This window comes from Orbicella faveolata, unplaced genomic scaffold, assembly GCF_042242905.1.
Source record: "Orbicella faveolata isolate gen_17 unplaced genomic scaffold, um_ofav_v1 contig_46, whole genome shotgun sequence".
Classification (NCBI taxonomy): Eukaryota; Metazoa; Cnidaria; class Anthozoa; order Scleractinia; family Merulinidae; genus Orbicella; species Orbicella faveolata.
The window spans coordinates 33414879-33696248 of record NW_028301576.1 but is presented as its reverse complement, the minus strand read 5'-3'; the positions used below and the strand labels follow the sequence as shown (position 1 = coordinate 33696248).

Sequence of the window (281370 nt, the reverse complement as noted above, 5' to 3'; positions counted from 1 at the left end):
GGATTCAAGTTAGAGCCCTTGTAATAATGAGATGAATCAAGCACCAGATCTCTGTCAACTTTTATCCTCTCTGCCTGACTATACCCTTCCATTTTCAACTTGAGATATTCTAGTATCTGTGAAGCTTCCACACATGCACCAGACTGCTTACATGTAGCTGCTTGAACACATATTTTCTCAGCTGCCAATTCAAGTGAACCACATTAGATGAGGGCATCTCTAATATCACTTAGTTTCGTGTCAAGAAATAAAACAGTCTAATAGGAAATCTCTCCATCCATACAACGCACACCTGATGATGTTGATAATACTTTATTATCTGCAACAATGGGTGGTGGTGTGCATACTGAACAAATGGGCCTGTCTTTAGTGGTTGACAACTTGGTCTGCAAGGTACTGTCACTCATCAGAAGTACCTCCAATCACATCCTTGCTGATATTCAAACTAAGATAAAGCCTACCAGCACCACAAAGATACTTCACACAAGCATAGTCCCATGTATCATTTTCTTTCACTACAGGTCTTTTTTCTCTTTTCTTGATATCAGTGGAAATTTGACTTAAAATAGTTCATTCAATGCTTAGTGAATTGACTGTTCATCAGCACCAGCTAACAAATCAAACTCCTCTTTCACTAAAATCGTTTTGTCCTTGATCACATATTCATTCATCAATAGCACAAGCAGACATAGCTGGTGTATTGCGATGAAATTTAGACATAGGCGCCGGCTGTTGACTTGTTTTGCATTTAACACTTGCTCATGGTTTTCCACCCTGCCATAATGCATGTTATTTACAAGTACATTTCCAGGTTTATGGTCCCTGTGAGGAACATCTTGATCGTGAAGAGATGTAAGAGCATGTGAAATGTCTTGGACTATTTGCAGTACTGTTAACAAAGTTTTTTGCAAATGTATCTAACACTTGTTTCTTTGAAGTAGATTACTCACTTCCTTCTCAATTCTGAACACACAGAAGACATGTTTGTTAAGCAAAAAAGGGAAAAAATAACCTGATTATCTACATTGTAAGTGGGGGGAGGGGGGAATTTGCTTGGTGTCCCAACTTTTTTGTCCGGGATTGTAGTTGTTTTGGGAAAAGCTGTGTACCAGAATGCCTGAGCATTTGAAAATAGGCTAAATGTAGACCTTGTTTAGCTCTCTTGCATCAGTAACTTACAAAATTCCAGAAATTCTATTTCTGATCAATTTGCAATCTATATAGCTCTAATACAAATCTGATATGCAATCAGTTTGTAACTATGATTTTCACTTTTCATTTTATGAGTCTCTGAATTTTTGTAACCAGTGCCTGTGGGGCTTTATTCTTTGCGAGTTTCAAGAAATTTCATTTTTTGGCTATTTCCAGGTCTAGTTGATATTTAGGGGAAGCTGCTCCTAACAAGGTTTAATCTCTGAGCATTGAAGATGGCTGGCTCACATCATGGTTTGTAGTACTTCAGACAAACAAAATCCAAGGACTTTTCAAGGACTCCAATGTTGATTGGAGCTGTGTGAAATTCTTCTAACAAATTCACCTTCATCTTGTCATAGAATTTCCAATTGACATTTGGCCTGGCCATACTGATTTGAACCACATTCTTAACGCTCAGGCCACTGTTAATCACACCAGTGTTAAAGTGGTGTACCATATCTTCTGCTCTAGGATGACCTACCGCCAGTTAAGAAGATAAGGCAAGAACCAAGGCACGACCGGCTCGTGTAAGGCTTTTAATCAAACTGGGATAAAACTAACAGCCGAGTAACAGTAACAATATGGTGGACGCCACACTACGAACAACAGATAAAACGCATGCTGAGTCCTAGTACCGCTGACCGGTACTGGCGTGACTTCTTTCTTCTTGTTTCATAAGTCTTTTCAACGCAGTAAATACATAAAGTAAAAAGGGGCATAGCATGCCACATAACAGGAACTGAGAACATAGTGGAATGTACTTGACGCTAACTTATATGCAAGGGAAAGTCAGAGTTCAGTGACATAATCTACAAAACGCGTAGGAGGACGGCGGACACGTGAGGATCTCCGTAGGTCAGGAGTGGGAGGGTCTGCTGACATGACTGCGTTTTCTAATGGGGTGTCATCAAGGCATGACGGCTGTGTAGCTGCGTCAACCATGGTATGGTCAACAGGAAAGGCACAGGCTTGTGGTGTAACACAGTGAGAGCCGTCAGATAGCTGATGCGCTGAAGAAGAGATGGCATCAGGGATGTCAGGTAGAGAGGGTGGAGGGCACGATGTGGTACCAGGTTCGTCTGAGTCGTTAATGCGACGTGTGTGGGGAACACGTAAGGGGTCGGCCAAGTCAGATGAGACCTTGAAGCACTCTGATAGTTTGACATGGTATGATGAGCTGCGTAATTGGGATCCAATGAACTTTTTGATGTCACAGAATGGTGGTTCTATGGCTACAACAAGGTAGCGGCCGTGGGCTCGAGACTTGTTCAGGTCGGAATGGAGATACACTAGGTCACCAACATCAATCTGGGGAGTAGGGTGCCTTTGCTGCACAGGGGCCTTAAAGCGCTCACTGTGGGGGTGGTTGGAGAGGTGCTGCTTGTGGTGGAGGGTAATTAAATGGTCGTCAGCAAGGGGTAACTGCTTGTTTGAAAACTGGTCCCGCTGTGTCCACATTTCTCGTGAGGATAGGCCACGTGAACGGATACGAGAGTTCAAGGCAGAGGTCGCTATGGCGAGAGTGAGGGGAGAGACAGCACCACCAAGAGGCTCCTGACCTAATAGTTCTGTTTCCAACTCCTGGACAGCTCTCTCAGCTATGGGGTTCTTGTTGGGATTTTTGGCCTGGCCAAGCTCAATTGTAATTCTGTGCTTCTCTAAGAGTGGGTCGTTGACTAGCGCCTTAAAGCCAGGTGCAGGGTCAGTATGGATCACAGCGGGTGGACCATCCATAGGGCGCATTTCCAAGCAGAGTTTGATGATGGCATTGCGTAACGTTTGGTGCCGCTCATCTTCAAGCAATAAACTGGAAGAGTAAGAGGTCACAGTCTCGCGGAGGACAAAGATAAGCTGGCGAGAGCACTTGATGACGTCTGCTGCGAAGGACCGACCAATAGCGTCAGGTGGTGGCGTGGTGGACTGGTCAATACGTGTGGTTGGAGAGTTTCGGAGTGCCGCATAGGAGTGGCATCCAGCAGAGACACCAGAGACTGCCTTGTCCAGATCGAGGGCAAAAAGATAGTGTTTGACGACCATCTTCAACTGGTGGCAGGACGGGTGGCTAAGCTGAATGTGAAGAGCGGTCAAAAGGCCATCCAAGGCTTGGCGGGGGACGATAATGCACTCCCTGGACGGTGACAACGGTTCATGACGCTGCACAACAAGGAGGCCATCATTTGCAATTGACGCAACTTGTAAATACCGTTTGACGTCCTTGATGTTAGTCAGTTTCTTGAAAGGTCTCGTACCCTGGACAAGGTGAGCGTGTGTCCGGCGCAGGTCTGGGCATTCAGACTGAACAGCGAACCAGGCGGGCCGGCTGCTGAAGGGAAGGCGGACGCTCCCTTGGAGGATATCTTGAACAGACACGGCTCGGACAACAGAGTCGCTAGTTTGAGTGATGAAAGAACACACCTGACAGGTCTCGTTTTCACAGGGGGCGGCGTTTCGGCTTGCAAAGTCTGAAGGGAGGATATCAGCGCCTGAGACGTGCCTTACAGAAGCCTGGTAGCGGCTTACGACAGATAAGAAAGTGGATACACGAGGGCTGCCAGAGAACTCCCCACGGCAGAGCTTCTTGTACGCTTGGACGCAGGGCTTACTGTCAGTAAGGATGCAGGCCTTCTTGGACAACTGAATAATATACGGGCTGAAGTGCTTAGTAGCAGCTGCAATGGAGAGGGCTTCTACCTCGCATGGAAGCCACGTTGTCTGGGACCCCCGCAACTTAGCGCTGAAGAAACCGGAGACATGTAACTTGTCTCTGCACGTCACGTAGAGGGTAGCACCTATCCCTGGGTCCCAGACAGCTCCGTCAGTTACAATCCATAGCTGCTCCTCAGGTCTGGGTAACTTGATTGTGAGCGCAGATGAAAGGGCATTCTGAGCACTACGGAATGCACCTCTTAGATCATCGGTCCAGTTTATGGATTCCTGGGAAGGAAGACCGGCCGTTACAGCATCCAAGGGAGTGAGGTAACGCGAGCACCTTGGGATGACGCGGGAGAGGACCTTGTATGCCCCAATAAAGGATCTCAATCGACCAACAGTGCTTGGCTCAGGGTACGTGGTGAGGGTGTTTAGGCGGTGGGGACTGGTGGAGAGAGAGCCAACAGTCCAGATCCAGCCAAGAATAGTGGTGCTCTTGGGACTGATGATGGTCTTGTGGGCAGACAAACGCAGGTTACACTTGTGTAGGGCTTGTAGGACCTTCTTCCAGTTGCATAATAGCTCTTGGGGTGTGTTGCCACCACAGTACAGATCATCCGCAATTTTGGCCACGGATCCATCTTGTAGTAAGGGGCCTAGGACGCGGGACATAACCTCTTCCAGGGCGGTTTCCGAACCGGGCATGCCCATAGCGGAATGAACGTAGACTCGTACTCCTTTAAAAGGAGTGGCAACGCCGCAGTACTTCATGGACTCGTTGGCCAAAGGGATTTGATAAAAGGCACTTGTTAGGTCGGTGACAATGATTTGTGACCACTGGGTGATGAGTTGTAGGGTGGAGTCAACATCAGGCAGCAAAGATGGTTGAGGCTTACTGTATCTGCCTACGTCAGCGAAAGCAGTGACGAGACGAGAGCCGCCATTGGGCTTCTTTACCAGGAAAGAAGGATTTAGGTATTCAACAGTGATACCAACATCTTCGGGGCGACGGAAGACTCCGAGTTGCTCTAGGTGGTCAAACTTCTCATGGAGCTCGACGAGTTTATCTCGTGCATATTGGGGGAGGCGACCTTTCCGCTGTGGTGGCTCAACAGGGCCCATGTTGACCTGTGCTTGGTAAGGGCCTGCGAATCCATTGTAACCAGGGAACTGGGGGTCAAATACAGAGTCATACTCTCTAAGCAGGGATTGGAAATTGGCCCTGATGGCCTGAGGTAGGATGCTGTCCGGGTCTACCTGAACGGATGCGGAGTGACTGGAATTAGAGGGTGGTAACGGATGCTGAGCAGGAGACGGGCCTGGATCCTCTTTTGGTTCGAAGACAGGAGTGACTTGGCAGAAGTGTTCGTGACGCTTAAGTGTGCAAGGCTTGGTTGACAGGTTTGGTATGCGTATGGCCTGCGCAACACTTGAAACAACACTAGGCTGCGGCCACAACTGGGATGGCTTGAGTTTATGTGAACTTGGTGCATCAGTACGAGGGTCAAGTGCATACTCTGAATCAGGAGGACCATCGTCTGGCAGCTGTACTTCCAAGAATTCTCTGGGCCAAACAGTCTTGGAAGGAGTAGGAGCACGGAGAACAAAAGCCCTACGAACAGTTGGCAGGGGGCTGGGTGGAGACTGGGACCCATACGTGTAGACAGACCCATTGCCAAGGAGCACCTCTCTCTTAGCGAGACGCACAGCAACATCATTTCCCTCCATAAAGGGGGTCCCGGCGAGTACTTCAACATCAAGATCCTCTACGACAAGACCTTCGAACGTAAAGTCTGTGTTGTCGCGGGTGAAGGTTGTTCGTATCTCACCGACCACCCGAAGTTGAGAAGAGCCATCAGCCTGCTAGACGGACTGGGCACTTGATATTACAGGACATCCGAGGTGTTTTGCGGTAGAGTGACGGATCATATTTCCAGTGGCGCCGCTGTCAATGGTGACGCGGACAACACAGTAAGCATGAAAGACATCCATATAAGGAGATTGACGGGTCTGTACACGGTAGGCTACGATATCTGGGGTAGGCAAAGTGGGATCAGGAACTGGAGGATCAGGGTCGAGGTCGCAGTCCGTGTCTGGTTCGTTGTCGAGGATGCCAACGATCTGCCTCGCTTTTACCATGAAGCGCCTGTCATTGTCAGGGAGGAAGGTACACTGACTGAGGAAGTGGTTTGTGTTAGAGCGACTGGCTTGCTTGCATAAGGGGCAGACCTTGTCCTGACGAGGTTGTCTGGTGCGGAACTTAGAGTTACTCCTGCCACCCGGACGGGGGCTGCAAAAATCGTCAGCTACAGCTGCACGCACGATCCTAGCGTCATCGCAGGTGCGGATTTCCTCAAGGAGAGAGGTAAGGGCTTGTGAGATTTCTGGCTTAATTGAGGCGACGGTGCGAGATCTCAACTCCATGCCGTAGCGCTGCTTGACCAATCGAGGAAGGCTGGGGTGAATGAGTCGTAGCCAGGTAAGGACGACGAAGTTTTCGAGAGTGGGAGTAAGTTCCTCATCCTCTGAAACATGTTCACCATGGTGGGTTAGGCCATTTGCACGCAGCAAGGAATCCTCCACAAAGGCCATGAGGCGTTGGTACAGGTCCTCAGGGCGCTCATCTGCCGCAAGGTGTATGTCAGAAAAGTTGATAAGTTGTGCGCCGGTGACCTGGAATCCAAAGTGTTGTCGAATAGCTTGCCAGATGAACTCAAGAGAGGTTGAGTTTTTTACCAGCGTGCTACGCGAAATAATAGGGCAGTAATTGGCGATTTGTCCCAGCATCAGCTCGAGGAAGTTGGTTTTTTGACGAGCGGTTAAGCGTCGAGAGAGTGGTACAGTTTCGCCATCGTTTTCGAGTCCTCGAAGTGGTTGCGCTTTGGTCTTTTTCAACCATGTAAAACCATCCGCAAGGAAGGGGGCGAAGTTGCTGTCTAAGGATAGTGTGTACAGTAGATTTTGCTTCCAGTTTTCAAAGCTATCGATTGTTTCCACCTTGGAGAGGCACCACTGCTTTGGTGTGCGGTGAGTAGACGCCATAACACATGGTGTAGAACTCCGGACATGTTGTCACAGCGAAGGATGCACTGTTTTGGCTCACGTGGTCGAGGCAGAAAAGAGGCTTTCTACGGCGAAAATGCAGCTTGGGTTGAACCGAACGCTGCCACCATGCCAGTTAAGAAGATAAGGCAAGAACCAAGGCACGACCGGCTCGTGTAAGGCTTTTAATCAAACTGGGATAAAACTAACAGCCGAGTAACAGTAACAATATGGTGGACGCCATGCTACAAACAACAGATAAAACGCATGCTGAGTCCTAGTACTGCAGACCAGTACTGGCGTACAAACATAAATAGTCATAAACATAATGTCAATGTCAGCCTAAAAGAGACATAAAGCAGCAGAACATATAGCAGTCACAGTAATTAAAAAAGTTTTCCTCAACTAATAAGAACACCTTTCTTCTAAAGCTAAATCTTTGCAATAAATGATAGTCATATTATTCATTACATACTGTACATTAAATCATTTCCATATCCCGCAGTAGAACCAGACTAGAACTGTTAAAAATTGTTCAGCACTACAAAACTACATTTTAAAATAAATCTTGTTCAGTAGGATGCAAAAATGATGCTTACCCATGAACTGTGACCCAAGGTGACATGTTGACTTGATTTCAAGCCCAGAACCACACTTGGATATCCTTTTGTTTGTGCTGGGTCTTGTTATTTAAACTTTTAGGAAATAGAATCATGAAAGGACTTTTGATTTCATCCATCAATGATTCTTTAAAGTGCTTTGCCAAGCTAAGCTAATAAAGATAGGCAGTTTTCTTTTCCTCACAGGCAAACTTTGATGTAATCGCACTATCTGGAAACATGGCTTGAAAAACTTTTCCCACTTTCTTGTTTGTCTTGTAGGAATAATGAGCTGATATCTTTTGCAGTGTCCACAGAGTTTCAGGAGATAGCACACCATGTCTTTCCCAAACATTTGCCAAAATGTCACTTCCTTGACATCCCTCTGTAAGCTTGACTGTTGATTGACAATCTGCTGCCAGGGAAGGTGGGGGAACAGAAAATTCATCATTACTTGCTTATGCACAAGTAGAACTAGATTCTGACCTTTGGTCACAACTCAAGTAACTTTTTTGTGTAAAAGTAAAGACATCGTCAGGGTTGGGCTTGAAGTTGCACTCGTGTTCCGCTTATGTTTCTTGCCTTTCATGTGAAACTTCAAAGTGCTTTCTCCCATGCCGTCAATGTCGATCACTTTGTTACAAACACAACACATAGCCTTGTGTTTGTCGCTTTTAACTCTCACCCAGCTTAACTTTTCATCACTTAATCTATGGTTGAATATGCATTTCCCCATTGCTAATTTGAATTGCAAACAAATGCTTCCTATTTACTCACAGATCATCATGTTACCCCTTAACACAATAGCATATGGCTTACAACCACACCTCAGAAGCCTCAAATTTAGGCGAAGATTTAAATTTTGCTTCCTGTATGCATTCACATTTTATGCTGACATTTTCGATAGTCATCTTCCTCTTCTAAAAGTTGTTAGTGGCAAATTTTCCTGAGCAAAATCATTTCATGTATTTTAAAAGTGATAGGATGTACTCAAAGCTAAATTTCAAGGACTTTTCAAGCCTTAATTAAGAAATCAAGTACTTTTCAGATACCTTAAGCAAATTCAAGGACTTTTCAAGATTTTATAAACCATGTCACAAAGTTCTTACTAACCAGCATCTAGGGTATTATGGGTAATGCATCAACTAGCCTTGCAAGGCATGATGGCTTTTCTCTCAATAATAAAATCACGATTAGGAATTTGCCTGAGTTCTAGTTTGGCAAGAACAAAGCCCCATGGTGGTGGAGGAACTACTTCCACTTCATCTTTTTGGGGTTTGGTTTGGTCTTGTAGGCCAGTTATGACACAATAGTTATTCCATCCTTGCTTCCACATTTTCCAATTATCTGCTTGATAGCCATTGACTTAAAGTGGCTTAGGAGTAGAAACCTGTGGTTGCTGGAAAGCTGGAGTTTGAGGGGCTGGAGCCAGAGCTGGAGGAGCTTATTACACAACGTAAGTAGAATGAAAGATAATTTGGCAGTTGAGGCAAGTTTGACAGGCAGATGAACAGATTTGCCTTGACTGGGCATTTTAAGTAAACACCCGACTGAGGACAGCCGTATACAGCATGACGTAAACAGCTGTACTTGAGGGTCCGAAGGGAAAACAACAACAGCAGTAGTCACTGTTCGATGTTAATCCCACTACTGCCACCATGTGGTAATGGTCTTGTAGGCTGGTTATGACACCATAGTTACAATAACTTCTCTAAACCCTCAAGTTGAGCCATTTGACTTTAAAGGTAGTTGTATCAAGAGTTGGTTTTGGTGGTGTAGGAACTCTCTCTTTATATTCACCAGTCAAACACTTGGTCTGTGGATTACACTTTCTTTTTTGTTCAGCTTCTCCCGGTTTTCCCACCAACTGATTTTGGCACGTTTTTGTAGGCACATTCAGTCAAATTCTTGCCCTTTGCCTTAGCATGATTAATTGTAACTTTCCCTGTAGTAAAGCTGCTTCCATCGAAAGTTTGTAAACTCTCTTGTTGATCTTTTCCTTTACGGTGTGTGACTTGCTGATGTAGGCAGAGAATGTAACTTGAAGCTTTGAACTTGCACGGTCATTGTCTTGAAATCAAACTGATTTCCTTATGAAAGATTGTACAGCAGGACTTGTTTTGAAAAAGAGGTAAAAGCAACTTGGAAATGACTTGTTCAACCATCTGGTTCAGGTTTTTTACTCCTCCACCCTCCCCTTTAATGTAATCAAAGGAGACCTATCATCAAACTCGTGGATTAACTAACCTAGAGATGAAACATGTTGGTGAACTCGCAATTACTGGTGAATTTTTAAAGGCTGTTAAAACAAGCCAGGTTTGTACCACGCAAGGTCCCACTTATCTCACAAAGCGTAGGCTTTTTTTGTTGGCTTTTGTTGTACACATATCACAGAATAGCTAGGGTGGCAAAATTGCAGCTGAACAGAGAGTGGTAAAGGCTAAGGGTCCTTGGGTCACAGAGGATACTCATGCCAAAGAAATTGTAGAGTACTCTCCTCCTCTATGGTGGTCGAGGACTGCCACTAATTTTTTTGGTGGTATTTTACTTCAAAATAACGATATCAATTAGAAATAAATTGATTTGGAATACAAAACAGATGCTAATTTAAAATAAAAGTAAAATGGAAATTAAACTATAATTACTTGTAAGTGTGAAATAAAATGCAAATAAAACGCAAAGTGAAAGCCAACGTAAAACGAAATGCAAGTGCGCAGCAAAGTCAAACATGGTTCAGAATTAAAGTTAAAGCATTATTAAAGCACAATGCTAGCGAAATAGAGGGCAAAGTGTAGGTAAACTGAAATGAAATATGTTTTTAAAGAAGAATGTAAAACAATATTAGTGGCAGCGCTTGGCCATATCAAAAGTTACGATCACTTTCAATTGCAAAGTAAAATCAATTTTGGCATGGCCGAGCGCTGCCACTACCAGCGTACCTTGCGAGATTTAATCTTCCCATCACGCCATACGTACGTTTACCAAATCTTTCAAAATGGCGGACGGTCGTATGGCATCTTGGGTCCATGATGATAATCTTAAGGATGCTATGTCTCGATATGTGCAGCAAAGTTTGCAAAGATCAGAAATCTTGGATTTTTTGAAACGTGATTTTCCACAATACCCGTGGAGCATCCGGAGCCTTGACAGGAGGCTTCGTCACTTCGAAATTTACTACAATAACAATAGCGTTGGGGTTGATGATGTTACGCAGGCTGTCGAGAATGAGTTGAAAGGCCCCGGTCAGCTCTTAGGTTACCGAGCAATGCATAAGAAGATCAGACAAGAATATGGGCTTAATGTTACGAGAGACAAAGTTTATGATGTTATGTACGAACTGGACCCGGAAGGACTCGAAGCGCGCGGTGGTGTTGGAGCTAAGAAAGAACGAAGGAAAGGAAACTTCACGACTCGGGGTGCCAACTGGGTCCACTCTTTAGATGGCCATGACAAACTCATGGGTTACCAAAACTCCACTTTCCCCTTAGCAGTATATGGTTGCATGGATACTGCAAGCAGGAAGCTGCTTGGGCTAAAAGTTTGGATTACAAATTCCGATCCACAGTTAATTGGAAAATGGTATCTGGAACACCTACTTCAAACGAAAGTTATACCCGCGTTACTTAGAGTTGACAAGGGAACTGAGACCGGTACTATGGCCACTATACATTCCTTCTTACGCCGACATCATGGAGATATGGATCCACACAATACTGTTGTGTATGGCCCTTCAACTTCAAATCAGGTGTGTAACACTGACCAACACCACACACAGTGTTACCTAGGGGACCCTTTCACCACTGTATTGATATTTCCCCATAATGGCCCCTTGTAGACAAACTGGCGGTGAGCAATATTTGACCCGAATGTAATAACACATTCAGAAACCTTTTCATAACAGCTCAACAATGAAAATTGAAATTCTGTGACTGTACTTCAGAAGAGAAGTTGTCCTCAAAATTTAATGCAACGTGAAGTCTACAGGTATTTTAAGTGTGCCAAGAATGGTTATTATTTAGTTAAAATAAGAAAATATTAAGAAACATTATCCATGACATCACATACAATTTACTTATTTTTAGATAGAGAGGTGGTGGAAAGAATTGCATGAGAGAATGGAGAAGTACTTTAAAGACCAATTAGCCTGGCTGAAGGACCAGGGCCATTACAATCCTCATAGTGATACAGACAGGTACACAAGCTTAGAACAACCAGTGTTCTTTATTTGCTATTTTTAATTGTCAATTTGACATGACTGTTATATATGTCTGCACTATTACTTGGCGATAGCAACTTTTACTTCACTTCCATGGTTGCTTTAGGACGTTATTTTTGTCTTTCAGCTGATTAGAACATGAGTAAGACCACTCACTCAAGTGCTTGCAACCTTATTTGCTCATGCAGCTCAAAAATCAGTGGGAAAAAATTATCTTGGCCTCTTGATCCCATTGCCTCATTTTTTGCTGACAAATTTGTGATTTTTGCGATTGTGACTTGTGATTGTTGTGAATTTGCTATTAATTTGGCAAAATAGCTGAAACACCAACAAGTCACCTGGTTATGCAGGGGTTTTGTTAAGGGCCAGACACCAGGCAAATTGACCAGCTGAGAAGTTGGTTTGGTCTTCCTGATTTGACAATTTAGAGGACCGTTTTTCCGGAAAAGAAGTTCAATTCAAAAAGTTTTGGCTGCCTAAGAAAACCAGTTGTCCTCCATTAATGAAGCCCCTGGTTATGCATATAGTCATACATGTACATTTTTCTAACTGCTTTTTTGTAAACTGTTAGGCTGCTTTTGGCATTTGTTATGGTACCACTGGTTCAAAAAGAGCTAGATGTCTTTCGTGAGACTGTATGGAATACACACCGAATAAGAGCACAGAAAGATACTAATCTTCCCGTGGGCATCCCCAATCACATTCACAATTTTCCCGATCAGTATGGCCTTGAACAATGTGGTAGGTACATGACTTAATATTATCCTGAAGGTATCTTGTCATACCTAAATCCCTTCCCCACCCCCCCCCCTTTCCATGTTTAATTGTGAATAGTTTTGTTTAGACATCCAAATGGAAAATTAGGTAGGAAACACTTACATTTAATCCCTGGTGGTGGTTCATTTATGTCAAAAAACAGATACATGTGAAGCAGAGACAAAACCATGAAGTAGATTATAATGGTTCACATAAAATTCAAATGATTAATTTAATCTTGCCTTCCTAACATTGACAGGTTTTCCAGTAACTGAAGAACAATTAGAAGAAGCAGCAACCGAGTCTGGAGTTCTTCACGTGTCTGATGATTTTCTTACCCCAGAAGTGAGAGCTGAATGTCAAAGAATCATTCCAGACTTTGAGACCATAAGGCCAGATGAATGCAATGATGCATATCTGTACTTAAAAAGCAAATTTTCACTCCAAGTTTGACCAAATTTATCTTTATTTGAACTGTAACATAGGAAAAAATGAAACTGCATATTTTCATTTACAGGCTGTATAGCATGAACAACAACACTAAAACAGAATAAAGGAGATGCTATCTGTCCAACAAAATGGCTAATTTCTATGAAAGAATATTTCATCCAGTAACAGCAACAACAGTAACTTTACAAACAAGAATTAAACAGCAAAGAAACCAATAACATGGAACACATCAGCCCAGTTGTGTGGGCCAGGAAATACAAAATTAATTGCTCTGACCAATCCACTTGTGCAGGCTGGCAATATCCTTGCAATTCTTTTTTGATTGTATATTGCCAATATTTTGGTTGCACTGCACACAGGTTTGTGGCAGGCATTCTTGGTAAAGTAAAGCTTTTTTTTGTTTTTGTCTCAATCACATTGTTAAGAGTTAACTTGAGATGTTTTAGCTAATTTGTGCTGCCAACTGGGACCTTAGTCAACTTAGGCAGACCAGCTCCATATAAAAATAACCTAAAAAAAGTCAGCTAATAAACATTTACTTTCTTACTGGGATGCCAATGGCAGCAACTTAAGCTGCAAGATCCTACAATAAAAATTGCACTTGTGTTTTGCAAAGAAATTCTTAATAGCTCCCTCTGCCAAGTTGCCATTGCAGAAACGCAAGGAACCGTCACCATCTGTTAATTCTACCGAGGCAATTTCGGGGTCATACAAGTTAAGTCTTGCACCCTGAACATCTAGTACCATGAGCTTTCCCTGTGACTTTTCATATGTGAAATGTGCAAAACACTGAGCCTTGTCACACAGGACATCATCCTCAGTGCAAATGTCCCCATTGTTGTTGATATACTTAACAAACACACCATCAATGAATTCTTCAATAGTCACATAGTCACCCTCACTCATCTTGCCTAGGAATACCTTCTTATAGTGAAAGGTAACGCCAAACTCTGTTAATGTTTCCTTTTCCACTTTCTCTTTCAATTGGGATGTGAAATTTCTGGCTAAATGATGCATCTGCACAGCCTTTCTTGTGTGACTCTCAACAGTCTGATTTGTTTTAATAATATCATCCAAAGTACCCTTCAGGTATTTTTTGATGACCCAAGTCACCCCGCTAAATCCAAGAGTGTCACTAGTGGCTTTGAATGCCTCTCTAAATCCACCAGATGCAAATGGCTTGTCAGCTATCCTAAATTCTACAGTCACTGGAGCAGTGGACCATTCCATATGCTCAATGTTAAATGTGAAGATATCAATAATGGTCGTTGTCTTCTTTGCAATGACATTCCCCAGCTTTAACATTTCTACAACTGAGAGGCTTTTTGGGTAAACTTTACTGACTAGACTCCCATACTGCTTCTTAAGACTTGGAAGTGAACTAGTTGTTGAAGCCTTATCATATCGAGCTCTCTTGGGCTTTGGTATATACAATGCAAAAGAGACAAATAATTAAAACAGGACAAGAAAGAATTCAAAGGTTACAAATTGCACATCAAAAACACTTTTAAGAATTTCACAGCACGATTATCATTTGAGTTAACTAGATTTCTATGATTACAAAGTTGTTGATGTATTTATTTCCCATTTAAATTTGAATATTATTTGTCAAAGGTTGCAGACTGACAGCCCAAAGCTTATAGATGTTAAATTTTTTCGCCAGAGAACACATTTTACCTTTTCAATTGCATCGCTTGACATACATAACCCTGGCAGATGTAATGGGGTGTCTTTTTTGAGTGGTCGTCCATTAATGTGATGATTTAAAAGTAACTTAGAAAATCATGTAGATCCATGTAGTATCAGAATCGGGCAGTGTCTAATACATAAACATACCTAACTGCTATCATGAATAATATTCGTGTTAGGCTTCGACAGTGCTACACTTGAGTTTAACATTCACTTGTTAACGCTTACCCCACGGCTGCGATTCTCTTCTTCCTCAAGTTCCCCTTCTGGTTTAACAAACCGGACGTAAAACACTTTTTTGTTTGGAATTTGAGCCATCTTGTTACATGATGGTCCACGCTTTCCCGCTAACACATCACAAACAAGATCTTTCTCAATTTGGGGCCCGAAATGCTTTTGACAATGCGAGTAAACAATAATACCACCAATGCAATACAGACTCGTACAAATACAGTACTGCTCACAAGTAATCTAACAGGGAATGCATTTGCAGACAGGTACAGAACGGATACCGAACGGGTTTGGGAATGCGAACAGAACAGATACAGAACATGTACAGAACAAATCATCTTATGTCTTTTTTAATTTCTTTTAACATGCATTGAGCAAGCATTTTCTCTGCTTCTTCTATTCCATTCTATGTTCATCGCAGCAATTTTGTTAAATTGTCAGCAAGCCCTAGTTACATCCAAATAAGGAAAAAGATGGATGAGTTGAGTTAGACTGGAATAATAATAATAATGATAATAATAATAATAATGATAACATTTATAATGCGCAAATTTCATAAAATGTTTAAATGCACATGACAAGATTAGAAACGGAATAAAAAGGCTAAAAAGCCAAAATTACAATTAAAAGTAAACTTACAATAATAAAAACAGCTATGATAAAAATGCATGACAGAAAAGGTGAGTTTTTAGCTTGGCTTCATAAATACTAACAGTGCTGGCGCTTCTTATGTCAAATGGTAGCGCATTCCAAAGTTTCGGTGCAGCACAGGTAAAAGAATGGTCACCTAGTGTACCTTTTGGTTTAAAACGTGGATAACTAAGTAAAAGTTTATCGCTAGAATTCCTTAGACTATATTTGGATGGGAGCCTAAGAGAAAAAAGAGAAGATAAATAAGTAGGCACTAAAAAATTAAGAATCTTAAAAGTAATTAAAAGTATTTTAAACTCAATTCTATATCTATATCGGAATAATCTACTTAGTTTTAAAACAATGTCACTGAACAATGTTAAAGATGTCCGAGCTGAGCTTTCAGAAGTAAAAAGCTTTGAAGTTTCTGCTTATTGCAAGTTTTGTGCAACAAAATGGCTTTATATTATTGTCTGCATCTGCTTAACAGAGGTGTCAGCTGAATGCAAGTTTATTTTAGAGTAAATGTAGGAAGAAAATCTCGAATTCAAGCTGGTGTCCACTTGATACAGGGTGTCTACTTAATATGGGGTGCACTTAACACAGGTTTCACTGTATGCTTGTTAGAGCAAAAATCTAATTGAAGGCTAGCTGGTGTATCACAATTCATGGATGTATCACAATCACAATTCATTAGGGCCAGGGAATCTATGTAGGTCTGTCATTGTTCTTTGATATTGTTGACATCCAAATAACAAAACTTCTGGAATTCATAATTATTTTTTTGACCTGTGACCTGTGACCTGTAACTGTAACTTGTGACCTGTATCCTGTGACCTGTGACCCATAACTTGTGAACTGTACTTTAGCCCTGCCGACACAAGGATGCAGGAATATCATTACAATGAAGTTGTAGATTCCTTACCAGAAGTACGAAGAAGAATCAAAGAAGTAACTTGTGATCGGTGTCACCATTCATTTTCCTTCCAAGTTAAGTCTGCTCAATGTGACCCATTAATATGGGGGGCTTACCATTTGACCAAAAATTCCGGTGTGAATTTCCGGAAATTTCCATAGGTGAATGGTACAGAATTTTCCGGTGTACTGCACCAGAGTGGAAAACAATAAGCCTGTTCCATTCACAATTTTGCCCTCAAAAATTGAAAATGGCCAACTCTCTGGAACTCTTGTTCACCTTAGAAATATTCATATTGTTTTGAGTGCCATTGGCTGATGCTACACACGGTACAATTAAAATAGAATTTACAACTTCGTGGAAATTATCATGCCGTCCTATTTGCCAGATGAATTCAAGAGCCATTTTCGTATGACAACAGAAATGTGATGGACTAGCATCCCATCCAGGGGGGAGTAGAGATACTCCTATTTGCTTCATGCTATGGAAACCAGGACAAGCTCCGGCCTGGTGGGCCACTTGGCTCGTATGCAGACTTTACCTACCTTTTAATACAACCTTGTCAGAATGGTATCGCTCATCATAAAAGTCTATGCAGACATCTTAACTCTAAATAGTACTTTCAGTGAAATTGTTATTCTTATTTTACTGTATTGCCATTAGTTAATACTGCAATATTTATTGTCGTTTTAGACACATTTAGCACTCTGCTGATAATAAACGGAATCTATCTATGTGCTAGATCGTTATTTACAGATAAATGAGTGGCAACATTGAGATTGTTCAAAAGTTTTTGGTACTGAGTAAAGTAAAATGCGTGGTGCCTGTCAGTGCTTTGGCACGCGGCCACACATGTAGGATAATCATATTGGTCACCAGGATGCAAGACTAATGGTAGACAACTGGCCAAAGTCTGGTAAAATGTAGTTTTGGCTAGTTGATTTTTCTAGGAAAGCTTTTTCCGATAAGTCGCAAAAACAAGATTATTCTGACTATGTAACTGTACAATGTATCTCCTACCCCCCTTAATTGGCTACCCAAAATTTACTTTGGCTACTCTTACTGGCCATTGTGCTAGAAAGCTACAACGTTAGTTTTGAGCCCTGTTCACATTACATGTTTGGTTATAAACATGCATCATACTGTTTGTCAAAAGATCCATACCTTACAGTTCTTGCTCAGTAACCTGGTCTGTAAGTGGAGGCGAGGCTGGGGTGACCTTTTTTTGATTTTCAAATGTAAATAAAAGCTATTCTAGTTGTAGATAGGGCAGCGCTAAGAATTAACAGGTCACTCAAGGCATGCGATGCCTTTTTTCATCTTTGAATTTACTTCTTTTACTGCAAAAGAAATCAACCAATGAATGAATCATCCAATCAAACAGTCCATCAACCAGTAAATTCATCTACCAATCAATCTTTGTCAACAAACCAATTACTCATAACTGCTTGCATTACACATGTTCTTTATACAACAATACTTTTTTTTAAGTTGGTCTCATAATCCGCTTCAATCTTGTCCTCTTTTGAGCATCCACTACTCACTATGCTTTTGCAGACTATTGTATAACTTTTATGGAACCAGCATTTAATGGTTTCAATCCCTGTTAGTGAGATTTTTGCGTTAGCAATGAAAGTAATGTGCAGGCGTAGTTGCCCTGTGAGCCAACGAGGAGGTGTGTAGGGTTTGTGTGTGTGCGTGTGTAACAGCCAAAAATGGCATCATGTAATCCTTTAAAGAAGAAGTCCTTAAAAGAGATTCTGTCTTATGGTGCAATGACATTTCGCACAAAAACAACATCTGATGGGCCTCATTGGCTTCCAGTTTAAATATTCGCGGGAGATTCAGAGAAGCTACAGATAGGGGCCTGTGACTGAATGGGACTTGTGACAAATGGAACGCGCTTTTCCCAAACGGAAATTCCCAATAGAATTTTTCTGAAATTTTTTGTAAATGGAAAATGCCCGCTGATACAGAGAAAACTAAAAAATCCTTTTTAGATTACTGCAGGTAACAGGAGCAACGGACTGTGTGATGTACCTGATACGGATCATCTCATTGACAATTTCTTCCTGACGTTGAAACTAATCATGATTTAGAAGGCAATGGTCCCTTTGACTTAACAATGAACGAAGGGATGATGCAGGGCCATTAAAAAAAATGACAAGGAATCATCACCTCGCTTTTCCTTAACAAATAAAAAAATAAATTCATTTTCCTGTAAGAATGGTAGCAGGTATTTATGTGACACGCACTGGTATGCCCTCTTTTCGGAAAATACTAGTGATACTGTAGTTGAGTCATTTGGAAATATATGGGATCTTCGGGTACGACCATTCTGTGTTGAGAGGTGGAGGGTCTTTCTGATGGTTCATTGTAACAATGATTTACTGTTATTACTTTTGTAATAATAATAATAATAATGATGGTGCTGCTGCTGCTGAAGATGATGAAGATGATGTTTTTTAATTATTGTCACAATGTTACTATCATTATTGTTATGGCTTGGACAGGGCCTGAGAATGTGTGACGCTAGATTGTCGATGTAAAGGTTAAAAAGTTGGATTCTTGTTTGTCCCGTAAGTGCTCCTGGTATGGTAATGTAATGTCATTCCCAGAGGATGTGTCACCACTTAACCACATCAGTAACGATTCGCTGGAATCAATGGAGCAGCACCGTCCAAATTTCAAATGTAGCCGTAGTAAAATTAAAGGTTCAAGGACCCTCTCACTTGTTGGGGGAAATGTCTTGGTTCATTGACTCATTAGCGATGTGCTGGAGTGCTTTTCATGCCCACTGAGGTGTGTTTCTGTGGTCCAGGATCAGGTCAGCAAACAATATGGATGTGCCTTACGACGGCCATCAAATTTTCTAAGTTTTTTGAAGTTTTGTGTAGTGTTTTTAAGTTTTTATCGTTGTTCTTATTCCATAATGGTTGTGCATCTTACACACGATGAGTTGGAGAAAATACTAAGGCTAAAACTAGAGCCAATTGAGAATTCTTTGAACTTTAAAGACGACAAGCACCATAAGTTGTTGGAGAAAGTGGTCAACCTTGCAAGGACTGTGAAAACTCTTGATCTGGAGAACAGTGGTCTTAAAGCTCAACTTAACACTATTATCAGCAACGTTAAGGAGAATGTTGTTCTCCTGGATGAACAAGAGCAATACATGCGCCGAGAATGTGTTGAAATCAAAGGAATTCTGGTTAGCCGTGACGAAAACACTAATGAGGTTGTGAAACAAGTGGCCAGCCTTCTCGATGTAGAGTTAGGCGAAGATGACATCTCGATCAGCCACAGGCTTCCTCCAATTCCTCCTTGGACAGACAAAGACGGTATTGTGCATTCCCCACCTTTGAGTATTATAGGAAAGTTTGTAAAGAGGCATGTCAAGGAGAAATTTTACAGAGCAAGGTACAAACTCAAAACAAATCATTAAGGGATCTTGCTGGTACATCGGCAGAGAGAAACAAAATATTCATCTCTGAAAGCCTTACTTAGACAAGGAAAAAATTATTCAAAGCAGCCCTAAAAGTCAAGAAAGAATTGAAATTCTCCTTTATCTCTTATTACATTAATGATAGTGCCTAAGTGTAGGAACTGTGTGAGGCCTGTGAACGAAAATTGTAGAGGCATCCAGTGTCACTCTTGCCTCTGATGGTTTCACCTAAAATGTACTGCTTTATCTGTTAGGGAGTACAACTATTTTGCTGCGACCTGTGACTTGTGGCTCTGCCTGCACTGTCGTAACAAAATTTTTCCTTTTAATTCTGTGGAAGACCATGAACTGGTTGAGCTACTGGTCTATAATTCCAACACAGATTGTCTTTGCTCTCAAAAAACATCCAGATCAAATTTAGAGTCTTTACCAAGTTTTGATTTATCTGCATCTATTAATAATAATTGTAATTTATCCAGCATTAATATTGACCTGAATTTACCTTCCGTGACTAATTTTGGATATTACTCAATTCATGAGTTCCACTCTAATAAAGATATTCGATCAACCATTTCTGATAAGGCATTTTCTGCCCTGCACTTTGATATTAGAAGTCTTGCAGCAAACTTTGATGATTTCTTCCAAATGTGAAGAGACTTGAATTATTCTTTCTCTGTTATTGGCCTTTCCGAAACTAAAATCAAAGTTGGAATGGATTCTTATTTGAATACTAATCTCCCTGGTTATTGTTTCCTGTCTCAACCATCCATGTCTAATTCTGCGGGTGTTGGTTTCTACATCAAAGACAATCTTTCATACATTAAATGTGATGACTTTTGCACTACCAATCCAGAATTTGAGTCCATTTCGATCGAAATTGAGGTCCCACTTCAGCATAATATTGTCTGTGGATTAATATATAGGCATCCTGATCAAAATATTGCCAAAAGTGCTGACTTTTTCTATAAGGTGACCGAGAAAATAAATAGAGAAGGTAAATTTTGTTTTCTGATGGGTGATTTTAATATCAATCTTTTAAATTATGACTCTCATTCTGAGACAGAAGATATTGTCAATACTCTAGGATCCTATGCATTCCATCCACAGATTTTGAAACCTACTAGAATAACCTATCATTCATTGATAACATTTTTTTTAATTCACTAGAGCACCATGCTATAAGTGGTAATATACTGTGTGGCATAACAGATCATTTGCCTAACTTTTTGATTAACACAAAGTTATCTAATCCTCCAAAAAAAATTTAAGATGTATAAAAGGGATTACTCCAGGCTTGATAATGAAGCACTTATTTCAGAGGTTAGCAAGGTGAACTGGTCAGAGGTCTTAATTAATGAATCTGAAGTGTCTGATGTTAACACAGTTTTTCAGAATTTCTATCTCTGTATTTCTGAATTAATCTATAAGCACGCTCCTCTCCGTAAATTTACTCAGAAAGAAATTAAGTCATTATCCAAGCCTTGGGTGACTCCTGGCATCAAAGTATCTATTAGGCTGGAGGAGAAGTTTTATAAACGTTTCTCAGAAACTAGGAATATATATTTCTTAACTAAATATAAGTTTATCGGAATAAGATTACCCAACTGCTTAAAGTCAGCAAACAGAATTACTACCATAATTACTTTATTGCAAATAGTAAAAATATCTAAAAAACCTGGGCAGGCATCAAAGAGTTAATTACCCTGAAACCAAATGGATTCAACTCTCCCTCTAAAATTGTTGTTGGCAATAATGTAATTGTTGATTCCAAGGCTATTGCTTCAGCTTTTAATAAATATTTTTCAGAAATTGGCAGAAAGTTAGCAGAAGAGATTCCTCAAGTTGATATTGATCCCCTAGACTTTCTTGGGCCCTCGCAGGCAAACAGCTTTATGCTTTTCCATGTTTCTGCAGTAGAGATACAGAATGAAATTACTAGCCTAAACTCATCCAAGGCTTCTGGTCCTTTTAGCATTCCAGTATGCCTGCTAAAGCTATTAAAAACCTGCATATCATTTCCCTTGGAATTTATCTTTAATCTTTCCTTTAGTAGTGGGTGTGTGCCTGACCAATTTAAGATAGCTGATGTTATTCCAGTACATAAAAAGGACTCAGTCACTTGCATGAATAACTATCGACCCATCTCACCGCTCTCCATTTTCAATAAAATCCTGGAGAAGCTTGTATACAAGAGACATTACTTTTATTGATAAATATAATATTCTATATGACAAACAATTTGGCTTTAGGAGAGATCATTCCACTCTACATGCAACTCTTTTTACTACAGACAAAATTCAAAGAGCAATTGAAGATGGCCTATTTTTCTTGATTTTGCCAAAGCCTTTGATTTTGTTGACCATAGCATATTACTAAAGAAATTAACCCATCATGGAATCCGTGGTATTGTCAATGACTGGTTTGCTTCCTATTTAAACAATATGAGGCAGTATGTTACAATTGGTAGTACTAAATCTGATGACACTCTTATTACTCGTGGTGTCCCACAGGGTTCTGTGTTAGGCCCTGTTCTGTCGCACTTTGTAATAATCATCGCACTTTGTAATACCTGTCGCACTTTGTAATAAAACTGTCGCACTTTGTAATAACACTTGTCACACTTTGTAATAAAATAGCTGTCACACTTTGTAATAACAAGTTGTCGCACTTTGTAATAAATTAAGCTGTCACACTTTGTAATAACAAGTTGTCACACTTTGTAATAAGCTTTCAAATTTCCTTTGAATAGGATATTTGGTAGAAATTATATGACTTAACTAATCCCCCAGGGCACAAATACGTCCTTCTTTGATATTTTACTTTGTATACTAAACTGAGGAGATGAAAAAGAAACGTGTTCTCCCCCACGCTTCTCGCAATTGTTATTTGTCTTGACTACGATGTATCACAACAGAAACACTTTGTCATCACGAATAATGACTTAAAAATTGGTTTTGTTAAGCCGCTCCATTGGCTAGGTACTAGTCTAATTTATCGTACAAATGAGACCCTATTGCATGTTTAATTTGTAAATGATAGCTTAATTCAGGTATTAAAAAGGTATTTATCACATCTTAAATAAAGATTCGAATTTTAAATATACTGGCATCTCCTGCGGATGAAAATAAAAAGGTTTGTTTCCGTGGGAGTTTTAGAGAGGACGAAACTGGAAAGCAACTTGCAGGGACATAGTGTATCAGTAAAAGAGTAGAGGACACATCTTGCTGGTATTTATAACAGCTGTACAAAATGGTACGATCCGGAAATAAAGGCTTTGACTGGGAGTCCTCTAAGAAGGGACCGTTAACTATAGTTGAATAGAATAATTGTGAAATAGTATTGTATTTTAATTCAAAAATCGCATTGGCTTGACATAAGCCAGAATATGGAACAGCAACCATCATAGCCGTAATCAGTATATGTGGTATTAAAGCATTGAATCAGAACCATTGAATAAAAGTCTATTTCAACCTTGAATAAACAACAACGAACTATAACATGAAACGGAATTAACTAGTTGTTTATAAATACTTAATACACAACTGAACGAACAGAATGTTTCTCTCTCCTCAGTTCAAGGAACTGTTTTTTGTTTTAAAGCAAAAAGTCATTAAAAGACCATGGGTGATTCTATTCTAGCCGAGTGGATAATAATGACAAAGCAGATTTCAACAAAATGCTACTTTTGACTTTTTCGCCAGAATATGTTGAGGATGATAAACGATCCCAAACCACGAAATCGCAGATCCAGCCAAGCATTTGCCCAATTTGGACTGGCAACTATTCGCCGTACCTCCAGCACAACACCACTCGAAGATCCAAACTTTTTAATTAGGCTCCTGATGCTAACGATGCCAAGTTCACCACCCTCAGAGAAGTAAATACTTGGGAGCATCGAGACCAGTCTACGGGTGATATCACGAAAACGGACGTTGACTGAACATAGGTTATTATACATCCGGCATACATGGTTAGGCCAGGAAAAACCAGAAGATAATAACACCTCAGAAAGTATTTTCTCTAAAATTTCATTCAGGAGCCTTTCTATGGGGGTGGTTGCGTCGTTCGTGGAAACCATTCCAACGGTCTCGTTTCCAACAAAGTGGATGGGGATTTGTATACGATGTTGATCTTGTTCAGGCACCTCTCTTTCCTTTACCATATACTGGCCGTGTGCGTAATCCTCCTGAGTAGATAACAAATCCGCGCCATCATCTTCCACCTCTTCTTCTGCCCTTTCTTCCTGCTCATCATCTTCCACCTTTTCCACCTCTCCATTTGTCTTTTTCTCCTGCTCCTCCTCCTCCAGCGACACTCTGCCGTCCACACATATGTAGTGTTCTCCGTGGTTCTCTGCATAATGCCCCAGCTGAACTCTTGCAGTGGGTATGCTAGAAGAGGGAGAAATTACCGCTGTGGCATCAGGTCCCAAGGTCGAAATTACAACAATTTCAATATTGTACAAATCTGCTGCCGCTTGTAAAGTTATTTGGTCACCATAGGTGCCATTCTTTGCCATTGAGTGTAAATATTCTGCCCAGGGTGTGGCCGCAAAAAGCTCTAAAGGCATACCTTCACTGTAGTTTGGATTGTTCGTCAGGTACTTTATAATTTCTTCCCGGACAGTTTCTGCTGATCGGTGTATACCGAGACGGTTTAACCAGAAGCACAGTGCCCCAAACTGACAGTTTCCGTCACCTGGTGGATTGTACATGAGAGACAAATCCATGTTGGGAAAGTCTACATCCAGAAAACGGTCGCGGGCTGTTAACGGTATGTACATTTTTTTTCGAAGTTGTTTTATTTTCTGCTGTTTTATTGTTTTATTTTCTGCTGTGCTTCCTCGGTGGCATTTTCTAATGCTTGCAATGTCTTCTACCGAAAACCATTCTTCTATGTGTTTAGAAGAATTTGGAGGCCTAAATCTGACTTTATATGTATCAGGATTTGTTTTTCTCTTCTTTACTACTGTGCCTTTAACAACAAACCTTCTTTTCGGTGCAAGTTTACCTCCTTTTTGCGGTCTGTAGCGTACCAGAACGTGTTCTTTTACTTTAAAAGTTTCTGCTTTGTGGCGTCGCTTGTGGCTCTTTACCATTCGATCGTTAAGCTTCTTGCTTTAAAGCTTAGCTCTCCGTCGGATCTTTTTTACTTTCTTCAGGTGGCAGGCCAATTCCCGTTTATTTGGCGCTGTGGTAACCATGTTATCATCAGAATCTACACAGTCCAGCGACGCCTTCACTAATTGATTTGACTTCCGCCCATAGTATATTTCGAAAGGAGACCTCCAGCCAAGTTCTTCTTTACATTCTTCATTCAAAATCCGGTTATAGTCTTCAAGATTCGCTGCCCAGTTAACCCCTTTTTTACCCAGGGATACTAAGTCGTACATGATTTTTTTTCTTAATCGTCTGTGCGATCTCTCAATCTTTCCCTGTGACTGCGGGTGGTAGGGTCTCAATTTAATTAGTTTTATTTTTAACTGTTTGCAAAGAGCTCTAACCTTCCCTTCGAATTCTGTTCCTCTGTCACTTTGAAGGCGATCCGGTGGACTGTGCTCGCTATAGATCCTCTGAAGTGCGCGACTAACATGTTGGCTTGACTTTTTTTCCAGCGGCCGCAACCACAAATACCTACTGAAAATATCCATTACGCTTAGAACATACTTGTACACGTGCCTGTTGTGGTTGACAGCCTCTTTGCTTAAGTCCATCAGGTCAATTTGATGTTGACCTTGAATGGTCCTGGCGGTTACTGGCCTTGGCGTGGCTTTATTTGTGAATTTGACATTGTGTATGCGATACTTCGCTTCGTTGTTTGTCACTCGTAGGATATTTCTTTTGCTCAGACCTGCGAAGCCATCTGCGGCTCGATTTCGCAGTTTTTTACATCCACCAGCTTTTGCTTGATCAAACGTTTTTGCAACAAGACTTGCTATCGACGACTTCTTAACTACTTTCTTGCCATCAAAGTACAGTGTTGGGGTAGACTGAGGTCCAAGGTGTAAGCTATCACGTTGGCACCAATAGCGCACTACTGCATTCCTCTGTTTGCGTGTGCGTTCTGCCACGGGCACGTTAAAATTTCCTTGTACCAGCAGCAACAGCATCTCGTAAGCCTTGTCGCTTAATGAATGAAAATATCTCCCTTTCTTTTCTGCTCCGAAACTGCAAAAACACAGCATAAGGCAGCTCATAAAGGCTAAGATCCATTTATATGCCATACCGGCTTTATCGAAGGAAAAAACTATGAAGTTGCACAATAAAAGAATAGTCTTATCATAATAGAAAAGCCGGCTCCTAGGCGTCAAAATTGACACAAAGTTAAATGACGTTTTTCTCCAAGACCGCCCATAAGTGGAAGAGCCTATGGTGGAGTTGTTCATATGTTCACTATCCATGTACTAATTAACTTTATTATAATTTGTTTAGCTTTATTATTATTATTATTATTATTATTATTGTTCTTATAAATATTAACCCTCCAAGTTACGACCAGTTTAGGCGCCATGGCGACTAAAATTTTGCCTCTGGTGACCAGGCTTGAAAATGAGTCGCCAACGTGGCGACCATGAGATGTCGTGGGATGCTGTTCGAGTAGAACCGAAAACGAATCTGTACATTATTATTTAGGCAAACGGATGAACACACTTTTTAGTACATGCAGTTGTCATTTAAAAAAAGAATAAAGTAACTTCATGAAATCGCGACAAGGTGAAATAAAAAGAGCAAAAAGAATTTTGGTATTTGTCTTGTAATGGTGTTCAAGGTATCCCGACTTTTAGCCATGATTGTAGCAACTATTTTAAATCCTGTGACTACTCTCCCAAAAATTACCTCATATAGAACATGTGGCAAGTCACTTGAAGTCTCCATCTCCCTTACTAACCCTTGCACTCAACCCTCTCGCGTATCTTTTTATTTTTTACCAGGAGTTATTTGCCCTCTGTTCACTTATTGCATTCCATCGTTGCTAAGCAAGCTGTGTTATCTCCAAAATAACAATTGCGAGAAGCGTGGGGGAGAACGAGTTTCATTTTCGTCCGGTCAGTTTAGTATGCAGAGCAAAATATCAAGGAAGAACGTATTTGTGCCTTGGGGGATTAGTTAAGTCATATAATTTCTACCAAATATCCTATTCAAAGGAAATTTGAAAGTTTATTACAAAGTGTGACAACTTGTTATTACAAAGTGCGACAGCTTAATTTATTACAAAGTGCGACAACTTGTTATTACAAAGTGTGACAGCTATTTTATTACAAAGTGTGACAAGTGTTATTACAAAGTGCGACAGGTATTACAAAGTGCGACAGTTTTATTACAAAGTGCGACAGGTATTACAAAGTGCGATGATTATTACAAAGTGCGACAGAACAGGCCCTCTTTTATTTCTCCTGTACATTAAGGATTTAAGTAAGTGCAGTAGTGTTTGACTTCCACATTTTTGCAGACAATACTAATCTGTTTTACTCTAATTCTAATTTAGCTGAACTTGAGTCCATTGTTAATGATAATCTGAAAATGGTATCTGACTGGCTTATGGCTAATAAGGTTTCCTTAAATATTGATAAGACAAATTTCATTATTTTTCACCCCCCACAAAAGGTTAAGGGTCACATAGTCAAATTAACAATTTCTAACAGGGAGATCATGCAAGAGAAATTCATAAAGTATTTGGGTCTCCTGATTGATTTGCATCTCAGTTGGAAGTATCACATCTTACATATTTCTAAAAAGATTAAGCGATGTATTGGCATACTCTCTAAGATCAGGCACACTCTGTGACAGACCAGGTCCTTTTACAGTTGTATTACTCACGAATTTATCCCTTCTTGACTTATAGTTTAATAACTTGGGGGAATACATATCAAACAACTCTTTTACCTCTTATCATCTTACAAAAAAAAGCAGTCAGAATAATGACATTCTCAGAATATAATTCCCACTCTGGTCCACTCTTTCAGAAATTAAAAATACTTAAAGTGAGTGATTTAATATATTTATATAGTGCTTTATTTATGTACAACTATTACTCTAATAGACTGCCATTAATTTTTGATAATTTCTTTAAGAGTATCAACAAAGTGCATCAATACCAAACCAGACTGGCGAGTAAGATTTCATACTATCTGCCAAAAGTTAGGACTAATTACGGCAAATTTAACATTTGTTTTTTTGGTGCTAAAGTTTGGAATTCCATTGATGACTCACTTAAATCTAAGAGTCGTGCTTGCTTCAAAAATCTCTTAAAAGAATTGATTATCTCCAACTACTGACTGGTACATTGATGTACTTTAATTTTTAATTTTATTATTTTTTTCTGTGTGCACACTAATTTTTTCTTTTTTCGTTCTCTGTATGTGTGTGTGTGTGCGTGCGTGTGTGAATGAAATCGTGTCCTGTTTTTTATATATATTCTGTAACGTTATTGCAATATTTTTTTCCGGTTGGCCCAGCCACTTAGCTCGATTACCCTTAGCTATTTCTAAGTGGCTGTGCTCTGTTTTTCATTGTTATTTTTTCACATTGCATGTATTATTTTCATTGTAAAGTTTTTCTGGGCACAAAGTAAAGATTGTTTTTGTTGTTGTTGTACCTGAGGGGCTGTTCTGTCTTTGTTAGCCTTCATGATAAATGTTTTCGTAGTCTTCATTACGCTTTTGGGCATACCGTTGGACTGCGAATTTTCAGGACTTGAGGTTACATGATCGAATTTCCAATCTCATGCGAAGCTCCTGAATTCGTCCAAATCAAACTGTGGGCCATTGTCAGAAAACACAGTGTTTGGGATGCCATGCCTTTCAAAGTGCAGCTTTAATTTGTAGATAACAGCTTTAGATGTTGGACTCCAACTTGTCGAATTCCCAGTAACTGCTGTAGTAGTCTACGGTCACGAGGTAGTGTCGGTTGTTTGTCTCAAACAAGTCAACAGCAACCTTGGACCACGGCCTGTCAGGTATCTCACGTGGGTGGAGTGTCTCCTCCTGGGAGATCTCATAAGTTCGGCAAGTTTCACACTGGCTGACAGAGTTCTTCACAACTGTGCTCATTCCTGGCTGGTAAACACTTTCTCTTGTGCGTCTGTACCATCCTTCCACGCCAAGGTGTGATCTGTGGATTCTGGATAGGACTACTGGTCTGAGGGATTTGGGAACTACACATCTGTCTCTTTTGAAGACAATTCCATCTTGTGCTGATAATTCATCACGAACATTGAAGTATGGCTTGACGTCATGTGGGAGATCATTCTTGACCTTTGGTCATCTGCTTCGAATTTCTTTCTCAAGTGCTTGCGTCGTTCTTTCTCACAGACTTTCTTTTTGTCTAACTAATGAGAATAATTTCAAATCACTCCAATTTTGGACCTTTCATTGCCTTTAAGACGTGGAGAGCACTTACCTTGAACCCCTTTTAGGTAATTGAGGAAGAACCTGTAGACCTGCTTCTTTCTCATCCTGTGATTGCTACCGTCCTCAGAAAACTTGGTTTTAACAGCTTAAAGAGTTTTGTTTCGTTTACTGGCAAGAAAAGGAAACATGGCTTCTTTGAAATGAGCTAAATAAAAACCATAACATTAATTTTGGTAGCCACTGCTAGTAAATAAGGTCAATACTCATCTAAAGCACCAATTGAAACTAATCTTGGTTACTGTATTTGCTCACGAGGTTACAATTCTTAATACCACCCTTAATGCTGTATTTTTAGAAGTCATTAAGAGGAAAGAATGTGCAGCAACACTTCTAGAATTCCCAACTCAGACATCCAATTAAGGTATTCAAGTTATTTACTTTGCACATAACTTCACTTCTAAAAGGCCAAATTCCACCAATCCTGACCTAAATTTGCTTTCTGCCTTGGTTAGCAACGCGAATCTTTATTCTACAATCTTTGAGCTGATCTTCCATAAAACAGGGCAGTGGTCCACCTTGGATCACACTAAAACCTGCAGGGGGAAATAAAGAAAAAATATACAAGAGGTTTTTGTAACTATTGCCACCTACCACTTACACAAGGGCAATAGGTCTATTCCCTTGCAGTTCATTTGTCTAATATTAAGAGCCTCCAAGTAGCCTATACTAATGCGCATGAGAATACAAGTCATATAAAATAGATATGCAGTGCGTACATTGTCAGACAAGCAATTTGAAAACGTTTGCCATCTGACAACTAGAAATAATACAGGAGAAATGCTAATTTCAAAAAAGTGCATCTTAGATCTAAGATGTAGATAATTAAGACGCAGGAGAGAAGATAAATGCTGTAATGCAATATGCCATCTTTATTACAAGGATATCATCAGGCAAATAACAAAGCAAGCCAAGTCAAAAAATTATAGAGAGAGTATTAACAAACAATCAGACTTGCAAATTGATAAAATATCTTTTTTCATAGCAATTCTGAACTAAATCTCTTTAGGCTCTTTAGACTTGTTTATGTTGGTTGTTAGGAATATATTCCAGTACTGGGCCATTAATTGAAGGCTTTTGTGCAAAAAGGGCGTATGTGGCATTTTGGGTCGATTTTTATTTTTTGCAGGATCAAGCTAATTTTTGGCAGACTGACTTGTTTTGACGTGAAAAGCATCGTTGCGTAATTGTTTTTGTTGATTTGCACTTCGTTTTCGAGAAATAATGTATGCAAAAAAACTCAGTTTTCTGAGCAGCATCTTTTGGAGTGAGTCCTTTGAAGATGGATTTTGACGCAGCGCGAACTTAAATGGTTACGTTTAGCAGCTTCGACAGCGCGGTTTTTTTTAAGTAGATGTTTTGATTTTTGAAAGAAATAGAGAAATAGACTGGAAAAAAAGCAACTGACCTCGTATCGAACTGGTGTCACGACAGAACAAACTCAGATACGGCCCGTTCAGCGCCTTATCCACTTGTGCTAATGAAGCAACAGTAAGAGAACTGCGTAATTATATAAATAATAAAACTAGCGGCAAATACCACACTTCGGTGACTCCTTCGTTTAGCAAAACAAAGGTTTCTTTTGTGTTTTGCTCAACATAAGATCTCCAAAAGATACCCTAGGAAAACTGAGTTCTATTTCGTCATTGGTCTAAGTCACTAGTGAGTCACGTGAGATAGAGCGCGGGAACCTGAGCATTCAGTTCGAGCGTTGACCTTTGAGCAGTCAGTCGTATGATTGAATTATCCTTCGAAAATTCATCAGAAAATGGATAAAAACGATCCTTCTTCGATGCATGAGGAAGCATTGCTGAGTGAGGAATCTGACGGCTTTTCTGGAGGGTCTTTTAGTGCCAACGACGCTATACTTGCGGCCCTCCAGTCGTTGAATAAGAACATGACCGAAATGGGCGCATCGCTCAGATCATTGAAAGAGAAAGGGGAAACTCAGACCCCCACAACGGCAGAACCTGCCACAAAACGGAAATCCCCGTCAACAGGGGATAACTCTGACACAGAGGAATCAGATGCAGACGCACTTTTGGCTGCAAACAAACGACCTAAAGTTGTCGCCGACAAGAGCAACGGCTCCACGTGCGAAGCCAGTGCAGATGATGAAAGCGATTCTTTACTTGATGACATCACGCAGTCTCTCACCGACACGGAGAAAACTGCCCCGAAAGTGTCTGAGAAACTTGCCAAGATCGTAAACTTGAGGTGGCTTACTAAGCTTGACGAGACAAACCTCAAGGAAAAATCGGATAAATACCTTCGACCGATAAACTGTGATCGGCTAATCATTCCGAAGGTAAACCCTGAAATCTGGGGGCGCCTCGATCGGCACACGAGGGGCAAGGACCTGAAGTTGTCAAACTTGCAAACCACACTTATGAAGGTCGGTAATATAACCGCACAAACGACCGATATGTTGTTGAAGGCTCGTGCCGAGGACGGTAAAGTTGATGTTGACAATATGGTCCGAATGAATGCCGATGCATTAGCACTTCTTGGGCATATCAGCTTCGAAATATCCCAAAGGAGGCGTGAAGCCATTCGCCCAACACTGCACAAAGACTATGCCACACTGTGTGCTTCACACGTGCCTATTACAAATTTTTTGTTTGGCGATCAACTGCAAACGCAACTTAATCACATCCATGCTTCAAACAAGATCAGTAGCACGGCAAGCCCCTCTAACTCCGCCAATAGGCGATCCTATGGCAAATCGCACACGCCAGGTAATAACCAGCAGTGGAAGCCTTTTTTAGGCAAAACGCCTCCGGGCAACCAGTCGTACAAGAAGTCGACTCCATATCAACACCACTGGAAGAAACAGACCGGCCAAATGGCCCGGAAGTAACCAGTAACATTATTGCGACTCTTAGCACCACCCCGGTAAGCGAATTTAAAGTTATTTTACCATCACTTTTAAAGTATTTTCAGGGGAGAATACAAACATTCAAAGCAGGCAGTTTAGCCGCTTATTCCCACATATGGCAAGAGTTGACTTCTGATCCTGAAGTTTTAGAGACTGTTACTGGTCAATATATTGAATTTGATTCTCTGCCAATGCAGGTCAAACCCTTTATGCAACCTAAGTTATCAGAAATACAAACAGAATCGGTTGATTTGGAAATAACCCAGCTCCTCAAGAAGGGAGTTATTCAACCTTGCCAACACGAGCCAGGGGAATTTGTATCACCTATCTTTACCAGACCCAAAAAGGATGGCTCTTTTCGAATGATTTTAAACTTGAAATGTTTTAATGCAAATGTAACTCACTATCATTTTAAAATGGACAACATCTGGTCTGCCATCAGGCTAATGAAGCCGAGGTGCTACATGGCATCCATAGACCTGAAAGACGCCTATTACTCAGTGCCAATATGTAAGGACCATCAAAAATTTCTTAAGTTTGAATGGAAAGGAGCCTTGTACCAATTTGTGTGTTTTCCGAATGGATTAGCACTTTGCCCTAGGAAGTTCACAAAGCTGCTAAAGCCGGTTTTTTCACTTTTGAGACAACAGGGGCACATTTCAGTTGCATATATAGACGACTCCTGGTTGACAGCAGATAATCTCTGCCAATGTACCAAAAATGTCATTGATACAACCAGTTTGCTTGACAAAGTAGGGTTTGTAATTCACCCTGAAAAGTCTGTCCTACTTCCGACACAAATTATAACTTTCCTTGGTTTTGTTCTCAACTCTATTTTGATGCAGGTTTCACTGACTCCAGACAGCTCTAAAATTAAAAGATGCATGTGAAAATCTGCTCGCTACTGTCTCCCCTTCTATAAGGGATGTGGCTCAAGTACTTGGGCTTATGACCTCTAGTTTTCCAGGGGTGATGTATGGCCCATTACACCATAGGTTCCTTGAAATGGACAAAACGCGAGCTCTAAAACTACACAGAGGGAATTTTGATAAGAACATGAACTTATCCCAGGAAGCCATAATTGACCTAAAATGGTGGGTCACTGCACTGCCCACAGCCTATAACCTTATCAACCATGGAGACCCCCAGGTTACTATGACAACAGATGCTTCTCTGATTGGATGGGGTTGCTGTATTGATACAGTCACCTCTGGAGGGAATTGGTATCCAGAAGAAGCACAGCATGACATTAATTATTTGGAAATGCTTGCTGTTTCCCTTGCCTTGAAATCTTTCTCAAGTGTAGTCCAGGGTAAACATGTGAAACTCCTGGTTGATAACACTACTGCAGTTACTACCATTAACCAAATGGGCACATGCCATTCTCGAGTAAACAATGAACTTTCACACCAAATCTGGTTGTGGTGCATAGACCATAGTGTTTGGCTATCAGTTGCACATATTCCTGGAAAACAAAATACTGAGGCAGATAGAGAGTCACGGCTGCCCCGGAAAGAAACAGAATGGACTTTACAGAAGCCAATTTTTGATGCTGCTACTAAAAAATTAGGCGTGACTCCTAATGTGGATTTGTTTGCCTCTAGATTGAATTTCCAGTTAAAGCCCTATGTTGCATACCAGCCTGACCCAGAGGCCCATGCCATCAATGCCTTTCACATCTCCTGGAAGGGGTATACCTTTTATGCATTCCCCCCATTTAGTGTCATACAGCGGGTATTACAAAAGATTTCTGACGAGGAAGCTACGGGCTTACTAGTAGTTCCACACTGGCCAACTCAGACTTGGTGGCCATATTTAATGAATATGCTCATTGATTTTCCTCTCATGCTACCTAGGAAGGAAGACACACTGTACCTACCAGCACATCCCCACCTGCTGCACCCACTACACAAGAAACTTCAACTACTGGTCTGCCACTTGTCAGGGATCTCCTTACAAGCAGAGGAATTTCGGCTGGGGCTGCAAAGATCATCATGCAATCCTGGTGAACGGGTACGCAAAAGCAGTACCAGACTTACCACCAGCGATGGCAAGAGTTCTGTCATTCAAGGTGTATTAATCCCCTTTCAGCTTCTATAGAGAATGGTCTGGAATTTCTTTATCAGCAGTATGAAAATGGCCTATCGTATAGTGGTATTAACACAGCCAGAAGTGCTTTATCCACAGTTATCTTCCTTCCAGATGGTGGCTCCTTTGGAAATCACCCTTTGGTTTCCCGAAAAATGCCAAAAAATTTTAAAATTAAACGAGACTTACCTGTAAGGTGAAGTTTGATTGGAATTCTATGAGTCATTGGTCAGGAGCTAGGGAGTCACGTGCCCACTCTATTCTTACACAACATTGGGCATATGTTTTTTCAGCCCACCCTAAACTAGTGAGAAATTGTGTCCACTCACAGGATTTAAAGACTGAATGCTCAGGTTCCCGCGCTCTATCTCACGTGACTCCCTAGCTCCTGACCAATGACTCATAGAATTCCAATCAAACTTCACCTTACAGGTAAGTCTCGTTTAATTTTAAAATTTTTTGGCATATGTTATTTCTCAAAAATGAAGCACAAATCAACAACAACAATAACGCAATGATGCTTTTCATGTCAAAACAAGTCAGTCTGCCAAAAATTAGCTCAATCCCACAAAAAATAAAAATCAACCCAAAATGCTACATGTGCCCTTTTTACATGAAAGCCTTCAATTGTAACAAATATCAACTTTGCCTTATTTTTATTATATTTGTAATTTGAATTTAAAGTAGACTTGAAACTTGATAAGATAACAGTACTCCTCAGTAGGCACCAGGTGTTTTTTGTAAGTTATATCATACAATGCCATATTTCCAACAATTAAAATATTGTTATATATATACATACACATGTAGCTAAAAATGTAATGTTTTAATAATTAATACAAAATACAAGGTGTACTAGACTAACCAAGAAGCAGAAAAAGAAAAAGGAAAAAAAACTTAAACACACAAGTGTTTTATTACCTGACATTGTTAGTCACATTCTTCTTGAGTCGCAATTTCAGTTTTTAATGGACACAAACCTTGTGCCAGAATAACTTTAAGTATATTACAGTCCTTTTTGCATTTTCTAAAAGCTAAAGATATAAACAGTTGTCTGAAAATAACACCAAAATACTTTCTCGTGGGAACTTGAGCAAGTAAATTTCAAAGTTCAGAGGAATTGTCAGGTAAAACACAGGTAAAATTTCATCATCAGTTTCATTTCACCAGTACTTTCAAGTGTTTCATATATCACTCCAAAATTTATTTTCTACATGAAGATCTCTATGGTTTGTTCTTCAATTTACCCATTTTCTTTCTCAATGTCTAGTGGTCTCCCCTCAAAAGGTTTCTGCTGTACCCTTTAAGAACAGCCACAGATTTGTTGCATGAGGCCCTACCTTGTAAAATAATAAATTAATGTATAGTGAAACTCAACTTTCTTTGCTGAGTAGAATGTACTCTAGAGTAAATTCGGTCTCAGTGAAATCTTGAGAAGGACTCAGATCAGCCTGGTGTATGGTGAGTTGACCACTTCTGTACATCACAGACAACCTGCAGAAGTACTGGGCTATTTGGTCTGCAGCAAGCCACTCTTCTTTGCTGGACATTTTCCTGCCACTGCTGTCTTGCAGAGTCTCATCTTACTGCACTCATCCACTACATTTTCGTCCTGTCTCCTCACCTTCCAGGAATGTTCTTTTCACTTTCTCAAGAAAAGTGGGTTCCTCAGACCCGTCCCTTTGAGATTTTTCATGTGGATCATGATCACTAAAGGACATTTGGGATTTTAACCCATTTTATTTCGGCGCTGTCTATGCCGTTTTTTTCTCTAACCTCTTTAGGTGTTTACCCACTGATTCATGTGTTTCTGCAGACTGCAAAATACTGGTATGTTTTTGTGAATGCCTCCTCAGGGTAGGAGGAATACACTCTCATAGCTTTGACAACTTGGGACTCTTCTTCAATAGAATATGAGTTCCTAGACCATAGTTAATTGAGGGGAATGGTTTTGAAGCCCAGCAAACATCAAAGGAGCAAACAAAGATGCCAAGATTTGTGTTGGAAGGTCCACAACCATGCACGATGTTTTTTGTGCTCATACACTATGCATGAATTACGTAACCAAAACGTCTCTATTGGTTAGTTCCTTGGCCAGTAGTATACAACCATTGTGTTTTAGGCAAGTTCAAGGCCAAAAAAGAGAACAAAAACGTGCAACAAAGAACTTTGTTGAGTTTTATAATAATCCCCCTCTATTAACTATGCCTAGACTGAGGCTGTTGGAGCAGACAATTGTCAAACTCCTGGATCTAAAAGTAGCGGTCTCTCTTGTGCACAGTACATTTAATGGCTGCTCTATGCATAAGCCTGTAGGCCCTTGAGGTCTTCAAATCCATTCCTCATTGTGCAGGTGTGAAACATGTACCAGGGCCCACATCATAAGCCTTCTACACTCTCAAACCTAAAAACTTTTAGAGACAGGATCCCAGACATTGTGTGCTTCATGGTCTGGTCTAAATCTTGAGTCTTAACAATATTATTGATATGCCTGGTACCCTTTAACCCACCATAGGATATCACTAGCATTTTTGATGTCGTCGCCTTCATTTATGCTACGATGCATATGGCTCTTCACTGTGGCAATTCATCTGTCACAGACATCCTTTCCAGCCTGTGGATCACGGAAATCATATCTGACAATCTTAATGCCTGTAGTATTAGTATTTTATATTTTATATTTGTATTTATGTTAGTGTTAGTTATCTTTAGCTAAATACTCCAACACTCAAATAAAGTTTATGTATGTATGTATGTATGTATGTATGTATGTTGTATGTATGTATGTATGTATGTATGTATGTATCTATGTATGTATGTATCTATGTATGTATGTATGTATGTTGTATGTATGTATGTATGTATCTATGTATGTATGTATGTATGTATGTATGTATGTATGTGCACTCTCTAAGCCAGCCAGCCAGCCAGGCAGTTACAATTTAGAGAAACATCGAAGCCATTCTTAACATTAGAGGGTGCTCATCCATAAATAGAGATTAAAATTCCTTGTGCAGTATTCTAAGCTATATCAAATGACTAGATCATGTGTCATTCAGGATTGATGAGTTTGTATGCCGACTGTAAAGTAATAGTTCACAATAATCAATTGCAACATCAAGCATGTGACCCATCTGTGATAATATTCGAGCAGGGTTTCAAGAGTAATCTAAAAAGTAAGATATGCCCAGAAAAACTCTTATCTAACTAGTCAGTGTTTTAGAATTTTAATGTCATGGCCATTCATTCCCATATTTAGATTTTATGACTAGGATTTAGGTGTTTTCCACTGTTATTTTAACCCACGGACATACAAGCTAACTTGTAACCCCACCGTGGTACAAGGGGGGAGTGGACAGAACCCCTTTGGGCTTTCTCTCTGTTTAAAGCCAGCAAAATAAATTTACATTGATTAGATAGCCCTGAGCTTGGTCTACAAAATGATACCATATATGTTAGTTTTCAAATGACATCATTTGAATGCCATCTTGGATCTGCCATCTTGGATTTTACTTTTTCTTAGACAGTCAAAAAATAACAGAAATTAATACAAAATCAAGCCAGAATACTTATTACATGTACAAACTGGTGAATTTCTGGAATTTGATGAAGAAAACTGGAAAAAAACTACAGAATTAGGTCGAAGAAAATTGATTTTTGGCCAAACCCACATGAAACTTGCGGTTGCTATGGAAACGTCAAAAATGATAGACACGCAATTGATGTCGTTTAAGAAGACCCTAGAGCTTTTAGCAGGAGCCTATTTGGCTGACCTTATTTCTGACGAAGAATTTGTGCTCCTGCATGACTGCAGTAATGAAATCCAAGAAGTGCTCGACCTGTGTGGGTGACATGAACAATTTTGTGTGGGATGCCTGTGGTGGTGGAACACCTCTCCTGTGAAGTATTGTTTGCTTTCTTGCAGTACTGAATTTGTATCTAGTAAGATCAGGTATCCATTTCTTCAGAGTTTGGAAAGTGACCTTGGCTGCCATTATTGAAAGAATCTGTTGCCAGGTGTCCCAGGTACTTGCATTACTGTAGCACTCTGTCAGAGCATTCATGAGCACGTTTTCCACACCCCTGTCTTCACTTTCACTGTCAGTGGAGAATTTTTGATTCAAAGATGGAACAAGAGAATACCACAACTTCTCGGATTGTTTGGGCACAACTTCCTCCAAGACAGCGCCTACTGCCTGTTGTGCCTTACGAAGATGGCAACAACACGTCCTTTCACGCATTTCATCCCATGGAACAGTTACAGTATGCCTGACTGGGCTAACATCCCTGCTGTCTAAGAATTTGTTCAGTTTGGTCAGAGGCGTAGAGTCATCGCGCCTTGTGCTGTGGGAATCAGGTGTCACATCCATGCTGGACTCTGAAGGCAGATACAAACTTCCCCCGGTGTCTGGATGTTGGAACCAAAACACGCGGAAGCTGGCATACTTTGCGCCACTGTGGTAGCCCCGATAGAATTGTCCTGCAATAAATGTATTATTGAAAACTTCCTTGATACATGTCTTTGAACTAGCATGAGGTCTGTATTGGGGAGGTCAATTTATTTTTGGAAAGTTTGGGGCTCGGTCCATAAACTTGAAAAAAAACTAGACTAATATTCCCAAATATGGCCGAACAAGCTAGTTCAACAAATTCCTTATTTTAATGACTCTTCAAGCAATGCAGTGATTCTTGGTAAACACGCATCCCAAAGTTAAATTTGCATTTTCCGGGCCGCTTTCATGAAATTTTAACTGAAATTATCCCCCAGACATAAAGGAAATCTATTTCTACTTAAGAATAAATTTTTATCTTGTGAAATGTTTTGGAAAAGCAATTTACTGATTGAAACTATTTCTCAGCGATCCATGTATGCAGAATTTACCCTGCTAAGGGCACCAATCAGAATTCTCCTTTATGTCCTGGATCAGTATGCAATGTAATTAAGTCTAATAAATATAGCTTGTTCCTAATAACGTCTAGTATGGAAACAAAATCTTCGTTAATGTAACTTCCTTATTACTGAATGAATCAATAGTGAAAATCATTTACACTTACCAGTGACATGTTTCCCTTTTGCAGAATAACTTGGCTTTTGATACCAGGCAGCTGGGCTACGGTCTTGTGTTCAGCTTCTCCAAAAAGCTTTTGGCAATTAGAACACACTTCTGTGAAAGTGAAATGCTATTGCTTCAACTCCTTTCAAACAAGTGCCGTCTACTTTTCATCTGTGCCTGGTTACCTCCCATGCTGACTGATTATAATATATTGCTGTGGTAAGCATTGCTACAAAATGTACAGGCTGCATACTCCAAAATCATGCTAAATCTCATTTGTAGTTCCTGATAAAATCGGATATAAAAAGCCCACTCTTCTACTTCATGTTAACCTAGCCATCACAAAAAAAAAATCATGACTGACCTGCGCCAACTGGAGGAAAAATTTCTGTTTCCTTCAAAACTATCTGCAAGGCAGAACCAGATGTACTCGGTCCTCTCTCTGTTTTCGGCTTTTTATCAAACATTGCATTGTGCTTTGATAGGTTCACTGATATGGAGCACTTAGCAGAACTGTGTTTCCAGCTGACACTCAGAGATGCATAATGTTGAGGACATAATATAATCCAATTTTGTACATTTCATGGTGGTGCAAAGATTGACGCTCTCACCAGTAAAAGCTCTGCTTCATTTTCTATTCCGATAATGGAAAAGAATAACTTGTGTCTTGAAATGTCTCAATTGCAGCTAAGTAATGGGACCATTTCTACTGATCTAGTCCTATATTTGGTATCAGAACCGCAATGGCCCCAACAATAGCAAGAAATAAACATGTACTGTTCTCCATGGCACTTCTGAGACAGACTGTTCAATTATGCCAAAAATAGATCTCTTGATCAAAAGTTGTTGATTTCACTTCTTTTTTTCCCATGCCAGAATTGTTACGCATTGTACTGACAGCACGTGAACGATTTACTAGATAAGAAACTCTGGAAATAGCATTCTTTTCAGATTCAGGTAATGGGTTGCCTAATACTTAATTAAATGAACATTCAGCAAATAATTTTTATGAGCTGTTTCCGTTCTGAGCAAGATCGCTATTAACAGCGAGGCCAACAACCCTCTCCCCTCCCGGCAAAATGGTACCTTTTTTGATGTTCCTTCCAAAACATCAGACATTTAAGTGATTATTGCATAAAGGTCAAACCCTTTTCTGCCACTTCAATTTACCAGACAAGTTTTTATGTTGAATGTAAAATTTTGTGATATTTTCCGTGAAAAGCTAATTTGATTTTCATAATGTAATACACAGGTGTAACGGTGCACTGATGGTCTGAGATGAAAGTATAGATTTCAGCTGTGGATTTCTCACCTCATTTTTGAACCGTGGATTTAAAGTTGTTTATACAGGACATGCAATTAGTGGTTTCATAGAAGAGCATTCATTTCAGGTTCAAGGAATGATTTATTATAGTTCATGAAATATTTTATAGAATAATAATGTTATGATGATGATAGTAGTATTAGTATTAGTTGTAGTAACCATGATATCATGATTAGATAAGGAAACATGTTTGACAGGTTTAACAGACATCAAATTATGTAAATATTATAGCATTTTGTAAAGCTTAGCTCTAGTTTTTGTCACAATAAACATCATTATTATTAAAAAATAATAAAGTATATGTTGTGATCTGGTGACCTTTGCAGGGTCTTCATTATTAAATTTAAATTTGTCCTATAAACAGTTATAACACAAATGCTTCTCTATTACCACATCCATTGCAGCATGAGATTGGCACCATTCTTTTACCGGACTAGGACAATAGGGGAGGCGTAACTGCTCTGGCTTAATGCAATTACTCCTTTGTCGAGTTGCTCTTGCAGGTGCTGCTTGACCTCCATCAGGTGACTTGGCGGGATCCATCTATGACGCTGGGCCACTGGGATATCATCACTGGTAGGGATAGTGTGCTGAATGGTCATGGTACAGCCTAGAACCTCCCCATCTCTGGCAAATATGTCTGCATAGGAGGTGAAGATTCTTAGTGCCTCTTGCTTCTCAGCTGGCATTCCAGGAAAGTCTGTCAAGGTGATTCCAGCAGGAAGATCTTGCTCTCTCTGGGGGGTTGCAGGGTGGACAGGCTCTGGGATGGAAATTCCTGGCTCTCTGCTCCCAGGGGGCATGATATCAACTCGTTACACTGCACATCAAGCTCTAACCGGCTTCCACTGGTCACTGTAACTGCACTTTTTACTGCACCAAGGTGTGTTCGTGGCTTAAGCCAAACATCTCTTGAAGTGGGGTTTACTACTGGGATGTGGAAACATGTCTTGCAGGCACTGACCAGGGTATTGGCAACCTGTATGTTACCTGGTACTGGCACACTGAGGGGTTTGACCACAGCAGTAGGACCACAGGCTGGACCAGTGACAGCTACATTTGCCACTTAGTTTTGGAGAATCATAATGGGGCAGGTTCCAGCTACACTAACAAAACCAGAGGTACAGGTTTCTGACGTCCTGGGCTCACTATCAGTCCTTTGTTGGAACAGGGCACCAAACTTGAGGATCTGTGCCAGAACATTCGTTCCAAGGAGCCTAGGTATGTCCTTTCTCTGTTGGGAAGTGGCTGGGGTGTCTTTTAGGACAAGTACCCTGCAGTTGGGTACTTTCACCCCATTAACCTCTATCTCCAGCTCAAGGTAGCCCATGTATGGAATCTCGAGCCCGTTAGCAGCATGTAGGGTTATCATTTGCTTTCGTCTTTTCACGCACCCACAGGTTGGCTGGAGCTTCTTTCTATAAAAGTCTTCAGTAACAAAGGACACCATTGAACCAGAGTCTACCACGCAGAGCACATCAACAACACCAAGTCTTGCTTGGACCGTTGGGGTACCACCAACCATATGTATTGGCATGCGGTTGTCTTCTAGAGGTTTTGAGCCACCACTCTTCCCGTCAACGGCATGGCTCACTGCCATGGAATCTTCTCGTTTAACACTGGCGGCTTGTATTCAGGTCTCCCATTGTTCTGGTTACCACCCCTGTGGTTTCTTCCATGGCCACCTCCAGGACAGTCCCTTTTAATGTGAGTCCTTGACCCACAGCCAAAGCAACCAGGCTGCCACCATTGCTGCATACTTGGGGAAAGCTGCAAAATGGTTTGCTGTAGCCTCTCAAGAGCCCCTTGCTGTTCCTTGATATGTTCTGCAAGGAGCTTTTGCTGCTTCTGCAGGTTCTTCGTAAGAAGTTTTTGGCCTGCTACCAGCTCATCTACCACCTGTAAGTCAGCAGCACCTTTCACCTCATTGCAGTTTGTCTCATTCTCAGTAATGGCTTCACGCACGTCAGCTTTCCTAGGGGGTGTACCATCCTCATCCACCCAGTGCTGGACTTCTTCTCTGATCTCCTGAAAGGATTTCGCGGAGTGGTCTCTCGCCCAACTCTTAATATCTTGTCTCAGCTGCGGGTCGTACAGGTTTTCCAGGAACTGATCTTGAAGGAGCCGGTCTTTTTCAGTTACTGCGCCAGGGTTGAGGCGTTCCACCCATGACAGGAGAACCATCAGTGAATGGGAGTAGTCCTGTATGGACTCCTTTTCCTTTTGTCGCTGCTCAAAGAACCTTGTCATGGCCTGTGTGGAGGTAAGCCCTTCACCAAATGAGCTGTGTAGTACCTGGAATACGGCTTCTGGTGTGTTTTTCTCCTCATCTGGCAGGAGTCGCAACTCCTCCTTGGCAGCTCCCTCCAAGTGGTATAGGAGGAAATCCACAGCATCTGCCTCAGATAGGAAACTGATGGCTCGCTTAGCGTCCAGTATCCAATCCTCAATCAGATGATCATCTATGACTCCTGTGAACTTCAGAAGTTTACGTTCTCTGGGCACCTTAAGAGTGACCTGTCCTGGAGAAGATCCTGATCCTCCAGCTGCTGGTGAGGGTCCACTGTCTCTGTTCAGCTGGGCTTCCAGCGCTGCCAATTTCTCAGTGAGGGTTTTGAGTTGCTCAGCAGTGGTCATCCTTGTAGTTTGCCCATTCCCGTTTTAACTCTACATGAAGAACTCATATCCCACTCCTGACACCAAACTGTAAGACGGCCAAAAAGGTTGACATAGTAACGACAGATACAAGTGTACGATTTAAGAGTTTATTGACAAAGATAGTGGAGACAATAACAACAGAAACGAAATAAACGGGAACGAGTAACACTGAAATACAATGAACAAACTAAGATAAGCCTAATGTTAATAGAGAGTAAAATAAGCAAAATAAGCTAACTTAGCTAAGAAATAACAAAGTGATTTGGTGCAAATAACAAGACAATTGCAATAGGAAAATTGCATGACAAAAAATAAAGACACAGGAAATTGTGTGACAAAAACTGTCAACATTTGTAGAGTATTACATGATACACAGAACTAAAAAAGGTTCAAGTTATGGGACTACACAATAGTGCTAAGCTGTGTACAAACTAGTCACACAAGTAATTACAGTGATAAAAACATGCTACAAAATGTGTAAAGGAACAGAAATGAATTTGGATTTGTGCAAACAATCACAAGTAATCAACAAGGATATGTGGTAAGCGAATAATACAACATTTACTAGCAAAAACTATAAAATAAAGGAACAGAGATAAAGCTATGTACTGTGCTAGACTAAAGGTCAAGAAAGCTAAAGGAATAATACTAAACAAAAACACAAAACTAGTAAAGACAACTACATAGTGACTGCTAACTGAACTAATGAAATAAGTGAAACCAACTAAACCCAACACCTTAAACAAAAGTAAAAATGAAACAAAATAATGCATTACATACTAAGGGTTGTTGAGAATATAGCATTTGAACTAAACCAGTGCTTGACTTGAGAACTTGAGTGTAGCTCAGAATAAACCAACTGAATCAACTGAATTTGCTGAACAAATGGTTGCCAATTTATTACAGATTTGAGGAAACTGTAGGAATAACTCTAAACCAAATAAGGCAAGGGAGTGTATTTGTTGCCCACAAATACGGGATTTACCTAAGGGAACTATGAGGTAACTTCTCCTACACAACAGGATTTAGCTAAGAGAAGTGTGTGGGAATGAATCACCAACACATACCAAAATAAGGTGTGTAAGGAAACCAAACTAATGAAGGAAAATAACCCAAATAGTAAGAAGAATAAAAGGACAACACTAATAAAAATAATTTGAAAATTAGAACTGAAAATGAACTAAAGTGACCTTGTCACACTATGGTAGGTCACAATCACCTAAAGCAAATATCGTGAAAAAGAAGTGTGAAATTACAGCTGTCTATACTTTATATATGTAATTTATCAGTTGTATTTGGAGTTTGATTTTTCCCTGGCAGCCAATGTTAGCTTTGAAACATGAACGTTTACATTTTTTGTCGTTTTGTCATTTTGCCATTTTGTCATTCTTTCATTCATTTGGACTACTAATGAGTTGTTGTTGTTGATTTGTGTTTTTTTTTGTTTTAGAACACAACTAACAAGCACGAGGTTAGATCCCAGTACAGTCCCTGTCGCAGCTGTAAGGGCCTGTTCTTACTGGCTAATTTCAGCCCAGGCTGAAATTTCATCAAGGTATATATTAGGAAGTGCTGATATTTAAGCCCGGCTTCCAGAATAAAACTTCTTAAAAAGAAATTTGGCATTACATGACAAATGTTTTCAACCCAAGCTGAAATTAGCCATGTTATGAGGCCCTTATTTCAGTATCAGCAAACTGAGTACACTTGGAGACTTCAAACTCGTAACTGGGGTCTTCATTTAATATTGCACGGGATTGAGGAAACAAGTCACTCTATACATTTCCATTAGAGGATCACTTTTAGTTAGTTTTTAAGAAAACAAAAATTAGGCTGAGGCATGGAGTTCGTTAGGTCTGATCTTTCATGTAACCAACAAATAAAAGCTAACTGCATTTCTGCTTTTGCTTGTGGTAAGCTTTCAAACCAGTTTGCTTGCAGTTAGTTACCCAGGCGGTGAGGCCTGGGTTTAAAATTTGGCTCTTGTTTTTTTCCTCGTTCAGTCACAAATTGCAGTCTGGTCTCTAAACCGAATGCGTCACCTGTGCAGCGTACAGCACATGGAATTTACATAAGTTGTCGTGAAAAGTTAGTACAGATCCATGATTTCTGGGGTGATCAAATCACATACAAACAAACACACCGTTTGCAGCAGACCAACACCAAAGAACGTTGAGCGTTTTCGGAACGGGTCGGTCTGCAAGCCATATGAGAGGTCAATTTACAAGTGAACATTTTGAGTAAATTTGTCAAGAATCATGTTATACCAAAGGAACTATCAACTCTTCAACTTGATAAAAAGCATCTTCAGAAACGTCATCATATTTTTAGACGTGATCATGAACCAAGTAGAATCCCAGCACGAACTCAAGAATGTCTGAGCAACAAGAGCAGAAAGGTTAGAGAATTAGTTTACAAATGTATCTTTCTGTTCGAGGACACCTAAGTAAAATGCTCTGAGAAACTTCGTAAAGTATAATAAAGTTAAAATCTCAAACTAAAGGGTATTCTCTTGTTATTTTCTTGTATCAGAGTAATGTCTCTTTACAAGAATGAAACCCATGTACCAAATTATTGTACATTTAAGCTGAAAGAAACTAATGTGTGTTGACCCCAGCAAAACAATTCTTGGCTTGCACTGTCACACAATCCTGATGCGATGAAAAAATTATTCAAAAACCGTTTAGTAACGGTAAGAAATTGTGATGTTATAGGAAATTAATAAACATGACACTTATCTAATTTTTAAGTCTGTGCGTTTTCTAAAACCTCAGATATTCATTGAAGTATTTTGCACAAATTTACAGAGCCCAGTATGGAGCTGCCATGTCGGTGTACCTCAGCGGTACACCGACATTGCGGCCAGAAAATAATGTAAACATGTGGATCTTGCTTTGGCTATCTAGGTGACTGATTATCTGTACTGAACAAACAAGTATTTACATAAGCACCTTTCCTAATACTTTAACTTCCGAATGGGCAAAAAATCATGAGATAAGTATATGTTTTTCAACAAATGTGTTCGTAGCTCTATGTTACGCACCGACATAACTCTGAAATTCAAAATGTCTCGCTTGCTTGAGAAAAGCAAAAAAAACAACAGCAACAACGAGAAAGGCTAAGGAGAACAGGTTCATTTCACGACCTAAAGTCCTGCAAATGAGTAAAGAGCTATTAATCGATTCCAAGAAATGCAATCAAAGACAGAATAGCTTGAGCACATGGATTTGATTGAATTTAGTATGACTTCAAATCCAGAGCATTTTGCTCAATTTCAATATTGCTAGTGCTTTTCAGTATAACAACTTCCTGGGTACACACAGCAAAGCATCTAGTTTCATTCCAGTTTGCATGCAGTTAGCTTTTATTTGTTTGGTTAGGGTAGTGCTATTGCTATCCCGTCATTCTTTCTAAACTGACACCCAAAGCATAGTACAAATCTTTGAAAAAGAAAAAATATATACTATACCCAATTTGGGTCTTCATTTTTCTTCTTCTTCTCCAAAGGGTTACTATGAGTGTCATACCACTATATGCCCCACCTGACCATTGCAGAGAATTGGTTTCTTTGTTTGTTTGCTGCCGAGATTTTCTGTTTTGAGTGAAATCTGGCTTACATTCACACGTCTTTTAATCGGCTGAAAAGTTTAGAATAGTTAAGTGTAAGTGAAAGCCCACTCATAGAAATACTCAGTCATGTAACTGATCATGCGACCATGTCATAAACTCTTTGTATCCGAGAAAATCGGGAGTTAATTTTATCTAAATCAGCGAAAGTTATCTCAAGTTATGAAAAGATTTGCTGTGGTTATGCATGTTTGGGGAAAACATGGTTCTTAAAGACAAACATGCCATGTGGACAATTTTGATGAAGCATTAACAGTGGCAAAACCGTATTAGCTTTTTTAAATTGCCTTGCTGCATCTCAATGACATTTGCGTGACGAGTGAATTTTGCAAGAGTCAACAACCATCTTGAAAATTTTTAACTTTGCAAGATTTTGTTTTCTCAGTTCGTGTCAAATTAGTTTATTGAACAGTTGCAGTGTTGATTATATGTATTGCCAGCTGAGGTGTAGTGATTATTCTGTAAAATTCAGCAACTTAAATTTAAAGAACAAATATTAAATGCAGCCACCACTAGCTACTTTGTCATGGAAAAAGTTTTTTTAATTCCTTTTTAATTTTGACATCTAAATACAAAGTTAGAGTTTAAACTACTTTAACTTTATGCATTGTTCGACAACTGTGTATTCAGCCTTTCCCACCTTCTGTCTGCATAAGATCCAGGTTTGGATCCAGGTTGGAGTCGTCAATAGAAATATTTGTATCACTCTTGTTCGTTGGTAGCTCCAAGCAAACATTACAAATCCACTGTAGATCGGGATTATCAGCATGCGATCTGTAGCTTTCTAGCCGCATGTTCACACATTGTCGTCTTACATGGAACCACGTATTGCATGAATCACAACAGATTCCACATTGGTTGCTTTTCACTGACTTCATAGAAATCCCACACAGATCCAAGACATTATGAGGGCCAGGATTTGGACAGATATCGCCGCTTAGAAGTAGGAATGACAGGGACAGCGATGTGTTCAGTTTTATTCCACTGTTAATACAAAATGCTCTCCCAGCATCGAAGCCAATATGGTGCCATCTATGGTGGTTTGGGCGCAAGTAGACCAAAAGAGCTTATACAATAACAACAACAAGATTTATTTCTGCTCCCATTTCTCCGACCACATGCTTTGGTTCATCGCATCCCATAATAGACCAGTGATCATGTGACTGACATGTCACAACGGAAACACTACATCTCCCCCTAAGTTATTACAAATGTCAGCACTAGAGAAAAACTAAATGAACAGTATTACAAATCTAATTAATAGTCCTTAAAAACGAACAGTCTCTCTCTTTATGTCTCTTGCACATTCTAAAACTAAGTGCATACGTAGTCTTTTAAATAGGCGGGTGGTTGTCTAGAGCGCGCAGGTCGCAAAACAACTGAATCGCCCGGCAAAGGGTTGGGTGGAGTCTCTTGCACCTCTGCTGGCTGGCTTGCAATTGTCATTGGATGCGTTTGTTCCACCTGGTCTGGCTCTTGGGGTAGTTGTGCTGGCTGCACCTGGTCTTCCTTTTCAGTGGTTCCAGGTGCAACAAATTTCTTCATGTGGGCTATGTTTCGCATTTTATTGTTCCCATTGGTATCTTCCAGTATGACAGCATTTCCATCTTTGTGAACGACCTTGTATGGCTCAGGTTCATAATTGGGTGAGAGTTTGTTCTCTCGAACCTGTTTCAGTAGGACTTGATCACCCTCTTCAATGTCGCTGAATTTGGCAGCGCGTGTTCTGTCTGCATACTCCTTCTGTCTAAGTTTAGCATGAGCATCCCTCTCTTTTAAGAGCAGCTGCCACTGTGCTTCAGTGGCTCGATCCTTGGGGATTTGGACTTTTGGAAGTTTGTCACGTAGCTTCCTCCCCATCAGTAGTTCTGCTGGTGATATCCCAGTAACAGTACGAGGGGTAACTCTGTACTGGAATAGAAAGTCTGCGAGTGCTTTTCGCCAATCTTTACCCTCTAGGTACGTGATTCTCACGATTTTCAGTAAGGTCTCATTGCAACGCTCCACCTCTCCATTGCTTTGGGGCCAATAGGGCACGCCCTTTTTGTGTTCAATTGCTAGATACTGTAAATCCTTCGAATTCCTTGGATGCAAATGGAGGTCCGTTATCACTACGGACAGTCTCTGGTAGACCATGTGTTCTAAAAATAGCCTCCATGGACTTGATTACATTTTGTGCATCTGTTTTCTTGAGAAGGACAGCTTCGATCCAGCGAGAATAGTAGTCTACAACTACCAGGAGGTGATCTCCACTTGTAATCTCGAGAAGGTCAACTGAGATTTCTTGCTACGGGGAGTCTGGTAGTCTGGTTGATCTCACCGGCTCTGGTTTGGATCGGGGTCCGACAAGCTGGCAGGGGTGACACGTTCGTATTGCTTGCTCTACTTGCTTGTCCATTTGTGGCCACCATACTTTCTCTCACAACCTGGCTTTAGTTCGGACCATACCTTGGTGTCCTTCGTGAGCCAACATTATGGTGCGCTTTTGAAGGCTCTGTGGAATGAGGATGCGGCTTCCTCTCATCACCACCTGTCCTATCACCCACAGTTCATCTTTAACTGCTTTGTAAATTGTGCCTTGTGCCTTGTAACTGGCTCCAATCATCTGTCATTACAGCCTGCCGTAACATCTTTAGCGTTGGGTCTTTTTCAGAAGCGATTTCAACTTCCTTTGGCACCAACGCAGCTGGTACAGCCTCACTTACTACGCTGTACGCAAACTCTTCTGCAGCTTGAGTTTCGTGATCATGGGTAGTACCCACCGGTAGGCAGCTCAGGACGTCTGCAGCATTGTCCTTGCCCCGTATGTGTCAACTTGTATTGGAACTGCTGTAAGTAGAGAAGCCATCTTTCTATTCGTGCTGATGGGGGCTTTGACTTTGCTCCGAGTACGATGAGAAGAGGCTTGTGATCAGTGCAGACTTCAAAGCTAATGCCATAGAGGTACAAGTAGAACTTTTCACAAGCCCACCTTACAGCCAGAGCTTCTCTTTCAAATTGGGAGTACCTCATTTCAATCTTACTCAGCTTTCTGCTGGCATAATATATTGGCCTGTAGCTTCCATCTTTTTGCTTCTGTTCCAGAATTGCCCCAACTCCCACTGGTGATGCATCAGTTGTCAGACGAGTTTCTGCGCCCTGTCTGAAATATGCCATCACTGGTGCACGAGTCAGCTGGTCTTTTATCTCTTGGAATGACTTTGCTTCCTTTACTCCCCACTTCCACTTGATGTCTTTTGCGGTGAGGTCCCACAATGGACTCAATATTGATGCAAAGTTGGGGATAAACTTTGAACAGAACCGCACGGAGCCAAGAAAACTTCTTACTTCTGATGGGTTTTGGGGTGCTGGTGCCTCAACAATAGCTTTCACACGTTGACTAGACACTTTCAGCCCTTCCCCAGAGAGTACATCACCCATGTAGATCATGCTGCCAACACCAATTTCACATTTATCATAGTTAAGCGTAAGCCCACTTTCTTCAAGCTTGCACATGACCCTCTCTAAGTTTTCGTCATGCTCTTCATCATTTGTGCCAACAACTCGTAGGTCATCGTGCAGGTTGTATGCCCCTGGGCAGTCTTGGATGATCTGCCAAACAATTTGCTGGAATTTTTCCGTGCCCATGTTTACACCAAAAAGCAGGCGCTTGTATCTGTAAAGGCCATTAGGCGCAGCCATGGTTGTAATGTCCCTTGAGTCTGGGTGTAACTCAATTTGGTGAAAAGCCATATTTAAATGTAATTTAGAGAAAACTTTGGCATTCGAGACTTCTTGGAGTGTTTCCTCTACGGTGGGGACTGGGTGTTTCTCCCGCACAATGGCTTGGTTCGCTTGTCTCATGTCTAGACAGATTCTAATGTCACCGTTAGGCTTCTCGACCACTACTAAGGGGTTGACCCAGCTGGTAGGTCCCTCTACTTTTTCGATAACATCAAGCTTCAGTAACTCTTCCAATTTCTCCGTGACTTTTTCTCATCTACTAAAAGGAATTCTGCGTGGGGGTTGGGCAACTGGTTGTACTTTTTCATCAATGTGTAACTTGAGCTGGTACCCTTTGAGCTTCCCCAGGCCCTGGAAAACTTTGAGAAACTTTGCCCTTAGGGAGGCCTTTCTATCTGCTTGTTTTGGATTGTTACTAGCACCATCAGATTCAACATCACAGCTGTTAACAGGGATACCAACCCTTAAAACACCAAGCAACTCAGATGCATCGCGGCCTAATAGCGTCGCAGCCTTGCCAAGCATAACATAAAACTCAACATTCAGGGACTTTTGGGTTTGTGGCACACGTACATCAAGATTACATTTTCCTTTGATTTGGAGTGGCTCTTCAGATGCATAAGCAAAAACTCTTTTGTTGCACTCCAACAATTTAACATTACCCCCCGTTACAAGGTTAAATACTTCTTCGGACATTAAATTACAACTAGCACCAGAGTCTATAATAACGTTGATAGTCTTATCTGCAATCTCCAGCTTCAGAGTGTTCCCGTCATCTGTCTCCCCAGTGTAGAACACGTAGAAATCATCCTTCCTTGCGGAGTTTCCAGTAGTCACGTCTTTGGTTACTTGGCGTACATCGCGTTGGCCCTGTAAACTTCCTCCTCTTCGTCCACGGCTTTGCTTTCTTCCAGAGTTTCCACGGTATTCGTTTCCACGACCACGACTCGAACTGCAACTAGAATCTCGCCCTTTACTCTGTTTGGAGTGACAGCACACTTCGAAATGACCCACGTTGCCACATTTCCCGCATTTGTGGTCATGCGAACGAAGACATTCCTTCGCAAAGTGTCCCGCTTTATCGCACCGCCAACATTTTCCCCCTTGTTTGGCGTCTGGAGATATGTTATTCACTCGGCCATCACGGATAAGAACGAGGGCTTCTTTGTCATGGTATTGACTAACGATTTCCAGTAGTTTGCTCAATGTTAATGTTTCTTCGCGATACAACTTGGCCTTGAGGTTTTTGTCTTGAATGAAAGAAATCGCACGATCTCTCACCTGGTTGTCCCTTTCACCTTCGTATTCACAATGTTCGGCTAATTTCTGCAGGCGTGTGATGAAATTGTTAATGGTTTCTCCAGCGGCTGGTTGAGCTGCGAGAAACGCCTGTCTTGCCATCCGCGCGTTTTTTCTCGGTTTGAAATGTTCGGATAGGCTGTCCATAGCTTTCTTGTAATCCTTCGCTTCGCCTCGTTTGTCGGCAGGAATTGAGTTATTAAAAACGTCTCTGACTTGGGGCCCGGCGAGGTGAAGTAGAAGCGCCTTCTGTGTTGGGTCGCTGATTCCCGAGGCAGTCACGTACAATTCGAATTCGTCTTTCCAAGTTAGCCATCGTTGTGCGAGTGTAGCTGGCTCGCCCACAGCGTTGAATGTTTGTAAACCTGGCAGTCCGCTCAAGGATACGGCCATCTGTGCGAGTTTCCCGCTGTTTAAACTCGTTATCCACTTTTTATCCGGTTTTCCTCGTCGCCAAATGTGGTGGTTCGGGCGCAAGTAGACCAAAAGAGCTTATACAATAACAACAACAAGATTTATTTCTGCTCCCATTTCTCCGACCACATGCTTTGGTTCATCGCATCCCATAATAGACCAGTGATCATTTGACTGACACGTCACAACAGAAACACTACACCATCCTCGTCGATCCCAAGAGTAGAATCAACATAATCCTTCATAATCTAATCTATCCTTTCTTGTACTGCCCCAAAAGATATCAAAACATGCTTCAGATTGAGCACAGTTTTTAAGACGATACTTAGGGAAGCCAGCTTTCTCAAACACAACAATGAGGTGCAGATATAGTAGGAACCATTTAAACCACCTGTGACTTGCAGCCATGTTTACTCTCCCCATTTCTCCATCCAAGATACTAGATCAAATTCAGTTTGAAAAGGAGGCCTGTGTGATAACATCCAAGCTAAAGGATTTTTTATATTTTTGAGTTTTTGTGATTTTTGTAAATTAAGCTTCTGTTAATTAAGATTTGTATATATGAGCAGATTTTAAGTTCCTGGCAGGTCCACACCAGCCTTTAGGTTGCCACGAATGAACCTGCCTCAACAAAAACTATATGTATGCATGTATGTATGCATGCATGCATGTATATAGACACTGGAGGTGTTTCATCTGGACAAATGGGATGGTGTAATTTTGAAGAAAGTCTTCATCCCAGAAGTGTGGTGGTGTCACACCTCCTCTCTTTTTAGGGCAATAAAATTTTTGCCCGTAAAATATTTTCTTTCCATTTTTCTATCCAGTTGGATATTGTTTTCTTGTGTGTGGATCAATCCAACTTAGTTCATACTTGGAGCCACATTTCTTTTATATTCCCTTAATTTCTCTTTGGAAGGCATTTTTAAATCGAGAATTGCACGCATGTGCAAGAGCAAGTTGTAGATATGATGTGAGGAATGGCACTCACTCACTCGCGCGATTGATTGATTCCTGTAAACTTTTTTCGATTTTAGGCTTTTGCGTGCATTTGATAGTTTTTGGCGAGTAATAAACAAATGAAATGGCGACCTTTGTTACAAAGAATAGTGATGGAGGAAAAAGAAGCTAATGATAATCTTAAAAGAGTTTAAAACTATACGTTTTTCATCTGTGAATTAATTTTGCTAGATCTCCAAATAGACTTTTGGCTGTTGCAGTGTATATTTCATTTATGCATCAATGCTTCTATTTTTTTAGTGTATACTGTATGCAGGAAAATGATTAGTGTTTCCAAGTAAGGAAAAAAAAAGGAAATTAAGAAAAATGAAAAATATCCTGCGTGCTGCAGATTTGATCCATCGACCTCTAAATAACAAGTTAGACTGGGAGGTGCTCTGCAGTATCCAAACGCCATCCACGCATATGGGAAACCCCAATTGGAAAATATGTTGTCTATTAAGTAGTGTTAACATGCACTGATCTTTTGCTTACTTCCACCGCAGGCTCGAGTGTTCGCGAAGTTGAGCTGCTCGCCAAGGCCGATGTTAAAGTGTCACCCACGGCCCACTGCTTGTTAAGTGACTCCTGTAAGGTGCTGTGTTTGCTATTCCTGGAGCTTCATCGGCGTCGGAAAGTGGTTCGTAAAGTTTGAGTTTCTGAATGGCTTGGTGAAGTTTTCTGTACTGGAGTCATTCATTGTTGTTAGAAAAGAGCCTTTGTGCCATTGCCCAGGTAAGCACTTACAGTTTGTAGCCTAAACGATAAAAGGTTTTTTATGGATATCCTCTATCGTGGTTAATCTTTTTGTTTTAAAGAAAATGCAATTAATAGATCGACCATACTTCAGTTGTCCTCGGGAAGTGCTCGTAAAGTCACCTAACAAGTTGGGTACAAATGTTTGCGTTCGCCATTTTAAAAATTATATGGAGGGCTACTACACAATGGGCGCCTCAATGAGTGGAGATGCTTGTAATCAGTCCCGGATATATTCAGGGACAGCAAAATCAGTAAAACCGTTGTCTAGCCAGGGTTACTCTAAAGGCGATGACAAGTACCGGGCGTGTATACAGTACGTCAATCTCCCTGCTCACTGGAGTTATGCCATAACTATGAAAAGCGAGAAAGCCAAATACAAACAAATCAAAGTAAAGTACACACAAATCATAGCCAAATACGAGCAAATCAAAGCCAAACATGAGCAGGTAAATGCCAAATTTGATCAGTTCTCCAGATCTGCCAACCAGACATGCGAGTGCAACACCTCAGCGGTAACTTACCAACGTGCCAAAGAGAAAACCAAATTTGACAACCAGGAACCTCTGGTGAAAGTGCCAACTGATAATTCAGTTGAATATTGTGTTTCACCAAGTCATGAAATTATGAAAAGCAGAATGTCAAGGACCACGGTTGACGTTTGTACAAGTACATGGAGGTTGCATTGTAGAAGGAAACATGAAAGAGAACCTTCCAGAATTCCATATAGGAGAATCATCAAACTGTTCAAAAAAAAACAAAAGTTTTTCAAAATGCAGCAAAATCATACCTTAAAAGAAGCATTCCAAGTTCATCTGAACTAAAACTTTCCTGTCTGCACGTAATTGTTGTTATTTCAGTAAACAGTTAGTCAGATCTAAATTTTTATTACCGTCAAAAAAGTTCTCCCTCAGCCAAAATGTGTACCTATGTGTTGTGTGGCTGAGAACATTAAAGCACAAGAAGTCACCCTTATTTTGTATGTGTGGTGACGGGAGATCATTAAAGAAATTAAAATGCTGTTGGGTCGAAACTTGTTGTGTATCTCACAGGGTCATCTCTAAGTGGTGATGTTGAAGAGAATCCGGGGCCATCAAATCAGTGCAGCGCGACCACTACTTGTAATTTAGTGGCACATCACTCCTCAATTACCAATTCAGTTTCATTATTGGAAACTAGGTTGTCTGAATTAAATGGAATGGCAGTTGAAGTTGGAGGAGGTGGTGATTGCTTCTTTCAAGCTGTTTCACATCAACTTTATGGTAATCCTAATAACCATTCTCATGTATGTAGCCTTGGTGTCCAGTATTTACTGGAGAACCCTGAACAGTTCATAGAGAGTAACACTGATCATTCTTGGCAAGACTATTTGAACAATATGTCATGTCAGGGAACATGGGCTGATGCAATCATAATTCAAGTAGTGGCCAATTGTCTAAATTTGTCAATTCATATTGCCAAGGCATTTGAAACTTTTGCTCCTGTCACTGTTGTTCAAGCAGTGAATGTGACAGGAGAACGCACAAACATTTACATTGGACACATAAGTGAAACTCATTACGTTTCTACGGTAGAAAAGAGAAATTGACCGGTAGCAAACAACAAAACATGTGATCAAAGTGTAGTTGAAAAAAAATAATTGATAAAGATGAAAACGCAGAGCTGATTGAGGTTACATGAAAGAGTACATGAAAAAGAGAAGAGCCAATGCAGATTTTAGAAAAAGAGAGAATTAAAATCCTGTGCAAAGGTACAACAATGTTGAAACACTTAGGGAGAAAATGAACCAAACTGTCACTAAAAGGAAAATAACCAACCCAGAACACGGAAGAGAAATTGACAAAAAGTCTAAAAGGAAACGGAAAGCTGAGAACCCAGATCACATAAAGGAAATTGCAAAAAAGTCATCTAGAAGACAAAAGGTTAAGAATCCAGAACAGGTCAGAGAAATTGACTAAAAGTCCTTCAGAAAACGTAAAGAAATGAATCCAGAACAGAGAAAAGAAATTGAAAAACAGAGTTTTAAGAAACAGAAAGCAAAAAATCCAGAACATAGAAAAGAAATTGATAAACAGAGTTTTAGGAAACGGAAAGCAGATAGCCCAGAACACATTGAGCAAGTAAACAGAAATACTAAAGTCAGGAGAACCACTAAATTCAAACTATTGAATTAGTTAAATATGACTATACCAGCCAATGAAAATCAATTTGAAAATGCTCAAAAGTCATCACATGTATCAACTAATAATGATCAGTTGTTACAAACAGAGAAAAATGAAAGCAGTGTTATTTCTTTGATAAATTTGTTTCACAAAAACATTAAATGTGGCCCAGAATACATATGTACCTGCTGTGACCAGTTGTGCTATAAGTCTTCAGGATTGAAATGTAATGCTAACAGGTATAAGGCATGTTCACAAGATCTTGTTGAGTCTTGTGTCAGTGGGGTGAGAAGTGTAGAAAATATTGAATGGATTTGCAGAACTTGTGACTCAAATCTAAAGAAAGGCAAGCTTCCCAGCCTCTCTAAAGCCAATAAAATTAGTTTTCCTAAAAAACCTGACTTGTTAAATTTAACACCATTGGAAGAACGGCTTATATCACCTCGTATTCCATTTATGCAAATTTGTGAGCTACCAAGAGGTGCCCAGTTGTCAATTCATGGAAACATTGTCAATGTACCAACTGATGTAAATTCAACTGTTCACTGTCTGCCAGCCCGTACGAAAATCCTTGGCGAGACACGGGCCAGATTCAGGCCATAAAAAAAAGATGCTAACCAGTGAGACTCGAACGTGACAAGTCATGGCGATAATTTAGCTGACATGAGCAAGACAAAACAAGCGAGAATTGAGCGAGACGTGTATCGCCATGACATTTGGATCACCAGACTTAGTGATAATCGGGCCATTTTCAAGCCATAAAAAAATCACGTCAATAAACGATAAAATAACTCCTGACAACAAATCCACTGGCAAGCGATTGGAAAACAAAAGACGATATAATGAGATTAGAGCGAGACATTTGTATCGCCGTGACATTAGGATGGCCAAATAACATCAGCAAAATAATAAGAACAGCCGCATGAATGCTAAATATCTAATAAAATATAAATATAGAATAAACATCGACATAACTCAGTTTAAAATGCCACATTCCACACAATGCAAAAATGATCCAGTATCACGTACAGCCTTCGCAGTCAGAAATATGATATTTATTCAATCTTAAAACATGTCAAACGAAACCGTAGTAGTTTTCTTTATACAGGTACATGAATTTAAACAAAAGGAATACTTGTAAAGCATTGGCTACTTAATTAATATTGAAAGAATGCAAACCGGCATAGTACAATATGGCATGTAATCGTTTGTGTGTGGGAAAACTAAATTTTGTTAAATATGCATATAGTTAAGCATTTTGTATTTACATACGGTTTCTGGGTGCCTTCTTGTCTTTGGTCTCATTCGATATTCCATTCAGTGTTTTCTCCTTCATCGATAGTTCGCATAAACTCTCCACTGAACATTTTCTCGGTTAATGAATTTACAAATGAAATCCGGATAGCCAGACTTCGTGCATGGTCCACCCTACTGTAAACACAGTTGAAGTATGTCACGCAAGTAAGATAATTTGGGATTTGCGTAAGCCCTAAAAACTACAAAACTACCCACCAAGAGTACTTTTGAACTTCAACAACGGACAGAAGCAATTGCTTTTGAAGTGTCTCATTTCAGAGAGAAAGCACTAGAAAGAACCTAGCTACAAGAAACAGAACGGTTTATATATGTGTTATATCTTTCGAACATCAAGTCAAGCGTGTTACATTGTTCACTTTCTTGTAGAGCGTAGCAAAATAACATTGTAGCTCCAGTTTTGGTCGACTGGCTAAACAACCCAACACAGGACCGTATCACAAAAGGTGCTAAATCAAGCTATGTACTCCGTCAGCGATTCGAGCAAAAATTTATGTGTTCTGCAACCTCGTAACACATGGTCAACTAACTTATCACTCGCAGACGCATGCTATTTCTACAAATAATCCTTAAAAGATTCTTAACTGTACAACTTCTTACTTATTCAAAGTTGACGTGACACTTATTCAAAGAGTCATAGAAAAACTTGCACCTTTACTGAAGGTCCTGTATTGTGTTAACTTCAATATTTAGGTTCTCGAGTTTCCCTCTTGCCCTCTTCATCTTGTGTCTTGAGTAGCTGATCTGTTGAGTGAAGACTTGTTTAGGCGCTGGGCTTTCTTTGCCATTGGCCATGCAAAATGACAACAAGTACTCTGAAGAACAAATTGAAATCGAAGAGATATTAAAAAGAGCTGCTGAAAACTTGAGAAGAGTCTCACTTGAAGACGTAAGTACGTCTGTAGTAAAGTCACGTGATTCACTGCGTACTGAATGCAGGCGAATCTTCGTTGTTCTACCTAAACAAATTAATTCTTTATTGAGCTGTTTTCCTATAATGGACAAAAAAAAACAAGATATCACGAACTTTCTAGGTCTGTTTCCTTACCAGTAGTTGAGCGGGAGGATTCAGTGGTTCGATTGTATTAACTTTTCTTAGTTTAAACTAAAACACTGCAAACCTCTCCTTCCAAAAAAAATACATTGGTCTACTTCTCATTTTCCAAGTTTAAGGCACGTCATCTCAAACAAAACAATCACAGATTAGAGGTCCTACCTTTAAAGACTTGGACTTTTGCATTATCCAGTGGTTTCTTGATGTCCCCTTCTTCCTGAAGCTTGATGGTAGAGGAAGAACCAATGCCTTGCCCACATGACTGTGTATCAATCAGCTAAACTCAAGAAAGACGGGACAACAGAAGTCCGGCAAGAAAACAGAAGCACAGGCTTTATTTCAAGTGAAGTCCACATGGAACTGACGCCATCTAACATACGGGAACTAAATGACGTAACGATGTAACGATATGTCACGCAACATGTCACATCTCCCCCAATATAGAAAAAGCAAGTAAAAATGAAATATGAAATAAAATAAAATAAGAAAATAATGAGCCATGCAAATCTAGCATAATAAATGTTCATTGGCAAGTGTTCAATGTCTATAACCCCTTCAAAGTCCAATGATCATGGGCCTGGCCTTGTAGCCACACAGCAAGTTCTGTTAAGTCTCTTTAGTATTCAAATGTCAATGTTCAATAATAGTGAACCATAACAAGTGTTCAACAAACTAATCAAACATGCGATGCTAAAGTTAGGTTCAGTGTTCAGTAGTCAAGGTTCAGTAACTGAGGCCAAGAAGCATGACAGTCAAGTATTGTAATCTGCGAGATAGGATGGTCTTTTTACAATCCGTCCTGAGTGGGTCCTTGTTATCACACCACAGTCCGACTCAGCTATCTCTCGGTTGAGTTCAACAAGGGAAGTACCGGTATCCAGGGTGCTGCTTGACTCTCCTTGACAAGTTGAGTCACCAGTTGTGTCAGGAGTGTTTGAGACTTGTGGTGGTAAATTAGTAGTAACCTCAGGAGGCAGCTCATTGGTTCTCTTCAGATGAACTCTGTTTCGTCTGTAAGACGTCCCATCTCCTGTCTCCACTTCATATGACCTCTCATCGAGCCTTTCCACGACAACTCCCTTCTTCCACTCCTTTTTTCCCAGTACAAACGGCTTCATTCGCACAGTGTCACCCTCGCTCAGAGGGGGTAGATCTCGGGCGTTGGTGTTGTAATACCGGGCTTGCCTTTGCTGGACTTCTTTCAATTTCTCTCTCTCGTGAGCCGAGTTGAGTGTCCTTGGCTCCAACAGGGTGCTAGTTGTAGGCAGTAGAGTTCTTGTTCTTCTATTCATGAGCCTCTGGACTGGACTGCTTCCAATGCCTTGTGATGGGCTGTTGCGTTCAGCAAGGAGCCCCAAGTAGAAATCGTCTCCAGCTTTGGCAGTCTTGCTAAGCAGTCGTTTGGCAGATTTGACAGCTGCCTCTACCTTGCCATTGGCTTTGCTGTTGTAGGGGGATGTAACACTATGCTCAATGTCCCAGGTCTTTGTCATTCTCTTGAATTCTGCAGCTGTAAATTGAGCGCCATTGTCACTTACGAGCTGACATGGACTGCCATGTCTGGCAAAATGAGCCTTGAGTTTCTTCACCACAGTCTCAGCATCTACACGGTGCAGCTTGTCCAGTTCCCAATAGCCACTATAGTAATCCACTGTCACCAGGTAGTCTGTCTGGTTCAGGGAGAATAGATCAACAGCTACTTTCTCCCACAGCCTCTGTGGCACTTCATGGGACATGAGGGTCTCTTTGCCATGCGAGATTTCAAACAGCCTACAGGGCTCGCAGGTTGAAATCCAGTGTCTGAGTTCAGAGTTCATGCCAGGCCAATACACACTTTCCCGTGCCCTCCTGAGACAGCCTTCAACACCAGCATGGGATGCATGTATGTCTCTCTTTACTTCGGCCCTAAGTCCCTGGGGTACAACAAGGCGCTCACCTTTGAAAACGAGCCCATCATAAATGCTAAGCTCATCTCTCATGCTGTAGTAGGGGACCAGTTGAGAAGGAATGTTGGACTTGTCCTCAGGCCAGCCTTTCAGTATGGTGCTCTTCAGGGCTTGTAAGGTGTCGTCTTGTTCAGTCTCCACTCGAAACTTCTGTAACTTCCCTTGTCCAATGGGCAGGAATTGGATGGCATTGACAACTTCAAATTCATTGCAGGTTTCTTGGCCATCAGCTGGTAGGTATGATCGGCTCATCATGTCTGCCAAGTGCTGTGTGTGACCCAGAGAATACTGCACTTCTATGTCATAGGCCAGACTTTTGAGCAACATGCCTTGTAGACGTTTCGGTGCCCTGTCAAGCGGTTTTTTGGTGATGGCTTCAAGTGGCTTGTGGTCCGATCTGACAACTACCCGGCGACCAAAGGTAAAGTGGTCCCACTTCTCCAGTGCAAAGACAATAGCAAGCATCTCCTTTTCTATGGTGGCATAACGGGTCTCAGGATCTGTAAGTGCTCTGCTAGCGTATGCCAGTGGTCGACCTTCTTGCATAAGTGCGGCACCAATTCCCAGGCTGCTGGCATCACACTGTATAACAAGCTCTTTGTCAGGACTGTAGTAGGCAAGGATTGGAGCCCGGGTGACTAGTTGTTTCACTTCATTGAAAGCTTTGTCTTCAGCATTGCCCCAGTACCATTCAACTCCCTTTTGTGTAAGTCTTCTGAGTGGTTCCATTACTTGGGAAAGCTTTGGAAGGAATTTTGCAAGATAATTAACGGTTCCGTTAAGTCTTTCAATGTCCTCCTTGGTCTTTGGTGTTTGCAGCTTTAGGATAGCTTCTACCTTACTTGGATCTGGTTTCAGACCCTCTGTAGTGAGTTGGTGCCCCATGAAATCCAGTTGTTTCACTCTCAGGGTCACTTTCTCCTTGTTGAGGCGGATGGATTTCTCTTCGCAGCGCTGGAGGAGTGATGTGAGGTTTCTGTCATGGTCCTGTGTGGCATCCTCAATGGTGTCTCCAACACCATAGATCAATATGTCATCAGCTATACAGGCAACACCCACCAGTCCTTCCAGGGCTTGATGGAGTCGTTTTTGGAAGATCTCAGAGCTAACAGAGAGTCCAAAGGGAAGACGTCTCCACCTGTACCTCCCGAATGGGGTAGAGAAAGTGGTAAGCAGACTGGACTCTTCTTCCAAGGTACAGTGCCAATAACCATGACTCAGATCAACTTTGCTGAAAACTTTCACCTTTGCAAGGTCAGGGAGGATGTCATCCAGTACAGGAAGCTGGTAGCGTTCCCGCTTTAACACAAGGTTAAGGGATCGTGGATCTATGCAGATCCGAAGACTTCCATCCTTTTTGGTTGCAATTGCCATCTGATTTACCCAGTCGGTGGGTTCATCTACGGGAGCGAGAACTCCTACCCCGACCAGTCTGTCAAGCTCCTGCTTAACCTGGTCTCGCAGCTCAACAGGCAGCCTTTTCGGTGGACGAAGTACCGGCTCTGCATCGGGCTTGATGGTCAGACGTACAGAGCCAGATAAGGTGCCAATGTCGCCATTGAATACATCAGGAAAAGCTTTTAAGACGTCTTGCTGGCCTTCAACTACTCCATTAACACTTTCAAACTTATCATAGTTGACTGTGATCAGCTTCATCTTCTCAGCTGCCTTGCGACTCAGCAGTGGGGTTAGTTCAGCTTCAACAACAACAAACTTCACCATGTACTTCTTGGAGGTTTTGGGGTTCTCTAGGAGGAGTTTACAGGTACCAAGTGCTTTCATTTTTGCTCTGTTCCACATTTCGAGGGAAATGTTGGATGGCTGAATTTCACTCTTGCCTATGCAATTTCTGGGAATGATGCTGACAGTAGCTCCACAGTCTATTTGCAGTTTGACTGGGCTGGAGTTAATGTTCATTTCACAATAGATTGGCTTATCCTTCCTAGATGCAACACCATTGACAAAAGCATTAAGGGTCTTTACAGAGGCCACATCCGAGTCGGAGTCAGAGGAGTCACAGGCCTGATTCACTAGGTGCACCTTTCCTTTCGTCTCACAGACCACAGAGCCCTTCCAGTGATTCATTTTCCCGCATGCATTGCACCATTTACCCCATGCAGGACACAATTCTTTTTTTCAGAACATGAGTCTGCAAGCAGAATTTGCACTTGAGCTTTCGTGACTGCGTGGTTTTCCTGTCAGATGATGGTTCAGGGGGGTCACTCCGTTTGCCATTCGCTCTACATGATTGGTTTACCCAGTGGACTTCCTCAACTTTTTCACTCGCACCAATTGCCTGCAGTTGAGTTGTGGCACTTTCAGATGTGTGGCAAATATCAATACATCTCGTTAAATCCAGCTTTCGTTCTTGAAGGAGCCTTTTTCTGGCATCGCCATTTCTGATGCCAAGAACAATACGGTCTCGAAGAAGAGAATCAGTCATTCGAGGGCAAGTGCAAAAGTTACATGTTTCAGCCATGTTTCGTAGTGCGATCAGGTGTGCATCGAAGCTTTCGCCGACTTCTTGATTTCTTTGGTTGAACTTGAAGCGTTCATACGTCTCGTTGACTTCACCCGTGAAGTACTTGTCAAACTTGGCTATTATGGTGTCGACCTTTTCGGGGTCTTCGCCGGTGTTGTACCGAAAGGCGTTGAAGATCTCCAATGCACCTTGACCGATGGTACAGAGAAAAAGGGCTTTTTGATATTGAGCATCTTGGCTGGTAATCTTCGCTACAACCGCGTAGTTAATCCAGGTTTGTTTCCATAATTTCCACTTTTTCGGCGAACAGTCCGCAAGGTTGAGTGGAGCAGGAGGTTTTACATGTGGTAATGGCGGGCGATTCGGTTGAGCAGCGCTCAGGTTTGGTGCAGAAACGGCGTCAGCTTCAACTCCGGTTGCAGGCATGACTTGCAGCGGTTCTGAGCAGATTCTCAACCGCTGCCACCATGTATCAATCAGCTAAACTCAAGAAAGACGAGACAACAGAAGTCCAGCAAGAAAACACAAGCACAGGCTTTATTTCAAGTGAAGTCCACATGGAACTGACGCCATCTAACATACGGGAACTAAATGACGTAACGATGTAACGATATGTCACGCAACATGTCACAGACTGGGCAAGTTCTTCACTTGAAAAAACTAACGGAATCAGTTTTTGTAGCAAGTGAAGAGGGCCTTTCAATCTGGCCTCGTTGATGAGGATTCTTAATTTGCTGCCTGGGACGAAGACATCGTATCCCTTGAGCAAACGCATTTCTCCCTCACGTAAATTAATAAGAAAAAAAAATTCAGAGAAAAGCATTTCATTTGGCACCCCCAGTAGATCTCCTTCATAAGTCATCCGAATCCCCTCATTCAATCTTTTGACGTTGTCATAACTAGGGAGACAGAATCGTAATCAGTTCCATTACTTGTTTAACACTGGGAAAATGTACTTGGAGATAGCTTAGGGAAATCAATAAAATTCATAACTGAACAAGCTGAAACGTTCTTTATAATTGCTGTTTTTGTCACAGAAACCATCCAATTTCCGCATAAAACGTGCAGAGAATAAAGGAAACATTGATATTATAACAACTGACGGATAGGTTATAGCTTTTATTCTCCTTTGATTTTTTTTAATACTTTTAGTTGATATGTAACCACGTAAGTGTAGTTTAAAGCTTCTGCGGGCAATCTGTAAACTCACATTCACTGTTGGCTATCAAAGCAAGCAAAACTGTAACTGATGTCAACAGCGTGCTTTCAGACAGCACCTTACTCAGAAAAAATACACAGATTTGCTACCAGTTGTTAATAATGACAAACTCTAACCTCAGATGGATTAAAATTGGCCTTTATAACATAGGACTGAGTACAGGGAGCGACTTCTGGCAGGGCCTGAATGTCTTCCCCTTCAAAAAGCCCAACAAGCTTTTTAAAGTAGCCGAGGACTTCAGTAGATAGTACTAAAAGTTAACAGAAAGATGCGTCAATTACAATTGGAAGGTCTTTTATTCACAATTTTCAAAGCATTTGAGAGAAATGGCCTTAACTTTAAGGGTCAGTAGCTTCAGAAAGTCATTTGTCTTTCATGCATACGTAATCGGATTATCTTATCGGATTATTGGATTAAATTTTATACTTTTTGCTATGCAGATTACGTGTGTGGGTTTCTTCTTTCTGATGTGTGGGTTAGGGGTAAGAGGCTGAGGGCAGGCTTCACTACTTAACCTACATATTTTTAGTAGAAAAACATACCAGCATATTGGAAAGCCTTCAGCTGAACCTTTAGCTCCTCATTCTCTTTTTCCATTTCTGTAATTTTCTTTTTCAAGGCAGCTAATTGAATATGTGGATCAACTTCGCAATTTTCACTTTCTATGTCGATTCCAGTGATATCTTCAGTAATACCAGAGTCATCAAGAGAAGGTCCATCTTCAGGATCGTCGTGGAAGTCTTCTTCATACTCTGCCAGAGTTATCATGGCTGACTTCAAAGCCGATCTCGTGGTTCCCAAATCATTAGCCTCGTCTAGATTCACCGCACTCACTGGATTCCCATACACGTGTTGCCTCTGTTGTTGCTCTTCCATGAGTTGATCAAGACTTGTTAGTGGTAACAGATTTGTTAGTTGATTGTTTACCTCTGGTGGGGTACAGTGCTGTAGAACAATTCATTCTTGAGTACAATTCGGCTGCGGCACAGGTTGGCGTTGCTGAGGCTGCTGTTGATATACTTGCTTGGGTTGCAGGTTGTTTTTGTTTCTGTCGCTGCTGATTCTGCTGTTCTGGCAGTTTTTGTTGCTGCCTCTGAAGACGTTGCTGTTGCGACATGCGCTGGTTGCGGTGTTGCTGTTCCGGTGTGTGTTGATGCTGACTATGCAGTTGCTGCGTTTGTTGCTGCTGCATTTGCTGTTGGGGTTGCTGTTGTCGCTGCTGCTGAAGTTGTTGCTGTTGCTGCCGCTGCTGCATTTGCTGTTGCTGTTGCTGCTGCTGAAGTTGTTGCCACGACTGCATTTGCTGTTGTCGCTGTCGTTGAAGCTGTGGCTGTTGTTGTCGCTGCTGCTGAAGTTGTTGCTGTTGCTGCTGCTGCGTTTGCTGTTGTTGACGCTGCTGCTGAAGTTGTTGCTGTTGCTGTTGCTGTGTTTGCTGTTGTTGTTGCTGCTGCTCGAACTGTTGCTGTTGCTGTGGGTGATCGTTGCGTGGAGCACTTATGACGGGGAAAACATCGTTGTATTGTGTAACTGTAATGATTTCCTGCGAAGCCAACATAGAGGATGCAGCAATGCTCTTCTTTTGCTGTGTCTCGTCTTTATTACTTCTTCTCAGTGAGTCGTTTGCATTGCTTTCTTTCGCCTTGGAAACAAACCTCTTTCCTGGGAGGAGAGCTTGATTCGTTGTCAAAGTCATCATCACTAGGCGTCTTCTCTTTGCGCCACTGTTGAATCAAGTCTGCGGTGATATAGTCACGGCCTTGACTTATGGCTGATCTGATGAACAGGTGCAAGTGTGCTGCATAGCTGTCCAGAAGATGTTTCTCAGCTATAGCCAAAGATATACAAGTGTAGTCTACTAGATATACTTCATGCAAAACTTTTTTTCACAGTTAACACAATGCAGAACATAGAAACAAATCTATTTCCCTCCATGGCACCACATTCGTGACAGCCAAGTTTGCACGCCGGTAATGAAAAAGAAAGAAAAAATCAGACCTGCTCACAATCTCATGAAAAAGGCTCCTAGTAATAAGTAATTATTTAATCTAATGCAGACCTAGTACCAGTTTCTAAATATCCGAAAGGCATTCCTTTTAATAATCAACAATTTCACCAAAAAAGTATTTAGATCCTAGTTCCTCTCAGCCAAAATTCAAATGGTCACGTGCCTTTTCTTTTCAGCCAAGAGCAATAAACACGCAAACTTGAAGAAACTGAACATTCCAATACAAAAATTTTTTTTTTTGAAAACCACGCAAGGGAGTGACATTTTCAAGACGTTTTCATTCGTGTTTAGATTGTTTGTTTAACACTGAACACGAACTTTGACTTGACAATAGCATCTTAAAGATGTTGACACGGGGTTTCCCGTGCTTATTTGTGAATGGAAATCCAAGTACAACAACATATATTTGTGGCACTAAATTGCATAAAAGCAAGAAATGGGGCAAAGATACTTTGGCCTTTGTAATAATTAAAACGATTGTCTGAAAAGAAGTATTAATAGAGTGCAGGCGTATGCAACTATTCTGGAGCTGTGCAGGTATCAGCCGAAATGTGCGCCATCAGCAACGGTTTAAAATATTAATTTGGGAAAAATTAAGAGTCGGACAAAAGCAGCAATAGTTAAGCAGCTTCAAATATACTTGCGATTTGCATTTCTACTTAATATGTTTACTTACATTTTGGGCACACATGGAGGATAGTCCCAATAAACACTTGCTGCTTTCCCTGAATGCACCATTTCACTCCTACTTTCTCTTGCTCCTTGAACTCACCCTGTAGTATGCACTTAGACTTCGGTACAACACTGACTGTCTTGTTGCAAGCAAAATATGCACAGGCATAAAAAATCTCGGCCATTACCTCAGACAGTGGAAAAGCTCCAAAAATAGGAAAAAGGAGGCTAAACAACCCAAACGGTCACAATTTGTGCCAAAACTCCTACTCGAACAGTTCGCAAAACCGATTGAAATGAGCTTTCAAAACGGCAGCCAATCAGGGCCTCTCATTACTTCAGAAGTTGATAGGCACGCCAAGTGACAGCCATTATGGACTATACCATTGGCTGAAGAAACATTGATATCTGGTGGTGACATGCCTCAAAGAAGCCAAAAGCTTGACCCTGGGTCATCACTTCAAACTACAAATATCTCATCAAGGGTGTGATACTGTTACACCGAAATCATTGCTCCGTAGTTGTTCTCAGTCAGTACAGTGAGTCGAGATTGGTCTGTGTGAGCAACGCTTTGTAGCACCGAACAGAACATGTCAAATGTTCCTAGAAACGAAAAATGTTCAAAGCGCCAAAGGACAACTGAGGACAAATATTTATTCACAGATGTTACCATTCCCCTTTCCTTGCCAAGTTTGCCACGCACGATCCAGCCCTGTGAATTGGCCTCCGAGGAATTAGGCGTGCAACAAGAGGCCGCTTTCAGCACAGGATACACTGCTGAGTCCACCATTCCGTTAAGAGGATCTGAGACCATCGGACACCACGGAGACAACTCAAAGTTCTAATCAGAAGATTTCCGTCATGAACCTTCCCAACCGCATTTCCCAATCGATTTTATTGATAACAATGAACTGGAGCTGGATTCTATGGGGAATGACATGTGTGAAACACTTATCAGAGAGAGTAGTGAGCGTGAATTACGGGATTGGGGATCAAACGAGGAGGAAGACAGCCAGTTTGAAGAAGTTTTTGAACACATGACACTGTCACAAGCAATCGATACCTTATCAAATGAAGCGATGAGCTTGGATTTGGGGAAAGATTCACCAGCACCGAATATCAAACCGTCTAGTGAACAGGAAAAGTTGTACCCCAGGGTTAGGGTGACCATAGGTGCAGTTATGGTCCTTCTCACCCTATATATGCTATCAAATATGACTTAACAGGGGAGGCAATTACTCACCTATTACAGTTTATTTCACTTTTGCTTCCATCAGGAAACATTTTGCCAGATACACTTCGAAAGTTTAAAACGTTTTTCAACAAACTGGATGGCCCAGTAATTTTGCACCACTATTGTGCTTACTGTTTATAGTATGTTGATAAGAAAGCAGCTACCTGTCCAAATACTGCATGCATGAAAGGACTTTCATCTCAACATGCCAAAGCTTACTTTATTGGAATAGCAGTGGTTCATCAACTTTCAGAATTTTTTTCTCAAAATGGTTTCTACAGTGACATTCAATATCGTTTTCACCGAACGAAGAAGCATCCTGAAAACGTGGAGGAAATTTATGATGGCGCACTTTACAAGCAATTGTCTGGAAAGGGGGATTCCTATCATGCCCTGATAATGTTTCATTTCTCATGAATACTGATGGTGTTCCCATATTCAAGTCCTCTAAAGTTTCCATATGGCCATTGTATCTTGTTATCAATGAGCTCAATTACAGCAAATGCATGGCATATGAGAACATGATTTTTGCGGGTCTCTGGTTTGGAGAAAAAAAGCCAGCTATGTGGACTTTCCTCAAACCACACTCACACTCTTTTGCAGCACTTGAAAAGGGTGTTTACGTTAACTCACCGGAGAGAGGAAACTTCCTTTGCAGAGGAATTTTGCTTGCCTGCACTTGTGACCTTCCAGCTTGTTGCTTGCTGTGCAATGGTATGCAATATAACGGTGAAAATGGCTGCTGGAAATGGTTACAACCAGGCCAAACTGTTAAGACAGGTATTTGTGGTCACTCCAGAACATTTCCCTATCAAGAAGATAATCCTAAAGGGCCAATTAGAGCTTCAGAAAATGTAAAAGACAACGGATTTGAAGCCGCCAGGCACCAAAAACAGGGTTTAAATCGATATGTTGTGAATGGAGTAAAAGGGCCATCACAGCTTTCTTTACTACAGCACTTTGACTTAGTGCGAGGCATGGGCATTGACTACATGCATGGAGTTCTTCTTGGTGTCCAGAAATTACTTCTGACTTTGTGGTTTAGTCCTGCCTTTTCAAAGGAACACTTTAGTATATTTTCCAAAGTGGAGAACGTCGATGAGAGGCTAAATCAGATTTCACCAACCTTTGAAGTAAAGCGACTTCCACGGTCTGTTTCCAAACACTTAAAGTATTGGAAAGCTAGCGAGTTACGTTCATTTCTTCTGTTTTACGGGTTCCCTACGTTATATGGCCTTTTACCTGACACTTATTTCTCCCACTACACATTGTTCGTCAACGCCATTTTTATTCTTTTACAAGAATCAATTTCTGAAGCAGATTTGCAAGAAGCTGACAGACTCCTTGATGGCTTTTGTAAGTCCTTTTCAAACTTATATCAACCACGTTTCTACCCCTTAAACATTCACCAGTTACAGCATTTAGTGGACGATGTCAGAGACCTTGGACCACTTACACACACAGCTGTTTTGCATTTGAAGACAAAAATGGATTTCTCTTAAAGCTTATCCACGGAACACAGTTCATTGACAGCCAAATAATCTCTGCCGTATCTATAACCCAGAAACTACCCGAAGTTCATGAGAAGTGTATCTCTAAAGGATCTGAAATTGATCTACTTTATGAAGACTTGAACCACGCTAGAAAATCTAAATTTAGGACTGAAATCCTTTCAAATATGTATGTCTTAAGTGCAGCATATCAGGTGTGTTTAGGAATTGCGGAAATGAATGCCCTGGAGAAATATCTTGGGTTTTCCTGCCCCATAGAACGATTTTGGGCATTCAATAGACTAGAAATAACGACTTTGTTGCCCATAATTTGCAGCCTGCCGTGTAAGCGTCTGCGCGAAAGAAATTGCGCGGTTGTTAAGTATTGCGCGAACAACACGTGGGTGTTTGCAATGGTGAAGTTCTGCATCAAATATGAGCCGAGTTCTGTGAAAGAGCCCACTTTTCTTGCCATAGCTCACCCAATTTCGTGCAACAACTACAATCCAAAGGTACATATCACTCGAGTCACACATTTTTCTCTTGAGGAGATAGTTGTGCTTAATCTCCAAGACATTTACACAAACTGTTTATACATTTCATTGAACGTCGCAGTGGAAGGAAGACAAGAGGACTCCATGGCCTACGTGTGCGAATTTCCTAATAAGAAAGAGCGTGATTGAAAACTAAAATGGAAAAGTATTTGTCAAAAGCACTTTCAGGAAAGGTTAGCCAGGCGTGAATTTGTCTTGATCTAAAGCACAAGTTGTTTTCTTTGTAGCGGCCGTGATGACAGTAATGCATCAACAACCTATGAGATCGCCTACTTAATGGGGCCTTATCGCATATAGATTACTTCTCAATGCCTTCTTATGCTGTTTGTTGTTCCCCAACCGTCGCAGTACTGTGCGCTGGTTTTAATGTCTCTGGCAATCGCAGGTATTTGCAACAAGTTCTTTCTTGTTTGTAAAATTGCACATCGTATACCGCCTTTGTGTTATTACATTTGCACGGTAAATGAACGAGTCGTAAGATAAAATTTCTCAAATTCTTTCACGTCCGTGCTACGTTTACGTTTAATTTAGGTTCAACATTGAAATGTTTTATTTCACCGTTGCTTTTTCGAATATCATAGCGGCACTTGATATAACTGCGGTGTGCTGGCATTGCAAATACAGAAACAGAAATAAACTATGCTTATTGTATGTCTGTATGTGATAAAGAGATCATGTTTATCTTTTCCACGAACTTCCTCCAGTTGCACAAATATATGCAAAATGTAATATTGAAATCTAATGTAACAAAAAAACAAAAACACTGGATTCAATTAGGTTAATGTAATGACGAAAATAATTTTATTTGGGCTCTGCGAGATTCTCCTCCAAAATGATTATTCTATTTCACGTAAGTTAATTTTACGAATCAATTATCTTCACGAATGGCAGCTCTGCAAACAGAACTGGTTTTATTGTTGTGTTTGGGACACGCTCAAAGCCAGCCATATTATCGCCGATATGCGAGCATGACAAAAGTCATGGTCTCAAAATACAGGGGCTCGTAAATAATTTTAAACCATCATGTCAATGTATCGTTCCATTCCCGGTCATAATACCGCCAGATGAATGTCACGTTAATCATCGTAAACAATGTGAAATCAGACTTGCTCGATCACGCTAAATTCTGGCCATATTATCACTCAGAACATAGCGAGTCAAATGTCTCGGTCAACTACTGTAGCGGGACAAATCTGGTGTCTCGCTTTGTCTCGTTCAACTCACACCGCAAAAATGACATTATGGCCAGATTCAAGCCAGATTCTCACCATGTCAAACTATAAATTTTTTGTACGGGAAGGACCATCAATGAATCACAAACCATTCCAATAAAACTTGAAAGGCGTCTGAGCTATAAGCATCAGTACCAGTTTCAAAATATTAGACCTAAGAAAGTATTAGATGCAGCAAATGTCTTGTAGACACAAGTGATTTATTCAAGAGAGAAGGTATAGAGGTACAAAATGCTTGGTTAGATAACATAAGTTTGCAATCTAGTGCCCATGAAGACTGGAGTGAATTTGTTGAAAACTCTGACACTCCAAGTAATAATGAGTTACATACACAAACAGATAAAATTGTTCCAGAGGATAAAACACAAGATTGTCAAAAGAGTATTGCCAATGCAGATGATGAAAATCCAGGCTGTGAAAAAGAAGATAGCAATGATTGGTGTGAAGTTGATGAACGCCCATCAGGGGTCACAGATACACTATTACAGAAACCAGATGTAGTAGAAAATGTAGACAATAATTTCTTTTGCCCCAGGAGAAGGGAATAGACCATTAGGAATATTTATGGACAAAGATTCTGAATATTTATCATTTCCCACAATATTTTGTGGAAAACGTAGACCTGTCAACAATGAAAGAAAGTTTCCTGTATCATACAGTACAATTTGCAAGTGGGAGCTAAGATGCCAGGATAGAAGAGCTGCAATGTCTGTACCAAACATCTTCTATAAGTTAAAAGAACTGCAAATGAAAAGATAAAAGAAGTTCTTGACAACATGAACTATGATGAAGATATAACATTTGAAGGTTTTCTTAACAACTTACAATTGACTGAAGAAAGTTACTTCTTAGCTATAAGACACACCCTAAAGAGGGCAACGTTATGTTTGAAAAGGGCACCAACCAAAGTAAGGATAAACAATTATAACAATGTTTTACTCAAAGCCTGGCAAGCAAACATGGACATTCAATATGTATTAGATCCTTATGTATCTGCTACAAACATACTCTCTTACATTACAAAAGGACAGAGAGGTATGAGTAGGCTTCTAGAAAAGGCATCTGAAGAAGCCCAATCTGGTAATAAAGATATTACAAATAGAGTGAGGCACATTGGAAACAAATTTTTAAATGCAGTTGAAATCAGTGCCCAAGAAGCTGTTTATCTTGTTTTACAAATGCCCATTAGAAGATCTTTCCGTGATTTTCATTTTATTAGCTCATCACCTCCAGATTACAGGACATTTTTGTTAAAGAAACTGGATAAGTTTAAGGAATTGCCTGACAGTTCACCTTACATAGAATCTGACAACATAATTAAGCGTTATCAAAGGAGACCAAAACAGTTAGAAAAGTTGTGTTTAGCTAACTTTTGTTGCATGGTATAACTATGTTAAAGATGAACATGCTGATTGGAGTGGAAATGGGTCATCAGTCACAGGTCTTGATGACTTCTTACCAGAAACAAGCTTTTATGACAATACTGATAATGACCCTATTAGTATTAATGTCACTGAGTGTCAATGTGAGCTACATGAATACAAACTTAAAGAGGAATGAAACTAGTAAAACAAAAGGAGCCTAAAATCACACGATCTGTTAGGTACAATAAAGATAAGGATCCAGAAAACGATTTTCAAGAACAGCTTATGCTTTATACACTGTAGCAAAATGAAACTACTGACTTAATGAAAGAATGTTAGACTTACCAAGAATGATTTGAACAGGTTAAGGATAAAGTTATCAGCAATAGGCGTCAACATGAATACCATTCAGAAATACTAGATAAAGCAATGGAAGATATGAATAATGCTGAATATGACAACTTTGACACTGTTGCTCCAAATGCAAAGCATATCAGTAAGCAGGACTGTGCTGTTAAGGAGAAGCCTAGTGAATTATTTACTTGATATCAGAATCTTCCCTAGAAGTAATGATGAGGAGGAACTTTTTATAAAGCGGATGTCTGATGATAATTATTATGCACTTGTCCACTCTTCGAATGAAAACAGAGACAACATATTTATCATGTGTTACATTCACTAAAAACTAGGGATGACCCTCTTAGATTGTTCTTAAGCGGAGGTGCTGGAGTTGGCAAAAGTAAAGTCACCAATGCATTGTATGAAGCATTGATAAGATATCTGAATAGTATTGCAGGGGAAAATCCAGATGATGTGAAAGTTGTAAAAGCAGCTCCTACTGGTAAAGCTGCTTTTAATATTAAAGGCAATACATTACATTCTGCTTTTAAGATACCCGCAAATAGAGGTTTTGAGTATTGTGCACTGGACAGCGACAGACTAAATACCATTAGGGCACAACTCAAGAAACTCAAGACAATTTTTGTTGATGAGATATCCATGGTAGGAAGTGGCATGTTTAACTTTTTGAATGCAAGACTACAATAAACAATGGGAACAAAAGAGCTATTCGGTGGAATTAGTTTAATAATTGAAAAGTTGAAAAGTCTGAAAAGTTTGTTTTTATGTTGATTGAGACCCTTAAAGCAGTGGTTATCCATGGCTTAGATTTCATTCTTAATTCATGTTTAGAGAGTTGTATGAGAGGGATATGAACATCAATTATGTCAGAAATTCTGGTATAAAAAGAATCAAACATTACATTAGGACCAGGATTGGCATGCAAGACACCTTCTCAATCGACTGACTGGATATCTTGAATTAGAGCAGATTCATCAAAATTAGTATAATTTCTTTTGTAGATCTTAATATTGTTAGGTAAAGAAGTGAATTTTTTGATAATAAGGAAATTAGGTAAATGATCAGTAGGATCATAAATAATATTCCCACTTAAGGTGAGGTGTTCCAAAGAATTGAAGAAAATGTTGTCAATTAAAGTTTGTGAGTGGTCAGTAATGCAAGTAGGTTGTAAAATATGAGGTTGAAAGTTGAAGGACCCCAAAGTATTTAAAAAATTACCTGTATCTGGTTGAGAATCCATTTTAAGGTCAAGATTAAAATCTCCTAAGATGATGCAGAATTTATTCTCCCTATCAATCTTTTCAGTAGTGGAGTTAAGAAAATCCAGAAAGTTTTGCATGTTACCTTGAGGATGCAGCTAAATAACACCACAGATCATGTTACGTTGAGATCCATTTTGCATCTCTACCCACAGAGCCTCAAAGTCATTTGTGGATGATGTAAGATCAGGTCTGGTTGTAAAAAATTGATCTTCCTTAATATAAAAACCAACTCCTCCAGCATTTGAAAGACTGGGTTGAAAAGTGAATGAATAACCTGGCATTTTGGTATTGAGTAAAAAACTTTGGTCAACTTTAAGCTTAATCTCAGCGAGACCCACTATTGAAATAGGCAAATATCATTCAGACAGCATATGTTGCAGATTATCACGGTTAGCTGACAAGCTCCTAATATTGCAGTGCAAAGCAGAAAAGCATTTGTCAGAAAAATATTCATTAATATAATGATTATCATGAAATTCATGGGAATTCATGAGAATTAAACTCTGACTTAAGTGGACATTTGCAGTACTTGGTAACTGTTTGCTAATCAAATGTACAATGTTTTTGATATGTTCACAGGTTCCTTTTCACATATGAACTACAGGGAACATAAGCAAGTACTGATCAGGCAGAGATCTACGGAGATGAGGCAGGAACAGCAATATTTCCAAAAGTGTGTGTATTCCTCATTTCTTGTGACAGTTTATGTCAGATTTGTTGGTTTTTTAGATTGCTATTTTGCAACCACAAGAGATCTCAGTTGTGACATGTCTGTGAGAGAGACACATGTGCTGGTAAACTGGCTTTAAGGTTTTTGTTTCTTTGTGCCAAGTGGTGCACTTTTAAAATGAGCCCAAGTGCTTGCTCTCTTATGAAATTCTAGCCATGTCAACAAACCAACTAACAGAACATCCCTTCATTCAAAGAAACCATCCCTTAATTTTGACAAGTCAAATGTTGTCTGATGTCACCCAGTCGGAAGAAAAAGACCCCCGTTAGTTACGTTGTCTTTGGGCATGTCTCATGTTAAACTTTTTAATTTCAGGACTTTTTTCAGTGGAAAAATGTTCCTTTCACACAATTTTTTGAAATCTTTTTCCAGCAAAGAAAGTATATTAATGGATTTAAAAACCTGGCTACAATATTTTGACTCGTCAGTACATTTCTCATAATTTCTAATACATTTCTCACGAATCATATCGTTGGCGTGACTTGACCTACATTGCGTGACTTCGTAATTGTAATCTGAGCACACAAGGGGAGTTTACAAAAGCATGGCTTAGCTGTCCCCTTAAAAAGAGAAGGGTACTAGTTAAATTCACGGCTGTCGGATGAGAGAAAATTAAGTTTCCATTCTGACCACTTGGAAATGGGATTGAACCCTAGAGGGGTGGATTTTGAGTAATCTCAAGTCGCTGAAGGACAGATTTGAAGATTGGCTCATTCGCTTAGGGTGGATTCACCATGAAAATGACCCTATGCAATTTCAGGACAAAAATGGTTGAATTCTATTCAAGACACTAAGTAGAACCACATTATGCAGTCCATAATTAAGCACGTTTTTGTTTGATGAGTGAAATGTGGTTAGATCATGTATTACACACAATTGTGTTTGTCCCACACATAATGACAAGTACTGTGAATGAATTCAGTCGTTGATGTTGTCAGTTTTATTAGCCCTCAAAGGGCTATAATATAGAAGTAAGTGTCTTATTACTGTTTTTATTGCAAAATTCTCAAAGGAAAATGCTTAATGACATAGCCAGCCAGGGGAGTGAAACTTTGATGAAAAAGAACAGCACGGAGAGCAACTCCCGAGAGTTTTGATAACATTGCTAGATTGGATATTTTTAGCCTTGCGTTAAAATTCCCAAAAGAAATGAGATAGTCACTTTTTATGCGTGTTTATTCGTGCTATAGCCCATTTTCGATTACTCACTTTTTCAGTCAAAACCTGACTAAAAGCCTGTGTCATGCATGTTGAGGGTTCCTTTTCCATATCCCTTCAGCCTATCGCTAAACAACAAGACCCGGTCGTATTTCAAAAATACAACAGACATCATTAACTTCCGAGATAATGTGCAATATAGCATGTTGCACTCAATGTTCTGGTCTTTCAGGCTCCACACAATGTACATACTTGCTAAGCTTAGTTGCGCTTCTTCACCTTTGGTTTCCAAATGAGCATACATGTGATTTGTATATCTGTCATTAAGAACGGTGGCTACTAAATTCAAAGGTCTTTGTGCCAGATTAGGCCCATGCGGAAAAAGTAGATCTTCACAAGCGCTATTTCAATCGACACTTGGACCTCTATTGCTATTAACAATAGAACGGGAGAAAGCCTGGGAACCAGCGGGGGGATTCCCCTAGCAAGAAACTTGCACAAACATTGAGCAAAGAGTTGTTTGTGTGCGTGTGTCTAGTCTTTTTGTGTGCAAAATTTAGACGTTCAGCGAGAACAATACAGAACAAGCTAGTTCAATAAAATGTTTATTGTAATAGCTCTTTTTAATCTGGCCCAATATAACTGATCCTTTCTCAGTAAACGGCCAATGAGCGTGCGAAAGGCTCACCATAGTATTAATTGAGTGGAAATCAAAGTGGCACTGAACTTCAAACATTGCACGACTTTATTTGTTTACATAATTACGAGTTTGACTAGAAAAAATGACAAGCAAATAGAAAGTGAAAACAACAATAATGTAAGTCAAGGAAGCTAGGCGAAAAATAAAGAAAACCATAGCAAACACGACTTACTGAAACTCCACCAGAATGACGCAGTAGGAATTGAAGAGATCCTGGATACGTACGCGATGCACAATTTGCTCGAACGGATTTGCAAGCTATTTTCAATTACCCAAACTGTAGCCATTTTAAAGATTCGTATAAATAGGCACGTGAAAAGTGTACATTATTTGTCCCGGGGCTCTGTTTCTTGAAAGGCCTGGAAATTTTTAGGGCCCGCAAAGCCATTTTTAGTCGATCTTTTTCTAAAAAGAGAGGGGTGCATACGCCTGAAACTTCTTGCATGAACAGATCCTCTGTTCATATTAAAAATATGTCCATAACACAGCTCTGTGATCATCAGGTTTGAGATTTTGCTACAGGTTTGCGAGTGCAAAAACTTTTCAGGACCCTGGAGAAACGGGCTCTAGGCCAACACTTCCTAGGTCAGCGGTCGTAGTCCTCCCCTCCCACAAAATGCCGCCGACATGAAAACACAGTTACACCCGGTTCCTTGCTCTCCTAGCAACATTTGCACCTCATTGACCAGCTCAAGACTCTAAAGAATACACCCCAAACATGAAAGCCAGACCCAAGGAACATTTTCCACAGTTTCCCGAAGGCAGCTGGCACTTTGTTGGCTGGAAAAATATGGCAAAAAAAACACACAACCAACAAGTAAGTTCGAGCTAAAGCCACTCTAGGCATTTATTTTCGGTTCCAATCTAATAACTCAGTCGTGGAGACCTTTCATTGTCAAGCCACTTAAAATAATTATAAACACAAGGTTGAGCTGACATACAAAGTCAAATCGTTCGACCAGCTACAAAAACGCTTAAGCTTACTTCTTAAGCTATACAAACGTAATTGGCTTAGTGTCAAATTGCACTAGAGCCAGACATTTCAAATGTCCCAGGGCAAACTCCACAGGATTTGGCTAAAGTTTGTCCACCAACAATTTGTCTGTTGTCCATGCGCCATCGCACTAGCGTTTTGTTTACGTTTGACAAGTGCGAAATGTTTACATTTCAGCAACTCGTGATCTTTGCAGTACATGGCGGGAAATCATATTTCATAACAACATGATCCCAAGATGTTTTCTGCTTTTTGTAACTGCAGCATTTGTCCCACAATTTCAGATGTATGCTCAGCTGAGGATGATGCTGGTAATTTTGTCTCTTGCTCAAATACAACTAGAGGGGAGAGCTTTTCTGAGACTGTCCGAGACTCGAAGGTGAAGATGAAATCGGCATAGACAGCCATACTTTTGGATTCTCCCTCGACCTGCCGATTCATGGTTTGACATTCATTATAATGACCCAAGAATCCCAGACGAATATTTTAGGAAACAGCTACGAATGAGAAGAGCTACCTTCCGTTTGCTTTTGGATGTCCTTCGCCCATACATCACAAGACAAAACACTTGCTTTAGAAGGTATATTGAGCCAGAAAAAGTATTGGCTTTTGGACTCGCGCTTAGCTCGTGGAGGAACATATGTTTCGATTGGGCCTGGTTTTAACGTTGGGACAACAACAGTAATCAAGGCCATCGAAGACATCATTACAGGACTGGTTTCTATCAAAAATGATTATGTGAAATTCCCAGAAACTGACGCTCAAGTTGTTGAAACAAGGGAAACTTTCGAAGTGCCTTCTCATCTTCCAAATGTGGCTGGTACAATTGATTGGACACATGTCACGATCAAAGCCCCTACTGACAGCAGAGTCGACTACTTCAGTTGATTCCAGCACTACGATATAATCATCCAAGCCATGGCTGATGGCAAGAAAAGATTCCTTGATGTAGCAGCTGGTTTTCAAGGATCCTTGCACCATGTACGCATGTTACGGAACAGTCGCCTTTACAGATGATGTGAGAACCAAGAATTATTGACTGGTCCTACTGTGAATGTTCTTGGGCGAGAGATTGGACCATATTTGGTGGCCGATACTGCTTATCTTTTAGCTCTCTGGTTACAAAAAGTTTATCCTCAAGGAATGCAAGATCAAGACAAAATTGCATTTAATGAGGAACTTTCTTTAGCCAGAGTTTCTGTGGAGTGCACGTTTGGAATTCTCAAAAGTCGTTGGCGTATTTTAAGAAAGCAAATCGAAAGCGGTGTTGGCTCTGTGAGTGATACAGTTCTAGCATGCGCTGTTTTACACAATTTCTGCATTAATGCTGGAGATGAATGGGAATGGATGATGGCGACTACGACGAAGGAATTGATAATGATGGGAATGTTTTAAGGGATGGCGACGATATCAGAGAACTACTAAAAGAGTACATTGCCATGTGATTTTATTTAATCAGTTATCTTTACACAATCACATGTTGTTTTGACCTATTTTTGTTTTGTTCATGTTTTCTTGACAATTTAAACTTTGTAAAAAAACTGCAACGAAAAGTTATAACAGGATAAATGTTGCCTTTAATTTTTTTCTATGGCCTTGGTCAGAGCTGCGAGGAAACCAGTCAAGGCCTGAGTCTGCTTTGGTTGCATTTCTTGCATTTGCTTTACAGCATTTGCCAATCTATCACCCTGGCGCTCCACTCTTTCAGAGAATCTAGCAAAATCCTCAGAATCATCATTCTCCAAGCTTCTCTTGTGCCCTTTCCCCTTTCCTTTTGCCTTCTTCCTCTTGCTCCGGCTCTTGACATGACTTTGATTCCCATCACTTTAAGGGCTTCCTCTGCCTGATCTGAGGTATATCCCTCCTCGTCACCAGCAGGGGAGTCAGGCAATTTCTCCTTGTTTTTCTCAGCTGCATTTGCTGTTTCCTGCACGTGCTTCAGAGTAACAACATCTCTCCCTCCGAGCATGCGGTCAAGGACATCAAAATGTTCGCAGCTTTCGTTATTTCCTCCGGTCTGCGATCGATTCCAGTCTTTGGTCTCTTTGTACTTCTTTTTTAAGTGCTCAATTTTTCGCTTGCACTGACTTGCAAGGCACATGAGGTTGAACTGGTTGTTTATTTTTGAGGCGATTTCGGCCCACACTTTCCTTGCCTGTTGGCTCTTCAGCCTAGATATATTGGCCTCCCACAGATCCACAAGGTACTTCACCTGGTCCTCTGTCCATCGGTCTTGTGTCGCTGTAGTCTTGCCCTGTTTCTGCTGCTTCTTATTTCCTTCAGTGGAAGTGGATGTGCTGGCAATCTTGTTCGTCGGAGTGCTAGTTCCACTGCCACTGCTTCCTGACTGAGGACTGCCACTGCTTTGTCCTGGCAGAGAACTACTCATAGAAGCTTGGGGCATCGGGGTTGTGGAATTCCGATATGGGTACGACTCATAAAAGTTATGGAAGAAATAACCCGGAGGGTAGCAAAAAGGAAAGCTGTTTGGTGGGCTGTTTGGATCCGACATATTGTGAACTGAGTAATGCGCAAAAACTCAAAGGCCATGTTCTAGTGTAACACAAGAACAGGAATTTAACCCTGCTACTCGTCATTTTTGACATTTTAATTAAAACACAAACACAAGCTATTGTATTTTCGGTTGTTTGGTCCCATTTGTCCTGCCTCGGGGCAGGTCATCGGAGCCTTTGAAGTTTGCCCGTCCTCTGAAATGTTTGGCTGACACAAAAATACGCGATCGCATTAGGGCAAGTCGAGTGACAACAGATTTTTGACATAAAGTAAGCAAGTTTTGATTTGTCTGCCTCTAGTGCGATTCGGCCCTTAGATATCACTTATTTATTTCTACGTGTTTGTACATTCACTTTCGGGATTTTAAATGTCCTAGTCACCAAGACGGTTTGGCAGAAAGAAACAACTGAAAAAATACAAAAGAGAGTCTGAGTCCTTTCAATGTGCAATCTTCAAGCTAAAATTATCCTTACTCTTCTTCCCCTACACTGACACAGTTCATTACTTTCACAGTGACACTTACTCGAAACAGTTCATGACTTTAGATTGTCAAGTTCCTAACAGTTCAAGCCTTGTCCTCAAAACATCCTGTAAAGACGCTATGCAAAATTTCCGACTCTTTGTTTTCATCTTCTGTATGTAGGTAGTAGTGCCAATTGCTTTCTGCATCTGGGATGCACCTCTTGCACAAGAATATGAGAGCAGCAAGCTGGGAGCGGCAAGTCTGGTGATGGCCTACAGCAGACCCAATCTTGGATAAGTTGGAAAACAGATCACCTCAGCCCTGCTGAAGTTGCAGGTGCCCGAGATGAGGGCAGAGCAGAGTAGGGTAACCAGTGTTGGCCACATTTCTCAGTTTTGTCCACTCACAGCCCAGTAATGAACAAAGTGCTTTGGTTATTCCAGCCATGCGTTCACGCTCAATGTCACCAGAATTCAGAATGTGTGAGATGTACTTGGACAGTCAGAGTCTGGTTGTCAATAGTGCATTTTTTGGTCATGCCCACTTGGACTAGGGTGTCCACTTCACAATGGTCTATCAACAGGCATACACGGTATTCTCCACTCCCACACTTCTGGCTTACTGCATGTAACTTGGCACCCTCTTCTGTGCTGTGGGAGTAGGGACAGTTTTCCCCGGTGCTGTCTCTGTGTGAAGATCCCCTGAGCAGTTCACCCAAGCAGAGACAGTCGGCTTGAACTGCTAACCAAAGGTCTGCTTTAGCTTGCTGGACCAGTTGCAGATGGCTGGTTTGGTAAAAGCGTTGAAAATGGCACAGTCCAGAGTCATCTCCCTCCGCTGCTGCTGATTCAGGCCCAGGTGGACAGACAGTCACTTCCTGACGACATTGAAAATCAGTTCTTAACGTTTAGGGCTTAAACCAATGTGTCTAGTAACAAGAATTACTATTATTATGTTAACCATCTTGATTTAATCCTTTCACACTAATTAGTCTATGTTTTTTTAGTGTAATATTCTCATGTTTTTTCATGTTTTTAATCCTTAATTATTCCTATTTTCATCACACATTGTTAAACTATTTATTGCTCATGTACCATTGCTATTCTTGTATAACTGACAATGGATGATGTTTCATTTGAAACATTATTATTATTGTTATTATTATTATTTTGCACAAATTAACCCACGACAAATTTATTTCTGTGTTAAAACACATTGATTAAGTTACCTCAGAGGCCAGTGGCAGGTGGTTGTGGAAGAATTTGGTGAATCTTTGCAGGGAATCGTCTTTAGGAATGCGGGCTGGAACAATGCCTTCAAGTGCCAAGAGAGCCGATCGGGGGTCAGCTCTGGGCGTCTCCTCCTGGGTTGTCGTCTGGATGGAAGGAATGACTGGCATAGTCGGTCCTGTGGTGTTTTGTTTATGTTTCCTGCGCTGGCCAGAGCTTCGGGCTTTTGCTCATGGTGCCCTCTCTGCAGCTGGAAGAGTCACTTGTCCTGGCTGCACACTGGTAGACAAATAGCTGGCGAATATGCACTCTCACCGACTCAGAGTGATTGGCGCTCGCAGTGCCAGGCATGAAGTTGCTACACTCTTGCTGGATATCCCAACTGGCTGGCACCTCCAGTTCACTGTTAGAGTTGGAACTGCTGTCTCACTCGCTGTGGTCCTCATTCTGCTGATTTAGGACCTGATTCCAATGAACTGTACTGGTTCCTCTGAGATCACTCACTTGTTGATGGCTTAATGCTTTCATTTCCTTTAAATGTCAGTCCAGGGATGCTATCATTACCCACAAACTGTCTGGCTCATAGTCTGAACCATCCTTTTTTCTCACCTCGGTGAAAAACTTCTGAAGCATCTCGTCAAGTTCCTTGGCTTTGTGGCTAAAAATATCTGGACTGTATCCTTTTTCTTCAGCCCATGTAGTCCAAACAGTAACACAGGTCTTAGTGCTTTTCTTTGTGTTCGAATTTTCTGCACTTTCCTTTAACTGTTGTAGTTCTTTCGCGTCACAATCGGGAAATCTATCTGTCATTGTTTTAAAATTAGAAACAATAATTTTTCAGTTACCATGGAAACTGGCTGTAATTTTTACGTGTACGTATTTCAAATTTGGCTTAAATACTACTAGTCTTAGCCAATCACATTTCAGACATATCTCAGCCTGTAGTATAAATGTAAGAATTTGTACTACCGTAATTGTCATTTGACAAATTCAAAATGAAGATCAAATATTCTCATCATTTTTATAACAAACCTTTCATTGTAATATTCATGAATACCTGGAAAAAACAGTTCTTCATCTTTTTCCTTTTCATCTGGCTGACTGCTAGAATCACTCTTTGAATTCTCTGCAATCATGAGATCAAGGGAATTATTTCACACAATGACTTATCACAACAACAAAATGACTTATTTACAGTATGTTCGTGTATGGTTACCATATATATCATTACTAGTCAAATCTCCATTTAATTCATGTATTATATCCTATGAATGCTATCCTAAAATATCCTTTGTTAAATAGATGCTTAAAATAGACTTTATGTAGTGCAATAAACATCATATTTCAAAGTAATGAGCTAAAAAACCGTTATCATTTACACCACAATAATTATTTCAGGCCAATGCACTGGTGTAAGTTTCCATCGCTGCCTTTTTAACAGCCAAGCCTTTTGATCTGTCCTCTTCTTCTTTTTTCTTTTGTTTTGTCACTAAATTTGCTGACATGTCCTCCAGATGTGTGGTAATGTCCTCTAACAAGGTATTAAGTTTGTCATATTCCTCCCGAGTTCCAGATCTAAATCATAATTATACAATTACTGTGAGTAAATAAACTTAATATTACTGTGAATTTCCAGATGTTTTGACTTGCAGGTGACCTGTAGAAGTTTAGATAGTCACCAATCTCGGTGTAAGATAAGAAAAAAAACATGAGCAAATGGTACCCAGTCACGTCATTCCATGGTCAGATCGTTCTACTTATAGATGGATAAACATTTATAGATGTACAGATGGATAGATCTTGAGTGTAATATGAGCAAGATCAGAATGATAAAATGTTTACAAGGTCTATCAGTTCATTTAGATTGCACTTGAGGACTGCTGATGGGAATGATGAACTGATCATGTTGACTTCACTGCTAATATGATGGAGTGCTGCAAAGCTTTTGATAAATTCAACTTTTCAGCTGCATTTAAACTTATATTAACAAATACATATGAAATCTGAAATAAGATGCAGAATTTTTGCAGGTATGTTTTCAAACTGAGGCGTCATGAAAGTTCTCAAACAAATTCAGTACATCAGTGAGCACAGTTAACAAAGTCTGTCCACTAAAAGGTTGGACGTTTTTCTTTACATTTCCATTGAAACAGAAGGTTTTCGTTACTGCAGTGGAACAATCTGACTACATATGCTTTGAAATGATCAGACTTTCCTTGTGGAATGATCTGACTACAAATGATCTGACCATGGAACGAACTGACCATAAACTGACCAAATAATACAAGAAGGGGTTTAACTTCCCTCTTTAAAGCTTTCCGCTCCTCAGACTTATATTTTATAACCAACAGCTCACTCTGCTCACAGCATCCTCACCCATTTAGCTTGACTGGATTGTTTTCTGTAGTAAATAAGTTGGAAAGAAACTGCAATGTCCTCCCAGTCTCCGCTTTTGTGGGGCACTGCACTGTAATTTCTTTGCAAAGTACAATGTCTTGTTCCACTTTTGGCCAGCAAAATGGAGCCATTGTATAAATTCTTATGGCTTCTGAAAATTAAAAGAAAAAACAAAAGAGCAACAACAACAGAAAATTGCGACGCACTTCAAAAACAAAGAACGGTCTGAAGCTCATAGCACTGTTTTCCGAATAATTTCCCTCTAAAGTCAATACAACACGATTGTTTTCCGTAGAACAACAAGTAACGTAGCTCTGTCTTGAAGCACACCATTGTTAATACATCACAACAGCATAAAAAATACAAATATTACTCACATTTTTCATTAATGTGAAACCTCTCCTCTTCACATTGAAAACAGCAAAGTTCAAACAGCGAACATCAAAAACGGCGGGAAAAAATGGTCATGTGGTCATCCCTGCCATTTGCCGTGAACGTCATGCTTAACCTCTCGATTGTGATGTATTCCTGGTGTGTCTGGTCTGATCTGGTATGACCTTCATGCCCTTTGCTCTATGCTGTGATTGTTATGATCGTTCTGAAGTGGTCTCGCTAACAGAGGTGAGTAATAACAAATGGTTATGTGTAAATAGATGCATATTAGTTAAAATACCTTTCTTTTAAATTGCATGTTAAAGTCAGTGTCAACGGGTATACTTTCCTCAGAGCAAAAAGAGGAATTAATATGAAAATATTATATTTCCGATTTCAAATTCTTTGCCTGTGGATGGCACATGAGACTTGCTATGTCAAAACCAGCCTCATTTCCAGGGTCTCTCTTCCTCCCGACATGGGCTTAAGGACAGACCATCAGGCAGGAGTCAGAAATTTTCAGCCTGCCTGAGTTTTTTGTGGTGACTGTTTATGCAATAATTTATTTTACAGGATGAGATCCTCTGAACAATTTCTTTTCAAAATATGAATACATTATTTCTTATGGTCACTATGAATGTTTTTTTCTTCAGTGCTGGTTTGCATGATTTTTGTGTGGGAAAATGTTCCCTGGTGTCATTTTTTTGTATTTGGCCCCCCATAACTTTCTAATTGACTATCCTTTATCCCAACAAATTTGGAAAAGTACATTTTTCTTCTCTTTGTGTAAGTGATTTCAACCAAAGAAAAGTGGAAACTCGGAACATAGTAGACTAGCATTGATTATCAATTTATTTTGACAACAATATATTCTATAACAGAACAAAGTCGATAAAGCTACATTTTGTTATTTCTTGGATAGTCAATTTGAAGGGTTTTGCGATGTTGCAAAAAATATTGGGCTTGGAAGCCAAATCACTGTCAAACTGGCCAGACTGGACCAGTCATAGTAGAGGTGCTTAGTGCTTTGCCATCAACACTGATGACCAAGTTGGTCTTCGGCTGCTATCCATAAGGACGGGAACAGATATGTGATATGTTACAACAGGTGGACCCCTACACTGTAAGTGTTGCAGCTGTCTATTGTTTTCATGATCTGTCAAAAACATTCTATTTCTAGGTTTCTCCTAAAATAGATGACCATATATAGATTTGGTGAATGTTGGTCAAACTTTTCAGCCTTGATTTTCTTGTTCTCTTGACTGAGATCACTAGATGACAACGAAATTAATGTAAGACCATACTGCTGATATTTTCAGCTCAGATCCCTTTAATATTGATAAGACCAAGACTGTCTGGAACTAAAAGATTTAGCAAAAACTACAATGTATATTTGACACATGCAGTAGTCAGTTATTTTCCAAGCTCTCCTGATAGCACTTATGACCTCTGTTGTGTCACTGAACTACGAAATACTCTTGGAAGCTGGGTATTAGAACTACACAGAAAAATCGAGGCTTAGTGTCAATGTACACTATATTCGTGTTACCACAACACTAACAACTCAGCATAACAAATACAAAATATCAAACAACAAACAAATGCCAAACAGATGATCTGTTACCTGAATGCCACCTGAAATACACCAGGAACAAATGATTATCGAAGGTAATCCCACGATACCCGAGCAGTTTGAAAATCAAAATAAAATACCAGCTCAGTTGTCAAGTAATTGTCAGTACAGAAATGCAGATAAAAATGTGAATGTACGGAATTCTAGAGCTGCAGTACCATTGTCCCCCATCCTCAGTTTAGAGTGACATGTGAAAGAGAACTCTCCAGAATTTCTTTAAAAATGGTTACCAGACTCTAATGGCAATATATATATATAACCGATTTTCCAAAAATATGCCTGCTATTTTGATGCAAAGTCTTTAACACGGTTTTCATAAATTCAGATGTATATTGGCACAGAATGTCCTAAACTGCTCAGGGACATCTCTAGTTTGACTCTAAATACTTTAGAAAGATTGACAGAAATTAGACACGCTCGTTTTTCGACCTTTCTGGGTCATGCAGTCTTGTGCCCTTGAAATGTATGTCTGGATTTATGAAAACGGTGTTAAAGACTGCATCAGGTGTTTTTTGATTTATTTGTTTTTTTCATCTGTTTGTTTGTGTTTTTTTCTGCTTTCGCTATGACAGCAGCTTGTACATCTTACCTAGCATGAAATGTAGAAACTCCTTGCCGCATGTTTTATTTACTTAGGTTTTTTTCATTATTTATTGACCCCCCTCCCACCCCCTTTTCAATTTGCGTTAAGTTTAGCCCAGGCTACACTCGTCTGAATTCAGTTCGCGCGGTGACTCTCACAAGGAGCAACCGATTAGCGTTCTGTATTCACTGTCTAAAGGAAGTCTGCCCGAGGACATCATTAAGTCCAATGAAGGCCAAAGTCTATCGATTTGCTAGTAAGCGTCGTCCATTATTGTATGTGAGGCGGGCCTGAGGAGATGTGTAAACTGTACGGGTCACATTTAGTCCCGTAACTGAGTAGGCCGTTAGCCCTGTGGCGATAATGTTGTGCTTGCTTTAGACAGCAAAACTCTTTAGCCACATCGATTTAGGGCTTAGACGTGCAATGGACTAGACATCTCTAGCTGCTGTTGGCGTCATTTGCTCTGAACTTTGATGTAGCTAAAGACTCAGAAAAAAATCTGTTGAAATCTGGATGTGCCATTCCGCCCTCGACAAAATTGAAGTACATCTGGGACATTGCTATTTGCGAACAAAACATGGCCACGAGGAGACAGAAGAACATGAGTTCAAGTGCTGATTGTGAGTAGAATTTCCTTGTTTTATCAATTTTAGGCGTTCTCGGCTTAGCTAAGTATCAGAACTGTCTGTGATTCGTTAGCATGGAAGAAATTTATTTGCGTGGTTTCCGGGCGATAATTGATGTAACGACAACATGTTGAGTGTTCGCTTACTGCTACCTATGGCCTAGTTTGTTTGAATTTCAATCGATTCTCAATGTAGGAAGCTCTTGTTCAGTCCATTTAGGACGATGCAGGCCTTTAGAAAGCAATAGATTGGCTCTCCACCGCAGTTTTGATATCTGTACGTTCGTGTTGATTTAGTCTCCAATTTCATGTTAAAAGCATTCTTAATTAAATTGTACGATTCATGATTCAACGAAAAGACAGTGAATTTAGTCTTCCTGGCCTCAAAAGGCATACAGGAGAGTTATTTGCTGCTATTTGAGCTATGATAAGCCTCGTGGAAAGCTAGCTCTAGGACAGAATTGTAGCAAGATTATCAGTGACAAGTCAAATTCTATGGCTATGTTTTTGCGAATCCGGTCAGATAGATAGATAGATAGATAGATAGATATATAGATGTGTAAACAATGTTGGTTTGCCAACGATGATGCCTTGGAGAAAAGGATCCAGTGGGTACAGAACGCTTCTTTTTTAATAATCATAGGTTGAATAAACAGAAGAAGATGCGAACTTTTCCCGTAGGAGGTCTTTAATTTAAGTGGACGTTTCGCCCATTCGGGCTTCTTCAACACTAAGAATATCAATACTCGAAATAAAATTTACAAAAAGTGAAAAAGCCTTAAATAAGTTACAAAACAATAACTTACAAAGACAACAAAGAAATATAAAAATTTTTCACAAAAGATTACATAAGAATTACGTAATAATAAAAATAGCAAAACGCCCACTAAAAAGCAAATAAAATCAAGTAAAATACAGCAGCAAGATGGAGTTAATTGTAGTGAATCCTATTCCTGGAATTAAACTCGCACCTTTTGTTGAGTCCATGAGGTGCGAGGGTGCATAATTGAGCACACCAAAAGGCCTCTCTTGTGAGCAAACGGTCATCAAGACTATTGTTATTAACACTAAGATTACACAACTGTTCAATAATTAAAAATTAAAAATCTGCCAGAGCATGAGGCTCTTTGTTAAAATGAATAGCAACTTCACAAGTACGTTTTTTGGTGATCATAGAAGACTTGTGGTTGCGGAAACAAATTTTAAATTTGTTACTGGTGGAACCAACATATTGCACATTGGATTTCTTGCACGTAACCAAGTAGATGACATTTTTAGATTTACAATTAAGAATCTGCATAATAGGATACGTCCTGCTAGTACTAGTGCTAGTGAAGCAATAAGATTCCCTTAAATAATTGCGACATAGATCACATTTGGCTGTGCATTTAAAGCAACCCTGCTGATTATCGGGCATGCGATGTTGCTCACGAGGCTTACTGCTCAAGATTTCTTTGATGTTTTTAGTTCTATGAAAAGCAGGAATGATAGACCCTACCGGAAAAATCTTTTTAAGAGATGGTGAATTATAAATAAGGTGCTTGTATTGTCTAATAATTCTACCAATACTGGGTAAGCGAGGGTTGAAATCAAGCACAAGTGGAAAAATTTGTTTAGACTCCTTAGGCTGGGGTTGAAGCAATGTTTGTCTAGGAATAGACCGGGCTTTCTCAAACTGTTGTGAAACCAAATTACAGTTATAACCCCGGTTATATAGATAACCCTTATACTCAGAAGAGCGTTTACTAAATGCGTCATCAGTAGAACAATTCCTTCAGATCCTGGTAGCTACTCCATAGGGAATGGCCCTGGTAACATGGGCAGGGTGTGCGCTATTCCGTAGCAAGTAAATATGGTTATCCATAGGTTTGGAGTAGATATCAGTCTGGATGACACCGTCCACCAGATTGAGAGTAAGATCTAGTACAAAAACATTGCATGTGGCCCAGTATATGTAAGCACTTGTTGTGACCAATTATGGTTCAAGTGCTCTGTAGTGAAATATGATCCAAACAAATATAGGGTATGTTCACTAGACATTGTTGAGTCCTGTCTTACAATGACACTGAATGGATCTGCATGACTTGCAATAAAAAAAGTCTAAAAAAAGTCTAAAAAGGCAATTGTCTAACTTGCAACAAAAATGGTCTAAAACAAGGCAGGTTACCCAGCTGTGCTAAAGCCAATCAGATGGGTTTTCCTTATAACCCTAATGAATTGAATTTCACATCACTAGAAGAGCAACTAATATCACCTCATATACCTTTTATGCAAATCCGTGAACTACCTAGGGGTGGACAATTGTCTATTCATGGCAACATTGTCAATGTGCCAAGTGATGTAAATTCAACTGTTCATTGTCTCCCAAGAAGCGAATCACAGACCATTCCAATAAAACTTAAAAGGCGACTTGGTTACAAGCATCACTATTAGTTTCAGAATGTCAGACCTAAGAAAGTATTAGATGCAGCCAAATATCTTGTAGACACTAGTGAATTATTTAAAACTGAAGGCATAAAAGAGCAAAATGCATGGGTAAATGGCATAACTTCACAACCCATGAAGATTGGGGTGAGTTTGTTCAAAACCCTAACACATCCAGTGCTGATGTGCAAACTAATCAAATTATCACAAATTGTCAAAACAATATTTGCACTGCTGATGGTCATAATCCAGACAGAGAAAAAGACACTAAAGGATCAGATTATGTTTCCTGTCAAAATGTTATATATATTAGATGAAGACCCTATTTCCATAAACATGCTCAACTAATGGCTGCTTATTAACATGATGCACTTTTCAACTAAACACCTTACAAATGGAACACTTCTTAGTTCCAAAGAGGCAAAGTACAGCACTTCATAGAATTATTACCACATACCATGAGGTAGCTTGAAGGAGCCCTTGATTTTTTTCACCAAACTTCTTGGATGTGAGATTTAAAAAATATTGAAGTGTCAACTTAGTACTAATTATTGGGATCATGCTCTTCTCGATGAGGATAATGTATATTTAATGCACACCAGTTTGTCTCAAATAACAACATTTAACTTAGACAGTTCTCCAACACCTGACCAAAGAAGACAGGTCTGTAGGAAAATGATGTCAGAGTATCCATTTCAAGCTGATGTAGATGGAGGTTCTGTAAATTGTTGTGGGCTGTATTTTATCCTCCATAGGTGCAGCTGAAAGAAAAAGAAAAGAAAAGAAAAGAAAGTTGCCTGTGAGGCCTTGTGGCCAGGAGAGCAGATGTTTTCCCTGTGGGGCAAAGAGAGAAAAGTGAAGGTACATGATTTGCTTGTGGGGTAAAGAGAGAAAGTGAAAGGAGGTTATTTCCTTGTGGGACAAAGAGAGAAAGTGAGAGCAGACATTTTTGCTGATGGGGCAATGAGAGAAAGTGAAAGCAGATTAATCGCCTGTGGGGCAAAGAAAGAAAGTTGCTGTGAGGCTGTTGAAAATTGCTTGTGAAGAAAAATAAAGAAAAAGTGAGTAAATAGAGTTGCTTTTTTAGGCTTTGTTTTCACCCCATTTTAGGACACTCAGGGTATTAATGAAGTCCTGGAAAGGATAAAGAAACTAGAAGAGTCTCAGAAGACTTCTGTAGATTCAACTTTGAGGGAGTTAAGGCTCTTGATCAAGGCTCCTGTGTTCAGTAAAGACCAAGCCTTGGATTATCTGCTTAACATCAGGATGGTGGCTAAAGGTCACACCACCCCAAAGCAGGTTTTTATGAGGCGGTTCTTAGAGCCATGAGAGAGAAATCCAGAGTACCGGATGATCAATTTAAAAGGTACCTAGAAGTACGTTTGGGTGATAAAGACCACAAGAAAGTTCTGGAGATGATGTCGAAAGTGGATAAGTCAATGAAATCTTCTGTTTCCAGCCCTGCTCATTTCTCTTGGAAAGGTCGTGGTGGTCGCACGCCTCATCAGGTGCAGTGTTTTCATTGCCATCAGTTTGGGGATTACCCAGATGACGATCGCATAGTATCCCATGATGCAATTTTCTACGTATGTGACGCAACATCGAAGTTATCATGGATTTCAGCGTGGAATAACTTGGTTTTCTCTGCGGTCTATTTCTTAGTTTTATTGCAGTAAAAGGTTAGAAAAGTGCATTATTTAAATCTTTGACGCGATTATAATGATTTGTAAATGTTTAAGAGCGTGGCCTCATTATAGTATTCTTTTCGTTGATCGTGTTACGTGAATATTTGCATCAGAAAAGTGTTCGTTGACCCATAACAAGGTCATGAATATTCACTTTCCTTTGCACAGTATGTTGACGTCTTTGATTTTTGGGCATCACGCCACAAAATATAGACATAATGATGATTTTTGGTTAAGAAGTACCGAGGAGTACCCACATTTTTATGACCTTTCAAGCGATCGAAGTGGACTGAAATTTCGTAACATACCAGTGCAATTACCAGTGTTGCGTGTGTGAATGTCTGCTTAAAGTCTCAGTTCGTTTGGCGCTTTATTCCCGAGCTTGGTCATCTTTTAGAGTCAAAATGATTATTTTCGAAGGTGTTTTGGTTACTATTCTTTCCGAAACTGCAAAATGCTCAGCAGTGATAACTAGCCTTAATAATGGAGTGTTTAACTTTGTAAATTTCAATAGTTCAATCGAGCCATAATGAAGAGATGTCATGCAGCAAACGGCACAACTCTGAACAAGCCTGCTAAGAAGCAGACAAGAATTGTCAAAAGAAAAATCAGAAAACCCCTGAACTTCTCTTCGGAGAATGTACCTGCTGTAACTTATTCGTATCAGCACAGGACTTCTTACCCCAGCAAATAATTCGTCCGTAGGCGAATTCACAACAACCACAGGAACAAGAGGTCTTCTTTGTTCGTCTATGCTTTCCACATAGCTTATATGTATTTCTCAACAGACTAACGAAACACAAGTAAAACCCTTCACTGTAACGGCAAAATTCTCCTTTGAAACGCATTGAATATAAACTAACTCGGTACTCTTAAAAGCAGAAGCCACGGAATCCAGACAAGTGTGAAAGCACGCCATGGCTTCATCCTGAGAGCGTGGAATGAATGATGACGTCATGTACGCAGTGATAATATAAGCCTAAACCAGATGCATCATGGGATACTATTCGATCGTCATCTGGGGATTACCTGTCCTATGCGATTGCTTGTCCTATGCATCACCAAGGTCCTGGAGAGTTCTTGGAACCCCTCCTAAGAAGGGGAAATTCCTTTCATGAAATCTAGAGCAATTGAAACAATAGAGTCAAGTCATTAGAACACTTGCCCACACTTTTGATTACTTCATTTGCTATTGTGTTTTCTCTCTTGAGCTGAAATGAAGGTACAATTATATGGCTTGTGTTTACAATATTCAACCAAGTTTCTATTCATTTATTTTAACATTTCTTTGGATATTTCCTAAATTAGGGTGAGGGTTCAATCCCATTTCCAAGTGGTCAGAATGGAAACTTGATTTTCTCTCATCCGTCAGCCATGAATTAAACTAGTACCCATCTCTTTTTAAGGGGACAGCTAAGCCATGCTTTTGTTAACTCCCCTTGTGTGCTCAGATTACACTTACGAAGTCACGCAATGCGGGTCAAGTCACGCCAACGATATGATTTGTGAAAATTGTATTAGAAATTGTCAGAAATGTACCGACTAGTCAAAATGTTGTAGCCAGGTTTTTTAAATTCATTAATATACTTTCTTTGCTGGAAAGAGATTTAAAAAAATTGTGTGAAAGGAACATTCTTTTTCACTGAAAAAAATACTGATTATTATTAAAATACTGAGTAATTTAAAGAGACAGAGATGTAAGGAGTACATGTATAGTTAAGTGTGTATTTGACAATACTTTCTTAAAATAACAGGATGGAATGAAATATCCATACGAATGAATTAGAACTGAATGCGTCCTTAAAAGGATAGGTTTATGAAAGGAACATTCTTTTTCACTGAAAAAAATACTGATTATTATTAAAATACTGAGTAACTTAAAGAGACAGAGATGTAAGGAGTACATGTATAGTTAAGAGCAGCTTCGCCTAAATATCAACTAGACTTGGAAATAGCGAAAAAATCGAATTTCTTCAAACTTGCCCAGAATGAAGCCCTACGGGCACTAGTTACAAAAATATCGTTTTAAGTTCGATAAATCAAAAATTATTTTTTCCCGCAATTTTTTCGTTTCGACGCCCCAAATCGGCCAAAATCCATCGAAAATAAGCGGCATATTCAGAGGCTCGTAAACTCAAAAGTAAAAATCTTCATTACAAACTGACTGCACGTCGTATTTGCACTTCCTTTTTTGTCTATTTAGAGCTAAATAGATCGTGATTTGATTAGAACTTAAATATTTGACGAATTTCCTAAATTAACGACCCAAGACAGCTTTACAAGAGGTCTACATTTAACCTATTTTCAAATGCTAAAAAGACGTTCTGGTACACGGCTTTTCCCAAAACGACTAGTTTGGTGTAAAAGAGCATTCTTTCTTCTTCAAATTAGTGAAATAAAATTTTTGGGTAAATAAAATCGCGAGCGCTGAGATAGCGAACTAAATGTAGCACTTCCTGAAAACGTGACCTTTGACCCGAGCGTAACGAAACCGATTACTGCAAGAAAACCCGAAAGAAAAGCAAACGCTTCGTTATTTTGAAACAATTCCTAGTGATATCTCTCCGAAACCATGATTGCAAGAAACTATTTCCAGATATGAAATCTTACAGGGTCAAAAAAGGAGCTAAAGGGCGCATTTTGACACAATAACTTTGTTTGCTGAAAATTGAAGTCAATGACCGTTAACGAATTCCAGTGAAATTTGCAAACTTGAAGTATGTTAGTCGATACTTACCTGAATATTTATATTAATAGAAGAGTCGTCTTCTTGGATTAACCCTCAAAAGAAGCAGGATCCAGATTTGAAAACCTCTAAAAGAAGAAATGTTTAATGTTCCGTGACCTGCCCGCCGCTATAAATTAGCTTAAATTCCATGCACATGCCGACCGCATGTTTGTCGTAAAACTCACTTAACTCAACTGACAGTTTCCATGGGCAACCCCAAAATAAACAATCCCCAAAAATGTAAAGTGAAATTGGCTGTCTTCATGAACAGTTAGAAGCTAGAGTCAAGTTCCATTACCTTTAAAAAGTGCTTGAATTTATTTGTTTGCGTCGACTTTGTCTACTACTCTCACGTTCAAATGCTGCGAATCGGTCACGCCAAAACAGTGCAGACTGTGCAGACTACAGACACTTGTTTGGGCTTTTCATTGTGACTCCTTTTTTTGGGTCTAGTTACAAAATAGTGTTAAATATATCTGAAAGTTTGTCATTTATCCACAGGCTGCACAAGCGCAGTATTTGACTTTTGATTCAATAGACAAACGCGTACAAGACTTTGTATGGGAAACTTACTCAGTCTGCACGGTCTGCAGTGTTTTGGCGTGACTGATACTACGCAGTATTCGAACGTGACAGTAACTACTGAGTGAACAAAGTAGAATCAAGCACTTTTAAAAGGTAATGGAACTTGACTCTAGCTTCTAACTGTTCATGAAGACAGCCAATTTCACTTTACATTTTTGGGGATTGTTTATTTTGGGGTTGCCCATGGAAACTGTCAGTTGAGTTAAGTGAGTTTTACGACAATGCGGTCGGCATGTGCATGGAATTTAAGCTAATTTATAGCGGCGGGCAGGTCACGGAACATTAAACATTTCTTCTTTTAGAGGTTTTCAAATCTGGATCCTGCTTCTTTTGAAGGTTAATCCAAGAAGACGACTCTGCTATTGATATAAATATTCAGGTAAGTATCGACTAACATACTTCAAGTTTGCAAATTTCACTGGAATTCGTTAACGGTCATTGACTTCAATTTTCAGCAAACAAAGTTATTGTGTCAAAATGCGCCCTTTAGCTCCTTTTTTGACCCTGTAAGATTTCATATCTGGAAATAGTTTCTTGCAATCATGGTTTCGGAGAGATATCACTAGGAATTGTTTCAAAATAACGAAGCGTTTGCTTTTCTTTCGGGTTTTCTTGCAGTAATCGGTTTCGTTACACTCGGGTCAAAGGTCACGTTTTCAGGAAGAAGTGCTGCATTTAGTTCGCTATCTCAGCGCTCGCGATTTTATTTACCCAAAAATTTTATTTCACTAATTTGAAGAAGAAAGAATGCTCTTTTACGCCAAACTAGTCGTTTTGGGAAAAGCCGTGTACCAGAACGTCTTTTTAGCATTTGAAAATAGGCTAAATGTAGACCTCTTGTAAAGCTGTCTTGGGTCGTTAATTTAGGAAATTCGTCAAATATTTAAGTTCTAATCAAATCACGATCTATTTAGCTCTAAATAGACAAAAAAGGAAGTACAAATACGACGTGCAATCAGTTTGTAATGAAGATTTTTACTTTTGAGTTTACGAGCCTCTGAATATGCCGCTTATTTTCGATGGATTTTGGCCGATTTGGGGCATCGAAACGAAAAAATTGCGGGAAAAAATAATTTTTGATTTATCGAACTTAAAACGATATTTTTGTAACTAGTGCCCGTAGGGCTTCATTCTGGGCAAGTTTGAAGAAATTCGATTTTTTCGCTATTTCCAAGTCTAGTTGATATTTAGGCGAAGCTGCTCTTAAGTGTGTACTTGACAATACTTTCTTAAAATAACAGGATGGAATGAAATATCCATACGAATGAATTAGAACCGAATGCGTCCTTAAAAGGATAGGTTTATGATATCAACAACATCTTGAGTTTAAAGACGATGGGTTCTAGAGCTTATATAGGTTATGGGGCCGTGTAAAAAATGTTAATAAGATAACAGAAAAGTGAAACGATGCCAAAGAGAGAGAAATAAAATCAACAAAAGACGAAATCAGAGTCAATTTGGGCAGCCATTTCACTAAAGTTCCAGTTTTTGAGGAGGGGATGATGACTGTTTGTTGCTAGTTTCAGTCTTGCAACAGAGTTTGTCCTATATATTAGCATAATAATCTGTGTGCAATGAAATGCGGAGAAATAGATTTCTTAGTTTGGCCGCTTTTGGGCACACTGTTATAATATCGAAAGCCACGATAACGAATGATTCCAAAGTAGCACTGAAGTAGATAAATAGTGAGGGGTAGGAAAAATGGGTGACTTGCAGGTGTTAAAGTGTTTGAAAAATTAACTTACCAATCCAGAGTTAATGAGCAGGCTGTGTTTGGCGTGAAATCGACAGGCAGTGAGTGAAGGCTTCCGTGTCGGAGAGCGGTTTGTGACTGACATGCATGGAAGAAACTGAGGGAAAGGAGGGGAGGGGCGCAGAGTGAAATTTTGCAGGGGTTGTATCTTTTGAAGGAGACGTCTGGAGAGTCGGGAAACTGTGGGTAATGTTCTGGGCCCTTCACATTAGTGTTTGACGTGTACACGAGAAGGCCATTTTGAGTGTGGAGTGTTGAAAGTGAGAGTAAAAGAGATTGATTTTGTGGGGGTGGGGGTGGGGGTCAGGCGACAGGAAGGAGTGGAGACTAGGTTCCATGTTGTTGAGTGCGTCATTTTGGAAGGCAGGGGTAAATTTGAAATTGTAAACAAACTGGGCAATTGGTAAGTGATGTGGTTTTGGTTCTAAGGTCAAAAAGGCGGCCAGATAGCCAGCATTAGCGAGTGTGTTGTTTTGAGTGAGTTCAATCTAAGAAGACACTGGGACTCAATTATTGTAAATAGAGCAATGAAGCTTATCTCACTTGCAACTGTTCAGAAATATAGAAATGACAACTGGAAGATTTACCATGGCTAAAACCTGCTGAAAGAATGAAATGCGCTTTTTATTACATTCACTTGTGATATGTCATAAAATTATATCTTGTCTGTTTCTTGTCAGCGATGTGGTTAATTATAAGGGATTGTTTTTGGGATATTCCGCACTAGGTTTTGATCATGTAAGCATATGTCATCATGATATTATACATACATACACACATAAACTTGATTTAAGTGTCAACAAGTATTTAGCTCCAAGTTAAGTGCTAACTGGGGCCACTTGATGAAAAGCTAAAAATGGAGCGCTCAAAAAATTGGAGAAATTTGTAATGCTGAAAATAGAAATTGTTAAATTAATGAGGTAAGAAATTTTGAATTGGATTGAGTAAGAATGTGTTCTTCCCCCTTTGATGGAGTGATCATTTCTATGATTTCTAATTTCATGACATGATCAGAATATGTGATGAAGTAAGAATGTCTTCTTTTGTGAGTGCTTTAACTTGTCAGCAATGCAGAACCAGGTATGATTTGGTGTGCAACCTCTTTTTACGGAACCTTGCCAGATGATATTATGGAATGAAAATTAGAGAAATGATATTATGAAATTATGAAAGGGATATTACAGAAATAAAAGCTGACCGCAACCAAACCCAAAATTTTTCGGTTTCCAATTCACTTGTTTTGATTGTTAGACTTGATCCAATGCTTTGCCTTTTACATATTTCAGTGTATCTCATATCTCAGTTTTTTCTTCTTTTTTTCTTTTTGTTTTTTTAAATAATCGTGGCATATTTGAGAATCAGTTTCTATGTCTTGGATTTTCAACAGGCCATCTTCTTTTACCCTATCATAGGTATCATCGTTATTATTATGGTTGTTATGAAGATATCCAGGTGAAAAGCTCTCTATTCAACAAGAGTTACAGCAGTCTTTCTTTCATTGGCAGGTTCCTTGCCAAATGATATTATGGAATGAAAATTAGAGAAATGATATTATAAAATTATAAAGGGGATATTAGAAAATTATAAAGGGGATATTACAGAAATAAAAGCTGACTGCAACCAAAGCCAAACTTTTTCAGTTTCCAATTTACCTGGTTTGATTGTTAGACTTGATCCAATGCTTTGCTTTTTACATATTTCAGTGTATCTCATATCTCAGTTTTTTCTTTTTTTTCTGTTTGTTTTTTTAAATAATGTTGGCGTATTTGAGAATCAGTTTCCATGTCTTGGATTTTCAACAATTCATCTTCTTTTATCCTGTAAATATTTATGTGGGCCACTGGTTTTTCAGTTGTGACTGTTGTGTGCTACCCCCAATGTACAAAGTTGATTATTGAGATTATTATTACTATTATTTTTATTGTTATTATTATAGCAGTGAAACTAGCTGATTTCAATATTGTCACGATGTACCAAAGCACTGTCAGTGTCTGTTCTTCTCTGTTGCATGATCAAATCACTGGACTGAGATTCCAGAACGAGAGTGATACCTGATCTTATAGCTTGGTATTCTGAACTACACTTTTCAGTGCTATGCTCTTGAAGATTTGATAGTGACACCTTCATCTCAATTTACCACTTTTCCAGCAACTATCAGGATAATCTCATACCATAATGATATTTGACATAAAAATAATTTCTCAATGACAGAACTGTGGAACGAACTACCCAGTGATACACGGTCATGCGATGATCCGAGTCTTTTTAAACGTAAACTTGAGGGGTATCTTTTTGCAAATGATTGAGCTCCAAAGAATTTCTAATTGATTTCTCTGTTTCTTTGTCTTTTGTGGATTTCTTGGGAAGGGGGGGTGATCTTAGGGTTAGACGAGGCCCGACGTTTAACCGAGGTTGACCTTACTCAGTAGATACAAGACGTTCCTCGTTTTCAGACCGTGGCAAGAATCTACATTTTGTCAAGAGCAAGCAAAGGTGGCTTGAATACGGCACTGTCTAATTGCCCTCCCATTTTTTTTTAAATATGACAAACACTTTTCTCTTCTAGAACTTTTTTAATCTCAATAACGACACCCACCGAAGATAGTTACAAACAAGTTCAAAAAACTGAAATAAATAACATATATGGAATGGAAATTCTTGTGGGGCCAAAGCGACCGTCAACTTTTCTGCGGCCATGCTGGAAAGCCTTTTATGGAAATAGCTACCGTTTTCCAAGCTCAGCAGGGCCTGCTGTCGTGTACTGCTTTGTGGATGGTGCACAGGCTGGTACAGAGTCCGTAGCAGCTGGTTTTTCCCTTGGCTGGCCAGACCTTCACTGGCATCAGGGAGGAAACTGACTCCACCCACTGGCTTCCATCCATTTCCAGGAAGTAGAGACCTGCACCAAACCGACTTGTACCACAGCAGGGAGGCCTGACCACCGGGGAGGACGGAATGGAGGTGTCCCAACAAGACTCTTGGTTGCTGCATGCTGCTCTCTTCCTCCAGCAGACCCACAAAGTCTCCAGCTGGGTGCTGGCTCGCAGTCTCCTCATCCTGGGTGGGGACCTGCCCTTCCCCCTCCTCCTGCTCGGCCCTGCTCCGGGCCAGCTCCAATGCGAGGGCCTTCTTCTGATTGGCTGTCCTGCGATCGTAGGTGGACTGGGTCTGCTTATGAGAGTGTCTCAGTGCAGCCTTGAGACTCTCTTTCATCCGGTCGTTTCAGTTGCTGTTTGGAAGAAACAGTACAGGGTCAAGTCAATGTTTTGTTTTGGTCTTTTAAATTGTAACGTATGCAGAGCAGTTTTGTTTTTTGGGGAGGTGGTTTTCTCCTCTACTACTTTTGTCCTGTTTTCCCACCATCATCTTCCATACCTCGTTAAAGCCACCCCTTTTAGTTTGGACATGTGTGTTGCGACATCCACCGTTAAGTCACATAATTGTGATTTCATTTTCATCATTAAGTAACATCTAGACCTCAAGAAGGCGCTCTGGCCAGCCAAAATATCGCTTTTAATAAACTACGGGGTGTCAGCCTTTGCAGTATTGTCAGTCTTGGACGTTTGATCATTATTTATGTTTTTTCAAACATCACTCACCAGTGAGAACACACCCACCTTTGGCCGTAAGCCCGCGTCAGGAAGGCCGAACGCAGTGTGTTGATGCTCATCAAACGTCCAGTTAACCTCATCAGGAGGCCTTTGATGTGGCAAGAGAAGGCACTGCTGGAGAGTGGCTGGCCATTGGCATTCTGAAAGTGGGGAAAGCATGCAGTCATGACCTGACCGGAACCAAGCTACAGCATTATGCCGTATTTACCCGTGTATAATGCGCACTTTTTTTTCACGGTACGTATTATACAGGGATCCCATCGTTTACCAAAATTCTTGTTAGCATACCGTAAACAAAAGCTTCACACCAATTGGTTTTCAATAACTTTTCTAGAGCAAACTATCAATAAAGAGTGTGGGATTTCAATCCTGAATAAATTAAAGTTGGGTATTTAAACCAGCTGATAAACAAAACATGTCACCTGTGTCTCATGTGATCAGAATGTCAACATGGCAACGAAACAAAGAGAATAGAAATGTTTGCAACTATTGACAGGTTTTATGACAAGCTTTTGAGTTTACCATTGGTTTAAAACTTCGAACCATTACAGTTATACTTAGTCTCATTTCTGGTTAGTAGAATCAAAAATGTGAAAGTTATGGGGTAACTGCCCAGTGCATTTGTAGTTTGGCAGTTTTTGACCACATGTTTAGGTCGTTTGTGAATAAGTTTAATTAATAGATCAAGAACTGTTGTACCTTAGCGAATGATTCTAGATGTTATTGTAAATTCATTTCTTATTTTCCAGTCGTAGTTAACTCAATAAATATAAGTTTGCAAAAATAAACCTTTGGTTTTGTTTGTGATTTTTTCTTTTTTTCTTTTTAAATTATGGTCAAAAATTAGGGTGCATATTATACACAGGGCACGCATCATACAAGGGTAAATACAGTAAGTTGCTACAGCACCACAAGTCACTTTAAGTCGCGAAAAACAATAAGTGTAATAATAGTGTATTATCGTTCGTCTCACAATGTAGTCACTTGAGATGTAGATCGCGACATTTTGACTGCTTACTGCTAGTCTTCTTCAGGCGATAAGGTCAACTGATTGCATGGTATCATTTATATCACAAAGGTCGGCTGTTATTGGTGCATTTCGAGCCTCCTATTGTTCTATTGTTCCAGTGAGTAGCTGTTCCCTCAGTGGTCCGCTGTTGTACCGTTCTCCTGTTGTTGTGTTTCTTGATCGTGGGCATCCATGCTTCAGGAATTTCAATTCCACTATCCCTGTTGATGTTATTAGGGTGAACTCTTATGTGAATGGCTTCCTTGACCCTGCATGTGTACCAGTGAGGATCTCGATCAATAAACTTGACCTCATTCCAGATAGGATAGTGGCCGGTCTCGTGGGGGTGTTCAGAAATGGCAGAGATCTGGGTATGGGCAAGTCGTATATCCCTGTCGTGTTCTTTGATCCTCTCCTGTATAGATCTCCCTGTTTCCCCGATGTAGGCTTTGCTGCACTCACAGGGAATCCTGTAGACAACACCATCCTGTTTAGCCGGTTGATGGTGTCCTTTGGTCGCACTAAGTGTGACCGGAGTGTCGTGCCAGACTTAAAGACGGTGGGAATTCCTTGTTGTTCTAGGCAGCAGCGGAGAGACTCCGAAACTCCTTGGACATAAGGTAAAATGGCGGTGGATTTAATTTCCGCAACAGGCTCTCTTCTTGGGGTTGTATTACACAATAAGTGTAATACTTATACTTATACTTTGCTGGGTAAAGTATACGTATGGAAAAGGAAAACCCACCAGAAACAGGTGACTTCCTGGGCCCATCTCCGGCCTGAATTCCTGGATGCACTGTTAGAGGAGACGGCAAAGCTTGCTGCCCACCTGGAAAGGACACAGAGAACAAACGGAGTTTGCAAGTGAAACAAGGAGAAGCAGTAAGCGTGGGGGGAGATTGTTACCGAGAAAAAGTGCTTGGGAAGAATACCGACAAGTGATTGGATGGCTTTTAAGGTCTAATCAGCTGACTCACCTCAAGATCTATCTGTTCATGACCCATGAAACGTTGGGTTTTGTACAGCTGGACGTGGATGGTGACAGCGCCAGAACATTTCACGAGGACGATGTTGCGATGGCGGAATTTCCCGGCAGAGAAGGGTTTGTCAAATCCCCCTCCTGGACGACTTCAAGGGTCCTTATTTCCATGCCCCTGGAGGGCGGGATGTGGCAGTACAGCGACAGCAGCAGCAGGTCTGAGGCCTCTCGGGCCCTGTGCTTCTTGGACCTGGCCACCTCAAAGCACAACCTCTGCATGGCCAAAGTACTAAGCGCCTCGTCCCTGAGAGAAAAGACCATTAACGGGTTGATGTGGCTTGTTATGCATCTGTCCTCTTGCTGACGATAAATTGCGGCATGACATTGTCAAAGTTTAGGGCTGAAGCCCTTTGACAAAGTCAGGAGGCAATTTATCATTGACAAGAGGACAGACGTGTAAGAAACTGATGCCAATTTGTTTTTCACAACAACAAGACCCCAAGACGGTTAAATGTCAGAAATAAATGAGGGAAAGGATGCGGTAATGTTGTCAATAGGTTTTCTTGCTTTTTGATTGGCTACTTTAAAAAGTCCATCCTGATAATAGACAATAAAAAGTTGACAGTTTGACAGCTGTTAGTTGAACTGTTGAAAGCTGGCGTCAGTTAAAACGTTATCCATCTGTACTCTTCAGGACAATAGCAAAAAGCCATCCCCACCCAGAAATTGCCAAAGTCTCCCCCCCTGGGTTGCAAGCTTGGTAACTTGGAAGTACTTTAACCAGGCAAGGTTTTTTCAATTGTGCAAAGTACTCATGATCACGAATTGAAAAGAGTCCGGCCAAAATTTGTTTTTACACATCCAAATTGGTCCACTGGGTAAATTGCATCATCACTAATTCCATTGCTCACTCACCAATCAAGCCAGCAATTCAGGGCTTGAAGTTCCTCAATGGTCTTTGGCCTGTCGACCTCCCCCTGTCTTTGAAGTATGGTGGCTGTCCGGCGCAGTTGGCCGATGAGGGGCACGCCATCAAAACGGGGCAAGTTCTTGCGGTGAAGATACTTCAAGGGATACAGCAGCGAGCTGGCGTGGTTGGATATGGTGGCGGGCGACAGCTGTCATTCCTCCTGCAAGACGAAATCCAGAGATTTATGCATGGATCTTTTATCGATCAAAAAACAAGGCATGGCAAACCCCACCTCCAGAGTAGGCAATACAGGTATGAAACAAGAGACTGAAAATGAGACGAACTTAAGAAATTACATCGTTACAAGCTGAGCTCACTTTTTCCCACACAAGAGGTTAGATTCGATTTCGCGCAATCTCTGACAGGAATAGTTGTCTTCCCTTTGCTCCAGTCCAACATCAATGATTGAAACATGGCGGCCGCAGGTTTTGTTAGTTTCCAGGACCTCCCGTCTCGAGGCCTTCCTTGCCTCTTGTTTTTCACACCTAGCTCGACCAGAAATGTGTGAAACCTTAGGCCGCTCATGAGTTTTCAAATAGTGTGCAGGCAAAATCTAGTGCTAATAAATGAGAACAGACTCACCCACAGAAAATCCAGGTAATTCTCAATTAGTCGGGAGTCAGTGAATGTCTGTGGCGTCAATAGGCAGGCTCCATTTTTTCCTTTCACATGACTGAGGAAACCTTGAAAGGGAAGAGAGGAAAAGAGACTGTCAAAACCCAGGTCAGCCGCAAGTGCACAATATTCTCGGAATGCCCAGATACTTACATAGCAGTCTTTCCTCGGCTTTTTCGTAGGTTGAAGTTGCCACTCCCGCTGTCGAGCACTCGAGTGAGTGCGCTCTGGTGTGGAAAGAGCGGCTGGCTGCCATGAAAGCGTGCATTTCGGCAGGCAATTCTGCTATTTTTAAGGCGTAGGGTCTCCTCTTGTTGCCGCCAACTTCCTTTGCTGCCAGTTCTTCCTCCAGCTCAGAAGAAGAAGAAGAAGATGGCTCCATGACTTCGGCCTTGCTCCTCTTTGCCAAAGGAGCAGCGCTTTGGCTTTCTTTCTCAGAGGTGCTGCTTTCAAAACTTCGGTAAGCTGTGTGCGGCAACTGGTCAACTCTCTCCTGGGGCTTTTCGACAGGGATGATGGCTGCAAGAGGCAGGGAAGGGCTTGTTGCTGGCTCAGGAATATCTGGAGCCGTTTCCATGTCTTCTCTGCTGTCGCTTTCTGTTGCACTGTCGCTCTCCGAGCACTGACCGAAGAATTCTGGTGGTAGGCATGGTGCTGGTAACTGGCGAGAAGCGTACACAAATGCCGGGCCATTTGCTGATTTGATCTCACTCAGGTCGTCATCGCTGGACGTGACATCGTAGTTTACAACACTCACTAACGGCTGGAAGCCTGTTCTCTCGCCATTTTGTAAACAGAGTACATGGCTGCCCAAAATAACCTTGATGGGCTAATACGGCTAGTCATTTATTTTACTTTTCGTGAATTCATACAGTGAGCAGCGTGGCAGAGTGCGCTTGTTAACAAAATGACAAATGCAATACAATACAATAACCTCCATTTCACCTTGAATTTAAAGTGGCCAAATGGCTAATATCTTTGAGAAAACAAATCAATGAATAGTTTAGGAAAGGATGTATGTGGAATAATAATAAAATAAATATATAAAATTACGCAGTAATAACGGTAGCGTTAAACTATTTACAACTATTTACAGAAGGTACAGCGTTCAGTGTCAAATTCTAAATTGCAAACAGTCGATTTGAAAGATGCAGCTGTAGGCAGTGACCTGGTGGTATTGGGGAGAACCAGTAAGTTCACTAAATTCTCTGCACTCGCTGTCATTGATAATAGTGTGGTACAGAAGCTTGCGACGTTTCAAGTCAGTTATTTTGGACAGGTGGAAGATATAAGGTATAACGATTTTTTTCATTGAAAGGAAAATACTTATGGTTCTTCCATAGCGATTCAATTTGGGAAAAGTCTCCGCGGTTTTTCCTTCACAAACCTATGTGATGTTGTGAGTTCGAAAGCCATTGATGTAAACGACCAGGGTGTGGCATAAATTTTTCTTGGGAAACCCGCTAGCAAATGGCCGGTGGTGGTGAATTTTCCGTCGCACATGGATCATGGTAGCCATTACAAACCTTAATTTAATCAATTTTCATTAGTGTACACACAGTCTCGGCCAAAGTATACCATGCACCCACGTTCTCCGTTATTTTTTTGGCCCTGAGTTGGTTTGAATTTGATGTTCGCATGAACTATGCACTTAAGTCCCAATGTGTCATGGCATTCTGCACGATGATTCATACTGCAATTTTTGATGATGACGCACATGGTAACACAACTGTGAAAAAACGGTAGAAAGAAACAGTAATCTACCTGTTCTTCAATCCACTTGCATGAATTTTGCCGTGATAAGTGGATCTCTACATTTTAAGTAGCAAAAAAGCCCTGTTGGTAGGAGTAGCTTATTACACACGTGTTGCTTTCATGTTATCAGCTGTAGCTTCCCATTCCAGACATCCAACTAGTTAATTGTTCCTTCAGCCTCCCCAAGCATACAAGATTAGAAAAAGGGAAAAAAGTTAGGGGCACCTTCCACACAAGAATGAGGAAATTTTATGGGATAACGTTAGTGCCTTCCATTTATACCTGTCTGCAAACTTGTCGCCTTTGGTGTACACCCAAGTCGCACCATCGTACCACTGGATTAGCCATTCTACATCCAGTTTGCATTTTTCTTTCACTCCCAAGATCTGTTCAAAGAACTGGGACACCTCCTCTTTCCCTATAATGGCCTTGTTACTGGAACTTCATTTGAGCTGTTGGAAAAGGATTACTTCAGTAAATTCGTCAACAAAAATGGGATTTTTGGATTGCTCCTCTATGTGTAGCCAGATGGGTTGAGCATAGCCATTTTGGAACGCTGGCTATGTTCCAGACCCAGGAGGGGATGGGCAGATCACGAACAAATTTACTTGTTCCTGTCGCATCTTGCGATCCACTTTGATGGTGGTCGGCCATCTAAACTTTGTAAAACTTTGCTTTACTCTTAAGATCAATTGGCTGCATAAATATTCAGATTTTTAAAAACTTCTGTAGGAAGGAAAAAAACACAAAGCAAAAGCAAAAAAGTAGTTTTTTTCTTAATCTGCCATACAGATTTTTTAAACCCAAATATTTTGAGTATTGTTCCTTGTAAAATATAATATATAAGTGTAACATGATTTCACTGAGTGACTTTCAACTAAATGCGTCATATGGTTGCATTGCCATGGTAGCAGATTTTCTTTCTATTTCTGTGGTAAATTCATGCTGGTATGATAAAGCAAACAGTATTTAGAAAATAATTTGTAAAACTTGTCTCAAGAAAATTTTTTTTGCATGTGTTTAATGCAGCAAATCTCTTTTGATCCATCACAAATGTTTAAAATTCTGACACGACAATATCAGCGTTTGAGCATAGGTGACAAACGCGTGTGCCGACTTTTTTGAGTCATTATCTGACGCCTCCTTGAGAGTACAGACAAAAAAATGATGTCACACAACGCAAAGGAGAAAATTTTTTCAATCAGTTACTTTAAGAAGAACTTGTTTGTAATGAATGGTGTCCAAACTACTGACTAAATTACCATTTCCATATTTGGCAACCTTCATCGGTGCTGTGGCTTGTCGTGGCAGGGAGGCTTGTGTGCCCTTATGATTGTCAGAGTTGTATTGGCGGGAGCCTTGTGCTCCTGGTAGATCTGACCATGCCAGGTAGGTCTTTAGGTAAGGGGTCAGACAAAACAGCATCCTGGCACTCCAGGTTGGGGGTTGGGCGTGGGGTCAGCAACCCTACCTCGTAAAAAATTGCACTGCTACAGAAACGCTAAGACGCAAACCAAGAGACACTATGGCCTGGGGAGATGATGGACCTCTAGCACGAAGGCCAATGACGCCTAGTAGTGAAGCCAGGTCCACCTGGAAGCTGCCAGGCCGACGACCATCATCTCCCCCAGGACCACCACTACCATTGAAACGTGGAACGTTCAAACAATGTACAAGACTGGCAAAACAGCACAGGCGGCCACAGAGACAAGGAACTACAGGCTCTCAATCTTAGGAATAAGTGAATCGCAATGGACTGGCTCCGGTCAGAGGCAATTAATCACAAGGGAACTGCTGCTGTTTTCAGGGCAGGAACAAGAAAATGCTCCTCACACCAAGGGTGTGGCTGTGATGTTGTCCAGGACAGCTCAGAGGGCACTTATCAGATGGGAGGGGCATGGCCCATGGATCATCACAGCAACCTTCTGCACAAATGAGAGGAAAATCAACGTGGATATGATCCAATGCTATGCCCCAAGGAATGATAGCGATGACCAAGACAAGGAGGAGCTTTACAGCAGACTGTTAACCATCCAGGATTGCCTAGAACAAAACATCATCATTAATAGGAGATTTTCATGCCAAGATTGGCAGTGATAACAGGGGCTACGAAGAGATCACAGGGTAGCAAGGGCTAGGGGAAATGAATGACAATGGGGAGAGATTTGACAACCTATGTGCCACAAACGACCTGGTCATAGGAGCGAGTTACTTCCAACACCGAAGGATAAACAAAGCGACTTGGGTATCACAGACCTGCGGACAGAGAATCAGATTGATCACATGCGCATCGGGAAGAGATTCCGAAGAACTCTTCAAGATGTGCATTTCAGGGGAGGGGCAGATGTGGCTTCAGACCACCATCTCCTGGTTGCACGGTTGAAGTTGAAACTGAGGAGGAACTGGACAGGGAGGACAAACCAATGCTTGGCGTACAACACCTTTCTTCTGAATGATACCAACAAACGGGACGAATTCAGCATCACACTCTTTAATAAGTTCCAGGCCTCGCAAGAGCTGATGGAAGAGGAAACCATTGACGTAAGGTGACAGAGAGTGAAAGGAGCAGTCACATCAACATTCAATGAAGTGCTGGGTCTGAGGAACCCCAACCACAAGAGGTGGATTTCCACAAAGACACTAAAGAAGATTGAGGGAAAAAAAGCAAAGAAGGTGGCTGTTAACAACAGCTGAACACGAACTACAAAATCTCAGGCGCAAGAAGAGTACAAAGGGACGAACAGGAGTGTCAAAAGGAGCCTTAAGGCAAATAAACACAACTATCTGGAGTCGCTGGCAGCAGAGGCTGAAGAGGCAGCTTATCAAGGAAATACAGCAAGCCAGAGAGACCGGTGAAAGATAACGATGAGCAACCAGTATCTGATTTAGAGGGAAAGTAGAAGAGATGGGTGGAGCATTTTGAGGAGCTGCTCAACCGACCTGCTCCCCCAGACCCTCCGTGCACACAGCCAGCAGACAGTGACCTACCCATTGACTGTAGCGCACCCACAAAGGAGGAGATTCAAAATGCTATCAAGCAGCTGAGAAATGGCAAGGCTGCAGGACCTGACAACTCCCAGCAGAGGCACTGAAGGTCGACATCAGGATGAATGTGGAGCTGCTCTGCCCTCTTTTCAATAAGATCTGGGAAGGGGAGCGGGTACCAACAGAGTGGAAGGAGGGTTACCTCATCAAGCTCCCAAAAAAGATGATCTCAGCTCCTGCTCCAATTACAGAGGTATAACACTGCTGTTCATTCCAGGAAAGGTGTTTAATCTAGTCTTGCTGAACAGGACAAAAGATGCCATAGACCCACAGTTTCATGAACAGCAAGCTGGTTTCCGTAAGAATAGGTCTTGCACCAACCAAATCGCCACACTGCGTATCATCCTGGAGCAGTCCCTGGACTGGAATTCACCTCTTTATATCAACTTTGTAGACTATGAAAAAGCAGTTGACAGCATGGACCGGCAGACCCTCTGGAAGCTACTGAGACACTGGAATTCCGGAGAAAATAACCAATGTCATCAGAAACTCGTACGAAGGGATGACCTGCAGGGTGGTCCATGGATGGCAACTCACTGATGCCTTTGAGGTAAGAACTGGAGTGAGGCAAGGATGCCTGCTGTCACCAGTTATGTTTCTTCTGTTGATGGACTGGGTAATGAAGACATCTACAGCCCAAGGGCAAAATGGCATCCAGTGGACACTGGAAGAAGTTGGATGACCCGGACTGTGCTGACAACCTGGCCCTTCTTTCACACACCCGACATCAGATGCAGGAAAAGAGCAGTGCTGTTGCAGATGCCTCAGCATGTTTGGGCCATAAGATCCATAGGATGAAGAGTAAAGTCCTGAAGGTCAACACAGTCACATATGCTCCCATTATGCTGGAAGGTGAAGCACTGGATGAGGTGGAGAGCTTCACCTACCTAGGCAGCATCATAGATAACACCGGAGGACAGAAGCTGATGTAAAAGCTCGCATCAGCAAGGCAAGAGTAGCTTTCCAACAGCTGAAGAATGTCTGGAGGTCATCACTTCTCGGCACCAGCACTAAAATCAGAATCTTCAACACCATCGTGAAGCCTGTATTGCTCTATGGAGCCGAAACCTGGAGAACCACTGTCGCCACTACGAAAAGAATCCATACTTTCATTAACACCTGCCTCAGAAGGATTCCTAAGATACGCTGGCCAGACATCGTCAGCAACCAAGATCTGTGGAAACGAATGAGACAGCAGGCTGTAGAAGTAGACATCTGTCAAAGACGCTGGAAGTGGATCGGCCCTACATTTCGGAAGTCCTCATCTAACATCACAAGGCAAGCCCTCACTTGGAACCCTCAGGGGAAAAGGAAGAGGGGCCGACGAAGAAACTCGTGGTGCCGTGACCTAGAGGCAGACATGAGGAGAAATGGCTACACGTGGGGAGGACTGCAATGACTGGCCCAGGACCGTGATGACTGGAGGGTACTTATTGGTGGCCTTTCCCCCAGACGGAGCTATGGGCAATGATGATGATATTCAACATGTTCATGAAATGGATCGAACAAAAAACGAAAACAAGCGTTGTCTGGAAAGTTCACCTTCACGAAAACTTATCCAGTGGAGAAAAACCTCTCAGAGCAGAGTAGAGAACCATCAAACCCAGCCCACTTATGACTGCATGTACAGCCTTCGAAATGCCAACATTATGGTTTTCCTCAAAGCAACTCTTGGTTTCTTTTGAAGCTAATTGTGGTGAAAATGTTTACTTGTTGTTCAATGTATCCAGCGAATCAAAGTTTTTCAGAAGTTAATTTGTTTGTCTGTTTTAAGTAAACAAAATTAAATAAGTCACAATTTGTAATCAGTCAAGATTTGTGGTTGGCAATGTTTGTACTTGATGGCGATGTCATGGATAAAACTATTCACAACTTTACAAGTTTTGTAGTTCATTGATAGCTTGAAGAAAGCCTGCGGGCAAACTTAACAAAAAGGTCGTTCTGGTATACCAGGTTCTGTTATACCCTCTGCGGCAGATTGCTCAAGTTTGACAGAATATGTCATACTTATCATTTATCTTCGCGCAATTTTTCTTTGGAGACTGCTGTAGCTTTGTCTAGTTTTACTTAGCGCAGCAGGCTTTTTGGTCAGCTTTTTCTGCTCTTTTGGTCGCTTAAATGATCCTGAAGCTCCCACTCCCTTGGTGTGGATGAAGGTTCCACTGGCTGTACTCTTCTTCAGAGCTCCCTTGACGTGATGAAATGCTGTATCTCCCACCTTGTAGTTGGCCTTAACATACTTCTCGATCACTTGGCGTGAAGAACTGTTGCGATCTTTCAATGTGTGAAAAGCAGTCTTAATCATCTCTTCGTATTTCGGATGTTCGGCAGGGTTTTGGTCATGTTTCACTTAGCATTGTCTGACATTCTGCTAGTTTCTGTCGGTCTACTGAGCTGTGAATTGTGTAATTCTTTCGAGAAATTTGAGGCACGTTGTCAGCATTGTAAGTTTTAACTTGTAAATGCTGACCGCAGAGAGAACAAGCCCAGCAAAGTTAGTAACAGACTTGTTATTCTGTGTTTGTTTCATGTAAATATTTGGTAATAAATTGCTTGGTATGCAGTTTTATTTGAGTTTTTGATTGAAATACTTTATCAAAACCTTTTTAAAGAGACCGAGGCAGTCTTTTTTCCAACAACATGATAATACTCGCAGTGAATCAACGAATATGTAAAGGCAATAGGCTGTCTAATGCAAAGAAATGCAAGAAAGAATGATGAAGAAAGACAGAACACCTTGATTTGCTGATCGATACCTCTCAACCTCCTGAGTAGGTTTTAGCACCCTCCGCGGAAGGAGTAATTACAGTCGGCAATCTAGCGTTCGTTTGTTGTTTTGGTGAGAATTATTTCTCGCTGATCCGCTGACAACTAAAAACCACAAGCCAATGGTCATGGGTCCCTGTAGGCAGTCTATAAGTTGGCAGAAGGACCTTTTGTTAAGTTTGCCCAATGTCGTTCTTTCACTTTCTCTCACTGCGCTTCTCCCCTATTTTTTCACTCGCCATTTTTTTTGCGATGCACCCCAACTAACTGAACACCTGACCAGGTTTGGTCCGCCCAGATTTGTGCTTAATTGATGACACCTGGCTTCGGAATTTTAAGGAGGGGAATTCACATAGACCCTGGGCCAAAATATTCTCTCTTTTTGATGCCTCAAGTATATGTCAATTTACAGAGATATTATGATGCCCCTAGTAGGTCAATTTACAGAGATTTTATGGCACCCTGAGTATGTCAATTTACAGAGATTTTGCAGAGATTTTGTGGTGCCCCAAGTATGTCAATTTACTGAGATTTTGCAGAGATTTTGTGGTATCCTGAGTATGTCAATTTACAGACATTTTATGGTGCCCTGAGTATGTCAATTTACAGAGATTTTGCAGAGATTTTGTGGTGCCCCGAGTATGTCAATTTACTGAGATTTTGCAGGGATTTTGTGGTATCCTGAGTATGTCAATTTACAGGGATTTTACATGATAAGGCTGAAAGTGTAAAATCTTTGTAAGTGGTAAATTTACAAACATTCTTAGGAGATTATGTTAATTCTGTAAATTATGAGTCCTATCCTCTGTTCCCCTGTTCCCCTGTGCCTACTGTTCCTCTGTTCCTCTGTGCCTACTGTTCCTCTGTTCCTCTGTGCCTAGTGTTCCCCTGTTCCTCCATGCCTATAGTTCCTCTGTTCCCCTGTTCGTCTGTGCCTACTGTTTCTCTGTTCTTCTGTACCTACTGTTCCTCTGTGCCTACTGTTCCTCTGTTCCTCTGTGCCTTCTGTTCCTCTTTGCCTACTGTTCCTTTGTTCTGCTGTGCCTACTGTTCCTCTGTTCCTCTGTTCCTTTCTGCCTTCTGTTCCTCTGTTGCTCTGTGCCTACCGTTCCTCTGTTCTTCTGTGCATACTGTTCCCTTGTTGCTCTGTGCCTACTGTTCCTCTGTTCCTCCGTGCCTACTGTTCCTGTGTTCCTGTGTTCCTACTGTTCCTCTGTTCCTCTTTGCCTACTGTTCCTCTGTTCCTCTGTGCCTACTGTTCCTCTGTTCCTCTGTGCCTACTGTTCCTCTGTTTCTCTGTGTCTACTGTTCCCCTGTTCCTCTGTGTCTACGGTTCCTCTGTTCTATGCCTACTGTTCCTTTGTTGCTCTGTGCTTACTGTTCCTCTGTGCCTACTGTTCCTCTGTTCCTGTTTGCCTACTGTTCCTCTGTTCCTCTGTGCCTATTGTTCCTCTGTTCCTCTGTGTCTACTGTTCGTCTGTTCTGTGCCTACTGTTCCTCTGTGTCTGCTGTTCCTTTGTTCCTCTGTGCCTACTGTTCCCCTGTTCCTCTGTGCCTACCGTTCCTCTGTTCCTCTATGCCTACTGTTCCCTTGTTGCTCTGTGCTTACTGTTCCACGGTTCCTCTCTGCGCACTGTTCCCCAGTTCCTCTTTTCCTCTGTACCTACTGTTCCTATGTTCATACTGTTCCTCTGTTCCTCTGTGCTTACCTTGAATTTGAAATGTTCTTCTATATTATGGATTCTTCACACTTGCCTGAGGTTGCGTATGCCAGTCATTAAGGGATACTCATCTGCGAGTGAACAATGGACAGAGTACCAGAGTTAAGTCCAAAAACTGACATTTTTTCGTCCATTGTTGATCTCATTTACCCCACCCCGCCATGAACAATTATGACACTGAGGGTGGTTACAGCCAGGGTTCGTTCAATTGATAGAGCACCGGTCTGCAAAGTGGAAGGTCTTAAAAGAACCACTGAGGACATAGTTAACCAGGAGGTGGTTGCGATGGGTAGTATATTCAGTTTAGTGCTGGGTTGTGTAGTTTTGTCTCATTTCAGGTTCGTAAAGAAAGTTATAACCTTTTGAAAATGGCACATGATTGGTTAAAGGTTGCGCCAGGCATATTTTGTAGGCTCATGTATTTTTTGGTAAGTGTTGCGATACTCTCTTGCTGGATTGCGATGAATAGAGCGCTTCGTTGGCTTACCATTCTGTTACTTTGAAGGTGATATTCGCAGGGAATCAAAAGTTATTTAAGTGCAAAAATAGGATAGGATAGGATAACCAGAATTTCTATTTGTTTTTACTGGAACAAAGGTGTCATTACATTGTTTAATGGTGCGTCATTGCTGTTGCGATAGATTTTCTGGTACTTGCAATTGGTATAACACTCAATTATGTTTATACTTGCGTAGATTTGTTGCATTACAATGTTCGTAAAGAAAGTTATAACTTTTTGAAAATGGCACATGATAGGTCAAAAGGTTGTGCCAGCTGTATTTCATTTAGGTTCTAGATTTTTTGGAATGTAGTGCCATGGGATTGTGACATATTGCGAGGGCTAAAGCACCAATTAAACTATAACACTGGTGAAGAATAGCTTTTTAAATTGATTTTCCCCTTAGTTATAATGGTACAAACTTCCCACCCTTGCACAAAGGATAATGTGACAGCAAATTTGAGTGTCACGAAGAATTCAACATTTTTTGTTGTCTGTGCATTCTAGTGCTTGATTTATTGTTACTAGACAAGGTAATAGTTGGACACTTTTTTTGAAACATTTATTATAATGTTTTGCATGGAAAAATGTCATTTATATATGTTACGAAAAATTGTGTAAGTCAATTTCTAGAACAATCTAGAACCGGAAGTCATTCAGCCGTGACCAATTTGTATAAGAACATTCCAGAACATTCTGATCCTTATGTAATTACTCAGATTAGAAACTGTGTCAAACTACTTAATTTAGCTTGTAATGGAAGTTTCTAGAACTTTAAGCCTGGTGTATATTAGAGTGAGAGGTTCTGCTGTAAAAGAGATTGATTCAGGAAGTTACCTTACGGAAATAAATTGGTTTGTTGCTGTTACCAGCGATCCTGAGTTCTGTCTGGAAACAACCCTGCTCTAGAACGATACTCGTAACAATATATCAAACATGGACTCGGTAACCAGTAACTGAAATTCTGTGATCGGTAACTGGTAACCGGATTGCAATTAGTCAATCAATTGATTTGTCATGTAAAGCAGAGCACAAAAATGTCACTCTTGATCAGCTTTTCAGTCAACATACAGTACCTTTTAGGGGTCATTTTTAGGGCCACAGCCGAGCCCCCCTGCTGTCAGTTCAGTATGGGAACTGAACCCCCCACCCCGCGCCCCTGCCCCTGGGCAACAAATCTGTAGTTCTACAGGCTGATTAACTGCGGTCAAACGAGAGAAATTTGCAAAAGTTAAGTAAAGTACTTAAAAGTTACCAGTAAGGTTGTCGTTTTCACTGTTTATTAAAGTTAAATATATTGCCAATGTATTTACCAAAACTTACCAAACGTTTTGAAAGTTTACCGCAAAAGTTCTAAATGTTTAAGAGAGCTTGACTGTAAAAATCGAGAAAAAAAGCCTTTTTGCAGCGGATAGCAAAAATTTTTTTTTTCCAATTTTCTTCAAAAACATTTTGCAGGTTGAGGTTCTATAGAAACAGCAATACCTGCAATATGGAGGTCATGGGGGTTTTATTTGGGAAGAAATGACGCTTGGAAGTTCACACCAAATGACATCACTAATATCCCAGAGTCAAAATGTCCGACTTCAGCTGGCAAAGTATGAAAAAGGAAATCGCGAGTTTGGGCAGTTGAACAGCGCTGATTTTTGCCAGTGCCATTCAAATATGTATTATTTTGTGAGTTTCAGGTCAAAAGTTGTTTTCTTATGATAGTTGTTTAATAAATGGAGTTTAAATCTCATAAACTCTAAACTAACCAAAACAGTCGCTTAAAAATTGCATTAGAAAAAAATTGCAAAATGCTGTGGGTCCAACCAATTATTCAGGCTGATTTGTTATTGATCTTTAGATAACATCCCTCTGAAGATAAAATGAAAAATCTGTTTGGGATTTCTGATTTTAATCTGTCTTCCATCACAAAACTTAATGCAAACACCGAGCTGACTTGAGCTTTAATTTATGCATGTTTGCATTCCGAGAAGCAAGCTCTACAAAAGTATGGCTTGTTATTGTCATCTTAAAACTACATTTATACTTCCATTTCAAAATTAATTTGTTGCAATACTGCCATAAAATGTAGTACAAGCTGCCAATCATTTTTAGTGAATATGAAGGTAAATTAAAGTGAATTTATTTCTGCCGGATTGGATTACAGGCGAACATGTTCATTTCATATTTGTGATAAACTTTGGTAAATTTGTTTTGTCCTTTTGTTGCTACTTTTGGATCTCTTATTCATGGCTACAAGGTGAGTTCGATATATTTTTTTCAGGTGTTTTTTCCAGTTACAATGGGTCAGTGCATTTCTCTTTCGGTTCGTGGGAAATGAAATATCTGGTTTCGATATTTGTCGCTGTAAACTATGCACAAAACGGGTCTTATTACTCACCACTGAGCTCAAACTAAACAATGGGTAGGATAATAGCCAGCGTACAATACATACAAATATGAATACTTCAAACTTTATTCGCTCTTGGTTGAATTTGTGTGAAATACTCAATGGACAGGCCAATGCAAACGCAACTATTTTCGTGTTCAACTGAAAAGTAAACATCAAAGAACAGCATTGTTTAATATTATTTGCTTTCATTGAATTGCATGCTTAAAACTTTCCTGTTGCTGAAATGCAGTACAAAGGTTTTGCTTTTTCAAAGTAGCAAGCTTTTCACTGGTTAAGTCATGTTATTCTTTATGTTACATTCAATTAGAGAGTGTCGCGACTAGCTACCCACATGGAAATTGATGAGGTGCTTTATCCGTACCTTGATTGGAAGTGAGTTTGGCACTACGTCGTCGAAATTAAACATAACACAAGAGACAATTCCTATTTCACTTTGTGAGAAGGATGTGAGTAAACGCTTGCATACAACAAGCGTGAGTGATATCAGCACAGAATATGACCTAATACTGACAAGGGCAGGTGTATTTGAGTATGATGAGGAGTATATATCAAGAACACCAGTGTGCCCAAAGCACCGATATCAGCTCGGTGGAGGATGGTTCCAGAAAAGAGTCTGTCGCTACCCAGACCACACTGGGAAAGCCAAGCCAGATCGTAGTATTAACAAACTACCATCCAAAATCATATTTAATGAGCTGAAAGATTTAGTGCCAGTGGGTTCAGGTAAGATTAATTTATTCTTGCTTATGTAGAAATGTCATAATTGCATGTTTTTCAATTATACTTTCTAATTTTGTCGTAAAAAGGAGACACTTAAACAAATGATGTGAAGCACCGTTTGGACCAGAAGATAGCCTGTCAGCAAAGTCAAACAAGCAAGCTGGCGAGGAGTCTGGGGCAGGAGAGGGAAAAGCCACATTTTTCCCACTTCCCCCTAGGCAACCCTTACCAGGTGTTCCTGAATACCGCGTTAGCGTAACTTTGCCCAAAATAAACCACGTCATTGGGTTCATATCAAGTCCTCATTTTGTTCAAGGTGTTGCCCACGGTACGCATATGCTGAAGTTATCTTCGGGAGAGACAATCAGTATGTCTAATGTTGTACGCAATATGGTTCCAGCGAGGATAATCAAGCAATACATATCATATTGCAAGGAAATCGCATTCAGCCATTTACGTGAAAGAGAAAAAACTTAAGGCAAATAAGAGTCTCTTAAATTCTATCAGTTTCACTAAAGCGTCCTGCTGCGTTACTAACAAATCTCTGGACTTCAAATATTTTTGATTAATTAATTTATTTATTTTTACTGTACATTGTTATTAATTCATCTATTTTACCTATCATTATTTATTCAGCTATTGTAAATAAATTTTGGATCATGTATTATGTAGGATCTTATTGTAATTTATTATCTTAGATAGTGCAGGTCCACATCAGGACTTAACGTCTTGCCAATTGATCTGTAACCTGCTTTATCAAATAAATCATGTATGTATGTATGTATGTATGTTTTAAAGTATTGTCCCGCCCAACAGCAAAAAGCACTACGGGGCCTGGACAACATTAGTGCTGATGGACTGTGTGGAGTTGAGAAGCTTGAAAATGTTATCAGGAAGCTTGGAGAAAGGGGCAAGAGTTCTGAATGGGTAACTGGAGTGATCAACCTTTTGATGGCTTTCAAAAGTTACCTGAAGGACAGCTATCATCTGCACGTCTCTACTTCCTCGAGGTGTCCAGACCACTGCAGTATGTTTACCTTGAGTGATCCATCAGAGCCAGAATTTTCTGAAGAATGTGATCACTCCCATGATTTGGTGTGCAATGACTGTGAACGTCTTTACCATCTAGAAAGTTTGATGAAGAATGCTTTCTCAGACCCTGAAGTTGTTTTTCACAGATATGACGAAAAGGAAGATAAACTCCACAATGTGCAAGTTTCTCTGGAGTCAATCTCTGCCTGGAAACATCATCTGCTAAGGGTGGTACACCAGGACAGAGCAAGGCAAAAAGTCTTGGATGACGTTGATTCAAGCAAGATTTTGCAATGAAATTCTTGCCACGCCCTTTCAAAGAAACACAGATGGAATGGTTCAGTAAACGTGGAATAAGTTGGCACATCTCGTACTGTGTACGTCACACCAGCTCAAACAAATGTGAAGTCTCTGTTTACTCGCACTTATTTTGTCAGTCAATCAGCCAGAACAGTGACGTTGTTGCTGCAGTTGTGTCACACCCTCCAGGAAGAAAAGGCAAGACACCCAGAGATTAATGAAGCATTTTATTGAAGCGACTGTGCAGGACCGTATGCATCAGGTGGATTACTTGTTCCCATATGGCATATTGGTAGGTTGACTGGTATCTACATCAAATGCTACGATTTCTCAGAGCCACAAGCAGGCAAGGGACCGTGTGACAGGAGCTCCACCCACCAGAAATCCCATGTTGACCAGTTTCTTAATGAAGGAAATGATGTTATATCAGCAGAGCAAGTCAAAAAAGCTTTGGAGTCACATGGCGGCGTACGAAGTGTTGTTCCGTATGTGGTAGAGTATCCAGAGTCAGCCGGTAAGTGCCCCACACCGCGTATTCCAGACGTAAGTCTTCTTCACAACTACCAGTATTGTAACGATGGCCTAAGGGTATGGAAAGCATACAATATTGGCACCAGGAAACTGGTTGCATGGGAGAATCATGATAAGGATGACAAGATACTACCTTCTGAACTTAAAATCATTGAGAGCGGATCACTGGGGAATAGTGAATCTGTTAAGAAAGATAATACTTGCCTGGTGGCAGAACTGCCTGGTCCGGTGAAACCTGTAAGGTCACGCGGAGAATCTGGAGACGAGGAGAAAGATTGTGGTCTGTTCAGCTGCCCTGAACCAGGGTGCGTCAAGCAGTACATTAGAATGGGCAGGCTTGAAAAGCACATCGCTGCAGAGAAACACGCCTTTCAAGACGTTTCTGAACCTCTTGGTGATAAAGTAATCAAGAGATGGGCCGAACAGTTTCAACAGGTAACGTCAGAGAATCTTTCATCCCAACTGGAAAACAAACTCCCGGCACTATGTCTCACAGAAGACCTCAGCGTGACCACACATAAAGTTCTTCAGAAAGGCTGGGCTTTGAAGGTACCTAAGCGGGCAACACATTTTCCTGACAAGGTCAGAAATTACCTCCAAGAGAAATTTGACGTTGGTAATGCTACAGGACATAAAGCTGATCCTGTGCAAGTTTCCATCGACATGAGATGTGCAAGAGATAAGCTTGGTAGGTGCTTATTTGCTGCAGGCGAATGCCTTCAAACACAGCAGATCCGTTCATTTTTCTCCAGGCTTGCCACAGCACAGAGAAAGAACGTGCAAAGCCCAGAAGATCTAATTGAGGATGAAGGACAAGATCTAGAAAGTGATACTCAAGAAGAGTAGTATGAAACGGGGTTGCAAGAGCTGTGTGAAGGTATCATCGGTGAGGTCGCAGAGAAGCAACCTATATGTTATGAACGCTTCAACCTGTGTGAACTAAGTCAGCAAAACAAGTTGAAAAAGTTCAACATAGACATGCTTGTAAGGATTTGTGAACATTTTGAATTGGACCACCTCTGTTTCCAGAAACAGAAAGGAGGGTTTTATTAATCAAATCAAAGAGCTCATTGGAAGTTGCAGCTGCAATATGTAACTGTTTCAGTTAAATTTACTAAGATAGACATTCATTTCATAGAAACGCTGGTTTATGTAACTGAAGCTCAGAAAAGTTTTGAGAACAGCAAGAAAAAAAGATGGTACATGATTACATAACATGCCCTAGATACTGCAGAAATTTAGTTTGGTGTATGTAACCACCATTTGAATAAAGATTGTGGTTGCACGACTTAAAAAATCAGCCCAGTGACTTCATGTTCCACATAACACGCCAGTGTTAATTGCAACAACATGATGAGCTTTGCCCACGAAAAAAATCTATGCAAATTAGGTTAATAATAAGCCATGGGTGTGTTGAATCCACCCATGGCTTATTATTAATTGTAACTGAAGATCGAAGTTTGCAAGTTTTGTGCGATCGAGGTGTTATTTGTCACATTTGCGGTAACACATAATGACACTAATTTAGTTACAAAGCCCATCCAGCGGCATCATTTTTCTCATGCGGTCCGCAGCTTTGTATATTGTCACGTTTCATGAACTGGCCGTAGTATTTATGAAATGTCCTGAAATCTCAAGTTAGCATATAAGACTGAGGTAAGATTCCAAACTTTCGTGTTTGCGGAACAAATACTACTAACAGACCAGCTTCCCTATGGAGAAAGAAAAAAAGAGGCAGATATTATGTTAAGCACGAAGATGATTCCTTTCTCAAAATATAGAAACAACTCAAAATACGGACCTCTCAAAGAAGGCAAGAAATGCTAGGGTGCAAGCAGATAAAATAAATAAAGCAGAAAAGGTTAGCATTATTATTCTGCTCGACAGATAATAACAGTTCAATCAAGAACTGACTACCCAAGTAGGATGGAATTAGCTAAAGCGCGAGGTTAATATTCTGCTTGACAGATAACAACAGCTCAATGAGCTAGAACTGACTACCCAAGTAAGACAGAATAAGCTAGTGCGCGAGGTTAATATTCTGCTTGACAGATAACAACAGCTCAGTAAGAACTGACTACCCAAGTAAGACAGAATAAGCTGGCGCGCGAGGTTAATATTCTGCTCGACAGATAACAACAGCTCAATAAGAACTGACTACCCAAGCAAGACAGAATGAGCTAGTGCGGCAGGTTAATATTCTGCTCAACAGATAACAACAGCTCAATAAAGAACTGACTACCCAAGCAAGACAGAACAAGTTAAGCCGAGTTAAGCATGTATTTAGCACAAAGTGAATCAGATAATTCGCTTCATTGCAACATATGACAACCGTTCTTTACAGAACTCTCTTCTCTGGTTTAGGCTAGATACGTACACAAATATGAAAGCTCTCTGATCTGATATCAGCATATTTAATAATTTCAGTGCAACTTACCACTACAGTCTTTTCCTTGTTCCATGGCATTGTGGATCGGAGGATTGATGGCAATGCTGTGCGGAAATTTCCCGCCAAAAATAAATTAGTCCGACATGAACAATGATCATCGAGACACAAAAACACCAAATGCATGCTTCGTTGTCTTAACCCAAGAAAACGTCATTTATTCCAAGACCTGGTTTTAAGGATTCGCACTCATCTATACTGGCTATATAACTAGAAAAATATTGCAAGGTAAATTGCGATATCTTGACACCATGCTAACATAAGAATGTGGCTCAAACAAAAACATAGAATATACTCGAAGTCATGTTCATCAATCAAAAGTGCCGTGCGCCATATATCCCTATTTCGCTATGCCAAAATTAAGACTAATGATCTAGTAATTACTGATTTCAATCTTGTTCGGCATTCATACACATGTTACCACAGTAAATTTCTACAAGCGGCTTTCGCCATAATTGTCATAATTATTTTGGTACAAACCGGCTTCCCTTGACGCAACGGTGTTGGCAATGTTTCCACACAGAAAAATGTCATAAAATTATACCTATCTCTTTTAAGCCCCACAGTGAGCTATTCTGGCGGTTTAGCAAGGAAAGTACCGTATCAATGATGCGACAAACGCATCACTGGCTTCCAGCATGTTTGCAAAGGCAAAACTGCGTGACAAATAAAAGCATGTATCGGGTCCTGTTTCATGTTACATTTCCTGGCATGCAATGATAAGTCGTGTACAAGATTAAAAGACCTCCTGGACAGAATTTTTTTAGAGGGTAAAGCTCCTCATGTGAGGTGATGGAACCTTTTCGCTTTAAATGAATCCAGAGAAGTTGTTGTTTCTGGGAGAAAAGAAGCCAAGACATTTTTAAATTAAAATAAATAATGAATTTATTATCTCAAAAAGTTAAATAGCCTTTTGTGTTCATGTGGTTTAGAAAAATTGGTCACACAAGTTTATGTTGTGTGTTATCAATAAATGATAGCTATTAACAGCATTGTCAATAGCTAATATTAAAGTTCAACTGAAAAGTATACAAAGCCAGACAAGGAGTCTCTATTTCATAAAATGAATCAAGGCACTTAAGAAAAAGTATAAGTCAGATAATCTCAAGTTATTTTGATTTTTTTAAGAATTTCACGTTTACAGCTTCAGTTCTTCTACACTGCTTGTTATAGAAACATTTATTTCACCAAAAGCAGTAGAAACCACAATTTAAGTAAAAAATGTATATTTTTCGTGTCTTCGCGGAGCATCTGTGAGTGTCATTTTCTAGTCATGTTAACAATCCTTGAAAAACATAAACCCAGACTTTAAACACATTGGCCATCAATGGCAAAGTACTAGCGACAAGGCCGTATAATTTTTATCTCTAGAAGTGGGTTGGACCCTGCGTAAACACTTAAACAGTCGAGAGACTTTTTCCATTTTCAGTAAAGTGAAACTTACTAGGAGCCATTTAATATATTGCATATGGAAATTGACAACTTGGTCTTTGGTTTTGTAGCTATATTTGTAAAGTTAAAGCATATTACTGATATTGAATAAAGTTATTTGCATCGGGAAATAATATTGGTCTGTCATTGATACAACAAATCTGCTCATAAATTAGACCCAATTTATCATAATTTTGCCAGTATTACCTCACAATCTTTTAATTCCTTTTCTGAGGCAATTTTTTTAGAAATACTAAGAATTAATGACATCAATCTACAGTGCCTGGGACCCTTTTAACATAAAACAAGTTTCAGGTAATTTGAAGAAATTCGATTTTTTGACATCTGCCGCAGTTAATGTGAATCTTGTAGTCAAGCTCTCTCAAAAACTGTGAACTGCAGAATCATTGGTGCCATTTGTCAACATAATTTTGATCAGGCGCAAAGAGTTTTGGTCAGTTTTCAACGGAAAAAAGCTCATCATTTTGAGAAAAATTAAAAGACAATAATGTGAACTAATTTTTTTATACATCTTGCTTATATTAAATAAAATCCCACTAAATAAAACAAAAAACGCCACGGACATTTGAGCGCAGTGGAATAGGCTGGATATGTCCCTGCATTTGGTAAATGAAAGAAATAATTATGACTTCATTCACCATTCATTCAGTGTGTCATGCCCCAAAGCATAAAGTATAATGAGGCTCCATCTCTTCATCAGGTCTATACCATAGAAGGCCTGTCTGCAGCCCTGGCAACATAGTTGGCAAATACTGGGAGAAGCTGATATTTAGCAATCTCAAGGAATGTGAGATTATTCACCTCAGTGTCGGTGAAAGTGATGGATATTTACCTCGCCGCTTCATGGCTTGGTAAATATCCACCACTATTCACCTCCACTTCGGTAAATAATTGTTAATTATTTATGTGCATATAACGAGACCAGATTATGTAAACATTGACATGTGTCAAGACATTGTTTACAATGCCATGATATGGAAAAGTAGTTCAAATTTTCTACAACGATAGCGAACAAAACAAAACAAAGTCTGAATTGCCCTTATTCATAATGACATCTCATCAAAACAATCTATTGTTTAAACGCAAAGAATCATGGTTGCAGGAGGGGACAAAACAGCAATAGCACAGAGAAAATTGATATAACATTCGTTTTATAGACCAAAAACAAGCGGTAACAGCCATCAAGTGCAATAAATATTGCTTATTAAACATTAGTGCATCTCATATTTGAGTACCAGGCCATTTGAGTTCAAACTTTTCTTGTCAGAGCGAGTTTTAAACAAATTGCTATTGTTCTAATTCTGTCGTAAAATGACATATTTCATAATTAGTGATGTATAATAGAGAGCATGTGTGTCAATTATTGTGAATAATGTTAATGTTAACCTCGAGAGGACAGGTTCTTGGACCTCGTAATCCTGTCGTAAAATGACATATTTCATAATTAGTGATGTATAATAGAGAGCGTGTGTGTCAATTAGTATGAATAATGTTAATGTTAACCTAGCAACTGTCATGGCGAAATGCACTCCTCGAGAGGACAGGTTCTTGGAACTCGTAAGAAATGCAGTCAACGAAATTGGGAGAGGAGAAAAAAATGTCGAGACAGGAAAATACTCGAACATTTTAAAAAGTCTTGCAAAGGAGGAAAAAGTGTTGCAGATGCAGTAAAGATTGCCATCATTAGAGCTCTTGATGCTGGAATTTTGGAACAAGCTACAGGATCAGGTGTCAGTCAGGGAGGGTGTCGTAAAATGACGTATTTCATCATTAGCGATGCAATAGAGAGCATGCATGTCAATTAGCATGAATAAAAAGAGGATCGAACAACCAGGGATCTTGTGTAGTTACGTAAATCGTAACAAATTCTTTTAAATATAAACATTTTATATCATATCATGTTTTACTAGAAGGATATATCAGCCATGTACTGTACTTCTATTTCATATATTTACAACCCAAAATATTAATTAATTAATTAATCACAATGTAAGGCTTAATCCAAGGCTTAAGTTAGAGCCAGTATTTCTTTGGAAGAGATATTTTGAATTTTAATTTTTTTCACAAAATGATGCCTAAATATATGTGTAACCTTTTAATAATTTAAAATATCTTTTCCAACAAAATACTGATTTAGGAAGGATCTGGGAGCGTATTTAAAACACATAATGGATTCATGTTCAACTGTTTTGCATAATGCAAAACCTCAACACGATCAAAGCCATATTGGTTTCGTTCTACAACCTCTTTATACCCAAATTTATAGTCTGCCATTACTTGTGGAGGCAATTCTGCCTTGAAAAATCTATAATTCAAGATCGCCCATGAAACATAACCCTGGAGTCTAACAGTTGCTTTTAAATTGCAGTTTCACAAGGGAAAATATTTTTGACGGATGAACGAAATGAAAAAGGATTTTCTATCACCTAGAGCACACAACACAGAGCAACACTGTGCTTCAATAACAGTTCTTTTTAAACATTTTTGCATACATGTGCGGTGATTATTTCTTTGCAATACCTATCAAATTATGGAGATGTGGCATACAGGTATAGTGCCAATTTGCAAAAGTCTACAAGTTTTGTTGCACATTGTTTATACTTGTTTAGTTCTCGGAGGACAAAAGCTTACAGCATTAATGCAGCCGGCACTATAATTGAGATGCTATGTTAATCCCAAACTGTGGGTGTCCCTGGACCAACGTTTTGTACACTCAGCCCATATATGGTCATATTGTTTAGGTATGGTGAATGTCTAGTGAACGCTAGTAATGGATTACAATGTCTGTTGATACTGAACAGTGTCTAATAATGTCAAATGATGTACATTTATGTCTAGTGTCGTTTAGTGATGTAAAGTGACGTCTAATGATTTCAAATGATGTGCAGTTCCATATATGGTGGTGGGATTTTTCTGATAATAAATTCGTGTCCTATATACACCAAATGGAGAAACTTCATAAAAATCCCACCACCATATATGGAACTACACGTCATTTAAAATCATCAGACATAACTTTACATCACTAAACGACACTAGACATAGTATAGCACTGGCTCCATTAATGCTTTAAGCTTTTGTCCTCCAAGAACCAAACAAGTATAAACAATGTCCAACAAAACTCATAAACTTTTTGCAAATCAGCACTATACCTGTACACAGCATCTCCATACTGCCAGACTTCCACACCTCCACACTTCCACATTTCCACAATTTTACACTGCCAGACTTCCACACTTCCACACCTCCACACTTCCAAACCTCCACACTTCCACACTTCCACACTTCCACACTGCCAGACTTCCACACTTCCACACCTCCACATTTCCACAATTTTACACTGCCAGACTTCCACACTTCCACACCTCCACACTTCCACACTTCCACACCTCCACACTTCCACACTTCCACACTGCCAGACTTCCACACTTCCACACTACCACACTTCCAGACTTCCAGACTTCCAGACTTCCACACATCCAAACGTTCACACTTCCACACTTCCAGACTTCCACACTGCCAAACTTCCACATGTCCACACTGCCAGACTTCCACACTTACAGACTTCCACTCTTCCAGACTTCCAGACTTCAGGACTTCCACACTTCGACAGACTTCCAGACTTCCACACTGCCAGATTTCCACACTTCCACACTTCCACACTTCCACATTTCCAGATTTTTAGACTTCCACACTTTAAGACTTTCAGACTTCCACAAGTCCACACTTCCACACTTCCACATTTTTACACTGCCAGACTTCCACACTTCCACACTTCCAGACTTCAACATTTCCAGACTTACAGACTTCCACACTTCCACACTTCCACACTGCCTTACATTTACACTTCCACACTACCACACTTCCACACTTCCACTCCACATTTCCACACTGGCAGACTTCCACCTTTCCACACTGCCACACGTGCACACTTCCACACTTCCACACTTCGACACTGCCAGACTGCCACACTTCCACACTGTCAGACTTCCAGACTTTAAGGCTTCCACACTTTACACTTCTACACTTCCACACTTCCACACTTCCAGACCTCCAGACTTCCAGACTTCCACACTGTCAGACTTCCACACTGTCAGACGTCCACACTTCCACACTGCCAGACTTATAGACTTCTACACTTCCACACTTCTACACATCCACACTTCCACACTTCCACACTACCAGACTTCCAGGCTTCCAGGCTTCGACACTTCTACACTTCTACACTTCCACACTTCCAGACTTTTACACTTCCATACTTCCAGACCGCTAGATTTCCACAGTTCCACAGTTCCAAACTTCCACACTCTCACACTTCCAGACTTTTACACTTCCACACTTCCAGACCTCCACACCTCTACACTGCCAGACTTCCACATGTCCTCACTGCCAGACTTCCAGATTTTGACACTTCCACACTTTCAGACTTTTGCACTTCCACACTTCCACACTGCAAGACTTCCACACTTCCACATTTCCACAGTGCCAGACTTCCAGACTTCCAGACTTCCACACTGTTGGGACTTCCACACTTTCACGCTGCCATACTGCCACCTCTTTACACTTCCACACTGCCAGACTGCCACACTTCAACAATGCAGACTTCCAGACATCCAGATTTCCATACTTTTACACTTCCAGACTTCCAGACGTCCAGACTTCCAGATTTTCAGACTTCCACATTTCTACACTTCCACAGTTCCACAGTTCCACTCTTTTAGATTTCCAGACTGCCAGACATCCACGCTTCCACACTTCCGCACTTCCACCTTGGCAGACGTCCATGCTTCCACACTTCCACACTTCCACACTTTCAGACTTCCAGACTTCTACACTGCCAGCCTTCCACACTTCCACTCTTCCACACTTCCACACTTCCACACTTCCACACGTCCACACTTCCACACCTCCACACTTCCAAGTGTCCACACTTCCACACTTCACACTGCGAGACTTGCACACTTCCACACTTTCACACTGTCAGATGTCCCCACTTCCAGACTTGCACACTTCCGCAGTTCCAGACTTCCACACTTCCCTAGTTCCAGACTTCTACACTGCCTGACTTCCACACTTCCACACTTTGAGACTTCCAGACTTCTACACTGCCAGACTTCCACACTTCCACTCTTCCACACTTCCAGACTTCCACACTTCCACACGTCCACACTTCCACACCTCCACACTTCCACACTTCCACACGTCCACACTTCCACACCTCCACACTTCCACACTTCACACTGCGAGACTTGCACACTTCCACACTTTCACACTGTCAGATGTCCCCACTTCCAGACTTGCACACTTCCGCAGTTCCAGACTTCCACACTTCCCTAGTTCCAGACTTCTACACTGCCTGACTTCCACACTTCCACACTTTGAGACTTCCAGACTTCTACACTATTAGATTTCCAGACTTCCAGACTTTCACACTTCCACACATCCAATTTTTCAGACTTGCACACTTGCACACTTGCACACTTTGACACTCCCCGACTTCCACACTTCCACACTTCCACATTTCCACACTCCAAGACTTCCAGACTTCCAGACTTCTACACTGCCAGACTTCCACACTTCCACAACTCCACACTTCCACAACTCCACACTTCCACACTTGCACACTTGCACACTTGCACACTTCCAGACTTCCACACCTCCACACTTCCACACTTCCACACTTCCACATTTCCACACTCCCAGACTTCCACGCTTCCACACTTCCAGACTTCCACACTTTCACACTTCCAGACTTCCAGACTTCAACACTGCGACACTCCCAGACTTCCACACTTCCATCCTTGCACATTTCCACACTGCCAGACTTCCAGACTTTCACACTTCCACACTGCCAGACTTTCACACTTCTACACTTCCACAGTGCCAGACTACCACACCTCCACACTGCCAGACTTCCACACTTCTACACTTCCACACTGCAAGACTTTCACACTTCTACACTTCCACACTGCGAGACTGTCACACTTCCACACTCCTAAACTACCAGATTTCCAGACTTCTAGACTTTTCCACTTTTCCACTTCCACACTGCCAAACTGCGACACTTCCACACTTCTACACTTCCACACTGCCAGACTGCCCTACTTCTACACTGCCAGACATCCAGACTTCCAGAGTTTCAGACTTCCACACTTCCACTCTTTTAGACTTCCAGAATTCTACATTGTCAGACTTCCACACTTCCACACTTCCACTTTGGCAGACTTCCACACTTCCATACTTCCACATTTCCACACTCCCAGAATTCCAGACTTCCAGACTTTCACTCTTCCACACTTCCACACTTCCTCACTTCCACACTTCCAAACTTCAACACTTTCACACTTCCACACTTCCACACTTCCACACTTCCACACTGCCAGACTTCCACACTTCCACCCTTGCACATTTCCACACTCCCAGACTTCCAGACCTCCACAGTTTCATACTTCCACACTTCCACTCCTTTAGACTTCCAGAATTCCAGACTGCCAGACTTCCACACTTCCACACTTCCACTTTGGCAGACTTCCACACTTCCACACTCCCAGACTTCCAGACTTCCAGACTGCCACGCTTCCACACATCCAAACATCCACTCTTAGATACTGCCAGACTTCCACACTTCCACACTTCCAGACTTCCACACTGCTAGATTTCCAGACTTACACACTTCCAGACTTCCACAATTCCAGACTTCCACACTTCTACACTGCTAGACTTCCACACTCTCACACTTCCACACTTCCACACTTCCACACTTCAACACTGGCAGACTTCCACACTTCCACATTTCCACACTCCCAGACTTCCAGACTTTAACACTTCTAGACTTCCACTCTTTCACACTTCCACTCTTCCACACTTCTGCACATCCACACTGGCAGACCTTGACACTTCTACACTTCCACACTGCCAGACTGTCACACTTCCACACTGCTACACTTCCAGATTTCCAGACTTGTAGACTTCCACACTTCTACACTTCTACACTGTTAGACTGCCACACCTCCACACTACCAGAATTCCACACTTCTACACTTCCACACTGCCAGACTGCCACACTTCCGCACTGCAGACTTCCAGATTTCCATACTTCTGCACTTCCACTCTTCCACACTGCCAGACTGTCACACTTCCGCACTGCTAGACTTCCAGATTTCCATACTTCTAGACTTCCGAACTTCCAGACTACCAGACTTCCACACTTCCACTCTTCCACACTTCCACACTTCCACAATTTCACACTACCAGACTTCCACACTTCCAGACTTTCACACTTTTACACTTCCACACTGCCAGACTGTCACACTTCTGCACTGCTAGACTTCCAGATTTCCAGACTTCTACACTTTCAGACTTCCAGACTACCAGGCTTCCACACTTCCACTCTTCCACGCTTCCACACTTTTACACTGCCAGACTTCCACACTTCCAGACTTTCACACTTTTACACTTCCACACTGCCAGACTGTCACACTTCCGCACTGCTAGACTTCCAGATTTCCAGACTTCTAGACTTCAACACTTGGACACTTCCACACTGCCAGACTTCCAGACTGTCAGACTTACACGCTTTCACACATCCAAACGTCCACATTTCCACACTCCCACACTTCCACACTTCCACACTGCCAGACTTCCAGACTTCCAGACTTCCACAGTTGCACGCTTCTACACTTCCAGACGTCCACTTTTCCACACTTCCAGACTTCCAGACTTCCAGACTTCCAGACTTCCAGACTTCCAGACTTCCACACCTCTATACTTCCAGACTTCCACACTGCCAGACTTCCTCACTTTTACACTTCCAGACCTCCAGAGTCTACCTAAAAACTACAAAATTATACAGTAGCTTGTGTTTAATTATGCCATTAAACTAATTCCATTTTGATAACCCGTTCTGTGCTCTTCTACCCGAAGTAAAAGCCGCATGAATTAATTTGGACTAATGACTACTTAAATATAGAGATTGTACAATGTTGTGTCATATTTTCTTTAATTCTGTAAAAAGAATTCTCGTAACTTTTATATTGCTCTCGTTGTTTTATTTTCGCTAGAGTCTCTTTGAATCATAGAGAAAATTTAAAATGAAAAAGATTTCGACTCTATTCTTTGATCGAAGGATAGTATGGTAATGATTCTCGTTGGCAAGCGCAGTACAACTTAGCGTGGACCGCGCAAGCGCTTAGTATGTCTGGATTTCGTGGTAGTGTCAGTTTGATTTCTACTAGGTCAACAGAAAAAAGCGAGAGTAAGATTTCAGGTTGAGAAGTGTAAGAGATGTAACCCATAACGTTGTTGTAAAGTTATTAAAAATATTTGTTCAACTTCATTCAACAACAATATTTGTTCAACTTCAACCCTAATGATTTTCATTCAACAAAAATAATCATTCAGCTTCTACCAAAATCATTTTCATTCAACAACAATATTTGTTCAACTTCAACGACAATTATTTTTACTCAACAAAAATAATTATTCAACTTCTATCATGCATAGTGATTTAATAACATACCTTCTTTTATGACAAAGGTTTTGAAAGTTCCCGGACATTCAAAATATTGTCATTTAACAAAATTCCCCATCCCTCCCCCCGAACTACCCCGAACGCTGTCACAAATCCCTGGTGCTTTGGGTACCCAAAACACTGAAAGCGTAAAACTGATGCAAGTGAAATCATCCACAATTCTGCTCAAAACCCATTTATCTTCTTACGAGGCTTTGTCTCAATAAATTAAAGCATTCTTTAGCTTGATATAAACTCAATACATCTCTGAAAATAGTCGCAATTCATAACAGACTGTCTGATCCGAGTCCACAGTTATAACGACATACAAAACCGAATCACGCACCAAAGATCCTTGTATGAACATGCGCTTGGTGCCTATCGATAACCCTTGAAATGTACGTTATTTTAAACGAGAAAGGCGCTTTCTGAACCTCCGATAGTGAGGCGATTAAAATCAATACACGAACGAACGGCCGTCACGCAATATGCAGGTCTCAAGCTGCGACCGACCTCTGTATGTGTTGCCTGTCGGAAATAAACTCTGGCTTAGACTTGTTTGTCGCGCTTTCCTTGACCATCCCTCCTAGTATACGTAGATTTTGCTGGAATATATAATATAAAGATATAAAAGGTTTGCTTTGCTTTTTAATCCTCGGTCCATTTGGCTACCCTGAAGAAAACGATAACAAACAAGCATATCGGAAAGGGATACCCATATCACTAGGGATTTGGGTATCCCACTTTCCCAGTGTTCAAAGGACTTAGTCTTGTCTACTTTATTTGCATTTTTTATAGATGTCTCCGAAGAAAAAAACTGCCTTAATGGCAAAATCTAATAGGAGGGATGGTTAAGGAAAGAGCGATAAATAAACAAGTCTAAGACTTTCCCTATATCCAAAGATTAGCCTAGTCTATACTTTATTTACATTTATTTTGGTTTTGTCTCCGAAGCAAAAAACTTCTTTGATGGCATAGAGAACTGTTCGCCGGCAAAATCTACGTATACTAGGAGGGATGGTCAAGGTAAGAGCGACAAACAAGTCTAAGCCAGAGTTTATTTCCGACAGGCAACACATACAGAGGTCGGTCACAGCTTGAGACCTGCATATTGCGTGACGGCCGTTCGTTCGTGTATTGATTTTAATCGCCTCACTATCGGAGGTTCAGAAAGCGCCTTTCTCGTTTAAAATAATGTGCATTTCAAGGGTTATCGATAGGCACCAAGCGCATGTTCATACAAGGATCTTTGGCGCGTGATTCGGTTTTGTATGTCGTTATAACTGCGGATTCGGATCAGACAGTCTGTTATGAATTGCGACTATTTTCAGAGATGTATTGAGTTTATATCAAGCTAAAGAATGCTTTAATTTATTGAGACAAAGCCTCGTAAGAAGATAAATGGGTTTTGAGCAGAATTGTGGATGATTTCACTTGCATCAGTTTTACGCTTTCAGTGTTTTGGGTACCCAAAGCACCAGGGATTTGTGACAGCGTTCGGGGTAGTTCGGGGGGAGGGACGGGGAATTTTGTTAAATGACGATATTTTGAATGTCCGGGAACTTTCAAAACCTTTGTCATAAAAGAAGGTATGTTATTAAATTACTATGCATGATAGAAGTTGAATAATTATTTTTGTTGAGTAAAAATAATTGTCGTTGAAGTTGAACAAATATTGTTGTTGAATGAAGTTGAACAAATATTTTTGTTGAATGAAAAGAATTTTGGTTGAAGTTGAAAGAAAATGCGTATTGTTGAATGTAAATATAAAATGTTGAATACAAATGTTGTTGAACATAAATATAAGTTGTTGAATATGAAGGTGTAAGTTGTTGAATTTTGCAACATTTGGCTAACCATAGTCGTCCCCTCACGATCATTATTTTACAGTTACTGCGTCTTGGGTTTGCATAACTTTCGATAATTCTCCTGACCCCCTAAGTGTTTAGATGAAGCTATGCAAACACAGAAAAATTTCTGTATTGCTTTTAAAAAATATTCTCAAGAATACGCGCGAATCTGAAACGTCACAACCATGTTTACATACTCTCATCTAAACACACCTATCGACCAATCAGAGTGCGCGTAGTATCTCGGTTATTTTACGAATATGGATTGCTGACAAAGCATGAGGTAAAGATGGCTGACTATAGGCCAGGTTCTTTTTTGCGTACCTGAATACGCATAAACACGCCAAAAAAACGAGGCTAATATCCAGCCATCTTGACCGAACAAGCTTGGTCCATAAAGAATTTGTTCAGCATATGTGATATTAAAGAAACAATTTTTAATGCGGGACATAACGGGTAATCCCGAACGGACAAGATAGCGCCATCTTGAAAGTGAAGAATGATCATTGCAGTAATTTTTCCAATTTAAGCAATTCCCTTGAGGAGTGAAATGATGTGAGCTATAAATGAAATAATTCATATTTGAACTGCGGTTGTAGATGAAAGTGAAGAATGATCATCGCAGTAAATTTTCCAATGTAAGCAATTGGAAAGAAGAAGCCTGAAAAAATCAGGGCTTCAACGGGATTCGAACCCGTGACCTCCGCGATACCAGTGCAATGCTCTACCAACTGAGCCATGAAGCCACACATTGGGAGTGAGGTCAATTAATTATTGGGAGGTATAACAAAGCTTATAATGACCTTTTGTTCCAGATTATTGGCATCGGTGGAGTCCGCCATCAAATGAAAGTGTTGGGAATCGGCGGACTCGACCGAACACACTATTTACTGAATATAGCACTGTTAACGTCATTTTAAAGCTTGTGTCATATTCCATCGGCCCTTCCTGGTTTATTTTTTATTTAATAACATCGGCATGTCAGATTAAAAGACAGATTATGACGCCTTCCCTGGCCGCAAGGCGAAGAACCCTAGTGAGAGTATGTAAGGAATGCTAGGAAAATTTCCTAACATTTCTCTGCGTTACTTACAGTAGAAACCCTGTACATCTCGTCATGTGGGTCACAGGGTTCTCAGTAGAATGGCGGAATTCCACTAGCTGTAAAATCGGCCGCCATCTGGTCTGCGTTTTACAGCGCCAGCCTTTCCGCTTCGTCCTCAAAGCGGCACTCCCTAAAAGCCTGATAAAGTCAAGTAAAATGTTTGGCTTCTTTCTGAAAGCTCTACTTGTTGAAAGCCAAGTTAAATATATTGGGTTTGTTGTAACTTGACGCCACACTTCTGAAACTCCGTAATAATTCAAGAAGTTAAAACAGTGAAAATCACAACAGTGAAGGAGCTTTTAATTTGTTATCCGGTCTTATAATATGCATAGATTTTGACGATTTTACTTCTCCGTTTACCCCTTAGTTTTTGTTTCGATTGAAAAGATAAATCAAACACCAGAGACAGTGTTTCATCGGCAATCCAAATTACCACGATGCGCGTCGTATTTTCAACTCTTCATCCAGATGAAACACTGTCTCTCATCTTTGATATATGACATGAAAAACCCACGCGCAGCGTTTTGCGACGTGCAAAGCAGAACTGACCAGAGGCAACTCTGGTAAGTGTATTTTCAAATTATGGAACTTTTCCATTACTTCCTCTGTTGAAAGTCTACGATAAGAATATGTTAACTTGCGGGAAAGCAAAAGGGGAAAAAATATTTTTACACTACAAAGGTAGTCTTTATTTCGTGTAGAATTCTGAAAGGCTTTTCGAAATTCTTGTACAAGCCGAAAAAAGCGTGCTTATTATATTCTAGCCTGCAAAAAGCGTACTCAAGAGAAACTTTAAGGCATATTAAAGGTTCTTACTGTCACCTGCATGTTGGCTCACCCAAAGTTCTCGAGCGTCTACATCAGGCCAATGATATATCTACTCATAAAATTTAAATAAGTGGCAGCCGATTTCTATATGCCAAGTAAACCCAGCAAACCCAGCAAAATGCAATGATACCTCGTGACGGTGTATATACAAGGCCGTAATCATAACGATCGCCTAACTAATCAGAGCGTGCGTTCTATGATCAGCATTTTACTAACGCGGGTTGAATCAAAATTACTGTACAATGTAAAACAAGCAATGGTATTGCTTCTCACGGGGTATGAACTATCCAAGAAGATAGAGAGGACTGTTTGCGAAAACATTAATACAAAAACCGAAAAACTTCTGATTCACTTCGTCCAGGGTGCAAAAAAGACTTTTTTCGCCCTGCTTCCCCTGATGCAACCCCCGCCTTTTACATTCCTGAATAACAAAGTCGAAAATGTAATGAGCCTTGCAAACACACGTTAAATGGAAACATGCATGGAGCAGAAAGCTCTTCTTATTGTGAAATACCCTTATTTGAAAACCATTAATGAATAGAGTAATTTTCCAACATGAAAACTATGGAGTCATACTAGTCATAGTTCTGAAACCCTGTGGCCATTAAATGTTACTTTCCATCATTTGCATTTCTTCCCTCACTGGAGTTGTTATGACCACTTGTACCCTGGCTTGGATTAACATAGTAGGCGTGACTTGGAACTTATTTGCCAGAAGGCGCAGGCCGCACCATCATTTCCATCATACGTAACTCGTGATGTGAAGTTTATATGAAATAATTCATATATGAACTGCGGTTGTAGATGAAAGTGAAGAAAATGATCATCGCAGTAAATTTTTCTTCACTTTCATACGTAACTCATGTTGACGGTTTAGCTCACACTGCCTCTCGTAAAACTTCATAAATGCCTCATCCCTTGATTTCCCTTCTTTGATCATCAACGCAGTGAGGTCACGCGAAGTTTGCTCGAGGGATCTTTCTTTGGCCTTTGTTTTGTGTGACTTTTGCGTGACAGCATTCTCCTCTAAATCACCCTCTGTGGTCGACTTGGAACGGTTGGCTACGTTAGCTGATCGCGCATTTGTCACGGTTGTTGAATCAGGAGAGCGAGAGTTAATTCCGCTTTCTTCATCATCTGTCATGTTTGCATCGTGATGTTTATTACTTCTAAGGACAAAGAATGGCGGTAAATCATAGTAACCATAATCCAGCGTTGATTCATTGTGAGAAGATTTACCATCGTCTTCGGAGCTATCAACTTGATCGACGTCATCGATTGTTTCTAGACGCACCAAGTCAGCATGTATTTCGGTGAGTACTGGGTGGAGTATTTGCAGCCACTGAGGTTTTTGGATACGAGTTCTTTTCCCACTGCTAGACTTAATTCGGTTGTTGTATATCTTCCTCTGCTTTTTCATCCACTTGTACTTGATTCGTAGCTTGCTGATGGTAGTCTCGATTTGTGGATGATCTCTGCATTTCCGCTCACCAATCTCCTCCTTAACCTTCTCTGCGACACCAGCGATAGCCAGACGATCGTCAAAATTCTTCTTTATAGTCGCAAAGATCTGCCTGTTTGATGCCTTCTTTGCCGTTCTGGTCTCCAGATGAAATAAAAAGGATTTTTTTCTCATCAACAAGAACCGTGGCAAACTGAGTTAATAGACCCTTTGCAGGATCCGGTCACATGGTACTGAATTAATTACGCTGGGACGCAAGTTACACAGTGGGACTTCCAAAACAAAGGAAAGTCGGGCTGGACTGGTACGAGTTCCTTTGTTTTGGAAGTCCCACTGCGTAACTTGCGTCCCAGCGTAATTAATTCCGTACCATGTGACCGGATCCTGCAAAGGGCCTATTCAAAGTTAGACCATCGTCGCTTGCGAGATCCCTTACGTCTCGGCGCCATCTTGCCTGAACTGTGAATTTACGCGTCTCAAAGTTAATTCGTATCAAGAAATGCGGATCAAATTCAAAACCATAGCTATTGTTAAGTTTTAACGGACTTGCCGTGGAAGGTAACTTTGAGCTAATCCCCTGAGTGTCGAAAAGAATGACTTGTAATACACGCGGGAGATTGAAATTTTCGCCAAAAGTGAAGGAATGACTAATTTTTGCCCCGGGCACAGGCGACCCAAGCATTCAATGTTATCTTTTTTTTGCATTTTTATGCAAACGTTCAGCGTAACGTGACATACGGCATATACTATTACATAACGACCGAATTTGACTACGCAAAACGTGACTCTGGCCTTACAGCATATGGAGGTGTTGTGTTACGACGGTTTGAATTTATAAAGGTTTGTATGGGAATGCAACGGTTTTGCTTGAAAAGTAATTAATCTTAAATTTTGCGAATAAAATCTACTTACCCTGTTGCTGTGTTGTATTCTTTGTTGTTTGTCAGCTCCTCAGGCCGATCTAATGCGATTTCGGCGAGTTATCGTGTGGGGCAGGAGCTGGCAAACAACAAAGAATACAACACAGCAACAGGGTAAGTAGATTTTATTCGCAAAATTTAAGACTAATTGACTTTTCAAGCAAAACTGTTGCATTCCCATACAAACCTAATCACCTCAGCAGCCGTTTTTTGGAATGTCACGCAACGCTCCCCTCTTTGGGGGGAGCGTTGCGGAGGAGACTAATACAAATTCAAACCGTTGTAACACAACACCTCTGTATGCTGTAAGGCCAGAGTCACGTTTCGCGTAGTCAAATTCGGTCGTTATGTAATAGTAAATGCCACTTGTCACGTTATGTTGAACGTTTGCATAAAAGTCAGACGACGATCGAATAGTATCCCATGATACATCTGGTTTAGGCTTATATTATCACTGCGTACGTGACGTCATCATTCATTCCACGCTCTCTGGATGAAGCCATGGTGTGCTTTCACACTTGTCTGGATTCTGTGGCTTCTGCTTTTAAGAGTACCTAGTTAGTTTATATTCAGTGCGTTTCAAAGGAGAATTTTGCCGTTGCAGTGAAGGGTTTTACTTGTGTTTCGTTGGTCTGTCGAGAAATACATATAAGCTATGTGGAAACCATTGACGAACGAACAAGAGCTCTCGTTCCTGTGGTTGTTGTGAATTCGCCTACGGACGAATTATTCGCTGGGGTAAGAAGCCCTGTGCTGATACGAATAAGTTACAGCAGGTACATTCTCCGAAGAGAAGTTCAGGGGTTTTCTGATTTTTCTTTTGACATTTCTTGTCCGCTTCTTAACAGGCTTGTTCCGTGTTGTGCCGTTTGCTGCATGACATCTCTTGATTACGGCTCCATTGAACTATTGAAATTTACGAAGTTAAACACTCTGTTATGAAGGTTAGTTATCACTGCTGAGCATTTTGCAGTTTCGGAAAGAATAGTAACCAAAACACCTTCGAAAATAATCATTTTGACTCTAAAAGATGACCAAGCTCGGGAATAAAGCGCTAAACGAACTGAGACTTGAAGCAGACATTCACACACGCAACACTGGTAATTGCACTGGTATGTTACGAAATTTCAGTCCACTTCGATCGCTTGAAAGGTCATAAAAATGTGGGTACTTCTCGGTACTTCTTCGCCAAAAATCATTATTATGTCTATATTTTGTGGCGTGATGCCCAAAAATCGAAGACATCAACATACTGTGCAAAGAAAAGCGAATATTCACGACCTTGTTACGGGTCAACGAACACTTTGTGATGCGAATAGTCACAGAACATGAACAACGACAAGAATACTATAATAAGGCGGCGCTCTTTAACACTTACAAATCATTATAATCGCGTCAAAGATTTAAAGAATGCACTTTTCTAACCTTTTACTGCAATAAAAATAAGAAATAGACTGTGGAGAAAACCACGTTATTTCACGCTGAAATCCATGATAACTTCGATGTTGCGTCACGTACGTAGAAAATTGCATCATGGGATACTATTCGATCGTCGTCTGCATAAAAGTGAAAAAAAAAAAATAACATTGAGAGCTTGGGTCGCCTGTGCCCTGGGGAGAGGGCAAAAGTTGCATTTTTCACGGCAGTATCAGCTACCTAGGGGTTGGTGGTCAGGGCACTGAATGTCGCTTATGACTCCATGTTGAGAGAGCAGAGAAACGATTTCCCTGTTATTAAGTCAGTAGACTCATTCGCGTGTTTTATTTCACAGCTTTTTAAAAGCATTAAATCTCGCGATGGATAAAAAGGTTTTTTGTCTTTAAAGCTGTAACATCTAAGAACGTTCGCGCTAAAATTTGCCAGTCGATAGACTTTTAAAAATGTTTACTACAATCAGATAATAAATAAATAAATATACATTTATGAGTTACTTGTGTCAAAAATGCAAAGAAAATGGGGGTCACCGACTTCGTTTCAGAGATAAAGCGTGTGGAAAACTACCCTGATTTTGAAAAATTGGCGCACGTAGTTTAGCATAGTCTACAGGGGTTTATAGTTAAAAATATTGAAGGTGAGTTAACGGAGGCAAACAGTCCGTGTCATATTTTGTAGAAGTGGGTCTGTTGCATAAATAATTTCAAATGTTGCCAACGTTTTCACAAAACTTCACCCTTCAAGAGGCATTTGAAACCATCGCACATATAAACGAAGAGCTAAAAATAACGGAATTCGATGGGGCATTTTGCAGAAAAATTCAAACTTCTAATCGATAGATTTTTTAATTTGTCCAGACAAGGGTTTGATTTGGTCAGGAAAAGATTAGTCGTAGCCTAGAACATTAATGAGAGGTTTAACAAATTATACAGAAACATCCCTCGCTTGAGGTTTTTATTTGTATAAATCCCCGAAAGGAGGGATTTATACAGATAAATCCCTGAAAGGAGGGATTTATACAGATAAATCCCTCATTAATAATCATACATTCAATTCATAAGCCCCGCTCTTCCCTGCTACATTATCAAGCCCTCCCCGGCCTTTCAGATTGTTAATATTGATTAGGGTTGTAAGTTAAATAAAGGTTGTTGAATAACAAAAGAAAAAGTGTCAATCATGAAAGGCCGCTATCATTGATAGAGTGACGTAATTGTTTTGAGGATTTTCGACGCTTATTTAGTCGCAAAAAGAACTTGTTTTCAGCAAGGTTCGCTTTGAGTTTCGCGCTACTCAGCTCGCAGTATCATGGCGAAGAGCTCGCAAGGCCGCTATCATGAGTATGAAACACGTAAAAGGTATCTTAGTTCATGCGTAACTATAAAATAAATATCACGTGCAATTCAAGAGATACATTGACCAGCGTACATCAAAGGAGTCTTAGCGAAGAAGCTACCTTTTGTGTGCTTAGTACTCATGATAGAGTGACATAATTGTTTTGAGGATTTTCGACGCTTATTTAGTCGCAAAAAGAACTTGTTTTCAGCAAGGTTCGCTTTGAGTTTCGCGCTACTCAGCTCGCAGTATCATGGCGAAGAGCTCGCAAGGCCGCTATCATTGATAGAGTGACGTAATTGTTTTGAGGATTTTCGACGCTTATTTAGTTGCAAAAAGAACTTGTTTACAGCAAGGTTCGCTTTGAGTTTCGCGCTACTCAGCTCGAACGTGTGTGTGTTCAATGACATATCTCAAAAATACTACAGCGGAAAGTCAAACTAATACATGCAATCTATAGATAAATAACCATTCTATTAGAATTTAACAAAAAAAGGCGAAACTTCAAATCGGAACCATAAAAAAATTCAAACCAAATGTCCTACCGTGCACATATTTATCGATGGGCGAATTTCAAGACTACAGTAGGGAGATACCCCAATTTCATTGAATATCTCAAAAATACTACAGCGGAAAGTCAAACTGATACAGTATCCATCCAATACGTATCCAATGGTATTCTTTGGAATGCATCTCGTGATTTGAATGTTTTTATTATACAGCACGAGAATTAAATGCGTTTAACCGTTTATGGAGTAAACGTTTTTCTAAATACATCTAATGTTATACGGATTTAAACTGTTTGAAGTTTGGATTTTGAGTTTATTTTCGTTGAAACGCTTTGGAAAGAGTAACTTTGTTCTCAATAGAATCGGCGGCTGAACGTGTGTGTGTGTTCAATGACATATCTCAAAAATACTACAGCGGAAAGTCAAACTGATACATGCAATCTATAGATAAATAACCATTCTATTAGAATTTAACAAAAAAAGGCGAAACTTCAAATCGGAACCATAAAAAAAAAGAACGGCTCCTTTAGGAGCCAACCAACTGCTCGAAAGTCAATGACCCGAATGCTTTAACTCATTTCTTAGGTACCACGAGGTACCACTGTTTATTATCATTTAATATTATGATTTATAATATACATACTGAGATTTACACACTGAAAAGGCGCAGAGTAAATTTTCATTCGCAAAGTTCCTATAGAATGGCATAAAGACACGCGCACCGTTTTATATCTCTTAAATAAAAAACAACAACCAATTTGCGTTTTTGGATATGTGAAAATTGAGAAACAATATCCTGAATTTCAGAAAATCTTAAGAGAGAATAAAATATTCTATTACTTTGAAACGAATACTCACTCATAAAATCCATGATTAATTAACTTTTACTGGAAGGGAAATGAGAGCCCTTCCCTTAGGATTCAAAACAGTTCAAGATTGTCCTGCCAATCTACAGAGTAAATTGTGGTTATAAGTCGGCGTGACTAAGCATAGATACTGAGAAAAAAAAATTGAGCGCAGTTACTGACCAACGAACATATCTATTAATATTGTGAATAAACGACAAAGATCTAAAAAAAAACTATGTATATCTATGTGGTGCAAATTAACAGTTTTCCTTAAGTTTCCCACTTATTTACAATTTGTTGTTTTTTATTTAAGAGATATAAAACGGTGCGCGTGTCTTTATGCCATTCTATAGGAACTTTGCGAACGAAAATTTACTCTGCGCCTTTTCAGTGTGTAAATCTCAGTATGTATATTATAAATCATAATATTAAATGATAATAAACAGTGGTACCTCGTGGTACCTAAGTTGGCAGTTGGTTGGCTCCTAAAGGAGCCGTTCTTTTTAATTGGCTTTACTCGCCAAGACGAAATCTACGACTTTTCAAGTGGGCTTTATCTACGTGGTATCTAAACGAACCACCGCGGGAAAAGGTTTTTCCGCAACACCTAACGGTTCCTGGCCATTTCGTCTCGTCGACAACATACTTTCTCCACCCCAGTTCTTTTAGACGCCCTAGTGCTGTACTTGTGTTTGTCATTTATATAAGTGGCATACTCCTTTAAATAATTTGGGCAACTGCCATTTATAATCTTATGCACCATACAAAGCTTCCTTAGCCGTATGATGTTATAAATAGGGATCCAACCTAAATTACTGAAAAGATTAACTGAATTGTCAAGAATATGAGCATCTAAGATTAACCTAACACATCGATTCTGTATCCTGGCGACTAACTGTTAAATGTAAAAATGTGTTCTACTTCATTAGATAGGGTTCGTACGCATTCAGAATGACAAAAACACCTGGATATTCAAGGACGTTTCTAGTGCCCTTTATAATACTATGTGCTTAGGCGCATTTAAAGAAAGAATAATTTCCCTGATGATAATCTACAGAAATTCTCATAGTTCTTTTCTTCCTCATCTGAGGACAACATCTCTTCGTCTTCCTCTTCCTCTTCATCTTCTTTCTTGGAGAGAACTTCTTCCACGACCTCAAGGAAGGGAGAGGCAATTCTGAAAAAAAAATAACAATTTGCATCATCAACATTTATTAAATGGCTACAATAGTAAGCACGCTCTGAATGGATCCAGAGCGGGCATTATTTTCTTGTAATGACTGGGCATTATGAAAAAATTTTCTCAGCTCAACGGGTTTTTTTTAGTTGTGAGAAAAAGCTACTTGCAAGGGGCAAAAACAACAAAAAATGCCGACAAAATGAAATGATAACTATCTTTTCAATAACTGAAAGAAAAATATAAGCATAACGATACTTCATTAGTATGAGCAACTAGGAGAACCTGTAGTGTTTTTTCCCTTGATTCTACTCTTTTTTTGAATAGTGCTTAAAAGGCCTTATTATAAATAACTTATTAACCTCTTCCGTTCGGTCATTACAGGAGAATCTCATACCTCGACCTTGATGTATTGACCTCGATTTCGTTCAGTCAATACATCAAAGCCTCGGTCTGAGATTCTCCTGTAATGACCTGTTTCTTTGTTTTGGGACACCAATATGGCTGCCATGACATCATGTGAAAACATTCCATATAAATTCGTTATAATTATTATTTTACAGTAGAACCCTGGAACTCCAACTCTGATAACTCGAACAAACCTGCTAACTCAAACAAACTTCCATTTCCCTTGGATTTGATCTCACTTTTCAGTCATTTTTACTCGGTTAACTCGAACTCGGATAACTCAAAAACCCAGCTAACTCGAACAAAATCTCGTTTCCCTTGATCAAAATTTGGGTCAAATTTACCCCGATAACTCGAATTCCGGTTCTTGCAACTCACCATGGTTGCCCATTTATTACAGCAACAAGAAAGATCACGTATTTGATAGGCTTTTTCCACTCTTATCTAAGAATTCATGATTGTGTTAGACTTTTGATTCGGACGCCGTTCAGCAATATGGAGTTGTGTTGTGCATGTGCGTGGCTATAACAACACCGAGGGAATAGTATGATATGCCAGCCGCAGTCACAGGAGTGCGGCCAGTTTGTAGCAAGAAAGATTGTTCTCATTATTCTGAATGTCCAGAGACTTACCTCGCACGCTGGTATGCCCTCTTTTTTTTTATCTTAATTTTTTTTGGGAATAACCTCTGGGAAATCCCTCACATCTTCAATTTTACAAATCTCGGTTTTCAAAACACCTCACCACCACAGAACTTCTGCTTTGTAAGCCAACTATCTGAAAATGATGACCCTTAAGCAACGAAGAAAAGTTTGATGTTACAGACGTTACAAGTTTTGTTACTGTGTGAAACTTGTTTGCAATGAAACATAAGAGTACTATTTACAATATGAGTGGCAGTGTAGTATCCGCAGTTATAAACAAGAAAATGTTATAAAATTCCAAGAATACATTGTAGGGTATTGTGGTATGAACAGAGTACTCACTCTTTGTTTAAGCTTCTAGTGATATACAGCATTTGCTTAAATTGTATCTTCTAGCGGTAATCTGAAACATTAAATATAAACTGTTTTAACGTGTTTCCCTCCAGTTTTAAAGAGTTTTTTTAAGTTCCTATTTCAATAGGTCAAAATTTATTTTAAAGTGCACGATAATCGTTTCTTCAGAAATAGTAAAGAAAAATAGAAGCCCATTAAACCATAAAGCTTTACTATTCATAAAGAAACTATTCAACTACATTATTGTAGGTGCACTTTAAACTTCATTAAATTGAATAAATAAAAGGCGAGTGCGTGTGCTGTGTGCAGATTTAAAGCAGGCGGGGATTTATCAGAACAGCACGACGCGAAGCGGGGAATTCTCAACACTTTGCGAGTGTTCTGGCAGCAGTGCTACCGTGCTGCGTGCTGATTTAACCAATCAGAGCGTGCGTTATATTGTAATTATTTTATAATGGCATATGCAAATAATTTACTTACATGTTTTTTTAGTATATGGTATTGAAAACTCCCTGCTGAGGAAAATCTGCTCCCGCAGCATAACACAGGTTTCCTACAACAACATAATATCAAAAAATTTTTTATATATATAACGAGACTTTCATAGTGTAAAGCCTATGAATAGAAATCTATATGCTATATTTTCACGTGCGAAAAACAGCGATACGTCCAATCAGCGTCGCGTACAGCTTTTCAGAGTGTAAAAATATAACCAATCAGAATCGTCGATCAATCCTCAGCCAATCAGAGAACGAGAAATAGCACTTTACTGGCTTCCCAGGCGACAGAGGAAAAAGTTGTTTTGTTTTGAAAGTTATTACTCCCAACGGCAGATTTTTTGTCAAATTTTTGCAATGAGAAAAAGATGTCTAGATATCGAAGAGAAAGAGCTGTTGGTTTCTACTTCCCGGCGAAAGATCGATGATTCAAGCTAAAAACTTTGCCATCCTTGAATCTAAAATGTGACCAACGATAAACAAAAGGATAGCTCAACGACAATTCTACAAACCTATGATGTAAGAAACTCGAAGAGACTGGCAAAAGAACTAAAAACAAGGTATTTTTCTCTCATATTTCTTCCCGAGGAGTCAACAAATTGGCTTCATCTTTCAAAAATTGTAGGCTTGATGTTTTTCCTTTTCTTTTTTTGCTATGATTTCGACATGATACAGCTGTAGTCTTCACCTTTAGAGTACTAGTTTCATTCTGTCTTATCTTAAGTCATTTACTTATTGAATAAAAGTTAAGAAATTCTTGTATTTTTGTTTGCAAAAGATTTGTCGGTAAGGACAATGTCGTCGGTAAGCTTATCTTCAGTTTAGCCTACTACATCCACCAGGCACGCTTTCTTTCAAATCACTTTTATGCAAAAAACGTCTCGTTATATACATAATAAACAGACAACACCATAGAAAGTGCTTGTACGGGATTCTATTCACTCGTTGTTTGTGTAACTACGAAAAATTGGATCAAATCGCTTTGAAATTGCCATGAAATCGCCGTGAAATTGCAGGTTGTTTACACGCGAGATTTTGGGTTGCGATACGCAAAAATTGCAGACCGTGTCGCACGACAAAATTGCTAGTGTAAACAGGCCTTAAGCGTGGTTTTCACTAGCGACATAAGCACCAGTGAGGACAGGCGCAACATAAGCATAAGAGTTGGAGCATGCGCACAAGGTCTGAAAGCGTATAATTTTGGTACCAGGCTTCCTCAAACGTCGGCTTGAGCTTATACTTATGTCGCGCCCGTCCTCACTACACTGGCTTATGCTTATGTTGGTCCGTCCTCACTTGACATAAGCATAAGCACAAGAAAATCAAACTTGTCTTGTTTTTCTTGTGCTTATGCTTATGTCGCCCCCGTCCTCACTGGCTTATGCTTGTGCTTATGTCGCTATAGTCTGGTCGTCAAACAAAAAATATATATGTTACCTGGAAAAAAATCGAATAGAAACAAATTTGGTATCAAAAGACGCAGAATGTTTAGGAGAATAACATATCCAAAATCCCCTAAAATCCGTTTTGGGGAAAAATTTTTATTAGCGTTTGAAATTTATGTCGAGTGTTTACATAATTATAGGGGGAGCGCCTAAATATATTATCAATATATCAGTACAATTTCCAGTCACGTAAGCGTAGTTTAGTTTATAAAACATGTACCGCTACTATAAATAACAAGTATTTGGTTTTCTGTTTTGTTATCAAAAGCTAAACATTTGCCAGTAATTGTATAGTGGGCTTCCTGTGTAGAAATTGATTGAAATGCATGGCGCGAGGTTGTCATAGTGGAAATTAGGTAATTCTAAACACGATTTTCTTCCAAATTCCGATGCCATCAATTTCGATGATTTTAGAAGTCATAGCAAACTCATTAAATATAAAATAGCTACAAAAAGGTTTATCTTTAATAAAAACATTTCAATGACCGGTGACCTAGCTTTCGTTGCGGGCTTTTCTGAGCTTTTAGAGCCTGCAAGCCCTTGTTTTAAAACCCGAGCCAGAGCCTTTGGATTTTAAGCATTCGAGCGTAAAAAAATCCGAGTCCGTTTGGGATTTGAGGAGTCGTGCAACATGTTGAAGGATTTTCGTCGTCATTTTTCCACGTTGTGGAATTGTAACAGTTAGAACAAATCAGGGCAGATTGGAGAACTTCTTTAGCGATTTGAGCTGTCAAAACTGAAAAGGACAAATCGACAATCTTCTCAATCTTCTACGAATATAACACTCGATCTATAGCGATAAATTTATTACAGCAAGTATTTATTAATTACAAATTGTTCAGCAATGTTGCTCGCATTACCACCCAGCTTATAACTTGGCGCGCAGGTTGAGAAAGTTTGTTAAGGTGCGGTAATACGGGAAAATCGTCCAATACGATCCACAATATTTTTGTTACAGGTTGTAGAGCAATGTTGCTCGTATTAACACCACACGCACAACAAAATTCAATGTAGCAGTTTGCGGGCTGCTAGTTGCAAGAAGTTGAAAATCCTTCTATTTTGTTGAACAAGTTTTCGCAACCTGTAAAATCGATTTTTGTTGCATGACAAGTTGCGTACAGGATAGTAATACGAGCAACATCCTTCAACAATTAACTTGAAACACAACAATGTTGCGCGCCCAGTTGGGCTATTTTGTTTGTTAAGGTGCGGTAATACGGGAACATCGTCCAATATGATCCACAAGATTTTTGTTACAGGTTGTAGAGTAATGTTGCTCGTATTATCACCACACGCACAACAAAATTCAATGTAGCAGTTTGCGGGCTGCTAGTTGCAAGAAGTTGAAAATCGTTCTACTTTGTTTAACAAGTTTTCGCAACCTGCAAAATCAATTTTTGTTGCATGACAAGTTGCGTGCAGGATAGTAATACGAGCAACATCGTTCAAGAACTTGAAACGCAACAATGTTGCGCACCCAGTAGTTGGGCAATTTTGTTGCTCGTATTACCGTACATTTACACAAAGTAGAACCACTTTCAACTTCTCACAACAAGTACTGTAGCGCACGATCTGCAACATCAATTTTTGCTGCGCACGAGGCGGTAATACAGGTAACATCGCTCTACAACCAGCAACGAAAATGTTGCGCGCCAAGTTGGATCAAATTTTTGCCATATTGCCGCACCTTAAAACGAACCTCCAGTATCACGACTAAGTTTCAATGAAATTGCATTGGAAATCTAGCATTCCAATCGCGAATCGGGATCCCTGCCTTATTATTATCGCTCTAATCATCGTTCCAGTTTCAAAATTGCATAACTGGAATTGGCTCACCAGTGAAATTTATTACTTGGAATTTACGTTTAATTACTTTGCATTAGCATTTTCATTGTTAAATTAACAATCAATACTAGAGGCACCTGACCCCAGGAAAGATCCAACTTCAGGATGTCAACCTCTGGTTGATGGGAAAGGTGTGATCCCATACTGTGCATGGTTTGAGTTTTGACTTAAAACATGCATGTGACTGATCCGACTTGATAACTGACATGTTCATGTTTATAAATATATCTGTGTCACCAAATTTATTTGTTTCTTTAAGTTTACTTATCGACATTTATGATTAAGAACACTCACTTGTGAAAAGACTTTTGTTTTTCAGTACTGATTGTGCATAAATCATTATGGGAAAAAAGTGCAAAATATTCAAATGCTAATAAAACTTTTTCCCCATGACGGATTTTAGGGGATTTTGGATATGTTTTTCTCCTAGACATTCTGCGTTTTTTGATACCAAACTTGCTTCTATACGATTTTTTTCCAGGTCAAAATGTCTGACGACCAGACTACTAGTGAAAAACCACACTTTACGTTGCAAATAAACGTTTTTCAACCATGACCAGCGCCAACAAAATTTAAACGAACGAAGTAACTCAAACTAAGTAAGAATATTTCTATTTCATCCATTTGCAACCGACCTGAAAAACTCCATTCATGTGTTATTCAGTTGAAGCTCCTAGAATTTATAGTTTCACAACAAATTACTACACAATACAACAACATATCTTACATATTTTCCTTGATATGTTTCCTCCAAGAACCTGTTTGCGAGTGTTTTTTAGGATGGAATCCTCCTTTCCATTTGCCCGACAGCACTATTAATAAACGTAACTTGGCAATCCAGCAATCTTGAGTATGAAAGAACAGCAAGAACCAAGATATAACTCATTATACAGCTATGTAACAATCACCGATAATCACTTTGCCTTCGACAAATAATTGTTAAGTATTCCCGCCTGACTGAGTTATTTTACTAATCTGCTTGAAACATTTCACCCGCTTTGTATTACACATATGAAATGGGGACAAACTAGAACCTCCAGAAACATCGACCTCAAAAGGTACAGTATTTTTTAATTTGTTTTTGGATCATGTTCAAACTTGAAATGAAAAAATAAATTTAAATATACTGTACCTTAGAGAATAGATTAATGAATGCATAAAAGAGTGAGCAAATGTGACATCACTATTTTTATTTTTCAATTTTGAAAATGGGAACCAAAAGGACAAACTGATTTGTTTTTGGATCATGTTCAAACTTGAAATGAAAAAATAAATTTAAATATACTGTACCTTCTTAGGCCGATGTTTCTGGAGGTTCTTCTGAGTCGTCCTCTGGAAAGGAATCTAAATAAGTGAATAGATTAATGAATGAATAAAAGAGTGAGCAAATGTGACATCACTATTTTTATTTTTAAATTTTGAAAATGGGAACCAAAAGGACAAACTGATTTGTTTTTGGATCATGTTCAAACTTGAAATGAAAAAATAAATTTAAATATACTGTACCTTTTGAGGTCGATGTTTCTGGAGGTTCTTCTGGGTGGTCCTCTAAATAAGTGAATAGATTAATGAATGCATAAAAGAGTGAGCAAATGTGACATCACTATTTTTATTTTTAAATTTTGAAAATGGGAACCAAAAGGACAAACTAATTTGTTTGTTCTTTTGGATCATGTTCAAACTTAAAATGAAAAAATTAATTTAAAAATACGGTAATTAAGTTAATTACGTATTTTTTGTGATATCAGCTCTTGACCACTATTTGGATCATGTTAAAAGTTTACCCACTAAGACACATTCACCCACTTTGTGCTAAACAGAAATATAATTTACTACCTGCTTGATGTTCATACTCCCTATTGTAGTTTCCTGACTTTGGTACATTACAGATAATATCTTGTAGAAATGGCATAATAACAGACCCCGACCATCCCTTTGTTGCGGAACATAAATTTTAATTATTAGTAGGTAGACCTCCTCACCATGACTAGACATCTGCTCATAAGCAATCCTGTCAGAAATGTCAAGCAATCTTGTGAAAACACAGAAATTGTCATTGATCATTACAAATTCTCTTAACCTAGAAAGAGTAAATATTCTATTATTCTGAATGCCCAGAGACTTACCTCGCACGCTGGTATGCCTTTTTCTTTTTTCATCTTTATTTTTTTAGGAATTACTTCTGGGAAATTTCTCACATCTTCAGTTTTAAAAATTATGTCACACTCATCCTCTTCTCGGCTTTCGAAACATTTCACCACCACAGAACTTCTGCTTTTGAAGCCAACTATCTGAAATGAAAAAGACACCTATACAGTGAATATAGTAAAACAAACAAAATATAATCATCTTAATAATAACAATAACACCATGATCACCTAAGCAACGAAGAAAAGTTTGATGTTACAGACGTTACAAGTTTTGTTACTGTGTGAAACTTGTTTGCAATGAAACATAAGTACTATTTACAATATGAGTGGCAGTGTTGTATCCGTAGTTATAAACAAGAAAATGTTATAAAATTTCAAGAAAATGTTATAAAATTCATAACCACTGAACACTTTATAAGTTTTGAAAAATTCTTTTTTCCATCTCTCTTGTGGAATTGCCCCTAACATCATATCTCTATGACAGTCAAATTGACATCTCAAATTGACATTACTAATCTCTCATAGCCATGTTATTATAATAATAATATACAGATAGACATTTAGACACTGGTCTCATGCAGTCAAAACAGCTCAAGCATGCAAGGCCCTAGATAATGCTATTGAGTTGACTAGTCACCTCAAGTTTTCAATAAAAAAAATCCCCGTTCTCAGGTGTTTTATACCTCTGCATGGCAATTGTTGAACTAAAAATTCAAGCAGATAATTTAATTCAAGTTTGGAGTCAGAGTGAAATCAACTCAACATTCAAATAATATTAAATTTTATAAAATGCCCGAGTAAATGCGCGTGCTGTGATTGGTCAGTTCGAGTTCATTATAACTCGATAAAGTACGAGTGCATACGTCACGCGCGTGCTTTATCGAGTTTTATAAAATGTTTGAGTAATTGCGCGCGCTGTGATTGGTCAGTTCGAGTTCATTATAGCTCCATAAAGCACTCTGCTTACGTCACGCGCGTGCATTATAACTCAACATATGCACGCAAGCTACGTCACGAAAATTTTGCCCTGGACAAAATTTGAGAATCAGCTAGTCCGTCCGCCATTATGGCTGAAGAATTTCCACGGTTTCAACTCGGGTTCGAATTCCTGAACGCCGAGAAAAGTAGCAGCGTTAAGGAGTCTCAAAATGAGGCACCTGTTCCAAAGAAAAAACGGTTTGCAGAACTGACAGAAGCGGAGAGAAACCGGCTTTTGGTGGAAACGCAAGCAAAGTCTACGAAGAGCTTGACAAATTGGGCAGTAAACGCTTTCAAAGGTATGAATTTACGTAAACATGACTACAATCCAATACACATCTCAAACACTAAAACTTAAAACCTGTTTTAATTTAAAAGGCAGAATGACGAAAAAAGCATATTACAATGCTTCCTAAATAATGAGTTATATTGGCTTATCTACATCTTTGTCAACAAAAAGCAACATTTCACTTGTTTATACAATTAAATGTTTTCTAGCAGCTGTTGCGTATATCATTTAACAGTTAACCACTCGAAATACGCTTGCAACACTTAAAGGCTGAGTTGGAAAAAATGTTTTCTTTTCCTAGAATGGGGTGCACAAAAAGTTCCTGTGCTGCCAAAACTAGAGGAAATGAGCGACGAACAACTTGACAACAGTCTGTCACAGTTTTATACAGAAGCACGAAGCAAAACGGGTGAAGAGTACAGCAAGTCGTCCTTAATTACGTTCAGAAATGCAATAGAGAGGCATTTGAACAACCCACCTTATAACAGAAGTTTGAAGCTAAATTCTTCAACGTTTTCAAATTCCAACCGTATGCTGAACGCCAAAATTAAGAGCCTGAAACAGCAAGGGAAGGAAAATGTGCAGCACAAAGAGGCCATGCCAGTTGACGACTTGCAGAAATTGAAAGCTGGTCCAGTATTAAGCCTTGCAAATCCATGGTCTTTGCTGAGAAACGTGTGGTTCCATGTTGTTCTCTACTGGTGTAGAAGAGGTCGTGAAGGGCAGAGAAATTTGAAGCCGACGAGTTTTGCATTTGAAGTAGACGAGCAAAGCAAGCGCTACGTTACTATGACCCACGACGAGACCACCAAAAACCATCCCGGTGGACTTCAAGACCGATCCAGCTTTGAGAAGACGGTTCGTATGTACGAAACAGAGAGTGAGAACGACGGCTACCGAGCGCTGAGCTTGTATATCTCCAAGCTGAATCCGAAATGCGAAGCCTTATTTCAGCAACCTCGACGTGACTGGAATGAATCCGCCATCACATCCGAAATCTGGTACGAAAACCGCCCGCTTGGTGTCAACACTCTTGGAAACATGATGAAAGAAATAAGTACAAAGGCCAAGCTTTCCAAAGTTTACACAAATCACTGTGTTCGGGCGACAGCGATAACCTTGTGGTCTCAAGCCGGTTTGTCAGATCGCCACATCTGCCACATTTCGGGACACAGAAACCCGAATAGTCTCCAGCATTACAATTCTCGTCCGTCGTCTATCCAGCTCAGGAAATGTAGTGATGTCTTGTCTACTGCTCTACAAGGGGCCGACCAGACAAAACAGAAATCTCCACAATGCGATGAGCCTTTTAGTCAGCCAAAAGCAGCAGAAGTATCAGGCAGAGTGGTTGAAACGCACAGCCTATCATCCACCACAACGATCCACAGCGAAATGCTTGGCGGCATGTTCAATTCTTGCACAATCGGTTCAATGCAAATCAATCTTTATCCTCCTAAGAGCAAAAGTCAGTGAACTGGGGAACTGCTTCAGCTTTCGAAGATTCTTTTTGCTGTAATAATTTCTTTAGAACCGTTCTGACTTTTTTTAGAAAACGTTTGTTTCTTGCCACAAAGGGAACGGTTTTACTTTTCATTCAGCATTTAAGCCAATAAAAAGAAAGCATGTACATGTAAGGAGAATACTTATTTTGATTAATTAAAATTCGCAATCCTTTTCTTGTTTAATATGTCTTTATGTTAATGTGGTGGTTTACATTTTATAAAAGAAATAAAAAAACTTGCCCTTCGTGCATTGTTGAGTTATATAAGCACTTGGGAATTTTTAAGAACACTCGAGAAGTGCGAGAAGCACTCGGCTGCGCCTCGTGCTTCTCTATGCACTTCTCTCGTGTTCTTAAAAATTCCCGCGTGCTTATATAACTCAACAATGCACTCGGGCGCGTTTTTTATTTCTATAATAATGCACGCTGCTTACATCACGAGCTTTAACGCGCGCAATTTCTTTAACATTTCATAAAAGAAATAAAAAACTTTCTCCTCATGCGTTGTTGATTATATAAGCACTTGGGAATTTTTAAGAACACTCGAGAAGTGCGAGAAGCACTCGGCTGCGCCTCGTGCTTCTTTATGCACTTCTCTTGTGTTCTTAAAAATTCCCGCGTGCTTATATAACTCAACAATGCACTCGGGTGCGTTTTTTATTTCTTTAGTAAAATACTGTACCTTGGCAGGCCACCAGCCAAAACCAACATACTTTACTATGACAACTTGGCCCATAGAGTACATCTAAAAAATAAATAAGTAAATAAATTAAAATATGTAATGTTCATGCTAGGGCTTTTACGCACCATAACACTGATTTCATAGTATCAAACAAACAGTAAATAACTTCTTTTTTCATTCATAAGACAGACAAAGAACTTGTCTGATATGAAGATGGCATGGCAATTTTGGAGGGACATTGCATAGCATCTATGGCATCATATACTAAAGCATATACGGTCGCATTTTTTCGCATAGAAATAAAGGACCTCTAAACAGCCAAATAGTGCAATCTTCCTATCAATCTTCCTAATTTTTGAGAAAAATTATCTCATTCAACTTTCAAACTCCTCCAACGGTCCGTTGAAATAAGATCGTTATTTTCCACAAACGCAGAGGAAGCCTCAGTGATTAAAGCTGTTTGTTTGCCCAAACAAAAGACCGATACTGAAGTTTTGATAAGTTGTTTTCCATCAAAGAAAAGCGTCAGCGAAGAAAACATTGACAATCGATAGAAATATTCTTACCTTCCCGCCGCAGTTTGATGAGCTGTTCAGTTCGAAATAACGATCGACTCGTCCTCGCTATTCGAACTGCGCACGTGACTTGTTCGGCCAACAATCGGTTGCCCGAACAAGTCACGTGCATCTAGCCCGCGCTGTCGATGCTAAGATGGCGACATCCATGAACAACAGAAATTTGAAAAGTTTTCAAGCCTGTCTTTGTACCCGGATAGGTTTTGTACATCTCAAGAATTTTACGGAGAAAACATCTTTCAGCAGTTCAAATCTCATCGGGAAATGTTACGATGATGTCAGCATTAACTCTTTCGCTTTCTGAGGTCCAAGCGAGCTTTGAATATTATCGTTGAGCGTTTTGTGCACTTCACTTGGAAAAACGGTCAGTACAAAATGCAGACTGCAGACTGCAGATTGCAGACTGCAGACTGGGTACAAAAGCAGACTGCAGACTGCAGACTTGGTACAAAATGCAGACTGTCATTTGAAACTGTTTTTTGCCATCTGAAATGTGATAAAATTTTTCAATGTCGTATTCCACGAAAACTCGCATTACCAGGGAATGATCTTGCTCCATTACTCGAAATATACTTTTTGAATGCAGTCTCGAAGGTCAATTCCAAAATAAAAATATATTCGTTTTCAAAAAGAAAATCAGACTGAGGCCAAAACAATGTTCATTAAAAGAAATGATTTCATTTTGTGTAAAAATTGTGTGGTCTTCATGATCGGATGTGACAAAACCACAAATGTAAACAATCGATCGATCAGTCACGGAATCGTGTCCTGAAAAAATTCTCCAGATTATAATTTTGGTATTATCCTGGTTTACGAGGTATAAGTATTTTTATATTAGGTAACACACATTGGTAAAAAGAAGGTCATTTAACTGCTACTTACCGCATTACCTCCGAAAGGCCGCCATGACGAACTAGACTTGCCACAAGTCGACCTCACGAAGCGAGCGAACCGAGCCTAAAAGCCCACGAAGCGAGTGAAGCGAGCCTAAAGGCCGCAAAGCGGCCGTGCAAGTGACGAATAAACACCCCAGAATAAACAAGACGAAGGACTTTATTGAAACTCTATGACGAACCCGCGAAGAGGCAACTGAAAGCGACCATGTGTTGGTCAAGTGTCAGTGTCATGTTGCAATGAATGTTGTAATTTTAAGTTATGAGATCTTGCGCTTGAAGTAAGAATGCCTAAATGATGTTTAATAACGGATCAACCTTCGAGACTGCATTTAATAAGTGAATTTTGAGTAATAGAGAAATAATTTTCCCTGGTAATGTGAGTTTCCATAGAATACGACATCGAAAAGGGATTGCGTGACAACTGGTAAGTTATAAAATGACAGTCTGATTTTGTACCCAGTTTGCAGTCTGCAGTCTGCATTTTGTACCCAGTCTGCAGTCTGCATTTTGTACTGACCGCTTGGAAAAAACTCAGTAGTCCCCCTTCGAACTTCTTTCAATAGATGGCAATCTATTCAATAGATTGAAAATCCAAATCAGTCGATAATAGCATGAATCGTATGGTGCAGAGTAGAAATCAATCTGACAGATAAAACTGAATGATGTTTGGTTTTATTATATAATTTTTGTTCTTCCATTAACCCTACAGGTCAGTATAGTCACTGAGGAGATATTTGATAACATACAGAAGGCCTTAGAAAACCCAGATGACTTTGACAAAGAAACTAAAATGGCTTTGACACGCCTTTTAGATGTAATGGACAAATCTAAGGAGCTCCTGGAGACATTGAAAGTCCCTCAGAAGACAGAATCAAAGTTTAATGTGTTTTTGGCTTGTAAGGTCATTCAGCCACTTACAGGTGGCACGTGTATAATTAACAGTGTCAAGGACGAGGACAAGGTTGGGATGACAAACAGTGATGTAAAACTGCCAGATGACTTTGGCTTAACAGGAATAGCAATGGGTATGGTCATTATTGTTGTATTTTTTGTAGTATCTTTGTTTCTATACCTACTCTTTTTAGTTAACTTCCTGATTTCTTACTCTCTCTAGTTAATTTCCTGATTTCTGTAACTTTTTTTTAGTTAAGACATGACCCACCTAGATTAGCCTGTTAGCCTGTTACTTTCTACCCTGGATCCAGAGGGGGCTAATAACTCAAAGCGACTTGTTACTGAAACAACCCGATGATGGTAGCCCCCTCTAGACACCCGAGTTAAAAATTTCTGCTTTTTCGGGAGAATTGAATCACTCTCACCATCAGAAAGAATTGTCTGATTGGTCGCATTGATCACGCACCACAAACTGTTTTTTTTTTTACAAGTTTAGCAAGAGCATAAAATGGGCGGAAAAGCGCCAAAAAAGTGCATTGCTAATTCACCAGCCAGGGTAGTTACTTTCATTCACAAAGAGTCATAGAACACATTTTGGCAACACCAAGCTGTGAAAATTTTGACTGCAGATTTGAATTCTTGGGTTTTGCAGATTTGAATCGGGTTTTGCTCATTCTTACGGGTTATGAAGATGGCTATTATGGTGAGCCAGATATTATTGCTTGCCCAAAGGAACAGTCTCAAAACGTAGGACCAGGAGCAGGTATGTTGTGGTACAAATTTGCCTGTTCAAGGAGAAGAGGATGAATGATGTCCCTGTTTGCCAATAAAATTCACCACAGTGGGGAAAGCAGCTGTTTGTAATGTCACCTGCATGCATGTGCCATTGCAATACATATCAGTCTATTATTATTCTTATTCAATATTTTTGCCATAAGTTATAAAAGGGACCACATAGTTTTAGCATCTACGATGTAAGTAGAGGTAATATTAACAGTCGCTATTTCATAGATTATTCCAATGTAGTTTGGTATCAATTCCGAACAATGGTCACTTTCAATTTCAACTTTGTACATTGCGCAATGTTTGATGCTTTTGTCTGCTCTGTATAGATCAGAACATTTATGTACATGACTGCAAGCAGTACACACCACCCAAATATTTTTTGAGTGGGCCAGTCATGGTAGCCTGCATAGCAAGTGTTTTCCTGGAGCTTCAGCGCTCAGAGAAACCCGAGTTTGTGGCCACATGGGAAATAGGGAGAGCAAAAAATGAAGAGAGGGGTAGGGGTAAGAAGGAAACGCTCCATAAGCAGATAAGTATGACCATTGCGTCAGAGCAAAATCAACTGTATTAATGGGGTAAATCTAAAAGCAAACTGAGGCTCACAGCAAGAACAATCTTTCTTGCTACAAACTGGCCCCACTCCTGTGACTGCGGCTGGCATATCATACTATTATAATTCTGGAACCATTACAATTTCTATGGTACACCATGTACCCCCTTATTGTATAAAGCTCTTGTCACATACAGTAGTTGTGCATATATTTAATGTTGTTCTCCCCTTTTTGCAGTTGCCATTGACTCAGTACCTTCTGTTGAAGAGCCTGATGAAACAGGTATATTATAGTTTCTAGTCCTTGTTGTCGCAGTGCCGCTCAAAGCATCCTGGCCTGATCCCAGAGTAATTCAGGGAATGGACTAAAGGATTGAGGATTTTTGTTACTATTCCATCGGTGTTGTTATGTGAAATTATTGTCTGCGGTATAAAACACATGATGACAAACAACGACCAACAAACAACCCTTGTCAATCAAATGGTGTGATGTCATCGATCATGTGACTCGTATCAAAGACCTTGAATATCCCATGCATAATAAACAACCAACAACCCTTGTCAACCAAATCTTGATCGTGTTACATAACTCAATTAACGGCACGATTCTCTTGAAATGCTTTTAAATACAACACGTTTAAGGTATACCAACAGGTCCTTTGATTGGTGCGGCAAGAGACCTATGATTGACATATTTTATCGCACATTTCTTGTCATTGTTATCGTATATTCACTTATTTCAATTTCTTTCCAGAGGACGACCCAGAAGAAGCTCCAAAAAAATTGACCTCAAAAGGTACAGCATTTTTAAATTTATTTCATTTACATGTCTAATTTGTCTATAGATACATCTCCTGCAATATGATGCCTATGATTCATGTGTTTTATACCGCAGACAATAATTTCATATAACAACACCGGCGAGGGAATAGTAACAAAAATCCTCAATCCTTTTATCCATTTCCTGATTTACAGGTGTTCCTCAACCAAAGAAGCCTCGTACTACAGGTACAAACTGTAACACTTTTGGAATAATCTGCCATATTATAGTTTTTGTGGAATGATTGTCTTTTGAAAAACGCTGTTCGCCAGCCAACAGGTCCTTTGATTGGTGCGGCAAGAGACCTATGATTGACATATTTTATCGCACAATTCTTTCATTGTTATCGTAGTGATAAGATCGGCGTCTGAATCAACAACGAATTCCCAACGGCGCATGATAAGATCGGGGTTTGTTCCCGTGTACGATACGGATGAGTGCACAAAAGTCGTGCTATATTGCTATGGTATAATAGTGACCGCACGCCACACTAAAGTATAAAAGGCTTATTCTTTTCGCAGAAAGATAAAATATTGTATTATTCTAATTTGTTTGCAGGTGCCTCCCCAGACAAAGGTGTTATTGAAGGGAAAAAAAGTGTTTCAGAAAAGACAACGATATCAGCACTGTCCCAAACCATAGCAATGGCGCTAACATTTGCAAGAATTCAACAGAAGCGCCACAGTGAACACCACACGTTTCCAACACTACGGGTGCATCCCCTCGGCGTTGACATCATACTTCACAATGCTGTATCAGATCATTTAATGTTGACTTGTTTGGCATGGTCGAAGTCAGCGCTTTTTATTTTGTGGTTGGTGCTACACCATAACCTATTTAGTTTTCGGCAAGTGCCAAAAGGGTACGAAGGGTATACATCCGGCTTTCTTGATTATATTGAATTCAGTGGTGCCATGAAAACAGAACCTAAGTACCTTGTTTTGAAGAATAGTTTTGAATTGAATCAAGAGGAGATTCAGCGGGACTATAGCATATTTTTTTAATAATAAGAAAAAATGCAATAATGCAAATTACTGTCCCAAAGCATAGCAACAGCGCTAACATTTGCAAGAATTCAACAGAAGCGTTGACATCATACTTTGCAATGCTGTATCAGATCATTTAATGTTGACTTGTTTGGCATGGTCGAAGCAGCGCTTTTTGTGTTGTGGTTGGTGCTACACCATAACCTATTTAGTTTTCATTATATACTTTACATTATATATTATTAAAGTACTCGATTATATTAAAAACAGTGGTGCCATGACAACAGTAAAAATGAGAAAAATGCAATAATGCTTTTTAAACTGACTAAAAATTTGTAATAATTTATTCAATAGCCATTTGTATATTAAAGTTGCCTTTGAAAACAAACTTATCGTACACAATGTTACCTTCTGGGATCGAGAGTGTGAGTGTCCCTAGTCCTGGGGTAGGCTCAGTTCCAGCCGTTGGGGTTTCGTGCGCCCGCGATACTCTCCCCCGTAACGGCTGGGCGCACGGGCTAGCCATTGTTCCTCTAGACCAATCAGCGAGTTGCCCCTGGCATATTAGCGTATTTTCAGTTTCTTCAGGGTCTAGTGAGTGCGTCCATACAAGTCCGAATTTCAGGATAACCTGGCATATGGGCGTATTTTCTGTTTCTGTAGGGTCTAGCGACTACGTCCAAGATAATCTGGCATATGAGAGTATTTTCAGTCTATATAGGGTCTAGTAAGTGTGTCCCATACCATTCCGAGTTTCAGGATAACCTGGCATATGAGTGTATTTTCAGTTTCTTTAGGATCTATTGACTGCGTCCATACAAGTCCGAATTTCAGGATAATCTGGCATGTTAGCGTATTTTCAGTTTCTATAGGGTCTAGCGACTGCGTCCATACCAGTCCGAATTTCAGGATAACCTGGCATATGCAATCCCACTTCTGACACCAAAATTGTAACCGGCGGCAAGGCGCACAACCGTGAATAAGCATTGCAAGGTGGTTTGACAAAAGAATTTATTGAATTTCACATGAATTTATACAAAAACTAAAACGGGAACGAGAACTTCGAAGAAAGTTCTTTGTCTTGTTCTACAAATCCATAATGCTATCCTCCTGGATTGTGACTACACTGAATATTATACTCGTTTGGGACCTACTTTTATTAGAAACCCTGCATTTTTTTATTCAGTCTGCACTCAGTCTGCAACAAATATGTTTTATTTGCCTTTTAAACATCCTTTGAAACGTTTTTAGTTCTATTTAAAGATTTTTTGAATCATATATTGACAAAAAAATGGACAATTTGAAATCGGAAGAATAAATCAATTTAAACCAAATGTCCTACCGCACACATATTTATCAATGGGCGAATTTCAAGACTATAGTAGGAGAACAATTTGATTGAATATCTCAATAGTAAGTAATTCATAAAGAAACAATTGCTCATTTGCGAAATTAATATCGTGCAGGATTTCGTTGCATTAGCATCGTGTACAATCAGCCTGACTGCATCACTTATTTTTACAAAAGGATATTTTTGTGATTTTTACAAATGGCCACAAATAGCTTGACAGTAGTTGAGAGGATATTAACGGAGGGGCGGGTAGCTTAAATCTTTACTTTTTAGTAGTGTACATCAAATTCTTTCAGTTGTTTAAAAACCAAACTGTAATCTTTATTTATTTATTTATGTAAGAGATAAATACCGAGAACGGAGGTATTAATCCATATACATCCCGAGGGCCGTAGGCCCTCGGGATGTATATGGATTAATACCGACGTTCGAGGTGACTTATTTTATGACTTATTTTATGACTTATTTTATGACTTATTTTATGATATTATTCATGAGGGATCATTATATAAAGCCCGTTTCCAACAGGACAATAGCTGTCTAATTAGAGGTATTTCGGCTCCGACCGTAAACTTTTGTTGTATTGTTGCCATTGTGCGGCTTTCTCAGAATGTCCTGACCATGCGATTTTCACGATTTCGCGACCCACTGTGACTTGTCAAGCGGTTTATTTGAATAACACAAGGCTGTTTTGATGTTTTGATGATTTGTTTTTCACTGTGTGATGTTCACAACAAACGGGTTAGTGTGTTTTGTACAGCGTCCATAACGTACGAAGAAAAACCTCTAGAGAAACGGCAAGGTCATTTTACGAAGAGTTAAACCAGCGACAGGAACATGGTTACTGTGACTCAAGCTTCCCAGCGGAACCGAATTCCAGATAAGTTGTTAGGAAACGTTTAAGAATGCTATGTTTTCAAGAATGAAACGCGCGTTGTTGTATTCAACTGAATAAGATAATCAAGCAGAAGAAATTTTTAACTGAGGCAATATGCAACTACAAATTCAACTGAGCTGAGCAAATCGCTTATGTCGATTCTGTATTTTCCTGAATTTTATATTTCCAAAATGAATTTAGAAACAGAAGAAGGCTTTTTAAATTTCAAAAGACTTTAAATTTTAGGAAAATTAAACCTAAGAAATTTTTGGACTGCCTATACGGTGAAATTGTCTTGTATTAGGTTGCTTTCAAAACTTGATCATTGGAAATGTAATTGTAAATATTCTAAGGCCACCGCGCCTCCTAGCGGCAATTAGGCGCCAAAAACACAAAAGCAAGCGCGCGCACGCACGCATGTAACTACAACTTTGAATGTGATTGGTCGATTTAAACTACAACTTTGAGTGTGATTGGCTTATTGAGCTGTTCGATAACAAACTGTCCAATAACAAACTGTCCGATAACAACTTGGCAAGTGAATTAGTGGAAAATAGGAGTTTTTAAACCAATCACAATCGAGGAAATTGTAATTTTTATGATTAATTTTTCTTATTTAGTCTCCAATGCCAGTTGTGAAGGGCCATAAAAAATTAATGGGTAATAATAATAATAATAATAATAGGTTGACAGAGACATGCAGTCTTGGTTTACCGTGTACTTCTTTGATATTGGACATCCATGTTATGATCAATTGACGCCTGTCAAAACAAGGTATCCGCTGACCAGTATCACATGACCATATCGCGGGCTCAAGTTTACAGCTTATCGAGGTCGCGTGTTTTTTTGAAGTTGACCGCTGACCAAGTGCTGGTTTTCGATTGGATTGCGGGCTCATCTCAGGTTAACTTGTTGAAAACAGGGCAGGATTGTTCGGAAGCCGGTTAACGCTAACCAAGGATTAAAAGTTAACCGAATTATAACTTTTTTTTCTATACAAATGTTTTTTGGCTGCTTTGTTTTGTGTATACAGTGATTATTAAAGCTCAAAACAGAAGGCCAAACAATATACAGAGAACCGCGCCGCAAAGCTACAAAACTGAAATCAAAATTCTACCTTTCTCCTGGGTTATTTGACTCTGAACAACGCGGCCCAGGAGCTACGCTTTTAGGCTGGCCTAAATCTATATATTATTTTCTTTACTCTCAAACTCTCAGATCGACTCTGTTTCCAGCAGAGTCCATAGAGGTTTCCACTGAAAAAAGTCTGTATTTCATGTTTTGATCTTTCTAACAAGAGATCAGGGGGCGCTTTCCATTCGATTAAATTTCGAAACAAAGAAAATTGGAACTGAAATTCTTGTCATTGGAACTTTCTGGAAACTAACACCGGAATTTTTCATCGACTAAAAAGTCCCCACTGTTTTGAATTTCCGGAAATTTCCAGTAGCACATGTAACCGCATTTTCTGCAACTATTATTTCCGCAAAAGAGGCCTAGAGACAACCTCGGGAGGCATAACCAAATTATAGGAAATTTTTTAGCGACAAATTTCAGATCCATTCGATATTTCTCGCGGAATTTTTGATTGAATGGTTCGCTTCTCAGAATAAAACAATTTACTACCGGATTTTTTTTTTTAGAAATTTTCCGGGATTGTTCCCGTTTCCAGATTTAGGAAGCCTGGGCTGTACTACGATGTTACCGAGTTCCCCCTCGGACCAGTACCACGTGATTGCTGTTTTGCCGTTCGTGTTTTTGTCCCAGCCGAGTATATACTTGCGGGCGAAGAAACAGCTGGAAATGTTAGGAACCATGTACATGTAAGTACTGGAATTGTCCTTCTAAACTTTTGCATTCATTACTTGCAGTCTAAGCGCATGATAAGCTACAACAACTTGTGAGTAGAATGTTTTTTTGTTTTCGCTGCGGAATTTCGTAAGACGTATGTGTGACTAGTGCAAGCTCGAATTACAAGCTGAACATAAACTCCGTAAAAACTAAAATCTTAAACTAAGACGTTCTGAGGTAAGATGGGTCTGTCATCTTACTATGAGATTTATATTCATCTTAAGTAAAGACATATCTCCTTCTTACTTTCATATGATAACGTCTTAAATTCAGAGTTCTGAGGTAAGACGAGATTTCTTCTTAAGATAAGACTCGAAACGTATCAACTTAGCCGAGATTTTTCAAATCTTAAGTTACGATTACCTTAAGTTAAGATTATCTTATACCAGAACTCTTTTTTAAAGACGTCTATCGACTTAATTTAAGATTTAAAACATCGTTAAGAAGATGTCCTTCATCTTATGTTAAGTTAAATTGTTTAACGTCTTAAATGCAAGCTCCCTAGAAAAGAACACATAGGAGATGAAAAGTTACCACAACAGGCATTTTGTGTTTCTGTTTAGTTTACCAAAAAGGTTAACAAGAGAATAAAATATTTTTATGTTGTTCAAAAAACGTGTCTTCTTAGTTTATCACCAATGGCTGTTGTGGTAAGGAGCTTGCATTTAAAGTGCACCTAACCCCCAAAATTTTTTTTCGCTAGAACGAATCTACTTATTATTTGAAATAGTTCTGCAAAAAAATTTTTGGATTCCGTTAAATCCTCGATTTTCTGTGCCACGACGAAATCTTGAAAATAGCTCCAAAACACCGCCATTTTGTTTCACGACCAAGTTTGAGGAGAATGGGTCCAGCGGCTCTTGTGACGTCTACCCAGGAAGGTTGGATATCTCATTTCCTCTCATCTCCTTCAGGATGGTGCAATACACATTCGAAAAGTGCGCAGAAACGCCTTCCAGAGGTGCTATCGGCTGTTGCAGCAATATTTCAGATTTAAAGAAAGGTATACTGTACAATTTACTGGCGATGATCGGCTAATGGTGCAATAAAGACGTAAACAATGGTTGATTTTGTCGAACCAAAACAAGCGAACTGAATCTGTGAGAACCATTGAAGAACTCTCACTGGAATTTGTTCTGCAGACTTTCGAACGCTGTTTTCATAAATTTTCTGCTTAAAGCTAACCAGCAATTTGTAGAAATACCACCGACAACCTATATCTTCCAATCCCGCAGTATTTATAACATAACCGGCAAAGTTGTGTGATCCGGTCATGATCGAGAAGTGTTATACTGATATGTAAATAGATCGCAACTGTACGCCGCTAACCAACACTTATTTCTCTTTCGATTTAGATGAAAGTCGAAGATTAATCCTCTAGAATTACATGATAACAAAATTGTTAGACTCACAGAGTTTTTCGAAGGTTTGGAAATCAGCAGTGTGGCAAAGATTCTGTGCAATAGCGTCGCAAATATGACCGCGTAACATTATCTGCAGACCGCTTAGGGAACACATCCTTTTTGCTTATCCGACGAATTTCACTGCAAATTTTGAGAACAATTTACATTGGTTATTTGGAGTTATGACTTAAAACGTGTGACAATGTGAAATCGGTAATTGTATGAAATGTTTCCTTCCGCCTTGCTTCCCGCAGCTTCAAAAATACAGGTCCAAACAATACGATTTTCAATCGATCGAAGCCAATGTTTTGGAGGTCATCAAGTCTCGAAAACTGCAACACGTATGTCGCTCTTATAAACATGAAGCATTCAACTGAAAGTAAAACACAAACTGGATTTAACAGAACCTTGACAAAATACATTCTCGGTAAGGACAAATGTAAAGGGGCTATAAACACGCGTGGGAATCTTATGTTTAGTTGACGAAATTACCATCCAAAGCAGTCCTTGAGTTTTCTTTCCTGCTGTTCGTTTGCCTGCTCCTCCACTTTGTATCTAGCTTTCCATTCCTAATATACAAGCAGCTTGTCCGCAAAGACGTCTTCCCTGTCGTCGCTTGAAATATTGCAAATTGCTCTCAAAGCTCTTAGCAGTGAGTTCACAGTTGTCGAACATGCTCGATCGAAGTTTATTTCGGAGCCTTCCGAATCGAAACTTAACTCTGACTCCAGTGACGAAAAAGAAATGATTCTGAGACAAAACTTGGACGTTTTAGTCCCAAAATACATCGGAACGATTAGTTTTGCATTCTATTTTCTCGAGCAAATACAGTGAGTTGCCTGAGGCACTATTGTGTTTGGTTCCTGGGTAGACGTCATCAGGTACCGCCGCCCCAGACTCCCTAAAACGTGGTCGTGAAACACTTAATCGCGACTTTGAAAGGGCATAGAAAATCGAGGATTCAACCAAATTAAAAAATTTCCTCGCCCAAATGCTTCAAATAAAGTCTAGATTTTTTTTTAGCAAAAAAAAAATTTTGGGGTTAGGTGCACTTTAACCTTTTTGGTAAACTAAACAGAAACACAAAATGACTGTGGTTATAACAGCTGTCAAAAGGTTTACATGTAACTCACTGCCAGCATGCCATAAATTTCTTAGTAAAAATTGAAATTTTATGTATACTAGAGTTTGAATCAGATCTTCACAAAGCTTACTCACTAACTTATACCAAACTTGCAAAATTCACTAAAATACCCTTAGGTGATGATTACAAACCAGAAAAAATGTCATTAAAATAAAGAGTGTTGACATTCGGCTATGCCAATCAAAGCTTACTCTAAAAAAGACAACATATATACTAGAGAGTTTGTTGAAGTCAAAATCTTCTTCATTGGCAACAGTTATGTTTTTGCACAAAGATGGGTAAGTGATCATTAACTGAAGGAGGTCTCTGAAAAAAAATGAGTCACCTTACGTACTATAAACAATTTACCAAGTAAAACTACATGTAAAAAAGGAAAAACATGAAACACTGAAGCCAAGTATAGAGATGCATTAGCCTCCAAATGCTGGAGAACACGTTTAATGAGGACTACTGAATTCCTCTGTAAAGCAAGTCATTGATAACTATCAATATGTAAGAGCTTCACATGGTGTACCTATAGACATTTCATTAAGTTTGTTTGCCACAAGGTATAACTCTACCAGTTTCCTCATAAACTACTCAATACTATATGCTTAGCTGTACCTATTGGTAAGTTTAGGCTTGATTAGGTTTTGGTTTGTATCTGGCAGATAAGGAGGTTTGACTACCAGTTACAGCCTGTAATTGCAGATAATCAATTATTTTTGATGTATATGACAGAGCTGTCATTAAGGGCCATAACCCATAACACCTTTTACAGCTGAGTATGCTTGATTTTCCCTTGATGCTACGGATGAATAGGCCTGTTGTTGATATAACTAACTCACAAAATGACAAGTTTGCTACAGGTGTGGAGAACAATGCTACAGGTGACTTAAAACTTAATGACAGCCCATGCATTTGCTATTAACATCAGAAGAAGAAACAAAAGTATAGATAGTCTTTGTATAAGTTGGAAAACACATTGTTTACACATTTTGACTGGTTCTTACTTATGATCAATTGGTGGACAGGCACTTACTATAGATAAAATCATTGACATTTGGTTGTTGTTGTTTTTTTTTTTTGTTGCTGTTATTATATAAAACAGATAGATTCCATGTTGTCATGCCTCTGTTTAGCAATTGAAATGCATGGGACAGAACCTCGATATATCGAAATCCTGACGTTATAATGAACACAATCGAGAAGCCCAAACTAATGTGCCACGGTATAACCGTTTAATGAAGAAATGTAAACATGTGTCAAAGAAAAGGGAAGGGCAATCTCATTGGGAGAATTTTTTATGTAAGCGTTGTGGTCATCTTGATTAGCAATTTTGGTAATAAAGTAAAGTAGTTTTATGTTGTTTTTAAACGTTTTTGAGGGTTCACTGTATTTGGATGCCTGTCATAGGCTGGAAAGTATTCAAAAATCATTTGCAGAAGTGCATTGTTATTCCAAGCAATTTTGCTTATATTTATCATTTTTTATTGTGAGACGGATGAAGTATGCAGTCAGGATTTAAGTGGCATAAGAACATACGGTAAACATTGGTGGTCTAATTTTAGCGTAAGACTAGCTGTAAGGGCATCCGGTTTTTGTTGGAAACATGTCTGTGTTTGTAGCCTATCGTAAGATGTGCTCCCGCTTAATTAAGATGCTATCATCTTCATAACCTTCTCAGCGTCTTAAAATAAAGTTAAGATAAAATATCATGTAAATCTAATACCTGTTTTCTCAATTCAAGAAAGAAATGTCTTGGATAAGAGTGACAAAATCTTAGGCAAAGTATATACATCTTACAGTAAGACATGTCCACTGTCTAAAATTAAGACCTTCACTCCTAACGTTTTAGTAAAACACTCAGCCTTAAATTAAGATGCTTAGAAATGGAATCATTTAATTTAAGATAAATTTGTCTTAATTAAGAAAAATAAAATCTTATGATAAGATGAATCCATCTCATCTTAGGAGTACCTTTATTTTACTCAAGAAGACTTAAATCTTAGTGTAAGATTTTAGTTTTTACGGAGAATGACGTAGTGCTGGGCAGTGTGAACTTTTTTCAGCCATAAAGTTAAGCTCAAGTTCAAAACACCGAGAAGCGAGTCTGCTCTGACTCATTCTTGGAATGTTTTTTTTTCTCCGTTTAGATTTGATTGCCTTTTATTTTGACAAGTCATTCTAAGCTGTTCTCTTTCTTGATGTTATTATTTATTATCATGGATAAACAGATAGAGTAAGGAGTAATCTAGTGTCAACAATTAGTTCTCAAAGTGCTAGAGGATTTGATGTTAACCCTTTTCTTTGCGTTTGACAAAGGAGAATGCATACTATTTTGATCATTTTTCCCGCAGGATTTATGATGTCCCGCAGTTATCGATTGCGATGCCATATGATTTCAGAGTTTGTACGCCATCTTGGACTGGCTGGCTGGCTGGCAGGCTGCATAGTACAAATGGCCTCAATCTCAAGTGAATTGTTTTTGGCCGCCGTGAACTGGTAGGTAATAACAATGGCATGTTGTGGGCCAAATCTTTAAACTTCAAAGGTCTTGTTTTCATTCGTAACACGGAGAAATTACTGCTTTGAGATTTAAAATGGTAACGAAAAATACAAATCAATGTTTAGGTGGCCTCAGAATTGAAGATGAACAAGTACAGAGTCCTTAAACCATGACGATTGGTTGTACGCTTTCAGGTAAGTTTTGAATATCAATGGAGGATTTGAAGCAGTTTCCCAGACTTTAGAAAACAAAAATAGTAATGTACAGTATTACTTCGAAGTTGAATTCAACTTTTGGAACGATTGGTAATGCCACAGCCGATAAAATGACTGTAAAAGTCGGAGAAGTTGTCGGCAAAAACTCAAGCTTTCACTTTAGGGTGAAGAATTAATTTGAACATGCTGCCATGCAGCAAAGCACGTCTGCAAAAATTTTGAACATTGTTTTGCCTTTACATTGTCTTTCACATAGGTTTCTTCACCTTGGTGTGAATAAAAATTTATTGTTACTGAACTTCCTTTTGCATTTCTTTTCATTTGGTTCCGTTTGTTTAGGAATTTAGGTTTTAAAAGTGAACAGAAACTTGCACGCTGGATTTCTGCATCTTTAGTTTATGGCGACCTCCACGTGGTTTGTTTGTTTAGTTTATCTGGTCTTGTTCAAATATATTTTTTGGAGTCTTATTCAGCTACTATAGAACTGCAGAGAAAAGAATTTAGTGGCCACTAATTTAACACCTGAAATACAATTGAACTCAAAATAATTGGCTTGTTTTTGTCATGTTTTTGATTTGCGACTTTCATCTTTCTTTTGCTGTGCTGTAATATTTTGTCGCGCGGTGAAGAAATTATTTCACTCGTTGTTTTCAAATTGGATTTGCTTGAGTCTTTCGCTTTTATTTTCTGTTGTTTTCTGAAATGTTGGCCGTTGTATGTAATACAAGAATGGAAATTTTTCATTTTGTCCTCCGAAGTCAATAATTAACTCATTTCCCCTATTCAATTTTCTCGGCTTCTGTTGGGCATTTTGTCGCAGGGCGTAGAAGTCATATAATTTCTTGTTTTCTTATCAGTTTTACACATCAGGTTGAGATCTTTTTGGTGATATTTTTTTAATATTTTGGCCTTTCATTTATTCAACTTTAAATAAGTGATGTCGACTTGAAACTTGATCTTGTGTGTGTGCAAATTTGCCATACCAGTTTATGAAAAGTGTGCCAAACACCTTATTTATCATGATTTTGTGTAAGAATTACAATTGTGTCCTTTTTGTGTAGAAGTGAACACTGTTAGTCAAAATATGTGTTCATCTTGAAAATCAACAAAAATAAATTGGGCTTCAAGAGTAATATTTATTCCGAAAATTTATGTAGCTGGGTGATAGATTCCATGCAACTATTAGATGTATTCTGAAATTATTGCAATAATTGTTTAAAAGGAGGTTTGTTTCCTGGAGATGTCAATGGAGACTCAACCTGGGGTTGCCTAAGTGAAAGACTTGCAAATTTACATGTAAGCCTTAAATTCCGTATGATGTTCGTGACACCAGCAGTGGTGATTGTTATTTTAAGTCTGTTTCACATCAGCTCTATAAAACTGCAGATTTGCACTTGCAAATTCGCATGGCTGGAATTGAGTCCAGAACATTGTGTTCAGAGTATGGTGGATGATACTTTTTTTTTTCAATTTGCTTACATTACAGCACTTGCAAAAAAAAAAAGAATGCTACTTACAATGCAACACTTACATTACAACAGTTACATTATTCTGCTTACAATAAGGTGCTTAGACTAATTATACTAGAAGTATACAATATTTACATTAAAAAGGTTTTTTTTTGTTATTACACTACACCGTGACGCATACAGACATGCAGATGCCCAATTAACTCCCTTACAAGTTTAAATAACAAACTACACAGTAGAAAAATGATTTAATGTAACAATTATCCTGTGGACATCCATTACTTCCCTTGAATTAAACGTTTATAAATTGTAAATCATAACAGAAGCTCCCATCTTTTATACTACCTAAACAGGTAGATCGGGAATTGAAAGATATACGTGTGACAGTTGATTTTGGCGCTAAACGTCAACGACTTAGGTCATGTGGCTTTGTTTTTCAAACCAAAAACACGAACTCACGTGGTCACATTCCTAAGAGCGCGATAGAGCGAGTCAGAGAATGGCGTTCTCCGTAAACAGCAAAGGGCGAAGTTACTACCAAGGAAAATCAATCGATGAAAGTTTGAGAGGAAGTGTTATCGACTCCATTATGGCAGAAGGTGGAGATCCAGCCTCAGGGTTCTTTCCAGGAAAGTTTTCTGATGTTGCTAACCGCTTCAGAGTGTCAACTCAATTTGTTTCAAAGTTATGGCAAAATTTGTGCGCTACGGGTGACCATTTGCCTTCAAAGAAACTATCAGGTAATCCGTCACACCTCAAGCCTGAGGACAAAGAACTGATGGAATTTCTCAAACAGGAGAAGTCTTCCCTTCCCTATAAATTGGTTAAAGATGTTCTTGAAAACTACAGTACTTTAGATGGCGGAACGTCCTTGACAGCAATCGGAAATGTTATCAGGAATAAGCTGCCAGAAGGACCTTACACTAGAAAACGACTGACGAAGGCATCTGCGGAAAAATTTACCCCTGTGAACACAGTTTACTGTCAACAGTTTCTAAATACTTTGAGTGCTTTGCCACCAGAAAAACTTGAATTTTTCGATGAGGCTGGCGTTCATAGTGGGACAGGAAACCCCGCTTATGGAAATTCTCTTGAAGGGGAAATAGCGGTTGAAATAATTTCTGGAAATAAAAAAGGAGTAAATGTAATGCTTAGCTTATTGTGTGTACTGGAAGGAGTACTGTATGCAAACACTGTGGAGGGTGTGTCGGATTCTACAAATTTTCTCAGTTTCTTCGCTGAAGCTGGCCAAGCCACAACCGCACTCGGTAATCCAGCAATTGAATTTGGTGATTATATCATTCTTGACAATTGTGCCACACATCGTTTCGAGACTGGGGACATTTTGCAAAGATGGCTATTGCACATGGGAGCACAAATCATTTACACTCCATCCCTTTCACCAGAATTCAACGTCGCAGAATTCGTTTTCAATAAATTGAAAACTGTTTTAAAGAAGGAGGAATTTCGATGCCTATTGCGTGAAAACTTTTATGTTGCAATCTTTGAGGCGTTGGAACTCATAACTACTGAGGACATGTTTGGTTTTTATCGTTTTATCTTGTAGCTATGTCAGTTAAATTTTATTCGCTGTGTACTGAATCGAATTACCTTGTTAACTAAAGAACCTGTTGATCTGATATAAAAACAACACAAGTTTTTATTCATTTGTCTGATGAAAGTTTCAGTTTACATTTACTATTATTGCAGCAAGCATGTCGCGTAAAGTAACATTTGTACAAAACTGTAGAACTTCAACAATGGTTAATGTAAGTTACAATTTATGTTTCTTGAACAATATTAAAACTTTCAATGTTTTGTTCTAGTCCATTTGTAACTGAGAATCGCTGAAGTGGCAGCGCGTGCATGTTTGTTTACTTTCAGTATTCCGTTATCTTTGTCGGCTCTAGACCTTATAAACAGAAAAATACAACATGAAATTACTCTTTTCCAAGGAAAAAATGTTTATCTTTCTTAGTATCGGAATTTTAAACGCATTAACTTAAAAATTTCAAGAGCAGTAAAATATGTACTCTTTAAAAGCACAACATGGTTCAAGCAGGTAATTGACAGCCTGACAGTTTGTCTCCTGCTGAATCGCACCGTATTTTGAAACGAAGACTATTTAATTTGAGCTTAGTTTGGACAAATTTAGTAGTGCATTTGCAGCATCGTTAAGTTCAGTTCGCTCATTGTCATCATTTCCTTCACTCGTGGAAAGTGTCGCTCGGGTGATAGTCGCGCTGGGTTTAGTTTGCGTACCACGCAAGTACAAGTTGCTTTCCTTCAGTGCAGGGGCCAGTTGTTCCTCTTCCTCTTCGACTGTTAATGGTTGGAGTTCTGTGCCAGTTGAATAAGATTCGCTAAAAGTAAAGCTAAGCGGCGAGTCTACGGGTTTATATTGCAGAGGTTCAGGGGTTTCTGAAGGCCATTTAATGCCTTTTAATTCCCATAAAGTTCGCACGGGATTTCCTTGGTGTGGCACTTGGTAGCTTTCTAGCACTATCTTCTTGTCATATTCCGTCAGTGCCTCAAGTAAGCTGACCCCAACTGGGGGAATTTTTCCTTTAAAATGCGATTCAAGTTTCTTTAAATCCATGTTAACCTGACGCCAGTTTTCAAACCCTTGAGTATTTAGGTAGCATGGCTTGCACTCGTTAATCAATTGCGATCGCATAAGACTTGAGAATGAGTTTGATGTTTGATTCTTTAGTGCTATCTTCATTGACAAAGTGTTTTGCAGTTTCTCAAGACCTTTCTTTGCATTGTTCAGTTCGTTAACTGTGCGAGAAACATCTTTTTCATCTTTGTGTTTGCTTAAGTCACCACAAAATTCTGCTGATTGGCAAGGGTGAGCTTTGTACGGGCAGTTGACGCGATTGTGCCTTTCACGCCGATGACAGTTGGTACAAGAAGGTTTCGAATAATCGATCCCCGCATGTTTGCCGTATCTAGCCATCAATCGCTGTACTTCCTCTTCTTTTTCCGCCACCTTTTTCCTCTCTTTTTTTACTTCTTCTTGTTTATCTGGTATGAGGAGATCCAAGGGGGACATATAATGATTTGATCGTGGCCCACGATTTAGCGCGCTGTTTTCTGGCAAATCGCCTGTACTAACTCGGCGCTGTTGTTTTCGAGGTGGAGATAGATAGGTTTTGCTCGTTCCAACGTCAGGAATCAGATCATCTTCAGAAGAGGTGTTGGGTAGAGATTTCGGAGTAGACGAAAGAAGCAGATGTTTTGAGCAGCCAAATTTGAGTTTTCTCTTTGAATCTCTGTCTGTTTCACTTCCCTCTCTCATCTGCTGACGCTTCGCGGAAATTAACTCAGGTGTTGATTTAGGTTGCCACATGATTTTTATCTTTAAACGGCGAAATGTGGTTCCTTGCACTTTGGAAGCACAACGCCAAGCATCGTGGAAGGAGTCGTTCGGGCGTATGGTTACCAACGTGTTCTCATCATCCGTGTACAGTACTTGTAGTTCCATGTCAGGTATAAACTGTAAACTCTCAATTTTACCTCTAATTACTTGCATGAGATCTTCAAAATTCTGTATTATTCTTTCGGTGAAGATGACTTCACACCTGTCGACTCCTTCTGGGATGCTATAAAAAACTTTTAGCTGCAACATACTTCTGACCAGAGAAGGAAGAAAAGCAAAAAGGGCAACTATTGCGAATAATCGTAGAGTTCTGGAATGTGGTCACGTGAGTTCATGTTTTTGGTTTGAAAAACAAAGCCACATGACCTAAGTCGTTGACGTTTAGCGCCAAAATCAACTGTCACGCGTATCTTTTAATTCGCGGTCTACCTGTTTCGGTAGTAATCAAAGGCTCCCTGAGCCAGCTCGTTGATGAATAGGCCAATTTGAAGTTGACTTTTGCCTCTGTAACAGAATGAGTGTTTGTGCAAAATTATTCATTTGAAAATGTATGTCACCCGTACGTTCATTCTCATGAACATCAAGTCATTTTTATGTGAAACGTTTTGCACGAGCGCTCGTTCTGAAAAAGAGGCAAGCGGCAACTCAGAAGTGGAAGTAAAGTCAGCGTATGAGCCAAGTGGCCCATCAGGCCAGCGATTATCCCGGTTTCTGTAGCATGAAGCGACTAGGAATATTTCTACAAACCCCTGGATGGGATGCTTAGTAGTCCATCGCAGGGTTGCCCTCCAACACGAAATTTTACCAGTACCTATTTATACACCTGAGTGGATCAGAGAGAGGTACTGTGAGAGTTAAGTGTCTCGCCCAAGAACACAATGTTCCCAGCCAGGGCTCGAACCCAGACTGCTTGAAATAGCAATGAAATACAAAAATAAAAAAACAGGCAGTTTACACAGACTGCTTATAACTTTTAAAATGGATAATAAATTAATTTTGATTGGAACTGGAACATTGTTATTATATTAACTTGTACATGATGAAGAGTCAAAGAATAGCAACAGTCTGTTTCAAAATGAAATCATCAAATGAGTGCTCACCATATTCATAAGTCAGTCCAAAACTGATACCTAGTCACTGAAGTTGGTTATAATATATGTATAATATTAGTGATGCGGCAGTGCATTTTGAGTCAAGGTAAGTAGGTTATGGTCCTTGTTCAGTAAACATTATGAAACAGCTGTAAAACAATTATTCAAAAATTATAATACATGATTTTCACATTTATTTTACACAATCGACTTGAGAATGCCAAGGCTGCCAAGAGTATTTTGCCCAATTTCACTTAAGTGGGATGTAGATATTGGCAAAATCTTGTTTACTTTTAGTTATGTCAAACATAAACAATGTGATTTTAGCTTGCTTTTAAATGGGAAATCTATAGAAAGAAAAGTATTTCCTTCAATATTATAAGAATCATTTCAGACAGCTTTGTTGCAATCTTGAACCCCAAGGAAAGGGGATGTTTTTGTTTACAATTTATAACTTTTTTTTTTACTATATAACTATGTCCATGGGGAGGGGGAAGGAAGTAACAAACTTTTATACAAGGAGGCTCTGCCCCAAGGTCAAAACCCTATCCACTTTACATAGTGTTTTTGACAGGAAAGGCTTCTCTTTCATATACATATAGCTTCTAGCTTGAAACTCCTTTCACAAACCTAATGTGGCCCCACTACATCTTATTTCTTGGATAAATAATCAATTAATCTTTAAATCCCTGTCCTGTTAAGCCTTACAATACCTCTAGCCTGAAAAAAGTGCGCCTTTAGTCAACTATAGGGAGAAGCCCCAGCTTGGTGCAATCAATAAATAAGGGTACTACATATTGTAGTGTTGCAAGTAAAATAACAGTAGTCTTTTCTCTTGTAAACAAAAGTCATGGTATTTTATTCCTATATATCTTGGTAATTGTTTGTGCTAATCTCACTAGCAATGCAGTAATATTCAAAAGGATTGCAGATATGTCTCTTCTAATAGATTTTTGCAATGATTACAGAACATACTTAAGTTTGCAAGTATCAAGCATTCTCTTCTCCATAATTATTTCAAGTTTTGACTTCAATTTGTTTAAATCTCTCATTTCTAGGAGTAAAAGAAAAAACTCTACATCACCAACCACCATGCATCCGGCTTATGTTTGACACAATTGGACAGCATATCTTTCTCGCAAAAAGTACATGTAGATCTGCAGTCTCTTGGACTTAATTTGTTCATCCATGATTACTAAAATATTTGTTCCATCAAACATGTCGGTTGAATTGCATACTATCTGTGAAGAAATTTTCACTCTGGTTGAACTGCATGGAATACAAAAGAAATGTAGTCTGAACGACAACAAATGTACAAGATGAGGCAATTCGAATTTCTTACTTGAAATATTTTAAAATAAGCTTACAAATATTTTCGAACTTCTGTCGGTTACTAACACAGACTGAATTTCAATGTGTGTATACAAAATAAGACAATAAAGAAACAATGAAACCAAAACTTAACAAGAAATTATAATTGGAATTAAGCTTACCTTGGACTCCACAAGGAGAGACAGCGAGAGGAAACCATCAAATTCTCTTGCCAAGAAAAAAAGCTACGAGCTTAATTTTGCCTATCCATATGCTAAGTTGCGGCTGGAAGTTGACACAATCCCACTTTCCAGCTTTGTCTTCCCGGGTTTCTTGTATTAATTCTTTGACCTCGTCGACTGTGCTGTTGTGACCGACACATCACCTCAGTCATAAATATCTCTACCAGCTTTCACCTACGTGTGAGGAAAAGCCGATAGGCAAAAAACTACATACTTATGAAAGGAAAACAAATGAAACAAAAATGGCTGACTTCAGTGCTTGAAAAACTCGTATCCAGACTCTCCATTTTTCGGGCAAAAGTGTACGCCTTTCTGATCTCCCTCAAAAACCTTCCTGAATATGAGTAAACACTCTTGGACAAAAACAATACTTAGTAGGGGAGGTAGGGAAAAATTGTTTAATACAAGTTTAATGAATAAATCAATCAGAATCGAGTGAGTGAGTGCCATTCGAGTGCCTCCTAAGCTCATGGATGTTATATCATCCATGAGCAAAAATCATGAAGTTTTCGCTTCTTTGTAGCAATTATTTTTTCAACTTCTTGTTTAGCTTTGACCTTGTGCAGAAATAGTCTAAAGTTTGGAGAGATCTTGTTTTTTTCTACTCTCCCAAATAGTTATCTTACCAGGAATTATCAAATAATTTAGTACATCTGTCCTACGAAGAAGGCCAATTATGATATCCTGGTGGGGGTACACATGAAAAAAGTGACTTTTTCAGGTAACTGTAATTCCGAAAGCTTACTTCAAAACCCTATAAAACTTATACCACAAGAAAGCTTATGATTTATAGATTCTGAAAATGGTCACAACTTTAACTTAATGGAATTGTAACCTGACACTAGCCTAAAATTCTTAACACATGCTGTGCATGACCAATCTGTAGTTGAGAAAAGATGTCTGGCTGCAGATTGCATGGAATTATATTATTTTAGTATCAATCTAGAGCACAGATATCACCCTCTTAAATGAGCATAGAACTTTTTGGGACAATAAAAACATTTTCCCCAGTGCCCCTCTGAAAATCACCAATATATTTAAGGTTGCTTTATTTACAATAACTTGCCTTCAATTCAACATATGCAGAATCTCAATGCTCGTTTAACTCAACTCAATGAGAAGAAACAACACTGAAAATTTCAGATCAATTGGACAAATACATCTTGAGATATCTTTTCTCAAAGTTCTAAAGTACGCACTTTGAGAAAATAAGCTTTAAAGTTAAGAAATGCTATTCAGGAAAGCCACATAGACTCTACAGGTAATAAGTTTATGTATTCAGTGCAGAAAGTCCACAAATTCAGTTTAGAATGCTCCTGCTTCATAAGAGACTCCTTCTGTTTCACAAAGGACCTCTTCTCGTCGGGTTTGCCTCAGCTGCTCTGCTCGCTGGTGCTTTTCCTTCGCACTAGCCTGCAGGTCAGATTTCCTAGCCCGTTTCTTGTCCCTTAACAGAGCGGCTTTCGCAGTGAATTTGCCAGCTGGAATGGACAGCGTTTCATTCACTTTCCCTCTGCTAGCAGCTCCACTGTGAAAGTGTAATACTGCAGAAGCTACAGCACAGTGAATTACTTTCATGCCATGATGTTTATGCTTTGGGCACCTAACCCAAACCAGAGAATTGATGCACTCATTTCGGTTCTGTGTAGTGCCACACACACACCGTTCCAGAAGTTTTGTTTCACTTAATGTCATGAAAGTGGGGCGCAACAGTTCCAGGAAAATCTCAGGTAGGCTGTCATCACCCTTGTAGGTCGAAGTTCCTGTCGCTAGATCTTGTTGCCACTTACACCAGGAGTTTTCACCAGGTGGGCAGAATCTGTGTTGTTTATCTGGATCTTTAGCTTGAACAGAGTGGTGTTAAACAGCAGTAATGTTCTTTTTCATTGTATATACAGCTACATTAACCTCCCTATCTGATGGATTTGGGGTTGACAGGTTGTTCTGTCTAATGGCTAGACCATAGTATCTTTGGATTTGTTTCATTCTTTCGTCTGAGAGGCGGCCACGCCCTCCAATTGGCTTCCCATCAGCCACTTTGCCCTTAGTTTTTGTTTTTAAATTTAGAAGGTGCTTGCCCATTTGTTTCTGAACATGTCCAACGCAGTCTAGTTTGACCACCTTACAATCTGGGTAGGTGTCCTCAATGTAATGTTATGGCAGAGGTCAGAAAGATAACTTTTTATTCCAGCTAACGAGTACAAGCACACGTGTATATTCTGTCTCGTCCTACTACGCATGCTCAAAACCTGATATGTTTACATCTCCACCCTAAAAACTTTGCCGGGTGAAAGAAACAAACTTGGTCTCTAAATTGGAACCTAAATAACGCAAGTATTGTTCAAATTGAATCCAACACAACAAAATTCTCAGACGGCTGAGCCGAGTTGTTCTGATTAACAAAGTTTAAAGGTCCAGCCTTAATGGCTTCTTTACAACACGACCACTTCTGGTTGTCATATGTTGGTCGGCACTTCCCTCACCAACTGTAGCTGGTTTCTGGGGTGTCTGGGGTAATCCTGGTGACGGGACTTGGTGAGATGTAAATGTAGGTGCACTGGGCTGTGGTGGATTGTCTTGGCTAGAGAGCAGTTGACCTTCAAGGCTTGGTGCTACTTGGCCTGACGGTTTTAACTGTATTCTGTTGCGCCTTAGTTCAGAACCACTGTTTGTCTCTACAATGTAGGATCTTGGCTGGTTCATTTGCTCTTTCAGTGTTGCCGGAGTCCAGGTCTTGGTTTTTGGTTGAAACACCGATACTGGTTGGCCTGGTACTAGCTTTTGTAGCTCACGTGTGGACTTGCCATCATGCTGCTGTTTCTGAACATCTTGGCGGTGCTGCAGCTGATCTTGGTGGCATTCTTTTGCTTGTGACCGTTGGAGTCGTCCACTGCTGGGTAGTTGTGTGCGATATTCTCTATTGTTCAGTAACTTGGCTGGTGATGGTAAGTTGCTATCGACAGGCGTGGCCCGGTATGACAAGAGCGCAAGATACGGGTCCTGTCCTGCAGCCTCGGACTTCCTTAGAAGGTTCTTTACGGTTTGTACCATCCTTTCTATGAATCCATTGCTCTTTGGATACACTGGTGAGCTAGTAATGTGATTGATACCCCATTGGTCACAGAACGCTTCAAATTCCTTGCTGCTGTATTGAGGGCCATTCTCAGATACCAGGGATTCTGGTATACCATGTTCTGCAAAGATTGATTTGAGGTGGTTGATTATTGCAGCAGATGTCGTTGAGCTCAACTTTCTAACGATGGGGTATTTGCTGTAATAGTCTGCGACTAGTAAGTATTGAGCACCTCCATAGTCGAACAGATTGCATCCAAGCCTCTGCCATGGATAACTGGGTACATTGTGTGGATGCAATGTTTCTTTTGGTTGCTGTTTGGAGAACTGTGCGCATGTCGGACAGTTCTCTGTCATCTGTTTGATGTCCCTTGATATGCCTGGCCAAAACAGGCTGTCCCTTGCTCTCAGGAGACACTTCTCTGTTCCCATATGTCGTTGGTGTATGATTTGTAACATCTGTGGGCGTAGCTTACTGGGAATTACGAGTTTGTGTCCCTTGAGAATGAGGCCATTTTCCACACTCAGGTCCTCTCTGAAGTTCCAGAACTCTTTCAGGTCTTGTGGGCACTCATTTGGATATTCTGGCCATCCATGATGCACGACATCTTTTAAGTGACTGAGTACAACGCCTTGATCAGTGTACTCTCGTACTTCATCTAGTTTGGCAGGGCTGGCTGGCAGTGTTCGAGAGATTGTGTCCAGTTCCACCACGGGGACTTCGTTGTCTTCTGCAGGGGGCTCCATGTGGCTAATCCTGGAAAGGGCGTCTGCTATCACGTTGCTTTTTCCTTGAATGTACCTGATCTCCACGTTATATTTGGCCATTTTAAGTAGGAGCCTCTAAAGGCTTGGTGGTGCGCTCGATATGCTCTTCTTCCAGATGCTTTCGAGCGGCTTGTGGTCAGTTTCGATGACCACCTTCTTACCAAATACGTAATGGTTAAGCTTTTCAAGCGACCAACAGGCAGCGAGTAACTCTCGCTCTATGTTGCTGTATCGAGACTCAGTTTCAGTTAGTGATCGACTGGCATAGCACACTGGTTTGCCCTCTTGCGTCAACACACATCCAATGCCTTTAAGGCTTGCATCAGACTGGATTAGGTTCTCCTTTTCTGGGTCATAATAGACTAGGACTGGTACTTCAGTGATTGCTTGTTTGAGGTTCTGGAATGCCCTTTGGTGTTCTGGTTGCCACACAAATGGTACATCTTTTTTCATCAGCTGTCGCACAGGTTCTGACACTTGGACTAGAATGGGTGAGAACCTGTTCAGGTAGTTAATCATGCCCAAAAAGCACTGCAGCTCTGTAAGGTTCTTCGGGGATGGCATATCACGGATTGCTTTGATTTTGGTTTCGCCAGGGCGGATCCCGTCGGGGGTCCATGTGAGCCCAAAGAAGGATGCTTCCTTCACTTTAAACTGGAATTTGTCCGAGTTAAATCTCACATTGTTCTCTTTTGCTGTGTCAAGGACAGTTAGTATGTGCTGACCATGTTGTGCTTCGCCCGTTCCATAGACAAATGTGTCATCTGCAATACCGCTGAGCCCTTCAAGTCTGCCAAAGACCATATCCATTTTTTCTTGAAACACATCTCCACTGCACGTAAGGCCAAATGGAAGTCTTGTCCATCTATGCTTTCCCCATGGGGTGTTAAAGGTGCACAACCTACTGCTTTCCTCGTCAAGACTAACTTGCCAAAATCCACTGCGTGCATCAAGGATACTGAAGTGGGTGGAGCCGCTGACTTTCGGTATCACATCATCTATGGTTCTCACATAGTAGGGGTTGCGCTTGATTGCTTTATTGAGATTCCGAGGGTCCAAGCACAGACGGATCGACCCGTTGGGTTTGATGGTGACCACAAGAGAGTAAACCCAAGGGGTATATTCATCTTGGACCTCAACCAGAATTCCAGATTCTTTTAACTGGTCTAGCTCTTCTATGTAGGCTTTCTGTAGTTGTACTGGAACCTGTCTTGGAGCATGCTGTACTGGGGGAATGTCAGGGCTAGTTTCGATGTGGTACGGGGGTCCTGGAAAGCAGCCAATTCCTGTAAAGACATCCTGATATTCTTCCAACAAATAGTCCTTTGTCAGTGGGAAGGGGTGTTGTTTGCCTCTGATGTCAAATAGTTTGACAGTATTTGCATTGGGCATGGGCTTTTCACTTTGTACAACATTCTGGGTGGTTGCATTTGTGCTGGCTGTGACTGGCCAGTTGAGCTTTAGGAGGTTCAGATCTTGTGCAGACATGTTACCAATTATGGCAGGGCCATCAACGTCAACAACTTCTGCTTGGATAACTCTGGGGTTGGAATTGTTAGGACCCTTCACATATATTTGGCAAGATCCAAGATTTGGGATCTTTGCTCCACCATAAGCAGTTAACTTCACTGTAGGTTGTTGTAAGCTTAGTGTCTCAGGGCTTAGTTGCTTGTATAGGGACTTGGGTATAATGTTTGTTTCAGCACCTGAGTCTATCTTACAGAGTGCATTCATTTGTTTTCCTTCTGGCTTCAGTGCCAAGGAGACTTCTAGCAGAGCCTTTTCTCTACAGGATACAACGTTTACACTCATGGCCAGGGGTGTTGCTTCAATTGGGCCCAGGAACACATAATCATCTAATGATTGGGTAGGCTCTGACTCAGGTATGGCATTGTTATTACTAGTAGCTTCAATCTCATGCACATCCTTCTTTTTAAGTTTTGAAAAGCATACCTTGGCAAGGTGTCCCACCTTTTGGCAGTAATGGCATGTTGCATTTCTTGCTGGGCACTGTTCATGAGAGTGAGGGCCCCAACCACAATTCCTGCAGAGCTGCGTTTTTCCTGACTTGTTGCCTTTTGGGTTTTGCCTTGATCCACCGGCTACTGGGTTCAGCTGGTCGCTTTGGAATTGGTTTCTCCTGGTTGAGCTAACAGGGTGTACTGCTGACACTACTGGGTTCATTAGCTGAAGCTGCTTGTCTGCTGATTCATCTGCTTTTGCCATTTCTCTAGCTTTACTAAATGTCAGAGCATTTCCTTTGAAACACTCCTTTCTGACATGGTCTGAATTCATGCCGAGTACAAGGAAGTCTCTCAAGAATCGATCATGATGTTCCGATGGATAGTTGGCTTCTTTGACAAGGATTCTAAGCTTTGCAATAAATTCTTCTAACGATAGTGTACCTTGTCGAAGATTGTGTAGCTCCCAGGCGGCGATCAGCTCGATTGAGTGAGGTTTCACGTAGTTTTCGAATTTCTTCCAGTAGTTTTCCAGTTTCTTTTGTTCGTCTGCCGAGAGGCCCCAGCTGTTGAACAGCTCCAAGCCGTGCTCACCGGCCCAGTAAAGCAGGTGCTTACACTGAATTTCTTCGTCAATTTTGGCCATCGGGCCCGTAAAGAGCAGTTCACAGCGTTGTTTCCACATTTTGAAGCGTAAGTATAGGTTTTCATCCGTGCTCCAGTCCATGGTTGGACCCTTGGCAATGAATGAGGCGCTGGCGGCCATGTTGTTTTCTTGAATCAATCGTACACGTGTCGTTCGGAAATTACTTCACTCTTCCACCTTCTCCAGTGTATCGAGCTAAATGGTATGTTTGGTTACTTCGCAATCCCACTTCTGACACCATGTAATGTTATGGCAGAGGTCAGAAAGATAACTTTTTATTCCAGCTAACGAGTACAAGCACACGTGTATATTCTGTCTCGTCCTACTGCGCATGCTCAAAACCTGATATGTTTACACTCAACAGTGTTGAATGCCTTGCTGTCACCATCAGACACCATCCACTTGTATCTAATGTTGTGACGCTCAACCGATCTGTTCCACAGCACTGCTGCACCCTCTGCTTCCATGGCTGGCGAACATCCTCTAAAATTGACATCACAGTCACCAGAAGCTACATGTTCCATATGCCATTCTTCAAATTCTTCACCAGAACTACACTGTGCCTTTTTTACTGAACAACTCTGGCAGGATTTCGAAAGTACATGGTGATCCAGCACTTCTCCAGTGTCCGCAGAGATGACAAACACGACTCCAGTAAGAGAAGTGAAGCCTCTTTTTGCCCATGTACCATCGAAGCTAACTGCAGCACCCACAATTCCATCACTATCTTCACCGCCATTTTCTGCCAAAATGTGCTGCTGAAGCCTTTGTCCTGCTTGTTTCATGTCAATTTCTGCTTCCACTTCAAGAGCATCAAGAATTGTTTCTACATGCTGATAGTAAGCTGTCTTTGTGATACATGGCATTTTCATGATGCTACAAAAGGATGCAAGTCCTTTGTAGCCACTACCAGTCTCAATTGAATGATACACAATATGCCTGTTCACATCCACAAATTTCCCCCGCTTGCTTGTAAAAGAGGAAGTCTTCAAAGGGGTCTCTTCAAGGCACAAGCTGCACTGTGCAGAGAGATGAGCCATTAGCCCCCTTCTTCCAGATTGATTTTCCTGAATCGTCAAATTCCTGTAAATAATATGTATTAAATCCAATGTGAAAATACTTGTTTGAGGTACATCACTGTAAGTTAAAAACAGTGAACACTAACCGAAGCACAAAAGGGAAAAATATAATTAAAGAAAAAAACTAAAGAAGAGCACACATTGTATTTAAAATATCGACAGCTGTGTAAAATGCCTCATAACAAGCAGCTACAGAGAAACTGTATGAGACAGTTGAAACATTTGGCACAGAACCATTGACCACATGTAAACTTCACAAAGTATGTAAGCTTATTATTCTCACCTTCGCAAACATGTGCAATGGAGAGGGTTGAAGAAAACTGATTCAGATGTATCAGTCTGTATCCTTGACCTTGAAACCCTGAGTCATGCTGTTCATCAGAGCTTTGTGACAAAGAGTCTGGTAAAGCCAGTTTCGTTCTGGAGGCACTGATTGGTTGAGCTAATTTGGAGGAAGAATCACGCGATGTGCCAGGCGTTGCATCGTTGATTTTTCTCCCAATGGATGTTTCTTTTAACTTTTTGGCGTGTCTCTGTATTCCTGAGAATGGTTGCCCTATTCTCTTTTCTCTATACTGGTTTTTGGTCTTTTTTCCGGTCATTTTAGAGAGCAATCACTACTGCAAGAGAAAGGATTTCACTATGTTGTTGTCAAGATGATTGAAGCATGCTGCAGTTCTATCCCATGAGCCCAAATCACGATATTTGCGTCATGTAAGATCACATATAGTTTCCTGGTGGTTTTGGTGGGTGGTTTTTGGGAATTGAAAAAACTTCAGGGAATAAAACAACGCTAAAAACAAAGATATGCCGCTTGTGTTACCATGGAAACCAAGTTGTTTATTTCACCAAGGTCATAAATAATCGCTTGTCAAGAGCTAAACATTAAAAACTGGACCTTAAAACACATTTCAGAGGTAACCTAAATGGTTAAGGCTACATATGACTCAGTAAAAAAACCTCACATTTTGGAGCAAAATTCATGTGTACCCCCACCTTAAGAAGAAAGATAAATTTTAACTAGCAAGATCAGACCACCAGACTATGAATCTATTCCAGAATGTCCGCACAGTGGAGCAGTTAAAGAAGAGGTGGTACAAATCTTCTGTATGGGTTCCACGGAAAGAGCACATTCACTGAAAAATAATTTTCATCATTAATTTGAGCTTGAATACTGATATATCTCCCAGTAGGGTCAATTAGTTTTTTGATTATTTTGCAGTCAAAACCTTTCCAAAAGAGTATTGCAAAACCTCTCAAATTACTACTCCCGTGAGCAAGCTCCAAAGGGGTGCCCCATTCAGCTTTCCATTGTTTTGCGTTATTGACAGTCAAATGAGTTTCTTGCAGAAAAATATTTGCATTTTGTTTTCTGCACCATGCAAAAATTGCACGTTGTGTTTTAAAATTGCTCAAGCTTTTAACATTTAATGAAAGCATTCTAAAATCACCCATGTCTGTTATTATTTTTCTAATTTAGGTGATGGAAAAAGCATGGAAGACCATTGGCATTATAACATACCATTGAATAACTAATTGCATCGCACTTCACAGAGTTACGACAACACTAACACAGAAACACATAGACAAATTAAATTTTTTACCATTTAAAACAATTTTGCCTTTTATATTTTCTTCTTTTCTGAAGGAGTGAACCATCCTTTCTGTCCCCTTCAGCCAAGCTTGCTCCTATCTGGTAAATCTTAACTTGAATGCCATTGAAGTACATATGTGGCTTCTTATGAATAATCTTTATCAGTCAGTCAATAACTAAAGTAACTAAGTGTGGCATTTGACTTTAAAAAAAAAGTAAGCTAGATATTTAACAGTAAATAAATAAATAAATAAATAAATAAACTATATGGAGTAAAAGTTATAGCTGCGGCCATGATAGTAAACAGGTTCACATTCAGTAGTTTGTTTAACTGTTGTTGGCATGCTTTGGTTGTAGGTAAAAGGACTTCAATTTTGACTCACCGTTCAATTTATAGATAATACTTGCTGGAACGCTCCATGGAATGTAGGCGAATACGACATCATCACGACTACGAAATTCCTTTAGATGCCTCTCTTTCAACTTCTCACGCTCCTCCCTCACGGATTTAGAGACATCATCAGATATATAAAGATTTGCTTCTTGACACAGGTTGTCTCTTAACTTTGAAGCGGCTTTGCATAGATCGTATTCTTTGTCGGTAAATCTCAGTAGATGTACATGCTCTGGTCTTGGTAATGATACACCACTAGTGGCATTTTCCCATCGTTTAGTATTTGTGCGGTAAACTCGCATTACTTCTATCTCCTCCTCCAAGTACATATGCTCGAGCAAGATCTTGTTTACAAGCTCTAGGCAGGACAAATCTTTCTCAGCTCCTTCTGGAATATTCCAGACAACTATTAGTCCTCTTTGAGGGATTCTCCATTTCTTCTAATTTCTTTTCAAGTAATTCCAGTTGAGCTTGATCAGCTTTCTTCTCCATAGTTTGTTTAACTGTCTCCATTTCTTGATTCAGACCTTCCAACCCTGTGGACAGCCGGTTTGTAGTAGATTCAAGTGTCGTCAACTTCACATAAATAGGATCATGGCAGCTTTGACTGAAAACTTCCAACCTATCAATTTTCTCAGGAAGACCTTTCACCAGCTTACTCAACTCAGCTAGGCTTTCTGCCGACATAGTGGACTGTTGTTCAAGCTTCTTTCCTGAATGTAATTTACTCATAGTTGAGACCTGAAGCCATTTTTAAAGATTTAATACCAAGCACAGGATGACACGTCCTCACTCGTTTGAAGACATGCGCAAACATGATACTGGCCAAAATTACACACAGTCAGCAAATGTCAAAACCAGGAATGTGGTGTGACAATATAATTATCCAGGCAGTATCCAGTGCTTTTAACTGTATTGACTTGAACGCTTCAGTTAATCCATGGTTATTACCAGTAATAAGACTCTACCATGGAAATTGGGCTAGTCACCAGTTCTTTTCAGTCCATAAAGTGACTCCATTTATACGATGTAGACTGGTAACAAGCAATGGCAGCCACTTCGGGGAACAGCATGTTGCTGCTTCCAAAGTGCTATTTTTTCAAATGTATTGTGATTCAAATACAAGTATTCAAGCTACTTTTTTTTCATGTGAAAGGTCTACTTAGACTACTTAGCAAGCAAGGAATGATTTTTAAACAGCTAGATCAATACATGAATCAGTATTGAATTGAAGGACATCATGAATCAACCGTCCAACCTCCTTGCCCTCTGGAATTTCTTAAGCGCCTGCACCCCTCTGAAATTTCCAATTCCCTGTGTGGGAAGGGGCGGTATAGATAGTTTTTGTAACCATACAATTCATAAAAAATCACACAATTTTCAATAAGTAAACCCTAAATTAATTTATCCAAAAAATATTCTGCATCTACCCATCTGCAACCGATAGTAAATGCAAATAAACAAAGTAAAAAAGCAGCCTGAAATAAAAGGTTGTAAAGAATGATGCAAGTGCAAAATCGTGTGGTTACCGATCTGAAATGAGTATGGAATTTTACTTTGTTAACAGTGACAGTAAAAACTTTGATGATAAAGTTACAGACTTGAAAAGTAAATAAACATTAGCTTTCCAAAGAGAGACTAAACAAGCAAATCAAGACTATTTGTGACATCAAAATAGTAATAGCAATCAACATCATAACAAATGCTGAAGTTCAAGAACAAACAATGGCAATGCAAAAAACAAATTACATCTGTTAGATGCAAGACCATGACAAATTATCGTAAACCTACTTCTATGTAACCATAAAATAATATTGTACTCAAATTGTGACTGTTATTTATAAAGTGGAATTTCCTTTATTTCACAATAATGTGGAAAGTGTAAAACAATATACCACTATGAATTTGCATTATAAGGAAACAAATCGAGCCAGATTATAAACATAATTCATGGCAAAGAAGAATGAAAATCACCAAAGCATGTTACCAATTGCCTTCTTCAGGCTTCCATTTGGGGCTTCATTTTGCAGTGCTCATTCAGGGTTGCCACAGGTCAGGTAATGGTCAGAACAAAATATTCTTCAAGGTCAGGGAATCGTATTTTGAGATATGAAACATTCACATTTTGAAGAAAGGTCAGGAAAAATTGAGCTGATTAAACAATGCTGTTTTAATACCATTGAAATTTTGAAAACTTATCTGTCTTGATGAACGAGTGGAAAGGGTGGCTGTAAGTTGAGGCCAGAAGCCACTATTCCATGTAGATCTGACATTTTGTATTTATTTGGTCAGGGAAATGTGATTTTTATCAGGAAAAAGTCACAGAATTTTGAAAAGGCAGTAGATCCTTGTCTAGTTTCAAGTGATCTATGTATTTGGGCAAATTCTGTAAGGGCAGATGGTTGTCCATGACTGAGAAAAAAACTCTATTTCGATTTTTCTCCCACTGCTGTGACATTGTCTAATTTACTCTTCTGCTTTTCATGCTGCTTCTTGAGATCTATGAGTTCCGCCTACAATGCTGATATTTTGATTTTGTAACTGGAGAAGGACTTGTAATTTCTCCTCAAGTTTGAAGTCATTTTCTTTCATTTCATCCACTTTTTTATCAAGGGGTTTATTCTCCTGACTGTCAGCTATAATTGATAGCCCCGCAGTGTGGTGTTGTTGATAAAGTTCATGGCTAATTGCACTTGGCCAGTTTTTTGGTGGTTTTTATATGTTGTGTGATTCTACACTCTCATTTCGGTCAGAGAGCAGTCATATTTTGGATAACATCACTTCTTCCTTTTGGAGTGCAAGGAGCACTTCTGTGACTGGCTATTGCTTGGAATTATGTCCAGCTTGTTTCGAGAAATGTGGCCTTATACTCCACTCACGAAGGGGCAAAGTGGATGAGTGAGAAATGTCATTGGCTGTTTTCAAACTACAGTAGTGAATATGCTTGGAGTAGAATCATAATTATTAAATTAGTCCTTGTTTATGGGTGAAACGAAAATTTGCATTTGTAACTGTCTTACCAGCTACCTCCAGCATTGGAACAAACAAGCACACCTCCCCTGTGTTTTTGAGAAAACAAGAGTATAATGTTGTAACATACCTTTGTAAGGCAAACAGAAGAATCAAGTTGCAGATGTTAAATTTACAAGAAAAATTGTCATGTTTGTTGCTTAAACTTCTTAAAGGATTTAAAAAGTTTTAAAATTTAAAGTTTGTAATGATTATTTTAAGTTACATTTTTGTAACATGAATGAAAATACACAGTGCAGATCTGTGTGTTTGCCTGGGCTTTCAAACAAATCAAACAATATCAGGTAGAGAATCGTTGAAGAATCTGTTATGCTGTAAAGTGAGTCACTTATAAATTTGGGGTCAGAATAATAGAAATGTAAATAGTCAGTGTTACTACAGGAGTATGCTACACATGACTCACCTGCAAAAAATGCAACGGACTTGAAATTTTTTTGTAATATTATTATTTGTCCCAATCTTCTGGTCTTTTCTGTCTTACATTAATATCACCATACATATAACACCCTGTTCACACTCTCTTGCTATTGCCAATAATAAGAAAGTCATCAACATATGCAAGGATTGTTTTGAATCCTCGCCAGGCCATAATCTGTGTGCCTGCTAGTGTCAATCTGTGAAAGATTTGCAGGGATTTAGAAGCCCAAAAGGGCAGTTTATTGTCATACAAATGTGTGATATATTCCAGCTGTGAAGGGACAAAATTGCTCATTTTTTGATAAAAGGATCAAACTTGGCAGGGTTACTAACCTCCATAAGACAAATATTTCCTGATATGGAGCCATGCCAAATTTACACCCAGAACCATGGAATGGGCAAAAAATGGAATACAAGGCCCTTACATGGAAATGAGGCTGATGCAAAATACTAATTTCTTGGCCTTTTGGGACTGCTGTGCCTAGTGTCTTGCTTTTGTTAACCCAACAAAATTAACCAGTGCGTTTGAGTCTTAAATTAGGTCACATGATTGTGAAGTGACTATTGTTTTCAATTACCCAGCAAAGCAATTGGCCCTGATGAAATCATTACCAGTTTTTCCATGCAAATTTTAGCCATTTGCAAAGTAGATTTTATTACCTAGTCTGGGAAATTCGAACCTTAAATGTATGTTTGGTTTGTGCCAAAAATGTAATACCAGAATTTTGCGTCAAATTGAGGCTGAGATACAGGGTCAATATATTTAGGCTTCATTGACATGATTTTCTTGAGTTACTTGCATACTGTGATTGACACCCCTTCTCTATTACTTTTGAAACCTACAAATACGCCATGATGTATTAGGTATGTTACAATAGACACTTGCTGAACTTTTTTGTCTGATGAAACTGTTTTGAAAAACAGCTTTCATTGGCTATAACGTTTCTATGCCAGCTTTTAAAAACACTAGTTGAATCAAGGTTCCTCAGTTGCAATTTCCACCATTACACAAACCAGTACAGTCAAGATTGGCCTTCAAGCATTTACAGTGGCCCCTGCAGCCTTTCTTGGAGCCCCAGTGAATTAATTCATCTTTTTCCCATTCTCATGCAGAGGATGATGGAATAACGGGTTGCTTTAGAAGCACTTGACTCCAGATGTATGCTCCTTGAAAAACTGCACGCATTGTGTGTTGTTCCAGTGTTGCTCTTGTTGGTGGGATGTTTTCAAGGCTCCTAGCCTTCTTTGAGAATAGATCTTTCCCTGCTTGATTGACTTCCTCTATTGTGCTCGTTTGGTCATAGAGCAGGACAACAAACCTTTCAATAACAGCCATACAATTATCTTCTACCTTTTCCAGCAACAACATCAGTCTAAACAGGACATTGAACCTTGGCAGGAAAAAACCCAGGTCCAATTGCCCGGGGCAGGTAAATTTTGCTCTTGGGCAAGTGAAAATTGAACATTGGTGGTCTGGTGGGCAAGTGAAATTAGCCTGAGTAGTCTTGTCAGTGATAATTTCCGATAAAAACAATTTCAAAACTCAAGACCTCAAGATGAGCAAAACAATGAGTTAAAAGCATGGATTAATTTAAATCTAAGCATACTTTGCTTGGGTCCATTGTGTGCCTATTGGGCAAGTGATGTTTTAGTGGGGGCAACTGAAAACTGAAAAGGACTGACCCACTGGGCAACTGGATTTCAAAATTTTTTACCTGCCCTGTTAGGACTGTGTAAAATCAATCAAGTGTAAACAATTATCCAATACAGCAATCTAGAGTTTATTGTTCAATGATCAAACAAGAAGTAATTGCATTCTAAGTGCAATTGTTTTGTCTAATATCCTTGCATAAATCACAAGTATAGTTGTAATAGACTTTAAGTAAGTTGTTATTGCAAAATCGCATGTTCGTTCTCCTTAATTAGCTTAAAACTCTGAGTAGAAGACCACCTGAAGTAAATGCATTCAGTTACATCAGTTCATACAGTAGAAAACTACAGAATTCTGGGATCTTGAAATCTATCCCTACTCGTTACAGGGGTCAAATTGTGACCTAACCTAGTAATGCAATCTCTAATGAATACCTGATCACAAAATAATCAAGTCATGTTTGTAGGACTTCTTTCCCTGACATATATCAACCATGGAGAAATAGTAATTATTTGCATGGAGCTCCTTGGATGTAAGAGATGCATAAATTCCAATTACCTACTTATCATGTCATCTTGTTGCTACAACAATCATCATCTTATGTTCTGGTAGTCACAGTTGCAACAGTGCTTCCCTGAAAAAAGCCACAACTTGTCTTATTTTGGCAAGGAGATGACTCACAGAGCTGATTATCAAAGCACTTCCACAGGCAAGATCTGAGGTGTGAGCCAATATGTAATGAGGCTCCTAACTCTTCAGCTGCTGCTGTCGTGGTTGAAGCATTATTTAAAAGAGGTTGAGTTGGTGAAGATTCCACTCAGTCACTTCTTCCCTGAATACACGTGCTATGTGGACACCATTGTGGCTTTCTGAAAGGAATTTTATCTGAAAGAAAAGATGGAAATGGACTTTGAGTTTTCCAATTAGATTTGATTTAAACTTATGAAATACAAATAAACTACCCTCTATAATTCATGTGTTTGAAATTAATACCATCAAAATGACTGGTGAAGTCGTAAGTTGGTTTTGGTGGACAATTCATGATCTTTTTGTTTTGGCCTTTAAAAGCAACTGGTCAGTTGAATGGTCTAGGTCAAACTGTTTCATCACTGCCTCTGTGTCTTGAACTTTCATTGCATTGATCAAAGTGTCCTGGTTCATTCTTGTTTTCACCAGACCTTTTGAACAATTCATCCCTGAGAATGACCTCTCATGTGCGGCACTTGTTGGTGAAATACAAGAATGTAGTATTTTGCTGTCATGTTTTGAATTTCCTTAAATGATGGTAGTAGTTATGGTGAAGTGGGTTGCCAGCAATCTTGTTCCCAGAGTCTTTGTTCCCCTTGACCAGGGGTTGGAAAAACAAGAGCTCTGGGAGCAACCATTTCAGGCGTGCTCCATAGATGCAGACCGCGCAGTGAAACCGGATGGGCAGAATTCGTTTAATTTAAAATGGTTGCTCCCAGAGCTCTCGTTTTCTGACCACTGGTCATGGGGAACGAAGACTCTGGGAACAAGACTGGGGTGAGAGGCATAGTTCACATGATATGCTATTCACTTTGTTGCTCTGCATGATGTTATGGGTCCTGTATACATGTATGCCTTATTTCCTTTTCCTCAAAGCAATTTTCAATGGTAATAATTATTACATGTTTGAACAAGGACTAATAAGTTAATTTATACATACATTTTGCACAAATGCATCATCAAAACATAAAAGTCATTAGTTGAGGGTATTGGCAGTGAATCAACAGTCATAGGTGTTGGCTAAATTGAGAAAAACCTAAGATGAAGGTGCTTGTCAGATGCAAAACTGTTATGTTGATCTCATGAAATAAATATCTCATTGAATCTTAATCAAACATTGATTGATGGGTCTAATTTAAGAACAGTACAGTATTTCCCAGTATTCCAGAGATGTTTTAGGAAGAACCCTGGAAAACAAGGTGCTGGTTTAAGTGGCTGAAGGAGACAGGCCTCTAGAGGGGTCCAGAGTTGCTGTGGATGCAATTTTGGAATGTTGTTTTCACCTTGACCACTTGTGGTATATGCATATGCATATGTATATGTATATGTTCATGTTCTGTTAATGGTTTTTTACAGTTATAGCTCATTGTAGCTTATTGTGAAACTGTCCTTGGGAATTCTTTTTTTTGTGACCAGATCATTCTTCAACCTGTATTGAGGATCATCATACCAACCTTGAAAGGCACAGCAACAGCATCAGATTTCTTCCTGGCAATGCTTTCATTCTTCTCCTTTCACACTTGCTTGTTTTGGTTTGTCAATTTAATGTTCTTCCGTTCTGTTATCACGATACACTCAGTTTCTTTCCTTTAGAGCCAGGCGGCTTTATTTGTCATGTGATACTACACTCATTTTGTTCAGAGACAGCAGTCATAGTTTGGATAATGTCACTACCTTTTTTAGTTTAAAGAATGCTACTGTGACTGCATATCTTTTGGAGATAACCTACCTTGTTATCTAGTTGATAAAAGTGCCGTTTTTGGTACTGACTTGTATATTTTAGCAAGATGTTTTGGCTAACTCTTAAGCCTTCATCAGTTGAAAAACCGCTTGATGTTATGTGTGATTTAAAAACTGTTTAACATTGAAACGTTGCACTGCTGTATGTGCATGACTCGAGAGAATTTTAAGTGGGTGCTAAGCACTTGTAGACTTCTGGGATGACCATGTGATCATTCCCAGTGTGCGGGACTTTTACCAACATCCAAGCTTCTAGAAAAAGCTGCTGATGGTAATGTGCCTCATGTGCGACGACTTCAATGTTGTCAAAATTCATGTGATGATAACATTTGTGAACATGGCATGCAAGTTTGGAGTTATGATCAAACATCAACACAGCCTTTTTGTGCTCCAAAACCCATGTCTTCAGTGATCTTTTGGTCTGGCCATAGTATACAAAATTGCACTGACTGCAATTGATTCTGTACACCACTCCAGATGATAGACAGTCAGTTTCATCCTGCAGTTTCAGTCGAGGAAAAAGACTGTTGATGGTTGATGGTTCTCTGTGGCTTCTCAACTATGTCATCTCCGGACTACATTTACTCAATTTTTACCTTCTTATCTGTTGTTTTCTATTTGCTTGTAATGAAAATGCAGTGCTTCCCCTTACTTACTTACTTTGGCCCTTTACTCCTCCTGGAGCATAGGCCACCAATAACAACTCTCCAGTCTCCTCTGTCCTGAGCTATCCTTTCAAGTTGTTTCCATGTGTGTCCAGTCCTTTTAATGTCCTTTTCAAGCTCCCGCCGCCAGGTGTTCCGTGTCCAGAATACAACACCATTCCTCCTGTTGTCAGTCGCAGTTGTCCTGACTGCTTCCACCTGGTCTCGCAAAGTCCCAGCACCACAAGGTTGTAATTGTGCATTTCTCTAGCTACCTGGGCAGTCTTCCCTGACTCAAACATTGTTCTGATGTTCCAAGTTCTGATGTTTAAGGTTTTTCTGGTTGACAGAAGGGTAGTCAGTGTTGCAGGTTCCTTTCGGTTTTCCCTCCAACTCGTCATGCACCTTCGAGAGGAAAGCCCCTCTTCTCCCAGAACTTGTGGAGTTTGTTGATTCATCATTGGTGTTTCTGTAGCAGCATAGCTTTTACGGGGTAGGGGTGCTAACCCTACATCCAACCTTCTACTTTCTCAGCTGGGCTTAGGACCGTCCATGGCGGAGAGTGCTTCCCCTTAGTAGGTTGATTATTTCTTCCTTTAATGGTGTCTATGAAAGAGACCAAAATGTTTATATTCAGCCTAAACTGCGGGTCATTCAACTGGTAGTTGTATCTTGCACCAAGGATGTGTGGACAATCTTCCTTGAAGTTATTTGGCTGATTCTTGGCTCAAGCTGTTACCTTTCCTTCTCAATTTACCTGAGTATAGTTATTTTCCTTACATGTGGCATTGAAGCGTAGGGGTAGGGTTAGGGTTTCATGTGCTATGTAAATATGATCTTTACATTGTAAATGGTCCAAAGTTTCTGATAATTTTTTTTAAACAAAAATTTAAAAAAAAATAAACTTTTTCTCCTCTGTTGTTGAGATTCAAAAACAATTTTTGTCAGTACTTCTGAAGTGCTGTGGTTCAGTGTGTACATTTCACACCTGTTAAGTAATATGAGATACTGAAAAGGTTCCACTCAGGAAGAAGATATCTGCATGAGCAGCGGGGTTTGTTATCCCTATGTGTTCAATAATTATTTTTAGGAAATGGATTTCTCTTGTGGAATATGGTAAGGATGAGGGGGTATTGGGAAAGCATAGTTCTCTGGAAATACCCCTGACTGGCAGAAGTGACTGTCTTGTAGTCCTGGGTGCACGGGCTGTCCTTGAGATACAAATAGGATTTAAAATATGCATACAATACAATACAGTACAAATTCTATTGTCAGCTCCCCATAGGGGCTTTTCAGAGACAATGATAAAGACAATTAAAAAAATACTCAAAGATTATTGATAAACAATTATTGAAAAACTATTTACATGTAAAATTTAGGACATTAAAAATTGATTTAAGAGGAAGGTTTCATTTTATGTCTAAAAATGGTAAAAGATTCAGTTAATTTAACATGGGGCTTCAAGGCACTCCACATAGTTACAGTTCTGTAACAAAAAGATCTCTGTCTCGGCTTGGTTGTAAAAAGCGGTATATTAACCCATTGAGCCTGTGCCACCCGTAACCGCCCGTGCGAAAAACTCCTCCATTTCCCTGTACTGCCTGTAACCGCCCGAAAAAAAGTACATGGGGACAATTACCTTCCCTACCCTCCCTGAAGATTTTTTGGTTCTCCTATTGTTCTATTCTTGAGGACGAATAAACCAATCAGAATGGACTTTCTGAGCATATTTTCAGAGGACTTAAGGGATCCTAGACAGACGGTTTTTCTTCTTAAAATCACGTGCTCGAAAAGTGCAGGTAATCATGGTGCATTGCGGGCCAAATCTAAAAAACTTCCAAGGTCTTGTTTTCATTCCTAACACGGATAAATTGCCGCTTTGGGCTTTAAAATAGAAAGGAAAAATACAAATCAATGTTCAGGTGGCCTCAGAATGGAGGATCAAGGAGTACAGAGTCCTCAAAACTTTCTGGTGAAGAAGTTTTTCTTCCTATGACCGCCGAGAAAACTTGAAGATCGGAGCGCTCTCAAGTAAGTTTTGACGACAGATCGCAGGTTTAAAGCGGCTTTTGGGACTTCAGAAACAAAAATGGTAATGTATATTATTTCTTTGAAGTTGAATTCAACTTTTGGAATGATTGGTAAAGCCATGGGCGTAAAAATGACTGCAAAAGTGGTCGGCAAAAACTCAAGCTTTCGCGTTAGTGTGAAGAATAATTTGAACATGCGGTCATGTAGCGAAGCATGTCTGCGAAATTTTGAACAATTATTTGCTTTTAAATAAGTTTCTTCGTCTCAGCTTGAATGAAAATTTATTGTTATTGAACTTCCTTTCGCATTTCTTTCATTTGGTTCCCTGTATTTGGGAATTTTAGGTTTTAAAAGTGAACAGTAACTTGCACACTGGATTTCTGCATATTTAATTTACGGCCACCTCCAGGTGCTTTGTTTATTTAGTTTATTCGCTTTGATCAAATATTTTTTGGAGTCTTATTCAGCTACTACAGAACCGCTGAGAAAAGAACTAAATGGCCACTGATTTAACACAGTTGAAATACGACTGATCTCAAAATAATTCGCTTGTTTTTGTAGTCTTTTTGATTTACGACTTTCCTCTTTCTTTCGCAGCTCCATAATATTTTCATCATGCGGCGAAGAAATAACTTGATTTCTTGTGTTCAGATTGATTTTTACATGAGTTCTTCGCTTATATTTTTCGTTGTTTTCTCAAATCTTAGCCATTATAGTACAAGAAATTCAATTCTGTTGTATTTGGTTTCGTTTTTGTCCTCCAAAGTCAATAATTAACTCATTTTCGCAAAGTCAATTTTCTCAGCTTCTGTGGGACATTTTGTCGTGCGGTAAAGAAATAATAGAATTTCTTGTTTTCTCATCAGTTTTACACAGTAGGTTGAGTTCTTTTTGCTAATATTTTTTAATATTTTGACCCTTCATTTATTCAACTTTAAATAAACGATATCTTGAAACTTGATCTTGTGTCTGTGGTTGCTGCGCATATGGTTTATTTTTGTGCTTTTGCTCTCTCAGAAATATTCCAAAAAAACGCCAGGGAATTAGAGGTGGGTCACGGGCAATTTCATTCAGGCGTCAATGGGTTAAGCTGGGTAGATTATCTGGTCGCCTGACCGCTAATGTTCCCTCTGGAGATAAAATTGTAAGAAATGCATAAGAAATGAACTTTAAGTTTTATGTTTTGTTTGTATGTTTATTGCTACCTCAAGTTGGAAGTGGTGAAACTTTGGCTGGAAGCTTAAAAAAACCCATTGATCACAGTTTGATTTGTTAAGTAGCATTGCAAAAATGTTTCTCACAAATAACATCAACTCAAAGCACTGTCAGTGCTGTGTCACCTTTTGTTTCCTGATCTGACCTCTTTCTGCGGTCTGCACGTACACTGCTGACAACCCATTTGCCATAGCAGTCTGGAGTTTTCTTTTTGATGTACGCTTGCCTGTGATTCTTTAAAACAGACCCCTGTTCCTCAACCTCGTGTTCACTCACACCACTCTCCTCGCCGCTAAAGTTGGCTGGACCAGACAGATGTCCTTTTCTTTTGCTTTCCACATCTCATCCACTACACAGTCACAGTCTTGCATAGAGTTCAAAAGTGTGCGAACACCTCCTTTTGTGATTCCTAAGTTTTGAAAAGTTTTACTGTGGTTCCTTGGAATTGGTAATTGGTAATTTCTTCAGGGACATCTGTATTAAAATTGTTGGAGTGGAGCTTCTGGAAAATGAAGTGCAAAAAGATGGTCAGGCAAATGGCCAGTCTGGGTATAATCTCCAGGTCTTTTTTTATTTCAGGTGAATGTTTCGGTTTAAATTTTTATTATCCACCTCTAGGGCAAAGTCACCGTAGATTGAGGTAAATTGTTTTGGATTGTTCATGAAGTTGATACTCTCTTGCAATGTTTGTGTGGGTAGCAAATATGATGTTGAATGATGGTTGCAAATCATTTAAGGCCATTGCTAGGTTTCAGTTTATTGTAGTAAGGAAATAGAGGTATTGTTTCCTCTTTGAAAGTTTTACTCTGTTGTGATGACAGTCCGGTCTTTTAAGGGTGGACAGCGTGGGCTACTAACCTTCCAGATTTCTTTTTACTTCATCGAAACTTTCCACCCTGTATGCAAGTTGATGCATTACCGAAGACGTGGTAAATAACAAAATTGTTGAGCTGTATGAATTTTCAAGTGATAAAAGCCTTGATTGAAGGCTTAGTCAGGAAACAGACAGGAGAATTGAGTAGAATTTACAGTATTGTAAATAACTATGGACATGGCAAGATTATATAAACAAATATGTTGATGAAAAGGCAGAAAGACATATCACAGGAGTGGGAGTTCTACAGTCACTGGTTGGAGAGGGATGGTGAAAAAGGAAATCATTACAGTGTGATATTTTTATTGGGTCATCCTTCAAAGTGGTAACCCCACTGAACAAAGCTAAACTTTGGTGATCCAATGAGAGACAAGATGTGGTGCTTTCCTTGTGGTATAGTGGCATCATCAATGTTTTCCATGCTAAGTACAGTATTTTATTTCTAATGTTTCTCAAAAGATAAGAAAGAAAAAAACAAATTTGGAAGCCCACACCTGCAATTGACCCCAGAACCTAAAATAATTGTAAATTGTTACTACTCAAGTAACCAGAAGCAAAGAAACCGTGTAATAAATGCGAATGTGCACAAACGTGTCATGTAACTGTCCATTGCATAACAGGTGAATCAAAACACCTTTCTTTTTTAGATTGAAAGCTGAAGTCATACACAGTGCCTCTCTCCACCCAGGTGTATAGATGGGTACCGGCAAATTTAATGCTGAGGGTAACCCTTCATTGCACTAGCATCTCACCCAGTGGGGAGTAGCAATACTCCTAGTCTCTCCATGCTACTGAAACCGGGATAAGCTCCGGCCTGATGAGCCACTTGGCTCATATGCAAACTTTACCTTTAACCTACCAGATACGTTAAGTAGGCGAGTGGACCACTGATGTTTTTTTTAAGTTAAGTGATTATAGTAAACTCCATACATTGAGCACACAGTGGAGACGGAAACTAGAGTTGCCAATACCAACATGACTACACATAACAGTATGACCACTGCTGACTTCCAGTGCCTCTTTATATATACCTGGAAAACAACATGAAAATGATGTCACTATTTCCTTCCCTCATCTGTGAAAAGAGTTCTAACGCAAGTGACTCAAATACAGGCCTTTATATTTATTGTGCATTTTCCCTCTTTTGTGGTCAGCATGTCTAGATTCATCTTATTACAAAGTTTAAAACTGTGGGGCGAATTTAGAGCTGCCTTAAATTTTTGAATATTTAAAGTGGCTGTGAACCTTTTTCCACGAATTTTATTTAATTTTTTATTATATAGCTCCATCAAAATCCAATATTGCCAACAGACCTATCTTTTATTAATTTTTGCAGACTGTCCAAATTTAAAATAAATGGGATAGTTTTTGCTGGAACGTCTAGTTTAGCTTTGAACAAACTGTCCAATTTGAGAAAAATCTGGATACTTTCCATCAACCAATGAAATGTCAAGATAAATAAAAGAACGGAGTATTCGCCCATCAGGTTGCAGCTATTATCACTGCCATCAAACATCACCGAGCAATTGTAGCTCGCTAAGTTTTCTTATGTTAATGGCAGAATTTCCCGACTTTTCTTTCCACCTTTTTGATGTCTAAACTTTCAAATGGAGTCTTCAGCTAGGTTTCCAGAGATAGATGCTACTGATTTACTCAAGATGAGGGAGAATAATCAGAACAAGAACACTCAAAGAACCAAAAAATCTGTGTTAAAGTGTTTGACCTGTGACGTGCTGAGCAAAGCGAAGTGAGAAATACTGTACTTTAGAGGATAAAATATTTGCCTTGTTCATCTGTTTTTGGATCCTATATAATTAATAGGTAATAGGACTACATGCTTATCCAATTTGAAATAACTGGATTCCAAAAATTCCTTGGACTGCCAAATTGGACGAGGCCTATGGCATCGTCCAATCTTGGCTGTCCTCAGAATTTTTTTCATCCAATTATTTCCAAATTGGACAGCATGTAGTCCTATTACATATACAAACTAGGTAAAATGTTGCATCTCCACAACTAATCACTGGTCAACAATGCAAATAGAATGCCACAGAGCTCGATGTTGGGTTTTATTATTAAAAGGTAAATTTAGTGTGTTTTTGGCAGGTTTTACTATTGCCACAGTAACCAACCTATGGTGTCATGAAAATTGCCATAGGCTAGGATGTTTACCGATGGTTAGGTATTTGTCTGATATCACTGTTGTGCTATCACCTGACAGAGAAAGGTACTACCCATATTTTAAAGTATATAGATGCTTAATAAGTACTAGAAATCGGTGTCAGCCACCTTGAAATCCCATAGTATGCCACAACAGCAACTCCTATAAGAACTCTGTCAGCTTGATGTGGAAGTGCAGGGAAATCTTTGGCAGCTTTTGTTAAAGGTCATTTTTAACCACTGAATTTTAACTCTAGTGACAATGATCTGTTTGATAAGTGGGACTATTAGAAGTAAGCTTCTGGCAGTCCCGTTGTGCATGATAGTCGAGATTGTACCCATTAACATGTACTTGCAGCTCAGCAGCACCGAAACAAGAAGAGAAAAACAAGAAGGAACTGGGGGAAACTCTCTTTCAGCCTTCTACGGTTCATTTACGTCAGGCTCCTTCAGTCTCGCAGCTCTATTAGCTAGTTCTCGACATTCAGAATGAAACAGCTAGAAGTCTAGATGAAAGGTATCCAGTAACTGTCAGTAGTATTAATACTACCTACCTTGGACTTTGCCAAATGCACAGGATTAATTACACCGACTTGACTCTCCAGAGCCTCTATTTGTCTTTCCTGTTTCTCTACATTTGTGCAGTTCTATCCACCTGTTGCAACTCAATGTTTTGCAGGTATCTCGGAGCTGGACCCTGCAGTGGGAAAGATATGTTTCAGACAAGGTTTATGCTTTGTTCTTTTCACTGAGGGTAAAACCTTAAAATCAATAATGAAAAACAGAAGAGAGTAAACAAATGGAGGTAGAGAAAGAACATGTTGAGGGAATAGAGGACAGAATGAGAACACAGGATAATAGAACAGATTACAGAAGCTTATCACATGGGCCTTGGCGGCTTAAAGGATCCCTTTATAACCCACTATTGACTCGTCAGTGGAAAGATCTTGTAAACGTCCTGGAACACTAAAAGACATCAGCTTCCCAGCTTATAATCAACAAGCTGACATGTAAAACGATGGCAACTTGCTAACCAGTCATAATAACCTTCCTTCCCCACAGATGGAAAAGGGTAAATTGTACGATTGACTAGCGGAGAGGAATGGTAAATGCAAATATGTCTGTGAGACAATAAGACTAGCATTTTTTTCCCAGCCCAAGAAACAATGACTTTAATTACGAGACTGAGACTTCAAAGTGTTTTAAGTGAGAGTGTGAGACAATCAAACTCGATCAGATCTAGGGGGTGGAACATTTGAGTTTTGAAGGGGGGTGGTTTTTGAAAAAAATATCCTACAATCATGCACACGACCACCATGTAAAAGATTTTTTGTCCGTTCAATAAGCATGTTACATGGGAAAGAAAATCATGCATGCACACATCCCGGGATAAAATTAAAATTCCTAGTGCATGAAAGAGCTGAAAAAAAACATTCATGCCCATACCAAATCGCACCTTCCCCCCCTCAAAAGTCAAATGGTTCACCTCTTGGGATTGACCCTTTTCTTGGAAATTTACAAGTTATGTTATTAAAATTCAAAACCAAGAGACGAGGATCTGTCATTTGTGTAAAAACAAACGAATCGAGACAGCCCTTAGTCTCACAAAAAGCAACTGCTGCAAGATAGTTTCGTATAATAATCAAGACCAGGAGTTGCATATAACCGCTAAAAACGCGAGCCTGCGTGACCCGTGAAACACGAAATTCACCTACAATTTTCCAAGACCCAGAATGTTTAAGGACCAGTCCATTCGCCACTGTTTTGACTTGAAATTAACAGAGCGATGTATCATGTGTATTCCTATACTCGTTTGCATTCTTCGTCATCTACAGGTGTATTACGAACTCACAACATGACCAGCTCCCAGTTGGCTTGATAGCTCAGTTGGTAGAGCACTGCTCCGGTATGGTCATGGTGATGGGTTTGAATCTCATTGAGGCCTGACTATGTTTTCGAGCTTTAATTGTGCTGCTTAAATTGTGAATAACTGCAATGATCAGTCATGTCTTTATACTTTGCACAAATAACTTGTATGAAATTAGCACTTTGATGATTAATTCACCTGACTGTCCGCTTTGAGCGAATGTTGCTCAGCCAGCTTTCGTGCCTTTCTTTTTAAGTGATGACATTGTCACTTGCTTATAGCTGGCAAGCATGCATTGCTTTGGATAGTGATTTCTCACTTATTTCGTTGCACTTATGTCCGTCGCGCTTTTGTTGCCCACTTTTTATCCCTCTGTGGAAGCAAAACGCACTCTCCTTTGTGGCCAACCTCTGGGGTTTATAGGATCAGCGGAGTGCCTTTATTTTCAGCTTTTAAACAAAGATTTTGAGTGGGGATTGTGCTTTATCGAGTATCGTAAATAAGAACATATCATCCATTTATACAACTTTAGATCAACAAGCAAGTCGCACGTGCAATAGGTCAAGGGTCCATATTAAATTTACGTACTGTGGTGAGCATTGTTTAGGCCTGAACTAAACTTTTCTGTGGGCTGAAATATTGGGGAAATTGAACTTGAATTAGAGAAGAGCATCGAAGAAGTATGCTGTGAAACCAGTTGAGATAGCAGAAAGCAATGGAGAATAGTGTAACGAAAAGGTGAGCCAGCTGAGGGTTTTGTCTTGATCAGAACTGGTTAATGTAGCTTAGATCATGGTTTCTACAATGCAATACAGAGCGGCGGTTGGGTTACACAACTGTTGATTTGAAAGCCAAAGAATACTCAAATCGTGTAAGAGGGAAGTTCTGGTCTATGCTATTGTTTATGTTTCACCTGGAGGCAATATATTTTCCAACTTTAAAAAAAGTAATTCGCTCTTGGCAATGAGGATACTGTTTGTTGTGTGGGAGCTGGTAAACACACCAAATATTTGCCATCTTTGGTGAGTCTTCTTTATCGGGGAGTGAGAAACTTGTCTTTTTTGGCTGACCTTTGAAGTTTGTAGGATCCGCAGAGTGCCTTTAACATAAGCTTCTTCTCATGTGCCTTGACAAATTCATTGACTTTTCGCTCAACATCGTTTTGCGTGAATTTCTTAAGAATGAACAGGTCATGTTGTTCAAAACCTTATCAGAGTAAACACAATGAAAGCGTTACGCTTCCGGTCGCATTGCGGAATGCAATTTGAACTGGATGCCCTGATCTGACCTATGTGGTATATATACAGTGAGATTTTGATCATAGACCTAACAATTAATTTTTGTGAGTTATACCTGTTTGCTTATTTGCAGAAAATGCACTTTAGGGGTTAGTTTTTAACCACTCATTGTCATCTTTAGATTTTTCTGTGTGACTGAAACCTGTCACTTCAATGTTTTAAGCCTGTTGTTTGTTGCCAATATAAACGTAAGCGAGTTGCGTGAACCGAAACAAAATTAAGTGCTAAAAACAGCCTGTCACACTGCAAACTGAATAAAATAATGGTTACATCTGCAACAGTATGTTGGAGAACATTTACTTGAGCTCTGAAAATGCAGGCACAATGAACAAGTTGCATTTAGTGGGAGTCATGTATTGTAGGTTCATTTTGTTTGAGATGATAGTTGATTTGGCCTGCACCCTCTGAACTAAATGCTTGCAGATTATCTTGCCATAACCAGATAAGCCGTAATGAAAGCCTAAGAGCAGAACCGGTTGAAAAACAAATGTTTTGTTAATCGCAACCTACTTTCATCCACACATCCCCTAGCCTCCTAGGCAGATGCTCGGTATTGCACATTCCTCCTAAGGAAATATTGTGTGACTGCATAAGAGGCTACTGATCGTTTTTTTTAAACTCGTGGATATGCGAAGCGTAGAAATGTGTTTCTTGCGGGGACTCTGATATGCAAATGTGTCACTCACTCAGGTGTAGACACTGTTCGTAATTAGTCGGCCCGAACGAGAGCACCCGAGGCCAACGCCATGTTGGAATAGTAACCAAGCCCGACGCCATATTGGAATAGTAACCGTGCAGTCAGCGCGAGCCTCACTATCGTGTTTGCACGGTTACTACTCAAAGGATGCATTGTGCCAGCCCGAATTGATGATTTTGTAGCTTTTACACGACCATTAATGTTAGGTATTTCGCTAAATTGAAGTGGAGTTGACTTCAAATGTTCAAATTAGTACTACGGCCAACTTGAACACTGAATTTCATGAGCATTTGACTCGTTCAGGCATTCAAAATGACCAGGAGATGAGCACTTGTTTGCTGGAAAGTGACCTACTAATGTGGTAAGCTTTGATGAGAATGTGTCTTACTCGAGGACCTTAATGAACTTATATGAGTGAAACAAACACTTCTCAATGAACGAAACCAGGACAAACACCGACACCATTATATAATGTAATTTCATTTTTATAATTAGTAACATCTAAACCTGAGGCCAGCCGAAATATTGTTTTGAATAGACCTTGTGTCAGCCTTGCAGTAGTATTTGACTTATTATCGTTTTACTTTTCAAGTTTGGCTGCTTAGATCTCCTGTGAGATCCAATGTTCAATCAAGCTGGACCTTCGTTCAGAGCTTTGCAGTTTATAGTACTTACGTTTTTCATGTTGAGTAGTCCACGTTGAACCGACATTGAGTTAAGTTTAGATTAAAGTTGTGTTCTCTATACCTGTCTTGTTTATGTTAGTATATTGATCTGAACTCTGAGTGGAATGTGAAATGCACATAAACTTGGAAAAAAAATCCCAAATACTTGATTTTGATAAGCTTAAATGATTTTTACCCTGTCTTGTGTTTACACTTTTGCTTCCCGATTGAAAAGATAACAAAGGGAAAGAAACACTGTGTGAGCTCGTAGGAGCACATGTTTATGGGTGGACAGATGTTTTGGATCAACACTGAAAATGCTTGCAAAAGAGGCTACTTATTTTGATGTATTTTACGTGCAATATATATAGAGACAAGCAGTTCCACATTGGAATAGAAGTGCTGTCTCGTAAGAAACCTTACCTATAGCCTTGAGTGAAGTGCACTGAAGAAGGTCTGTAAGCTCATACAACTTGAATACATGCAAATTTTCCCAGCAGGCAGACATACATCAACATCAAGATCTGGGTGTATGTATGTTGGGGCGGGGGGGGAGTAGTCTATTAATTTTTTTGGCAGGAGTGTCCTGTGTGACCCAAGAACCCTTAGCCTTTACCACTCCATGTTCAGCTGCAATTTTGCAACGGGCAACGAAATCCAATAAAAAAAGCCTACGCTTTCTGAGATAAGTGCGACCTTGCGTGGTACGAACCCCGCTTGTTTTAACAGTCCTTAAAAATACACCAATAATTACAAGTTTGTCAACATGTTTCATCTCTAGATTACTTAATCCACGAGTTTGACCATAGGTCTCCTTTGATTTAACTTATTCATTTCTTAACTTGTGACAATTGTTCTCACCTCCCTGTTGATGAATGAACTCAAGTTCCTTATACAAATACCCCTTACAAATATATCCCAATTTTACTAGTGCCAGAAAAAGAAATGTCATCGCTTCTACATGCATTGCATGCTGTTTGTTACTAATCCAAGCATAACCGATGCCACATGGGCTTTTCTAAAGCAGAATTCATTCATGTCTTTACGTGGTTACTTCTTACCTTGCTCATGGTTTGCCTGACTTAATAAAAGGCTACAATTGTTGCTGGTTTAATGCTGACTGCACAGGGAAACTTCAACATGGGCTTTTAAGCAGCATTACTTGATGTCTGAAAACCAAGAACCTGACCTCAGCACATCAATCTTAATTATTCAGTGGGAAGGTAATTTCATTGGTCCATGAGCCTGGTGTACCATGATGCATGATCTTGGTTACGGATCTCGTGATTCTTATCACATCATATGTTTGGGTTATTTCCCTATTTCTATTTTCCAGTTTTGCCTAGTATTCTTAACCATAAGCTTTCAAGCTGATGCTATTATTTCCTGAACAGGCAAAGGGTTTTGATCCAATTTCTATCTCTTTTCGCAAGAGTTTTTGTATCTGTAAAATAGAGACTAAAAAAATTTTGAAGAGATTTTGCATCAGTGAGATAGTTATTACTGGGTCATTGTAGAATCATGCATTGAGTCAATTTGATTGCAAGGTTGCAGTACTTCCAGGCGCTGCACGGAGCATGTTCACTGCTGTGCTTCAAACTGCTACCTCTTGACATCGGTACATTTTGGTTGATTTAAATAGGTAACAGGGATGGCGCAGTGGTGAGAGCACTTGCCTCACACCAGTGTAGCCCGGGTTCGATTCCTGGACATGGCGTCATGTGGGTTGAGTTTGTGGTTGGTTCTCATCCTTGCTTTGAGGGACAGCATCATGCAACATCCCTCATTCAACAAAACTTCGAGTTTGCAAATTAAGTCCTTAATGATTCCACAGGAACTATGGTGCCAACCACAAGATTACTTACAGCTAAATACAGGAGTTGCACCAACCTGTGATTGGAAGTTAAAAATAGCATTAGTCAGGTTGTTGAGCTCAAGAGACCTGTAGATCATGTAGGCATTTGTGCGACGAAGGGGAAGACTTTGCAGACAAGTTACTTATATATTAGGAATGGAAAGCTAGATATGAAGTGGAGGAGTAGGCAAACGAAAAGCAGGAAAGAAAACTCAAGGACTGCTTTGGATTGTAATTTTGTCACCCAAACACAAGATTCCCATGCGTGTTTCTAGCCCGTTTACATTTGTCCTTAGCAAGAATGTATTTTGTCAAGGTATGATTGTTCTATTAAATGCAGTTCGTGTTTTACTTTCTGTTGAATGCTCCATGTTAATAAGAGCGACGTACGTGTAGCAGTTTTTGAGACTTGGTGACCTCCAAAACACTGGCTTCGATCGATTGAAAATTGTACTGTTTGGACTTTTCGATTGTGTGTGTTACAACCATCCTGAAGGAAATGAGAGGACGGGAGATATCCAACCTTCCTGGGTAAAGGTCTAAAGAGCTGCTGGACCCATTCTCCTCATTCTCCTCAAACGCCAAGATGGCGGCTGCTAGGAGCTTCGGGTCTCCAGTCTTTGTGGCGTTTACTGTGGTATTTTGTCATCTTATATTTTCTGACCTGCACCAACAGCTCACTAAGATCACTGCACGACCATTTGTGGAAAACCAGACTCCTCCATCATCGTGCTCTGAGCGAAAAGTTGTTATTCAACTTGGTCATCTCATAAGAGCCTCTTTGGCAAAGCACGGACTCCAAAGATCTCGTGTGGGTTTTTCAAAATGGTCGAAGCATGGCCAGACAACGTTACTAGTGGCTGGACACGACCCACCCATTGACATTACTATCTACTCAGATGTGCCTACGAATCCTGGCCCACAATACGGGAATAAGATTGAATTAGTCGTGCCATTATTCAAATTTGGTTCAAGTTCCATTGACTGGTTCAAGTTCCATTGACAGAAACAAAGGGCCTGACTTTGTTGACTATGTTTGTGATTCTAAAGTCGACATTGCTGTTATTACAGAAACCTGGTTAAAATCTGCTGATTCCGCTGCAAGGATGACTGCTACACTGCCAGGATATCGGCTATTTAATCATCCTTGCCCAGACAGAAATGGTGGTGGCACTGGTATTTTGGCTCGGGACTCGCTTGTTGTTAAACAAGCTAGAGCGGGTATTTGTGATACCTACGAGTACTCTGAGTGGATTATTGTGTCCAGCTCTGCACGTCTCCGCCTAGTTGTCATCTAAAGGCCGCCCTACTCATCAAGTCATCCACATACTGTGGGTATGTTTGTCACACAATTCGCTGAGTTCTTAGTATCGGTTGTCATGACAACTGAGCCTCTGGTGCTGGCTGGTGAATTTAATATCCATGTTAATGTCAAGACTGACAACGACGCGGCTAACTTTTTAGACCTACTGTCATCGATGGGCTTACATCAGCATATTGACTTTCCTTCTCATATCTCTGGGAACACTTTGGATTTGCTGATATCCAGAACTTTGAATTCTAATCTTATACAAGATGTCCAACCTGGTACCTATTTCTCTGACCACTGTTTAGCACTTTTCACTATAAATATTTCGATACCTCAACTGTCAAGAAAGAAGGCATCTTTTAGGAAAACAAAGACTATTGACATAACAGCATTTATGGAGGATTTGTCTGCTTCAGGATTGTGATAATTCTGATAACCAAGGCAAGTTATTTTGTGCTGTGAAAAACCTTCTAGTGGAAGAGAACTTGTTATGCTTCTCGGACTATACGGACAAATCAGCGCTTGCAAGTGACATTGGGAAGTCCTTTGTGCAAAAAATCAGCCGACTGCGCGAAGAACTTGACCAGGGTTATGTCCCGAATGATCAGGGTCATGTCATGGATGACAGTGTTGTAAATAGTGACTCTACAATTCCTCTGACTCGTATTGAAGGTTTTGAGCTATTAGCCGAGGATGATGTGCGTATGCTCATTGTGAACTCTAAATCAACATCCTGTTGCCTCGATCCCATACCCACGCACTTACTGAAGTCCTGTAGTGAACCACTTATTCCAGTGGTCACCAACATAATTAACAGCTCGTTGGAATCAGGAATTTTTCCTGACAGCTGGAAAGAGGCCGTGGTCATACCACTGTTAAAGAAACTGGGACTTGAATCTCTGTTCAAGAACTTGTGTCCTGTAAGCAACTTGGCTTATATTTCCAAGCTCACTGAGCGCACAGTATTCAATCAGACATACGACCACCTTGTCCAGTCCGGTCTCTATCCGCTATTACAATCGGTATATCGCCAGTATCACAGTACGGAGACAGCGTTGGTCAAAGTTGCTAATGATATTCTATTGAATATGAACTCGCAGCGTGTTACACTACTTGCCCTCTTAGACTTAAACACTGCTTTTGACACCATGGACCACGCGATTTTGCTAAAACACTTCACCACTGATTTTTGTATAGGCAGGAAGGCTTTAGAGTGGTTCTCGTTGTATTTGTCGGGATGCAGTGAGCGTGTTTTGTTTGAGGGGGCTACATCTGATAGATTCGATCTGTGTTTTGGTGTCCCACAAGGCAGCTGTCTCGGTCCGCTTCTGTTTGTGGTTTATGCCTCCAAGCTTTTTGAGATAGTACAAGTCCACCTGCCAATGCGCACTGCTTTGCTGACGACACGCAACTTTACTTGTCTTTCAATCCTAACAGTCCTATGGATCAAGTGAAGGCATTGGAAGCCATGGAGCGATGCATCAGTGACTTACGTAAATAGATGTACCGGGACAAATTAAAGATCAACAATGATAAGACTGAATTTCTTGTTATCGGATCGAGACAACAGTTGCTGAAAATTAATCACAGTTCAGTCCATGTTGGCATGATCGATATTAAGCCTGTTAAGGTAGTGCGTAATCTAGGCGCCTGGTTCAACTCACATTTTTCTATGTCAACCCATATTTCTAAGTCTTGTAGTACGGCATTTGTCTGGTTACATAATATCAAGAGAATAAGCCACTTTCTGCCCAGGGATAAATTAGAAATGGTATTGCATGCCTTCGTCACAAGTAGAATTGATTATTGTAATGGACTTCTCTATGGACTACCAGACTGTGAAATAGCTAAATTGCACAGAGTACAAAACGCTGCAGCTAGGCTGCTTATGTCATGTAAAACGTATAACCATATTACGCCCATTTTGATAAATTTACACTGGTTACCAGTAAGATATAGAATTAATTTTAAAATTTTATTACTTACTTTCAAAGCCCTCTATGGCATGGCACCTAGTTACATCATTGATTTAATTCATATCAAGACTATTGCACGCTATTCGCTGCGCTCAACTGAAGGTGTTTTATTAAAGCATCCTTTAAGGAGAATGAAAAAGTCATTTGGTGACAGATCCTTCAGTGTGGCTGCGCCCACTCTGTGGAACGCTCTTCCTGTTAGCCTCCACATGATCAAATGTATTTCCACTTTTAAGTCAAATCTTAAAACTTATCTTTTTAAATTAGCTTAATATTTCTTAAATATGTATATATAAAGAAATGATGTGGTGTTTTTTTATTTTTAAATTTTATTGTAGATTTTTAATACTTGTATAGTTTTAGGTTGTTTATTGTTGTAATGCGCTTTTGATCACCTGGTATGTTAAAAAGCGCACTATAAATCAATAAATTATTATTATTATTATAAACTCAGTCGTGAAACAAAATGGCGGTGTTTTGGAGCTATTTTCAAGATTTCGTCGGGGCACAAGAAATCAAGGATTTAACCAAATCCAAAAATTTTTGCGCAGAAGTATTTCAAATAACAAGGAGATTCGTTTTAGTGAAAAAATTTTTGGGTTAGGTGCACTTTAAGTTTCTCCCTCCAGAAAACCAACTTCTGAAGTGGAAAGATAACATTGCCCACAAGAATCAGCATATGGATGGAACACTTTGTATATGCTGAAAATGTGCAAGGCTGCTTTGATATCTCCTCATTGCAAACCATGCTCAAGATTAACAGTGCCAAATCAATCAAGACTGCAGTTCCGAAAGAGATTAAATGGTTTGCAGCTCCATATGACATTCTGGCAACAGTACACCAGCTTGCAACAACTATTATCATCTTATGTTGTGGTAGTCACAGTTGCAACAGTGCTCCCCTGAAAAAAGCCAGAACTTGTCTTATTTTGGCAACGAAATGACTCACAGAGCTGATTATCAAAGTTCTTCCACGGGCAAGATCTGAGGTGTGAGCCAATATGTAATGAGGCTCCTAACTCTTCAGCTGCTGCTGTCGTGGTTAAGCATTATTATTTAAAAGAGGTTGAGTTGCTGAAGATTCCACTCATTTACTTCTTCCCTGAATACACTGGCTGGGGATGCCATTGTGGCTTTCTGGAAGGAATCTTGTCTGAAAGAAAAGATGGAGGTGGACTTTGAGTTTTCCAATTAGATTTGATTTAAACTTATGAAATACACATAAACTACCCTCTGTAATTCATGCGTGCTGCATATTTGTACTCCCACCGATGAGAGTCGGCACATCTGTACCTTGTTTAGGTGTTATTACATCAGATCTACGTGTTTTCCAATCAGATCCGACATGTGCTCATGGTACTGTTGGATCTTTGTGTTCATTAAAGTTTAGTACTTAACACTGGCGACAAGGATTCTGGAAAGTTTATGTCAGCTGTGGTGAGCACGCAGTAATTCAAAACATGTATGGAAAGTCCGGAACCCACGGAGTAAACGAAGGAAATTATGGCCGGTAGACCACCTTTTGACCAGTTCGACGCTGAAAATCAGAAGATATCAAAAGTTACCTGGAAATACTTCGAGTATTTTACTGCCTATGACATTGCAGATGACAAAGACAATGCTGCTAAATGATGAGTGATTTTATTGACATCTATAGGAAGCAACTGTTTTCAAGTACTGAACGATTTGGCATTTCCCAAGGCTCCTAACATGAAAACATTTGATCAGTTGGCGAGTCTGCTATGTGAGCATTTTAAGCCGACACATTTGAAGATTGCAGAAAGTTCTACCCAGGTGACAGGGTCCTTGTGAGGGACCTCAAAAAAGAGGACACCTGGTGGCCAGGCTCGGTGCCTGAGCGAAGTGGACCGAGGTCATACGTGGTTGCACTGAACGATGGAAGGGTGTGGAAGCGTCACGTCAATCACGTGAGAAGGGACAGTATGGATAGAGAGGTATCAGACCCTAGCCAAGAAATGGAATCTCAGGACAAACGCCCTGATATTCCACTTGCTATTCCACTAAGCATATGTGTTCCAAGCCCTTCACAGGCACCATCAGTTAGTCCAGCAAATGTACGTAGTGAAATGGAGCCAGGCCAAAGGCAGGCACAGGAGGAAGTCCAGCTATTGCGGTAGACAAGGCTCCATCTGTTGTCACACAATCTCCGGAAGTGGCCTGCCCCCTATTTCGCTAATCTTCTAGAGTGCAAAAAGCTCCAGACAGATTAAGCGAAACTATCTGAAGTTCTGTTGAGACTTGAACTGTTAGAGTTGATTTTGAACGATATTAGTGACCTGAGTCCATTAGCATTAAGTTGCACTTAGGTTCTTTACTTAGGAAGAGGGAGATGTGGTATATTTGTACTCCTGCCTATAAGAGTCTGGGCATGTCTGTACCTCGTTTAGGTGTTATTACGTCAGATCTACGTTTTTTCCGATCAGATCCGACATGTGCTTGTGGTACTGTTGGATCATTGTGTTCATTAAAGTTTAGTACTTAACAATGTGTTTGAAAATAATTCCATCGAAATGACTGAGGAAGTCACAAGTTGGTTTTGGTGGACAATTCATGTTCTTTTTGTTTTGGCCTTCAAAAGCAACAGGTCAGTTGAATGGTCTAGGTCAAACTGTTTCATCACTGCCTCTGTGTCGTGAACTCTCATTGCATTGATCAAAGTGTCCTGGTTCATTCTTGTTTTCACCAGACCTTTTGAACAATTCATCCCTGAGAATGACCTCTCATGTGCAGCACTTGTTGGTGAAATACAAGAATGTAGTATTTTGCTGTCATGTTTTGAATTTCCTTAAATGATGGCAGTAGTTATGGTAAATTGGGGTGACAGCAATCTTTTTCTCAGAGTCTTTGTTCCGCTTGACCAGCGGTTGGAGGCCGTGTTTTCTCGAGGTGGTTTTTCTCGCTTAACATTCCTTAAGGTGATCTGTTTACCGACTGTGTTAAGCAGCTTGAGTGATGTTTGCGTTTCCACTACCGCACTTTATTCGTTTTTTATGACATTGGATCCTTGTTATTCGGGCAATTACATGAAACTTGGCGGGAAACGAAGATGCTTGCAAATATGTTATTCTTATGTTTATAGCTGTGCTATCGCACTTGTTCCAGGATTGAAGAAGGAGAAGGTTTCAGCAAAGGCTCAGGTTGCTTGCTATCTGAAGTCGAAGAAGAAGAATGAAAGCCTGTTTCTATCAGAGGATGTTAGAAGATGTAAACGTCGGTCACAAGGAAATCTGTTTGGGTTTTAGCGTGACCACAGTTTCAGTTCGAAAACATGGTTCTCAATCAATATGAAGACAACCTCTGGCATGAACATTTTCGGGTTTCAAGAGAAACCTTTTGATATATTTGTGATCTTGTTGGCCACCATCTCGTATGCCAGGACACAAACATGCGTCGAGCAATTCCTGTTCTGAAACGTGTCGGTGTTGCTTTGTGGCGCCTTGCAACAGGGAATTCGTATTGAACAACTGGACTGGTATTTGGTGTTGGGAGATGCACAGCATTAAAACTAAAAGAAGAATTCTGTTCAGCCCTGTTAAGAGTCGGTAATGATTACATTAAGTTTCCAAAAGGAGAAGCTGAAACTAGAGATGCAAATGAAGCGTTTAAAGAGGTCAGTTCCTTTCCCCAAGTGGTTGGCGCCATCAACAGATCGCACATCCCAATCACTGCACCAAATGAAGATGAACGATTATTACAATAGGAAGCAGTTCCACAGTGTAGTTTTGCAAGGTGTAGCTGGTGCTTGCTAAAGGACACTTCATACATGTTAGTACAGGATATGCTGGTGTATCCATGATGCCAGGGTTCTGTGAATGAGTTCCTTGATTAATGAAGTCGAAAATGGCAGGATACTAGTTTCCCCCATTCTCCTCACTGGCCATGGCAACGATATAAAACCACTATTAGTTGCTGACCCTGCTTATAAACTTACCAACTGGTGTATGAAGCCCTATCCTGTAAAAGCAGCAATAACTGCCAGTCAGAGAGCGTTTAACAAAGCACTTAGTAGGGCTAGGGTGGTGATATAGCAAGCATTTGGAATGCTGAAGGGAAGATGGCAATGTTTGTTAGACCAACTCGATGAATCTATAGACAAAATACCCCAGACAATTATAGCTTGTTGTATTTTACACAACATTTGTTTAAATATGCACGATGACACTGATGTGGATCCTCACAATGATGGACCAAACCCCCTTCCCCCACTACCTGGTCATGACGCAAACCGCGAAGGCACAAGATTGTGAAATAAATAAGAGAAGCTTATGTTTAGTTTCAACTTTTAATGTAAACAGTAACAGTATGTGCTATTTTTAACAAATTTTCTTTTGTTCGTTTCATATTCAAGAACCTTTAAAAAATTTACGGAAAACAAAATATTTTATTGAAACTTCTAAGTAATTCAACTATAACTGATCTGTATACAATTTCTTTCCTAATATATCATCACTTTGTTCTGTAACTAGATTTCAAAACAATATTTGACCACTTTGTTATTGTTCATTTGTTGAATTGGGTTTAAACTGTAACTGAACTGTAGTAAAATTTATCTCCATGTTTATAAAATATGTTGTCAATTTGTTCTTCAACTGTCAGTTTACTTATCCGCCTTAAAAATCTTTGCAATTTCTGTAACCATAGAACACATCATCTGTTGACTTTTCAGCTCCCTTTCTGCCTCTTTTTCTGCTAATCTTTCAAAGAAATCGTGATCTCTGTTTGACTCTCAGTCAAAAATGCGAAGTAACCTGTATTCTGATCCTGTGCCTTTTTTGACTTTTTAGCAGGCGTCTGTTTTTTCTTGGCAACTGAGGGGCTTTCCTTTGTTCCTTTTCTATTACTGCCTGGCTTTTGTTTAAAGAATAATGATTCAGAAAATGAAAGATCTTCCTGGTTTTCAGGTTCTTCCAAATTGGGGTCACCCGTTTCAGTACTTGAAGGCGTACTGGTGCAAGACGATGAAGAGGCACAAGGGCTCGCTTGCTCGTCAAACCCGCATTCAACAACTTTCTTAGGCGTTATTCTTGGTTTACAGCCGAGAACATCGTTGAGGTGATCGAAGTATGGGAAGGTTACGTGCTCGTTCCTGCTTTTGTTATTGTGATCGTTGACCCTTTTACAATCATCTTCCAAATTCTTGATCTTTGCTTTGCATTGCTGTGCAGTATGAATACAGGGAAGATTTTGCTCTGCAAGCAGATGATTTTACTACTTTGAGATACGTTCCCAAATAATGGAGTTTTGCTGTTTACTGATAGGAAAATAGTCCTTCCACACATATCAGTAAGCGTACTTCTGCATCTGTCCAGTTCGGTGACCTGACCTTGCTGTTGGATCCCTCGCTAATTCCACTCTTGCCTTCTTGGCTCATAACTTGGATTGCTGGGGATTGCACTCGCCAATCTTACTGCCGTGGAGGGAGAGTGTCTCGCTGATCAGGCTGCCAAGTTGGAAAAATCATCGGGCCTTGTGCGATCCGGTTGACATGAAAGTCACCATCAGTTGGAACCACGAATGGAGGAGTCTGGGTTTTTGTTGAGGGTCGAGGGTCAAGGGTACTATGTCGAGGGTCGAGGGTACCATGTCGAGGGTATTAAAACATGAAATAAGATAAATAAAAAATAAAAGAAATAAAATAAAATAATAATTAAAAATAATAATTAATTCGGAAATCTTCGGGAATCTCCGGAACATTTTAGAAAATGTTCAGAAAGTTTCGTATGCCCTTCGGACAACACTCTGAAAAACTTCTATAGGCGGTCAGAATTCATCGGAAAATCGAGTTCGTGTTTTCTTTTGAAGCTGACCGCTGACCAAGTTACTTTTTACCGTTGTATCGCGGAAATTTTTTTCATGTTTCGAGTTCAATTAGAAATTAATTTGCACTTGGGAGTTTTTTTTTCAAAGCGGCTCGCGCAATTTTCAGCTTTTTGAAAAACTCACTCGTGCAAATAACTCTATACGGTATGATTACCTATGCAAACAATATTATACATGATGCATGAATTTTTCTCCTCGTGTTAAACAAATAGCTCAAATAGCGAGTGGTAGCAAATGGTATCCCACGGATCTTCCTCGGCAATCTTCGGATATTTTCGAACGTTTTCGGAAATTTTCTCAGAATTCGGAGAGTGTTCGGAAACATTCGTACAATCTTCGGATAATTAGTAAACTGTGTCTCTCCCGTCCCCCTCTGCCCCCCCCTCCCTCCCAACAAAACAAAAGGATATTAAAGAAAAGTATTCTACAGCATAGTTAAGCGGTTGATTAATTCCGACTGTATGGGAGCCTCAAGCTCCAAGATAACAAAACAAGAAGGTCCTGCTTGCATTACGTGTCACGTGTCAGTGTAATTTCAAAGAAAAGCGCAACCAAAGCATTTCCATTTTGCGGGATAATTTTTTCAATAAGACTTCGAATACGATCATGGACACGATCACAGACAAAACCCACATCAAGAAATCTCGGCATCTAGTTTCTTTTATTGAACTAGCTGCTTACACGAAAAATTCCACGTCTCAGGTGCAAACAAGAACAAAATAGTCGAAAAAATGTGATATGATTTAGTTCACCATCATTATCTATGTTTACTTCGAAACAACATTTAGATCACATGCTTCAAGGACAGCACGCTGGCCAGGTTCCAATGCAGCAAAAAGCTCGTTGGAAATGAAGACAAGGCCGGTAAATACCGGATTTTTGCGTCTTAGATGTGCACACGACGGGTGATAATAAGTGTTAGAATAATCATGGCTAAATACGAGTTGTCCCGTAACTTCGTTTCTTCGAATTACCCTTCTATCCACGTGTTTAACGACAAGGTTAAATGGTGGCTTTCTATACTTGTCCACAAAGTCACTACTGCATCCATAGCACTTTTGTACTTTGGTAGGCAATAAACAAATCTCATAATGATACGGCGACAAGCCGGAATGCCACTGCTCGTGGGGTGTTGCATGATAGGGAGTACGTGCCATTCCCGACGACGAAGGTTGGTACAGCGACCGAGGCTGGTACAGTGACGGAGGTTGGTGCTGCGACGGAGGTTGATACAGCAACAGAGGTTGGTACAGCGACGGAGATTGGTACAGCGACAGGGACTGGTGCAGCGAGGGAGGTTGGTGCTGCGACGGAGATTGCTGCGACAGAGGTTGGTGCTGCGACGGGGGCTGGTACAGCGAGGGAGCACCAGTACAGCTCGGCAAAGGAAACAACGGAAAAGGCTGAGAGGCTGGTACTAAGCTATAATTTGAAGACAGAAGGTCAGGTGCAGGCACATGAGAGCTACTAGATGCAGTGGTGTGAGATGGACGGTCTCGCTTGTCTGTCACAGCAAACGTCCCAGTGGCGGCAGTTTGTTTTGGTCTGCTAACCTTATCTTTTCAGGTGGCCTCCTGTGTGCGTTTTTTCCTTTCTGTCGGGCGAAAAGACGCAGCCGGATCGATTGTCAGACCTTCGGCATCGCTTTGTAACAATTCCTCCCCCATCTTTCTAGCTTTGTTCAGCTCACGCGCATATTCTCGTTTCTTACTTTGTAAGAAAGATGGCCCATCCCCACCTGTAGCTGTTCCCGCAGCATAACCTCTTAATTCCGCGTCTAACAATAGGGAGTCTCTAACGTCTGCTTGGCAGACCTCAAGAAGCGACATGTTTGGGTTATCCCGATGTCCCCAACCGGCATGGATGACCTCTGCTTGGTTCATTCTTGGTCCATTTTTCGGTGCAAAGGCACAGAAAATGAAACCTCTTCTGTCATGCCACCATGATAACCAACTTTGCAAGAACGATCGCTCCTCCTTTGCCGCGATAAACGAATCGAGACGTTTCTTAACAGTGTCGTAATGCTTTTCTGATACACTTTCAAGAAGTTCGTTGCAAAGGCTTTTAAATTCCTCCCCGCTTTGACTGTCGAGTCTATTCGCCTTTTTGTTTCGGTGGTCTTTGAAATGAAATTCGCAGGTTTTGATTCGTGATTTTGTACTTTCACCGAATACAGCACACAGTCCGGCTAAGTTTGCCCCTGCCAAGTCTGTACACCAGCCAATGGGATTGAAAGTTTCATTCTCACTGCCAGAAACTTTCTTTAAGATTTCGTTAAACAATTCCCAAAAGAGTGCGACATTTTGAGAATTTTCCGATTCCGCTTCCATTGTTCCCAGAATTATTTGTTTTCGCAGGAGCGAATGGTAGACACTGGCAGTTAAGGTGACAAAGCCACGACAACGTTTGTACTTCCCGTCAAAATAACAAAATTTGCTATTGAGATAATGACTGCCATTTCTGTTCATGTTCAACGCTATCTTAGCTTTCTCTCGACTTGATTTAAACACGAAGGACGGCTTGTCTGGGTTTCCGCGCCTGTCATTAACTTTGTAAACATAAAATTCGTCCTTTTCATCACAATATTGCTTAAACGTAACCACTGCCTCGAAGTTGTGCCCGACTGGCTCAATGTCTTTCTTCAATTTTTTCTTTTCGTTGGAAATCCATTGTTTATCCAATGTTGCTTCGGCTTGCTTCTCTACGTCGCGCCAGTCGCACTGCTGGCGGATTGTCGATAATATACACGCAGACTGTAATTCTGCGGGTTTAATGTTAGGATTGTCCTTTAGAATCTGATGCACTTGATCTGTGTTTTTGACCGGTGCCTTTATCACTGGACAGGTGTGCTGTCCACAGTGATAGACTTTGGCTGACTTCTTTCCATAACTTATATATCTACGAGCAGAGCAGGGAACAAACTCAGCCATCAAACCACAACCCTTACAATGAAATTCTTCGCCGGTCTTCTTTTTCTCAAACTGCGTGGTGTTAATCACACCGTATTGCACTCTAAAAGGGCAATCGTTTCTAGTGCACTTGAATGATCCTTTACAGTCCGCGTACCTTACACGAGCATGTCCTCTCCAAGTAGTGGGGCAATTTTTCTTCCACTTTCTCCCATCCTTCAATGCAGCAACTAGTTTCTTTTTATCCAGTTGGCCCTTTCTTTCGTAAACTTTGTCCCCGTCGATGTCGTCCAGTAAACGTTCCACCACTTCCTTGTCCACACCGTCCCGTAGTTCAACGCTTATTTTCCGTTGCTTCAACCGGCACTCGTCAGCCAATCTTTCATTGTCACTCAGAATCGTCTTTGGAACTCTCCTCGCTATCATCTCGATCACTTAGAGCCGTTCTTGCAGCCCCGCTTAAATTCCTAAGGAAAAGCAAACCACTTAATTCAATATTATGCCTTAGTGGAAAATGTTAAACATTGTTTAACATTTCAATTTGCTGATTCTGGGCCAAAAATACAAGACTACTGCTTATTAAATTTTTGGACTTTGAGAGTGAGTCGTGCACTTCAGTTTTTCTAGAGGGGTGGGGTGGGCGCTTATTCGAGGCTGGACGCTCATAACTTTTCCTTCAAGGTTATTCAAGGTTGGGCGCTTAATCGGATAAATACGATATATTTGCCGTGACACCGTACCTTTAAAAAGACCAACAGTTCTACATATTCTTACCGTTTAGGTTTTTCCCTGTTTCGGTTGAAACACTGATTTCATGAGTTCCTGCTCATCAGGGTCAAAATCGGATAAGTCACCTTTATTATTCATCTTGTCCCATGACCTTTATACAGAAAAACACGAATGGTTAGACATCATTCAAAAACAACATTACTTATTAATAATATAAATATGAAAGATTTTGAGCCCGCGATACAATGGTAAAAAGTAACTTGGTCAGCGGTTAGCTTAAAAAATCACACGACCTCGATGAAGTGTTACACGTTTTTCAGTAGTGTTACTACTGAACTGCACTGCTCTTGGCCAATCAGACTCGAGTAATTTTTTCATGTATATTATTAACAGATTATAATATAGATAGGAGTCTACGCGCGCTCTGAAAAAACCTATGTTTAATCAGAGTATAAAACATAGAAAAATCATGTTTTATTGTTTTTCGTCAGCTTTCCTCGAGTGCTTCGCGCGTCGTTGACTATAACCAGTCGTATCCAACAAGGGCGAATGGAATAATTGGTTTATGAAATTCCCTTTTGAGTATACATGTAAATCCACTGGACATTTCATTTTGATGTAAAGGAAGTGAATTTATTTATCAGGTCATTTTATCTAGGGAACTCCCTTTTTACTTGTATTTTAAAGTCGTCCCTTCTAGAGTAATGGATTTAAGCAGGAGTTAAGGAGTTAACACAAGAGTTATGTTTTGGAGTTAACATCAGACGTAAGTCAAGTTTCTACTCGTTTTCCCCTTTGTTTTTCCATAGTCGAATTTGTAGTTTTAATCGTTACTTAGCTTACACACTCATGCTTTCTTATTAGTTTTCACGGCAAGTGCTTTCCTAGTCAATATCAGAAACGGAAACAACGATGAACAAGTGTTAATTTACCTTTCTGAGCTTTTGGACTTGACTGGCGCGATTGTCAGGTCAACTTTTTCGATCTTGAGTGGTACCTAGAAATTAAAAGCAAAATGTTGTAAAATTAATTATTGCCAAAATATTTGTAAACTACATTTTTTTTTCATTTTGTTCTGTTCCTTTTGCTATTTGCCGTCCACCTCAGCGAAGTAGGGTCTGTGTAGCTTAAGGTACAGTGAATTGGAGTTTAAGCTGGAGAGGACTACCCGGAGAGTGGTAAGGAAAACGGGCGGTCTAGTACCCAGGCATTCCCTTCCAACTTCGTTTCCAGAACGGCTCTATTCAAAAGCAAATCAGAGGTTATTATAGAAATCCCTGGTAACACGCGGGGGGCCGGAACAAGCTTTTGTGCGCTGATTTGCAGATGGACTATACCGGGGTTTTGTTCCTCTGCAACTGCAAGATACCTTTAGTACAAGCGAAACGACTTTTAGTTCGGACAAATCGAACTGTTGTCTGGGCGAATCGACTCTTAGTCCGGGCGAATGGCCTTTCAGGCGAGACGATAGTAATTCAGTCCTGCCGCCCAGTTTGTTGTTAACTTTTGTTTGATTCATAAAGCTGTTTGAGTTATTTTAGAGGCAAGCGGTTGGTTGCAAAATGACGCCGGAAACGCTGACGTCGCATTTTTCGCATTTCACCACAAGGATTTTATTCCGAAAACGAGAGTCAGATCACAGTCTATTTTAGAAATAAACGTCCTCTAACTTAGAAAACAACTTGTCCGCCATAAAAAAAGTAGATGGCTGGTTTGCACGGTGAAGGGTTCTCACGAAAATCAGCAACTATCTGACTGGGCATTTTTGACAGCCAGACGTAAAACAGACTACTATCACACATAGATAAGATGGCGGTATGATACCCTATTCTTACTAATTGTTGCCCGAAATTAATGAGAAAATTTGGAAGACGAATTTCGCGAGAATTGGTGTTTGCGATTACAAGGAAAAGTTTATTTCTTATACTGCAAGGCCCATAAAAGGGAGTCGCGTAAAACTATTTCTGAAATGTTCATTGTTTCGCAAGCAATCAGATGCGTGACAAAACCGTGACATTGCAGGAGTTTCTTTCCCCTGTCGCTTTGCGCTCGATCTTCACTTCTTCTTCGTGGCCCTGTGTTTTTTTAACACCAAAACGTTTGAAAATGTTCTAAGTATATAACTTCGCAAAATGGAACTTGAGATGGTGATATAATAAAAACAATTTTAATCAGTTCAGTGCGCGTTTGCGAAAACTAGCCTACGTGGCAGGTGTGCAAAAGAAAGGCGGGGAAAATAGTCGCGCGCGAGACCCTACGTGTATGCACAAATTGAGAGACGAATCACGGTCACATCCATATTGGCCCCTTCCCCCTTTTGTAAAATAACACCGAAACGTTCAAAATAATAAAAGTTAAGTGTCCTAAGAATATTGCTTTGCAAATTTAAACTTCATATCGCGATAAACCAAGTTTCATCAATTATTACACTTCGCGCTTCTGTTCATTGTCTATTTGGACTTTGAAAATTAGTGAAGGTCTTCTGCTAATTACTGAGTTAGTAAAGGACAAGTCAAGTGTGCTTGTTTTCGTCTGGTGAGTGATCTCGCATTTTCGCACAGGAAAGTCACCGATCATATAAATCAGAACAAAACACTGTCGCACAATGCATGAGTGGCGATTTACAAATACCGCTTGGACCCCTCAAGTTCCTTCGAGACAATTTTCGACAAAATTTCGAAAACATTTTTGACACAATTTCCTAACATATCTCCTTTGACAAGAGACCTAGAATTTAGGTCTAAAAATTAAAGATTCCAACAAATAAAATCGAAAATAAAACGCAGTCAAAACGGACTCACCCTAACACGCTTGTCCTCCTTTTTAGACATGCCGCTAAATCCTGCTTTTGAATCCGAAGCTCCATTATCACTTGAACTATCCACCTACAAACATAAGGACCACAATTTAAGAACAGTATTATATTGTATTTTGTACACTGCATAAGCCATCCTTAACAAAACAGATTATCCTTCTCGGGATTTGCCCTGAAATAAAGCACATCTTAGCCAGACAACTAGGACGACAGTTACCTTATAAACAATTTCTCTTGATTTTTCCATGGCAATTAACATTGCCTGCTCCTCGTCCTCTTCCTGGTACCTCCTCCACCATGCATTTGAGGCCTGTCCTTTCATGGCCTCTGAGTATGTCTTCAACGGGGAATCCATATTCTCTAAATATCTAAACTTCGAATGAGACTACTGTCCTTGCAACGTGGGAAATCAAATGAAGATATCGACTTATGCTGTTTGAAGCAATTGAGTTGTTCAACAACACCGGAAATCGCGACTAGGTATTCTAACACGCCACTCCCCTATATTTGTTTGGCAATTTGCCGCAGCCAATCACATGTTGTGATATGGCATATGTATGTCAAAGCACTACTGGCAAGCAGCGTGACTTGTCGACATATTCCGTCGGTAAATCAAATGTAACATTAAAATGTGTCCCAATATGGTCGCAACATTTTATGGTCTTGAGTTCAAACATGTTCCTTGACATTTGGATTACACCAATAGGCCAGAACAAATACAACGAAATCACGCGTTGACCCCGCGTTGTTCACACTTGACAACGTGTAACTTGTGAAAGGCCTTTGTTTAATTTGAGACCCCATTTGCATGGTTGTCAAGCTTGTACCTTGTACGCGCTTTAAAACACAAAAATATTGCCAGCTACGCACAGGTCCTGTACGCAGCCTAGTGGAGCGCTCGTCATCAAGTGTTGAACTCGTCATCAAGTGCTTGCGTTCGCAGCTAAGCTTGCTAAGCTCGCGTAACCCCACTCGGGAGCCTGTTCGCAGGCTAAACTCCATATCTCACGAGTGCGATTAGCGAACTCTTGAGATATCGAGTTGAACACGAGGAGAAAAATTCTTGCATCGTGTATAATTTTGTTCGTTTTATAAACATACCAAGAACGAAGTTTTTGACGATTTTCCGATGAATTCCGACCACCTATAGAAGATTTTCAGAGTGTTGTCCGTCCGAAGGGCATACGAAACTTGCTGAACATTTTCTAAAATGTTCCGAAGATTCCCGAAGACTTCCGAAGATCTTTCGATCAAACATAATATCAAACATAATTAACGTCAACGATATCACCACAAAGTGTTCAATTGTTTTTTATTCTATTTTTAGAAACATTATTATTTTTTATCTAATTATTATTTTATTTTATTATTATTATTTTATATTTGAGTTAACCATTATTTTATTTTTTATTTATCTTATTTCATGTTTTAATACCCTCGACATGGTACCCTCGACCCTCGACATAGTACCCTCGACCCTCGACAAAAACCCAGACTCCGAATGGAGACTTAAGCCAAATAAGTGTTTTCTTAGCTCGAAACTCAGTCTTTTGCGTTTGCAGTGACAAAATCAGCAACCACATGAAAAGCTACCCACCTTTGATTTGAAGAGTGTGGAAAATTAAAACTGAAATTATGAAATGGATGTGCGATTATGTTTTGCGTAGAAAAGCTTATTCGCGCAAAATGCAAATTATGTTAACCTCTTATCTGACAAGTTCATCAGTTGTTTGACTGCAGGCGAAACTTGATTGGCCGAAATTAATTGACGACATACTTAAGCAACTTGGTTTGGTGGCTTAAATTTAATGGAAATTTCATTGAAGTTTGTCGACTCACTTAACTTTAAGCAAGCCGGACAGCCAACTGTTTTCATGAGGTTTCCGGTTGTCACTCACTAAGCAACTTGAAAAATCACTCGTGAAAACACGGCCGGAAAAACAAGAGCTCTGGGAGCAACCATTTCAGGCGTGCTCCATAGATGCAGACTGTGCAGTGAAACTGGATGGGCAGAATTTGTTTAATTTAAAATGGTTGCTCCCAGAGCTCTCGTTTTCTGACCACTGGTCATGGGGAATGAAGACTCTGGGAACAAGATTGGGGTGAGAGGCATAGTTCACATGATATGCTATTCACTTTGTTGCTCTGCATGATGTCATGGGTCCTGTCTAAATGTATGCCTTATTTCCTTTTCCTCAAAGCAATTTCAAATGGTAATAATTATTACATGTGTGAACAAGAACTAATAAGTTAATTTACATCTACATTTTGGACAAATACATTATCAAAACATAAAAGTCATTAGTTGAGGATATCGACAGTGAATCAACAGTCATAGGTGTTGGCTAAATTGAGAAAAACCTAAGGTGAAGGTGCTTTCAGATGCAAAACTGTTGTGTTGATCTCATGAAATAAATATCTCATTGAATCTTAATCAAACATTGATTGATGGGTCTAATTTAAGAACAGTACAGTATTCCTCCCCAGTATTCCAGAGATGTTTTAGGAAGCACCTTGGAAAATAAGGTGCTGGTTTAAGTGGCTGAAGGAGACAGGCCTCTAGAGGAGTCCAGAGTTGCTGTGGATACAATTTTGGAATGTTGTTTTCACCTTGACCACTTGTGGTATATGTATATGTATATATATATTTATATGTTCTGTTAATGGTTTTTTATAGTTATAGCTCATTGTAGCTTATTGTGAAATTGTCCTCGGGAATTCTTTTTTTTTTAAGACTGGATCATTCTTCAACCTGTATTGAGGATCATCATACCAGCCTTGAAAGGCACAGCAACAGCATCAGATTTCTTCCTGGCAATGCTTTCATTCCTCTCCTTTCACACTTGCTTGTTTTGGTTTGTCAATTTAATGTTCTTTTGTTCTGTTAGGCAGCTTTATTTGTCATGTGGTACTACACTCATTTTGGTCAGGGACAGCAGTCATAGTTTGGACAATGTCACTACCTTTTTTAGTTTAAAGAATGCTACTGTGACTGCATATCTTTTGGAGATAACCTACCTTGTTATCTGATTGATAAAAGTGCCATTTTTTGTCACTGACTTGTATATTTTAGCAAGACATTTCGGCTAACTCTTAAGCCTTCATCAGTTGAAAGACTGCTTGATGTTGTGCGCGATTTAAAAACTGTTTAAAATTGAAATGTTGCACATACTGTATGTGCATGACTCGAGAGAATTTTAAGTGCATGCAGACTTCTGGGATGACCATGTGATCATTCTCAGTGTGCGGGACTTTTACCGACATCCAAGCTTCTAGAAAAAGCTGCTGATGGTAATGTGCTTCATGTCCGACAACTTCAACGTTTTCAAAATCCATTTGATGATGAGATTTGTGAAAATGGCATGCAAGTTTGGAGTTATGATCAAACATCAACACAGCCTTTTTGTGCTCTGAAACCCACGTCTTCAGTGATCTTTCAGTCTGGCCATAGTATACAAAATTGCACTGACTGCAATTGATTCTGTACACCACTCCAAATGATGGATAGTCGGTTTCATTCTGCTGTTTCAGTCGAGGAAAAGGACTGATGATGGTTCTCTGTGGCTTGTGGGAAATTTGTAAACTTTGTTGCTTTAGTAAGCGACTGATTCTTTCAGGGATGTCCTTAACGTAAGGAAGTACTACAAAACCATTTGTGGTAGGCTTAGTTGGTTTTGTTGCCAACGCTCTTTCACATTCACTGATAAAGCAAGAGGGGTAGTTGTTCTCTCGAACCACTGCTTTGACTCGTAGTGTGACAAAAAACGGCACTTTTATCAGCTATGCCATCTCCTGACTACCTTTACTCAAGTTTTACCTTGTTCTCTGTTGTTTTCTGTTTCCTTGAAGTGAAAATGTAGTGCTTCTCCTCAGTAGGTTGATTATTTCTTCCTTTAATGGTGTCTATGAAAGAGACCAAAATGTTTATATTCAGCCTAAACTACAGGTCATTCAACTGGTAGTTGTATCTTGCACCAAGGATGTGTGGACAATCTTCCTTGAAGTTATTTGGTTGATTCTTGGCTCAAGCTGTTACCTTTCCTCCTCAATTTACCTGAGTATAGTCATTTTCCTTACATGTGGCATTGAAGCATAGGGGTAGGGTTAGGGTTTCATGTGCTATGTAAATATGATCTTTACATTGTAAATGGTCCAAAGTTTCTGATAATTTTTTTTTAACAAAAATGTAAAAAAAATAAACTTTTTCTCCTCTGTTGTTGAGATTCAAAAACAATTTTTGTCAGTACCTCTGAAGTGCTGTGGTACAGTGTGTACATTTCACACCTGTTAAGTAATATGAGATACTGAAAAGGTTCCACTCAGGAAGATATCTGCATGAGCAGCGGGGTTTGTTATCCCTATGTGTTCAATAATTATTTTTAGGAAATGGATTTCTCTTGTGGAATATGGTAAGGATGAGGGGGTATTGGGAAGGCATAGTTACATTACCTATTTTGCCAAGGTCGATGGTTTTTACGTGCTCCATCAGTTTGTTGTATGGGAGCAGGGATGGAATTTTACAACCCATTACTTTCAATCTTTGTTGTTTAGACCCTTTCTTAACTCCCTTTTTCATAGAGACGGATTGATACACAGACCTGTACTTAGCTTTACCCATCACTCCCTTACAAAACTATGTTGCAATGCTACGCAACACATTTTCTTGTGACTTTTCAAAGTCTTTTCCCTTAGTGTTACAGATTTGAGGGAAAATAGTTTCACAGAATTTTCTCTTTCGTGAAACAGTTGTGACTAATTGTTTCTTACTGAATTTAGTACACACTGTCTCTACTAGTCCTACAGCAGCTGGTAGGTGGTGGTTCGCTTTCCCACCATGAATTTTGAGTGCCTGTTCCAAGGTTTCAGTCTGTCTTTTTCTCATGGTCCTTTTAGATATCTTGACATTTCCCTGTTCATCACTTGTTGCTGACAGCTGCCTATTTTGAATGGCTTCAGGATGCTCACAAATACTTGCCTGTTTTCCTTGTCAGATAGATCATCCACCTATTAAAAACAAAACAAATCTATAAATTAAAGCTTGAAGAGTTTTTGTTCAGCGTCCACAAACATGGCACAGGTAAGACATACATGGTGTAGAACAGCAGCAGATTGTTACCTGCAATATTTTCCCTTTGTTTCATTATCAAATTGTTCAAATTTAATGGTGAAAAAACTATTCTGAGGTAAAAACATTTTATTCCGCACATACAGATTCTTCTTGTGCAATTACAAACTGTAAATTACTGACTACAAATTGCACTTGTCCCTTTGGGCTTGTGCAGTTTTGCTAGCCTTTGAAAAATTTACTAGTGTGTATGCATTCCAAATTACACTCAAAATCATGTGATTACCTATATTAGTGAAAATAAATATTCAATGCAAAACTTTGGGTCTGTGAAAATTTCAGATTATCTGAGTGTAAAAAATAGCAGTTTAATTTGGGCTTCGACAAAACACTGACCCCCTACTGACCCCCTTACTGACCCCTTAACTGACCCCCTTAAAAATCATCGGGAAAAATACAAAGCGTAGTACAAAGCAAGTTCATAAAATAAAATCATGTTACCTGAAAGTTCCAAGATGGTGGGTGAGTGTTGCAAAGGTCTGGCACTTTTCTTCTTTCATTACAAGTGCAGGTTTTGTTCACGGATTAGCAAGCATAAAATAAGTTGAAACATCAAGGATGATATTCGTACCCATTAAAAAAATGAAGGGAGGAAAACAACGAAGGAACAAAATACGATTACGAATGTAACATGAGCAACACGCTTGCATATGATACACAAACCGGAAGTCGTTTTGCAATGTAATTCCTGATCTCTCGATCCAGCACTGTCAATTAGGGCGACAAATGTCAAATCCAAACAGGAGTTCGTTGAAATCGTTGAACAAGACGTTCACATTTATGTTCAAGGATTTCAAAGAACTCCTGTTTGGATCTGATTTGTCGCCCTGCCCTAATCGACATTAGCAATTTGAGAGACCAGGAACTGTCCTTGCTGACTACATTGCAAAACGACTTCCGGTTTGTGTATCGTGCAAGCGTGTCGCTTGCATTACATTTTTAATTTGTTTTGTTCCTTCGTTGTTTTCCCCGCTTTATTTTTTTAATGGTTACGAATATCGTCCTTGATATTTTAACTAATTTTATGCTTGCTTATCCATGAACAAAACCTGTACTTGTAACGAAAGAAGAAAAGTGTCAGACCTTTGCAACACTCGCCCGCCATCTTGGAACTTTCAGGTAACATGATTTTATTTTATGAACTTGATTTGTACTACGCTTTGTATTTTTTCCGGATGATTTTTAAGGGGGTCAGTTAAGGGGCCAGTAGGGGGTCAGTAGGGGGTCAGCTGACCGGGGCTCAGTGTTTTGTTGAAGCCAGTTTAATTGCAACAGTGAATTACGGGTTTAAGGAGATCCGGTTTGTGGTAAACCGAATCGGTTTTCTAATGGCTATTAAAAAACATGAAACGTTGATAACCTTCTGCTGAAGTCTTCACCCTTTGGGCTGCTTTGCCTGAAGATCTCGTGTTGCGGTCAAAACCTTTTCATGTTCGAGGCCAGTTCTTTCTTGAAGCTCTTTCAGCTTTCTCATCATAGTTCCCACATTGAATCTTGCGTACACTTTTTTCTTCCGAGTAGGTATGCTATGTTTTTCGAATTATTTTGCATTGATAAGGACGCCTGATGCTGACTTTTCCTCCCAAACGAAATTTGATCTTCTACAGCCACAGTTTGGTTTCGTCAGAAAGGACCGTTCCACAGTTTAGACTTATTTTATGAAATCTTTAACGCAGATCAGCAGGACTTTGAAATCCATGATAAGATGCTTCAATTTGTCTTCGTGCGCGTCCTCTCCGCCTGCCAAACAGAAAAAAATTTCCTAAATATCGGCGCTAAATGCAGATTTTAACAAACAAAAAAGATAGGTTTCTTCTTTGGGTATTCTTCCCAGAACATCCAAATTTACGATTGAATAATGGTCCACGCTAAAGCCTTTTGAAGCCTAAAATGTTCAAAAATACGAAAAAACAAGAGGCAAAGAAGTTCTCACAATACCTTGACGTGCAAAAGCTCATTTCGTCGAGTAAAAAACACCAAACCATGCAAGTTTGGTACCACATGAAAGCTGCAGTTTTCAAGCATCTTTCTTCGAGGAGCATTTTTGGCAGTATCCGCTTACTGCATAGCACTTTGGGTGCAAAGTTAATGATTAGCATAGCAAAGAAGTAATTTGACCCCTACCCCCACGGGGGAAATAACCTCCCGCCATTTTGAAAACGGATTTCACGGGCACATTTTGAGTCTCCTGTGCCCACCGTGCAAGTTCAACTGTCAGATTTCTCACATGCACACGGTGAACGTTTGCACAGTTCCCTCAATTTTTCTCCTAAATGAATTCACTTCTACAAACTACATTCGATGAAAAGGAGCGTAACTGGGTAGGTAATGTATTTTGTGTTTGATTATTTCGTGTGATTTTGTTTTCAAAAATGGAAGCTTAAAAGAAGTACTCCATGCCATGCTAAGCTTAATCGGTTTAAGTCTATAGTTCTTGTGTCTAATTGAATAGTCAAATAGCTTTCTTAACTATTCGAGTGCTTAATACAGTTTGGTACATGTCATATGGTAAAATAACTCGGCTTGATGTTTTAGATTAAGAATTTACCTAGTAGACAAAACGCATACATGGTATAGATGAAACGTTCGAAACGAAGCGAACGATAGAAAATAAATGTTTGAAACAAAACGAACGATAGGAAAAAATGTCCGAAACAAAATGAACGATAGAAAGAAAATGAACAGTAAAAACGTTGGAAACAGGTTTGACACATTATAACTCTGGGAAACCAAACGAATGTTAGACACTTAAAAGCTGCAAATGCTGGAAACTCTGCAGCGTTTGGGATTGAACATGTAACATCACCTATGAGAATTTCCTTGAGTCTTGTAAATTGTTCTCCTTGTTACTCGCTAACCTGTCGAAAGAGAGAAGATTCAAACAGCAACACCACAAGCTGAATAACAGAGAATCTATGAGTACTATTGTTTTCATCCACATTCAGTCCATAACAAAAAATATTTGATAAAAGTCGGACATTTGTCAATTATTAGCGACTGTACAGCATGGCTCCCAGCCTTCAAACTAGGTCTGGGTCATCACCATTTCTGTTGGGTTTTTTACCCTGGTGAACAAAAGAGTTCTTAAATATTCCGAGGTTTCACATAAGCTGAACAGCTTTATGCCAAGTTGTGCCTGTTTCCAACAAACACAGTTCAAAATTTGTTTACCAGGTACTCCACAACAGGCCTGACTTTGTATAGCCGATCAGGATCAGGATCATTGGGATCAAACTGACTGTTGTCAGCAAAGGGCAGGAACTGAAGAATGCTCTGGAATCTATTTTGGAGGGTGACACTATTGAACATAGATCCTTTGAAGAAGGGATTTGTACTCCAATAATGTGAAATCTCTGGTTTCAAAACCACTCATTGGTCTGACTATATGGTGATAAATTGGGATTGTTCCTTTCATATTGCATTACATACAAATTGGTTTGCTCAACAAGGATGTCAAAAAATGCACCTGTAAGGGATAAATTCAAAAAGTCACCTGTTGAAGGATTATTTGGAAGTGGCACCTTTATCCCAGGAGTACCAGTGAAGGTGGAACATTTGGCTCTCTGTCCAGTGAAAGCCACTGTGCTTCAAGAGCAGCTTGTTGAACTCATTGTTGACCACATGGTTGTCGAGCATCAAGTGCCTCTTGCTTTACCACAACCACCCCTTGCTGCACCACGACTGCCTCTTCCTCCATCACAACCGCCCCTCCCTTCACTTTGACGACCTCTTCCTCATCCTTCGCTTCTGTTAGGTGCAGCATCTTCCTCTTCACTTTCACTGTCTTCACTAGCACTTGGACTGTCATGTTCCTTGAAACCTTGAACGTCTTTGCCACTTTCGTCATCTTTTGTGGAGCCAGAGCTATTGCCATTATATTCTGAAACATCTTCACTTTCCTCCTCACTAAATCCAGAGTCTCTATTGGCAAAATCTTCTTTTAAGACCATGTGAGCTTTCCACCATCTTGGATTTACCATAAAAAAATACAGAAAGCCTCCTGGGTATATGTTGTGCCAACAATGCAAAATTTTCTTGGTCAGCAGATTGTTTAATGCCTCCCAGGTCCTTTTAAATGGCCATGGTAAAAAACCTGTGAACGACCAGGGGGAAAAAACAGCTTTATAGAGGACATATATGTACATCTTTTGTGTCTGAGGCTCACATTTTAGGACCTATACATACGTTGTTGGTATTCAAAGGGTTAATTGTTAGTTGACAAAAACCCAAGGGACAATAAGTTAAATAACCACATACAAATTTCCATGATGCTTCAAGCCAATAATTGAATGGCTTAGTGCAAGACTGACGTAAGTGACTTTTTCGGGTGAAAAATGATTTTTTCCTTCAAAAGCGCCCAAATTTTTGCATGTGGTCTCCAACGTAATAGGAAAACATTGCCCTGTGTTTGTATTCCTTGGTTTTTTCGCCTGGTGTACAAAACAAAGTGGAAAGTTTACTCGCTCAAAGACGGGATCTGGAAATGAATTTCTTCAACTACGTTGTGACGTAAGCTTACGTTTGCATTATTTTGGCGCGCAAGACAACGTCAAGCTTTCGATCAGACAAGTTGAAACCTCACCTGTTGCATGAAGTCCGCTTATTTGACTCATATTTGCGCCCGCCTGGCGGTGAAAGGACTTCATTAAGTCCGGAAACCCGTAAGTCACTAGCATATCTCAAAGAAGCGAGATGTGTTGCTGTTCCAAGATCGCTAAGCGGTCGAAGGCACACTGAAGCCAGGCGAGGAGTTTGAAAGCACTTCTCATGCCAAAAAATGAGTCGATGGCGAGAAGTGGCCCATTTGCCAAATGTTGCTGTGCAGAACGTTTGGAAATAAAGAAGTGCTTTTAGACTCTAAAAAAATCTGTTTAGTCGGCCCGTAGGCCTTGCCGTGTTGAAGTTGCTCAGGGATATCCCATAATAATCTTTAATGCATCTCGATAGGTCTTGTCAGTCGATCTCAGTCGGCAATGGAAAACGTGACAAACTTACATTTCGCTCAGCCAACGGAATATTAATTGAAACAGAATCGACGGAAAAGATTTTTTTCACTGAGAAAAGTAATGTATTACTTCATTTAGACAAAAATAGCCCTAAGCCCCGATTCTTTCCGGGAATAAATGGCCAATGTTTTCATGTAAGAGAAATGATTGATCCAAAGTCGCGATTGTTGACCATTGTTGTGTTACAGTGTGACAGTTGACCTTTTGGGAACTGGGGCAAACAAACGCCAATCATATTATGGACTAGCGGCTTTCGATCGCTTGCCTTTATTATCATGGAATCCCAATGGAATGATTCGTTTGTGAGGTTAGAAGATGGCGAGAGAAAGAGACAACAGTGTAAGTCTTTTGTCTTTAAATATGCCATTCCTTTTGCTATATATTTTCCGTTTGTTTTCGGTTTTCCCGCTTAGATTCAGTTCAGTGTTTTCACAAATATACAGGGTATTTAATTATCGCAGAGACGGAGCAATTTCAGATTGACTCAGCCGTTCAAGTACTGTAATTCGGAAAAATCGTCTCTCTTCGAATGTCAAGCGTTAATTCCTTGTGGCAACATTTCACGAAATATGTTTTATAAGGTATTTGTTGTTCGTCACGCAGTCAAAGTAATGGCAAGCTGCGCTGTTATAGCTCATTGAATTTCAAAACGTTTTACATCGCAGTAGCACCTATGAAATGCCGCATTTCGCCAGTGATTTTCACTTTTTTTTTTTTGAAAGAATGCAAAGCAAACTCTTTTTAGTTCTTAAGGAGTTTCATGTTTTCACTGATTGCAAAACGTTTAACGAAATATGTTTTATAAGGTATTTGTTGTTTGTCACGCAGTCAAAGTAATGGCAAGCATCGCTGTTATAGCACATTGCATTTCAAAACGTTTTACATCATCGCAGTAGCACCTATGAAATGTCGCATTTCGCTAGTGATTTTCACTTTTTTTTTCCGAAAGAATGCAAACCGAACTCTTTTTTGTTCTAAACGAGTTTCATGTTTTCACTGATGGCAAAACGTTTCACTCTCAGAAGATAGGTAACCACCGCTAATAGACACTGGTCGTTGACTTTATTTAGATTCCCGATCATGCATGCTGTGTTTATGAAATGAAGCATTTTCTTGTTTTATTATTTTCCCTAGGCTAGCACCAAAATAGAACTAACCCTACCACAAAGTGTTTAGAGACTCTAACCCTAAGCCCTAGCCCTAGCCTTAACCCTAAACCCTAGCACTAAAACGGTAACCCTAACACTAAATGCTAACCCTAGGCCAAGGGTTGGGGTTTGCTTTTAGGTCTAACGCTAGCCGTGGGGTTATGTTACCTTTACTGTAACTGTCAAGCTATAGGCTCATCTTTCTCTAAGGCCCATGTTCATTCATTTCGTTTTGCGGCCCTGTATTATTGTTTTGAAGTCACTGTTGTCCTAATGTTTCTTTCTTTTTTTCCGAAGACAAAGCGCAAACCAGCTAAAAAAATATACGGGGCTATGCTCTTCTACTCAATTGAAGACGACACGCAAAAATTCGGGCGCTTTTGAACAAAAAAATCATTTTTCACCCGAAAAAGTCACTTACGTCAGTCTTGCACCAAGCCATTCAATTGTGAAGGGAAAGGGTAAAAACTCTTGTTTTAGTTTGCTAGATTAGGTTGCTGAAGAAATTAAGGCTACTTCCCACCTTCAGAGGCCAAAAAAATCGTTTTTTCTTTTATTTGACAAATTTAAGTTCATCATTTTATCGAGTGTTTCCAAAAGACACATTAAAAATCTCAAAAAGTGGTCGGGATCAAAGTATTCTAAAATATAGTTAGTAAACTAAGAAGGTGTCATAATCTTGTCAACGGGTGAGAACCCTGGGAAAATTTCTGCAGCAAACACTCATCGCTCATATTTCATGTCATTTGTATATTTTTATCTATACACTTGACAAAAATTCCCACGTGGAAGCTCTTTACACTAACTCCTATGGAAAAATCAAAAGCAGAAAAAAGTCCTTGGGTAAAGAAAATGAAAAAAAACGGGCCAAAGAAGAAAGAAAAAGCTCCATTTTGTCAAAGTAAGAAAAAAAAACCTTGCCGAAAGTGACAAAGGCTCTTGGTTTGGCCAAATGCCTTCACAATCTCAGCATCTGCTGAAGATCCAGAGCGTTCAAATATGGGTATTTCTTAAGCTGTCCTTCGATTCCTTAACATCTCGTTTTTCAGCAGCACATTTTTATGCCTTTAACGTTTTTGTTGCGGGTTTTGCCTTTGCCTTTGGCATCTTTGCCCGTTATATTATGTCGTCCTGAATTTAGCTCCACTGAGCGAGATAACAAACATGTTGCAATGTGATGCTTTTCCCGGGAAATCTTGATCTATTGTCATAGACACTAGGAGGTCCTGTTGTTCCTTTGGTTGGCGGTTTTATTAGGCATAATAATCTCTGAGCGTGGTGAGAGTTGTTTACGAACCCTTACAAGCTAACATCTCGCATTTCGTTTTTGGAGTAATACATCCACTTGAGCGAATTTATAGGGCATGCAGATTTGAAAGATCACCAGAACATTTCAGAGATAATGACAAACCAAAGTGTGCCGGAAAATTTTGATATTTAACAAATTTTTCCCCTGGCATCTATTTATGCAACATGTCTCACATATTTTTAGCTACTCCAACTTTAGATGTGGATATCTAGACAACCAGTCAGAATATAGAAAAAGCTGGACACACTTTTGTTGATTGATGCCTTGTGAATAAGACTGTGCAGCCATTTTGCTCGTACTGCGGAATCCAATACCCGATAAATTCAAAAGAACCCTCGTTTGTTTCATGCCTTACTGCCTCCTGACACTTCCTAAGAAAAAACATTGCTGAAATTGTAATTTTTTCGTAAAGTACATTTATCAAGCTTTGTTATGATATATAGTTTGTTGAGGTTTTATTGTAACTGGCGTACGTACGATTTTTGTCCCGAAGGGCATCTGCAAAGGTTGGAAGTAACCTTAAAATTTAAAACTTGTGGAAGTCTGCATGTGCAAGGTTATAATTAGAAACCAACTGACTGCTTGACTGAATGATTAAAGTCCATATGTGATTGTGACTTCATTCTGTGAAAGGGGCAGGCTTGGTAATACTGTATGGGTGGGTTGACCTTTTGTTGTACCTGCAAGCAATGTGCCCTGGCATACTCCATGCATAACAAATTAGAGCACAAGGATGTGAGGAGCCAGTGAGGATGTGAGGAGCCAGGGGAAGAGCCTTGGCATGGGGGCCACCTGTGGATCCTGTTTCTTGAAGGACTTATCAAACTTTTGAGATTCTTCATGACGACCCGCGAGCCCTAGATACTTGACGCTCGGTCATTTCAAGTGACCGAACTTTGATCCCGACAAAAGATAAGACAATAGAAGCTGGTGACAGATCTCACAGTAAGAATCGGGTAAATGCTCTGCTGAATGAACGCGTAATATCACTCACACGTCAACGCTTTGCAAATCTATGAAACCCGAACTCGGCGATTAAACCCAGCGATTTGTGCAATGTAAATCACACGTCAACTTAAAAGAACTCCCAACCCAAAGGAAGGGCGATTTCTGAGACAAAATTCCTAGAAAATGTCTGTACGGTCGGACTTTCGCTAAACCTGGTTAGTCCTGTTCTTAAAGAGTTTACTTTCCCAATTAGCCTTTGTTCTATCTTTTTGTTTTTCATCTCTTGGTTGGCGGCTGGTACGCGTTAGATCGAGTAATTTTCTACCAGGCTAGTGTGGTTTACACATCTCCTTTGATTGTTCTGCTCGATATTACGAGTGGAACTTGTAGCAGAGTTAAAATGTCGAGGATGCTAATCATTTAAACAGACTGTCATGAAAGACTGACAGTACTCTTCCCAGTGTAGGAGGCCATAATGTCCAGCCTGATTTTGGTAGAAAATGGTATTGGAAATACAGCATTTCCGGTCACTTAATGCTGACGTAATCGGCTAAACGAAAACCCGCGGAAATATATGAAACAGCTGGTATATCAGGGTTTCAAGGCTACTCGCTTTTCACACAATGTCTGTTTACATGGTGGATTGCTCGTCCTGTAAAAAAGTGTTAGAGACGCTCTACTCGTTGACTAAACACGTGAGGGAACGCCATGAAAACGAAAATGAATTGTTACCCGTGTTTAAAGACCAGGAAGGAAAAATGGCGAGCGTTCCGAAACCACGAGACCAACTGCCCCCGCAAATGTTGCAAGGATACAAGATATGGATTGCCGGCCTAGTGGAAAGGATAAACTCCACATTTCATCCTCGTCTTCCAGGTAAATATTTTACATACTGTAATTACCTTGTACATGAAAACTAGTGCCAATATCTTGCATGAATTGCTGCATTGTTTTGATGAAAAAAGAATAGGTCATTTTTCTAATACTAGACTTCAACAGCAGACTATTCCTTCTGTGAGGGGAACCCAAATGTGGGTTTTCGACCGGCTTGGGTAAAACAGCAGATTTGCGATTTGTCAAGCGTCTCTCAGGTTTTGGTAGCGCAAGATTGTTGGGAATTGCGGAAACCGCCTCCAGCTTTTTATTACCTACAACTCGTGTGATGAAGTTTTAAATAGTTCAGAAACTACCGCCCCCCCCCACCCCTTACCCCCCAAAACGTGAAAACGAGTCAGCATAGTCCAAAAAGACAAAACTTTATTTCAAATGGTGGAGTCATTTTCGAGGATGTTATCCAGTGGTGCACTGATGGCTTGTCTGAGACACGGTTGCAAACACAGTAGCTCCCATAAGACTTGTTTATGGACACGGCATTGTCTTCTTATGTACATGGCATGGTACTACTATGGAAAGAACAAAATAATTGATAGTCCGTGTGAGAGGGGTGAGAGGGGTGAGAGGGTAGGGATTTGACATATTCAATGAAATTCTTTGTCATATGCACTACTAAATTGCCAACTGCGAGTTAAGAAACCGAAACAATTAACCCTATCTGGGAACAGCAAGATCACAAGTACCAAGACAACCACTGACTGCTAAACCCCCCCATCCATGGGCAGTTATGCCAACCTCCCTCTTATTTCCTATCATTAAAGACTTTTTCCTGTTTTCTAGGGAGATGGATTAAAATTGACTGCCATCAAGTACCAAAGGGATACTTTGAGTACCTTATTGGGAGGATAAATGTTCAATTGAACTCTGTGCGAGAGGTGTGTCACAAAGCACAGCCCTGTTATCAAGCCTCTACAATGAAGCTTTTGTATAAAATCTGGTATCTGGAAAAATTTTTAGATGCAATAGAGGAACAAGACTTGGCATCCCTAAACACAGAAGTGCTATTCTCAGGAAATGAGATGTGCGAAGAAGAAGAAGAAGAAGAAGAAGAAGGCCTGTCTGCAGAGGAAGAAATTAAGAGGGCAAAACAAAGGGTTTATGTTTCCGGACAAAAAAGGAAAAGGCCCTCATCAAAGTCTTCATTAATTGTTGGGTATGGAGAGAAAAGAGCCACAAGAGAAGTTGAACTTATATGGTGGCCACACTTGTACAATCTAACTGAGCATGGCCAAATGGTCCTGAGACTATATATAGAAAAATGCAATTTTTAATAACATTATGAAATGTGCAGTTCCCAAAAATATCTATACCCACACGAAGGAAGGTCATTGAAAATTCTGAGAGGGAGAGGGTGGGGAGGGGGTTTAAAAGGTAAAAATTGTAACTGAATGTACCAAGCTCAACTCAAAATTTCTGGAGGGTGTGGGCTCAAACCAAAAAACCTTCTGCGTGGATATTATGGATATTTTCTGGAATCACACAATGATATAAATATAATTTAGGTACACCCAATACACTGACCTCTACTTTTTCCATTGAACAATAAGAGCCATTAAATCTTTCCTCAGACTGGCCATGTTCTTAAATGTCCACTGAAATGACGGAAGGCAGTTTCTGCTTTTTATGATATCTCTCACCAAGAAAATCACACCAACACCACAGCTCGCAGATCCCTCTCCGGTTTTAGTTTGATGCGGCATGTTGAGGCGTGGTAAAGGGAGATCCAATTTGGGTTTGTTCCAATTTTCCTCTTGAAAACAGTCATTGTGGGAGAGAAGCTGAAAGCCAGTTAGCATGTTCTTAACAACTACTAGAATGTCTCTTGGTTGGTCAATCTTGAGTCCGTCATCAAAATGGACAGTTCTGCTTGCTACATCGAAGCACAGCAATCCCCAGTGTTGTGGTGAATCAAAATGAAAAGGTGACAAAATGTATGTGGCATCTTGCACAGCACAGTGGCCAAAGAAGGGCATCACCATTTGGCTGAAGTACCGTGGTCCTTGTTTTGCCCAGGTTTGGCTGTACGATGAGAGGTACACTAGGTTAGTGGGCTTGCTGTCCTCAAGAAATTTCAAACATACTGTGTCTATAGCGAAACCATTAACATAACGTTCACAAGCTAGAGTGCTAAAGTCATTAGCATCCATAATGTATGTGCCTTGCCTAATAATCTGCTCATTAGGCCTAGAGTTACACAGTACATCTCTGACTTTGTTAAGGTCTGATACAGGGCTGCTGTTGTTTGCAAGCCACCTTTCTTCTTCTCTGAAACTGACAGCTTCTGAAGCTAGAGTACACATAGTCTGATATAAACCAACTGATTCTTTAGTGAAAGTTCCTAGTCTGCCCATAGTCACTGTAGCTTTGTCATCTTCATCCCCATTATCAGATCTGTCAACATTAATAGTCCCCACAGTTCTAGTACCTGACAGTTCTTTCAAAAGCTGTACGGCATGTGTCACTGCACTTTCTGCTGGACGGAGATTGACTAGCAGTGGGTTACTGACCTCATTTGGACTCTGAACAAGCTGAATGTCTTGCTTTGAAATGAAGGCAACTTCAGGAAGTTTCAAAGATGCTCTTTCACCACGAGTAAGAACATTGAGATTTTCCAAAATCTCTTTACTGTGCCAGGCTACATTATCAGGTTTTACTTGGTCTGGGGGGCAGCTGTTGTTACTGTTTTGCAGAGTTGATGCTGCCATTGCTGTGGCTGTGTGCTTGCTGCTGCCTTGCTGCTGTGTTGTTGCCTCTGCTACAGGTACTGGTGCCACTAGGGCAGTGTTGCTGCCATGCTGCTGTGTTGTTAACGCTGCTGCTTCTTTTGGCATGTCTCTGCCTGTGCTGCTGTCATCCTGTTGTGGTGATGTTGTCTCTGGTGCTGGTGCCACTCCAAGAGTGTTGCTGCTTTGGGGTTTTGGTTCTGTGGCTGGTTTGCTGGCTGGTTTTCTTTCCCACTCTTCATGGTTGTAATCAATGAGTGGAAATTGGCCTAGTACCACCACACAGTGCTTTGTCATCTCTGTGTACTCGTATTCACAATAGTCTGGACCAAACAGATTAGTAAATAGCTCATCCATTTTTCCAATCCATTCTCTGTCTTCTTCACTCCAAACCATTCTTTTAGCTTTCCAGCCACACCCTCTGTAGTAGAACAGCTTCTCTCCTGAAAGAAGAAAGTTAAAGAAGTAAAGAATTTGCCTACTTTTAATTACACTATGTTGATGTAAAGAAAAAAAAGGAATTTTCTGGAATCAGGTCTTAGAGTTGACATTTTCATCAAGGTTTTTTTTATCATCAGTGCATGTTTGGAGGTGTGACTGACTCCTTGGGAGCCCTCCTGTAATACAAGCCTATCTGTAGACAATCATGTATATTACCAGATGTAATGGACTGTCTAGCCTCTCTGAATGCTCGCCTCATATCAAGTAGCATCTCTGTATAAATATGGGTGAGGATTTGGTCCACTATAGCATAAGAAAAAAGCACAAATACCTGTTAATAGTAAGAATTAATCCTGCTACTTCCACATCATTTGTGTGAACATTTAGACTGGAATCTCAACTTACCTGAGGAAGTACTGCTTGATGAGTCGTGAGAGGTTGCTCTTAAGTAGAGCAGCCTTTGGAGCTTGTGTCCAGCCTCATAACCCTGGTTGGACAAGTGGTGTAATGAGCGATGCATCCGAAAAAGCATTGGTATGTGCTCCACAGTGAGGTGGCCATAATCACCTGTTCCAAGGCTTGTCCCAAACATCTCTAACAGAAGGAACCCCCACTCTTTACAATGAAAAAATTGAACATTACAGTCAACAACAAAGTGTGTGGGCATCAGTTGTTTAACTAAGGAGGAGAGATACAATGTCTTACAAAGTTTCCATGTCACATGCAGTATAGGAGAATCTTTGTTTACAATATTTGTCTCATTAGCATAAGCGATACAGTTTCTGATGGAGCTACAGAAACATTACTTATGAATATTGAAAGGGTATAACACACTTAACTGTCCCAAGGAATTTGCATCCGATGTATGGAATACTTTTTGTGCAACGCGGGTTTAAAAACTCAAAATTTTACAAAGAATGTACGAGCTCATTAGCACTTTTGCCACCCAGAAATTTTGCAACTGTTGAAAGCCAATTTCTCATCGCATATTACACCCAAAGAGCCAAAACTTTCACCAATTACTAAATTTCACAAGCTCTTGAAATGTTTGTAGTCAATTTGTATCTAGCATGATGCCTTGTATGTGCAAAGTCGTATGTTAATGAGGAAAAATGTAATCAATGACATAAGTAAAGATTCACCTACATGTAATCCAGTTTGAGCATATAGATATAGATATATATAAATGAATTTTGTTTATCTATATACATATACATATATCAAGAAGTTTCTTTTAAAGTGAGCAGTCTTCAATCAAAAGAATAGGTATCACAAACCTTTACATCAAAAATATCGATAAGATGTTCCTCATCTTCCTTGAACTCTCTGTCCCTCGTAACATATGCAATTTCTTTCCACAGTGAACACACCTGCAATTAGTATATTATTAGGGTTCAAAGTTAAAAGTCAGGCTCTGCTATTAGTCTGAAGTGAAAAAGCCTGCATTGAGTTGAGATTAACATATCATTTTTGTGCTAAGGATCTGGAAATATTATATTAAAATAATTATAAATTAAATATTACATAATTATTTAACTACTCTTTTTGTATGCTGTGATTTGCAGTATATTCGAAAATTAATCAGTGAACAGAAATTAAATGCAATAAGTCTAACCTTGATTAAAAATTCCTTTGTCAATTTGCCTGCATAGTAACTTAGTTGTTTGTTGGTGTGATCCACTTTCTTTGACTTCTTCCCCTTAACGTTTTGGCCTTTGTTTGACTGCATAGGCCTGTAGAGATGTTTGAATTGACTTTCAATATCTTGTTGTTTCTCTTTCCAGAATATCATCTGTAATTCAAGCTCCTTGCTAACTCCTGTATATATAATAGGAAAGAAATATCATGTCAAATAGGTCATATTTAAACACAGCCAACTGCAATATCCAGCATTCTATTGCACCATGTAACTGAATTCAAACAGGTGAATACATTAGTTTACATATATTACTAAAATTAATGGCCTCTGGGAATAGGAATAATGGTTCATAAAAAAGTGTGACATGTGAAAGGAAATTAATAAAAAAACGTATAACCCATTGTAATACCTGAATTTGTCAAGTTAATTTCTTCAAGTCTGGTGCCAAAGTCACGGACAAAAATCCCACTTTCCATCATTTCCTGATAGTACTACAAGACAAAAGATGAAAAAAGCTTCAGCCAAATACTAAAATTCAAGTAAAAAGTGTATAATTTAATACTCGACCAAGCCATTTAGAGATTAAAACAAGCATATCACGAGTAATAATACCTAGATATATGATTATGATTGTTGTTCTACCATTTCACGTTGATTTTGTTTGGTTAAAGAATTAATGTACACAAGGTCAAAACAGAACAAACAGGACATAATGGCACCTTTTGTCGTGTCTCACAAAATGCTATTTTGTTAAGGATGCAAAGTTTGGCTGCCTCAGGGTCTTGGAAATGGTCAGCTAGTTTTTTATTAGGCAGAGACTCTTCCACAATGTCTTCAATGGATGCCAATAGCTGCCGTTCAGTGTTTCCTGAAAACACAGTTACAAGATTGTTTTTACTTGTACTTGTAATGTTTACAAAAGAGCCCTGTTTACAGGACACCTCATTAATTTACAAATAACCTACCTTTTGCCCTAGGGAAACACTTAAAATACACTTTATTATGAGACAATGCTCCAATGACACCACCCCCTTAATGGGGCCAACAACCACACAGTGAAATTGAAATGTTTATATTCATGTCATGGAACAGCTATTTCCTTTGTAACTCGAGTACTAAAATACAATTTCATCTACAAATTGCACAAAGCAACCATGAAAGTTGACTCTCCCCTGAAAATAAGGCCATTTGTTCATACCACCAAATTTGTAGAAATATATAATTAATACAATAATAATACATAAATATTTATATAGCGCCTATCCATGCCTGCTCTAGGCGCTGTACGATTCGCCAAAATGATCTGTACTAATCTTAATAATTAAAAATGTGCATAATTATTTTGCTCTTGTTTCTTATTCTTCCAACTGTTGTTTCATTTTTGTGTGTTACCTTACAGTATCTTACCCTGTCCTATTCCATATCCTGTACAAGTATTACATCGAACTGTATGAGGCGTCACCCGCCAGTTCTGATGGACAAAACATTAACCTGTGTGTTTATTTCTTTTGTGTTACATCGAACTGTATGAGGCGTGTCATCCGCCTGTTCTGATGGACAAAATATTTTATTAGTATTGCTAATAGACCTAATAGATTAATTATTTCATGGTCATGTTACATTGAACTGTATGAGGCGTGTCACCCGCCAGTTCTGATGGACAAAATATTTTATTAGTATTGCTAATAGACCTAATAGATTAATTATTTCATGGTCATGTTACATCGAACCGTATGAGGCATGTCAACCGCCAGTTCTGATGGACAAAATATCTTATTAGTATTGCTAATAGACCTAATAGATTAATTATTTCATGGTCATGTTACATCGAACTGTATGAGGCGTGTCACCCGCCAGTTCTGATGGACAAAATATTTCATTAGTATTGCTAATAGACCTAATAGATTAATTATTTCATGGTCATGTTACATCGAACTGTGTGAGGCGTGTCACCCGCCAGTTCTGATGGACAAAATATTTCATTAGTATTGCTAATAGACCTAATAGATTAATTATTTCATGGTCATGTTACATCGAACTGTGTGAGGCGTGTCACCCGCCAGTTCTGATGGACAAAATATTTCATTAGTATTGCTAATAGACCTAATAGATTAATTATTTCATGGTCATGTTACATCGAACTGTGTGAGGCGTGTCACCCGCCAGTTCTGATGGACAAAATATTTTATTAGTATTACTAATAGACCTAATAGATTAATTATTTCATGGTCATGTTACATCGAACTGTATGAGGCGTCACCCACAAGTTCTGATGGACAAAATATTTTATTAGTATTGCTAATAGACCTAATAGACTAATTATTTCATGGTCATGTTACATTGAACTGTATGAGGCGTGTCACCCGCCAGTTCTGATGGACAAAATATTTTATTAGTATTGCTAATAGACCTAATAGATTAATTATTTCATGGTCATGTTACATCGAACCGTATGAGGCATGTCAACCGCCAGTTCTGATGGACAAAATATCTTATTAGTATTGCTAATAGACCTAATAGATTAATTATTTCATGGTCATGTTACATCGAACTGTATGAGGCGTGTCACCCGCCAGTTCTGATGGACAAAATATTTCATTAGTATTGCTAATAGACCTAATAGATTAATTATTTCATGGTCATGTTACATCGAACTGTGTGAGGCGTGTCACCCGCCAGTTCTGATGGACAAAATATTTCATTAGTATTGCTAATAGACCTAATAGATTAATTATTTCATGGTCATGTTACATCAAACTGTATGAGGCGTGTCACCCACAAGTTCTGATGGACAAAATATTTTATTAGTATTGCTAATAGACCTAATAGATTAATTATTTCGTGGTCATGTTACATTGAACTGTATGAGGCGTGTCACCCGCCAGTTCTGATGGACAAAATATTTTATTAGTTCCGTTACTTGATTAACTATTTCATATTACATCAAACTGTAGGATGCGTGTCACCCGCCAGTTGTGATGGACCAAATATTTTGTTAGTATTGCTAATTATAATGACTTTTGAGACAAATTTAGTTTTAAAACCATTTTGCCATAGTGATACAGTCTCTTTTGATTCAGTTTTTGACATTGAAAACAGTTGAAATAAAAGTGCTTGGCACAAAGGTGAAGAAACCTAGTGCTGTTTGGCAAGATTGAAATCTTTTGTAACCTAATAGACAAATTAAAATAGTAGAAATTATGATTTTAGAGTAACCTGAACAGGAGGCAAAAGACACATTATTTCGTCCAGGAGCTGTTTCTTGTCCAGGTCTCAACTTAACAGTGATCCTATCTGCCTTGAAGTTGGATGGACCGTAATCAGAAAGTTTGGCATTGCATTCTGGAAGTGAGCCAATCTGATAGGCCAGCAATCCAACACTTTTCAGCACCTGCTCAGTGTTTCGCATCTCGCAGTGCAAAGCACAAAGACTCATGGTAGAAAGATCCTCATCAAGGAGGCATGTCAAGTCATCTCGCAGCCCTTTAAAGCTTAAAAAAAGTACATTACATTATAAGGATTAATTAAATAAAGGTACTTACGGTGGTGCACTTCAGCTAAAAAAAAATGACAAGCAGAAATACCCAGGCATATAACACATTATTTCTACTGAATAAATTGTTTATTTACGACCATTTCCTAACCATATATTATATATCATTAATAACACGTTTAATTACTTCTTCATAGTTTGACTACAATAGTTGAAAATAAGAAATAAAATGAAATCAGCAGGACCGTCCGAATACATCCTGTGATTTAGTTACCACAAATTTTCTATATATATTACCCGCCAATGTTTGCCTTTGTTTGACTGAAGTGTTCCAGACAGACTTCGTGCATCCCTAAATCACAATCACATGCCTATTATAGTGGAATAAGAATAGATACAATCTATTAGAATTATTTCAAAAATTCAATAAATGAGGAGACCAGTCAAACTGAAACAGCCACTGGAGGACCAACAAAAAATATTGTGGAAAATGTTGTGTTTATACTAGCTGGACATTACACCTGCTTACAACACCATGGCTCAATTCTGCTTTTAAGTGAGCCCTACTACCCTTTAAAGTATGACCATTGAAACATTACCTGGTAAAATTATCACAGTTTCAAAAGAGCTCTACCGGCACATTCTTATATTTGGACATTTCAAAATGTACTGTACATTCAAAAAACTTACTCTCCATGCCAAGCAGAAAATGCAGAATTCTAGAGCAAGGCCTTGTCCACCAAGCTGAAAATCTTCATCATTGATCTTTGCCATCAGCAACACCAAACCTTTGTAATCAAGAGTAACTGTATACAAAGCAAATTGACGAAGTATAAGTTTAATAACTGAGCAGTTTTCAATGGAGTTTAAATACAGCAATTTGCTTTGGTTTTGCATTACTATTAATGGAGCTCCATGCAGATTGGTTACAAATACTTTAAATTTTACAGATCACTTGCTTTGCTAGCTTTGGCATCATGTTACATGAAAGTCTCTTAGACAGCTAATGCCATTCAGTATACCTCTATGTATGCATCATCTTGAGTTGCTATTTTTTTAATGTTCATAAATAGGCGACCCCAGTTATTTAATTAATTAATATTGATTAATAAATGGATTTTAAAATCATCTAGCTTTTGGATCCAGTACCTTTAAAGCGTATACGATAGTGTTTGCCATCCACTTTAATCCCTATCTTTTTAAGCTTGTCCTTCTGTTTGTTTAAATTTAAGAACAGCTTCCTGAGATCTTCCCTTGAAAATGCAAGATAGGCAAATAATCGTAGTCACATACATGTAAATGTAGATTCATACTCGTTAATAACCTGTCCACCTTACATTGTCTTAATTAAAGATAGTTACTTATTAATAAGACTTGAAACTCTCCCAAATACTATTCACCAACTGTCAGCAGCTTTATGTACACAAACATTCTAACGACCCAGATCACTCATAATAAATTATTGGTTGCACACCCTTTATTGAAATTTCAGTTTTTATTGTCTGCTTTCCACATCATTGTAACTGTAGTAAGTAACACAACAAGATTACAAGATTTGAAACAGATAAAAGTCTATCCTCACTGCCAATAAGGGTCAGGTACTAAGACCGCACAAAATACCGTCAAAATATTATTATTACATTTTTTAAAGAATTATACAAAGTGAGATAATAAAATAGCTTAAATATGGTTCTGGCCTGCAGTGGAAAAGTATAAATTACCTCTTTTCCTTACAGTTGGCTATAGCCAGGGGATAAACTGACTTTGCACTCTGAGAGGACCGATGTTTGGCATCAAGGGGAACAATCCCAACTGCAACTTGATCTTTGCCTGTAATATAATAGAGTTTTATGTAAGATGATGATCCATGCAGTCATTAACAGTTTTAGAAAGATTGACATGTTCTTTTTAATTAAAGCAAAATTATAAATGATAGCCATTCAATTACCAAAGAAAGGGCGTCCATCAACTTTAAGATTGAAAACAATATCATCAGGAAGTGAGCCGTGTAGACGCATCTCTCTGATGATCCAGACAGCAACATTTTCTAGGTTCACCTCATAACCTGGAACTTCATTGGGCAGACTTGCCACATCCATCAACATTCTTGTGACATCGAAAAGACCCTTTTGCAGTGCAGCAATGTTGTTTTTAATCAGGATGATCGGTTCATCTGATTTTTTCTACAAAAATTAATATTTTTGTCTTAGAAACCCATGCCAAAATTTAATTATGTTTAAAAATATATCTGATTTCCAACAGAAATATTAAAATATACAGTGAAAGGACAAGCTCTGGCTGTCCTCCTTAGAAAGGCGTTTACGTGTCATTTAAAATAATGCAAGTGAAATTAAACCAGGCCTGCTAACCAAATTGACTACATTGTCCTGGTGTCTCACATCATCACCCAATAGGTGTGTTCCATTAACTGTAAATTTGGTACGAGCCCATTTGCAATGTCAGGTTTTAACCAATCATATGCAAGCAAAAAAAATTCACTAACAGGAATCAAATAGTCAAAGGCAATCAATATGGGAAATGCGGAAAAGCGTTTACTACAATAATTAATCATTGAGTTTTAATAACCTTACATCATGAAAACACTTTGCTCGACCATACTTACCCCAGTCCTCCCAAGTTGAGTCAGATTTGTCAACTCTTGCCAACCACTGTCAGACAGTCGTAACTTGAGCTTGAACAGCAGGTAAATCCAGTCAGGGACCCTCATACACTCAACTCTTTTTTCCCAAACTTCTTCTGACAAAAGTTTACTGAAAGACTTTTGGACGCCCTTTTCTTTGACCATCACATCAAATACGGCCCTGACTGTCTCCTGGGCATCGCTACCATCTTTTCCTGTCATGAGACAGCATTCTCCGAGCACGGCACCCAGCGTGTCCCCGCTTTCTTCGCACACTTGGCTGATGCTTTTCATGACTGCGGTGGCAGCTTCTCTCACTTTTCTCCTTTTGCTGGGTGGGGAGAGGTCATGGTCAATTTTTAGCTGCTCGATAGATCTTTTCTTCTTCCGAGCTGGTTTGGCCAAATCGTCCGGACTTTGTGCTGTTGGCGGGCTTTCACGATTTGGCGGGCTTCTTCCTTCGGACAGTCTTGGTGTGCTTGGTGGTGTCGGAATATCAATATCTTCGTGCTTTCTGGGCTGGGAATCTAGCACTCCTTCCTGGCTTTGCATTTGGGCCAATTTTCCGCTCTCGTTCTCAAGTGAATTGCAGTGTAAGCCACGGGAATTGATCGAAGATACGACCGCTTTGAAGTAATCAGACTTCATGAAATGGCAACTCGACCAAGATTTCAATCAAAGAATTCCAAGCAAAAGGCCAAAGGCTGACGCTACATGAACTTTTTCGCTGCTTCGATGCGAGCAAAACCAGCGGAAAGATGCGACGGTTCCATCTTTGCCGCGCAAATTCCTTAGGGCTACTTGCTTGTATTCTTCGGGAAATGCTTTTGCAGACACAGTAGAACAAAAAACGGATGGTTTTCCACAACACAAATCGGAATTCAAAGCGTACCAGTTCTTCTCTGGGTCTAACTGAGGGGAAAACACTTGATGTAACAACAGTGAGCTTGCAGTCGCGTCTTTGCTCGCCATTACAAGCTGGCCATTCGCTGCAGTGTTCATGGGCCGAATATCTGTTGCGACATCGAGCTAACTTTGTATATGGTTTTGAAAAGGGCGCCATGGGCCAAAATAATTCCATATAAAGCTTAATCCAATTATTGTCCTTTGTGTTCAAGCTTGTATTTTAACTAGTGAAAGTGTTTAATCGACTTAGCCAATCCATGGTCAGCGGTCACTCGTTTCCACTGACCACAACAAACACCAGTTTCCAAGTTGTAAACGGGGAAATGCGCAATCTGTTTCAAGTAATAATTGCTTTGACAACGAATTGCGAAGTGTGCACGTGTGACAGCACGGGTTGCAGGTGGCGGACAATTACATGTTGATACGTTCATGCATGATCGTGACCAAAAATATGCGAATTGAATTTGTAATTAATGTGTTGATGTCAGAATCCTTTCTATGGACTTATTAAAAATATATTATTATAGCAAGAAATGGTAAGTAGTTCCAAATTGCACAATAATCTATTGTCACTCGCCCTCTGTCACACACATCTTCTCACGTCACGGGGGAAAACTTGGATAAAGCAGTGGTTCTGGACTTCCCAGTCTAGCCTGTTGCAGGCGCTTGGCGTACTTGGGGAAGAGCGAGAGGAAAAACTAGGGGGGAATTATGCCCCCTCAAAGGAGGCAGAGGAGAGAGAGCCTGGGGACGAGGTCAGACTCTTTGGAGCCGCAGAACACCACGATAGCTGTCATTGAAGTTATCAGCGGTTTGACATACAAACAAGGCGAAAGGGTCAATTTTGCTTTGCATTGACCCGTTCGCCTCGTTTGTATACCTTTTTGAACAAAGGAATGTTTGACCACAGGCTCAACTGCAATAAGAACTATTCAGCCCACTTATAGTAATGGAAACTCTGGTTCTGTTACATCGAGAAGTTATCGGTGGGTAATGTGAGTGTTGCACCTGTTGCTGTTGCAAGAAACCTCGGAACCTGGTTTGATACCAACCTTAGTCTAGTGACAGACATTATGAAGACATGTAAAGCTGCTTTTTATCATCTGCATAACATTAGACGTATTAGGAAGTTTCTTACGGTTGAGTCTACCAAGGTGCTAGTGCATGCCTTCATAATGGGACGCATTGATTACTGCAACAGTCTTCTCCATGGTTTACCGACCACTCATATTAATAAGCTACAATGTGTGCAAAACGCAGCTGCTAGGCTAATTTGCTCGACTCCGCATTTTAGTGGCATTACTCCTGTATTATATTCTTTACATTGGTTACCTGTCAGATTCAGAATTGTTTATAAGATTTTAATAATTACTTTTAAGGCCATACATGGCCATGCACCGGACTATATTTGTAATCTTATTCGTGTTAAAAATCCCTCCCGGTATGGTCTACGCTCTAATTGTCAAGTTTTATTAGTACCACCATCCACGAAAACGAAGAAAACACTTGGTGACAGGGCATTTACTGCTGCTGCACCATCACTTTGGAACAAATTGCCGTGTGCAATGACAGATGAGGACAATTTTAACCATTTTAAGTCCAAACTAAAGACATTTTTATTTAGAAAAGCGTTTGAATAGCTCTTGATGTTTTATATACATTTTTACTAGATCCCTTGTTTTTAATATTTTAATTTTTAGCTCGCTACCTTAGCCTAATGTACATAATTATTGTAAATAATTAGTTTTAAATTTATCACACTATTCATAGCATATCGTTTAATGTATATTACTCATATGGTTTGTTAGGCGCATTTGATCATATTCACATGTTAATTTGCGCCTTAGAAATGTTAAATATTATTATTATTATTATTGATAGGGTTGTAATGAAGTCTCCCAAGTTTTTTGGACTTGAGCACAGAACCCACGTGGCAATTTATTTGGCACAAACAATTTTCAGGCACGAAGGCCTTTGGGATATTATTTATTATTATATATTGCTTGTGCGTGAGCGGTAGACGGACAACTCTTCGTTAATCAAGCCAAAATACTTCAAAAAACGGTAAACGACACGAACTTCTTTTAAAAACACAACAACTGCTAGCCCTAAACTGTCAAAGCTACCCACGATAATGGTAAATTAAAAATGTTTCTGAGCGTGCGCGCTATTTACGCGTCAGGCCACTTCTGTAGCTGTAACTGTTTTCTGAACAGTGCTTTTACAATTCTGTGTTTAGAAAATAATAGCTATATAAGGAGTAGACTGTAATGCAAATCACAGGTGAATATCAGCAGGTCTAGTAAGTAATTGGTCCAGTTCAGCTCTATCGGAAGGAGCTTCCATTGTTGCAGATTTTACTACGACGCATACACTGTGGTAAAATCCCATGATTTTGGACATAGCCTTTAGCATTCGTCCCAAGGAGTACACATCACTGGATGTGCTGTACTGTCGGTATTTTAATACTTCCGGGGCCAAATAGCTTTTCCCGTGTTCATGCGCTCTCTTTTTGTTAGCGGAAGCCGGTGGAAAATTGACAGAAGCTTTGCTACTCTTTCCGAAATCAATGAGGATAGGAGTGCATCTATCGGAATCTGCTCTATTTTCGAGGACGACATTATTAGCCTTGATATCGTTGTGGAGGAAACCTTTTGAATGGACATGCTTTAATGCAGAGCAAATCTCAACAAAGATATCAAGGCATTCTGGAGATGTGATAATATTCGAGATCGCCGCATGATGAAGAGTGCCACTTGTGCCATTTATACCATGGAACTGTGTGACGAGACAAAGTGGCTCTTGTGTAGTGACGACACCTACAATCATAGGTAGTCTTTCATGGTCACCAAGTGCAGTAATCACCTCTGCCTCGTGCATTAAATCCCTTTTCGCCCTCAGCTTGTCCTCTGCAGTATCGTTGTAAATCATCTTCACAACTACGTCAATTCCCCTGTAACGGGCATGATAGCACTGACTGTAGCTTCCACTGCCAATACTTTCTTGATTCAGATAATTGATATGTCCAGGATTAAGTTCTTTTAGTTCTAATTTCATCTCCTTCACAACAAGCCGTTTCTTGACTTTAGGTATTGAGGGCCTTGAATGATAACAGAGTTGTTCATCGTTGTTGCGAGATACATGCCAAAAAACGTTTTGCAATCTCACGCAAATGATAAGAGAGCTGTTAATTGTTGCTGCAAAACTTTTGCGAGCATGCGGGAAATAAAAAGACAGTTACTTGGTGTTACCGCCAAATACATGCACTGTGTGTTTTGTTGCTTGTCACTTCGTTACTGGGAGTAGCAGAACGAGTCTGAGGCGATCAACAAAAACGATCAACAAAAACAGGATTATTTTTTTAAAAATAAAATGAGAGGACTTTACGCTTTGGACTGCCTTTAGACCGTCAACACATATTGCACACGGCGGGAGCCGGAAACGTACATGCATATTTAGTTAATTACCTTTCACACATTTGTAAATTAATAAAAGAATATTAGTAAAGCATCTGTAGCAACCAAGGCTTCCAACAGCGTCCAAAAAAACCCTCTATGAGGCTCCTCATGGAATACTCCTTATCTGCCCAAAGGGCAACATAGTATGCCTTAAACTGGTTAGTACTAGAATACAACTTTTTTTCAGAGTAGAACTGATGGCATTGTACATCCAGAGTCGAAGCAGACAATATAAAGATTCCAGGTAGTTGCAAGCTGCTCAGCCAAAGCCAAGGCTTCATATTTGTCAAAATCTTCCAAACATCAAAAGCCATAATAATTGATTATCTTGGTAAGGAGGCTTCTGATACTAGGAATGGTTTGAGAGTTGGCTTGTTCAAGAGACTCTATTTGCAGAGTAAGGGCTGTAATAGGATCAGGAGCCTGAGAAAATAAAGTAAAGGGGAACTAAGAAAACAAAACCACAGGACCAAATCAAGGATAAAGAAATATGAAAGACTATTTGGTGGCCATCCCTTGGAGAAACATATGTACAAGAAAAAGGAAAATGACAAGGACAAGACAACAAAAAGTCATCACCCAAGGGATGGTAGTCTGAGTGCTAGTAATTCGGCTAGAGCATTAAACACCTTTTTAGACTACCAAAGGAAACATTTTCAAGAACAATTAGGACCTAAGCCCAGTAAATATGTAAAGGATTAATAATGACAGAAAGTCTTTCTTCACAATGAGATCAGGAAAAATCTACGGTCTACCCAGCTGCCCAACCCTGATAGGCACACTGATGGGAAACAAAAAGCAAGATCTAGTGGACTTCCCAGCTCAAATAGAGTGCAACGAGGAATAAGTAATACATTGAGACCTGATTACCTTCTCTTAGAACTTTCTGCTTGTTAGGGACTTTGGTGGCCCAATGGTGTCTTTGCATATCATGGCATGGATGAATGCTTGGTTGTGAAGACGTAGCACTAACTTTGGAGAGCTTGATTGGACTGGCAAGTTGAGTAGTTTACTGAGCTCTGTGAGGTAATCCAGCAGTGTCTGTATTTTAGGTCTTACTTTGCCTATTGAAATGAGATAAAACAATTATAATAATGTGTCAGTCAATAGTGCTGTCAATAGCTACATGTAGCCTAGTTCAAGTCTATTCTTAAGAGTTCTGTTGCACATGGTTAAAATGAATCTCAGGCCAAACTGATTTCAAACTAGTTTGATTTGTTTTTCCTTTGTTTAAAGATTATGGTAGTAAGTCTGGAACAAAGGAAAATACAAATCAAACTAGTTTCAAATAATTTTGACCTGAACTTCAAGTTAAACTAAAACAGTTACATGACTCTATCTTGGAGCAAAACCTGTGCTGTAAGTTATTATTTTATGGTTAGTCAGACAATAATGTCCTGACTACGTGTACATGTACATTGTAGTCAATTGTCTGACTAGCACTCACTACTTTAAGAGTTATCGCAACAAAATAATTCTATTTCCATTGTTTCATATTGGTCCTCAACTGTTATTTGTATTATTTTGTTTTATTGCGGTGAAAGTGCTAGACACAAGCATACAAATGAAATTCTGAAATATCCTTAAACAACACTATGTAAAAAGCCTCTTTATCTTCACCATATGCTGCTAAATATTAAAAAAGATGGCCATCGCCAAATAAGAAAAAATAACTGAAAAATTGTTTATCATTATTGTGAGGTCTGCTCATCTGTGAAATGTTTTGATCTTTACCTCTTAAATTGCAAGCCACTATGACAGCTGCAAGTCGATAATCACAGCCACGTAGCTTTTCCTTTCTAGCAAATGAACACTCAGTGATGTCCTGAAATGCAAATTTTTCATCTCTTTCAAGGTGTGAAGGCAACTCAGTGAGAACGTTGGCAATGTGTTCCTTAACAGCATGAAGAGACTCTGTAGGTAAGACCTCCATAGTTTCCTGTTTGAAATAAGATTTTCAAGATTTTTATGTTTATGAATAGCCCACTTGTCATTATTTTTATGTAAAATTATATTGTATATACCTGAACTTGTAACAGGTACCATGCATTTGTAAACATTTATACATTTGTAAATACATGTTCTATGTTATGTGTACACTGTACATTGACTAGTACATGTATCATTGCTGTAAACCTCCCGACACATATATTCTCCTACCCAGAACATAGGCCAAGGAAACAATCATACTGTACTGTGTACATAATTTTTTTGGACCTATCTCTTGATATTTACAATATTGGTAATAGACAGTATGCAATGCCTACCTAAACCAAGGTCTGCTAGTGTTTTCTCTTGGTTAAAGAACATCATTGCTGGCACCCGTTGAATTCCACCAATCTCTTCTTTGAGAAATTCCTTAAGGTCCTTCTTTTGTCCATCAGTTTTGAGGCCTCGGGCTCTGCATTCACCTCTCAACTCTTCTAAGAAAATATCTTTAAATGGCTTCAAACCAGCATTCCTTTTATTTTTCCAGCAGGCCCCTGTAGAACTTTCTTTAACTGTTCTCAGAGAGTAAGGTGAGGTTTGGAAAGAGACACTGCAAGGTCTTTATACTTTCTTGCATCATCACTACAACTTGCTCATCCAGCATTTCCCCTTTCTGTTTTCCAGCCTCGAACCGTTTCTCAGGGCCATCTCCATGAAAAAAGTGCATTACATCAGTAATCTCAACTCTAGCTGATCTACTTTAGAGGAACCACATCTCCCCAGAATATAGACTTATGGTCTTTCAACTACAGACTGTACATCAATGTCTCCTTTGCCTTGTGCTTTCATTTCTTCATTGGTGTAATATAGGGCCTCATCATATACTGAATTACCTGGCAGTAGAAGGTGACCATGGTTGAGAAAGGTTGAGTTGTAATCCCAAACCACAAGGTGCCGCTTTCTTTCCACTGCTTTCAATCTCTCTTTAGACTCGATTTCACCGTTCCTGTTCTTTTACCATGCATGTCCTTATTTCTAGAAGAAGAATCTTACAGCCAGATACAGGAAATCTTTCAGTCTTGAGGGTACCTTCCTTTGTCAGCAATACCTTTTTGCCGAGAAGGAACTCTCCACTTTCAAGTTTGCTCAAACAAATGAAATGCAACATAAATTAATGAATCCAGAGTTTTGCATGTTGAAGTATCTTGTGTACTCATGTAACATTGTAATGCAATACCTGGCAAACTTTGTAAATTGACCCGAAAAATGAAAATACATTGCATGCATCGTCTACTATTCAGCACGTACAGATTTATGGATCCTGGCTAAAAAAGTAAAGAAACGTTCTTTTTAAATTCATTTATATTTAGTTTACTGCACTGTAATAACCATTAAAGTCTCCCTTATTTCTTTGTTTGCTCTTGGAACTGGTACTGACATCGCTCCACCCTGCATTCTGATTATTTTTCATCTGATTGCTGGTTTTTCTTGTCTGAATTTCTGGAATCTAGATAACTGTACTTCTTTACTTTCCAGGAACCACTTGAAAACCATATTTCCGATTTTTGTCGTTTCCCTCACACCATATTGATGGACAAGTTCTTAGCAATTGATCTGCAAAAGAAGCATACACCTTTCAACTTTTTTTTGCTAATTAAATTTCTCTCTGGTCTGTTGTTTTGAGATTTGTGTGTAATTGATTCTTGCTTCAGGGTAATGGCAGTTATTAGCACTTTATCATCAGTTATCATCAGTTTCACCTGGATCCCTTTGTTAGTAGTACTGCCCTAGTAAGTTTATTATAATTATAAGGATTAAATATCCTATTTTTATTGTAGTTTATTACTATTTTGTAATACATGTACAGGCAGGAGGGTGGCTTTACCTTTTTGCCCTTTTTACTTTGTCTCGTTATATAATGTACCTTTTACTAACCCTGTCTCCATCCCTCATTGCATCAACTTTTTTGAGGAGCCCGTCTTTGTCAAAGTCAAGATCCTCTGGCCGTAGAGAGTGCCTTTTCTTCTTACATTGACCTTCTTCCTGTCACATCCTTTTAATTGGCCCATTGTTCTGCATCTTCTGGACTTTCAAAGAAAAGTGACAACTGCTGCTCCTGTCACTGGCTGTAGGTCTGTCTGGTGGAAAGCATGGTGTCAGAGTCCTTTTCTGACCATTTCTCCTGGATGCAACTCTTGTCAACTGTGGATTTTTTCTTCTTTCCTTTTTCCTTTCAGCATGTGATTTTTTGTCTTCAAGACCCAACTCAGGAACAGTGGTTTGTGCCTTCGCAAATGTTACCCCAAATATATTTTTAAATGGTGTATTTATTTTCTCATAATCTGTGAAGAAGCTGTTTTTATAGCCTCTTTTGTGACCTTCATATTTCCATGGCACGATGGTTTAAGAATGCTGCTCTTAATGTTCTTGTGAATACCTTGTTGTGTAATAGAGTTTTCTTTATGATTCCACATGGGAAATAAAGATTGAAAAGGAAAGTAATGAACATGACAAGCCTCACAATTTGTATGAGTGTGTTGCTTCTTTTCATATTCGGTCAGCTTTCCCAGTTGTTGGGACTGAAATGTTCTGTGTATTTATCCTTGTTAGTTTTTCGCTTCCATTTTCCAAAGTGGTGTACAAGGCTGTTGGAGTATTTGATGTAAGAATGTTTGTCTACCTGATATCGCTCTTGGTGTCCTTGAAATACTGCCAGGTAGTTTCTCAAGTGGTTGTCATGGCCATACTCAACTTTGCCAGTTGGTTTTATAAAGCTGTGTTTGACTGCAACTTGAGCAGATCCACATCCAAAGAAAGAGGTCATTTATGGTGCCAAATCTAACAGTTTCTGCTCGCAGAATTATACAAAGAACATGGCTTTTTTGTCAAAAATTACCTTTAGACCAAGTCACCCCTGTTTTAAACTTTGTTATAGAAAGCCTTTAGATATATAATTGCAATCTTTGAACAAAGAGCATAACATGTACATACATCAGAGACGGATCGTTGCTTACTGATTAGCTTGATGTAATTTTACACCAAAATCTCGCGCATATCAACTGTAAATGTCAACGAAGGCTCATAATAAGCTGTAAGCAAGAAGTACAATTTTTTCTCACAAACCACAACATCAATCTACAACAAGCATTTCGTTACAATTAGGCCCTTTATTCTCACCTTTTCAGTGAACTGCTCGGCCAATATGGCAAATTCAAGATTGCAGACAACAGTCTCAAGAGGAAGGTATTTTGATAAATGGCAACACTTTAAAACTTTGATATCCTATTTTCACCTCCAAATACTTGTGTATCACAATGTCCTCCATCTCTCTGTGCTCGGCCTTTTCAGAAAATTGTTTTATTTGTCATTTAAATTCACAAGAAACAATGGTTTTATTGTTTGTTTTTATATTGCCGGGAAACTACTTCTACACAAAACACTATTTCGTCTAAGGCCAAGTACAGTTTAAAAGTTTAAGTATCCAACATTTCAAAAGTACCACTGCATTTTTCAAGGATTACAGTTAAAGTGTTGCCATTTCTTGTTTAAAATGGTCTATTTTTCAGCTCTCTTCGGCTTTCCTTAAATGTCAATCAGGTGACTAAATCGCATGATATTTTACCAGGGAAGTCGCAATTTTAATTTTGTTAAGTGGACCAAATTTCATTTGATTTTATTTAAACCTCTTTGAACAACACTAATTTATGTTTTAAAAAAATGCATTTTTCAGTCTAGGTCCATGTCTTAATTTACCCGGATGCTCAATAGCTGTTTCTCCAAGGCCAAGGCAATTCAAGACGTGTTCGTAAACAGAAGAATTGTCTTTATTTTGGTAATAAAAGCATGTCATCTTGCATACCAATGTAACAGGCATCATTTGTGTCAATTTACATGGTCTAGAATGGTAGGTTTCAGGTCAGAAAAAAAACATGGACTGCGGACTGCAGACTGCAGACTACAGACTGGGTATAAAACTCGGACTGAGGTATAAAATGCAGACTAAGCATTACGGACTGGGTATAAAACTTGGACTCGTGTATAAAAGGCAGACTTGGGACTAAATGTGGCCTACTGACTACAGTCCATGATTTACACTGGCCATTCGTAACTAATATTATGTAATACATGTGCAAATAAGAACAAACCTCCCATATGTATGTGCCTTGCGATCAGTTCAGTTGTTTTTGCCCCTACTGGAGAGAGGCCAATTTCATGTCTACCCTAACAGCTCAGGCACAAAATGCTGTTCCGAGAATTTTTGCTTTACCTACCAATACTCAAATGCACTTCTTAATCTATGATTACTACTAGTTTTAATTTGTTTTGCTTTGTACTTACTGAAGTATGTCAGGAAATGTCCCCCTTGTGAGTGTCCCTGTTTTTCATTCTTCACTCAGCACTTTCATCTTGGCTTCTCAAACTCATAAATAATTCAAGTGGCCAGCCAATCAGTATCACCCATTCACGTCAGGTGGATGGATCTTGATACCCAATGAAACACCAGATCAAGATCTTAAGAGTTTTGGTCTTAGTTCAAAACCATGTTTGATCTCAGATCAAACACTTGCATTTTAATGACTTTTTCAACAATACATTACATTTCAGTACAATCTTCAAATAGTAAATTAGTTTTCTTACATTTCAATTACAATTTTTAAATAGCTATTTGTATGTACTTAAAATAATTGACCTTAATCTTAACAGAGCATTTACTAAAAGAACAGCTGTTTGATGGCCCTGCACTTGCATCCTCATTAGGTACAGCATTTTTCAAATATTTCTCTTTTTCATTACAAGCTTGGACCTCAGCAGTGTTTGGCCCTAAAACTGTAGATACTTCCTTAACTTTCTCTTTGCTGGGCTTCTCGTACTTAAAAAAGGCATATTGCATATTAACTTCTCCACTATGTGGGCATTAAAGAGCAAAAACGTGCAGGTAGCACGGAGACAATGACTGGTTTTTCTCTTTATCCCTGCAGCCTTGCGCATTTGAGGCAAAATCTCGTTAAGAATATTAACTCCCACAGGAACCTTATCAAATCTAAGTTTAGACCTAGATGGTCTAAAGTAGAATGCATTTAAATTCTTAGCATTAGTTTCTACAAGCCCAATCTATAACCGATAAATTTCCCCAAGGCAACAATCATGGACAGCTGACCCTACCACGGGATGGCAAACATGTTTAACAACTCTCAGGATGTACTTAAGATCTGTAAAGCCTGCATGGTATGTTTTACAATAATTTTCCTTGAACTTAACAAAGTTTGCTCCTATTTCAAAATTATTGACTGCAAGGCTTCTATGTTCACCACTTCTCAAACCAAAAAGTTTGCCATTATAAAAATACATGGTGCGCAGTAAGCACTTACCTGTGGAAGCTCGTAATAAATTTAATTTCCAAAACAGTCTTTGGAGGATACCATTCTCCACTCTTTTTCACTACTTCTATGACAAATTTGTTCAGCCAATAATTCTATGACAATGCAACCATATCTTCGATTCAAGTTGACAGTATTCCAACCTTGTGCAAATGATAATCTTTAAACATGCCTCCAGAATCCGATACAGGCACATGAACCTTTCCCTCAGTTTGCCATTCATTAAAAATGGTTACAGCCCATTTGTTCTTATACTTCGTGGAGGTAGGAATAGCTTTGTCGACTAGATCTTCTTCTTCCACAACTGTTTTGGGCTCCCTAAATCAAAACGCTTTGGCTTCGCACATGTTCTATCACCGAATGACGAAATACAATAAAGTATGCATATGACAGCATTTTAAAAGGAAAATGCCAAATGTGTGACACTATTGGTTCATTTGAGAAGTCATATCAAAAACTCGTGCTTCATGTTTCAGCAGGGGTTCCAAACACCTCAAAACAATAAAAGCATGAGGCCGCATCTGTTTCTCGGTGTTTGGAACCCCTGATGAAACACAAAGCACAAGTTTTTGATATATTGCATCAAAATCAGCAGGATTTGAGGCATCAACAAGCCCAGGTTGGCAGGTATCACCTACGTTTGACAATATTGGCTAGATATTCTTCAGCAACAGATTCATGAATCCCAAGCTCCTGTTAACTTGCTGTCAATGTTGTCCCTCATGTGAATTTTGTCGCACATGAGATGTTAAGTGAATGATACATGGTTCAACATTGTTCAACTTTTGTTGATGAACAAATGTTAAACATTGTTGCGACTTGTTGAGATGTTGCAACTTGTTGAATGCGCATTCAACTTTTTTGTGAGCAACAACTACACATTTTGGGAGGAAGTTGAAATGGATGAGGAAATGTTGCTATTGCTTTGTGCTTCAAGCGTCGTCGCCATTATTATAAGGCGTCAACAAAATAGACGGAAAAACTGCAAAATTTTGATGTGTGAATGGTTAATACTACACCCTGTTGGCAGAACTCAAAAACGTGAACATTTCAAGCTACAACAATTTCCTGTGTATGGATGTCACGTCCTTCAATCTCATATCATGCAGGCACTGAAAAGTCTCATACAGATTGATCAGTTGACTGGTGTTATCAAAACTCCTTTCGACCTGAGCTGATTCCAACTCTTTGGCTGCCATGTTGATATTTCCACAAAGCCATGTTACAACAAACTCAAAAACGATTGGTTGAAGCTGTTCAACAAGTAGCAACTTGTTGAACTGAATAGAGCCAAGCTCTATTTTTGTTCAACAACGTTCACGTCAGGGGAATTTAGTTTTTTTGCGGCCGCAATTTGCTTCTACAGTGGCAACCACCAACAGGCTCATCTCCCATAGCAACAAATGGCCCCGCCATTGTTTACAGTTTGAAGGGAAGAAAGGGTATTGTTTTAGAACCAATGAAAATAAAGAACAAATGAGCCTTTGCCACCCTTGACAGTAATAAACATGGCAGAAAGGTCTGAAGGAGCTGTGCAATGCAAAAAACTTGATGAAAATCGATGGAATTCTCCAATTTATCGCCTGGAAAACCCCACCTGTAATTTTTCCGTCCTTCAAGCAGTATTCTGGTCATCTTAAAAGATTTGAAAATGTGAACTGCTCTGAGTTTTCGGCAACAGATGGCACAAAATTTTACAAAGAGTGGTACTGGAAGAACTTAACTGCGTGGTGAGTTTTTTATGAGTAATTCTTTTTACTGCGTGGTTAAGTGGCAAAGTTTGAGGTTTTCTGCATGTTTTGACACCATCTTTAAATTCCTTCCCCAAGCGAAGGAGATAGGCAAGTTCTTTTGAGTGAAATTTGGGAAGCCTTTTTTGCCGTGGAGGCAATGAAATGTATTTATTCAATCAAAAACATACAATATATCACTTTAAGTTGAATAAACTCCTTTCAGTTGAATTTTGTGTTGTGATTTACACTTATGTAGGACAATTTTAAATAGCTTGATCAACGGTTAATTTTACATTTAAAGATCAAACGTCGGCTGATGCAGTGAGAAGACAACTATCTGACCTGAGCAAGAAAATCTGTCACACTCTTCAACCAGTATTCAATAGTCGCAAAATCTGTGAAGATCTGGAGATGCGTGGACCAAAACCACCTCAAAAATCAACATTTCTAAATTCCAATTCAGTCAGGAATTTGAGGGCCTTGGGTTCGTCAGTCGTAATACTGTTGTGTGTTACCTTTGTTAAACAAACAAAGCTAATGCATGTAATGAATGGTAAGCATCTATGCCAAGGAAAATTTATAAGTGTATAATCATCAGTATGTCATCTTTACTTGCTCTACGGGGATGTTGAAGTGAGGAGCATGGATGACATTGTAGAAGTCTTTGGCCCTTTTCAGATCCGCTCCAGCTGCCTGAAACTTCTGCAACATTTCACTCAGATGTTGAAGTGTGTGAAGAGCAACTGATCCTCTCTGATCCTTTGGCAGTTTCCTTTTGGTGGCCAGGACAGTACACCAAAGACATGGATATCGACTTAACGAGGAAAAGAAGTAATGAAGTTGTTAACTAAATTTCCTTATACCTTATGTGTATAGAGAACTGTGTCAATGATAGGAGAAACTCACCACTTGCCCCTGATATTCCAACTACTTTTCAAAGAAATTCATAATCCCCAAACAAAAACAGGCGAATAGTTTTGTTTCCGTTGAATATAGATTGTTGATATCAAATGAGATTAAAAATAACACCAGCAAAATTAACAGTTAATGACAAAGGAAATTGATTGTATCTTCTTACTGCCACTTGTTTAGTACTAGTTTCTCGACATTGGCTAGTTGGAAACCATACTTTATTGATCCCTGCCCATGATTGCCGCCAATTTTAACATAGACCTCGTTGTCAGGGATGTTACCATCATGCCAGGTTAGAAGCTCAGCCCTAGAAACATGATAATATAAGCAAAATAGTAATCTTCTAGCTAAACTTTAATAGTATTGTTATATTCAAAATGTTTATTTAAACAAGTAAGATTTTTACTTTGTATTGCTGTCAATAAAGCTTGTTATCTTTTCGTTAAGGTCAGCCATATAGGCACAGGGGGTCTCCTTGATAGTGGTCACCTGCTTGTTGTCCTTTTCCTCTATGTGTTCAAGAGGTAGCATGTCACAGTCGAGGTTTTCGCCAATTTGTTCAGCCTTTCGTTTTCATTGAGCTCTTTCACTGTCAATCTTGACACCCCACCTCTTGAACCACCTACATATTAGAACAAAGGTATCAAATATTAAACTGCATTCTACTTTGTTTTCAACATTTTCATAAACTATTATATACTGTATATATGTCTGAATTTATGAAAACCGTGTTAAAAACTTTGCACCAAAATAGCGGGCATGTTTTTGGAAAATCGGTTAGAAAATGTACATAAATATGGCCATGTCGTACCAAGAGTGCTATCTACCTCGTGTACTCTTAACAGAGTCCATACCATGCCTATACAAGCCTTTGAAGTCGCTGCAAATGAGTCAAATGAGCCAAACAAAGCTAAATTAGAGCTTACATTGATCATTTGGTTCGCCACGGCACTAATTTAGACAGGCTTAACCTCTGCGATTTCACCTAAATGACCTCACTATGTCTTTACTGTGGGTTAAATTAGCCAGTCATGCTAACAAGAGCATGATAAGCAGTGGAATCGGTTATTTACCTCTATATTTCAGCCAAAAAGTAGCCGTTACGTGACATTTCATCTCAATATCTGACCAGATTCGCAAAAACATAGCCATAGAATTTGACTTGTCACTGATAATCTTGCTACAATTCTGTCCCAGAGCTAGCTTTCCATGAGGCTTATCGTAGCGCAAATAGCAGCAAATAACTCTCCTGTATGCCTTTTGAGGCCAGGAAGACTAAATTCACCGTCTTTTCGTTGAATCATGAATTGTACAATTTAATTAAGAGTGCTTTTAACATGAAATTGGAGTCTAAATCAACACGAACGTACAGATATCAAAACCGCGGCGGAGAGCCAATCTATTGCTTTCTAAAGGCCTTCATTGTCCTAAATGGACTGAACAAGAGCTTCCTACATCGAGAATCAATTGAAATTCAGACAAACTAGGCCATAGTTAGCAGTAAGCAAACACTCAACATGTTGTCATTATGTCAGTTATCGCCCGGAAGCCACACAAATAAATTTCTTCCACGCTAACGAATCACAGACAGTTCTGATACTTAGCTAAGCCGAGAACACCTAAAATTGATAAAACAAGGAAATTCTACTCGCGATCAGCGCTTGAACTCATGTTCTGTCTCCTCGTGGCCATGTTTTGCTGGCAAATAGCAATGCCCCAGATGTACTTCAATTTTGTCGAGCGCGGAATGGCACATCCAGATTTCAACAGCTTTTTTTTCTAAGTCTTTAGCTACATCAAAGTTCAAAGCAAATGACGCCAACAGCAGCTAGAAATGTCTAGTCCATTGCACGTCTAAGCCCTAAATTGATGTGGCTAAAGAGTTTTGCTGTCTAAAGCAAGCACAACATTATCGCCACAGGGCAAACGGCCTTCTGTTACGGGACTAAATGTGACCCGTACAGTTTACACATCTCCTCAGGCCTGCCTCACGTACAATAATGGACGACGCTTACTAGCAAATCGTTAGACTTGGGCCTTCATTGGACTTAATGATGCCCTCAGGCAGACTTCCTTTAGACTGCAAATACAGAACGCTAATCGGTCGCTCCTTGTCAGAGTCACTGCGTGAACTGAATTCAGACGAGTGTAGCCTGGGCTAAAATTCACGCAAATTGAAAAGGGGGTGGCCGATAAATGATGAAAAAAAATACCTAAATAAATGAAACATGCGGCAGGGAGTTTCTACATTCCATGCTAGGTAAGATTTACAAGTTGCTGTCATAGCAAAAACAGAAAAAAAATGAAAAAAACTACTAAATCAAAAAACACTTGATTCAGTCTTTAACACCGTTTTCATAAATCCAGACATATATCCATTTGTAATATTAGTACCTGTGCAGATTATTCAGTCAAAACCATGGTAGTCCAATGTCACCCTTCATTGCCAGGGCCTCACCCTCTGGGACTTCCAGAACCAAGGCCTTCCCCAGTGCCTCCTTAAGAAGTTGCTGGCACTTTATTTTCTGGTCTCGCACTTGCTGAAGGAGATGGAGGGTAGACTTTCCCTTACTCACAACTGTTCCCACTTCTTGAAGGGTCCTTGTCTAGTTTCTAACATGGCGCTGGCTCACGTCATCACTGGCCTTTTGTGGTTATGGCACTGCAACTACCGTTATAGACTTTTAAAAATAATGGCAAAAGTAAGAATTAACACTATTATTTTATATAATTCATACTTACCTTTCCACCTGTTTTAAGCATGGCTGTTTTTCCATCAGCTGATGACTTCATTTTGGACTTAAGAAACAGTCCCAATCTGCTCCATTCGTGGAGGGATCTCTCCCCGACAAAGCTGTGCGATAGCTTGCCCCAAAGTGACCGAAGGGAGATCAGCTGCTGTACTAGCTGCAGTATCAGCTTGGCCAGCTCTTGCCCAGCACAAATGGTTTCTGTGGTCTTCATAGGTTAACTCACAGAGAAGACGATTACATTTGACTTTGTTCTGCTATAACCTTCAGTACCATTCGTGAGGGCTTTTTTATGTAGTCAGCTAGGTTAAGTTGAGTCCTGCATACAGGGAAGTCTAGGGGAAAACCATAAGATTGAAGGGCCTGTTTAAAACATTCCCCACAGAAATAATGTTCACTCAATGTCTCCAAAGGCTTAAGGAGGATATCCTTGCAAATTGGGCATTTGAGGTCTTCTCTGATTTCCTGGGTAAATTGAAATTTCTGGTCCTCTTCAATCCGACAGGTAAGCGGACTTTCCATTTCCAACTCTTCAACTTTTCTTGTCACAGTGTGTGCAGTATCTTGGATGTGTTGCAGTGTTTTCTCAGTTTGTCCTGTTTCCTCCATAGATTTAAAATTTTTCCTACCCTGTTTAAGTTTTTTTGGTCTGCCTCCTTTCTTTTTTTCCTCAATGAAACTGCATGTAACAGTCACTTTCTGTGTGAATATGCCAAAAGACAGGTCCTTGTATTTGGGTTGGGTAGAGGTAACAGAGGTGGCAGAATCAAGTGGGATGTATTTCAGGGTCATCCTTTGCAACATTTATTCCATAATTTTGTGTAAGGAACTCCATTTTTTCAGTACACGAATGGCTGGTATCGTAAGGATCGTTAAATTTAGTTAGAAAACCTGCACATATATGGCAAAGTCTTTCTAAAGTTTGATTATGTTCCACTTGACCAGGAGTTGAGGCAACCATATTGAAATCAAACAGATTACAAAGCGATATTAAAAGTGACTGTAACTTGCGTAAACAAATTCCTCATAAAAATGTAAGCTTGAAGTGATGTTCACTAGATGTTAACCTACTTCTACAAATGGTTCTTTATTACTAGAAAACTCACAGGAGTCAATAATGTCATAATAAACTTCCTTTCTTTGACAAACATGTGTCCGCCATGCTGCAATAAAGCACCAAATACAGAGGACGTATGTGTGGCTCAAATTATAAAACAATAACCCCGTTCTTCTAAAAACCATGACTTTGTGACCAAAACATCTTAAAAATGTCTAATGCTCACATAAATCTTTCATCACCTTTTACTATGCATCATGTTTTGGTTCCAAAGTCTACGAGGTAAGTCTATGTTTGCTGATGCCGTTAAGTATTAACAGGAGTTCTAATGACCGACTACACACGAAGTTAATAATGTGCGGTCACCAAGTTAATTTCCTCTCAGAGCCCTCTGAAAGCGACGTATGTTCAACAACTTTCAGCATGTTGAACAGCATATTTCAACGTTCAGCATCACATGATACACTGTTCAATATTTGTTAAACAGCAGCTGCAACATTTGTTCCTCAACAACTATTGAACCGTGTACCATTCGCTTAACACGAAAGACAGGTGTTCCAAAGCCCTTGAAAAGAGCTTTCTCTCTGTCACTGCAATATACAAAGTTTTGGGTGGAGGTGTAAGGCTTTACCATGGTGGATGTGAACTCATAGTAACTGCCTGGTTCCTTTCTGTGGTAGAGTAATGTGGGCTGATTCTCTGCGCACACTTCAGTGGAGTTTGCCGTGTATGCGGGTATGAACACGGCCACGTGAAGCGACAAGCAATTCGAACTGCAGAATTTTGAATTCATCTTTGTGTTTAAGGTTTCTTTTGGAAACAAATAACTTTTAAAATAAAAATATAAATCTTCTAAAGGCCAAATCCTTGAGTTTCCACTATCGAGAGCCATCGACATCGTCAAGTACCACAGGGACTTCACGTAAGTTCGAGACAGTCAAAAGAATGATCACGTGGTTTCTTTCACCATGTTAACATGTCCCCATGTCCCATCATTGTCATGCAATGCACATTACATATTCATAGATCATTCTCTTGCTTAGTAACAGCGTTTTACAGTTTACATCTCCATAGCAATACGCAACAGTTGGAATACCACAGAATACTGGTCTTTTTCATTTTTAAAACTAATGAACTATCATCACAACACAATGACGGATCTAGGAGAAAGAGAAAATAACGATGAACTGGTTCAAAAAGTAACAAAATTTATGCATGATGGCGGTGGTTGTACTGTGGGAGCAAAAGGCGCTCCTTGTTCTAAACAATTTTCTAAGTAGGCAGTTGTATTTAATTTGAATAACCGTCTTGAACTTTCAAGCGGAGAGCTGGATCTTGTCATCTTGTCCAGCATCCAAACTTTTACTCGGACTGAGGCAATAGGTGGGAAACAAAATAGAAGTTCACGATGTAGTTTCTTCTATCAATTGAACCCTATCTGCAAGGAGATGTTTTTGCACTTGTTTGGCATAAGCTATTCAAGATTTTGACGTTTGAAAGAACATTACGAGCAGCACTGAATTCATGCAAGATCTCACGGCAACACCGAAAGACTGCCTGAAAATACTCTTCTAAATCAGCAATTGAAGACATCCACTCATTTCTGGTAAACTACGTAGAAAATGCTATCACCCTACCTGGAAAAATTCCAGGCCTTAAAAGCGACGATGTTAAAGTTCTTCCTTCTTGCGTGACAAGAATGAGTGTTTGGAGAGCATACGACACTGTTCGCCATCTTGGGTAATCGAATTTAGCTCAGTAGTGGCTGAAAGAACCAGTAATGATCTATATCTGTGTGACATCTTAAACTAAATATTTTTGTTTTGCAAAGTTTTAGTTTAATCGATAGTAAAGAATGCAAATTAAATAGGTAGCAAATTTGAAGGTGTGTGTAGCAAACATGTAGCAAACTTGAACGTAGCAAACTCGACAGGTAGAGAAACCAGCTGTTACCATTTCATGAGACATGATGGGAAAAGTGTTAATCCAACTGTTGATTTCCATTGTTTGTCCATTATTTTCTTGTCCATTTTTGTAGTATGGTCTACACAGAAAATACCTGGCTGTATGTTAAGTGCTGCTAGAGTTTGAGGAATGTATCTGTAACCTAAATTTACTTGAGAGACACTGCAGGACACTCAATAATCATTGCTTTAATTTCCCCCGTAAAAGGGAATTTTGGGGTTCTTCAAGCCCACCACACTGTACAGAGATTCGTTGCGCTGTGAATTTGCCATAGATGCAAGTTTGTTGATATCAAAGTCTGTGCTGTATTCATCAAAGAGAGACTTCAGGGCTGATTGAAGGAGGTCTTTACCATAGGGTAGATCTCTGTGACAACAATGTGAAGGGTCTTTCTTGTACTGACACCATGTTTCTCTACAACCAGAATTGTCACCAAATGCACGAGGCACAATGCTTTGAATTGCAAATTTCATATTTGTAGCATCCCCTTTGTTTTTTGCAATACAGTATGCAAAGGACTTGACAAGGTAATTTATGACTTTCTGTGACAACACCAAACTGTCGGGGAACTTACTTCATAGGCTCAAGTTGTATAAGCGTGTTGTAAGGGATCTTTTTCTGTGAACTGTCACTCCATTTTCCACACCATAAGGTACCTTTTGCTTTAGGTGAACGTTTCCCTGATTATAAAACTCAACGTCCTGCCTTGCCTTAACATATTAGTTTGACCATGTGAGATGTCATGTGATCATTTTGTTAAAATTTGGTAAATCAGCAAATTGGTGGCAAATTCTCATTCTATTGATCAATAAATGAGCGTTTGCGATGCAGATTTAAATTATCAACCTTGCTACATTTCAAATGATCTGCCTTGATTTTGTTTATAGAAGATAAATGATCAAAAGTCAAATTTTGTTGAAAAGAGGACCTTTCACTCTATAAAATTTTTCTGTGAAAAGAGGGACGGTCATTCCAGAGAGGATGGAAATAATTGACCTGCATCAAAAATGCATTTTTGCAGGATGTTATTACTAAAAACCACCACCAATTCCTCAAATAATGGCTATTTTCCGCTTCACGTGACCTGTCAGAAGTACCAATTCTGCTTTAAAATGTTCAGGATGTCAAAACCTAACTGCTAAATCTGGTTCCTTTGCCATTTATACCTTCAGAAATATAACTAATAAATTATTTTCACCAGTAAAAGCCTTTGACCTAGGCCTTAAACTTCTTGAGTAGAGGCATATCCTGTAGGGTCACTGCAATGTGGGCACTTCTTACCTAGACCGTCAGCCGCATTAAATGAAGTATTAACACATTCCTCACAACCAAGCAAGTTATTGCAACATTTTGTTGCAATTACTGGGGGTGTCATAGGTATTGCATTACATATTTTGCATATGAATGCATAACAGTTTGACAACTCCAAGCGGCAAGGACAAAGCGTGGTTTACTTTCAGTATGTCACAAGCCACTGATTTGACTTCATTGATTTGAGAATTCAAGGCTTTGTGCAAAAAGGGCGTATATTGCTTTTTGGGCCAATTTTTATTTTTTGCAGGATCAAGCTAATTTTTGGCAGACAGACTTGTTTTGACATGAAAAGCATCATTGTGTAATTGTTTTTGTTGATTTGTGGTTTGTTTTCCAGAAATAACGTATGCAAAAAAACTCAATTTACTATCTGAATATCTCCACGATTAACATTTTTTGCTAATGTTGCTGTAGGGTTTACATTTCTTGAGAATTTTCCATTTAATCAGAAATGGTTTCTTTGCATCTTGTAAGTTCCAAACATTTGGAAGACATCTATACTTATTTCAGTCTATGCCTATTACTTGCCAGAGATTCTCATTCTATCATTAAAATAAAATATTTCTGTTCTGTATACAAGGTAAACAGGTGGTCACCCCTTGCTCACCTCTAATGTCCAGTACGCTTTTTACTTCACGTTTAATGATAACGTTTGTATAGAGATTCAATTCTTCATGTACTATATAAATCTTTAGCAGTTGAGAAAACAATGCAAAAAATAACAGTGAACTTTAATGCCTTCGTTGTCCATTATCTTCAGACCGTTGCTAGTCACCAACTCCAGAGAGGGGGATCACTGCAGGCATCCTGAAGGCATCCTGCATAGCTGTATCTGCACTCATGTTAATGTATGTCTGGCCAAGCTCTTGGAAAGATGGGGGTCCCTTCTCATTCTTCTGGGTCATTTCTGCTCGTATAATTTTCGCAATGGCACCGTTTATTTCCACCAAATAGTGCTGGCCTTGAAGAGCTCCGAGGAGTGCCCCCATATGTGAATACTTGGCTAAGTTGTCCGGAGTGCTGCTCTGCAATTTTTGGGGCATTTAAAGAGGTCTGTACATCCTCTCCCACAACTTGAAGGGGATGTCCATCATCCAGGTGCAGCACATTAAATCATCCAGACCCATTTGGCCAAAATGAGATGTCACCAAACTCTTCTTTAAAATGAAGTGAATTTGCTTCAACCTGTAAAAGAGTTCTTTGTTTACTGCTTGCAGTCCTAAACTTAATACCATTTATTTGTTGGCCATTTCATTGTATATTCCGCTTTATTTCATGCAAACTTTTGCAGAGTTCACATACTAATATCTAATATCAGAGTGTACATCACAGACACGGGTTATCTACTCTTGCAATCAGAATGCTCCCAAAATATAAAATCATCTCGAATTAAAATACCTTCAAGCAGGTATGATAAGAAATAGTGTATTCCCATTTAGTGGTTCTTCTTTTGCTACTTCAGTCTGACAAATAAAGGTATTCATTGATGTGTTCATTTATTTATTCATGCAATCATTAATAAAATTAAAAAGCTCTGTCAGGCTACGATTTCAAAACATGCTGGGTACACCGGTCACCTGATACACACAGACACTGAACTGCTTTTGCTCTCAAAAGAAACTATTGTTCCTTTCATTCAGAAATCTTTCCATAGGCTTTAAGCTCAAGCTTAAGATTTAAACTGTAATAGTTTAGACATGAACACTACCAATGCACATGCACATTGGCAACTTGAACCCCGGACACTGCAAAATCATAAGCTACAAAATTATGCATTTACTCACCTGAAATGCTCAAGAAAGTCTGGATACCGATAAGTCAGATGCTGTGATGTGAAGTCAAAGATTCTTTCCCTTGCGTGAAAGGTCCAGTATCTTGCTGCTTGCCATAACGATAATAAACTCACAACCACAGAAAACGCGCCAAACATTCCATGAAAACGAGGGACTTGAAACCTTGCGCCAGGGTCTCTAGGGACTGGGGAACAGGACCAAGCATTCCTCGCCCCAATTTCCTCTGGGGTACTTTTGTCATTAGAGTGCACATGATTGACTAACTCTTCACCCAAAAAAAAAAATTGAGAATTGACTTCAATTTTCAGTTTTGGACTTTCTTCGAAATTCACATAACTGTTGCTGACACAAGACTGTGACCATGGTTTTCCTGCTAATAAACAAATACCATAGCTTGTTTGATTTTCTATTCGATGCTGACTTTACAAAAGTAAGAAGTCTATGTGTTATTTTTGTTTCTTATCAATGTCAAAACGTGAAATGTTTATGGATATGCGTTTACCGTATTTACCCGTGTATAATGCGCACCCGTATATAATGTGCACCCTGATTTTCCGGACAATTTTTGAAAAAAACAAAAAAATCGTTGTTCAACAAAAGACAAACATTACAATGAGTATATTCCATTGCAACAGTTTAATAACATGACCTTTTAAGCTTACAATACTCAGGTAATTTGTGTTGACCTGCCGGTAAACTTTCCTGAATCACAAAGCAGTTTTTTACAACAGTTTCAAAGTGAGCGATAATTTTAAGATTGTTAACAGTACCTCAAAATCCGTAAAAATCCTCTGACTCTGAGTCAGATGCGAAGAGCTCGTCTACAACCTCATCTTCTAAAATAGATTCATCATCTGAAGAACTGTCTAAAACACAATCATCCTTGGAACCATCCAGAGCATTTGTGGTTCCACACTTTAAAAAAGATCTCGCGACCATTTCTCGTGGAATATCACGCCATGCTTTGCCGATCCACTAGCACATGAGTTCTTCGGATGGTTTCTTTTGTCTTCCAGTTGCTGTCAGTTCATGGATTCCCTCAGCCATCCATGCCATCCACCTTTGCCTGACTCTGTCCTTAAAAGGTTTGTTTAAACAGACATCTAGAGGCTGCAGTACTGAGGTGAGCCCGCCAGGAATTATGGCCAAATCCGTGTTCTCCGATTTCAGCAAACGTTTCACTTGCTCCGTCTTGTGTGCTTCAAAGGAATCCAACACAAGTAGACTTCTTCGCCGACTTAGACCTCCAATTCGACAATGCCAAACTTTTTCAATCCAAATTTTCATGATTTCGCTGTCCATCCAGCCCTTTTCTTGGACAGCAACTACGACGCCATGTTTGTTTTGGATCTTTGGCATGGTCTTGCGCTTGAAAATGACCAGCGGTTTCAGTTTGGAGCCATCTCCTGTGCATGCCAAAACGACAGTCAGGCGGTTCTTTTCATTTCCTGTGGTTCGAATCTTCACTGTTTTATCGCCGATTGTGCTGACAGTTCGATTTGATGGCATGTCAAATTGAATTGGACTCTCATCCATGTTTGCCACAAGATGAAGAGGATAGTTGTGGGCTCTTCGCTGCCTGATAACAAACTGGTGAAACTGCACGATTTTCTCTTCGTAGTCCCGTGGAAGACGGGCGAGCGTGGTTTTCTGTCGCAACGACAAACCATTCCTCTTCATGAATCTTTGGCACCAGTGGTTGGAAGCCTTAAACTCGCCAGCAGCGATGTCATACTGTGGATGTTTAGAAAGTTCCATTGCTTTTAGCCTGATCATGGCCGGTAACATCGCCAGTCCGTTGTTTCGCTTTTCTGTGATCCAAGCCATCAGATCTTGCTCAAGGCGAGGCCAAGCCGCTTTCCTTCCACGATTCGCACGTTGAAGTCGCGGCATTTTCTCTAGGTTTTCCTTGCTTCTTCGCCAAAGGCGGATATTGCTCTCGGCAATTCCAAACTGTCGCTGGGCTGAACGATTTCCATGCTGTTCTGCAAATTGTATAACTTTCAACTTCTCCGCTGTGGTGTAACTTTGTCACTTCGTGTTTTCTGCTGCCATGATTGCCCGTAAGTTTACAATTATTCCAATAAAGATGCTTCAAAACAATTTGTTTTAATCTATCATATTTAAACAGCTGTTATTGGTTAGTTATGTTTTTATTATAACAAAAGTCTTAATCACAGCCTATTAAAACCAAGTTTATTGTTCTTTCGTGTATTCATGCAAATGAGTGTAGCGGTGTAATCAACAAACAAAAGGTTCCGCATATAATACGCAGTGCAAATTTCGAACTATAAATTTTGGAAAAAAAGTGCACATTATACACGGGTAAATACAGTATTGATTTTGCAAGAAGAAAAGAAAGGAAAATCAGAAATTGACATAGATTTTCAATTTTTAATTTGGAATGAAAATTGAAATGACGAATGACCCATTGACTTGTCCCTACATAGTTGAACAACACAGCAAAATCCGACTTTTTTCAGTTTGAGGGCCGTTTCCAACACTGATCTTCCCACATGATCATGTCTGATATATATAAATTTACTAGGCAGTTGCAATTAATTACTTATGTGGTTTCTTGCGGTCTAAAGTACTTTGCGCAGGAGTGTAGCTGAACATAATTTTTGAATGACCTCAATTAGTGTTTGAAGTAATAGTTATCACTTATTCACACTCACTGTTATGATTTTCAAATGCACTGAGCATCAAGTTGTGATCATCAGGGGCAATTTCATCCACACTTTCTTTTGCGAGGGAAGCTTCTGTGGCTCTGTACAAAATATGAAGTAAAATACAGTTAATTTGACTAAAACACCATTTTGAAGGATTGTCAATTTGAACTAATGGAGCATTGAGTCTTGTTTCAAGTATGAGTATAATGAGGCATCCTTCTCTTCTGACGTTTAAGAAAATTAATAATTGATGAATGGGTCATTTACCTCATCAGATGACCTGCTACTTTTTCCTGAGCTGGGATGTTTTTCATTCGTGGAGCGCTTACTTTCATTTATTTTGCCTCCACTACCTATCCGGACACTCAACGTGATTAAATTGGGCACGTTGAACAGCCAAGCCACCATAGATTATCACAAATTACGTGTTATGTCCACGGCGGCACCATTCTATACAAATATAAGATAAACAGAAGTAATCAACAGCAAGGCAAATCAATTTCATCACTTTCTTGCAAAACCCATCACCATTAACTTACTAAGAGCTGAAAATTACCCTGGACAGAATTTTAAAAAAATTGTGAACGATAATGACTTTTGCGCAGTGGGAATGCACCACTCATAAAATTCATACAAAGCTACTTCCAGGTCCCAAGTGTATTTGAATGATGTCATTTTCAGCTTTCTCATGGTTGTTTGCACAACAGTCAGTTCATATAATAGAGAGGAAATTTCCATGGTGGGTTGAAGAGTATAAATTTTAATGTGGTGTTAAAAACAATATTTTACTCAGTCACCATGTTCGCTTGAAAATGTTTGTAATATTCTCTATTTACATCGTGCAAATTTCATGTGAATATGTTAGCGTTAGAGCATTTTAGAGCTTGTACTTTAATACTGGCAGTCCTGGCAGTCACGCCTTTATAAGCCAATTGACTATCATCCCAGTGAGTGCTATTCACTGAGTGGGACTTTTGTTAGCAGTGACCGATGTCTAGAGTTCTTGGATCAAGTCATTATCATTATTGACAACTTAGCTTCTCTACACTTTCCAGGCCTGGTTTACATACAGGTCTAGTCCCACACATTTTTTGCTTTGCCTGAAAGGCTTATAGTCAAACATGGAAAATGAAAGACATACCATGGAACATTACAAATCAGTATCAACACAGAAGAAATTGGGAATCCTTATAGACTACCTCAAAAAATATTTGGCCTAGAACACAGAGAAATGTTCCTTATGCTTTTGTTGTTCTTTGTAAGAATACTCCTGCCGGATTGTGACCGTGTTCTCTTCTCTGCAATGGATTGGGAGGTAGGGCTGGTGTTGTCGACTGTTCCCTGTGAAAAAGGAAAGATCATGAAGTTTAACTTAAGTTTAACATTGTATAAATACTAGTTTCATTGGAAAACAGATGAAAGAAAAATAACAGCAATATGCAACAACAACGATTCATGCCCAGTGCCCCCATTTTTCCGAGGAATAAAGTCATTAAGCCCCCCTCCCATTCCCCCATATTCCACACAATCAAGTTAATAAATGATAGACTGTATTTGTATTGTAATGATTTAGATTACTGTTTTGTTTAGATTATCGTTTTACCATTTCCAATTTTTCTATTCCATAGATTTTAAGGTTCCCACAAGTGAATAAAAATGTTAAAATGAACTTGTATATGTATAATATCACTAAAATCTCCATATTAGACGGTAATGCTCTGGTCCAAAACAGGAAGTAGGTAAGCATAACCCTAGTCTGTTTCTTCCTCTTTTTTCATACTGGTAATGCATTTCGCTTGGAATTAAATAAGCCCCCTCTCATAAAAGCCCTCTCTCATAAGCCCCACTCAAGAGTACTTAACATAAATAAGCCCTGGGCGGGGGGCTTAATAGAAGATTTACATTAAAAATTATAATTATAGCCATAATGATAAAAGTAATAATATAATAACAATAATAATAATAATAATAATAATAACAAAAATCCAACCCAATGACAACATTGATAAGAATGATGATGATTATAATAATCTTGTCAAGAAGATCACTGTGTCTGTGGGGTTACAACTGCTAGTGAGTGGCCTGTTCCCCCTTAACACCCCCATGAAACAGTCACTTCCATAGCCAGCAGCAGAGTGCCATCCAAACGTCAGGTGAGTTTTCCTTTCCAACCTGACCAGACCGTTACCATTCCCAGGCCTAAGTGTAACAGGATGGTTGTTGATGAAGTATGGTCTTCCATTAAGACATCCAATTGTCAAATAAGAATGGATCACTGGTGAAGATTGCAGCAAAGTCCCCACACCCGAGTTCACAGAGTTTTGAGGGCAACTTCAGTCTTCCTTCAACAGAAAAAACCCATCTGCAAATGGCAATTCTTCTGAGAAGTCATAGAAGGCCTCTATGATCTTTTTCCACAAGGGTGTTATATCCTTCCACAGGATGGTACATTTTACTGAGGTCGCAATAGGCATTTATTTCTCTATATAAGACCCATATTATTGCTTGTGTAGTCTCAGCTACTTTTGTTAAAACATATCTTCTGTTCTAATTTCTGTCAGGATTGTATCCACTATCTTTACTGACAGAAAAACACATGCATTGGTACCATCATTGCTTAGATCGGATCTCGATTGCACAGCCTCTTCATGACCAGGGGCCTGTTTCTCAAAAGCCCTGGTAACTTTTTGGTCTGCAAAGCCATTTTTAGTTTATCTGTATCTAAAAACAGAGAGGTGTATATGCCTGAAACTTCTTGTCTAAAGAGAACCTCTGCTCATATTGTGCTAGATAAAGTTTGCCTATTGTAATTTAAAATTCCAGCATTATCTTTGCGGTAAGAAATTATGCTATGCTAGGTATGTATAGAGTTACTAATGTGTGTTCCACAGATAGTGAGTGTCAGTTTCATTTAGCAAGCATTTGCGAAACAATAGCGCGGTAAATTTTAGCTTGAAGAATGTCAAAATTTGACTTTTCTCCATGGTGCAATGCAAACAGAATATCATCAAAAACAGCTGACATTTTAAAAGATCAGGACCTCCATGTAGAGGGAGCCTTAAAGCTGCTCACACAGGATGACATGGCCGAGCTTGGCCTCACAAAGGTGATCGGGCAAGAGCACCAGATTTGCCCCGGAAACTAGCGGACACTAAAGCCATCACAACAACCAGCCTTGCAAAAGACCAAGGTCTTGATCAGATTCTGACAAAATTGGACGATGGTGGAGGGCTAGATGCAATAAGCTGTGGTGGCCTTGATGATTTATAACAAAGCCTCCATTCAGCCACTCCAGTAGCAAACCAGCCGCAGGCAGACACGACTAGAATGGATTTAAACCAGCATGTATACCTCGGGAAACCTACTACACCAGGTAAACTGGATGAGAAGCCCCTGCTTATTCCAGATCCTGCGAACCAGAAGAACAGGAGATAGGTGTAGGTGGCAAAGCTCAGGGGATTGTAAGAGCATTTAAGCAAAAAACACTGGCCCTTGAAAGCATCACCCTCTACCAATGGATGGGGGCAAGCCTAAAAATCCTCAATTCGCTTCTCTTGCACAACAACTTGGATACAAAATCAATCCAGGACTACCTTGCCTACGTCGTCAAGGTCTCCGAGCTGATTGAAGAACATACTTGGCAGTCCGTCATTCTATATGACAATGAGTATCAGAAACTCCGGCACTGCTATGGGTTTTGCTCCACACGCGATTCTTCATCTGCAGGGACAACGCTAACTCTTTTACTAAACTGAACTTTGCAGCGTGTGCTGTCTATGGTGGGTGGACATTCTTGCGGCAAATTATTGATGCACTTAACACGTTAACATGACCTTATCACAGGAAACAAATGATAAACTATGTGGATTGACCTTGTGGTGGACAGATTTCATGGAGATCTTCAATGGCAAAACCTTTGTCTCCACTGAGCCCACGTTAACTGCCAAATTTTCCACTGATGCCGTCTTGTTGGTGGTGTTGGCCATTACCAGCAAGATTGGTTCTATGTTAACTGGCAATGTGACTTTCTGCTTTTGCAAAGCTGTCATATTAATGAACTAGAACTATTTACTGTCCTGTTAGCCCTCAGGTGATGGGGCCCACAACTTTCATATAAATGGATCGTTATCTACCCCGACAATACAGTCAATCTTGGCTTAACAAAGGAACTAGTATATCAGAGAGGACAATGGTCTGGTTGAGAGAAATTTTCTGGATATCAGCAGTACACAACTTCAGAGTTACATCTCGCTACAGTCAGACAACAGATAACACCACTGCCGACGCGTCCAATTTTCCACCTATCCAATTTTCCACATTCTTACAGTAGTTTCCTGGCGACTTGAAATCTTAGTGATAGTCCTTATGGTTTGAATAATCTTATTATATTAATTCAATCACTGGATATATATGAAGCCATAATAATATTAAACTTATCAACATCTGAAGATATCACAAAATAAAGCATATTTTTCATATACATGTAAAAGTGAAAATATTTTAAAAACCCTTCAAAAAGCTCTTCCTTGCATTGAATTGATTGACATGATCATTATTATCTACTGTGTACAACCTCTTGTCTGGTGGGACGTGCCATACTTTTATGTATTTTCTGGCAAAGGAAGTTCAAAGTTCATCTTCTTCATCTTGCATCAAGAATGCATCCAGCATCAGTTTTCTTGTTTGTTTTTCCAACCATTTGTCCAAATCAACTTAATCAAGAGTTGCCAGAGGGTCTGCAGAAATATCTTGGAAAGAGTCATGCTTGTGATTGGGAATGTTGTCAAATGGTTTTAGATCCTGAAGGTCTTTCAGCACAATCCTCTCATCTAACTCAAATAATTTGTGGCTGTGTGATTAGGAAGGGTTTGTTTTACCCACCTAATAGTCAAAGTTTTGGACAGTGTCTTTCACCCCCAGAGGCTCTACTACACCGATCAATCGCCTTGTCTGTCTTGTTAGGACCCATTGCTTTTATGGACTTCTTAATGTCTTTGTTACAGTTTTCTTGTAACAAATCAATCTCAATGTTTTTCCTAACACCTGTCTAATTTGCTACAGAGGCCCACATGCAGTGGTGAGCTTCTGTTTCAGACAAGAAAATGTCATTTTGGATAACACTTATAAACATTTCAATGGCATAAGCATTAAATCCTGGCAATGACTTAAAATAGGGCAGTAATACTTTATGCAGAGTGGCAAGTGTCTCACCATTCCCCCCTCTTATAGTATCCTTGAAATCAAGGAGAATCAAAAAGTACTTAATGAGACATGAGGAGTAATTGTTAACAAAGTTTGTGTTGTCCGGGCATGATTGGTTATCCTCAGAAGCAGACAAGGACTCAACTTCATTCTCTTGGTCCTTTTCTTCCCGAGAAGGGCCAGGGAATGAGGCCGAGGGCAGAAGAAGAAACTCAGCAATAAATTCATCCAATACTTGCTTGTTGTTACCTGTCATTAAGATGTGAAATAATCAGGGCCTGTTGTTGGTTGGATCACCATCCATGTTTGGCATGTTGAAGAACTTGACCAGAGCCTCAATGGTACATTGTACCTTGGTAAAACACTTGCCTACACTCATGAACAACTGTTCAGAGTTCTCATAGTGTTCGACATCTTGAGTTACATTTGTGCGTTGCAGCTCTTCTCTAGAAAAATGCATGGTACCTATCTCTCTCCCTGAATTTTTGTAGAGCTTCTTGAAACCAGGTATAAAAACACAAACAAAATGTTGTTGAGCATGAATAAACCTAGGGAACCTAATCTTTGAAATTTTTGTTTTTGAGAAAAACATGAAAATTTATAAGCTTCATCTGTATTCTGATGTTCAATTTTAGCCCAGTGTATAACAAACTGAAAAATATTATTTTAACTGATCTTGATTACTATGACAGTTTGTTGGAAAGTGTATTTTTTGGAGAGTGTATCAAGTAGATAAAAAAATTACTGGTGCTATCCTGTGTTGACAATGAATGTACCTTAAGGAAGCTCCTTTTAGCATCCCAATCAACAATCCTAAAAGGGTAAAGATGATTGAGGCTATCACTGGCAGTGTGGCATCCTGCTTTTAAGTCAAACTTGTCAACTGGTCTCCAAAGCAAGGAATTTTAATGTTCACAAGAGGATCATCTGCGGTAGGGACTGGTAGAAGATGTGATGATGGCTGGTCTGGTCTGGATGGGGCTACAATGGGTGGACCTGGTGGAATATGATCTTCAGCAGGGTTACAAATACCAGCTTTGGCATAAATTTCATGGACCCAAGCCTCAAGCTGATTCAATACATCTACTAAGTCTGAATATTTCTTCTCTTTGATGAGTACTGGTAGAGGCACAACAACAGACTGGGTTCTCTTTTCAGCTGAGTACTGACATGCTGTATTGGCTAGGAGAACATCTTTTAGCAAATTGAAAGCAGGAAATGATTCGTGTAAAATTATTCTGAAGAAGATTTTATCACGTTCTCTCATGCATTGGATCTCTATGAAGTTGCAGTCATTAGGGTTTTTCCTAGGGCCATTGTCTGGTCTTTTGCTGGCAGAGATTTGATGAAACACCATGCCTGTGGCTACAGCATGCATATTTCTGTTTTGTGAGTCAGATTGCATGTCATGGACCTTGACATCCCAGTCAATATTGTCCAATATCAAGACAAATATTTTGCCCTCCTTTAACAGCTGCACTCCATGGTCCAAGAAGTGCTTCCCAATTTTTTCTTGGATTGTGTATTTCATTGACTTTGAGAGGCGCACACCATACTTGTGTAACCTGTCAACAAGCTGGAAAGAAATTCAAAGAAGCAAACTACAAGTCAGAAAGGATAACAGTTAGAAGGGATGGATCCAGAAATTCTATGCGAGATACTTCGTTTTCTACAGTGGCTTAGAAGGGTCATCGAAAGCATCTCTTTATTTTTTCTTACGACACTTAATAACTGTCCATCAACACTTATTAACTGACCATCAACACTTATAACTGTCGAAAAGGATAACTGTCGATTGCCACTTATAACTGTCGATCGCCACTTATAACTGTTGATCGACACATAGCTGTTGATCAACACTTATAACTGTCGATTGCTACTTATAACTGTCGATCGCTACTTATAACTGTCGTTCACCATGTGTAACTGTCGATCGCTACTCATAACTGTCGATGGACACTTAACTGTCGATCGACACTTATAACTGTCAATCGACACTTATAACTGCCGATCGACACTTATAACTGTCGATCGACACTTATAACTGTCGATCAATACTTATAACTGTTGATCGATACTCATTACATCTGTGAGCACTTAAAAGACCTACTGAGCATTTCTGCTGTGCACCTTGTGCTTCGGATGAGGTAAGCATTGTCGATAATTTCATCTTTCCTCTTGTTTGCAAGTTTATTAGTCATTTATTTGCTTTAGATTTTCTATCAATAGCTATGAATGTTAAAACTACATGAATTATCGCAAAAGGCCACAATTGAGTGGTTATTTAGCATCTGTATGGACGTGTCAAAACCATCAAGACCCCAACATTGTCCGGGGGTTTTAGGCTGTCTGCGAAGCAGGCTAGCTTAAATAAGCTCGTAATTCAGACATTGTTTTCTCTTCCAGGTATACGATGCTGTTTAATTTTGATTTCATTGAATTCGCTTACTGTTTCAAGATGGTTTATATCTCTGTAAAGCTGTTGGTTGTTTGCATTTTAACATGCGAAGTGCACTGTGTGAACGCTCCCTTTTTAGACCAAAGCGGAAGAATCATAGATCGTGATTCTCTGATAGAAAGATATTTTTGTACGGGGATCAATCATGTGGAAATCCTTGCCTTTCTTGTTATGTACCATGGAATCTGCCTTAGTATGAGTCAGTTAAAGCGGATTCTACGAGAACAAGGTCTTTACGGAGAAAACAGCAAAGATCCGTGAATCAAATAATCGATGCTGTCGAAAATGAACTACAGGGAAGCGGCCGCTTATTTGGATATCGCCTTATGCACTAGAAAATTTGTTGCTCCTATAGTCTCGTTGCTGATAGGGAAACAGTAAGAGTCACTTTACAACCGTTGGATCCCGAAGGAGTGGCAGGACGCTCACACAAGCGTTTGATACGACGCAAGTACCATGCTAATGGCCCAAACTTTATCTGGCACATTGATGGCTATGATAAACTTAAGCCCTTTGGGTTTTGTATCCACGGGACCATTGATGGCTACAGTCGTCGGATCATGTGGCTGGAAGTAG

General features: G+C 39.7%; 26 protein-coding genes, 1 long non-coding RNA gene and 13 pseudogenes across 34 annotated transcripts; 14 read left to right on the top strand and 26 right to left on the bottom strand.

Moving 5' to 3' along the window:
• Nucleotides 1-5706: 5706 nt before the first annotated feature.
• Nucleotides 5707-6885, bottom strand: LOC149099909 (uncharacterized). Its single transcript, XM_089276932.1, has one exon. The coding sequence runs from the start codon at nucleotides 6883-6885 to the stop codon at nucleotides 5707-5709; it is 1179 nt and encodes a 392-aa protein (XP_089133058.1).
• A 3579-nt stretch (nucleotides 6886-10464) lies between these two features.
• On the top strand, nucleotides 10465-13035 carry LOC110055562 (uncharacterized). The gene is made up of 4 exons (XM_089278364.1): nucleotides 10465-11229; nucleotides 11567-11676; nucleotides 12272-12441; nucleotides 12716-13035. The coding sequence occupies exons 1-4, from the start codon at nucleotides 10480-10482 to the stop codon at nucleotides 12907-12909; spliced, it is 1224 nt and encodes a 407-aa protein (XP_089134490.1). The 5' UTR covers nucleotides 10465-10479; the 3' UTR covers nucleotides 12910-13035.
• LOC110057527 (alpha-protein kinase vwkA-like) lies at nucleotides 12905-14959 on the bottom strand. Its single transcript, XM_020764121.2, has 2 exons — nucleotides 14824-14959; nucleotides 12905-14325 (listed from the first exon to the last, which is right to left on the bottom strand). Exons 1-2 carry the CDS (start codon nucleotides 14911-14913, stop codon nucleotides 13450-13452), a joined length of 966 nt encoding a protein of 321 aa, XP_020619780.2. The 5' UTR covers nucleotides 14914-14959; the 3' UTR covers nucleotides 12905-13449.
• Nucleotides 14960-19304: 4345 nt separating this feature from the next.
• On the top strand, nucleotides 19305-19909 carry LOC149099908 (uncharacterized). Its single transcript, XM_089278385.1, has one exon. It carries the CDS (start codon nucleotides 19305-19307, stop codon nucleotides 19812-19814), a length of 510 nt encoding a protein of 169 aa, XP_089134511.1. The 3' UTR covers nucleotides 19815-19909.
• A 4718-nt stretch (nucleotides 19910-24627) lies between these two features.
• LOC149099907 (uncharacterized) lies at nucleotides 24628-26150 on the bottom strand. Its single transcript, XM_089278367.1, has one exon. The coding sequence runs from the start codon at nucleotides 26035-26037 to the stop codon at nucleotides 24934-24936; it is 1104 nt and encodes a 367-aa protein (XP_089134493.1). The 5' UTR covers nucleotides 26038-26150; the 3' UTR covers nucleotides 24628-24933.
• A 4436-nt stretch (nucleotides 26151-30586) lies between these two features.
• On the top strand, nucleotides 30587-33995 carry LOC149099906 (uncharacterized). Its single transcript, XM_089278368.1, has 2 exons — nucleotides 30587-32115; nucleotides 33955-33995. Exon 1 carries the CDS (start codon nucleotides 30989-30991, stop codon nucleotides 32078-32080), a length of 1092 nt encoding a protein of 363 aa, XP_089134494.1. The 5' UTR covers nucleotides 30587-30988; the 3' UTR covers nucleotides 32081-32115; nucleotides 33955-33995.
• On the top strand, nucleotides 33155-34198 carry LOC149099905 (uncharacterized). The gene has a single exon (XM_089276931.1). It carries the CDS (start codon nucleotides 33155-33157, stop codon nucleotides 34196-34198), a length of 1044 nt encoding a protein of 347 aa, XP_089133057.1.
• Nucleotides 34199-37881: 3683 nt separating this feature from the next.
• Nucleotides 37882-38583, bottom strand: LOC149099904 (uncharacterized). The gene has a single exon (XM_089278383.1). It carries the CDS (start codon nucleotides 38554-38556, stop codon nucleotides 37936-37938), a length of 621 nt encoding a protein of 206 aa, XP_089134509.1. The 5' UTR covers nucleotides 38557-38583; the 3' UTR covers nucleotides 37882-37935.
• A 489-nt stretch (nucleotides 38584-39072) lies between these two features.
• On the bottom strand, nucleotides 39073-40027 carry LOC149099903 (uncharacterized; annotated as a pseudogene).
• A 2127-nt stretch (nucleotides 40028-42154) lies between these two features.
• LOC149099902 (uncharacterized) lies at nucleotides 42155-43361 on the bottom strand. Its single transcript, XM_089276930.1, has one exon. It carries the CDS (start codon nucleotides 43199-43201, stop codon nucleotides 42155-42157), a length of 1047 nt encoding a protein of 348 aa, XP_089133056.1. The 5' UTR covers nucleotides 43202-43361.
• A 4674-nt stretch (nucleotides 43362-48035) lies between these two features.
• LOC149099901 (uncharacterized) lies at nucleotides 48036-48793 on the bottom strand. The gene has a single exon (XM_089278376.1). The coding sequence runs from the start codon at nucleotides 48707-48709 to the stop codon at nucleotides 48164-48166; it is 546 nt and encodes a 181-aa protein (XP_089134502.1). The 5' UTR covers nucleotides 48710-48793; the 3' UTR covers nucleotides 48036-48163.
• A 16043-nt stretch (nucleotides 48794-64836) lies between these two features.
• LOC149099900 (uncharacterized) lies at nucleotides 64837-66076 on the bottom strand. The gene has a single exon (XM_089278378.1). It carries the CDS (start codon nucleotides 65911-65913, stop codon nucleotides 65101-65103), a length of 813 nt encoding a protein of 270 aa, XP_089134504.1. The 5' UTR covers nucleotides 65914-66076; the 3' UTR covers nucleotides 64837-65100.
• Nucleotides 66077-68311: 2235 nt separating this feature from the next.
• Nucleotides 68312-70449, top strand: LOC149099899 (uncharacterized; annotated as a pseudogene).
• Nucleotides 70450-71722: 1273 nt separating this feature from the next.
• Nucleotides 71723-73815, top strand: LOC110052962 (uncharacterized; annotated as a pseudogene).
• Nucleotides 73816-78136: 4321 nt separating this feature from the next.
• LOC149099898 (uncharacterized) lies at nucleotides 78137-79417 on the top strand (annotated as a pseudogene).
• Nucleotides 79418-83545: 4128 nt separating this feature from the next.
• LOC149099897 (uncharacterized) lies at nucleotides 83546-85027 on the bottom strand (annotated as a pseudogene).
• Nucleotides 85028-88494: 3467 nt separating this feature from the next.
• Nucleotides 88495-90675, bottom strand: LOC149099896 (uncharacterized; annotated as a pseudogene).
• Nucleotides 90676-99243: 8568 nt separating this feature from the next.
• On the bottom strand, nucleotides 99244-100576 carry LOC149099895 (uncharacterized). Its single transcript, XM_089278382.1, has one exon. The coding sequence runs from the start codon at nucleotides 100177-100179 to the stop codon at nucleotides 99529-99531; it is 651 nt and encodes a 216-aa protein (XP_089134508.1). The 5' UTR covers nucleotides 100180-100576; the 3' UTR covers nucleotides 99244-99528.
• Nucleotides 100577-100588: 12 nt separating this feature from the next.
• Nucleotides 100589-103686, bottom strand: LOC149099894 (uncharacterized; the record flags this gene model as incomplete). The annotated part of the gene is made up of 3 exons (XM_089278389.1): nucleotides 100589-100717; nucleotides 102332-102869; nucleotides 103481-103686. Coding segments are annotated over 2 exons (432 nt in total), but the record flags the coding sequence as incomplete, so codon positions are not given.
• LOC149099893 (uncharacterized) lies at nucleotides 103565-106559 on the bottom strand. The gene is made up of 4 exons (XM_089276928.1): nucleotides 106514-106559; nucleotides 106188-106323; nucleotides 104118-104956; nucleotides 103565-103695 (listed from the first exon to the last, which is right to left on the bottom strand). The coding sequence occupies exons 1-3, from the start codon at nucleotides 106557-106559 to the stop codon at nucleotides 104260-104262; spliced, it is 879 nt and encodes a 292-aa protein (XP_089133054.1). The 3' UTR covers nucleotides 103565-103695; nucleotides 104118-104259.
• A 199-nt stretch (nucleotides 106560-106758) lies between these two features.
• LOC110059576 (uncharacterized) lies at nucleotides 106759-110456 on the top strand (annotated as a pseudogene).
• Nucleotides 110457-117212: 6756 nt separating this feature from the next.
• LOC149099892 (uncharacterized) lies at nucleotides 117213-119766 on the top strand (annotated as a pseudogene).
• A 10031-nt stretch (nucleotides 119767-129797) lies between these two features.
• Nucleotides 129798-135110, bottom strand: LOC149099891 (uncharacterized; annotated as a pseudogene).
• Nucleotides 135111-135861: 751 nt separating this feature from the next.
• On the bottom strand, nucleotides 135862-137009 carry LOC149099890 (uncharacterized). The gene has a single exon (XM_089278377.1). The coding sequence runs from the start codon at nucleotides 136744-136746 to the stop codon at nucleotides 135934-135936; it is 813 nt and encodes a 270-aa protein (XP_089134503.1). The 5' UTR covers nucleotides 136747-137009; the 3' UTR covers nucleotides 135862-135933.
• A 4332-nt stretch (nucleotides 137010-141341) lies between these two features.
• On the bottom strand, nucleotides 141342-154230 carry LOC149099888 (uncharacterized). The gene is made up of 10 exons (XM_089278386.1): nucleotides 154152-154230; nucleotides 153586-153648; nucleotides 150112-150276; nucleotides 149492-149533; nucleotides 149276-149329; nucleotides 148713-148830; nucleotides 144679-144751; nucleotides 144187-144247; nucleotides 143833-143992; nucleotides 141342-142792 (listed from the first exon to the last, which is right to left on the bottom strand). Exons 2-6 carry the CDS (start codon nucleotides 153646-153648, stop codon nucleotides 148801-148803), a joined length of 354 nt encoding a protein of 117 aa, XP_089134512.1. The 5' UTR covers nucleotides 154152-154230; the 3' UTR covers nucleotides 141342-142792; nucleotides 143833-143992; nucleotides 144187-144247; nucleotides 144679-144751; nucleotides 148713-148800.
• On the top strand, nucleotides 151016-153087 carry LOC149099889 (uncharacterized). Its single transcript, XM_089278365.1, has one exon. The coding sequence runs from the start codon at nucleotides 151748-151750 to the stop codon at nucleotides 152873-152875; it is 1128 nt and encodes a 375-aa protein (XP_089134491.1). The 5' UTR covers nucleotides 151016-151747; the 3' UTR covers nucleotides 152876-153087.
• Nucleotides 154231-154281: 51 nt separating the features above from the next.
• On the top strand, nucleotides 154282-159480 carry LOC110061932 (uncharacterized). Of its 5 annotated transcripts, none has more exons than XR_016203892.1 (8): nucleotides 154282-154437; nucleotides 155766-156083; nucleotides 156635-156713; nucleotides 157063-157239; nucleotides 157525-157569; nucleotides 158041-158082; nucleotides 158182-158294; nucleotides 158665-158777. XR_016203892.1 is itself a non-coding variant. In XM_089278359.1 (8 exons), the coding sequence occupies exons 1-8, from the start codon at nucleotides 154297-154299 to the stop codon at nucleotides 159108-159110; spliced, it is 1281 nt and encodes a 426-aa protein (XP_089134485.1). In that variant the 5' UTR covers nucleotides 154282-154296; the 3' UTR covers nucleotides 159111-159480. The 5 variants fall into 5 exon arrangements, 4 of the variants coding, with proteins under 4 accessions (XP_089134485.1, XP_089134487.1, XP_089134486.1 ...); XM_089278359.1 differs by having other exon boundaries at nucleotides 158262-158294; nucleotides 158665-159480; XM_089278361.1 differs by lacking the exon at nucleotides 157063-157239 and having other exon boundaries at nucleotides 158262-158294; nucleotides 158665-159480.
• A 3341-nt stretch (nucleotides 159481-162821) lies between these two features.
• LOC149099887 (uncharacterized) lies at nucleotides 162822-199226 on the top strand. 2 transcript variants are annotated; one of them, XM_089278370.1, is made up of 3 exons: nucleotides 162822-163143; nucleotides 168058-168202; nucleotides 168332-199226. In XM_089278370.1, exon 3 carries the CDS (start codon nucleotides 170390-170392, stop codon nucleotides 171455-171457), a length of 1068 nt encoding a protein of 355 aa, XP_089134496.1. In that variant the 5' UTR covers nucleotides 162822-163143; nucleotides 168058-168202; nucleotides 168332-170389; the 3' UTR covers nucleotides 171458-199226. The 2 variants fall into 2 exon arrangements, with proteins under 2 accessions (XP_089134496.1, XP_089134495.1); XM_089278369.1 differs by having other exon boundaries at nucleotides 168058-199226.
• LOC110061944 (uncharacterized) lies at nucleotides 177222-184044 on the bottom strand (annotated as a pseudogene).
• A 17290-nt stretch (nucleotides 199227-216516) lies between the features above and the next one.
• Nucleotides 216517-218782, bottom strand: LOC149099886 (uncharacterized). Its single transcript, XM_089276927.1, has one exon. The coding sequence runs from the start codon at nucleotides 218780-218782 to the stop codon at nucleotides 217010-217012; it is 1773 nt and encodes a 590-aa protein (XP_089133053.1). The 3' UTR covers nucleotides 216517-217009.
• A 210-nt stretch (nucleotides 218783-218992) lies between these two features.
• Nucleotides 218993-222199, bottom strand: LOC149099885 (uncharacterized). The gene is made up of 3 exons (XR_016203893.1): nucleotides 221887-222199; nucleotides 220018-220082; nucleotides 218993-219236 (listed from the first exon to the last, which is right to left on the bottom strand). It is a non-coding gene; the product is annotated as an uncharacterized LOC149099885 (long non-coding RNA).
• A 13527-nt stretch (nucleotides 222200-235726) lies between these two features.
• On the top strand, nucleotides 235727-237631 carry LOC149099884 (uncharacterized). The gene is made up of 2 exons (XM_089278380.1): nucleotides 235727-236312; nucleotides 237111-237631. Exons 1-2 carry the CDS (start codon nucleotides 236060-236062, stop codon nucleotides 237599-237601), a joined length of 744 nt encoding a protein of 247 aa, XP_089134506.1. The 5' UTR covers nucleotides 235727-236059; the 3' UTR covers nucleotides 237602-237631.
• Nucleotides 236674-240110, bottom strand: LOC149099883 (uncharacterized). 2 transcript variants are annotated; one of them, XM_089278357.1, is made up of 4 exons: nucleotides 239900-240110; nucleotides 239711-239797; nucleotides 237852-239496; nucleotides 236674-236839 (listed from the first exon to the last, which is right to left on the bottom strand). In XM_089278357.1, exons 1-3 carry the CDS (start codon nucleotides 240084-240086, stop codon nucleotides 237854-237856), a joined length of 1917 nt encoding a protein of 638 aa, XP_089134483.1. In that variant the 5' UTR covers nucleotides 240087-240110; the 3' UTR covers nucleotides 236674-236839; nucleotides 237852-237853. The 2 variants fall into 2 exon arrangements, with proteins under 2 accessions (XP_089134483.1, XP_089134484.1); XM_089278358.1 differs by having other exon boundaries at nucleotides 236674-236836.
• A 591-nt stretch (nucleotides 240111-240701) lies between these two features.
• Nucleotides 240702-242875, bottom strand: LOC149099882 (uncharacterized). Its single transcript, XM_089276926.1, has 6 exons — nucleotides 242864-242875; nucleotides 242541-242604; nucleotides 241853-242001; nucleotides 241543-241624; nucleotides 241110-241312; nucleotides 240702-240864 (listed from the first exon to the last, which is right to left on the bottom strand). The coding sequence occupies exons 1-6, from the start codon at nucleotides 242873-242875 to the stop codon at nucleotides 240745-240747; spliced, it is 630 nt and encodes a 209-aa protein (XP_089133052.1). The 3' UTR covers nucleotides 240702-240744.
• Nucleotides 242876-243456: 581 nt separating this feature from the next.
• Nucleotides 243457-246772, bottom strand: LOC149099881 (uncharacterized). 2 transcript variants are annotated; one of them, XM_089278373.1, is made up of 7 exons: nucleotides 246575-246772; nucleotides 246348-246456; nucleotides 245776-245879; nucleotides 245317-245432; nucleotides 244924-244997; nucleotides 244350-244624; nucleotides 243457-243711 (listed from the first exon to the last, which is right to left on the bottom strand). In XM_089278373.1, the coding sequence occupies exons 1-7, from the start codon at nucleotides 246729-246731 to the stop codon at nucleotides 243659-243661; spliced, it is 888 nt and encodes a 295-aa protein (XP_089134499.1). In that variant the 5' UTR covers nucleotides 246732-246772; the 3' UTR covers nucleotides 243457-243658. The 2 variants fall into 2 exon arrangements, with proteins under 2 accessions (XP_089134499.1, XP_089134498.1); XM_089278372.1 differs by lacking the exon at nucleotides 243457-243711 and having other exon boundaries at nucleotides 243982-244624.
• Nucleotides 246773-247213: 441 nt separating this feature from the next.
• Nucleotides 247214-247836, bottom strand: LOC149099880 (uncharacterized). The gene has a single exon (XM_089276924.1). It carries the CDS (start codon nucleotides 247817-247819, stop codon nucleotides 247214-247216), a length of 606 nt encoding a protein of 201 aa, XP_089133050.1. The 5' UTR covers nucleotides 247820-247836.
• Nucleotides 247837-250450: 2614 nt separating this feature from the next.
• On the bottom strand, nucleotides 250451-251281 carry LOC149099879 (uncharacterized). The gene has a single exon (XM_089276923.1). The coding sequence runs from the start codon at nucleotides 251228-251230 to the stop codon at nucleotides 250451-250453; it is 780 nt and encodes a 259-aa protein (XP_089133049.1). The 5' UTR covers nucleotides 251231-251281.
• Nucleotides 251282-277677: 26396 nt separating this feature from the next.
• On the bottom strand, nucleotides 277678-278928 carry LOC149099878 (uncharacterized; annotated as a pseudogene).
• A 91-nt stretch (nucleotides 278929-279019) lies between these two features.
• Nucleotides 279020-279867, bottom strand: LOC149099877 (uncharacterized; annotated as a pseudogene).
• Nucleotides 279868-281120: 1253 nt separating this feature from the next.
• LOC149099876 (uncharacterized) overlaps nucleotides 281121-281370 on the top strand; it is a 1258-nt pseudogene continuing 1008 nt past the window's right edge.

What these genes read in the sequence shown, in the direction of transcription:
- LOC149099909 (XM_089276932.1), bottom strand. Translation starts at nt 6,885, where the DNA reads ATGGCGTCTACTCACCGCACACCAAAGCAGTGGTGCCTCTCCAAGGTG.
- LOC110055562 (XM_089278364.1), top strand. Translation starts at nt 10,480, where the DNA reads ATGGCGGACGGTCGTATGGCATCTTGGGTCCATGATGATAATCTTAAG. An exon ending in CCTCATAGTGATACAGACAG is followed by an intron (nt 11,677 to 12,271) that starts GTACACAAGCTT and finishes GTAAACTGTTAG; the next exon opens with GCTGCTTTTGGCATTTGTTA. An exon ending in GTATGGCCTTGAACAATGTG is followed by an intron (nt 12,442 to 12,715) that starts GTAGGTACATGA and finishes TAACATTGACAG; the next exon opens with GTTTTCCAGTAACTGAAGAA.
- LOC110057527 (XM_020764121.2), bottom strand. Translation starts at nt 14,913, where the DNA reads ATGGCTCAAATTCCAAACAAAAAAGTGTTTTACGTCCGGTTTGTTAAA. An exon ending in AAGAGAATCGCAGCCGTGGG is followed by an intron (nt 14,326 to 14,823) that starts GTAAGCGTTAAC and finishes TATATACCAAAG; the next exon opens with CCCAAGAGAGCTCGATATGA.
- LOC149099908 (XM_089278385.1), top strand. Translation starts at nt 19,305, where the DNA reads ATGGTTGTGCATCTTACACACGATGAGTTGGAGAAAATACTAAGGCTA.
- LOC149099907 (XM_089278367.1), bottom strand. Translation starts at nt 26,037, where the DNA reads ATGGCATATAAATGGATCTTAGCCTTTATGAGCTGCCTTATGCTGTGT.
- LOC149099906 (XM_089278368.1), top strand. Translation starts at nt 30,989, where the DNA reads ATGGATAAAAACGATCCTTCTTCGATGCATGAGGAAGCATTGCTGAGT.
- LOC149099905 (XM_089276931.1), top strand. Translation starts at nt 33,155, where the DNA reads ATGAACTTATCCCAGGAAGCCATAATTGACCTAAAATGGTGGGTCACT.
- LOC149099904 (XM_089278383.1), bottom strand. Translation starts at nt 38,556, where the DNA reads ATGGATGTGACACCTGATTCCCACAGCACAAGGCGCGATGACTCTACG.
- LOC149099902 (XM_089276930.1), bottom strand. Translation starts at nt 43,201, where the DNA reads ATGACCACTGCTGAGCAACTCAAAACCCTCACTGAGAAATTGGCAGCG.
- LOC149099901 (XM_089278376.1), bottom strand. Translation starts at nt 48,709, where the DNA reads ATGGGGAGGAAGCTACGTGACAAACTTCCAAAAGTCCAAATCCCCAAG.
- LOC149099900 (XM_089278378.1), bottom strand. Translation starts at nt 65,913, where the DNA reads ATGATGACTTTGACAACGAATCAAGCTCTCCTCCCAGGAAAGAGGTTT.
- LOC149099895 (XM_089278382.1), bottom strand. Translation starts at nt 100,179, where the DNA reads ATGAAAGAGAGTCTCAAGGCTGCACTGAGACACTCTCATAAGCAGACC.
- LOC149099893 (XM_089276928.1), bottom strand. Translation starts at nt 106,559, where the DNA reads ATGGCCGACCACCATCAAAGTGGATCGCAAGATGCGACAGGAACAA. An exon ending in GCAAGATGCGACAGGAACAA is followed by an intron (nt 106,324 to 106,513) that starts GTAAATTTGTTC and finishes AGGCCATTATAG; the next exon opens with GGAAAGAGGAGGTGTCCCAG. An exon ending in GGCGACAAGTTTGCAGACAG is followed by an intron (nt 104,957 to 106,187) that starts GTATAAATGGAA and finishes TATTTTGGGCAG; the next exon opens with CCATGTACTCTGTTTACAAA.
- LOC149099890 (XM_089278377.1), bottom strand. Translation starts at nt 136,746, where the DNA reads ATGAGAAAAAAATCCTTTTTATTTCATCTGGAGACCAGAACGGCAAAG.
- LOC149099889 (XM_089278365.1), top strand. Translation starts at nt 151,748, where the DNA reads ATGAGCGACGAACAACTTGACAACAGTCTGTCACAGTTTTATACAGAA.
- LOC149099888 (XM_089278386.1), bottom strand. Translation starts at nt 153,648, where the DNA reads ATGTACTCTATGGGCCAAGTTGTCATAGTAAAGTATGTTGGTTTTGGC. An exon ending in AAGGCATACCAGCGTGCGAG is followed by an intron (nt 149,534 to 150,111) that starts GTAAGTCTCTGG and finishes TCACTTATTTAG; the next exon opens with AGGACCACCCAGAAGAACCT. An exon ending in AGAAACATCGACCTCAAAAG is followed by an intron (nt 149,330 to 149,491) that starts GTACAGTATATT and finishes TCACTTATTTAG; the next exon opens with ATTCCTTTCCAGAGGACGAC.
- LOC110061932 (XM_089278359.1), top strand. Translation starts at nt 154,297, where the DNA reads ATGGCGACATCCATGAACAACAGAAATTTGAAAAGTTTTCAAGCCTGT. An exon ending in TAACAGGAATAGCAATGGGT is followed by an intron (nt 156,084 to 156,634) that starts ATGGTCATTATT and finishes ATTCTTACGGGT; the next exon opens with TATGAAGATGGCTATTATGG. An exon ending in TGAAGAGCCTGATGAAACAG is followed by an intron (nt 157,570 to 158,040) that starts GTATATTATAGT and finishes ATTTCTTTCCAG; the next exon opens with AGGACGACCCAGAAGAAGCT.
- LOC149099887 (XM_089278370.1), top strand. Translation starts at nt 170,390, where the DNA reads ATGGCGTTCTCCGTAAACAGCAAAGGGCGAAGTTACTACCAAGGAAAA.
- LOC149099886 (XM_089276927.1), bottom strand. Translation starts at nt 218,782, where the DNA reads ATGATAGCGAGGAGAGTTCCAAAGACGATTCTGAGTGACAATGAAAGA.
- LOC149099884 (XM_089278380.1), top strand. Translation starts at nt 236,060, where the DNA reads ATGTCTGTTTACATGGTGGATTGCTCGTCCTGTAAAAAAGTGTTAGAG. An exon ending in ATTTCATCCTCGTCTTCCAG is followed by an intron (nt 236,313 to 237,110) that starts GTAAATATTTTA and finishes CCTGTTTTCTAG; the next exon opens with GGAGATGGATTAAAATTGAC.
- LOC149099883 (XM_089278357.1), bottom strand. Translation starts at nt 240,086, where the DNA reads ATGTTTGGGACAAGCCTTGGAACAGGTGATTATGGCCACCTCACTGTG. An exon ending in ATCAAGCAGTACTTCCTCAG is followed by an intron (nt 239,798 to 239,899) that starts GTAAGTTGAGAT and finishes CTTATGCTATAG; the next exon opens with TGGACCAAATCCTCACCCAT. An exon ending in TAGACAGTCCATTACATCTG is followed by an intron (nt 239,497 to 239,710) that starts GTAATATACATG and finishes TTCTTCTTTCAG; the next exon opens with GAGAGAAGCTGTTCTACTAC.
- LOC149099882 (XM_089276926.1), bottom strand. An exon ending in TTTGTGAGACACGACAAAAG is followed by an intron (nt 241,625 to 241,852) that starts GTGCCATTATGT and finishes TTTGTCTTGTAG; the next exon opens with TACTATCAGGAAATGATGGA. An exon ending in CAAAGGAATTTTTAATCAAG is followed by an intron (nt 240,865 to 241,109) that starts GTTAGACTTATT and finishes TACTAATTGCAG; the next exon opens with GTGTGTTCACTGTGGAAAGA.
- LOC149099881 (XM_089278372.1), bottom strand. Translation starts at nt 246,731, where the DNA reads ATGTTGATGGATGTGGCAAGTCTGCCCAATGAAGTTCCAGGTTATGAG. An exon ending in GCCAACTGTAAGGAAAAGAG is followed by an intron (nt 245,880 to 246,347) that starts GTAATTTATACT and finishes TGCATTTTCAAG; the next exon opens with GGAAGATCTCAGGAAGCTGT. An exon ending in ACAAAGGCAAACATTGGCGG is followed by an intron (nt 244,625 to 244,923) that starts GTAATATATATA and finishes ACTTTTTTTAAG; the next exon opens with CTTTAAAGGGCTGCGAGATG.
- LOC149099880 (XM_089276924.1), bottom strand. Translation starts at nt 247,819, where the DNA reads ATGCAAAGCCAGGAAGGAGTGCTAGATTCCCAGCCCAGAAAGCACGAA.
- LOC149099879 (XM_089276923.1), bottom strand. Translation starts at nt 251,230, where the DNA reads ATGAAATTAGAACTAAAAGAACTTAATCCTGGACATATCAATTATCTG.